This window comes from Phyllostomus discolor, chromosome 9 (assembly GCF_004126475.2).
Source record: "Phyllostomus discolor isolate MPI-MPIP mPhyDis1 chromosome 9, mPhyDis1.pri.v3, whole genome shotgun sequence".
NCBI classification, from domain to species: Eukaryota; Metazoa; Chordata; class Mammalia; order Chiroptera; family Phyllostomidae; genus Phyllostomus; species Phyllostomus discolor.
In genome coordinates, this window is record NC_040911.2 from 31,185,209 (window position 1) to 31,394,867 (window position 209,659).

General features: G+C 36.5%; 4 protein-coding genes and 1 non-coding gene across 5 annotated transcripts; 1 reads left to right on the plus strand and 4 right to left on the minus strand.

The window, feature by feature from the left end:
• Window positions 1-26,864: 26,864 nt before the first annotated feature.
• On the minus strand, window positions 26,865-66,693 carry LOC114505984 (desmoglein-1-like). The gene is made up of 15 exons (XM_028523551.2): window positions 66,565-66,693; window positions 58,159-58,194; window positions 57,762-57,893; window positions 56,389-56,544; window positions 54,601-54,745; window positions 52,353-52,519; window positions 50,353-50,487; window positions 49,870-50,055; window positions 45,440-45,699; window positions 43,860-43,999; window positions 37,340-37,624; window positions 33,560-33,693; window positions 33,155-33,227; window positions 30,637-30,842; window positions 26,865-28,404 (listed from the first exon to the last, which is right to left on the minus strand). Exons 1-15 carry the CDS (start codon window positions 66,607-66,609, stop codon window positions 27,307-27,309), a joined length of 3,198 nt encoding a protein of 1,065 aa, XP_028379352.1. The 5' UTR covers window positions 66,610-66,693; the 3' UTR covers window positions 26,865-27,306.
• A 15,924-nt stretch (window positions 66,694-82,617) lies between these two features.
• Window positions 82,618-122,295, minus strand: LOC114505985 (desmoglein-1-like). The gene is made up of 15 exons (XM_028523553.2): window positions 121,982-122,295; window positions 111,247-111,282; window positions 110,682-110,813; window positions 109,306-109,461; window positions 107,510-107,654; window positions 104,907-105,073; window positions 102,000-102,134; window positions 101,524-101,709; window positions 99,134-99,393; window positions 97,573-97,712; window positions 92,789-93,046; window positions 88,924-89,057; window positions 88,533-88,590; window positions 86,105-86,313; window positions 82,618-83,842 (listed from the first exon to the last, which is right to left on the minus strand). Exons 1-15 carry the CDS (start codon window positions 122,024-122,026, stop codon window positions 82,745-82,747), a joined length of 3,159 nt encoding a protein of 1,052 aa, XP_028379354.1. The 5' UTR covers window positions 122,027-122,295; the 3' UTR covers window positions 82,618-82,744.
• On the plus strand, window positions 102,476-102,582 carry LOC114507108. Its single transcript, XR_003685386.1, has one exon. It is a non-coding gene; the product is annotated as a U6 spliceosomal RNA (small nuclear RNA).
• A 16,050-nt stretch (window positions 122,296-138,345) lies between the features above and the next one.
• LOC114506468 (40S ribosomal protein S15a-like) lies at window positions 138,346-138,835 on the minus strand. Its single transcript, XM_036009183.1, has one exon. It carries the CDS (start codon window positions 138,787-138,789, stop codon window positions 138,436-138,438), a length of 354 nt encoding a protein of 117 aa, XP_035865076.1. The 5' UTR covers window positions 138,790-138,835; the 3' UTR covers window positions 138,346-138,435.
• Window positions 138,836-142,590: 3,755 nt separating this feature from the next.
• Window positions 142,591-180,795, minus strand: LOC114506713 (desmoglein-1-like). The gene is made up of 15 exons (XM_028524534.2): window positions 180,539-180,795; window positions 171,275-171,310; window positions 170,878-171,009; window positions 169,517-169,672; window positions 167,781-167,925; window positions 166,927-167,093; window positions 164,689-164,823; window positions 164,197-164,382; window positions 161,802-162,061; window positions 160,243-160,382; window positions 155,285-155,560; window positions 151,176-151,312; window positions 150,778-150,841; window positions 146,149-146,357; window positions 142,591-143,922 (listed from the first exon to the last, which is right to left on the minus strand). Exons 1-15 carry the CDS (start codon window positions 180,581-180,583, stop codon window positions 142,861-142,863), a joined length of 3,150 nt encoding a protein of 1,049 aa, XP_028380335.1. The 5' UTR covers window positions 180,584-180,795; the 3' UTR covers window positions 142,591-142,860.
• Between the last annotated feature and the right edge of the window lie 28,864 nt (window positions 180,796-209,659).

A 209,659-nucleotide genomic window follows, 5' to 3' on the forward strand; every position in this document is an offset into this window, starting at 1 on the left:
CTGGTTTTGCTGATACTTTACTGTTATATAACTGTGGCCTCTGGTTCTCGGAAAATATTGATGTTTGTGTTGATCACTATTAATATTGTTTTGAAAAGGCCTTCAAAAGATTTTGTTTATGCAGCCTTAACTTTTTAAAAAGATTTTATTTATTTTTAGACATGTAAGGGAGGGAGAAAGAGAGAGAGAAAAACATCAATGTGCAGTTGCTGGGGGCTGTGGCCTGCAACCCAAGCATGTGCCCTGACTGGGAATCAAACCTGCGATGCTTTGGTTTGCAGCCCGCACTCAATCCACTGAGCTGCGCCAGCCAGGTTATGCAGCCTTAACTTAAAAAAAAATATGTTTTTCAAAATTTTATATGTCACTATGAAAATATAAAATTTTCTATAGTGACATATAAAATTTTTATTATAAGTTTAAATAGCTACAAAGGATGGAATTTAAAATTTATAAATGTTGATGTTTTAAATAAACGGTTACATTACATTATTTTTAAAATGTAGTCCACAGGATCTAAATGTTGTAGTTATTTCATGTACTGTTCCATCCATTGAAAAATAGGTGAATAAGTTCTTTCATAATAGTTAGAAGTTTTATTTCATTTCTTTTTCTTTTTGAATTCTTATATCTTATTCCCATGTAGTGAACTATGTCTTCCATAGGTTCATCTGATCGGAATATATTTTAAGCTTTAAATATATTTAAATATCTCTTATTTGATTGAGCAACCTACCATATTTTGCCATGTATAATGTGCACCCCTGTTTTTAGCCCAAACTTTCATGAAAAAAATCTTATGTTTTAATTTTTTAAATTCAATTATTTATTTATATTTAAATACTTGTTATTTGTATTATAAATGGCATTATTTTGCATACAGATATCGTTATTGCTTTCTAGATTATACTTTTAATGCATAAGCATAAATAAAATAATTAAAAACATATATAGATACAGAGTTAGTACTGCCCATATATAATGATGTGCATCCTCATCATTTATTTTTCCTAAAAAATTTGAGCAAAAAAGTGTGTATTATCCACAGCAAAATATGGTACTTCTCTGCAACAAAAATATGTATATGATTAGAAATTTTATTCCATTGTTACTTTTATAACTGTATAGGTGTTAAAAATCAATTTCTTCTAGATTAAATTAGCTTCACAATTATTAGCAGCACAGTTGATTTCCAGCAAATATAGAAATTTTGTTACAATATCATTAATCTAGGAAATAAAATTTTATCAGAAGTTTATTGCAAAGGCATGGATGAAGGTTTTAAAAAATAGTTCATGAGCAACTATTACTGGTAGAATTAAATTTTAGCATCAATTCTATTTTGCTTGGTTTTGCTCTTCAGTTGTAAGTACTGGGAAAAAACTTGTTCACATAAATAGGTGGATGATACTGGAATTTTTTTAGTGGCAGAGTCATTAATTCTTAAAACTTATTTTGAATTTATCACTTATATCTACAGAGTAATCTGTCATTAAATATTTTTTTCTGTTCATTTTTTAATTTAAATTATTTTATTGTTGTTCAATTACAGTTGTCTGTATTTTCTCCCCATCCCTCCCTGGCAAAACGATTTTTAAATGACCTATTGGCTGACAACTGCAGTATGTCCTCTTATAATTTTGTTGAAAATACATGATTGAAAAACCATGACTTGCAAAGTTTCTTTTTAAAGAAAAGTTCTTTTTCTCAATACTGACATAGATATTTTGAATTGTCTCTTAGTATAGTGCACAAGATACTTTTATGATTGATCACAACATAACAGTAATACTTGCAGTGGGTGAGAGGTGTGACTTTTTTAAAAGGGGGATTTGGGAGAGGAGAACCAGCTTGATGTCTCAGGTTCAGCTGCGTGGTCAGCCAAATGGCTTAAGGAAAGAATATAGTTATGGAAGCTGAGGATCTAGTAAATGGTTCCTTTAAAACTATCTGTACACGTGTAGCCTTTGAAGTGCTTTTGTATTGAGGGGATATCTGTGTTCCAATTTGAAGACTATTGTTATAGTAGGAATTAAGCTAGCAAGTTGTTTAAATTGGTGTATATTTCTAAGTCAAATAATTTATATCTTAAAGTGGATTGTATCCCTAAATTATAAATTAGCTTCATTAAAAGCAATATGGTATAGACACAAATACTTTAGACTTGAAGCAGAAGAACTGAGCATGAGTCTTGACTCTGTTTACCAGATAGATGTGACTTTGGATAAAACCCCAGCCTCTCTCTGATTCAGGCAGAGTAAAAATGTGAAAGTAGCAGGCTCAGTACATTAATAAAGAGGGAAGGACAGTGAATGAGGAGTTTTCCTCTGCGCTTCAGAGGGTGTGCTCACAGAACTTCCTAACACACAAAAGTACCAATCAGTCATTTTGAAACACTTGGAATTAGTCACAAGACTTCCAGAGGGAAAAGGGTAGGGTGGAAGGATGGGTGAAAAAAGTATAGGGGAATATAGTAAATAATACTGTGATAGCTGCTCAGTGATGGATAGACTTAGTGTGGTGAGCACATTGTAGATATATTACATACCTGAAACTAATAAAATATCCTATGGCAACAATACAAAAAAATAATAAAATAATGAAAACTAATAAAAATTAAGGTTTTCTGTCTGGAAGAGAAAAAAAGAAAAAGAGAAAAATAAAAAAAAAGAGGTAGACATGCTTCCCCTCCTTATGCAACCACAGAGAGAATTACAACTAAACCTCAAAACAAATAATACCAGAGCTGTCAGAAAATCGAACTGTATGGAAGTCCAACAACCAAGGATTTAAAGAAGCTGCATTCGTCTAGGTGAGTTGAGGGGATGGAGTCACGGAGATGGTCAGGGAGGAAAAGACATATGGTGTGGCTTGGAAAGGCAGTGGGGAAGGAACAGACAGTCCCACATTCACATATGGTGGATAAAAATCAGGAGGGACACCTTGGGAACCAGTGATCCCAGCCCCAGGCCAGACAGCACAGCCCAGGGTTCCAGTGCAAGGAAGATAAATTCTCATAACTTCTGGCTGTAAAAACCAGTGGGGGTTGGGGTGACAGAAGAAACTGCTGGTTACTCAGGAGACTCTGCTTAAAGGGCCTGCACAGCCTTATAATGTATGCAAACCCACCCTTGCTAGGATTCAGCACCAGGGCAATATCTGGAAGACTGACAGTCACATATGGGGAGTGGCTGAAGTGACTTAAAATAGGGTGAATGCCTGGCAAACCTCCAGAAACCAGGCATTGTTCCCTCTCTGAACTCTCCTTCTACAAAGAACCACAAAGCAGTGAAGTGGGTTGCTCTGCCCTGGAGATTACCTAAGGCTCCACCTCAAATAATCTACAGGTGCCTTTTCTACAATAGGCCATGATACTAAGACAGGGAGTCAAAGAAGCTCTATCTAGTACACAAAAGCAAGCACAGGGAGGCTGCCAAATTGAAGAGACAAAGAAATATGGCCCAAATGAAAGAACAGAACAAACCCCCAGAAAAATAACTCAATGAAATGGAGACAGCCAACCTATCAGATGCAGAATTTAAAACACTAGTGATCAGGATACTCAGGGAACTCATTGAGAATGACAACAATATAAAGGAAGAAATGAAGGTTACGCTATATGAAATAAAGAAAAACCTACAGGGAGCCAATAGTGAAGAGGAGGAAACTGGGACTCAAATCAATGATTTGGAACATAAGGAAGAAATGAGCATTCAACCATAACAGCAAGAAGAAACAAGACTTAAAAAAAATGAGGATAGTATAATAAGCCTCTGGGACATCTCCAAATGTACCAACATCTGAATCATAGGGGTGCCAGAAGGAGAAGAAGGAGAAACTGAAAACTTATCTGAAAAAATAATGAAAGAAAGCTTCCCTAATTTGGTGAAGGAAATAGACGTACAAGTTCAGGAAGCATAGAGAGTCCTAAACAAGTGGACTCAAAGAGGACCACACCAAGACACATCATAATTCAAATGCCAAAGGTTAAAGATAAAAAGACAATTTTAGAAGCAGCAAGAGAAAAGCAGAGAGTTACCTACAAAGGAGTTCCCATAAGACCGTCAGCTGATTTCTCAAAAGAAACTTTGCAGACTAGAAGGGACTGAAGAGAAGTATTCAAAGTAATGAAAAGCAAGGACCTACAACCAAGATTACCCTATCCAGCAAAGCTATCATTTAGAATAGAAAAGCAGATAAAGTGCTTCCCAGACAGGGTAAAACTAAAGTTCATCATCACCAAGTCATTATTACATGAAATATTACAGAGACATATTTAAGAAAAAGAAGAAGATCAAAACTATGAACATTGAAATGGCAACAAATTAACAGTTCTCTACAACTGAATCTAAATAAAACAAACTAGGCAATAACCAGAACAGGAACAGAATCATAGGTATGGAGTTCATTTGGAAGGCTATCAGCTGTGAGGGGGAAGGAGGAGAATGGGAGAAAATGTACAGGGGTTAAGAAGCATAATTGGTAGATAAAAAAGAGACAGGGGCATGTTAAGAATAGTATAGGGAATAGAGAAGCCAAAGAACTTACATGCACAACCCAAGGACATGAACTAAGGGAGGGATTGCTGGAAGGAATGGGTGTACTGGATGGAGGGGGGCAGAGGTGGAAAATTGGAACAACTGTAATAGCATAATCAATAAAATATATTTTAAAAATAGGAATGTTCTAAGTTCATTTCACTTTATTCTTGTCTTCTCTACAGAACCCAAATCAAGTGAAGGATAGTACTAATTGTATATAACACAGAGAATCTTTGAGTCTAAGCTCTTTTTCATGCTTTTGCTATCTCTGATATTTGTTTAGGTCAGGGCAATTGCAATGCTAGATCACAGGTTCTTGTCTAGCAGAACTTATGTTGTGCCTGATGGAGGCCTCTGTGGTCCACTTCCGGTAATTCTTTGTTCTGTTTGGTTGGCTCTACTGATGAGGATAACATCAGCCAAGCTCTACATGCCCGCTCCCTTTCTGTGCCTTTCTCACTGAAGAAACTCAGCAGATTTTATTTTCAGGCCCATCAAAATCATGAGTTCTGTCAGGAGGCTCCTCATTTTCCAGGAAACACTTGTGAATGGGCGTTTTGGAAGAAACATTAAGTGACATCATATTCCTAAATTGCACACAGCATCATGACACATCATGTGAAGAATAGGTATGGGTCTTGGGATAATACAGAAATTCCTTGCCTATAAAAGTCACCTTTCAGAGCTTGTGTAGGTCACGTATCATCTGAGAGGGGGTTTGGCCTGAGAGCCTGGCTGAAACATACCACACAACATGGAGATGGCTGAAACCAGTTACCCCAATGGTGGAGTGCCAGAGAGAGTTAGAGGCACCTGCAGTTGAGGGAGCAAAAATAACCCTGAGAAATGTTTTGGTGTCCTGAGTGTGTTACAGTCTCTGCGGCCTAGTTGATGAGAGTTTCCTGCCTTCTTTTTTTCCTTTGAATATCCTTACAATGAATTGCATTAACTAAAATAACCCAAATAGGACTTTTTCTGGCAATATAAAAGTACCTACAAAGCTGAAACATATGTGTCTGTGCTAATGTCCGAGAATATGATAAAAGATGAAAAGCTCGTACCTGCCCTGAAAGGGATCACGTGTTAAAAGAGGGAGGAAAGCAGATAACCAAGAAAAGATATTGGAATGTTATAGACATTGCAAATGAGGCATGTACAGGATGCAGCACTGGCCCTAAGGGGAAAGGAGTCAAATCTGGAACAATAGAGTTTTGGACATGTGGTACCCATGTCCAAATTCTGACTGTACCACTCATGGGTTATGTGCATCATTTAGGCCTTGAAAGATTCTTTATTTGTAAAATCAGAATACTTTTATTTCCCTTTCAGGAGTCTTAACATGAGTGAAAAAACTTTGTTAACTATAAAAATGTTTTGCTAGTGTGGTGTGGTGAGATGGGAAAGCAATTACAGACCGAATACCAGAGCTATTTCCACATCCTGTAGGAAAGGAGAACCAATTCCTTTGTTGTCTCAATTTTAAGCCTAAATTCACTACCCACAATGAAGTTGCCTATTAGCATATAGATGGGAAATATGGTGAAGTGACTTGGGAAGAAAGATGAACCGGAAACAAAATCCATTCATTCATTTGAAAAATTTCATTGATGAAATATTATGTGACAGGCACTGTTCTCTGTGTGTAAGATGAGTTCTGAACTGTTATGATAGATATACATTCTAGGGAGAATAATAGGATAGCCAGTATTTCATAGCCATCCAACTTTGGGCAAATTGCTGACATTTTTCTGGGCTTAGTTTTCTTTTTCTTAATACTTTCTCTTAGGGAGAATATGATGATTTTATATGAGATGTGTGGAGTCTAAGTCATGACATGTGCTTATTGCAATGTTAGAATACACATTACTCTCTTCCAAATTGAGTATATTTAAAAGTAGTCGCTACTGAACAAACCTACTTTTCATCTCCATGACTTCCCTTTTTGAAGTCAGTTTTCACAGTCATTTGCACACCCAGGACCTTACTAATAAGCCTTCCTTTCCTGAATAATACTTATAAAAATAATTGAGTAAAGCAATTGCCATCCTTGTAGAGCTATGGTAGAGATGCCAAGTTCAAGCCTAATTATACCACTTTTGTTTATAATTGAAGGTATATCAAGCAGTGGCCTTTTAGTTTGTAAGCTGTGTAATTTTCTGTGTAGAAAGGAAGGGCGAACATTTCTCATGCAAGTAGTATCGGAAAGTTTCACCGGTCACTCCTTTCACACACCCTGTCGTCAGAGCTGCTCTTGTGAGTAAGGAATTCCAACTGCGAGCCCGGTTGTGGAAGGGAAGGAAACACAGCTGCAGCTCAAACAACAGAGTCATTGCTTTATAAGGAACTCCTCCTTGGATACTTAAGGACTAGAAAAGAGTCATACAACTATGTAATGAGGATCAAGAAATTCTCTAAAGAAGAGATACCTTAAAAAGAAGAAAGGAAAACATTGATCTCAAGAGCCATTTGTTTTAAAGCAGGATTTTTATCCTACAATTCTATAAACAGATCTTACTGGCAAGACTGTATTAAAGTCATAGGTCATGATATAATAGTAATACTATCTCTTGGCATATAAAACTCATTTTGGTCCATTGTGGTCTCTGTAGGAATTTGAAGGCAACATTATACACTTATTCACTGGTTTTAAAATATGTCTTGTAATTCCTTAGTCGCTTATACTGGCAAAGAAATAACAGAGGTGAGATTTACTTCTACATAGTCTTCAGTGTGATGAGGACATAAAAAATGTAACAAGCAGTACTGGAACCAAACATTTAATACTACTTTAGGTATTCTGTTTAGTAAAAATAAAAAAACAAAATCAGGTAAGATTGTTTTTCATGCCTTGGTTGACATACCTCATTTGGTTGGGCATTATCTTGCAAAGCAAAAGGTCACTGGTTCGATTCCTTGTCAGGGTACATGCCTAGGTTGCAGGTTTGGTCCCCAGTCAGGGCGTGTACTAGAGGCAACCAACTGATGTTTCTCGCTCACATCAATGTTTTTCTCCCTTTCTCCCTCCCTTCCCCTCTCTCTAAAACACAAAACAAAACAAAAAAACCCCAACAAACAAAAAAACAGATTTTTTAAATCAGTCTCTACTTCTAGAAATTTGCCTGATAGTAAAAGAAATTTCTGTTTCACATGTCAGAATCACATTGTTTTATGTGAGAACTAAACTGATAAGTGGCTAGGTTAGGCCTAAATGTGGTGATCAGTTTTGATGCCTGTTTTCAACTTACAGTAAGATAATATCTGTATGTTTAGCTACTGACCTTCTTTACAGTCCAAGAGTCAGAATATTTAATTGGAAAGTTAACATTTTATATGTGGCATGAATGGTCACCATATGTGCACAAAAATCTTATCTGATAAATGCTACGTGACTGTTTTATTATCAACTCAATAAAATATATGCCTCTCACAGCTAATAACTGTTTTGCCTTAAGTGATTCCTTCCTAGCAAAACTTATATACTCCATAGCATTACCTAAATCTTCAGATTCTCCAACCAAAGTTATGAAAATAATATTTGGGAGTCAGACATGAGCTTCTACACTAACTAACTATTCAATGGAGACAATTATAGAATCTGAGTTTCTGCACTGGAAGATGCTTAGTGACATTATGTCTGCCCCCACATTCTGCCAGGGGCACAGTGATGCCCTGAGGAGTTGTGTAACTTAGCTGAAGTTATGCAACCCTTCTAAGGGAATCTGTGGCTTAATTCTGGGGCTTCTAAGTCTTGGTTTAGTGTGGACTATACCTCACCACCCCAGTGCTGTGTTTTACAGCAGAAGAACGTGAAGAACGTCTTTAGGAAGAAAATGCTGAAGGACTCACATAATAAAATGAAATGCCTATTGCAACTTAGAGTTTGGATAGCTTTTATAAATTAAGTCATTCAAAACCTTATTTAAAGCACTCTTTGTGGTTAAAATGGATGACACAGAATACCCATAAGTCTCTGAGAAGCTGCCACACCCTTATTGGTGTAAGCTGCAATGATGCCCCAAAGAGCCTTTGATTTAGTTAATGAGAAAGGACCAGAGTTGAAGTTCAGGAAATGAAAGACAAGCGGGAATGCCCATTTTCTACAGCATCCATAATAGTATATATATTTTTAAATGAAATTTTATTTATGTATTTTTAGAGAGAGGCGAAGGGAGGGAGAGAGAGAGGGAGAGAAATATCAATGTGTGGTTGACTCTCACATGACCCCCACTGAGGACCTGGCCTGCAACCAAGGCATGTGCACTTACTGGGAATTGAACCAGTGACCCTTTGGTTCATAGCCCATGCTCAATCCACTGAGCTACACCAGGCAAGGCTCATAATAGTATATTGATTCCCCTTTAATATTCCTGCATTTATCCTGGTCTTGAGACATGCTAGAAGTCTCTACTTCCTAATTCCTAAAATTATTAGTTATCTTAAGAGATCTATTAGAAATACAGAAAGAACTTAGGTCTATCATAATTATCATGAGATGTAAAACAGAAATACTTTAGTATCTTTGGGAAGAAATTAAGTATCACAACACTAAAACTATGAAGGATAATAAATCAATACTACCAAGAAGAGATTCTAAGAATCTGAAATATAATTCTCTTTCAAGATCAAAGAGAAGAAAATTCACTCTTTGAATAAATAACATTGTCATAACTATACCTGTGCAGAGAAGAATAGGAGGCAAAATCTAGTGCCCAGAAGTTGCCTCAAAAATCTTGATGCATAAGTCATCTTTCCTTACAGAAAACTAAAGGTTTACCTGAGTCACAGTGTGGAGACACCCTGTAGAAGTCGAGTAAGTGCTGTATACTAATATTTCTTGATTTCTATAGAAGATTGAATCAAATTCTTCCCTCTTTCATTAGTAATGTAAATAAATAATGATCACTATAACAAGGCATTGCACTTCTATTTGGGTTGTCTCAGTTTACAAATATTTCTCAATAATGGTCTTGTTTAATGATGCTTCCCAAGTTCAGAGAATGGAATGTTCTACCACTGTTCCTTCCAAGCTTGGGCTGTGTGCCCTTTGGCAGGGTTATACTCCTGCACTGTTTTTGAAGTTCACAGACGTGAACTCTAGAAGAATGGTACCTGCTGGACCAACTGGACACAGTGTATTCCCACGCCTGCCCAGCTTCAGCTGTCCTCTGCCTTTTAGACCTATAATGCCACCCTAACAATAGAGTAGAAATCATTTTCCAAACTTATGTCATAGCAACACTGCAGACATCTCTGGAAGGCTGAGTTACAACCGACTATAGGTTACTTGCCTTTATTTGCTTTGAAATAATATGTACAATTTTCTAATAATTCATTCCTCTTATCTTTCCACTTATTTTTCCTGTTTTGATTGAATTATGCTGTCATTTGACTATCAATGGACTTGAATCAAATGAAAATCATTTAATTGATTATTTAAATAGACTTTTCTAATTGAATTGGCAATTGTTTGGTGAATTGATTAAGCTGATCTTTGTTCCTTGAAAGACCTGGCATTAGGAGCTGCCTCTTCTAAGGATAGGGTACCTGATATGCAAAATGCCTAACTAGAAAGCACTTCATGCCTTGGGCACCCAGGGGTTGGAGGAAAATAATATAATACGCAAAACGTAATGTTTACTTTAAAGAAATAAATAATCTAAATGTTTTCTTCTGGACTGTAGAATGCTTTAATAATTCCATCTAAATATTTCCTTCCTGGACTGTAGAGATGGTGTGGTTTCCATCATTTTTCTTTTGCCATTTCTGACCAGAAATTTTTTTCATGTGACTTCAATATTTCATAATTTGCTGAAATGTAATTTTGACCAAGCTAACATTCCTTCACCCAGAAAGAAACTCACAGGGATATAACTATTTTTTAAAAAATAGGCTTGATCAGCTTTACTTCCCTACAAATTTAGAACCCATTTGCACCAGGGATTTTGATAGCTATCAGTCTGATTTAAGTATAAGAAATGTAGTTAATAAAATAGAACAATTATTTCTGATTATAAATTTTAGAATTGTTCTAGCATTTAATCTGAATTAGATTATGTCTCTGAGGCTATTCAAATCTAATTCAGACAGACTCTCACCCTGCTTCTCTATAGCATTTAGTCCCTTGAGCACAGAGAGTCCTTGATCACCCGAAGATGAACTCAGAAAACTGCCTGTGCAGGATGGGGTTTACAAATGGATTAAATCCCACCTAGAAAGTCCATCAAGTGACGGAGATAGAGCTTCAGACTGCCTTTTCTCCCCAGGCCTTTCAGTTCTACTTACCATTAAAATGATCACAAGGTAAATGTTTCTGAAAAGGAGCCAATCCATTCCTTCGGGTTTCTCTTCTACACAAACTCTAGTGAGGTTTGATTTTAGTCCTAGTCTTCTGGGTCCTGAACTCAGCTCTGCAGCAAGATGTGCTTCAAGATGCCCTTTTAGGAAGGCATGGGTGCTAACTCTGTTTCTCTCTGGGTAGAGGACTGAAGATGTTCTATAATGACTCTGTTTCCCCACCCCAAACTCCTGGGCTGGTCTGGAGGCTGGCATTGTTTGGGCTCTGGGTAAGAACATAGACACACCTTGATTCTTATTGCAATGAAACCCTTTGTTGGGCACCAAAGAAAAACCTCACAGAGTGAAGACGAGATTCACAGGGAAGATACCCAATGAATAATAAATTACTCACAACATGAAAAATAATTAAAATGTTAGGGCCTATCATCATGCTGAATAAAATTAGTAGGCTTCTTCTACTGCCAACATTGTAAAAGCTAAATTACATATACTGAAAACACATATCCACATCCACCACCAAACCAACTTCAAGGAATGACTCTTTGAGCAGAGGGCACTGTGAAAAGGCGAAATATGATGTAGGCGAAATATGAAACTCTTATCTCCAAATACAGGTGATTCCTGCTTTCCTCCTTAAGAAGTCTTTTCATAGAGAAACATTCTTTAATTTTAAAAATGTTCTGGAAAAAAAAGAGGTTAAGACAAAGGAACACTGATTTCACTAGCATGTTTTTTTTGGCACATTTTTTTTCTGAATACACAGTGGAACCTTGTGATATAACATTAACTAACTTGTTTCAAGGTCCAACCACACACAGTTTGCTCACTCCTCATGGTGTTTCACTGATAAAGAGCACACACCGTGGGAACACTTCTTAACCCTTTATAAATATTGATTAAGAAGAAACTGAAATTAGAAATCTGAGAATTTAAGGGAAAAAAGACCTGAAAATCATTTCCCTTTTTATTTCTCACTTCGCCTTTGTTAGTATGGGTTTGGAATAGGATATAGTTTCCTCATGAAAAAACAAAATTACAGGCTGGCAGCAACCTCAACTAACATAAAAAGAAAATATAGTTAAATGTTCTCTAATTGCTAATATGGGTTGGTCGGAGTATTTTAAAGGGAGACTGTACTTTGTCTTCACTCTCCCATCAGTACAATTCAGAAAGAAGGTGGGCTCTATTTCTAGTAATAGAATGTATTCCAAGTAGCACTTAGTGTCTTGAGAACCTCAGTTTAGCATTTTTGGGAGCATAAGAGAGAGTCAAGGCAATTAGAGGTTTGCCATAGTATCTTAAAAATAAAGAGAAATGAATTATATGTTGAGATATTTATGAGAGAGCTGAAAATTATATATAAGCAATGGGAAACTATGAATTTTTACAAAAAGGTAGTATTTGGATATATCTGCCCAAGCCAAATCTTATATATGTGGACATATATATCTGCCTAATTTAAAAAGATCTAAGCTGACCAGAAAAAGCATGTGTATGGTATTATGTTTTAAAATATATCTCTAGGTTTTTCTCTAGACTGTCTAGAATGATAATAGATCTACGTTCACTAAATGGTTTATTAACCCACTATTTCATTTGATGGGTCTTTAAACCAAGAATTATGGAGAGCTACACTTGAGTAAATAAAGCATTGTAAATTTTCTGGAACTGTTTCATATCCAACTGAGCTTTTATCATTTTTCATTTTCCTGAATTTTTGCCCAGAGGTTTGACATGTGGCAATTATATCTCCCACAGAAAAATTTTCATTTATACCTAGGTCAGAACAACATAAAATTATTTTCATTCTTGAGATATATCCTCTATTAATAGAGCCAGTGAGTTTTGGGCTTTTGGGGTAGAGCAGCATTTTCCTGTTGTTTTTCTGAGTGTGAGAAGTACAAGTGGAGCTGCTGTTTGAGATGAGTTCCAAGAGATAGGATGGTGTGAAGTGGTTCCCTCCCATCCAACCTGCCAAAGACCCTTTTATTGGCTATAACTGCATTGTGGCCTTTGTTTTTATTTTTCTACAAAGCCTTTGGCTTATTTTGGAATAAAGAAGGTCTGTAAGAATTTGCATTGGACCAGTGAATGGAAATATTCCTTGGCTAACTGTGTGTGTTTCTATCACTAGAAACATACCACCAACAGCTTTATAGATGGTTTATATCTTGTGGAAATTTAATGTGCTAAGATTTGAATCACAGAAACACAGGAGAAGAATACAAAGTATCTCAAATGAAAGGTTTAAAAACATTTACGGCTGATGGCCTCTTGCTATGTGCCATTCAGTTTATCAGGGCCCATGTACATAACATTCTTTTTAGTGTCTGCATCTAAAGGGGCATATGAGAGGATGGTAGAGAGTATATAGAAGCTTCATTGCTCCCAGGACTATGCTCTAGGCCATCAGGAAGAAATGAAGGTGGGAGACCTTTGCAGTGGCAGTCACTGCAGAACAGTAGAGAATGGGAGAATCCAACAGATATTCTTTAGTGGATTTATGGCTTTAAACAATGGGTCATTCAGAACTTAAGAAGGAACTGAGGGATCTGGGAGAAGTCCATGGCTCTCGTGATTTTTTTATTTCCTGAACTACTTCCAAGCAGGCTCCGAGGCAACCAATAATAGTGTACAATACTAAGATACATTGTATAGAAAGTTGACCATTGTTTACTCAGCTAACTTAAGTTATTTTTGTTTTATTTCAGTTAATGTTGAATTAAAATAATTTACTTTGCCTAAGAGAATTCATGAAACAAGTCTAAATTCTTATGTGCCATTGTTTTTCACAAGGGGAAAATTATATTCTTCATTTGCTGCATCTGATGGAGATATTTTACAATGGTTTTCACCCTTTATATTTATACTATGATAGCTGGTTTCTTCTGAAATATATAGCTTTTATTCCACCTGAGTTGCTATTTGTAAGATGAGTTTCAAAGAAAATGTAAGCAAGCAATAGAAATAGACACTAGATTATTTAGGTCATTCCTCCAGATTTCTCCATTTGTAACTCCTGATTTCAATGGTCCCTAGAACTATCATCTGCAGATTATTATCGTGAGCAGATATAAAGGATCTGCAATACCTGAGAAGTAGCCCCTTGATGCCCTGGTACCTCATTTGTACCTATTCCTTGGGAAAGGATCTCAAAGTAGAATCCTCAAAGGATTTCAATTTAAACCCTCTTCAAGGAAGAGCTTGATCATGATTCTGAGCTTAGACACATGAATAGCAGCTACTTCCATTTCTCCTGTGGGTTACCAGCCATCATAGAAACAGAGCATGAAATATAAATGCTTAAAGATACCCTAGAGAAGATATAATCCAATCTCTTCTCTCCTATGCATGTTATAGGTATAGGTACAGTTTACTAGTGCTGAAAATAGAGAAAGAATTTTATGTCTTGACTTGTAGTTAATTTATATAAATACCAGACCACTTTCTAATATTCGCTAAATATGTGAAGGCAAAATAGAAAAGATGGCTGAATGTTATCTTTTTAAAAAATAACTTTACATATTTTACAGTATACCAAATTACTGAGCTTAATAGTTGGCTTTGTGAGCAGAATTTGTCCTTTTATTTATATTTGTCTTATTTATGTTTGATTTCAAACCAGTAGTATTTCATTAGCTCATGTGAAAGTGTGCATTGAACTTTGGGGATGCTCTTGATATTTAATTATTGTTCTTGTGCTTCTGTAATATTTTATCATCCTATTCCCAACGTCGTGGGACATTTTCATTCTCTGCATTGTATGCATCGAATACAGTGATTTTCAACCAGTGTGCAGCAAGAATTTTTAAAACATACAACACCTGCCCATTTAGTCAGGGCACTGACCACTATTCCCTTAGACTGTTAAATAAAAACAGTGATGAGAGCCAATGCAACAATAGTTGTCTGCTGTGAATGTATCAAAATTCTACCCATGTTTTTGTTAGATTGGCAAAAAATATATATTTTTAGTATGCCACAGAATTTTAGTAATAAGTCTATATGTGCAATAAAAGATGAAAATGGTTGAAAATTACTGATCTAAAACATAGTAAGTGCCCTAATGCTTATATTTTTAAAAAAATGTTATAGAAGGCAGTTAATTCAACACATTGCAGTGCACATTCTTTTTGAAAAAAAGACATGTAATCTATACAGACCAAATAGTATAAAAATGAGCTTAGTGAAAAGTTTTCCATCAAATTATGATGGTTTAGGGTTGATGGCAGATATTACTTAAGAACGCAAGGGCAGCTATTTCTTGAAAGCAAGTTTTAGAGAAAAGGAAATTTTTAAAATATTTATGGTCCTAAATTATGTTTGTCAAACGCAGTAGGCAATTAGGTTTAGAGTTGACTCAAGCAAAAGGATTTTCATTGGTACAGGCCTCTGGGGATGGACAAAAAGTAAACAAAGCTTGTTTACCTAGAGCTGTTGCTCTGAATACTGCCTGACATTCCCCTTAAGATAATGGCTCTGAAGATAAACAACCTGTCTCCTCATTAATGTCCATTTATGTGTAGCAACCAGGGTGCCAGCAAACCAGCTTATTTAGTAGGTGTTAGAAATAATAGAGATTAAATGTCAGTTCTGGGTTGCAGGCCATAGCCCCCAGCAACCACACATTGATGTCTCTCTCTCTCTCTTTCTCCCTCTCTCCCTCTCTCTCCCCCACCCCCAACACACCGCCTCCCTTCCCTCTCTAAAAAATAAATAAATAAAATCTTAAAAAAATAAAATCATATACCCTGACAAAGGTGTCTTGTGGACTCTCTCTGTGACTTCATGTCCTAGGTGGGTGATGTTTTCCAAATAAGTGCACAAAAAATCACATGGCTCCTAGCTCTGTTTTAATTAAAGTGTATTACTTCCACACTTATTACATACTAGCTGCATACTTATCCCCCCAAATGTCATCTTATTGTGTCCCTGACTCCTGATCATGACCCCAGTGGCAGCAGTTTCCCAACGCGATAATTACTTAGATGTCATTACTTAGATGGCTGCTTCGATGGCAGCGGCTGTTCCCCTCTTTGGCAAAGCTGTAATGTGCACATAGTTTACCTTTGATGCTGTTATGCATTCAGCAGACTCTGAATGGGCTGGCTGAAGTTGTTTGGGAAAAAAATCCAGGAATAACAGTCAAAAGTAGTGCTTTTTTTAAAAAAAATTAAATCCTTACCTGAGGATACGTTTTTATTGATTTAAGGGAGAGAAGGAGATAGAGAAGGAGAGAGAAACTTCAATCGGTTGCCTCCCCTGCCTGCCCGGACCAGGGATGAACTCGAAATCTAGGTATGTGCCCTGACTGGGGACCGAACCCACAACCTTTGTGGTGTATGAGATGATGCTCCAGCTAACTGAGCAACCTGGCCATGTCTGGACAGTACTCTTTAAAATATATTTCTTGGACTACTTGAACCAAAAACATATGCTCCAGTATGCAGAAAATGCATTTTCTTGACCCCAGATTTGCTGAGTCAGAATCTCTCGTGATGAAACCTAGAATGAATTAATTTTTAACATACTTTCTGGGTAATTCTGAGATTGCAGGCTGAAGTTAAGGAACTATTGAACCAGGGAAATTAATCTGGGCCTATGGAGCTGCTCAGGGAGAAATGGCAACAGGTAAATATGGACTTTTTAAAAAAATGTGATAAGATTATTATCCCTTAATGGAAGAAGGGTTTTGGCCATTTGTGCTTCTTTTTATGAGAAACACTTTTTCTTCTCCACTGTGTCATTGATGTCTTTATTATTGATTTATAAACATAGTTTGTATGTAAGAGAAATTGACTTCTGCCATAGGTGTGTCAGCTATTTTCTACTTAAACTTTATTTTTTGCAATTGAGAACAATTATATTTTCACATATAGTAGGCTATTATGAACTGTCCTGCTATCTATTAGTTCCTTATTGCTATGGTAACAAATTGTTACAAACTTAGTGACTGAAAACAACACAAATTCATTATCTTATAGTTCTGAGGTTTTGAAGTTTAAGGTGAGGCAAGCCTGAATTCTTGCTCACCAACACTGATCCCCCAAATATTGTCAGACTTTAAATTTTAGCCAATTTGCAGGCTAGGCAATTGTATGTCATATTGATTTCCCTGATTATTTTGGGTTGAATATCTTTGCATATAGTTATTGAACATTTGGATTTTTCTTTTGTTAAATGCATATGGAAGTTTTTTTCATTTTTAATTACACTGTTCTCTTTAAAAATAGAAGTTCTTTATATTATACCTATCTGAGTGTTGCTGGATACAGGCATTGCAAATATTTTTACTCATTCTATGGCTTGCCTTCTTTATCTTTCTATTTTATCTTATTATTTATTGTTGTTCAAGTACAGTTGTCTCCATTTTCCCCCCCTCCACTCCCCCCACCCCAGCCATCCCCACATCCCACCCTTGAGCCTACCCACCTTTGGTTTTGTCCATGTGTCCTTTATAGATGTTCTTGTAAACCTTTCCCCCCTCTCCCCCACCATTATCCCCTCTGGTTACTGTCAGCCTGTCCTCTATTTCAGTGTCTTTGGTTATATTTTGCTTGCTTGTTTGTTTTGTTGATTAGGTTCTACTTATAGGTGAGATCATGTGGTATTTGTCTTTCACCGCCTGGCTTACTTCACTTAGCATAATGCTTTCCAGTTCCATCCATGCTGTTGCAAAGGGTAGGAGCTCCTTCTTTCTTTCTGCTGTGTAGTATTCCATTGTGTTTTAAAATGATATAATGAATAGAAATTCTTATGTTTGAAATAGTCAAGTTTACTATTTTTTTCTTTTATGGTTAGTGCTCTTGTGTCTTATATAAGGAAGCTTTACACACACATGAAATACTACCCTTCATAGTTAAGTTTCTAAGTCATCTAGAGATAGTTTTTGTAAATAGCATGGGGTCAATTTCACCTGTATTTTTCATATGTGGACCTTAATGTCCTGGCACATTTATTGAAAAGAGTATGTTTCTGCACTGCTGATTATAATAAATTGGAATATATGCATCAAATAAGTAACATACAAATAAAATATAAATAAATATATCATTAAAAATAAAGATAAAGTGTGCATAAAAGTGAGTATCTGGTTTTAGTCTCTCTTTTCCCTTTTGTCTATTTGTCTATTCTTATATCAGTCCTATGCTGTTTTAACTGCATAATTTTATAGTAAGTCTTGATATCTGATAGAACAAGTTCTCTCACTTTGTTCAATTCTCAAGCACTTTGGCTTTTCTTGGCCAATGGCATTTCCTGTACATTTTAGAATCACTGATCTCACGGCAAACTGGGAATTTGTTTAGGATTGTACCATATTTTAAAATAAACTAGAAAGAATTGTTAATATTTCAATTTTCAGTTATGTATTGGAACATACAAACAAGGAACATCGTTTTAGAATTTAGGTTTTATTTAATAAAGTTTTATTATTTTTTTACTGTTAAAATCTTACACAGACTATCTGTAGGCTTATAACAGTACTATTCTAAATGCTATATTTTCTTTAATTGTAGTTTCTAACATTTATTTTCTTTACATAGAAATACAGTTGATTTTTATTTTTGATTTCTGTATTAAGCAATTTTGTTAAACTCATATTTTTTTCAAATTTTATTAAATTTATTAGGGTGACACTGGTTAATAAAATTGTATAGGTTTCGAGTGTATACTTCTATAACACATCATCTGTGTATTGCACTGTGTGTCCATCACTCCAGGTCAAGCCTCCTTTTGTCGCCATGTATTTTACCTTTCGTACCCATTTCTCCCTCTGCCCTGCCCCTCTTTCCCTCTGGTAACCACCATACTGTTATCTGTGACTTCGAGTTTCTGTTTGTTTGTTTGTCTCATTTATTTGTTTGGCTAAACCCCTATTTTTAATTTGAATGATATTTCTGAAGATTATTTTGGATTTTAACTGCACAATTATTTGATTTGACAATAATAGTAGTAGTTTCATTTTTTTCTTTGAAATCGCTATAGCCTTTCTCATGTACTTTTGTACCATTGGTAAAGTGTTAAACACAACTTTGTTAGTGAGCATCATTATTTTATTTCTGTATCTCATAGAGAAAGCTTATAATATTGTACCACAAAGTATGATATTTCCTTTTTGGCTTTTATAAATAGTTTGTACAAAGTTAAGAAAATCTACTTAAGCCCTGGCTGGTATGGCTCAGTGGATTGAGTACCAGCCTCTGAACCAAAGGGTTGCTGGTTTGATTCCCAGTCAGGGCACATTCCTGGATTTCTGGCCAGGTCCCCAGTAGCAGGTGCATGAGAGGCAACCACACATTGATGTTTCCCTCCCTCTCTTTCTCCTTCCCTTCCCCTCTCTAAAAAGAAATAAATAAAATCTTTTAAAAATCTACTCAAAATTTACTAGGAATATTTTTCATGAACATATTCTACCATTGTTCTAAACCTACTCTACACACTGAAAAGAAGCATCGTTATGCCAGAGAACAATTCAGAAAAGGAAGTTGTATTGGGAATGGTGGGGATTTGACAAGCAATATGATGTGATCTGGGGGGTTCAGTGTTCACAAAGGCTGTCCATGCAAGGATGGGTTTTAGAAAAATTAAGTAGTGAATGGAGGGCATTTGTTAATATATTTAAGGAATGATTATTAAGTTTTTGCTTGTCACTGTGCTGATCCCTGTGCAGCACGCATTAATTCAAAGTTTTTTATTTAATTACTTGCATATGCAACTAATGATAAGAAAATTTTTGGTGTACCTGTATAAATAAACCAGGTGCAAGAACATGTCTCAGAGACTGAGGGAACTGGCATGATGGTTAGAGGTGAGTGATTAAAGTGTTCGGGTTATGTCTACAAAACATAATGTCTTTAATTGACTCACAGTCCTTCTTCTGGAAGTAAATAGACATCAAAACCAATTATCTATTAAGGTCACTCCTAAATGTGTAACAGTAAAGCTAAGTCATGTATTATAGGGGGATGATTATATGTCTAAATGCTCTATGGATATAAGCATCTAATTAACATAAATGTCACAAAATCATAAAGGTACATCATTAATTACAAGGGGGACCTAAAGACTTTCCTATTTCATACCATGGTTTTTTAGATCTAACCCATTAGTATTTTAGCTTATGTCCATTCTTATTTACAGTAGAATATTCAAGAAAAACCTGTCAAATCAGAAAATTCTGAGGTTTCTTGTAGCACATTTTACTGAAGAGTGCTGCAGAGTATACCAATGGTTATAACAGATCCTGTTGGTGCCATCTCCATATTTCACTTTTATCATTTCTGTGCCCACACATTCCAGTTCTAACTGTCAGTACTTGAGCTTCTTTACTTCACTGGTGCTATAGCCCACCTGCACAGCAGGCACAGGGAATTCTGTCCCCGGAGACAGCCCTTAGCTATTAGCTGTTGTCTAAATACACAATTTCCTCATTTCTGGGGTGGTTTAACTCTGCAGTGCATGGGTAAAATTACACTGGTTCCCACGGTTTCCCCTGGCAGGGCTGAGCTTCAGTTGCCCATGGTGGCAACTTTCCCTTCCCTGTTCCTTTTCCCCAGTCCCTACCAGTAGTTCCTTCACCTACCCTCCCCTTCTAGATGGCCCTCAAATTCTGTCTCAGGGTCTACCTCTGGATGAACCCAACTGAAGACATGATCAAAAGAAGCTGAGAAACTCAGGTCCATAACTTATCAAGCAGAAACTGGCATTTATAGTCATACCTCGGTACTTGTTGATTTCAGAATTTGTCAAAACCTGTACTTGTTGCATTTTGACGAGAAAAAAATGTTGCAGCACTCAGTGCCTGCTTGGGATTTGCTGCACTTGCTAGGACTTGTATGAGTCTGCCCCACAAGAGAAAACATTTTTATCATTTGGTGCTCCTCGATTCTGGCACTGGCCATGGGTTCTGGAAGGAACTGAAAAATACTGAGGTACCACTGTATTTTGAAAATGATATCTACTCATTTGAATGCAGTGAAATATTTTCCTTTGAAAAATGTGACACGTTACATTCTGGGTCCAGCAACATATTAACCTTGGTAATAAGAATCGAAGTTTGACATTTTGAGCAGTTCTGGGAACGTTCTTGAGTCAGGACCTGTCCTAGGTTTTGTAAGAGGGACGATGGCTGGGGCACCACGTAGCACAGACTGGGATATACCAAGTTTATCATACTTAAGCTTTGTTTGTAAGATAAAGAAAATATAGTCCTAGGGCCAGCAGAAATTTATCTTATTTGAATTCAAACACCAAACACATGCTCAAAAACTGGTATGCTTTTCAAACCTTTTGACTAATCTAATATTCTATTTGTATTTATTATATTTGAGTTTTTTCAAGACATTTTATAATGAGATTTGAATTTAATCCATTGCTTGGGGCCCTTTTTCCAATTTCTTTTTAAAATATGTTGCTTTCTTAAACTACCTAGGGTTTTTGTTTTATTTTTGTCACTTGTTTTGCTACCAACTTGTCACGGTCAAAAAAGGTAGCAGGAGTCCCTCATTAATAAAGCTAACTATAGGTTATCAACAACCACTCACTCACCTAGATTATTGCAGTCACTTCCTAACTAATCCTGATTCAGCAATTTCCCTCCAAGAGTTTCAGCACTGTGGGCGGAATGGTCTTTTAAAAATATAAAAGGAGCAGAGCACTTCTCTGCCTAAGCTTTCCAGTAGCTCTCTCTTTCACTCAGAGTACATCAGGTTCTCACGATGGCCTGCAAGTTCCAACACAATCTCATCCCTTGTTACCTTTTCGACTTCATCTCACTGCTTGCCTTCTTTCACTTGTCTCCAGTCACTTGGGTCTCCTTCTCCTTTGAATACCCCAAGCATGTGCCAGCCCCAGAATTTTTGCAATTTTGCAGTCTCCTTTGCCTGCAGTGCCCTGGACCCAGATAGCCACATGGCTTGTTCCCTTAATGACCTTCAGGAGTCCACTCAAATATTACTTTATAACAGAACTCTGCCGCATCTGCTTTATATAAAAGAACATCCCTCCCATCTGGCACTTCCTATCCTAGTTGCTCTGCTTCATTTTCTCTTGACAATTTACTACCGTGTAACTCACTATATATTTACTTGTTTATTTTTAGACTTCCTCCAGCTTTTCCTTGTCCTGAACATAAACTCCATGACAAGAAGGACTGTTTTGTTCACTGTCATATCATCACTACTTGGTACAACTATAAGGCATTCATCTGCAGAGTCAATAAATAAATGATAAAGGAGTGAACAAGTTGATTAAGGACAGAATTTCCGAGGAACAATACTTAAATTGCTACCTAAAAGATGAAAGGAGGCAACCATGTGAAAATGTGGAGGAAAATATTCCATGCAGGGTAAATACTAGTTGCAAAGGTCAAAGCAGTTCCTCAGTCTATTTCTTCTCACTTTTGTTACAACCGTCCCAGTCCAACTGCCACTATCTTTCCACCATCATCTTTCACACCAGACCAGGTGGGTGCCTTCAGGCTATTCTAGGACATGCAATGAAAATCCATCGAAATTCTTAAAAAGAGAATGTACTTAATCTAATTTATATTTTAGAAGAGTACTTGGCTCATATGTAGAAAATTTTTTGAAGAAGATCTGTACAGAAGTAGAGAGACTATGTAAGAGGCAATTGTGGTTAAGGTGGTGTGGCAGATGGGGGTGCAGACTACTAGATGGAATAAGATGTATTCTGGTTGTAGAATCAGTAGGACTTAGTGGATCAAATTTAAGAAATGAGGGAAAGGATGAAATCCTGTACAAGTACTTAGTTTCTGGTTTGAGTAATGGGTTACTGAGGTCATATTTACTGCAATGAGGGATATTTGGGTAGCAAAATAAGTTCAATTTTGAACATTTAAGAAAGGACTTGGATGAGACCTCATAGAGACAGTGTAGAGCATTAAGAAAAAAGGTCCTGGGACCAAACTTTAGGGGAAGATCGCCATTTAATAGTTGAGTAGGTGGGGGAACAAACAAAGAAGAATAAGAGAGTGATCAATACAATGTAAGTAATATCCTGAGAAGATGGTGTTCTAAAAGCCAAGAAAGAAGTATTTCAAGAAAGAGAGAATAGTTTCTTTTGTCAGAATCTTCCCAGAAGTTGCGAAAGACAAAGACAGAAAAGTGTGCCTGGTGTTTGGCAATGTATAGGTTTTAGACAAACTTCACAAGGCCTAGTCCTTTTTATAAAAAAAGAACTTTATATTTTATTCTAATTTGAGGACACATTCATTGATTTTCTTTTCTTTTTTTTTTTTTTTTTGAGAGAGGGGAAGTGGAGAGAGAGAGAAACATCAACATGGGAGCAAAACATCAATTGCTTCTTGTGCACACTCTCACTGGGGATACCCAAAACCTAGGTATGTTCTCTGACTAGACATCAAACCTATAACCTTTCCATGTACAGAATGATGCTCCAACCATCTGAGCCACACCTGCCAGGGTGACAAGGGCCATACTGATGGACTGATGGATGAGGGTTGAAGTTTGGTGGGATATGAAAAAGAAAAAAAAGTTTATATACATGAGTCTTAAAAGGTTTGAAGGGTCTAGTCAAGGAACATGTATAAATGACCCATGGACATGGACAACAGGGTGGAGATTGACTGGGTGGGGCAGGGGAGGGCAACAGGGGGAAATTGGGACAACTGTAATAGATCAACAATAAATTAAATTAAAAATAATAATTATATCAGGATGAAAAGGTACTACTAAAATATTTTATGTCATTGTTAAAATTTTTAAATTAAAAGTGAAGTTTTGTGCAACAAATAAATAATAAGTGGCATAGTAGGTACAAGGAGGGGTGCTGATGGAAATGCTCAGAGTGGGGAGAGAGAGAGAGAGAGAGAGAGAGCGAGCAAGCAGCAAAAAACTATTAGGGAAGGAGCAAATCCTTGAGCACAAATGGGGATTGTCTTTTTGTATGAGTAGGACAGTAACTCTATTGTAGTGGGGGGGGGTGGAGGAAATGGTTGCACATGCAGGTGGATGTGTAGGTTTGGCCGAGGAAGATGAGTGGATTTGAGACTGATGACTTGTTTTCTCAGAAAACAATAGGATTAGATCACCAACTAGGAATGGAGAGGAAAGAGGAGGTGTGGGAGGTTGGAGGACCAACAAGGTGTGGGATAGTATTTAGTCTGTTAGATTGAGATGGGAAGTCTATCAAAGAATCTATCAGAGAAGTCTACCAGGAAAAGCAGTAGATGTTACTCTATGATTTGAGTTTGGATATTTAAAATGAAGAAGTCAACTCACTTGAATCAGCTGTTTGCGTGTAGACAGAGATGGAGGGTGAAAAATTTGGGATATGTAAGTAGGATAGCAAGGCAAGGAGGTTGAAAGTATTCACAAAGAGGCGACTACAGTCGGATTCATAAAGCTTGATTAGATAAGGAGGGAAGTGAAACTAACAGATAGTGAGAAAATGCTGGGAGTCCAAAACAAATGGAAGTTTTGATGAAGAGGAGGAATTGCAACAACTGGAACACTTAAAAAAGGATGAGGAGGAAGTGAAACAGAGGCATCCAAGGTACTGCCATGCTGGTTATGACCAGGAAGAGGTGGAGTAGGGAAATGGGGGTCTGGGAACTGAGATTCTGGGATTTCAAGTGCTTCACTCAAGTGGTCATTTAAGTCACTGTGAACGCCCTCAGGAATTGGAGAAATCGCAGAAGACTTTGGGCCAGAATATGAGTCTTCAGTAAGAGCAGGGACATTGGTAAGAAAGAGGTCAGTTAATGGCTCTTGGAGAATAGAGGGAGGGGGATATAATCAGGTATCATGGGAATGGAAAGGGCAAGGTTTTATGTAAATGGAATATGATAATTGTCTGAAAAATGGCATTGGAGAGCAAAGAGGGTATGCACCAAAAAAGATGAAAGAGTATCATTTTAAAAGAAATAAAATGCTAGTGTAAACAAAAATAAAGGCATCAGAGTAGCAAAGAGAGAAAGCTAAAAGCATAAAGACATTCAAGGTATCAAGTGAAAGTTAAAAACATTAGTTATGTATCATTGAGTTATCTGTGTGGGGCTGCTCTCGAACTGTGTGCTGACATTACTAAGCTTCACTCCAGAAAGTAGGCTCCTCAGTGAACATTAACAAAAATGGAAAGAGAAGGTGAAAATAAATTTTAGTAGTGTTAAAATTAAAAAATTCTTCCCCATATAGACGGAAAATAACTAGATTTGTTAACCTGTAGTTATTCCTTACCATCTGTTACCCAGCTTCCATCCAATTCAGAAAAGATAATGAAAGTAATATTAGTCATTTTATTGCTGTAAACAAAACTTTTGGAAATTACAAAGCAGAGAGATGGCCACTCTGGCAATGGATAGACAACCTGAAAACATATTTCAAAGATATCAGAAGTCTCAAGAAAACTTTTGATATGTCATATAAAAGTGACAAGTAAGATACTTATGGTGAGATATCACTCTCTTTAACTAATTAATTGTGATTTTACTTAAACTCTTGGATATAATCATACTAAATAAATACTCTGACTTTATTTCAGCAAAAAGTAACCATCACTAATGAAAGCCCCAAATGGGAGAAAGAAGTAAAAGAAAGACTCCCTGTGAATGACTTTATTGAGACCTCTGCATTTTGGCATGCTACAGAACATTACAATTTTACATAGTATACAGAGTTAAAATGAGATGTATGTTGTGGCTTGGAAATATTGACATCATCTGCTATAACATAGAGCAAAATACCTCATTAAAATAATTCATTACACAGTCCCCTTTGACAACTGTTGGAAGTTGAATAATCTTTGATCTTGTAGGACTCTGGAAAATTTGAGTAATTGGGGGTAATAATACTTAGAATATTTTGTCATATCTAGTTTTACTTTAGTGAGCTCATATTAACATTGAGTTTAAAAAGAGAAAAAATATTCCTCTACTATACAATGGTAAATTTATCTCTGGCTAAGAATGCTTTGATTCTATTTACAGACATTTAATCAGGCAACACTTCATAGCAAAACACAGAAATGACATATTATATAAACACTACATTACTAAATTTTGAAGGTGGAAAAATATAGGATGCAATTTGGAATCTGTAAATTGGAGCATGTATAAGCCAAGAGTGCATTGACAAATCAAATCAAGAATGTAGAATTTATGCTGATGAGAAAATTCAGTTGGAAGACAGAGAATAAGGAAATGGAGTTGCCTAGTATAATTTCATTTGTGTTAACACAGTATCATCAACTCTGTTAAAAGTTTCTAGTTGTTAACTTCAAAACAGCAGCAGAGGGTTGTTTAAAAAAGTTCTAGGCTCAATTCAAACTAATAGTACAGTGTTACTTTACTGAACAATTCTATGCTTCCCCATTAACATTATACATGTTCTAGAAACATTTTTCAGATCCTGTTTAAAATTTTCCCCAAAAGCTTAATCATACAGCTCAGTTTAATTTAATCATTTTAATTTAGGAGATGTAAAATAAACAGGCTGAATGTAAATGAATACACTTGCTAAAATCACAGCCTGAAAGTACAATGCTGTTCCCATCTGCTTCCTTGGAAGGCCATCTACCACTGGTGAAGACGACCATGTCAGTTGTTACTTGCTTCAATGTGAAAAGTACACTTGGCAGGTTTTCCCTTTACCAAGTCAGAGCAACTGTGAAAAGGGAAAATGAGTGTGATATCCTGCAACCTCACCAGTAGGCAATGCAATTGATATAGCCTCTCCACTGAACACAAACTAGAAGCAGACAAGTCTTGACTCCAGAAAAATTTTAGCTGCAGCCCTATCTCAAGTTTCAGGCTTAGACATTGCCAGTGTACCCCAAAGGACCTCATACTTTTGCCACACTCCTATGCAATAATATCCCTCCCAAAACATTCTCTAATTTGAGGTTTATTTTACCTAGTGTGATTACTAAGGTAGCAGTGCTCCGTGGCTTGTAGATTTGGCTATGTAACCAAATTCTTTCTTCTTTAGTGGTTAACTCTGGTCTGGATATGTGGCTGAATTTTTATTTATATTATCTGTGAAATTGACAGGGCATTTGGCCCAAATTTCAAATTCATCACACATACATGAATACATATGGCGTGTTTAGTTCTTTTTAAATGTTGCCTGAACTACATGACAAATCAAAAAAGAGCAAGAGAATTATTTATGTAAATTTCCATTATAAGGCCTGTGCTTTTACATGACTGGGTTTTATTTCTTCCACATGGTAGAGATGCACTGCAGGCCACACAGAAGTGAAGAAAACCCCGAATCAAGTTTTACTTCCCTGTCATGGCCCCATTAGTATCAACACAACAAAAAAGTTTACAAATGCTATGGAGAGCTCTTGCCCAGCAGCACTGTTTTCACCTATTTTTCTCACTGTGGTTTCGAATCTTACTCTATAACTACCGTAGCACCGTAGCACCGAGTTGTGCATCTTAAATGACGTTGTGAGCTCTCTGGTGGTGGGAATTGAACCTAAATCAAAACTGCTGAGAAAAAGTGTGCTGGGATCCTGGCTGATTAGCATATTGTACTGTACTGTACTTTGTGATTCGACTTTGGGCTGCGCTAGTAGAGGCAGATCCAAGGGTCTGGCCAAAGTGATGGTCAGAGGAGCTCCTCATGTGGCCAATGGTGGCTGTCCTCCCCATGCTGCTACTCAGGCCCCCGCCTCCTTCCAGACTACTCAGCATAATGCCACCACCACTTATTCCAGCTTCACTGCCAACAAAGCCACTGCTGACTGTGCCACTGCCTCCAATTATCCCGGCTGGGCCACTAATTCCAGTTACGCCAGAGCCAGAGACAACACTCTCTGTCACAATCACGTTGTGGGCATTTGATAAGTCAGGGTGCATACCCAAAGTGCCCACCATTCCAGAAGTGGGTTGGATTACTCTTTCTGTCACTACCACATTTGAAGACTCTCTAGGGTCAGGGATGGTCAAAGTGGTGGGTAGACTTGAACTTGGTCCTATTACCCTTTCTGTCACTATAATGTTGGAGCCATCTCTCAAGTCAGGCATCTCTAACACTCCATGCAAATCAGCACCAGAGATCGGGCCAACCACCCTCTCTGTCACCACCATGTTTGAGGCATGTCGGTTATCATGAATGTGGACAGAGGGCTTCAGAGTGCCAGAGGTGGCATAAGACTCGGTCACAGTGACATTACCATAGCCCAGGGGATCAGGAATAGGCATAGGATGCTGTACACCAGGTCCCGAGGGGTAGGTGTTTTCAGAAATGACTGTAGTAGTGCCATAATGTGGGGAGATGGGTGGAGGCCCACTAGCAAGGGGCTCTGTTTCTTGTGGAGGGTAAATGGGTCCAGTGCTCTCAGGTGGCCATGAGGGATCAGGGTCTGGATATGGTTCAACATTTTTTCCCAGGGTGATATCTGCCAACTTCTTAAATTTAGGCCCCAGAGTATCCAAGAAGTTGTCATCCAAGTCTTCTCCAATGAAGCTACAGCAACCCACAGAGCCAGCGGGGGAACCTACACCTTCAATATCATATATGAGCAAACAGTCATTGGATGGGCGTCCTTCATCTTCATCTGCGTAAGCATATGCTTTCTAAGTTGGTGGAGGAAAGAGAAAAGGAAATCATGAATACCTATTTAACAGTAATGGAAGTCCTTATCATTAATTTTTTACAGGACATTATTAAAGAAAAAATAAAAAACAAAATTCTAACATCTACTAGAGGTGCTCTACAAAACATATAACAGTGTGAAAGCATTTGCTTAGAAATTATTTTAACTGTCACTCTAAAATATATTATGATTTTAAAGATTTATTTAGGTGGATTTTATAAGAGTGCACACTCAACAAAAAAACACAAAATATCACATGAATTATTTTGTAACCAAGTTAGAAGGAGGTACTTAAAAATGCTGAATTGGAAGTATACCCCATTGTGTACCTTTTTTGGTTTAATTAGAAATGTTGGAGCTAATTTCAGTTCATTCAGAATTGTGCTTTCCTTCCTTCAAATTGAGTGATTATGTTGAATTTGTGAAATTTATTTCAATGTTGCTCTTTCCAAAAAATGACAGAAAAAATTTAACTGTGGGTCTGTGCCACATTAGGAGTCAAAATTGTAGGTGATCAAAGAAAGTTATTAAAAATAGACTCCTTCAATTCAAAGTGCAAGCCCACAGACATGTGTATTTTTAGTCCATCTTTGGTGTTTGTGATAATGGACTGCAAACTTTCAGGTTAAGTATCAGAAATGCATTTATTAGAAAAACAACTCATTGAGCCACTTCATTCACAAATAGTTTTTGAGCCCTCACCATTTGCAATACATTTGATTAGGAACTTAGCAATGAGGTAATGAACAAAACTAGATAAAGTCCCTTCCTGGCAGGGCTCACGTCTGAGTAGGATGAGGAAGACAACACAGAAACACGTTTGTCAGGAGATGGTGAGAGCAGGGTACAGGGACAGAAAGTGATGGGGGCTGCTCTTTCAGGTAAAATGGTCAGGGATGGCATTTCCAGAAGTGATGTTTGATCAGAATTTGAATCACAGGATGGTGAGTAAAGCAGGTAGAGTGATCTGGGCAGAAGGAGCTGTAAGTGCAGAAGCTGGGAGGCAGAATTGTACTTTTCGTGAAAATATATTAATTTGTTGGGACCCGAATAGTTAGCATTCCTATGGATTTCAGCAACAGACCTCTTATTATTATCCACTGGGATTTGAAAGGCTTTTACTAGTCTCTTATTTCAAAATATCAGCCATCATCTAAATGCTTAGGAGAGTTCATGAAGGCATTTTAGGCCAGGATATAGAAGGACATATGTGTATCAGAGAGAGCAAATTCCTTAAAGCTTAAGTATCACATGGCATGCCACCACAGGCAATTCTGTCTCTGCCTGAGGATGGCAAAATTAATTCTTACTGGTTTTTAGAATATTCTGGAATTACACTATGTCTCTTGAACCCACTCTTAGGGAATTTTTATTGTGTGCCTGGAGCTGGGCTAGATACTAGCAATGTAATGTGGAGAACATGTACTTCATGCACCAAAAAGTGTGGTAGTGATATAAACTAACAGATTTAGAAATGGTGTATTTCTAAAATGTATAGACAAAGTACAGATGATCCCTGACATACGATGATTCAACTTAACAATTTTTTATTTTATGATGGTGTAAAAGTGATGTGCATTCAGTAGATTAGGGCTAGGCTAATGCAGGATATTTGGTAGGTTAGGTGTATTAAATGCATTTTCAATTTAAATTTTTTCAACTAATGATGGGCTTAAGGGGACAGACTCTGTCGTAAGGTGAGAAGAATGTGTATTACAGAAATACTGATAAGGAAACACCAACCCTATTTTCAATGAAACAGTTAACAATAAAACTTCAGAGGCAGTGATATTTGAATGAGGTTTGGAAGTGGGTAGGGGTTTATGAGAGTGATGACCAGATGAAAGCATTCCAGTACAGGCACGGCGTGGAGGACAACAGACTGGTGTAAAGAAAGCAAAGGCACTTGGCAAGTGCATTTAGTAGTAATTGGGGATGAGAGGGCAGGGCCAATTTGTGGATAAACTAATTTGCTAAGTAGGACTTCATGCCATAGAGAAACAATGGGCTGTTTTTAAGTGGAAGGTAACAGGCCTCAATCAGAGTTTTAGCTGTACTATTTAGCAGCACTATGCATCTCCAGGCATAATGACTCAAGGCTGGAAGCCCAGCTAGGAAATGCCTGCCAAAGCCCCGTAGGGAAATAGTGGGAGCCTGGGGCACAGCAGTGGGTCTGGGATGGACAGGAAGGCATGGGGGCTGGAGCCCTTACCTGACAGAAGTAACTTTCCATGAAGCTCATATTCAGACCTCCTTCTCTACATTCCCTCATAGAATTTCTTCTTAATATTCCAGAATATTCTTGACATGTCTCGCGTGCTCGTGTTTTAACTGCATCGGTTAGTTCAAATCTTCTCATTCTTTCTTCTTCTCCCATATCTTGCATTTCTCTTCCACAATACTCATTTGTGTAAATACCTGAAAGTGTAAATCAAATTAAAGTTACTTTGTGTAGGGTATTAGAGACTGAACATCAGTACCTTACTTTAATGGATGGTTTCATCATTTAAGTATATATTTGTGAGCAAAGGAAAAAATGAAGGTGAAATTTAAATACAGGAATAATAAATATGATGTTGAGTTCAAAATAAAATTATCAATTAGTTTGTTAATTATTGTTTCTAATTACTTTTTGGTAACTATATGTTGACTAGAAGAGAGAGGCTACATAGAGATTAGAAAAAACCATTTTGCTTTTTAAATTATTTTATTTATTTAGTTATTTATTTTTATTTATTTTTAAAAAGATTTTATTTATTTATTTTTAGAGAGAGAAGGGAGGGGGAAAGAGAGAGAGAGAGAAACATCAATGTGCGGTTGCTGGGGGCCATGGCCTGCAACCCAGGCATGTGCCCTGACTGGGAATTAAACCTGCGATGCTTTGGTTCGCAGCCTGCGCTCAATCCACTGAGCTACACCAGCCAGGACTTTATTTTATTTATTTTTAATGAAAGTCTTTTTAAATTACAGTTTATATTCAATATTATTTTGTATTTGTTTCATGTGTACAACATATTGATAAGACAATCATATACTTTACAGTGTTTCCCTAATATTTACAGTATCCAACTTGCACCACATATAGTTATTATGAGATTTTGACTCTAAGTTAACAAAAACTGGGGGAAAATATCCTAAATTCTAAAAGTTAAATGGTATGAGAATACCCCACGTACTAGAAACACAAAGCCTCCGGCAAAGACCTTGAATGATGACTTTCGGAGAAGCAGCCATGGCCACGGCCAGGGGAAAGGTTTCCATGGGATCTCGAACTGCACTTGCATGTGAGGGTCAAGTAGGAGTCTGTTACAGTATTCAAGGTACATGAGATAAAACAATGGCCTGGACTATTGGACAGCCACGGAGAGGGAAGTCTTGATGTGGGATAGGTGTCCCATGCTTTAATATTTTAAAGATCTTGATTTTAGGGTCAGTGTGCTCTCTATACTGCTATTACTTTGGTGCCTCTCGTTGTGCTTTCTTCAAGATTTGGGTAACGATTTGAGACTTAATGAGAGAATAAAGGTATAAATATATGCTGGTGGATTTGACATCTTGAGAACTGATTGGATCTCAATAAATAGGAAAATATAAGAGGATGAGTTTCTGCTTCTGAATTGGGGGGGTAATGGTACCCCCACCCTCAAAAATGGATATATGAGGAAGAGAAATAGTTTTAAAGAATAGCTTGTCCAGTGCTTTGAATAAAGTCCAGTTCTAGAAGTCACAAACATGTCTGTACCTCTTGAATTTTAAAAAGTTCAAAGTATGAGTCATGAATACAAGTTTGAAGAAGATAGAAAAATAAGAGAATCAATAACATTTACTTACCTTGAAACAAGGAAAGATGGTACAACTCTTTTCAAATGTATGAGTTCTTAAAAATTAATTTTTAAAAAATAAGAGTGGTAGTTATTTACTTACCATGAAAATCTAATTGTCCCCTGGTGTTGGCCTGTCAATTGGTCTAGACCCCTGTTGTAAAGTAGGCTACACTGATAGTTTTACCCATGTACAAGAAGAGACTCTACCACATGCCCACAACGTCAGATGAGAGCTTTGAAAGATTTTGATGGTGTTTTATCCACTTACTTTCATTTTGATAAGAGGGACGAAGCTCTTTAGGTTAACATTTATGGTGATGCTGAGAATGGATGCAGTATTTAATTCTGTCATGACAGTAGCTGAAGTCAGAGTGACTTTGAACCATTCATGAATTGTGGAGGTAGATGCCAGACTCAATAAATGAGCATAGATCTATTTTAATTGGGTTGCACTTTAGTTCTAATTAGTATTTTTGAGAGATTTTATTCTCAATAAATAAGCACAGATTTATTTTAACTGGGTTGTATTTTAACTCTAACTAGTATTTCTGAGGTAAATAAGGGTTGCTCTATTGAACAAAAACAAAACAAACAAACAAAAATCCCGAACCAATATTGACTCATGATTACAATTTAGTTATTCTTTTCTATTTATAGATATCTTAATCAGGTTATCTCCTAAATATTCTCCGATGATTGAGAGTGATTTTAAAAATTTAACATATAAGAATAATACTGTAGTTTTTTCCTCATCATTTAATTAGCAAATCAGTCATTTAAAAAGGAATAATTGAAACACCTTTAAAGACACATGAAATAATTGGGAAAGAGTGAGGTATGCAAAGAGAGAACAAAGTTCATTCTGTGTCACTTGAGTTGTTAAAATAAAAAAAAATAACATTGTACCTGAAGTGTCAATACATTCAATCACATTTGCATTATCCGATGGTATTTGTAGTATAGGGAGTGTGGTCAAATCCTAAAAGGCAAGAAACAGTATTTTGCAATTTGTAATGACTTTTCTATCTCTAGTTATACCTTGGGTTAGTTGTCAATTAACTAAGATTTCCTGAATGAATACTACTTAGAAACCTTTCAAACCCATTTAAAACAGGAACCTCATTCAGAAAGCCTCCCCTGATTACTTCCACCTAATTTTGATGCACTTCTGACCCCTCTCCATTTTCCCCATTGGCTATCCCAGAACAGAGAACAGCATAGGATGGGGGTGACCACCCATATCTGGTTTCATGTGCACAAGGCTGAGTTTAGGTGATGACCATAGTCTGTTTCTTACAGATCTGCACTCACCATCAGCTGGGGCTGTGGTCCTTCTACTGCCCATGAATGAATGGCTCCATCCGAACATTCAGGAACAGGCTCAAATCCGGCTCCCCCACAAGAGGTACCTCCACAATCACAGCATATCAGCAAAAATGGGACCACTGGTGGTGAGAGGATGGGAATATTGAAATTGGCCGTGGGGCCATATTAAAACAGAACAACTTGCTTTTTGTGATTAAATTTGAATTCCTAATATATTAGGTGTATATATATGATAACCCATTTGTTCCTGAAACTATTACCAACGTGTCAGAAAATAAACCGAGTAATGGTGAGATGTCAATATCAAGGTGAGCTTTAGTATACTAGATTACAATCAATTTTCGTTTGTTATGTGGGATGCAGACTATAAATAGTGTGATACTACTGAAACAGATGGGTCTTCCCCTTGTCATCACTCAGGAAAATAGTAAAGAGAGAAAAAGAAAGCTGGGAAGGCCAGTCCAGAGGTTTGATTTTTCACATTTCCTCTTTCTTGTCTTTATTTTTTTTCCTTTTACACATGCCTGACTTTTTATTTCAACAGTAACCCCTTCTTTATGCTTTCAGCCATTATCCTCTCTGAGGCTATTATTTGCCCCTAGCCAGATATCTTTTCTTGAACTTACTTGTGCAGAGACAAAGGACATTACACTGCTTAGCTATGTCTCTTTCTATTAACCAACTGGATTTGTCTTATCTACATAAGTTTCTATCCCAGGGCGTTTTATATAATATGATCTTAAATAATGCTTTGGAATGAATAGGTGTATGAATAGAATGTGTAAAAATTTTTAAAAGATTTTATTTACTTATTTTTAGAGAGGGAAAGGAGGGAGAAAGAGAGAGAGAGAAACATCAATGTGCGGTTGCTGGGGGCCGTGGCTTGCAACCCAGGCATGTGCCCTGACTGGGAATTGAACCTGCGACGCTTTGGTTCACAGCCTGTGCTCAATCCACTGAGCTATGCCAGCCAGGTAGAATGTGTAAATTTTTAAAAAAGTGCATAAGGAGTAAAAGGAAAAGAAGAAAGCAAGGTAGGCAGGGAGGAACACAGTAAGGAGAGTAATAAGACGGAGGGAAATGCTGGGCAAGCCTGGGATCCTGAGAAGAAGAGAAAGTGTCTGCACCCTTCTTGTTCCCTGCCTGTCACTACCCTCCACACCCAGAGGACACTGTGCTGTGCCCCAAATGTATTCATAGGGAAAAGCCTTCAGTGAGATTGTAATGCCCAGACAAGAGGGCAGCTCTGATTAAAACTGATGGTAGAAAGGTGACTACAGTCAACTCTGGGCTGCCTGCACACTGACAGCTGAGCTCCTGGCTGCTGGGCCCCTCCAGGCTCCCTGCTCACAGGGCCACTGATGGGGGGAGCAGAGGTGGCCCTGAGACTCCCAGCAGGGGCTGCACATTCATCTGCTGGGGTACAGACATTTGTGCTTTAAAATGGAAAAGCATCTCACAAATCATCGTTCATTGCAGACAGTAAGATGAAAGTGCCACTCACACCATCACATGATTATCCTTCTGAAACAGAAGTGGCTTCAACAGCTCTTTCTAGGTGGGAACCTGGGCTGGGCCTGGTGAAGAGAGTGAAGAATCCACGCAGCTCCCTGCCACTCTGAGTTTCCTGCCCCTGAATTCTGACTCCCTTAGGGGGTTCTGATTCAGGTTTAATGACTTCACACTGTTGACTCTCTTCAGCCAAAGGGAAAGCTGTTGTTCTCTCCACTCTTCTCTCCCAAAATATTCTTATATACCAAACAGTTTTTAATGTTTTCTTAACCTGGGATTTCTATGGTGTGTCTCTGGATACAAACACAGGGCACTGTGCCAGCACTACTTCCACTTGTCATTCTTTTGTATATTTTTGCTGTTTTAAATGTTCAAGACTACTTCTGAGTCCTAAACACATAATATGTTTAAAATGTACACATAGAATGATTTATCTATGGTGTTTAGGAAATATATTTGTTATATGCAAATTATTGTTAATATATTTAACTCAGTGGAGTTAAGCCTGAAGGAGTGATTATTAATGGTCATTTATTCAGTGTAATAAATAATACACACATTTTATTTCTAAAAGAGAGAGAGAGAGAGAAGGAGAAGAAAGAAGGAAAAAGAGGAGAAAAATAATTCCTGGTGTTTTGCTTTCTTGAAAATATGTCAAGCTTAGAGATAGCTTTGAATCTAGAGGTGTTTGAATATAAAGCCCATAGTACAATTTTAAAATATTTTATAACCATACTAACCAAAGGTAGTCAGTGACCAATATAAAAAGCAAACTCAAGGTTAAAGTTATACAGGTTTTGCAGTAGAAGCAGTCAGTACCTGGGTCAATTGTTTAAAATGTTGTTTAATAATTAATATATCCAAACAGGGGAAATTAGAGGATTGTGTCTTCTCATATATATTTTATATTGCATTCTACAAATTTGCTAGCATTTTTGTTGCCTTGATTTATTTTGACAAGAATGTTGTTTCAACCTTTTTTTCTCCTTTAATAGAACTTTTCATGGTCATTTCAATTTCTTATGAATGGGTAAGAATGAAATCTTATTACTTTACATATAAATTTCTTGTTTTTTGAAATTCATTTTCAATTATGGAAAAAGATTCTCCACTTTAAGTTGGGCTATCAGCATGTCCAAAGCCTTTGTGGTTCAGATGAATTTGCTTCTGATCATAAATTTCAAAAGAGTGAAAGTTATTTAAAATTGGAGAAAATCCTGTCTACTAATAAATCCAGTGTAAAACATCTATTGTACAGCTGTTTATATATTAAAAAGTGAAGGTAGAAAAAACATTTTGTATGCAGAGTGTTGTGATTTGATATTTTATGTGTGTATGTTTTGATTAATGCTTGAGGTATCCTGTCACTGAGATTTTATGATTCTATACTTGAAAAATGGCAATATTTAGTTTAATAGTAATGAGCAGATATCAACTTACTTACTTCAGAGCTCCCCTTCTCATTCCTCAGAGACAGTAAGATCTAGCTCATCTCTACTCTAATATCTATCATCATTTTAGGCAACGTTGAAGACCATTTAGAGAATACAGTGCATATTATACCCTCATGGCTAGAATCTTGACTAGGTCTCTCTCTTCTAGTGATCGTAAATGTTTCTGTGGATCAGCAAGTTACATAATCTGTGAAAGACTCAGACAATTACATTTAGAAGCTGAAGTTTAACACTATGTCTATCTGGATCTCTTTCATTAAGTCTTAACATAGCATGAAATCCCTTCAGGGTATGGCACCTGCCTATCTTTCTAGTCTCAACTGTCACCACGCAGTCCTGCACATCCTCTGGTTCTTCCTATTGGAGTCCTTTATGTTGGTAACCAGCCCTTCATTCTTTAGGGGGTTTGTACATAGATTATTTTCTCTCCTTGTTATGTGTTCCCCATTTCTTCTTCATTAGGCTTGTTCTGTTAATACCCAAATGAGAATTTATTTTCTCTATGTAGGCTTTCCTGACTCCTAATCGATTGTTTCTCATTGAGTACTTCACTCACATAGGAATTTGAACTGCATCTCATGAGACTTCCCACTACACTGAGATTTAATGAAAAAAGTTTTTAACCTTCACTGTCAAGAAGTTGGACTTTTTTATCTTACAAATCCAGCACTAAATATAGAAATATCTTGATAATTGAAAAAAATAAGAATTTATAAAATATATTTTATCAAAACATCAGAAAACTTCTCACAATTCCTTTTGAGGGGGCACATATAAAATGGACTGTTAAAGTACTTACATCCTAGGACCAAGAATCCCATGATGAGTAGTCCAATGCCAGCAGGACCAAAATGCACATTATCTGCAATAAGGGGCACGCCTATTCCAACCCCTGTTTCTCCTTGCTCATTTACTCCTCCACCACCACCTTCACCAGTGCCAACACTGTGATCATTTTCAAGTTCAGAAGTAGTAGGTGTAACTTCATATCCAGGGCCACTTGTTGTAGTAGGTCCAGACTGTTCCCATTCGGAACCTTCAAGGTTAATAGTAATTGTACCAGTACAAGTTCTTTGAAGAGCATCTGAAACAAGGTTCAAAAATGAAATATTTTATACATTGAGTGTAGTAATTGTTGGGCAATACAAAACTATTTTCTTTTTGTATCAATACTTCAATGTCTTTAGTTCCATCCATCAATAACTTCCTAAATCATCCCTTATTCATGATTCAGTTTTTAAATCAAACCATTATGACTATAAGTGCTCCTGAAAAACTGTCTCATGTACTGGAAAGCATAAACAGTAAATGCCACAGAAAGTAAGTGTTTGCTAGTGGTGTGTTATAAGCCACGGTGGAGGTATTTCTAGACTATGGTTTTGCATATTTCTTATATTAAAGTTAGATTGTCTTGTTGTTTTACTCTCTTTCTTCTTCAATTATGTTTGTTCTTTTCCTTTTATGAGCTGACAAAATGAACAGATTTTGAACAGGCTGGTATAACATTTCTACAAATATTTCCTAGTGATAAAGCAGCATATCCCCAAACTCACAACCAATAACTTATAGGAGAGGAAACTGACAATATTGGAGGTGGGGACAAATTTTCATTTCAATTAGAAGGTGAAACACTTTTGATTCAAAAGAAGATATTCAAAACTTGCTCTTTTCTTGTTCTTCAAAGTTATAGTAAGTCACTGTGTTCCTTGATTAAACATAGGAGTAGGTACATTTGTTATTTGTTTCAACTGAATTGCTCTACACTTGCTGTTTATTTAAACCAACCAACCATCTAACCAACCAGTATTTCAAAACAGTAGACTAATTTTGAGCGCTTATGGTATAAAGGGCAGTACATCAAAATATATCTACAATTGGATCAGCAGGCACATGGGCTGAAGCAGAGCTGAAGTAATGACTGCAAAAGGATGCAAGGGAACACTTTGTGGTGATGAATATGCTCTAGATCTTTTTGTGGCAATGTATAATATATGTGCATGCATACATCTACCAGTACTCATTGGGCTCTACATTTAAAAAGAGTATTTGTTGAATATGAATTATACCTCAATACAGTTGAATAAGAAATACATTTGAGTCTATATTTGTGTCTTTATCTTGTAACGAAACTGGTCCATTAAAAGCTATCAAAATAAGAGTTCTGGTCAAGATGGAGGCATGGGTAGACATGCTTTGCCTCCTTGTGCAACCACAAGAAGAATCACAACTAACCTCAAAACAAAAAACATCTATAACTGCCAGAAAACTGAACTGTATGTATGTCTGACAACCAAGGATTTAAAGAAGCCATATTCATGCAGACATCTAGGTAGGGCAGGAGGAGATGGGGAGCCAGGACAGAGAGCAATAGTGTGTTGTGGAGAGGTGGTAGTGGTGGCGGCAGAATGGGCAGTCCATATTCTTGTGTGGTGGATAAAAGTCGGGAGTGCTACTTTGGGAGCAAATGATCCCAGCTCCAGGCCACACTACACAGCCCAGGGTTCCAGTGCCAGGAACATAAAGCCTCATAAATTATGGCTGTAAAAACCAATGCGGGTTGGAGAAATGGAAGAAACTGCTGGTTACTCAGGAGAGGCTATTTAAAGGGCCCTCATAGACCTAGAACATACACAAATGCGCCCATTCTGGGAACCACCACCAGGGCATCAGCTAGAAGGGTGCTAGTCACATATGGGAAATGGGGGAAGTGACTGGAAATGGGGTGAGTGCTAGTCTAGCCTCCAGAAGCCAGGCAGCAACACTGTCACCTCTCCAACCCCTCCCCCACCCCACAGTACCACAAAAGGGTGAAGTCAGTTGGCCTGTCCAGTGAATACCTAAGGCTCCACCCCATACAACTTAACAGGTGTGCTAAGACAGAGAGTCAGAGAAGCTCTACCTAATACACAGAAAGAAACAAAGGAGGCTGCAAATTGAGAAGACAAAGAAATATGGCCCAAATGAAAGAACAGAACAAAACCCCAGAAAAAGAAGTAAATTAAAAGGAGATAGCCAACCTATCAGATGCAGAGTTCAAAACACTGGAGATCAGGATGCTCAGAGAAATCACTGAATACAGCAAAAGCATAAGGGAAGAAATGAAGGCTACCCTAAGTGAAGTAAAGAAAAACCCACAGGTAACACCCAATGAAGGGAAGGAAGCTGATGTTCAGATCAACAATTTGTAATATAATGAAGAATTAAATATTCAACCAGAACAGAGGGAAGAAACAAGAATTCAAAAAAATGAGGAGAGTATAAGAAGACTCGGGGACATTTCCAAAAGTTCCAGGATCTGAATCATAGGGATGCCAAGAGGAGAAGGGGAAGAACCAGAAATGGAAAATTATTTGAAAAATAATTTGAAAAAAACATCCCCAATTTGGTGAAAGAAATAGACATACATGTCCAGGAGGCATAGAGAGTCCCAAACAACTTAGACCCAAAGAGGACCACACCAAGACAAATCATAATTAAAATGCCAAAGGTTAAAGACAAAGAGACAATCTTAGAAGCAGCAAGAGGAAAGGAGAGTTACCTACAAAGGAGTTCCCATAAGACTATCAGCTCATATCTCCAAAGAAAGCTTGCAGGCTAGAAGGGACTGGAAAGAAGTATTCAAAGTGATAAAAAGCAAGGACCTACGACTAAGATTACTCTATCCAGCAAAGCTTCCATTTAGAATGGAAGGGCAGATAAAGTGCTTCCCAGACAAGGTAAAGCTAAAGAAGTTCATCATCACCAAGCTGTTATTACATGAAATATTACAGGGATTTATTTAAGAAAAAGAAGATTAAATCTATGAACATTAAAATGCCAACAAATTCACATCAACAAATGAATCGGAAAAAAAAAGCCCTGGCTGGTGTGGCTCAGTGGATTGAGCATGCACCTGCAAACCAAAGGGTCACTGGGTTGATTCCCAGCCAGGGCATGTGCCTCGGTTGTAGGCCAGGTCTCCAGTGAGGGCCACAGGAAAGGCAACCACACATTGATATTTCTCTCCCTTTCTTTCTCCTTCCCTTCCCCTCTAAAAATAAATAAATACAAATCTTAAATTAAAAAACACATTTAAAAAAGTAGGCAACAACCAGAACAGGAACAGTATCACAGATATGGAGATCATTTGTAGGGATATCAGCTGGGAGAAGGAAGGGTTAGAATGGGGGAAAAGGCACAGAGATTAGGAAGCATAGTTAGTAGATGCAAAATAGAAAGGGAGATGTTAAGAATAATATAGCCAAAGAACTTACATGCATGACCAATGGACATGAACTAAGGGGTGTGGACTGCTGGAGTGAAGGGGAGTACCAGGTGGAGGGGGCAAAAGGGGAAAAATTGGGACAACTGTAATAGCATAATCAATAAAATATACTTCAAGAAGTTTTCAAAATAATCATATATTCATTTTATAACAATTTAACAAAAATAGTATATGTGAGAGGAGATAAAACACATTATTGTGATCATTTACCTTTGACTTACAAAGTCTGTTTTATTTCACATCTATGTAAATGAATGGAAGCTACTTGTATTTGAATTTTGTATGCAGTTACTCTATTTTCTCCAAAATTACATTAAAAAGATTTATTCATCATATCTGCACTATTTATTTTCTGTGGGATTTGAAGTTGAAAATTCCTGAGTAGCAATCAGTCACTACAGAAAAAACACATTACTGAAAGTTCCAGGTGTGACCGCTTTCTCCATCTATCTAAAGGCAGCATTTATTATGTAGGGAAGTTTCTTCTTCAACAGGTGCTAGTAGGCCAGACTTCTGTGGTCCTAGTAATTCTTGCTGCAGTGTAGGGATGATGTTGATGGAACATTAGGCTTTTCTCCAACCCATTTGCAATTATTTACATGTGGTTATTATTAGTGAAGCATTAAAAAAAATTCCTAGGTAACCTTTTTCCTTTTAGTATCTATTCCCCCAGCTTCACTGAGATACTATACTTGACATATAACATCTTGTAATTGAAGGTGTACAATGTGCTGACTTGATACACTTATGTATTACAATATGATTATTACCACAACAGTGCTAGCTAACATTTCCATCATATCACAAGGTTACCATTTCTTTTTTTGTGATGAGAAAATTTAAGATCTACTCTTTCAAGTGTATGTCTATAGTACAGAATTGTTATCTATAATCACAATGCTGTGCATTAGATTCCCAGGCCTAATTATTTAGTAAATGGAGTAATTCTTCAGTAACTGGAAGTTTGTAGTTTTTGACTAACATCTCCCAATTTCTCCCACTCACTAGCCCCTTTTTCTGCTCACTTACATGCTTTTGAACCATATAGATTGCTTTAAATATTTTGAACACAATCTTTTAAATATTATGCAACCCATATTTATGAAACAGTTTGTTGCAGAAGTTATTACAGCATATCTTTTTAAGAAATAAAACATGATTTATTATTCAAATTATATACACACTGCACTACTGTCTAGGAACTCAGGTCATGCAAAGCTAATTTCGTCCAGCTGCAAGGGCAGAGAAGTAGAAATATTTATGTGCCTGCTATGACATTTCCCATGTGCATAGCATATACACTCAACTACTGTTTGAAATATTAAAATCACTCTTATTATGAATTATTACTAGTAACACTATTGGAATATTCTTTACATGATAAGTAGTTGGATATTCTATATTATTTGAAAAGTATAGAATTATGTAAAGAAGCAAAACAAAACAAAGACAAAACAAACTGATAGTTGTACTACTCAAGAACAACCTCTGTTGATATTCTGTTGTATTATCCTTTGGCCTTAATTACAATGCCTAAAATTTACAAATTATTTAACTTACATTGATATATGGCTTGTTACACTTTACATTTTTTACTTTCTCTTGTAAGAATGCTTTCATATTTAAAAAATTGTTTCATTAAAATAATTTCTGATGTCTATATAATTTCATATAAACTGGACAATGGTTTATCTACGTTACCTATTATTGATGTTGTTCTCAAGATGTAATTATTAAAGATAATGCTATAACTAATATTTGTGTGTATTTAGTCTTTTATATTTAGAGATTTTCCTAAGATTATTGAAATTTGGTAAAATAAAGGAATGATTTTGTTTGGCATGGTTGTTTTTATCTCTATCGTATTAATACACGTGTGAGTTCAGTGGTCGGCCTTTGTCCATGGTGTAACCCTAGAGCCTGGCACAATGGCTGACATTTGGTTGGGATTCAATATATAGTTTGGGAGTTAATGAATAAAGATATCCCTGGAAGTACATCACAGAGACAAGCATAAATCCAGTCCATGACAGCAAATCCCATGCCTTTCATCTCAGCTCTGCTGATTCTAATGTTATTGTTTTGTTGTTATTTTTATCCCCAGAAGGTTATAATTTTTGATGAGAAAAGGCATTCTTCTTGACAGGAGCCTAACAATTTTGTAAGCTAAGTTCCAATTTTCCCTTCGTATATCTAATTAATGTTGATGTTGGATATAAGAAAAGGAGTAACTAGCAATTACTGAAGCCAATTTCAGCACTGAATCAAAATAAGGTTTATCAATAGATGGAGTCACATTTCTATTTGTAATATTGGCTTTGAAACTACATTTATTTTGACTGTGGAAAAACATTATATTTGGTAAAAATGTCGAATGACTTTATAAAGTGTTATTTTATTATTATTGTTTCCTCATCTGTAAAGCATGTGGAAATTGTCTACCATTATTAGGATGATTGGAAGAGGAAAAAGAGAGGGAGAAAGAAAGGAGGACCAATTGAAGTAGCAAGTACTGCTTATTAGAATTACCCTGAGGAACTTCCCTCTTCCAGTGACCAGCCTAATTTAATTTGATTGGGCTTTAAGAGTAATACAAGCATGTTGCTTCCGAATTGCTTACACAAAGTTTTACATCAACTTTTTAAAGATTATATAAAGTTCAGTTAGTCTGGCTTCTGGCCTATTTGAAAATAATTTAATACATTCAATTATTTACATGAATAAGAAATAACATTTATTGAATATCTAAGTGATTCACATGTAGTAACTCCTTAATTCCATATTGAAGAGTGAGGAGAAAATAACTTCTTTAAAATCATGTATCTGGTAAGTGATGGCACAAAGATGCCAATCTAGTCTCACCGCAGAGCTCATGGTCTTATCTACTGAATTGTACTGCTTTCATGTCATTAAAGATTTGATTCTATCCTACCCAATATAATAAGTTTTGTTGGAAAAAACATTAAATTACCTCAAAGTACAATGATTAAAATTTGAGTTCAGAGTATGTATATAAGTTCATGAAGAAGGAAAAAAAAACAAATTAATCTCTTACCATCTATAGACAGAACTGTTCCTTCATATTTTCCATTAAGCATATTATATTGATCCCAGGTAACTTTATTTCTCAAAGTAATTATGCCCGTCTTTGAGTCAACAGCAAGCAGGTCAGCTGGATTATTTCCCATTACATATCTGTATTTGAAAGATAACAGTACAAATTAATGTCAGCTCTCTAACAGCAGAGAGAGAGAGGAGAGAGAGAGAAAGAGATGTTGTTTATAAAATGTTTGGTTATAAAATGGGTCAGTGGGTCAGTAGTTACGATCCTGCATGTACTTTTCAGTTATTAGAGACAATGTGTTTTTTTTTTTCAGGCAGTTCCAGGTATTTGAGGACACTCAGAAACAAACCAAGATGTAAACTTAAGAAAAGAGTTTCTGAGCAGCCATTACTAGTGGAATGTCTCTTATGCCCACTTGTATGTCAGAATTTTCCTTTGATACTTGCAATCTCATTTCATTTGACTTTGGTACCATCAGAACTAGCCTGGAAGACCCAGATCCTAGGACTTCCCAAGCTCATTAATAATTCCTAAGTATTCTCTTACCACAGAAGTTACTTCATCATTACCTTGGCCTCCTATTTCCACTCCCCCTCTCCATACACACAATGACTTCACTGGACTTCTTTTGAATTCCAGCCTACAAGGAATGTCCTTTCCTTGTGCTTCTGTCCTATTCTCTATTCTCTTTTCTCTCCTCCTCATCTTCCACTTCCATGTCTTTCCCCCTCATTTACATTTGTTAAGAAATACTGGTTAGTAACTCTCTGTCTCAGGTGTTGTGTCAAACTCAGGGAACAGGGCTGTAAGAGGACCCAGGGGTGGGGGTGGGTGGTGATCTGCCCTCAGTGAACTCACAGGGTGTGAGGACCTTATTAGCAGTGGGGGCACCATGTGATGAGAGCGCTAACAGAAATGCTCGCAGGTGTGGGGAGAGCACAGAGAAAGACCTTGCAGAACTCATTAGTGAGGCCTTTCCCCCACTGTGATTCTTGATCACAAGCACTTGTGTAAAACATATGTGCACGCAGTCACACAGATTTGTATGATCAAGTAGAAATATTTTGATTTACAAAATTAAAAAAATTATATCAAATGACTTTTCCTTAATCTACCTCATTTTTCATACCAAAGTTATCAAAGGCCAATACCAACTAAGTGCTGATTAAAGCAAAGAGAGTAACTAGATCTAATGATTTCAATCTGGATTTCAATCTGGGCAAATAGGCGATGGGAACATCAGTCCATGCAATCTTCAGGGTAAATAACCTTGATATGTGGTAGTCAGCTAATTGGTCAATAAAACATATAAACACAGGAGTGTCAAACTCTAAAGATATAATATCTCCACAATTTATAGCTTCACACTTTACATCTTGCACTTTGCACCAATTTTTATATGTTCTTAAACACTCTAAATTAAGTGATAATTCAGTGCCTAGTACTTTTTATTATTAGATGATGGTTTCTAAATAATGAAAAATATTTTAATTCGTACTTAACATTTCTTAAAAGAACATATGTATTTAATTCACTATGTGATGAAAATTAGTTGAAAATGTTAGTCTTACCTAACAGTTGTTGATGGTCCACCAGTGTCCAGATCAGTAGCTACAAAGTCTCCCACTTTATAATTTTGTCCCATATTACTAGTTACTACATATGTCTTTGAACCTGGATGGAACACTGGGCCTTCAAGTACATTTAACACAGTCACCGAGATTGCAGTCGCTGTGAGCTTGTATTGGGACATAATGGAATGATGAAATTCAGCTTTATTTCTAACACCCATACTAAGTTGAAGATTCTTCACAGCTTCATAATCTAAGGGCTGGAACATACAGAGTGAAATAGTTTTACTATAAGAAGGAAAAAATTCTACAAGGGAAAGAAAGCCTTTGATAATAAGCAAAGAAAACTTTAGGCTTCTTTTTAAGTTAAATATAGACACATAGAAACATACAATGTATTCTTTCTTTATCTTTCATTCAGTACAAACACATAAAATATACATAGTAAGAAAAAATCCAGTTGTCTTAGATCCTTTGTTGCAAAAATTGACAATCTATGACATGAGTCCTAATTGTCCACCAAATTATAAAGTTAATATAGACAGTCAATCCTTGCATTTCCTAGTGCAAAGACAGTTTATGTCAGCTTGTATCACTTCATATCATTCAGAAAGTAGTTCTATATACACAAATTATGGGAGGATACATTGTAGTTTCCATCATTTGACTGCTTTATCCATGAAGAACAATTTAGAAGAATTTTAGTTCTATAAGTGTGACTTCTTGCAATAAGTCTGGTGTTAGACTGTAGCACATATATATATCATATATATATGAAGAAATGCTTATATTTTCAAGATATTCTGGAAAAATTATTTCCTCTTATGAAATAATCAAGTAGTCATTTTTATTATAAAAGGTGATTTCAATATCAGCTCCTCATAAAATGCTCTGACTATACATTATGCCAAATATATTTTTCTAAATTTTCAGAAGAGAGTAACTTAGATGACGGTTTATTCACAAACTGAACTCTTCACTTAGTGAAAATATTTAGTCTTTGCTCTAATATTGGCTGTATTGCTGTTCCAAGAATGGCTATAAAATTATGTATACATGTTTCTGTACATTATACAGAAACACACATATATATATATTATATATAGTATTTAGTCATTAAAAAGAAAATATATGATATCATGTCTGGGAGAAAATTCAAAATCATTCCCATTTTACACGTAGAGGTACTGAGAAGAGATTAACTTTCTAAAGTGTTACAGTAGTTCGGTGTAAAATAGCTGGGGACTCAACTTCCCCAGGGTGGAATCCCAGGTAGTGTAGTGGAAAGAATATGCACTCAATAGCCAGAGAGATGTGGGTTTGAGGGTCAGCCCTACTACCACTCACTAGTGATGAGAACTTGAGCAGGTTACGAACTCTCATGGAACCTCAATGCATTTTTCTGTGACGTGGGCATATCACCTATCGCAGGGATGCTGTGAGGAACAGCCTAAAGCCCCTGTTCATGGCCTCACTAAATGGAAGCTATAGAAATGGTGATGCTTTATGAAGACATGAAACAAGTGATCACACGCTGCTAGGAGGACAGGACAGAATTCCTTAGCAGTCTGTTTCTGAGGACTATTCTGAAGGAAGGAAATAGTGGAAAAGGAATTACATTTTACTATGAAGATCCATAGTGCACACACCACATACAGTCCATGTATAGCTTTCATGAATTTTCACACAGACTGGGTAGGTCTTGCAGCACAAGGTGAAGCTTTCACTACCAGCTCCCTAGGAGTCCGACGTTGCCCCTCACCTCTCAGAGGAAATTCTACTGCAGGGGTATGTGGTGCATCACTAGTGTGAGAGGGACACAGGAGAGCTCTAGGGACTTGGACCAAATCTCTAGTGCATTTATGTCATAGGAAACTTTGGTCAGCAGCCACAATGAGATGGGAATGTGATTCTGCAGTTACAGCTATTGAATATTAATTTCATAAAGAGACACTGGAGGAATTAAGAACTCTCAATTTATGTGATGAACATCCTTAGAGCATGATAATTGTCATATAATGTTGACATGGACAATTATTTTTAAAGGCTATGTTAAATCTGATTTAAAAATATTTTTCTTAGGACTTCCAGCCAAGATGGAGGCATAGGTAGATACACTTTGCTTCATCACACAACTAAAAGAAAGATAAGAAACTATTTAAAAACAAAAAACAAGAACTGCTAGAAAATTGAACTGTATGGAAGTTCAACAACCAAGGAGTTAAAGAAACATGCATCCAGAGTGGTAGGAGGCAGAAATGGGAAGCTAGTATGGTGAGAACACGGGGCAAGGTGGCTGGCAGACCAGGATTCCCACATTCAAGTGCAGATAAGCCAGGAGGAAAACTGGAGAGTGAGACAGACCGAGCAACTCAAGTTTCCAATGTTGGAAACCAAAGCCTCAAAACATCTGGCTGTAAAAATCTGTGGGGGTTGCAGCAGCTGGAGAAACTCTCAGTCTCACAGGAGAGTCCATTATAGGGGCCCACAAGATCCTAAAATGAACAAGCCCACCCACCCAGGAATCAGCACCTGAAAGTGCACAATCTGCCTGTGGGAAGCGAGGGAAGTGACTGAAGGCAGGGAGAGAGCAAAGCAAGTGGCGTTGTTTCCTCTAAGTCCCCTCCCCCATGTACAGCACCACAATGCAGAGAAGTGGTTTGCCCAGCTCTAATAATTACCTAAGGATCCACCCCTTGCAATATATCTGTTGCTCCAAAACAAAGAAATATGGCCCAAATGAAAGAACAGATCAAAACTCCAGAAAATAACTCAGTGACAAGAAGATAGACAACATATCAAATGCAGAGTTCAAAACACTGGTAATCAGGATGCTCACAAAAATGACTGAATATGGTGGCAAAATAGAGGAAAAAGTAAAGGGTATGTGAGGTGAAATAAAGAATAATATACAGGGAACAAACAGTGAAGGGAAGGAAACCAGGACTTACATCAAAGATTTGGAACAGAAGGAAGAAAGAAATATTCAACTGGAACAGAATGAAGAAACAAGAATTCAAAAAAATTAGAAGAGGATTAGGAACCTCTGGGACAACATTAAATGTTCCAATGTCTGAATGATAGGGGTGCCAGAAGGAGAAGAGGAAGCGCAAGAAATTGAAAACATAAGGAAGGAAAACTTCCCCAATCTGGCAAAGAAAATAGATTTCCAGGAGGTCCCAGAAGCTCAGAGTCCCAAAGAAATTGGACCCAAGGAGGAGCACACCAAGGCATATCATAATTATATTACCCAAGGCTAAAGATAAGGAGAGAATCTTAAAAGCAGCAACTGAAAAGGAGACAGTTACCTACAAAGGTATTTCCACAAAACCATCAGCTGATTGCAAAGAAACCTTGCAAGCAAGAAGGGGCTGGAAAGAAATATCCAAAGTGATGAAAAGCAAGGACCTATACAACATAGATCATTCAGCAAAGCTATCATTTAGAATGGGAGGGCAGATAAAGTGCTTCCCAGATAAGGTCAAGTTAAAGGAGTTCATCATCATCAAGCCCTTATTACATGAAATACTGCAGGGACTTATCTACGAAAAAAAAATATCAAAAATTCAAACAGTAAAATGACAACAAACTCACAACTATAAACAACTGAACCAAAACCAAAATCAAAACCAAAACAAAAATGAACTAAGTAAACAACTAGAATAGGAATAGAATCACAGAAATGGAGATCACATGGAGGATTATCAGTGGGTAGGGGGAGGAGGGAGAATGGGGGGAAAGGTATGGGGAATAAGAAGCATAAATAATAGGTACAAAATAGACACAGGGAGGTTCAGAATAGTATGGGAAGTGGAGAAGCCAAAGAACTTATATGTACAACCCATGGACCAGGGCAAAGGGCATCAAGGGGAAGTGAAATAATGGGACAACTGTAATAGCATAATCAATAAAATATACTTAAAATATTTTCCTAAATATTCTAAAACAACACCTTCATGATTGATCATACTTTGTTGTAAGCATTAAATAAGTTTCATGTTTGAAACTTATTTAAAGCATTAAATAAGTTTCAATTGATATGACTTGTGATGGAGTACTGTATTGATAGAAGTGGACATGAATAGAGGACTCAGGGGCACAGACGGTGGGGGGCATCAACTGTGGGAGTGGGAGGGATGGGGCAGGGTAGAGCAATAGGGAAAAAGGCAGGCAAGTGTAACTGAACAACAATTAAAAAAAAGAAATGCCAAAGTAAAAAGAAGTGTTTCGAGTTAAAAATTCAATACCGGTTTTCATGATTATATAAACAGAAAAATTTCTATGTAATAGCTCTATTTCATATACTATTCTAAAACAGGAATTTTTATTCTTTCACACACTCAAGTTTGTAAAATCTTAAAATTTAATTTTAAGATTAACATTTGCAATAAGACAAGGAGAACAAAATATTTAGGATAATGATACCATACCTTAATAACCTTTAAAATTCCCACATTTGTTAGTTCATTCATTTCTATGTCAAACCAATTTCCCTCATTTCCAGAGATAAAGAAAATTACTGCCATCCAGTTAGCTGAGTACTGCTCATCCAAATCGATGACTCTAATGTGGAGCAATTCTGAATACAGAGCATTTTCTTCGATACTTATAGAATACTGAAACAAGAAGAAAAAAACTTAATACAAACTATGTGAATCAGAGAACTATGCTAGACTTGTATTAAATGTTTATGGTTAATCATTATTTAGAAAAAAGATCTGCATTTACAGTCAGACTTTTCATTGTTCACATGTTTTCTCCCTTGGCCTTATATAAACATCCTGGACAAAGTACAGGTCTACATCTGGGTTGTGTGTGACTAAGGATGAATATACATCTGCAAATAAGATTGTTCAAACAAATGTTAAAGTGTGGTGAGTGAAAAATTATTAATTTCAAAGGCAAATACTTACTGAAGGCAGTTCCATGTATGGGATGTTGTCGTTGACATCAAGGATTTTAATGCTGCATTCACACTCTGCCGACATGCCATCTGCCCCACCATCTCGGTCCGAGCCTCTTACAGCGAGAGAATATTGGCCATATTGCTGAAACACACATCACAAACCACAGCGCAGTTGACACAGACAGTCCTTATTCTGTCTTATGCAGAGTTGTTTTAAACTGTTGGCTCAACAGTTACATAAATCTATGGTGGTGATGAGGGTAACACAGATTATTGACAATTCACAAACCTCACATGAATCAACTTGAAAGTTGCCACGTCTAGTTCCCCAAATATTTATCCAGGCTCATTTTATAAAAGCAACATTTCTTAAAGACCTCATTCCTTATTCTATGCTCAGAATTTGAAAATGTTTATAAAGGGTAAAGTGGGTCAAAAGTATCAGGAGAAGAGAGATTGAGTTTTATCAAGATTTTGGGCTTAAGAATTCCATACCTTTGATAACCAGCCCCCGAGTGTGGAGGAATAAAGAGATAACAAATGGTTTGCTTTTCTTGGATGGTGGAGGAGGCAGGTTCTGGCAGTGAAATTACTGATGATCTGTCTTGATTCTGCTCAATGGTACTTAAATTATTAGAAGCTGTAAAAGCTTTGACTCCTTTTCTAGACACATTTGTAACTGCATTCTCATTCAAAATTGTCATATAACCGTAGAAGATTCATAGTTAGAGACATTTTGAAGTGTCTCCCTGGACCCCAGGTTAAGAATATCGGCTATGGTGGTGGTGCGCAGTGACCTCAAAGTTCCTTCACTGTTTAGAGCACTTCGCCACTAAAATTCTTTCGACATTGAAGGACTTTCACTGGGTTAAGAAAGTTTGAGAAACAACTAAAGAGTCAATTTCTTCTGACTGTAATTTCAAACAATTATAAACAGAGATATAGGTAACCGAGAAACTGATGGCATTTGGATAATTAAAGAGTGTAAAAATTTATGCTAGACTTCTAGGTCATTAACAAGAGATTGTCATTTTTAAATAACTATAATGATTTAAACAACATATATTGAGTATTAATTAGAAAATAAAACTCCTCACTTATATCCCTATAGTATATATAGGTCAGCTGTATTATAATATTGAAAAATAATGAAAGTTGATATTTTTACTTTAAATGATAGGACAACATGGCATAATAGAAACCATGTAATGCTGATTCTAATTTGAAAACAATCACTATTTTTTTCTTATTTGTAAGAAAATGAAACATTGATCTGGATGTTGCTTAATTTCTATTCATTATTCTGTTCCTGTGATTCATTTCCCAGAGTAATCAATAGGCTGTCAGTACATGTGACATAAGAAGAGAAAAAAAATTCTGTTGTCAAATGAGCTTACAATACCCTGTGGTGTTAAAGGAACATAAACCAGTTTCTTAGCCCATAAAAAATTCTTCAGCCTTGATCACATTCACATGCATGAATAAGCCAAGCTTTTGATTCTAGTTAACATACTTTATACACTCTCAAAATAGAGTTTTCTCAATTTGAGGCCAATCCTAAGTAAGGTTATATGAAAAAAACGACAGTATAAAATGTATGTGAGAGATCCCTATATTTTCATCTTAAAGAGTTTTTAATGTCCTTACCATTATGTAAAAGGATTAGGTAATTAAAAATTTTAAATATAATTTTTTTCTTTCTTAGGTACTTTTTCTTTTAGAATTGGTTTCAATCAATGAACAATTCATATTAAAAAAAAGAAGAAATTATGCCCTGGCTGGTGTGCCTCAATGGGCTGAGTGCCAGCCTGTGAACCAAAGGGTTGCCAGTTCGATTCCCAGTCAGGGCACATGCCTGGGTTGTGGGCCAAGTCCCCAGCAGGGGACGTGTGAGAGGCAACCACACATTGATGTTTTTCTCCCTTTCTTTCTCCCTCCTTTCCCCTCTCTCTAAAAATAAATAAATAAAATCTTCAAAAAATAAAAAAATAGAAAAGGAGAAATTACCTCTCTGTCTAGAAAATTATTCATTGTTCGAATTTCTCCAGTGTATCTGTTGATAATAAACATGGGTGAATCAGAAGGTTCCTGGCTTATGATCTTGAAAGCTATTTTTGAGTTCAAATTATTGGGTTCATCTGCATCAGTAGCATTGAGTTTCATCACCAGCGTATCTAAAAATAAAAAAAAAATTAATTGTAAATTAACAGTTTGCATTTTTGTTATAGCTACCTCTTTTCCTTTTTACTTCAACGTATTCATATATTAGCTCCTTTATATACCTTTGCATTAACAAAAAAGCCCATTTTACCAAGAACCTAGGTATTGCTGATAGAAAACAAAGAAATGTTTTATTCTGCCTTTCCATTTCTTATTCTAGTATGATGCCTTTTTTTTATTGTTATAGTGAAACAAAATGATATTATGGCTAGACCAAAGTTTGTCAACTATATAGCTCTTTCTAGCTATAGGGTCTTGGCCTCAGTCTCCTTATCTGTAAATGTGGATATGATAACAGGACAGTCCTCACTGAATTCATGAAAGGATTAGGCAGTTTAATGAGAGAAAATCATATAATGTTCCTACTGAATAATGCATATTCAGTAAATGTATATTATTGTTTTCTTTTGGATGGTCCTTAGTTTAGTGCTAGGTAACTAGCAGTTTTAAAGAGAAGCTTGTTTAACTACACACTTTGTCCTATCCCTTATCTTGACCTTTAATCCTACAGGCAGTTTTGATGAAGGACACCAGAGAGTGTGAAAAGCTGCCAGTGTTCATAAACCAGAATTCTTTTCTACACTCCAGCTGTTTGATACACAATCAGTGTCTTACAGACAAAAATGACTAACGTATCTCCCATCTCCCTCTCTCAATCTCTGTGTGTATTTGTTTTGGCATCATTTAAAAAATATATCAAAAGGCAATTAATTGTGGTACATTTATACAATGAATCTGAGGCAACTTGTCAAAAAGATTGAAGTAATCTATATTTCTTAACATGGAAATATGTTCAAAATATGTCTTTAAAAGTTTGTACTGTGTATTAATATGTAAAAAAGTTTCCAAAAACATGTCTCTATATATTTACATAATTATAGAACATACATACCTGAGCAACTAATGGTAGCACTTACTAGAAAAAAGAGTCAAATTTCCATTCCATTTTTACTTTCCATGTTGTGTGAATGCGTTCAAAAAACATTTTAAAATAGTATTTTTAATAGTTTACACTATAGAGATATTTTAATGCATAAAGTAAAATATAAGGATTTTTAAAATTTATAAGCAGTTACACCACATAAAGTTTAAAAGTAACTATGGTACGTTAAGTTTTGAATTCAAATGAAAATGATCTCTGCTCTTTTCCATATGTGTAGCCCAATCTTCAGTAGTGTGCTAAGCAGTTGATATACTGTCCCTTCCAAGGGTCTGAATATTTGGCAGTTAAAATGTTGCCATTTACAGTGATCTACCAGGAGTGGCCATTTACAGTGACCACCCCACCTTTGGACGGTCGCAGCTCTTGCAGGTGGACGCTCTGTGTAGGTACAGCTTTTCTGGTGCCCCTCAACTTGCACCACTTGAGACATTTGGCTTTAAATGTGCAAGGTGGGCCAAACAGGATTCAGTTTATAATACATTTTAAATGCATAAAATCAGTAACTTGAGTAAAAAGCCATCAAAACACACAGACACACACACTTATAATCACATAGAAGAAGAAAAAACAATACTTATTTTGCATTTATTGGCTGTCAAAAATGCTCTAGAAGATTACAGCCACACAAGAGATTGCCTGGAAGTGATTTCTATGGGTAATTTTAAAAGCTATTTTTTTAAAACAAAGATTAAAAAATAAACAGTATGAATAAAAGTGGATGATATTGCCCTTCAAACCAGTCAGTTGGGAGGCTGAATTCTCCTCCTGGGGCCCTGCCAACACTGTGCAAAGTCCTTTCAGAATTTTTCCTTAGGAATCTAGGGCACAGCTTATATGTGAATTACGTGAGAAAACGGTTTTCATTACTTTGGAGTCCCTCCTGGTGTATGACAGATTGGAGCTGCTTCTGCCCTTGAAGGGAAAGCCTTTATGGAGATTTCCTCATGCCTCTGTCTTCTGCACAGTTTTCTACAATTACCTGTTACATCTGTGCTGTGCACATTGACATCATTTAGCCTCAAGTTGACTGGCTGTTTAGAATGATCTGGAAGCCAATATACTCTTGTGTATTTAATAAAGTTGATTACTTACTTGCATTAGAATTTTCTTCTATTTGTCCCAGGAAAGTAGACATAGAAAACACGGGAGGGTTGTCATTTATATCCAAAATCCTAACTCTGAGTTCAAGAATTCTCTCCAAATCTTGGCCTTGAGCATTTACAGCCCGGCAGTAAATCTAGTGAAAAAAAAAAGAAGAATTATGTGATTCAACAAATATTAAGTTTTTACTTTGTTTGAACACTATGCTGGGCTATGTAGAACTAAAAGAAAAATAAGACTTTGTTTCCTACTGAAGTATAAGCACAGGCAGTACTTATAACCAATAAGGGGAGGCAAACATGAACTCAAAAGACCATTTGAGGAAAGGTAACACGATCACCCATAAAAAGAACAAAAACACTATGATATCGTGGGAGGATGCAATGACTGAGATAGATCTTAAAAGAGAACTTGCACAGGTGGAGCAGGGAATTGGCAGGTTGTTCCAAGCCAAGGGATTCATGCAAGGAAATAAACAAAGTGATGCAAATGCAGTGTTTGAATTTAGGAATAGGGAGGAATGAGGTTCAGGGTGTGGTAAAAGAGAGTCACATGGGGGCTTCAAACAAACAGCACTCATAGCTAGGTGGTGGCTATATGGGTGCTTATATTATCATTATTATGATATATTAGGTGTGTACAAAATTATAATGTAAATGATTTAACCTATTTGGTATCTTTCATATAGAAACGCTGTACTTTAACAAAAGCTAATAGGCTGGCATGCAGATTTTGAGTGTTTGGGAAAACATTGTGGAAAACAAGGAAGGAATATTAATTTAGAATAGAAGACTTAAAGAATTAAAGTAGTCTTAGGAATACAGACAAGTGGTATGAGTGAAAGCACCAAGCATAGGTTACTATCTGAAGGCATTTTTGGAGATGGATTGACGAGGTTTTAATAGAAGAGGTTACTAGACTGAGGAAGGTTTAATTTTTAATTTTTAATTTTAAGTATTAATAAGTGTTAACCATGATGGAAGCAACCTACAGAGTAGACAGAAGAAGCATGAAAAGTCAAAGTTAATAGAATAAGATTCTTCAATACCAGATGACTACGAGACAATAGAAAATCTCGAGATATATTTTAAAAACATAGAAAATTCATCTTGCTTTTGGACTTAATGTAGAACACTTCTGAACAGGTGGAGAGAGTTAATTGTTGGAGTTTGTTGGTTTGTAGGAATTAATTGTAGGAGGACTCAGATTTTTTAATGATTTTGGCATGAGGTCAGCTGCTTAAAATAGGAATGAAGTTAAGGGTTCAAAGAGTAAGCACTTCAGCTTTGTCACAGCTGCTGTAAGGAACAGAGGAAGATTCTGTTAAAGAGGAACTAAGTCTTTCCAAGGCATGTCCTGTGTTCAAACGAACTTGAGCAATGTGCGTCTGTACTCAAGTGTGTTTACTCAGAGAAGGCTCCTGTAGTAGCTATCGAATCATCACTTGGCATTGGAGTTATCAGAGACCAACATTCTCAACTGGATTAAAGAAAAAGAAGTAAAGGCTGAGTGCTTGCCCTTCCACACAAATGCTCTAGCCTGCCACTGGGGCCAGACCACAGGTAAGCATTTTTGCTAAGGCACTGAAGCAAAACACTCACCTGCCACTCAGTGCTCTCTGTGTGTGTCTGGGTCACAGCTGCTCATGACTTAAGAGACAACCAAAAACACCTATACTGACACTCTTGAAATGAAGTGAAGCATGAGCTAAGCTTGAGATAATCCAAAAGTAATTTAGTCCTGAACATATACTTGTATATTGACACTGCACCCACTTACAATGAAAAACGGAGTGACTTCTCGATCAACTATGGACGTTATGTTAATTTCACCAGTTTTTTGATTAACAACGAAGATTCCATAAGGTGGTTGATCAATTCCTACTCCAGAGATGTGGTATGTAACTTGCTGGTTGGCTGCACAGTCTGAATGGATCTGCAGAAAGAGCACATTTGAAAATATTACAGGATGCAAAATAAGCCTGTTATATTTGATATATAATTGGTGTCTTTTTTGACAAGTGTTGAGTGTTTGTTCCTGTTATTTTGGGGGAAATTCTGAAGGTAGAGAATTATTTTACTAGATAAGTGGAATAGTTATAGTTTGAGATTTTCAATGATAACTGTAAATGTAAGAGAAGAAATTCAATTTATATTTCTACCAAATAATAACAAAGTAAAATATCACCCTAATACATCTAATTCTATGCAGTCATCATGTATGTATTCATTCATCATTCACTGAACATTTACAATTTGATCATATTATTCTCAGGTTCTGCTAGCACTAGGTCTGGAGCAGGGCTGTCCATGCCATCCTAAGGAGTTTACCAGTGTCGTTACTACCCAACTTTGATCTTCCAATTCAAAAACTACTTTTTAAATGTGGTTAGGAAGAAGATTGGGGTGGATTCATGTAGGTAAGAAAAGACTGTGTATATTTCCAGACAGCTCTGAATTCTGGAAATGGGGAGGATGTTTTAGCAGGAAAATAAGATGACTTTAAATAAATGGTTATAGAAACCAGGACAGTTGTATTTGAAATAAATTATTGTATGGGGAGTGTCTCTTATGTATATCGTGTGATATGTTTGAGTGTGTGTCAGTGTGCGTGTATATATGTGTATATATTTTTGTATTATGAGGGAATCAGTGCATGAGGATGTGTTTCTGAGTGTGCGCATGTGTATGTTCTTTACAAAGACATAAAGGAAAGTGAAAGGAAAAAGTTTACAAAAGACAGTACATTGTGAATCTTCATAAATAAATCAAAAGTAGGAATTTAATTCTAATAGATTAGGAGGCAGAAAGAGCATGCACTGAAAGAGTTCCTCTAAATGTGCTGAGTAGTAAATTCATTACTAAATCACTATAATTTTAAAATCTAGAGTTTAGGATAACATATGATCATAAGTATTAATTTCATCAGTAAGGGGAGTCAGTGTTTAACTGTTTATGTGAGTGTAAAAATTTTAATTTATCCTTCTCATGGCTTCAGTGGCTTCAGTTTCCATAACCTGAATGAGCATTGTTCTGTTTTATATCATAACTTCTCAGTGAGATACATTCATAAAATATTTGAAAGACAGGTTCTTTGAAACTTTAACTTCATCCATTTGATGTTTGATTTTGTGTTTTAGGGTTGAGACCTACCTTGGCTATTGGGTTCCTCTTTGAGTTGTCTTCTCCTTCACGACAGGCTGCAGCAAACTTGATCCATTCACGTTTTTGCCTTCTGATTGTATTCCACTTGATGGTGCCATTTTTAGTGTTATAATCCCTTACCTTGAATGGGCAGGGTAAATAATGGTACCTATTAGCTTCTATTCATAATTCACATTCCATTAAAGAATTGGTAGGAGGAGTAATTGAAATGCCAGAAAGGATGCTTACTTGGGAAGGTTGGTAATTTCAAAACTCTATTAATTTCAGCATAACATTAACTTTACTTATAAGGATGAATTTTATTTGGGGCAGGGGGCAGGGATATGTTGTTACACCCAAACCATTTTTTCTGTTTTTAAATTGAAAAATTCAATTTATGTATTACCTGGATTCGAAATTCACTGTTAACTTCCACCACCACCTATAAAAATATGATAAACACAATATTTAATTTTTAAATAAGTGCTTTATAATTTATTTTAACAAATCATTAAAAAATCAAACAATCTGAGTCATTAAAATTATTTTCTCAGCCTAGATAGCAGGCAGACCTGGTTTGTCTCTCAGGTCTGATAATGATGCCAATGATTCCTTTTCTTTTAGTTTATGCTTCTCAATTTTGCTCTTCTTTTTATTACTTTAACTTGTTTTCATTCTTAGCCTATGCAGATATTGGTAATCTTATGAGCTAAGACATTTGAAGGTTGAACCTAGTGGGGATGAGAGTTGGAAAATCAGGTTCTCTTAATAAATCCTGTGTCTGAAGAGCTGGAGATCTTTAGTGATATTCAGCAATAAGTTATAACACTAAAACTTTTGACTGTAGTTTTAGCCCTTGAGTAGACTCAGATGGAAATATAGAAAAATATATTTTGGGATGAAGAAAGAATACAAAGCAGAGACTGTCCAGAAAGCATCAAAATATTTGCTTCTTCACATTCTAATTCTAAATGGATGATTTTATATTACTCTTAAATATCTTAAGATGATAAATTTTTCACTTGCTTTGAAATATGAGAATAGAAAGTTCTAAGATGAATACAAATATTTTTTCATTGCAATGGAAAAATACAATATGATTAAAAAACATTTTTCTCTATGTTAAAATGAGTTTATATTTGATGTTTCATTGTTCATACTAAACAAAGTTGATGATATGAATTCTTCCTTCCAAAGCAAGGAGAAGACATTTCAGAGTGCAGGGACTGAATGCTGGATAAGCAACTTCCGTTAGTTTTTTCTCTTGCATTAAATAAGTGAACTCATCAAGCAAAGTTCCGCCTACTTTCAGCTCAGCTCTGGCTTTGACTTTACATATGATTTGTAGTGTTAAATCTGGTTAATTTGACTTATTTTCCTCTAAAAACCAAAGACAATTCTAAAAACACAAACACTTATGTATGAAGTTTAATAGATCAGCATACTTAAGACATTGTAAAATATCTATCTAAAACAGGTGTGGATTTGAAAGTTAGGTTGTGTATATTGTTTTAAATTGCACTTAGAATTAATAAGGATAATGTAACTTTTTAATTCTTATTTCTCCCTAAATAAGACATTTTTAACATTGACACTTGAGTTTTTTAGAATTACAAAGTATGAAAACTGTTATTATACATAAGCTTTATCTATATTAGTGAGAAAATAAAATTATGGTTTGCATTTAATAAAGTACTAATAACAGTAATATCCAAATATAGTAAATATCTTTTATAGTGAGTTTTAATTTTGCCATTAAATTAAAATAAATTTTAAAGTGTAAGTACATTTTTTAAATCACCATAATTGATAATTCAAGAAAATTTATGATTAGTATGAGTAGTTTAAATAGATAATATTTTTATATGGGAGTCATATACTCATGGTATATATTTGATGTTAATCATTATCTTTATCACCATTACAATTCACTAAATGATAACTAGGTAGTATAAAACATGTTTAGAGAAATCCATGACTTTAATCTTCACAAATACATTTGGTCAACACTATAGTTATATTCATTTTACAGATGAGGAAATTGAATTTTAGATATTAATCACTAAATACAATCCAATATAATTCAGCCTAAATGAGCTTGAGACATGAGTTTAACAATCAAGTACAACTAGCCTATTTTATATAAATTACTAAATAAAATACAGTGCAGGAAACTGACATTACCATTTTGAGAATTCAAAAAATAAATTTGGATTTTAATTTTAACCTCATATTGTCCTTGTGATTCAGAATGCTTACATACAATAACAACAACAATAATAATAGTCATACTAGGGGAAAGGGGGAGGAAGACATACAAATGACCCAAACAGTTGGGACAAGTAACCAAAATGTTATTGTAGAGTCCCGAGTCCCACTTGGGTGTAGAGTTGAAATGATGTTAGTTCACCTGTGTGCTTCTTGCTACCTTGAACTCATGGAGACTTACTCCTCTCATTTGTGGGTGTTGGAGGTGGGTGTGGGGAGACCTCATTTGTGTTTGGAAGAGTATTCTTCATTGCTACAGGGTTGTGTATTCATCTCTTCTCTCTCTTGCACTTCCCTCACCACACTGAAGTGTCAGTGCCACTGTTTGTTTTGCAGAACCATGCCAGAGGCCACTAACCTTCTCACTTTATGAAACTGGGCCATGAGAGGCAACATAGGCAGAAGACCAAGTAGGTTTCACTATATAGTCAGGCTCTCAATTGGAATAGCAATTAAAAAACTGCCAGGTCTTCTTAAAAATATGTTATGCTGACATATCCATATTGCCTTTTGCTCAGAGTGTAAAATAAACTCTGAAACAAAGTTACTCTTTGACTATTAAAGGTAAAATAATGAGGTAAAAAGAACATTAAGTAGAGTCAGAAAACTTATAATGTACTTGCTAAATTCTCTGAGTTTTATTTTTCTCATTCAAAAAATGACAGATGTTGACTAGATTACATACAGTTACTTTTCAAATTCTAACATCAAATCCTTCTGTGCAATAGGGAAATACTGTATTGGAGTTTCTTGATCATGGTTAAGACATGACAAATTGTTGACTTAAAAGAAGACTCTGACAATAATTGATGGAGGTTGTGGGAAGAGGCAGCAATTACAGGCAACCAGCAGTTGAATTTCTCCATCAAGTCAGCCCAGAGATGAGACTGGGAAAGATCCATGGGAAGATACAGCTGGGTTGAAACTGACAGGTTTGAGAACAAGTGGTGTGTGGGTGTAATGAGAGGGAAAATCTGAGGCCATTGCAGTTATAAACTAGGAGATCAGGAGAAAGGCAGAAGCACCGTTTACCAGGTTAGAACATATCCAGTTTGGGATGCCAGAACAATGCTTGGTAAAGATGTCTGGGAATTTGAAATATGTGTCAGCACCATGAAGAAATATTTAATTTAGGCCTGATTTGAGGGACGCCAGCTCAGGTAGAATGGTTGGAATTATGGGAGAATTTGAAATCCCTGAAATAGAGAACACAGGAGAGAAATAGCCCATGGCTGAGGATGACACCAGGGGAATTCCCGCATTTATATAACTGGGAACCATGACAATAAACAAGAAACAACAAAAAGAGGGAAAAGAAGTGGCCAAAGAAATAGGAGGGAAATATAATGCAATGTCATGGGTGTCTAAAGAAGGAGAACTGAAAGACAGGCTGTGAACAAGTATCAGATGATATACAAAAGTTGAACAGGGTGAATCCTGAGGACCTCTGAGCTTTTCTGTAACTTTGAAAAGTATGCTTTCAGTTGGATGGAACGGGCTCTTCCTGACTGACAAGGAGCGGGGGACAAGATGGAGAAGAGGATGTAAGGTGCCACTTTCTTGAGAAATGTGGTGATACAAGGAAACAGAAGTGATAGTACATAAGATGAAGTGTACAAGGAGATATTTGGGGAAAAGGGGATGTGGATTTTGAAGGCAGAAGAAAAGGAGATTTTGATTTGAAACAGGAGGGGTGAGAAAGTACTTGCTGGAGGTATATGATGAGCAGGAGGGAAGCAGCAGAGAGAAAGGGCTTTGAAGACACAGGGTAAGGAAGAGTGAAATGATGGAGATTAAGTTGATTAGGACAGGGAAATTGAAGGACTTCACACTGGATGATCCAGACCTTGTCTCTAGGGTCGGGTTGTTTTCTGGTAATTAGGGGAGTGTTTGGATTCCAAAATAAGTTGGGAATATGTTCTGTGGAGGCAGTAAAAAGATTTACCTAGAGATAAATACAAGTGTAGTCAAGTGCACTGCGTACCTCTCAGGCTCTTGCCCCTGGATATGGGCATTGGGGTAAGTCACTTAGCCATTCTGTGCCACTGTTTCCCCATATGTATATGAGACTAAATAGCCTATTTTATCCAAAATGAATGGTATGAATAATTTGTTTCATGTGAGTCCTCAATATCTCTTCCCTCCATCTCTATTTTAGAAGCTATTCAACATTTTTTTTAAAAAGCAAAACATAACAACCATAGGATACAAAATTGCATGCCAATTTTAATGATTCTCTAATTATACTCATTTTTAGTTCTTTTCCTTTAATACTGAATTTTACATTTCTGTGCATTTCATTGGTTTTGAAAATAGTAATTTATAATTTCTATAAGGAAAACCTCTTGCATTTAATAAGTTTGAGGTGGTTTTCCAGTTCCCTGGCAGTTTTTGTTTAGTATCAAATTCTAAGATATTTACTTGTTATAAATATTACAAGAATTAACTTGAGACAAAGCTAAAATGTAATAATTTGCTTATTTAAAAAACTTTTATGTTTTCTTTCTGTTACTTGCACAAAAGCTATCAATCTGGAGTTGATTTGTCGATAGGTTGATTTCTCTTATTTGTTCATTGTTTTATTTATTTATTTGACAAATATACACTGAATGTGTATTGTGTGGATCCAAGGCTGGATTAAGACATTTAGGAGGCTTAAATGCTAAAAATATTACAGTAAGCCTTAGATAAAATGTAAGGTAAGTGTAATAGTACCTCATAAAAGTAAGTCTTAGGGAAACTCAACATGATGATTTCCATGTTTAATACCTTGACAATTTTTGAAGTGTGTAGAGGAAGGGAAATCTAAACTCTCCAAAAATTCCCTTTTGCTGAGCCTACACTCTGTGATTACACACATATTGAGCAATCTTGCATTGGTGTGATACACTATGAAATGTACAAAAGTGAATCAGACACAACCTGCCATCAAATAACTTATAGTCGAGTAGTTTTATGAGCAACAGACAGCCATTAATTGGTGGGGATGTGGTTTTTCCTTAGACAAGTGTAAAGGACTGAGCTCTATTCTCACACACCTGTTGAGGGCAGGATCAGCAATCAATGGCATTTAAACTACTTTGACCTGCTAAATCCATTCAAGGAACGTGCATGCCGAGCATCATCAGCAAGGGTAGATGATGACCCAGAATTCTGTAAGGGTGTTCCCTCACTGATGGGAGCAGAGTGAGCCTAACTGCATCATCAAGCATGCCTACTGCTTGCACGTTAGGCAATGTCTGTTAGGACATAGGGGTATTCAGCAACGATGTCCTTAAAGAATTCATGGTGAAGAAAGAGCTATCAGAAATTCAGTGCTCTGGGTATAGACAAGAGTGTTGTTTTTCTAGATTCATGAGCCCTGTTAAATAAGTGTGTCTTATCTTTTTGGGACCAAGCATTCAGGTTTATCAAGGCAGCACTTTTTAGTGGTTTAGGTTTTTCTAAAGTATAGATCAGGCATGACAAAGCATTCTTGCTCTGCAGAAACAAAAACCAATTAAATGATGATACCTGTGTACTGTCCCTTTTCATAAAGGTAAAAGAAGTTGCTGGTCATAAATGTGCCATGACATATGCAGTTAAGAGCCCCATGTAAATGGAAATGATTTTGCTTAAATAAAATTTATAAGTTTTATTGCACAGGTGAACAGAAATATTGCTTTCATTTTTTATAAAATATTTTACTGAAATACTAATATCTATAACATATAGCATTATACTATGTGCTCAAGAAATCATAAAGAATCCTCTTTTTTGCTTGTCTTCTGTTCAGTCTCTAGGAGTGAACACAGTTATGGGTATTTAAGATGTCCAGTTAAAATAAGTTTATAAACTTGTAATAGAGTATATGCAGGAGTGGAACAACATAGTTTATTGTCTTAATTTAAATAAATAATAGAATAATAAATAATACTACAGGAATAAATTTTGTGTTTAGCTTATTCACAATTGTAAACATGTTTTTGCACACAACTGTATTATTTTTTGTGTATTTTTGCCTGAGCATTGAGAAATAATCAGGTAAATTCCTGCTTAAAGACTAAATAATTTCAGCTAAGTCAAAATGTGGACTTAGTTTATCAGTTGGTCACAGGGCTTATTTTGAAAGGTAATATTACCCATGGAAAGAGAAGAAGCTAGGCTGGTATGATGTACTGAAGAAATTGGATCATTCTTGGTATTAGATAAAGATAAATTTATTTGAGTTCTTTGCTGCAGAAGTTTGCTTTTTAGAAAAAAAGCACCTTCAAAGTATGTTAATTGTACTCATTGGAACTGACAAAATTACAAATAAGTTTTAAAAATCATTAGAACTGTAAAACTTCTATTGGTTCCATTTGGCTTTCCCACAGCAACCATGACAGAGCTCATACCATTGTCACAAACATTCTCAGAGGCTTCTTGTGCTTGGTGTGTAGGTAATTTTGTTCTCTGGCCTAGAATACCAGTACTTTGCCCATATAATAGTTTCATGGAAACAAAAAATAAATGCAGAATCAATAACATTTACTTGGCTTGTTGTGCTATAACAGGTGTAAGCTATTTTCTGTCCAAAAGATTTGTCTAAGAAATGGAATAATCATGTGGTGATATTGGTCTCTGTAGGGGCATATTTTTCATTTTTATTCTCCCAGCTCTAACCCACTAATTTGAACAAGGCCTATACCTTCAGGATATTGAGCAGACTACACAACATATTTGCAAAGAGATGGCTGACAGCTCTCAAATGGATTTGCATTAAAGGTGCTATCAGTTTAAATGTCTTAAGTATATTCAAAATTGTCCAACTATGCTCCCTACTGTAGGTTTTCACTTAATACTTTGAGCAGACTATAAAGGCTTTGCATAAATATTTTTCTTTTCTCTTTCTTTACTTTTCTTTTTTCATTTTTTGTAAAAGCAAACATTCTCAGGGAGACTAATAGAAAGGTAACTGGAAGAGTCTTCTATAGTGGTAGTTAATTTTGAGAATAAAAAGTATTTTAAAGCAAAAGTGGACAGTATAACTCCTAAGTACATTTATCCAAATCATCTGGTAAAATCAGTAGTGAAAATAAATTATGATTTTCCAAATCTTAGAAACTGAAATGTTTAAAAAATGTTACAATAATGTGTAAAAGTGAAACATTTGAATTCACCATAGAATAAGTTCTTTGAGAAATAATATTCATAAGGCACATGGGAAACTTGTGATTGATTCCAAAGAAAAATATGGCAAAACAAACAAACAGGCAGACAAACAAACAAATTATCCACACAAAAATACCCATCCACTCAGAAAATAAGTACAAATGCCGAGAAACTTCTGTGCAAAGAAAGAAAGTTCGTTAAGGATACATGATTTTGATAAAATGATACATCTTACTGAAGAATGACTAATTGAAAGGTGGCTGTTTAAAGACGTTTTATAGGGTATAACTAATTAAAAACAATCATAAACAATCAAATAAGTATCTTATAGACTTGTGAATATACATAAGCATCTGAACAATCTTTAATCAACTGCAGCTCTAATAGGCCTTAATAGATCAAACTTATGTAAAATTAAAAATGAAAGTATTTTATTATTTCACAATGGACAAATAAATTCCCCCCTGTTCACACACACACTGCATGATGCTCATTAGCCCTGTCACATCCCAAGTTATGACATCCATTGGCCCCAAAGGTCCCTTAGAAAGTCCATGGAATAGAACTCGTGTTTAAAGGGCAACTTGGCTCTAAAGCTGCCAGCTTATTGATGCACATTTATAACTAAATCCACTGGTCATGACATGTCTTAATTAATGAATTGAATTAAAACTAACCAGCATACATTGAGTCAAAGATCTAGCTTGTTATTATAGAAACCCAACAATCCAGCTACAACTTAAGCAAGTAGAAACAAATATGAAGCACAGCACTACATGCATCCTGCAAAGACAGCAAAAGAATGAAAAATGTTTGGGTTGAAAGTCAGGACTTGTCTGTGATATTACCTTAAAAACCCAGCTGCAAAAGAGTATTTGAATGACAAAGTGCTATTAAAGAGTGAGATAACTACCCCAAATTCAATATTTTCCCTAAGTGATATAGCAATGACTTTGATATCAGAGATTTTATCTGATGAGTTCACACTGATGTATTAATATGATCTTGAGTCTTCAATTAAAGAGAGAAAAACTATTTAAAAATCTTGTTCATAAAATCACATTGTCATTAACATAAGTTTTTAATAGGTTTAGGTTAGAAATAACACTAAATAACATTGTCTAAAAAGTTATTTTTTGTCATCCTGGGCAGTGTGGATCAGTGGTTGAGCACCATCCAAGACCACAAAAGGTTGATGGTTGGATTCCCAGTCAGAGCACGTGCCTGGGTGGTGTGTTTGGTCCTGGGTCAGTGCACCTTTGAGAGGCAATGGACAGATGTTTCTCTGCCTCTCTTTCTCCCTCCCTTCCCCTCACTTTAAAAATTTTAAAAAATATATGTTTTTAAAAAAGTTCTCAGTTGTTGACAACAAAAGTGATCATGCAAGGTTTTTAACAGAATCCACACTTACCAGAAAAATGAACAGCACTGCGGCTATTCCAAAGCGCCAGTCCATCGCTGCTGGGTGCTCTTACATCCAGGACCAGGGGAGTGCTGTCTGTTTTCTGTTTTTTCTTTTCTCCTGATCAGCTGATGTCTGATTAAAACTTCTCAGTAGGTGTTCTACATGCAGGCTTTGAGGTGTTTCTGACTTTGTGGGAGGACTGATGGTACATATAACTAGTCTAGATCCCCACCCTAAAAACTCGGGCTGGTCTCTTGAAGATGCTTGACAAGATCATCCTTGCTCCCAGGTAAAAGATAGGGACACACCCATCTTCCAGCTGAAAGGCAGCTCTCTGTCGGAGATGGCATATTCACTCCTTTATAGAGGGTTTTCAGGCAGGCATTTAAAATGATCAGGAGTATAGAGAATAATGCAATTGATAGGGGTTTTTCTCCCTCTGCTCTATTTACAGGTTGTTTAACTTATACCCATATTAAAAGGCAAGTGGAGTCTGGATGTGACCTTATAGTATTCCAAGAGGATTATCTGGCCTATGCTCATAGCCAGACACTCAGGACACAGTAGAAAACTATAAACTTTCCATTTCAGGCTGTGTTAGGAAATATCTAAACATCTTCAAAGTTGCTCTTTATAAGACAGAAAACTTGCTAATGTTAAGAGAGAGGATTTTTAAAAAACATTAGTTCATATAAACAAACCTCTGATACTTATAATCATAAGGTCATCTGCATTTAAGGGACCGGCCTAAGTCCAGGGAAGTCCCTATTTTTGGTTCTAAATGATTATCTTTGTCCCCAACATTTCTCCTCTCTTTCAAGTTATGCCTTTTTCAAAGGCAGTAAAAAAAAGAGAAAGAAAATATCACTAAGTCAGATTAAAAGTAAACAACCAAAACCTTCAATTAAAATCCTGTTGATAATTTTTAAGATTAGGATCTTTGTCTGAAATACTAATGGACACACAGAAGCTGCTCTTCAGGTGAGGCGAGTTAAAAGTCAGTGACGATTCCCAAACACAGAGCCAAGAACCTGTATAGTGAGCCAATTAGAACATAGGGACGGCTGCCCACACATGCAAATGGGAAACCGAGCAACCCTGTTTGTGAAATAAATAGTGACTCCCACAAGGCAGGCAGCATTGACAGTGTTTTTGGGATATGTTCTCTTCACTTGTTAATGTCAAGTATAAATATTGTGTGTGGCAGGAAGTCTATGGGATTTGAACTAGCGGTCTGGAACAAAAGACCTATTGGATTGCATAAGAAGTTCATTTTAACCAAAAGGATGGTAAAAATGTCCTAGAAAGGAAGAATAATCTGAGGATCAGAGTTTCTACAGAATGCTGTCAATTCACTGCAGATATGTGACAAATAAGGTTACTCAGCCGAGGTTTGAATATTCATGCTATTCCTCATGGAGCTCAGAGGGAAGAGACAGGCTGCCTTATTTACTTGCAAGAAGTAAAAGTGCTTATAATTAGAATTGGTTGATATGACCAAATAAAATAAAAAGAGATGGTAAGGCCAAATTTCTGATTAGTGGAATAAGATAAAAAGTGAGTGTCACCCTATGACTTAGACTGAGCAGGAGGATGGCATGACCATGAATGACTGAAGACTCACTGGACGCCAGAGATGAAGGAACCTACTCTTGCAGCTTTTGAGTGCCAAGTGAGTGCTTTACTGACCTTGAATTCTGGGCATGGCACGAGGGTCTGCACAGGCCCCCTTCATCCAGAACCAACCTTGGCTCCACCCCTAACTCAAAGCTCTGCTCCAAAGATCCCAACACCTAGAGTGTTGGTAAAGCAGCAACCTCTCAGCTCCTTTGTGAGAGGGGATGTGGCAGACCCCACTGTTGCAGAGCAGCCTCTGTCTTGACTGGTCACGTGAGAAATCAAGCACAAATGGGAAAGGGAGATTCTGAATCACCATCCCTCCTCCTTCACCTCTTTCTCTGCTTTTTTCTCCTCCCTACTCATTTTAATGTCCTCAGGACTGTGCTATTGCAAAGTGCTGTGTGAGATGTGGAAATGTTCTCTCCCTGTGCTCTGCAATATACGGGTTAGCCACAAACCCTGTGGAGCATTTCAAAGTGGCTGCTATGACTGAGGAACTGAATTTTTAACTTAATTTCATTTTAGTTAATTTACATCTAAATAACCACATGTGGCCTGCAGTTACTATATTGCAGAATGCTTTTATCTGCTGACTTACTCTTTGTGCCAACTCTGTCTGTTCTTCATACATTCAACTGCTTTTCTCAACTAAGGTCATTTAAGCTTTGTTCCAGTTTTCAATCAGCACCTCTTGGTCCTCTTTTCTTTGTGCAGTCCTATTGTCTCGGTTGGTCCAGTCCTCTTTCCTGACTTTTGTTGATCCTATTCTCTAATGTTAATGACTTAAGATGCTTTAAGGCAATATAAACCTCTCTCATTTCTTTTTAAAAAGATTTTATTTAATTTTTTTTAGAGAGAGGAATGGAGCAAGAAAGAGAGGGAGAGAAACATTGATGTGTAGTTGCCTCTCATACACCCTTCCACTGGGAACCTGGCCTGCAACCCAGGCATGTGCCCTAGACTGGGAATTGAACCAGTGACCATTTGGTTCCCAGGCTGGCACTTGGTCCACTGAACTGCACTAGCCAGGGCTAAACATTGTTTATTAGGTGTGCCTTCACATATGTCCCAAAAGTTCTCACTCATTTCATGGAAATTTTATAAAATTTGTAGTGATTTTTCTGTTTGGAATTTCCCTGGTAAACTAACATATTTTCTCACAGGCATCAACCTTTTCCTGGGAAAGGATTTTCCTCTCCTTCACAAGGCACTGCAAACTCTCAAATGTCATCTCAAGTGTCTGCATTTCTACATTTGCTCACAGCCTGGGATACTGTGATGTCTTCCCAAAAGACAAAATAATCAGCATCTTTCACAGAAAGTGATGGATTCCAGTGATCTAGAATTTTTTGAGCCAAATAAAAGTAACTGACTGTCCCATTCCCTTTTATTTACACACACCCATAGCATGGATCATACACATGTATTTCCATGCATATGCTTTTGTATCATATGTGAATCTCTATATTTGTATGCACATTTTTTCTAATATCACATAAAAATAAAGAAGAAATTGAGGTAAATATGTTAAGAACAATATAAAGAGAAATTTTGGTATTTGTTCCTAGGACATGGATTGTTTCCAGTACTTATGCACATTGTTCAACAGCATAAAAAAGATCCAGTCAGAAATGAAGGATGCTAATTGAAATAACTAATTGAACAACTTATAGGGTAACAATATAGTGTGGATGAAGCTGAAAATCAAATCAATGATTTGGAACATAAGGAAGCGAAAACAACCAATCAGAACAACAAGAAGAAAAAAGAGTCCAAAAAATGAGGATAATATAAGCAGAATCTGGGACAACTTCTAGCAGTGTAGCCTTCACATCATAGGGATGCCAGAAGGAGAAGAGAAAAAGGAAGAAATTATAAATTTATTTAAAAAAATAATGAAAGAAAAGTTCCTTAATTTTGTGAAGGAAATAGACATGCAAGTATGGGAAGCAGAGAGAGTCATAAATAAGATGGATGCAAAGAGGCCCACTCCAAGACACATCATAAGTAAAATGCCAAAGGTTAAAGATAAAGAGAAGCTTGAAAGCAGAAAGAGAAAAGCAGTCAGTTAGCTACAGGGAAGTTCCCATAAGACTGTCAGCTGATTTCTCAAAAGAAACTTTGCAGGGTAAGGGATCAGCAAGAAATACTCAAAGTGATGACAAGCAGGGACCTAACAGCCAAGATTGCTCTACCTATTAAAGCTATCATTTAGAATCGAAGGTCAGGTGAAGAGCTTCCCAGACAAGAAAAAACTAAAGGATTTCATCATCACCAAACCATTATTATATGAAATGTTAAAGGGACTTAATTTAAGAAAAAGAAGATCAAAACTATGAACAGTAAAATGGCAATGAATATGTATCTACCAACAATTGAATCTAAAAACAAACTTAGCAAATAAGAAGAACAGAGACAGAATCATGGATATGGAGTGTTTTGATGGTAGCCAGATGGGAGGGGAGGAATGGGTGAAGAGATGAAGGGATTCAGAAGTATAAATAGGTAGCTACAGAGTAGCCATGGAGAAGTAAAATACAGTATAGGAAAGGAAGTATGCAAAGAACTTACACATAGGACCCATGGACATGCACAAGGGTGTGGGATTGCCTGAGGGAGTGGGGGAGGCTGGGTGGAAGGTGGCTGGGGGGAAAATCAGGAAAACTGTAATAGCATAATAATTAAAATGTAATTTAAAAAATAGATTATTCCTCAATGAGTCATATAAAAGTGTCTGTGTGTTGGGGGCTGCTGTTTGAGATTATAAGAGACTTTTAATATTTAATAATCAAATGCAATGTCTGATCTTTAACTAGATTTCTGATCAAAACAAAACAGCTATAGAAATAATTTTGGGGATATTTAAAGACATTTAAATATGGGCTGTTAAGGGGTTACTATCAATTTTATTAGTTTATGTAGTAATATGTCTTATTTTTAAAGATACATGCTTAATTATGTAGAGGCAAAATCTCATGATGACAGAAAGTTTCTTCATGGTAATAATATGGCAAAATATTAACAATTGTTAAATGTAAGAGATAGTATATGGATTTCTCTTTTTTATTTGACAATTTTCATAATAAATGTAGGAATATTGCACTAAAGGAGCAGTTGGCAAATTATACCCATGGGCTAAATGTAGCCCAAAGCCTCTTTCTTTCTTTCTATCTCCCCTTCCTGGTCCCCCTCCTCTCCTCTTCCCTCCATTCCTTTTCTTCGCTTTCCTTTCCCTTCCTTTCTTTCCTTCCTTAACAAAACCACACTCATATGCTACTATATTATCATGGCTGCTTTCCCATGATAAAAGCAGAGCTAAGTAATTATGACAGGGAGCATGTGGTTTGCCAAGCCTAAAACAATTACTCATCTGACCTGTATAGAAAAAGCAGGCTGACTCCTGGACCAGATGAGTTGATTACAATATATCATATGAAATATGACAAATGGGAAAAGTCTACAATATTGATCTAAAGAGTGTTCATAGAAATCTTATAGTTTTATATTTTCAGAGACTTTGTTCAATAGATTAGAATAATCTGCAGTCTAACTCTTCCTTCTTTCACACCAGATTTAAGGAAAATCTTAAATTTATTTTTCTATTTTTTTCTTTTTTTTAAATTTTATTTTAATCATTGTTCAAATACAGTTTTCTCCTTTTTACTCCCAATCCAGCCCCCCTCCCACCCCTCCCCACTTTCCTCCCATTACCACCCTCCCCTTAGTTTATGACTATGTGTCCTTTAAGTTTGTTCCCATGAACCCTTTCCACTGTCCCCTGAAATTCCCTCTACTCTCTTCTGTGGGCACTGTCAGCCTGACCTCTATTTCAGTGTCTTTGGTTATATTTTGCTTGTTTCTTTGTTTTGTTATTTAGGTTCCTGTTAAAAGTGATATCATATGGTATTTGTCTTTCACTGCCTGGCTTGTTTCACTTAGCATAATGTTTTCTAGCTCCATCCACACTGTTGCAAAGGGTGGGAGCTCCTTCTTTCTTTCTGCTGCATAGAATTCCATTGTGTAAATGTACCATAGTTTTTTGATCTATTCATTTACTGATGGGCATTATTTTTCTCTAATCATTTCTAGAATGTGTTAAACCATGTCACATCTTGAAATCTCTACAAAAAGAATATTCTTAAGTGAGGAATGCCTCAAATGATTTTGAGAACATTGGAGTCTCTTTAAATACTTAAATATTTTATAATAAAGTAAGAGAAATGAAAGAGACTAACTTACTATTGTCTGTTTCTTTAAAAAATGAAAAAATAATTTTAATTGAGCATCCTTTGCAAGTTCATTACTGTGATAGATGCAATGGAACATTCAAAAGAAATTTGAACTCTGCCCTTAAAGATGTAACACTGTAGCACAAACATACTGAGATAGAAGTATTGCTACTCCCTCTGTACGACTTCCCTACTCACACATCTATGTGTATCTGCTAACCTGCCAGTGATTGTAAGTGCGAGTTAAGTTCTTCCTTTTACTTAAAATAAATTAGCATCAGTTCAGTTCTACAATATTATTTTCTTTGGCTGACTTTATGCCTTGTACTGTGCTAGGGACGGGAGTTATAAACATTGATGCATCCTGGCCCTTGCCCTCAAGTGGTTCCAGGTTAGCTGAATAAGAAAGACAACAGATTTTTTTCCCCCAACTTGCTAACTGGAAGCATGCATGGAGTGCTTTGGGAACCCTCAGTCCAGTGTTGTTGGAGGTGACATTAAACAAATTTTATACAGCAGATCTTCAGATAAAGTAAAAATAAAGTCATTTCACCATCATTTCATTAATGACGAGGAGATGCTATAGAAACTTTACTCTTGTTTATACAGTTAGCTTATGGTAAAATTCATTTTGTTATACATCATCTCCCTTAAGGTTGCAGAACCTATTAATGGTGTTAAGTGAGGACTTACTCTACTGTGGAAGGCTACACCTTTATGACATGATAAAATTGATTTCTGAAATGCTCAATTTCTTCTTTTCTTTGCTGCTTACCTAAATCAACCCACATTATACTTTCAAATTTATGTCTTATTTTGTCTCAACTTTGGCTTTCTGTCTCTGTTTCTGCTGCTATAGATCTGCTCGTGCTCCCCTCCACCTGGTGTTGCTGTGCCACACTTCTAATTGCACCTCTCACTCTTCCCTCCAAATCTGTTTTGTGTTCATTGTCCAGAGTAGTGTTTCTGAAACATTGCTTTCCATGTATCATGCCTCTTCTCAAGAAACCACAGTAACTCCATATTTCCTCCCAGGTCAAAATATCTTTATATTTCAGCTTCTATATCCTCAAGTTATTTACTATATCTGGTGGTGGGGGGGGAATGAAATCACCTCCACATTCTTAAGATTTTCTGCCATTGGTTCTCACTTTTAAAGAGTTTGCTTTTATGATGATGATACCAACATGATTTAGGGTAAGATATTAGTTGGTATTTGTCTAGAATATTTATTATTTAAGTGTATTTATAGTCTATGAACAAGTAAAATTTTTACTTTACCATGTTGTTGAGTGCATTTTTAAAAAATAAATTCCACCTTCATTTCTTTTTTGAGCCTTAATAGGGATTGCTCTAGTTGACAGCAGCGATAACAATATGTAACAGAAGTTTCTCTCTTTACAAAGGCTATAATCTTGATTGGATCCTAAAGGGGTGATTAATCTCTGCTATAGGCACATTGATGTATGTGCTGTAGGAAAAGCCTATACTGTTTTATGAGCCCATAAAAAGGGAAATAATTTCCACATTATGTACATTAGAGACCACTCCATGGAAAAGGTAGCTTTGAAATTTTAAGGATGACTGCATTCTCAATAAATGAAGATATACATGAAAAAGAAGGCAGAAAGAAATATGTTCTTTTTTTCATGTCAAAAGGGAGTCAGATTGGATCTAAGTGTAAGATTTGTAAGAGGTAGCAGTGCTGATGAGTTAACACAATGTGGAGGACTTTGAATGCCCTCCTGAGGAATTTGGATGGTATTCTATACTAGACAAATAACCACTGTGGGCTTCATAGCAAGGTACAACCTAGTTAAAGTTGTGTTTGAAGAATTTTTCCTGGAAACTTTTTGATAAATTGAGAGAGAAGAGACACTAGGGAGAGAAAGATGAATTTGGAGACCAATTGAAATTGTTTCTAGGAATGTAAAGTGGTCCGATGTTAGAAAGTTTAATTATAATATTTAACCCTTATAACAACTAAAATTTAAAAATAGCTGCTGTAGGTTTTTTTAAAAGCATGATAGCATACTTAGAAGACCCTGTAGGCTCCATCAAAAACTACTTGACTTAACAAGTGAAATTGACAAAATAGTGGGATACAAAGTCAATATTCAGAAATCAATGACATTTTTGTACACCAACAATGAAATATCAGAAAGAGAAACTAAGAAAAAAAATCCCATTTACTATAGCAACAAGAAAAAAAAAAGTACCTAGGAATAAATTTAACCCAGGAAGTAAGAGACTGTACTGAGAAAGTATGGAACACTGAAGAAAGAAATTGAAGCAGATTCAGATAAATGGAAGCATATGCCATTCATGGATTAGAAGAATTAACATAATTAAAATGTGCATACTTCTTGAAGAAATCTATAGATTTGATGCAATTCCTATTAAAATACCAACTGTATATTTCACAGATCTAAAACAAATACTTCAAAAATTTATATGGAACTAAAAAAGACCCCAAATAGCCTCAGCAACTTGAGAAAGAAGAACAAAGTAAGAGATCACAATACCTGATATCAAACTATATTACAAGGCCACTGTAACCAAAACAGTCTGGTACTGGTATAAGAACAAACACATAGATCAGTGGAACAGGATAGAAAGCCCAGAAATAAACCCATGTCTCTGTGGTAAATTACTATTTGACAAAGGGGGCATGAGCGTACAATGGGGTAAGAATGGCCTCTTCAACAAATGGTGTTGGGAGGTCTGGACTAGTACATGTAAAAAAAAATGAAACTAGAACACCAACTTACACCTTATACCTGAATAAACTCAAAATGGATAAAAAAAACTTAACTGTAATACCATACATTTCCTTGAGAAAAACAAATGCAATAAAATGCAGATATGCAGATATTCCAAGCAACAATATTTTCACTGATACATTCTTTAGGGCAAGGGAAATACGGGGAAAAAATGGGACTACATGAAATTAAAAAAACTTCTGCACAGCTAAGAAACCATGATCAAAATGAAAAAGAAACCAACTGTATGGGAGAACCTATTTGCCAATGATACAATGGACAAGGGTTTAATCTCCAAAATATAAAAAGAACTCATATGACTCAACACCAGGATGACAGACAATCAATTAAAAAATAGGCAAAGGACCTGAATAAATACTTTTCCAAGGAGGACATATAAATGGCCCATAGACATATAAAAAGATGCTCAATATCACTAGCCATCAGAGAGATGCAAATTAAAACCACAATGAGATATTACCTTATACCTGTCTGAATGGCTATCATCAATAAATCAACAAACAACAAGTACTAGTAAGGAGTTAGAGAAAAGGGAACTCTAGTGCACTGTTGGTGGGAATGCAGAGTTGTGCAACCACTGTGGAAAACCCTATGGAATTTCTTCAAACTCTTAAGAATGGAACTGCCTTTGACCCAGAAATTCCATTGCTGGGAATATATCCTGAGAATCCCTAACACCAATTCAAAAGAACTTATGCACCCTTATGTTCATAGTAGCACTACATACAAGGGCCAAGTATTAGAAACAGCCTAAGGGCCAAGTATTAGAAACAGCCTAAGTGTCCATCAGTAGATGAATGGAATAAAAAACTGTGGTACATTTACACAATGGAATACTATGCAGCAGAAAGACAAAATGAATTCCTACCCTTTGTGATGACATGGATGGAAATGGAGACTATTATGCTAAGTGAGATAAGCCAGTTGGCGTAAGACAGATACCATATAATCTCACTTATGAGAGGAATCTAATGAACAAAATAAACTAACGGGCATAACAGAACCAGAGACATGAAAACATGGAACAACTGACAGCTGCCAAAAAAAAAAAAAAGGAGGCAAGGGGTAGGCAGGGAGACAATGCCAGAAAGAATGGGAAGGGATTAGTCAAAAAGCATGTATGAGTGACCATGGACATGGACAGCAGTGTGGGGATTGACTGTGGGAGCAGGGGTGGGCTGGGCAGAGGAGGGTAAAGGGAAAGAAATAGGGACAACTGTAATAGAATAAACAAGCTAAAAATAAAAAGCTTGATATGCTTTATCACATGCTTTTAATCAAAAGAATATAATATAAATGAAATATAAAAGATGGTCACTAACTTGATAAAAATGATGTATCATATAAAAATCTACCATTATGTTTAGTGTGAAATGAAAAACACATTTTTATTACAATCAAGAGAAAGATCCCACTATTGTATTATTCATTTTCTGGAAGTATAACCAAATACAAATATTGAAATATATTAAAAATTATGAATATTCACAGGTCACAAATTTTTCTACATGGGAATTCCAAGAGATCAATTTAAAAATATTACAAATGGGACTGCTGGCCAAGATGGAGGTGTAGGTAGACACACTTTGCCTCTTCACACAACCAAATGAAGGACAACAACAAATTAAAAAAACAAAACAAAACAATCAGAACTGACAGAAAATAGAACTGTATGAATTCTGACAACCAAGGAGTTAAAGAAGAAACATTCATCTGGACTGGTAGGAGGGGTGGAGATGGACAGCTGGGCACAGAGCTCAAGGCAAGGTACTATCTGGTGGAGGAGATGGTCCCATATTTGTGTGCAGATAACCCAGGAGAAACAACTGGGGAGTGAGATAGACTGAGCAACCCAGGGTTCCAGCATGGGGAAATAAAGCCTCAAAATACCAATTGAAAACACCTGGGGGGGTTGAGGTCCAGGAGAAACTCCCAGCCTCACAGGAGTTTGTTGGAGAGATCCACGGGGTCCTAGAATGTACACTAACCCACCCACCCAGGGAACGAGCACCAAAAGGGCTCAACTTGCTTGTGGATACTGGAGAAAGTGACTGAAAACCTGCAGAGAGCAGAGCAAGTGGCACTGTTCCCTCTCGACCCCCCCCCCCCATACAGTGTCACAACAGAGTGATGTGGGTTGTCCCACACTGGTGAACACCTAAGGCTCCACCCCTTACTAAGCAATAGGCTCCTGAGACAAAAAAAATAGTCAAAATGAAAGAACAGATAAAAGCTCCAGAAAAAAATATAACTAAACAACAAACAGATAGCCAACCTATCAGATACACAGTTCAAAATACTGGTAATTATGGTGCTCACAGAATTGGTTGAGTATGGTCGCAAAACAAAGGAAAAAGTGAAGGCTATGAAAAGTGAAATAAAGGAAAATGTACAGGGAACCAACAATGAAGGGAAGGAAACTGGGATTCAAATCAATGATTTGGAGCAGAAGGAAGAAATAAACATTCAATCAGAACAGAATGAAGAAATAAGAATTCAAAAAAATGAGGACAGGCTTAGTAGTAACCTCCAGGACAATTTTAAACATTCCAACATCTGAATCATAAGGGTGCCAGAAGGAGAAGAGGAAGAGCAAGAAATTAAAAACTTATTTGAAAAAATAAGAAAGGAGAACTTCCCCAACCTGGTGAAAGAAACAGACTTCCAGGCAGTCCAGGAAGCCCAGAGAGTCCAAAAGAGATTGGACCCAAGGAGGAACATACCAAGGCACATCGTAATTACATTACCATAGACTGAAGATAAAGAGAATTCTTAAAAGCAGCAAGAGGAAAGGAGACAGTTACCTATAGAGGAGTTCCCATAAGACTATCAGCTGATTTCTCAAAAGAAATCTTGCAGGCAAGAAGGGGCTGGAAAAAAGTATTTGAAGTCATGAAAGGCAAGGACTTACATCCAAGATAACTCTATGCAGCAAAGCTATCATTTAGAATGAAAGGGCTGATAAAGTGCTTCCCAGATAAGATAAATTTTAAAAAGTTCATCATTGCCAAGCTCTTATGTATGAAATGTTAAAGGGACTTACCTAAAAAATGGAAGATCAAAAATATGAACAGTAAAATGACAACAAACTCACAACTATCAACAACTGAACCTAAAAAAGAAACGCAAAACAAAAACAAACTAAGCAAACAATGAGAACAGAATCACAGAAATGGAGATCACATGGAGGGTTATGAGTGGGGAGGTGGAGGAGGAAGAATGGGGAAAAAGGTACAGGGAAGAAGAAGCATAATTGGTAGGTACAAAACAGACAGGGGGAAGTTAAGAGTAGTATAGGAAATGGAGAAGCCAAAACACTTATATGTATAGCCCATGGACAATGAACTGGGGGGGCGGGGCGGGCGAGAATCCTGGAGGGAAGAGGAGTACCAGGCAGAAGACAATAAATGGGAGAGAAAATGGGACAACTGTAATAGCATGATGAATAAAATATACTAAAAAAATTGCAAAGTGGAGGATATCACTTAGGAGAGCAGGAAGAAAAGACATGAAATTAACTGAAGAGACAATTTGCATACTTACCTTTGTTTGGGAAAAGAAGAGAAAAGTCAGCAAAACAGCCAGAAAAAAAGTCCTTCAAAGAAGTGGTAGAACCAGTTTGGACCAATGTAATTTACATCAAAGGAAGAATGTTGAGGTGAACAGGTTCCAAAACAGTCCTGAAGACAGGAGGAAAACAAAAAAAAAAAGTGCAACGTTCTCCTGATTTCCCCCACAATCTGGCTCTTACTTTCTGTCTCTTTGCAGACATATTCTTCTCTAGCACTCATTCGATGCACCGTTTCATTGTATGCATGCCCTGCATCTACACCCCTCTTCCCTGTCTGCAGTCTCTCATTGGTCTCATGCAAGAACAACCTGCAAGTGGATCTGTCTAGTCCAGGCTCACTTTATTCTGAACTCTGGACCTCCACATCCAAATCCAAAGCCTGCCTGAAATCTCCTCTTGAAAGTTTCAATTATAGTTCAAATTCAACATGCTGAAAATTTATGTTCTTAGAAAATTTATGTTCTTATTGCCTTTGACCAGGCAATAAGACTGCCCATCTATCTAGTTGTGTAAGTCAGAAACTCAAGGGATATTGTCTATACATTTTCCCTTACCCTTACATTTCCAATCCAGCACCAAGTTTTATTAATTTTACATCTGAAACATCTCTCTCAAATAATTTCCTTTTCTCCATCTGACAATCATTGTCTTTGCCAAGTGCTTTTTGTGCCTCACCTGGATTGCTACTGTTAACTTCCTAAAAGACCTGCATCTGTTCTGGCCAGTCTCTAATCTGTCTACTATAGTAGTGATAGAAAAAGTATTCCCAAGAGCAAACCAAAGCATATCATCTCCTTAAATATACTCTCATTGTCTTTTAAACAAAAACAGGAACAAAAATCAGGGTCCTTGTAAATCTTCTTTTTTTGCGATTATCATAGTTGCAAGTTTACCTGTATATTATGTTGCTATCACTCTCTGTCCTCACCTCTAGAATGTGATGTCCATGAGGATAAGAACCATATCTTTTAAAAATCCAAATTGTATTCCTGACACCTAACACTTGATAGTGTCAATAAATATTTTTGAATTAATAAAAAAAGAAATGAAAGCAACATGGAGTTTCAGGAAGAAAATGTGTCGTCTAAGAGAATAAGGCCACAAATTTTGAAAATGGATGATGATTAATGAATTCTAGAGATACCTAGGCTACTGTTAAGTGGGTATTGACAAGAGTAAGACAAAGAGGAGTTTGCTTTAGAAAAGAGAAAAATGAGGACTAGGTCCCCTGAGTGATTAATTCTGAAGAAATGCAGGATATAAATGTCTAGAGGTCTGAATGATGTCAGAGACATTTATTAGAAGTAAAAGAATAAGATTTCTGGGAGCAGAGCTGGTTGTTGTCCTAAAACATTTGTGTTACAATTTAAATGTTAGAAGTGGAACAGTTTCTCAAGGCTTAGTGTGTGGCCATAGGAACTGTCATTTATAACAGTGTGATTCGTATTGTAGATATTATGAACAGGCTTCCTGAGAAGTTAAAACTTCTTGAAGTTGGGAAATATGTCTTCTTCCCTGTGCTTCCCTGGCGTTGCTTGGGACCCTTTATACACACAATAAATATTTTAAGTCCTATTGAATCAAAGGCCCATTTTCCAGGAATTCTGCCACCTTAGTTTTTATAGCATGTTTCTAATCTCCATGTCCGTAGAAACTCTCTTTCATCCCAACTTTTGAAAAACAATTAGTATTAGTTGCATTTAGTTCTTCATCACTTGATCTCAAACAGTGATTTGTTTATTTTTTATTATTGAGTATTTCAAGAATAAATTTGTGGTTGTTATCAGTGAGTAGGATATATCTTTCAGCAATTATGACACAGTTACAATGAGAAACCTGGCAACAGGTTTTTAAGACATGTTTCTGTTTCTTGGGAGGATTTTCTAGCACAAGCAACTGCAAACATCATCAAAATTCCATGATATAATCAACCTGGTACTATGAAAAGCTGATGACTGACTTCTGGAACTGCACATGCAAGTAGTCAAGGGTGTATATTATATGTCATAGAATCAGATGGACTTAAACTCAGGGAAAAGAACACTCAGTAAAATCTGCATATATTCAGGGATATTAATTGAGAAGTGTAAGAGAAATGCCCAATTCTATTAGGAATCTTGTATCAATATTATATCATCAACTTTTATTTCAGACTAATTGCATCAAAGAGTAACAACAGGAACTTAATAAAAGTTTCACCATCAAAAATACTTACGTTCAGAAATATTAAATTTGATGATAATCAATGCTTTGCATAATAAAACATAATGGAAAACTTTTTCACAGTGTTTTTAAAATGTCAATTTTTAGGCCTTATTTACACTTACCAAAGCCACATTTTTATAGTATGTCTTCCAGAAAGCTATATTATTAGTAAGTGCCAAAAGTGGATTAGATATAATAAAGGTTGAGAATCTCTGAAACATAGGCTTAGTTAATAAGATTTTATTCCTAAATTGTCTTGATGACTATATCACAACTATTACAGAACAAGCAAGGACACAGTGATCCTGGAGGTATCGTATTATTTATTTAAGTGATTTATGCCAGTTTCTGACATTTTCAGCAATGGCGAACAACCTGAGTATTTCCGTTAATCTGGAGACATTGCTTGGCATAGAGGGAAAGGAGCAAACTTTGAAGTCAGAGAAACAGTTTAAATTCTGGATCTTCTACTGCATGGCCTTGACTCAACCAATCACTGTCCCTGTGTTTCAGTTTTTTCATTTGAAAAATGGAGATAATGATATCTGTTTAGTATCAAGGATTTATGGGAATTCAGTTAGAGGCTTGGAAATCATGCTTGAGTTTGTGGATCTTCAGGTAAAGTTCAACAGAGATTAAATTTAGCCTGTGGTGATAAAGTGTTTAGTAATTCTAGTATAACTAAATTGATGGACTGTGGGCAAAAATAGATTATTGTTTTAAAGTTATTCGACGGCTGATGGGTTGATTCATTCATACTTTTGTCCTAACACAAACTGAATAATCTAGAACTGAAAGACAAGTTTCTATCATATGGCTACTAGTAATCTATGTGGACTTGTGTATTCCAGAGCAATGTGAAGTAGGTTTTAATAATACTAATAATCTTATAAAAAGTTAGAATTTATGAATAGGCATGAGATAATATGGCAATACTCTTAAGTTTCTTTTGGGCTTCAAATATCTTTCCCAGGTAGCTGTGGTCATTTTACCCAATGATGACACCACCTTTAAACTCCTACTGAAGTCCAAGTGTGTCATATATGTCATAGCCTGGATGACACTCAAGTGTTGATATAAATTCAGAAATGATTTGTGTACATAATCAAAAATATCCAGTGAGAGCGGATATGTAAGTTTTGAAGTTATATAACTAACATTCTGTGAGAATATTAAATTGAATGAAGATCATGAGGCTATAAACTTTATACATGAAAATAAAACATGTTCTGATAAAGGTTTTAAGTAACTCTAAATGTATACTTCTATGTTTTGTAGTTTTTCAGTGCTGATTCAGTTAGATAAGGAAACATAAAGACAGGTTAATAACATGTAGCAGATATATCTGGAATTAAGTGTAAAAATTAGCTCAAGATGGTACGTACCATCTCGAGAATATATATGACATGTTTAGTTCTTTTTAAATGTTGCTTGAACTACATGGCATATTAAAAAAGAGTGAATCATGCCAATTGCCATCAGAGGACCCATGTTTTTACATGACTGGGTTTTATTTCTTCCACATGCTAGGGATGCACTGCAGGCCACACAGAAGTGAAGAAAACCCTGAATCAAGTTTTACTTCCCTGTCATGGCTCCATTAGTATTAACACAACAAAAAAGTTTACAAATGCTATGGAGCACTAGCAGCACTGTTTTCACCTATTTTTCTCACTGTGATTTCGAATCTTGCTCTATAACTACCGTAGCACCGTAGCACCGAGTTGTGCATCTTAAATGACATTGTGAGCTCTCTGGTGGTGGGAATTGAACCTAAATCACAACTGCTGAGAAAAAGTGTACTGGGATCCTGGCTGATTAGCATATTGTACTGTACTGTACTTTGTGATTCGACTTTGGGCTGCGCTAGTGGAGGCAGATCCAAGGGTCTGGCCAAAGTGATGGTCAGAGGAGCTCCTCATGTGGCCAATGGTGGCTGTCCTCCCCATGCTGCTACTCAGGCCCCCACCTCCTTCCAGACTACTCAGCATGATGCCACCACCACTTATTCCAGCTTCACTGCTAACAAAGCCACTGCTGACTGTGCCACCGCCTCCAATTATCCCGGCTGGGCCACTAATTCCAGTTACGCCAGAGCCAGAGACAACCCTCTCTGTCACAATCACGTTGTGGGCATTTGATAAGTTGGGGTGTATACCTAAAGTGCCCACCATGCCAGAAGTGGGTTGGATTACTCTTTCTGTCACTACCACATTTGAAGACTCTCTAGGGTCAGGGATGGTCAAAGTGGTGGGTAGACTTGAACTTGGTCCTATTACCCTTTCTGTCACTATAATGTTGGAGCCGTCTCTCAAGTCAGGCATCTCTAACATTCCATGCAAATCAGCACCAGAGATCGGGCCAACCACCCTCTCTGTCACCACCACATTTGAGGCATGTCGGTTATCATGAATGTGGACAGAGGGCTTCAGAATGCCAGAGGTGGCATAAGACTCGGTCACAGTGACATTACCATAGCCCAGTGGATCAGGAATAGGCATAGGATGCTGTATACCAGGTCCCGAGGGGTAGGTGCTTTCAGAAATGACTGTGGTAGTGCCGTAATGTGGGGAGGTGGGTGGAGGCATGCTAGTAAGGGGCTCTGTTTCTTGTGGAGGGTAAATGGGTCCAGTGCTCTCAGGTGGCCATGAGGGATCAGGGTCTGGATACGGTTCAACATTTTTTCCCAGGGTGATATCTGCCAACTTCTTAAATTTAGGCCCCAGAGTATCCAAGAAGTTGTCATCCAAGTCTTCTCCAATGAAGCTACAGCAACCCACAGAGCCAGCGGAGGAACCTACACCTTCAATATCATATATGAGCAAACAGTCATTGGATGGGCGTCCTTCTTCTTCATTTGCATAAGCATGTGCTTTCTAAGTTGGTAGAGGAAAGAGAAAATGAAATCATGAATACGTATTTAACAGTAATGGAAGTCCTTATCATTACTTTTTTTACATGACATTACCAAAGGGAAAAACCCCCACAAAATTCTACCATCTACTAGAGGTGCTCTAAAAATCATATAATAGCATGAATAATATGCTTGGAAATTATTTCAACTGTCATTCCAATAACATTTTGACTTTTAAAATTCATTTAAATAGACTTTGTATTAGTGTACTATGGACACAATAGCATATAAGAAATAGCATGAATTATTTTGTAACAGGTTAGAAGGAGCTAATTAAAAATGCTGAATTTGAAGTTCACCAAATTGTGTATTGTTTTGGTTTATTTATAAAAAGTAGGTGATTTGAATTCATTCAGGATTGTGCTTTCCTGTCCTCATTGGGCAATTATGGTGAATCTGGGAAATTTATTTCAGTGTGGCTCTTTCAGCAAAACAGCAGAAAAATTTAACTCTGGATCTATGCAATTTTTGGATTTAAAACTGAAGGTGGCCAATGACAACTTTTACAACTAGAGTCTCCTTCAATTTAATGTGCAAGCCCACAGCCATGTGTATTTTTAGTCCATCTTTGGTGTTCGTGATGATGGACTGCAAGCTTTCAGGTTAAGTATCAGAAATGCATTTATTAGAAAAACAACTCATTGGGCCATTTCACTCACAAATAGTTTTTGAGCCCTTACCATTTGCAATACATTCTATTAGGAACTTAGCAATGAGGTAATGAACAAAACTAGATAAAGTCCCTTCCTGGCAGGGCTCACGTCTGAGTAGGATGAGGCAGACAACACAGAAACACGTTTGTCAGGAGGTGGTGAGAGCAGGGTACAGGGACAGAAAGTGATGGGGGCTGCTCTTTCAGGTAAAATGGTCAGGGATGGCATCTCCAAAAGTGATGTTTGATCAGAATTTGAATCACAGGATGGTGAGTAAAGCAGGTAGAATGATCTGGGCAGAAGGAGCTGTAAGTGCAGAAGCTGGGAGGCAGAATTGTACTTTTTGTGAAAATATATTAATTTGTTGGGACCCGAATAGTTAGCATTCCTATGGATTTCAGCAACAGACCTCTTATTATTATCCACTGGGATTTGAAAGGCTTTTACTAGTATATTATTTCAAAATATCAGCCATCATCTAAATGCTTAGGAGAGTTCATGAAGGCATTTTAGGCCAGGATATAGAAGGACATATGTGTATCAGAGAGAGTAAATTCCTTAAAGCTTAAGTATCACATGGCATGTCACCACGGGCAATTCTGTCTCTACCTGAGGATGGCAAAATTGATTCTTACTGGTTTTTAGAATGTTCTGGAATTGTGCTACAGCTCTTGAAAACACTGTTACGGAATGTTTATTTTGTGCCTTGAACTGAACTACATAATGGCAACATAATATGGAGAACGTTTATTTGAGGCATCAAAAAGTGTGGTAACATATAAACTTACATATTTTAGCAATGTTATTTTCTATAAAAAGTATAAACCAAGTATAGATGGTCCCTGACATACGATGATTCAACTTAACAATTTTTTATTTTATGATGGTGTAAAAATGATATGCATTCAGTAGATATGGGCTAGGCTAATGTAGGATATTTGGTAGGTTAGATGTATTAAATGCATTTTCAATGTAAATCTTTTCAACTAATTATGGGCTTAAGGGGACAGATCCTATTGTAAGGTGAGAAGAATGTGTATTACAGAAATACTGATAAGGAAACACCAACCCTATTTTCAATGAAGCAGTTAACAATAAAACTTCAGAGGCAGTGATATTTGAACGGGGTTTAGAGATGGGTATGAGTTTATGAGAGTGATGAGCAGATAAAAGCATTCTAGTACAGGCATAGCATAAGCAAAGACATGGAGGACAATAGACTGGTATAAAGAAAGCAAAGGCACTTGGCAAGTGCCATTGGTAGTAATGAATAATTGGAGATGAGAGGACAGGGACCAATATGTGAATAAACTTATTTGCCATGTTGGACTTCATGCCATAGAGAAAACACAGCTAGGGGACATTGGCTATATTTAGGTGGGGGAGTGCCAGGTCTCAATCAGAGTTTTAGCTGTACTATTTAGTAGCACTATGCATCTCCAGGCATAACGACTTGAGGCTGGAAGCCCAGGTGGAGATGCCTGCCAAAGCCCCATAAGGAAATGGTGGGAGCCTGGGGCACAGCAGTGGGTCTGGGATGGACAGGAAGGCATGGGGGCTGGAACCCTTACCTGACAGAAGTAACTTTCCATGAAGTCCATATTCAGACCTCCTTCTCTACATTCCCTCATAGAATTTCTTCTTAATGTTCCAGAATATTCTTGACATGTCTCATGTGCTTGTGGTGGTTTAATTCCATTGATTAGTTCAAATCCTCTCATTCTTTCTTCTTCTCCCATATCTTGCATTTCTCTTCCACAATACTCATTTGTGTAAACCCCTGAAAGTATAAATCAAATTAAATTTACTTCATGTAGGGTATTATAGACTGAACATCAGTACCTTACTTTAATGGATAGTTCCTTCATTTAAGTATGCATTTATGAGAAAGGAAAAAATGAAGGTGAAATTTAAATACAAGAATAATAAATGTGATATTGAGTTCAAAATAATATTATTAACTAATCTGTTAATTATCTTGTTGGTTATTTTTTGATAGTTATAAGTTGTAGTAGAAGAGAGGGCTTACAAAAAGCATAGAGGTAACAAAAACCTATGCTTTAGAGATTACTTTATTTATTTATTTATTTTTATTTTATTTATTTTTAAGTAAATTTTTTTCAAGTACTGTTTACCTTCAATGTTATTTTTTATTACCTACAGACTTACTGCATCATATACTTTAGGGTTTCCTCTGATATTTCCAGTATCTAGCAGGCACCACACACAGTTATTAGAATGTTTTAACTTTAAAGTAACAACTTGGGGGAATTATCCTAAATTCTAAAAGTGAAACAATACAAGAACACCCCAATGTACTAGAAACACAGAGTCTCCAGCAAAGGCCCTGAACGATGGCTTTCGGAGAAGCAGCCATGGCCACGGTTAGGGGAAAGGTTTGCATGGGATCTTGACTCTACACTTGAATGTGAGGGGTGAGTATTCTAGGTACATGAGATAAAATGATGGCCTGGACTACAGAAGTGATTTGGGCAGGGACATGTTGACATGGGAAAGGTATCCTATGGTTTAATATATTAAAAATCTTGATTTAAGGGTCAATGTGTTTTACGTACTTCTATTACTTTGGTGCCTGTCACTGTGTTTTCATCAAGTTTAGGTAAAAGTTTGAGACTTAATGAGAGAATAAAGGTATAAATATATGCTGGTAGTTTTGACAAATTTTGAGAACTGATTGGATGTCAATAAATAAGAAGATATAACAGGATGAGTTTCTGCTTCTGAGGAGGGGAGATGTTGGTCTCATTAACAAAAATCAATAAAACAGGAGGAGAAATAGATGTAAGGACAGGCATGTCCAGTTTTTGAGTAAGGTCCAGTTTTGCAAGTTACAAACATGCTGTGCCTCTTGCACTTTAGAGTTCAAAGAAGAAAAGTCATGATCAGAAGCTTGTTGAAAACTGAGAGGAGAATAAGAGAATCAATAATATTTACTTCGAAACAAGGAAATATGGTACAACTCTTTTCAAAAGTATAAGAAGTTTTTAAAATTTAATGTTTTTTTTATGAGATTGGTATTTATTCATTATTGTGAAAATCTAACTGTCCTCTGGGGTCTGCCTGTCAACTGGTCCAGACCCCTGTTGCAAAGTAGGCTACACTGATAGTTTTACCCATGCGTGGGAGAGACTTGACCACATGCCCACAACCTCAGATGAGAGCTTTAAAAGATTTTGAAATTGTTTCATCCACTTATTTTCATTTCATAACAGGGACAAAGCTCTTTAGGTGAAGATTTATGGTGACACTGAGAACGGATGCAGTATTTAATTCTGTCATGATAGCAGCTGAAGTCAGAGTGATTTTGAGCCATTCATGAATTGTGGAGGTAGATGCTCGTCTCAATAAGTGAGCACAGATCTATTTTATGGTGTTACACATTAATTCTAATCAGTGTTTGTGGGTGTAGATTTTAGTCTCAATAAATAAGCATAGATTTATTTCAATTGGGTTGAACTTTAATTCTAATTCATATTTTGGGGGTAAATAAGATTTGCTCTATTGAACAACAACAACAACAGAAACCACAACTGATATGACTTGTGGTTACAATTCCTTCTTATTTATTAACATCCTAATCAGGTCATCTCCTAAATATTCTCTGATGATTGAGAATGATTTTAAAAATTTAACCTATAAGAATAATACTTACTATAGGGTTTTCCTTGTCATTTATTTTGCAATCAGTCATTTAAAAAAGAAGAATAATAGACATGTTCCTGTTTAAAGGACACATGGACAAAGCCAAAGAGGGGTAGGATCCAGGGTGGGAGGAAGGGATGGGTTAGGTGGGAGAGAGAGGTTGGGGAGAAATGAAGACAACTGTACTTGAACACTAATGAAAAATAAAATAAAAAGGAATAATAAGAACAATTTTAAGACAAATAAAATAATTGAACAGTAGTGAAGTATGCTAAAAGAGGACAAAATTCCTTCTGGGTCATTTGAGTTATTAAAATTAAAAAAATAAAATTCTACCTGAAGTGTCAATACATTCAATCACATTTGCATTATCCAGTGGTATTTGTGTCAAATCCTAAAAGACAAGAAACAACATTTTCTCATTTGTAATGACTTGTCTATCTATAGTTATACATTGGGTTAGTTGTCAAATTACTTCAGATTTCCTGAATGAATACTACCTAGAAACCTTTTGAAATAATTTAAAACAGGAACCTCATTCAGAAAGCCTCCCCTGATTACTTCCACCAAATTTTGATGCACCTCTGATCCCTCTCCATTTTCCCCATTGGCTAGCCCAGAGCAGAGAACGTCATAGACTGCAGGTGACCACCCACATCTGGTTTCATGTGCACAAGGCTGAGTTTAGGAGTCGACCCTAGTCTGTTTCTTACAGATCTGCACTCACCATCAGCTGGGGCTGTGGTCCTTCTACTGCCCATGAATGAATGGCTCCATCCGAACATTCAGGAACAGGCTCAAATCCGGCTCCCCCACTGGGGGCACCTCCACAATCACAGCAGATCAGCAAAAATGGGACCACTGGTGGTGAGAGGATGGGAATATTGAAATTGGCTGTGGGGCCATATTAAAACAGAACAACTTGCTTTTTGTGATTAAATTTGAATCCCTAGTATAACCCCATTTGGTCCTAAAATTATTATGAAGGTGTCAGAAAATAAACTGAGTAATGGTGAGATGTCAAAATCAAAGTGAGCTTCAGTATACTAGATTACAATCAATTTTCATTTGTTATATGGGATTCAGACTGTAAACAGTGTGATCTGTTTCAATAGAAACAGATGTGTCTTCCCCCATCATTACTCAGGAAAATAGTAAAGAGAGAAAAAGAAAGCTGGAAGGCCAGTCCAGAGGTTTGATTTTTTGTGTTCCCTCTTCCCTGTCTTTAGTTTTGTCTTTCACATATGCCTGACCTTTTATTTCAACAGTAACCCTTTCTTTATGCTTTCAGCCATTATCCTCTCTGAGGCTATTATTTGCCCCTAGACAGATATCTTTTCTTGAACTTACTCGTGCAAAGACAAAGGACATTACACTGCTTAACTATGTCTCTTTCTATTAACCAACTGGATTTGTCTTATCTACATAAGTTTCTATCCCAGGGCATTTTACATAATATGATCTAAAATAATGATTTGGAATGAATAGGTATATGAAAGAAAGGATGTGTAAATTTTATTAAAGGTGCATAAGGAGTAAAAGAAAAAGAAGAAGGCAAGGTAGGCAGGGAGGAACACAGTAAGGAGAGTAATAGGACAGAGGGAAATGCTGGGCAAGCCTGGGTTCCTGAGAAGAAGAGAAAGTGTCTGCATCCTTCTTGTTCCCTGCCTGTCACTACCCCCCACACCCAGAGGACACTGTGCTGTGCCCCAAATGTACTCACAGGGAAAAGCCTTCAGTGAGATTGTAATGCCCAGACAAGAGGGCAGCTCTGATTAAAACTGATGGTAGAAAGGTGACTACAGTCAACTCTGGGCTGCCTGCACACTGACAGCTGAGCTCCTGGCTGCTGGGTCCCTCCAGGCTCCCTGCTCACAGGGCCACTGATGGGGGGAGCAGAGGTGGCCCTGAGACTCCCAGCAGGGGCTGCACATTCATCTGCTGGGGTACAGACATTTGTGCTTTAAAATGGAAAAGCATCTCACAAATCATCGTTCATTGCAGACAGTAAGATGAAAGCGCCACTCTCATCATCACATGATTATCCTTCTGAAACAGAAGTGGCCTCAGCAGCTCTTTCTAGGTGGGAACCTGGGCTGGGCCTGGTGAAGGGAGTGAAGAACCCACACAGCTCCCTGCCACTCTGAGTTTCCCGCCCTGAGTTCTGACTCCCTTAGGGGGTTCTGATTCAGGTTTAATGACTTCACACTGTTGACTCTCTTGAGCCAAAGAGAAAGCTGTTGTTCTCTCCACTCCCCTCTCCCAAAATATTCTTATATACCAAACAGTTTTTAATGTTTCTTAATCTGAGATTTCTATGGTGTGTCTCTGGATACAAACACGGGGCACTTTGCCAGCATTGTTTTCATTTGTAACTATTTTGTATATTTTTGCTGTTTTAAACGTCAAGGTTACTTCTGAATCCTAAACACATAATATGTTTAAAATGTGCATGTAAAATGATTTATCATCTATGGTGTTTAGGAAAATATGTTTGTTGTATGTAAATTATTGTTAATGTATTTAACTCAGTGGAGTTAAGTCTGAAAGTCATTTAGTGGTCTATTAGTGGTCATTTTTTCAGTGTAATATGATATACATGTTTTATTGAGAGAGAAAGAGAAAGAGAAAAAAAGGGGACAAACAATTCCTGGTGTTTTGCTCCCTTGAAATATGCCAGGCTTAGAGATAGCTTGAATCTAGAGGTATTTGACTCTAAAGCAAGTATATAATTTGTAAATCTTTCGTTATCTACATTACTTAGATGTCACCAATATAAAAAGTAAACTCAAAGTTCATGTTATATATTTTTGCAGTGGAAAGAATCAGCATCTGGTAAAAATTTAATTTGAAAATTATTTAATTTCAAAGTTTTAAAGTTTTGATTGATAATTTGTTCGCAAATGGAACAAATTAGAGAATTATGCCTTCTCATATAAATATATACATATATATTCTATGATTTTATTTATGTATTTTTAGAGAGAGGGGAAGGGAAGGAGAAAGAGGAGAGAAACGTGTGAGAGAAACATGGATTGGCTGCCTCTCACACACCCCCAGCTGGGAACCTGGCCAGCAACCCAGGCACGTGCTGACTGGAAATCGAACCTGCAACCTTACAATTCACACACTGGCACTCAATCCACTGAGCCACACCAGCTAGGGCTTTTCACATATGTTTTATGTTACATTCTGCAAATTTGCTAGCATTTTCTTGCCTTGGTTTATTTTGATAAGAATGTTTTTTTAAACCTTTTTTCTCCTTTAGAAGAGCTTTCCATGGTCATTTTGGTTTCTCATGAAGGAATAAGAATGAAATCTCATTACCTCACATATAAATATCTTGTTTCTTAAAACTAATTTCACTTGTGGAAAAATACTCTCAACTTTAACTTCTGCTATCAGTATGTACATAGTATTTTTCGTTTAGATAAATGCAATTTTGATCAAAAATTTGAAAAGATGAATGCTATTTAAAATAGGACAAAATCCAGTTTACTAATACATAAATTTAGTCTGATCTATTGTATAGCTGTTTGTGTATTAAAAGAAATGAAGATAGAAAAGATATGTCATTTATGGACTTGTTAGATTTCATATTTTATGTGCATGTTTTAATTAAATAATGCCTGAGGTGTCCTCTGACACCAATGTTTTATGGTTCTATACTAGAAAAATGGCAAAGTTTACATTACTTCAGTAGTAATGTGCAGATATCAACCTACTTACTTCAGAGCTGCCCTTCTCATTCCCCAGAGACTGTAGGGCCAGCTCATCTCCACTCTAATGTCTACCATCATCCGAGGCAATCTTGAAGACCATTTAGAGAATCCATTGGATCCTACACCCTCATGGTTAGATATTTGCCTAGGTCTCTCTAGTGCCTGTAAATATGTCTATATGTGGTATTTCTATTTTGTCATCAAAGTAATGTTGTGTGGTAACAAATGACAAAAGAGAGGTTCAGCAAGTTAGGTAATCTGTGAAAGACTCAATTACATTTAGGAGCTGAAGTTTAACCCTACATCTGTCTGACTCTCTTCCATTAAGTCTTAGCATAGCATGAAATCCCTTCAGGGTCTGGGGCCTGCCTATCTTTCTAGTCTCAACTGTCACCACACAGTCCTGCACATCCTCTGGTTCTTCCTATTGGAGTCCTTGATGTCAGTGACCAGCACTTCGTTCTGTGGGGGATTTGCCCATAGATTTTTTTCTCCTTGTATTGTGTTTCCTTTCTCATGTTCATCAGGCTCATTCTGTTAAAACCCAACTGAGAATTTACTTTCTCTATGTAGGCTTTTTCGATTGTTTCAATCAATTGTTTCTCATTGTCTTCCTCACTCAAAAAGCAGTTTGACCTGCCTATTGTGGGTCTTCCCATTAACACTGAGATTGAAGGCTAATAAGATTTTATCTTCCACTGCCAAGCAGTTCAATATTTTAATCTTGTCAATCCAGCACCCAATGTAGAAATATCTTGGTAATTAACAAAATAAGAATTTGTAAAAGACATTTTACCAAAAAAATCAAAAACTTCTCATAATTCTTTTGAGGGGGGAGATACATAAAGATTGGACCATCAGAGTACTTACATCCTAGGACCAAGAATCCCATGATGAGTAGCCCAATGCCAGCAGGACCAAAATGCACATTATCTTGGTAAAGGGGCACAGCCTCGTCTATAGTTACTTTATCACGTGTTGGATCAAGGACATATGGGTAGTTAGTTGGTGTCGAAGTGGTAGTTCCAGGTTTATCTACAGTGGGAAGTGCTGTAGTAGATTCAGGATGCCAGCCACCACCTTCTAGGTTAATAAAAACTGTACCAGTACAAGTTCTTTGAAGACCATCTGAAACAAGGTTTGAAAGTGGAAGATATATTTTATACATTTAGTGTAATAATTATTGGACAATACAAAACTATTTTCTTTTTGCATCAATACCTATTTCAATGTTTTTGTTCCCATCCATCAATAACTTCCCAGATTGTCCCTTGTTCCTGACTCTGTTTTAAATTAAACCATGATGATGACTAGTGCTCCTGAAAAACTGTCTCATGTGTTGAGAAGCTTAAACGGCAAATGCCACAGAAAGTAAGTATTGGCCAGTGGTGTGTTATAAGCCACAGTGGAGGCATTCTAGACTGTGTTCTTGCACATTTCTTATATTAGAGCTAAGTATTTTTTGTTGTTTTACTGTCTTTCTTCTTCAATTATATTTGTTCTTTTCCTTTTATGAGCTGACAAAATGAACAGACTTTCAGCAGGTTGGTAAATCAATTCTACAAAAATTTCTTAGTGATAAAGCAGCATATTCCGAAACTCACAACTAGTAACTCATAGGAGAAGGAACTGACACTATTGGAGGTGGGGGCAAATTTTAATTTCAATTAGAAGGTGAAACACCTTTATTTTACAAACAGATATTCCTCATTTGCTTCTTGTCCTTCGAAGTTTCAGTAAGACATAATAATATTACCAGTGCAAGTTCTTTGAAGAACATCTGAAACAAGGTTTAAAAGTGGAAGAAATATTTTATACATTTAGTTCCTACACTGAACATAGAGGTAGGGACATTTATTATTTATTTCAACTTAATTGCTCCACACTTGCTGTTTAGTTCACCAGACCAACCAACAAACTAACCAACCAGGCAACCAGTATTTGAAAACAGTGGACTGATTTTGAGTGCATGTGGTACAAAGGGCACTACATCAAAATGCATCTACATTGGAATCAGCAGGCACATGGGCTGAAGCACAGAGTAGTAATGACTGCAGAAGGGTGCAAGGAAACTCTTCGTGGTGATGAATATGCTCTAGATCTTGTTTGTGGCAATGTACAATCTATGTGCATGCATACATCTGCCAACACTCATCAAGCTCTACACTTAAACAGAATGTATTAATTAAATGTAAATTATAGCTCAATAAACTTGAAAAAGAAATGCATTTGAATCTATATTTGTGTCCTTTTGTTGTAACAAGATTGGGTCATTAAATGTTATCAAGATAACCATATATTCATTCTATAGTATTTAACCAAAAAATAGTACTTGTGAGAGGTGATAAAAAAGATAATTTTAAATGAGAAAAGTGCTCAGACTGAAATTAAAAACACATTGCTGTAATCATTTACCTTTGATTTACAAAATCAGTCATATTCTACACCTATTTATACCTATTTACACCTATATATTTTACAATTATTAATGAAAGGAAGCTACTTGCATTTGTATTTTTATATAGTTGCTCTAACTATTCTTTCCTCAGTTACCTTAAAAGAGATTTATTCGTCACATTTGCACTATTTGTTTTCTGTAGGACTCAAAGCTGAAAATTTGTGATTAGCAGTTGCTCACTACAGAAAAACCACATTACTGAAAGTTCCAGGTGTGACTGTTTTCTCCTTTAGACATAAGATTTCCAAAGGCAGCATCTACCATGTCAGAAAGTTTCCTTTATTAGCATCAACAGGTGCTAATAGCCCAGACTTCCGTGGTCCTGGTTATTCTTGCTGCAGTGTAAGGATGATGTTGATGGAACATTAGCCATTTCTCCGACCCACTTGCAATTATTTACATGTGGTTGTCATGGAAGCATTTTTATAAATTCCATAATAACCTTTTTTGCTAGCTATTTGCCTTATATTATTGAGATGTTGTAATAGACATGTAACATCATGTATTTTGAGGTATACGATGTGATGATTTGATACACTTATGTATTACAATATGATCGTCACCATGACAGTGTCAGCTAACATTTCCATCATGTCACGAGGTTATCGTTTCTTTTTTTGTGGTGAGAAAATTTGAGATTATCTCTTTCAAATATATGGTACAATTTTGTTAATTATAATCACAATGCTGTGCATTAGCTCGACAGAACATATTTACTTAGTAACTGGAAGTTCATAGGTTTTGACCAACATCTCCACTTTTCCCGTGTACATGGTTTTGAACCATGTGGATTGTTTTTAATTATTTAAACCCTTAAAACTTTTAAATATTGTGCAACCCATGTTTATGAAGCTAAGCTTGCTGCAAAAGTCATTGTAGCATATCTTTTATGAAAGAAAATGTGATATATTATTCAAATTATATACACACTGCACTACTCCTGTCTGTGAACTACACACACACAAATATTACTTATAGCATTATCTTTAATAATTAAATCTTGAGAGCAATGTCAATAATAAGTAACTGGATAGATAAACCATTCATTTTATATGAGATTATATAGACATCAGAAACTATGTTAATGAAATGCTTTTTTATTTTTTTAAAGATTGTATTTATTTTTAGGTGCAAGGGAAAAGAAACAGTAATATTTATGTGCCTACATGACAATTTACATGTGCCTAGCATATACTCTCAACAACTGTTTGACATATTACAATCACCCTCATTACTGGTTATTACTAGTAACACTATTGGAATATTTCTTTACATTATGAGTAGTTGAATATACTACTGAGTGAGATACTGTATATAAATTGAAAAGCATGAAATTATATAAAGAAGCAAACAGAAACAAAGATAAAAACAGACCCATAGTAGCACCACCCAAGAAAAACCTGTGTTGATATTCTGTTGTATTATCTTTTGGCCTTATTTACAATGCTTCAAATTACAAATTATTTAAGTCTTACTTATAGATCATGCGGCTCATTCTATTTTATATTTTTTACTTTGCATTGTAAAAATTCTTCCATGTTTAAAAAAGCATTTTAGCCCTGACTGGTGTGGCTCAGTGGTTTGAGCACTGGTCTGTGAACCAAAGGGTGGTTGGTTTGATTCCCAGTCAGGGCACATGCCTGGGTTGCAGGCCAGGTCCCCAGAGGGGGAACACGAGAGGTGACCACACATTGATGTTTCTCTCCTTCTCTTTTTCCCTCCCTTCCTCTCTCTCTAAAAATAAATAAAATCTTTAAAAAAATAAAAAAGCATTTCATTAACATAGTTTCTGATATCTATATAATCTCATATAAAATGAATGGTTTATCTATCCAGTTACTTATTATTGACATTGCTCTCAAGATTTAATTATTAAAGATAATGCTATAAGTAATATTTGTGTGTGTGTAGTCTTTTATATTTAGAGATTTTCCTAAGATTATTGAAATTTGGTAAAATAAAGGAATGATTTTGTTTGGCATTGTTGTTTTTATCTCTATCATATTAATACACGTGTGAGTTCAGTGGTTGGCCTTTGTCCATTGGTGTAACCCTAGAACCTGGCACAATGGCTGATGTTTGGTTGGGATTCAATATATAGTTTGGGAGTTAATGAATAAAGATACCCCTGGAAGTACATCACAGAGACAAGCATAAATCCAGTCCATGACAGCAAATCCCATGCCTTTCATCTCAGCTCTGCTGATTCTAATGTTATTGTTTTGTTGTTATTTTTATCCCCAGAAGGTTATAATTTTTGATGAGAAAAGGCATTCTTCTTGCCAGGAGCCTAACAATTTTGTAAGCTAAGTTCCAATTTTCCCTTCGTATATCTAATTAATGTTGATGTTGGATATAAGAAAAGGAGTAACTAGCAATTACTGAAGCCAATTTCAGCACTGAATCAAAATAAGGTTTATCAATAGATGGAGTCACATTTCTATTTGTAATATTGGCTTTGAAACTACATTTATTTTGACTGTGGAAAAACATTATATTTGGTAAAAATGTTGAATGACTTTATAAAGTGTTATTTTATTATTATTGTTTCCTCATCTGTAAAGCATGTGGAAATTGTCTACCATTATTAGGATGATTGGAAGAGGAAAAAGAGAGGGAGAAAGAAAGGAGGACCAATTGAAGTAGCAAGTACTGCTTATTAGAATTACCCTGAGGAACTTCCCTCTTTCAGTGACCAGCCTAATGTAATTTGATTGGGCTTTAAGAGTAATACAAGCATGTTGCTTCCGAATTGCTTACACAAAGTTTTACATCAACTTTTTAAAGATTATATAAAGTTCAGTTAGTCTGGCTTCTGGCCTATTTGAAAATAATTTAATATATTCAATTATTTACATGAATAAGAAATAACATTTATTGAATATCTAAGTGATTCACATGTAGTAACTCCTTAATTCCATATTGAAGAGTGAGGAGAAAATAACTTCTTTAAAATCATGTATCTGGTAAGTGATGGCACAAAGATGCCAATCTAGTCTCACCGCAGATCTCATGGTCTTATCTACTGAATTGTACTGCTTTCATATCATTAAAGATTTGATTCTATCCTACCCAATATAATAAGTTTTGTTGGAAAAAACATTAAATTACCTCAAAGTACAATGATTAAAATTTGAGTTCAGAGTATGTATATAAGTTCATGAAGAAGGAAAAAAAAAACAAATTAATCTCTTACCATCTATAGACAGAACTGTTCCTTCGTATTTTCCATTAAGCATATTATATTGATCCCAGGTAACTTTATTTCTCAAAGTAATTATGCCCGTCTTTGAGTCAACAGCAAGCAGGTCAGCTGGATTATTTCCCATTACATATCTGTATTTGAAAGATAACAGTACGAATTAATGTCAGCTCTCTAACAGCAGAGAGAGAGAGGAGAGAGAGAGAAAGAGATGTTGTTTATAAAATGTTTGGTTATAAAATGGGTCAGTGGGTCAGTAGTTACGATCCTGCATGTATTTTTCAGTTATGAGAGACAATGTTTTTTTAGGCAGTTCTAGGTGTTTGAGGACACTCAGAAACAAACCAAGATGTAAACTTAAGAGTTTCTGAGCAGTCATTACTAGTGGAATGTCTCTTATGCCCACTTGTATGTCAGAATTTTCCTTTGATACTTGCAATCTCATTTCATTTCACTTTGGTACCATCAGAACTAGCCTGGAAGACCCAGATCCTAGGACTTCCCGAGCTCATTAATAATTCCTAAGTATTCTCTTACCACAGATGTTACTTCATCATTACCTTGGACTCCTATTTCCACTCCCCCTCTCCATACACACAATGACTTCACAGGACTTCTTTTGAATTCCAACCTACAAGGAATGTCCTTTCCTTGTGCTTCTGTCCTATACTCTATTCTCTATTCTCTTTTCTCTCCTCCTCATCTTCCACTTCCATGTCTTTCCCCCTCATTTACATTTGTTAAAGAAATACTGGTTAGTAACTCTCTGTCTCAGGCATTGTGCCAAACTCAGGGAACAGGGCTGTAAGAGGGCCCAGGGGTGGGGGTGGGTGGTGATCTGCCCTCAGTGAACTCACAAGGTGTGAGGACCTTACCAGCAGTTAAATGTGATGAGAGCGCTAACAGAAGTGCTCTCAGGTGTGGGAAGAGCACAGAGATGACCTTGCAGAACTCATTAGTGAGGCCTTTCCCCCACTGTGATTCTTGATCACAAGCACTTGTGTAAAACATATGTGCACGCAGTCACACAGATTTGTATGATCAAGTAGAAATATTTTGATTTGCAAAATTAAAAAAATTATATCACATGGCTTTTCTTTAATCTGCCTCATTTTTCATACCAAAGTTACCAAAGGCCAATGCCAACTAAGTGCTGATTAAAGCAAAGAGAGTAACTAGATCTAATGGATTTCAATCTGGGCAAATGGGCGATGGGAACATCAGTCCATGCAATCTTCCAGGGTAAATAACCTTGATATGTGGTAGTCAGCTACCACATAGTCAATAAAATGTATAAACCCAGGTGTGTCAAACTCTAAAGATATATTTCCACAATTTGTAGCTTTACGCTTTACATCTTGCACTTTGCACAAATTTTATATGTTCTTAAGTTAAGCATTAAAATAAGTAATAGTTGAGTAGTTAGTACTTTTTAGTAGTAGATGATGGTTTCAAAATAATGAAAAATATTTTAATTCATACTTAACATTTCTTAAAAGAACATATGTACTTAATTCAATACATGATGAATATTAGTTGAAAATATCAGTCTTACCTAACGGTCGTTGATGGTCCAAGAGTGTCCAGATCAGTAGCTACAAAATCTCCCAGTTTATGATTTTGTCCCATCTTACTGTTTACTGCAAATGTCTTTGAACCTGGACGGAACACTGGGCCTTCAATTACATTGTTCACCTTCACCGAGACTACAGTCGCTGTGAGCTTGTATTGGGACATAATGGAATGATGAAATTCAGCTTTATTTCTAACACCGATACTAAGTTGAAGATTCTTCACAGCTTCATAATCTAGGGGCTGGAAAATACAGAGTGAGATAGTTTTACTATAAGAAGAAAAAATTCTAGAAGGCAAAGAAATCATTTGATAATAGGCAAAGACAAATTTAAGCTTCTTTTTAAATTAAATATAGATACATAGAAACATACAATGTATTCTTTCTTTATCTTTAATTCAGTACAAACACATAAAATATACATAGTAAGAAAAAGTCCAATTGTCTTAGACCATTTGTTGCAAAAATTGACAATCTATGACATGAGTCCTAATTGTCCACCAAATTAAAAAGTTAATATAGATGGTCAATCCTCGCATTTCCTAGTGCAAAGACAGTTTATGTCTGCTTGTATCACGTCATGCCATTCAGAAAGTAGTTCTATATACACAAATTATGGGAGGATACATTGTAGTTTCCATCATTTGACTGCTTTATCCATGAAGAACAATTTAGAAGAATTTTAGTTCTATAAGTGTGACTTCTTGCAATAAGTCTGGTGTTAGAATGTAGCACATATATATATCATATATATATGAAGAAATGCTCACATTTTCAAGATATTCTGGAAAAATTATTTCCTCTTATGGAAATAATAAGTAGTCATTTTTATTATAAAAGGTGATTTCAATATCAGCTCCTCATAAAACGCTCTGACTATACATTATGCCAAATACACTTTTCTAAATTTTCAGAAGAGAGTAACTTAGATGATGACTTATTCACAAACTGAACTCTTAGTGAAAATGTTTATTCTTTGCTCTAATGTTGGCTATATTTGCATTTCCAAGGATGGCTATAAAATCATGCATATGTATATATTATACAGAAACACAAATATATATTATACATAGTATATATTCACAAAAAAGGAAATAATATCTGATATCATGTCTGGGAGAAAATTCAAATCATTCCCATTTTACACATAGGGGTATTGAGAGGAGATTAACTTTCTAAAGTGTTATAGTAGTTTGGTGTAAAATAGTTGGGGACTCAGTTTCCCCAGCGTGGAATCCCAGGTAGTGTAGTAGAAAGAATATGCACTCAATAGCCAGAGAGTTGTAGGTTTGAGGGTCAGTCCTCACTCACTAGTGATGAGAACTCGAGCAGGTTACATACTCTCATGGAACCTCAATGCGTTTATCTGTGACGTGGGCATATCACCTATCGCAGGGATGCTGTGAGGAACAGCCTAAAGCCTCTGTTCATGGCCTCACTAAATGGAAGCTATAGACATGGTGATGCTTTATGAAAACATGAAACAAGTGATCACACGCTGCTAGGAGGACAGAATTCCTTAGCAGTCTGTTTCTGAGGACTATTCTGAAGGAAAGAAATTCAAATTCCTTTTAAAATATAAAAGGAATTATATTTTACTGTGAAGATCCATAGTGCATGCTCCACATACAGTCCAAGTACAGCTTTCACGAATTTTCACACAGACTGGGTAGGTCTTGCAGCACAAGGTGAAGCTTTCACTACCAGCTCCCTAGGAGTCCGACATTGCCCCTCATCTCTCAGAGGAAATTCTACTGCAGGGGGATGTGGTGCATCATTAGTGTGAGAGGGAGACAGGAGAGCTCTAGGGACTTGGACCGAATCTCTAGTGTATTTATGTCATAGGAAACTTTGGTCAGCAGCCACAATGAGATAGGAATGTGATTCTACAGTTACAGCTATTTAATTTCATAAAGACACTGGAGGAATTAAGAACTTTAATTTCTGTGATGAATATTCTTAGTGCATGATACTTGTCATATATGTTGTCATGGACACAATATTTAAAGACTAATGTTAAATCTGATTTAAAAAGTATTCTTCTAAATATTCCAAAACAAAACCTTAAGGATTAACCATGCTTTTTTGTAAGTATAAAATAATTTTCTTGTTTGAAAATTCTTTTAATTCATATGATCAGTGGTGGATTACTGTACTGATAAAGTGTTTCAAGTCAAAATTCAAGGTCTGTTTTCATAAAATTATATAAGCAAAAATACTCTCTATGTAAAAGCTCTATTGCATATACCATTTTAAAACAGAATTTTTTTTCTTTCACATACTCAAGTTTATAAAATCTTACCATTTTATTTTAAGATTAACATTTGCAAAAAGAGAAGGAGAACAAAATATTTAGGATAATGATACTATACCTTAATAACCTTTAAAATTCCCACATTTGTTCTTTCATTCATTTCTATGTCAAACCAATTTCCCTCATTTCCAGAGATAAAGAAAATTACTGCCATCCAGTTAGCTGAGAACTCCTCATCCAAATCAATGACTCTAATTTGGAGCAATTCTGAATACAGAGCATTTTCGTCAATTTCTATGGACTCCTGAAACAAGAAGAAAAAACCTTAATACCAACTATGTGAGTCAGAGAATTATGCTAGACTTATATTAAATGTTTATGCATAATCATTATTTAGAAAAGGGATCTGTGTTTATAGTCAGACTTTTCATTTTTCAAATGTTTTCCCCCTGTGCATTTTATAAACAAGCACTGACAAAGTACACATATACATTTGGGTTATATGTGACTAAGGATAACATAAAGTAGGAGTATTCAAACAAATGTTAGAGTGTGGTGAGTGAAAAATTATTAATTTTGGAGACTAATACTTACTGAAGGCAGTTTCATGTATGGGATGTTGTCGTTGACATCGAGGATTTTAATGCTGCATTCACACTCTGCCGACATGCCATCTGCCCCACCATCTCGGTCCGAGCCTCTTACAGCGAGAGAATATTGGCCATATTGCTGAAACACACATCACAAACCACAGTTGACACAGACAGTCCTTATTCTGTCTCATGCAGAGTTCTTTTAAACTGTTGGCTCAACAGTTACATAAATCCATGGTGGTGTTAAGATTATTGAAACTTCACAAACCTCACATGAATCAACTTGAAAGTCACCATTTCTAGTCCCCCAAATATTTACCTGTCTTCATTTTATAAAAGCAACATTTCTTAAAGGCCTCATTTTTTATTTTATGCTCATATTTGAAAATGTTTGTAAAGGATAGAGTGGGTCAAGATGATCAGGAGGAGAGAGATTATGGTTTACCAAGATTTTGGGCTTAAGAATTCCATACTTTTGTGCTCACTTCGGCAGCACATATACTAAAATTGGAACGATACACAGAAGATTAGCATGGCCCCTGTGCAAGGATGACATGCAAATTCATCAAGCATTCCATATTTTTTGCACAGTTCAAAGCACTGGTGATCAGGGTGCTCACAGAATTGGGGAGCTTTGGTAATAAGTTACATGAAAAAATGCAAATAACAATAAGTGAAATGAAGAAAAATGCACATGGAACCAATAGTGATGGAAAGAAAACTGGGTTTCAAATCAATGGAAGAGACCAGAAAGAGGAAAGGAACAACCAACGAGAAAAGAATGAAGAAACAAGAATTCAAAAAAATGAGGAGAGGCTTAGGGACCTCCAGGACACCTTTAAACGTTCCAATATCTGAATTATTGGGGTACCAGAAGGGGAAGAGGAAACACAACAAGTGGAAAAGTTATTTGAACAAATAATAAAGGAGAATTTCCACAACCTGGCAAGGGAAATAGACTTCTAAGAAGTCCAGGAAGCTCAGAGAGTCCCAAAGAGGTTGGATCCAAGGAGGAACATGCCAAGGCACATCATAATTACATTACCCAAGATAAAAATGAAGGAGAGAATTTTAGAAGCAGCAAGAGATAAGGGGACAGTTACCTACAAAGGAGTTCCCATCAGAATGTCAGTCGATTTCTCAAAAGAGATCTTGCAGGCAAGAAGGGGCTGGCAAGAAGTATTCCAAGTCATGAAAGGCAAGGACCTATATCCAAGAATACTCTATCCAGCAAAGCTTTCATTTAGAATGGAAGGGGAAATAAAGTGCTTCTCAGATAAGGCCAAGTTAAAGGAGTTCATTATCACCAAGCCCTTATATAAAATGTTAAAGGGACTTATCTAAGAAAAAGAAGATAAAAATATGAACAGTAAAAAAAGACATCAAACTCACAGTTAGTAACAAGCACATCTAAAACAAAAGCAAACTAAGCAAACAAAGAGAACAGGAGCGGAACCACAGAAATGGAGATCACATGGAGGGTTAGCAACAGGGAAGTGGGAGGAAGAGAGAGGGGGAAAAGATATAGAGAATAAGTAGCATAGACAATAGGTAGAAAATAGGGGCAGGGCAAGAATGGTGTGGGAAATGTAGAAGCGAAAGAACTTATGACACATGGACATGAACTAAAGGGGGGAATGTGGGTGGGAGGGGGTGGGCAGGGGGGAGGGGAGTGAGGGGGGAAAATGGGACAACTGTAATAGCATAATCAGTAAAATATATTAAAAAAAAGAATTCCATACCTTTGATAACTAGGCCCTTATTGTGGAAAAATAGAGATGAAAATGGTTTGCATTTTGGGGGGCGGTGGTGGCAGGTTGTGGTAGTGGAAAAATTGATGATCTGTGTTCTTTTTTTAAGATTTTATTTATTTTTATTTATTTATTTATTTATTTTATTATTATTAATATTTTTTAGAGAGGGAAGGGAGGGAGAAAGAGAGAGAGAGAGAAACATCAATGTGCGGTTGCTGGGGGTCATGGCCTGCAATCCAGGCATGTACCCTGACTGGAAATCAAACCTGTGACACTTTGGTTCGCAGCCTGTGCTCAATCCACTGAGCTACGCCAGCTGGGGATGATCTGTGTTCTTGATTCTACCAAATGATGCTTAAATTTTTAGAAGCTAGTAAGGATTATGACTGCTCTCCAAGAAACATGCACAACTGCATTCTCATTTGAAACTGATGTGATCTTAGAGGATTCGTAGTTAGAGAAATCTTGACATCTCTCCCTGGTCCCCAGGGTAAGAATATCTGATTTGTAGCATCCAGCAAATGCAGAGTTCCTTCCTTCTTTCTAGTCTTCACCGCTAAAACTCTTTTGAGAAAGAGCTAAATAGTCAATTTCTTCTGATTGTAATTTTCTAACAAGTGTAAGTCACTGATTTGTGTCCTTATTTCTAAATGAAATATTGATCTGGATGTTGCTTAATTTTTATCAATCATTCTGTTGATTCATTTCCCAAAAGAATCAATGGGCTGTCAGTAAGTGTGACACAGCAGAGAAAAGACTTTTATCAAAGGAGCTTAGAATGTGCTGGATTACAGAGATAAACAAGTAGCTCAGCCCGTAAAATTGGAGCCTCGACCATGTTCACGCATTGACTCTCAAACGTGGGGGATGTAACAGCAAAATAGTGAAAGCATATTTTATGTACTCTCAGAATACAGTTTTCTTTATTTGAGGCAAATCCTAAGTAAAATTAAATGAAAATAACATGACAGTATAAAATGTATGTGAGGAATCCCCATATCTTCATTTTAAAGATATTTTTAGGTCACTGCCATTATGTGAAAAGATTATGCATATAAAAATTAAAAGCATAGTTTCCTTTTTTCTTTCTTAGGTACTCTTAGTTTTAGAATCAATTCACATAAACTAATAACTCATTTAAAAAAATAAATTACCTCTCTGTCTAGAAAACTATTCATTGTTCGAATTTCTCCAGTGTTTCTGTTGATAATAAACATGGGTGAATCAGAAGGTTCCTGGCTAATGATCTTGAAGGCTATTTTTGAGTTCAGATTATTGGGTTCATCTGCATCAGTAGCGTTGAGTCTCATCACCAGTGTATCTAGAATATGAGGAAAGTTATTGTGGTTGGACAGTTTGCATTTGTGTTATAATACAGTATATGATGTTTTCAACAAGGTGTTAGGGTTAGTTGGTTCATACAATGAGCACTCTACCATTTTGTCTTTCTCCTTCTCTAACGTAGTCATATATCACCTCCTTTCCATACCTTTGCAGTGACAAAACATCACATTTTTACAAGAACCTAGATATTGCTGACAGAAAACAAACAAAAGTTCTATTCTGCCATTCCATTTTCTATTCTAGTATAATGGCATTGTTTTAAGATCACTGTGGTGAAACAAAATGATACTAAGGCCAGACCAATAGTTTGTCAACTTTCTAGCACTTTCTTGATATACAGCCTTGGCCTCACTTTCCACATCTATAAATGTGGATGATAATAGGACAATCCTCTTTCAGTTCATGAGAGAATTAAGCAGCTTAATGAGAGAAAATGATATATACTTCCTACTGAATAATGCATACTCAGTAAATGTATATTATTGTTCTGTTTTGGATGGTCCCTAGCTTAGTCCTAGGTAACTAGCAGTTTTGAAGAGAAGCTTGTTTAACTACTTACTTTGTCCTATCCCTTATCTTTACCTTGAATCCTATAAGCAGTTTTGACAAAGGACACTAGAGAGTGTGAAAAGTTGCCAGTGTTCATAAACTAGAACCCTTTTCTACACTCAAACTGTTTTAAATACAATGTCTTACAGACAAAAATGACTAGATAATCTCCCATCTCTCTCTGTCTTTCTATCTCTGTATTCATTTTAGGATCATTTAAAAAAATGTTTTCAAAATGCGACTGATTACTTGTGGTAATCCATACAAAGAATCTGATGCAATTGTCAAAAGGACTGAAGAAACCTATATTACTTAATATAGAAAAGTATTCAAAATATGTTTGAATCAATGTTCACATTGTATATTAATATGTATAAAAGTTCCCCCAAATATGCATATATATGTCTATATAATTATGGAACATATGTACTTAAGCAACTAATGACAATGTTTGCTAAGTGAAGAGAAAAAAGCCAAATTTCTATTCTGTTTTTACTATCCATGTTGTGTGAATATTTTTAAAACACATTTTTAAAATGATATTTTAACAGTTTATACTATAGAGATTATATTTTAATGCATAAAGTAAAATATAAGAATTTTTGAATTTATAAGAAGTTATACCACTTAAATATTAAAAGTAACTATGATTAGTTACATTCTGATAAAAATTCAAATAAAAATGATCTCCGCTCTTTTTCATATGTGTAGCCCAATCTTCAGCAGTGTGCTAAGCAGTTGATATACTGTCCCTTCCAAGGGTCTGAATATTTGGCAGTTAAAATGTTGCCATTTACAGTGATCTACAAGGAGTGGCCATTTACAGTGACCACCCCACCTTTGGACGGTCGCAGCTCTTGCAGGTGGACTCTGTCTAGGTAGAGCTTTTCTGTGCCCCTCAACTTGCACCACTTGAGACATTTGGCTTTAAATGTGCAAGGTGGGCCAAACAGGATTCAGTTTATAACACATTTTAAATGCATAATAAAATGAGTAGCTTGAATAGAAAGCCAAAACTACAACAAGAACAACAACAACAAATATATACATATTTAGTGTCCCGAAGAAGTAACACCATTGAGTGTGGTTGGTAGGGTACGTGACTGTCTTGCAGGAGATGGACAGCATGTTGAACGTTTCACCTAAAATGTCATATGCAGTGCGTGAGTGTGATATCATTATGTTGCAGAATTACATGCTTGTGATTTGGTAATAAAAATTTTTATGTAAGCAAAAGGGGTGTTATTTGTGCCAGTCTATCATCTATCTATCATCTATATATCATCTATCTATCTATCTATCTATCTACCTATCATCATCTATCTTTTATCTATCTAGAATACTTCTTTTGTATTTATTTGTTGTCAACAAAGCTCTTGAAGACTGTGGCCACAAAATAATTTGCCCGAGAGTGATTTCTATGGGTTATTTAAAGCTGTTCGATTTTTATAAAGCAAGATAAAAAAAAAGGCAGCATGAATAAAAGTGGATGATACTGCCCTTCAAAACGGTCAGGCTAGGAGGCTGAATTCTCCTCCTGGGGCCCTGCCAACACTGTGCAAAATCCTTTCAGAATTTTTCCTTAGGAATCTAGGGCACAGCTTATATGTGAATTACGTGAGAAAACAGTTTTCATTACTTTGGAGTCCCTCCTGGTGTATGACAGATTGGAGCTGCTTCTGCCCTTGAAGGGAAAGCCTTTATGGAGATTTCCTCATGCCTCTGTCTTCTGCACAGTTTTCTACAATTACGTGTTACATCTGTGCTGTGCACATTGACATCATTTAGCTTCAAGTTGACTGGCTGTTTAGAATCATCTGGAAGCCAATATACTCTTGTGTATTTAATAATGTTGATTACTTACTTGCATTAGAGTTTTCTTCTATTTGTCCCAGGAAAGTAGACATAGAAAACACGGGAGGGTTGTCATTTATATCCAAAATCCTAACTCGGAGCTCAAGAACCCTCTCCAAATCTTGGCCTTGAGCATTTACAGCCCGGCAGTAGATCTAGTGAAAAAAAAAAGAAGAAGAAGAATTATGTGACTCAACAAATATTAAGTTTTTACTTTGTTTGAACACTATGCTGAGCTATGTAGAACTAAAAGAAAAATAAGACTTTGTTTCCTACTGAAGTGTAAGCACAGGCAGCACTTATAACCAATAAGGGGAGGCAAACATGAACTCAAAGACCATTTGAGGAAAGGTAACATGATCACCCATAAAAAGAAGAACAAAAACACGATGATATCGTGGGAGGATGCAATGACTGAGATAGATCTTAAAAGAGAACTTGCACAGGTGGAGCTGGAAATTGGCAGGTTGTTCCAAGCCAAGGGATTCATGCAAGGAAATAAACAAAGTGATGCAAATGCAGTGTTTGGATTTAGGAATAGGGAGGAATGGGGTTCAGGGTGTGGTAAAAGAGAGTCACATGGGGGCTTCAAACAAACAGCACTCATAGCTAGGTGGTGGCTATATGGGTGCTTATATTATCATTATTATTGATATATTAGGTGTGTACAAAAGTATAATGTAAATGATTTAACCTATTTGGTATGTTTCATATAGAAACGCTGTACTTTAACAAAAGCTAATAGGCTGGCATGCAGATTTTGAGTGTTTGGGAAAACATTGTGGAAAACAAGGGAGGAATATTAATTTAGAATAGAAGACTTAAAGAATTAAAGTAGTCTTAGGAATACAGACAAGTGGTATGAGTGAAAGCAACAAGCATAGATTACTATCTGAAGGCATTTTTGGAGATGAATTGAGGAGGTTTTAATAGAAGAGGTTACTAGACTGAGAATGTTTAATTTTTAATTTTCAATTTTAAGTATTAATAACTGTGAACCATGATGGAAGCAACCAACAGAGTAGACAGAAGAAGCACGAAAAGTCAAAGTTAATAGAATAAGATTCTTCAATACCAGATGATTATGAGACAATAGAAAATCTCGAGATATATTTTAAAAACATAGAAAATTCATCTTGCTTTTGGACTTAATGTAGAACACTTCTGAACAGGCAGAGAGAATTAATTGTTGGAGTTGGTTGGTTTGTAGGAGTTAATTGTAGGAGGACTCAGATTTTTTAATGATTTTGGCATGAGGTCAGCTGCTTAAAATAGGAATGAAGTTAAGGGTTCAAAGAGTAAGCACTTCAGCTTTGTCACAGCTGCTGTAAGGAACAGAGGAAGATTCTGTTAAAGAGGAACTAAGTCTTTCCAAGGCATGTCCTGTGCTCAAGTGAACTTGAGCAATGTGCGTCTGTACTCAAGTGTGTTTACTCAGAGAAGGCTCCTGTAGTAGCTATCGAATCATCACTTGGCTTTGGAGTTATCAGAGACCAACATTCTCAACTGGATTAAAGAAAAAGAAGTAAAGGCTGAGTGCTTGCCCTTCCACACAAATGCTCTAGCCTGCCACTGGGGCCAGACCACAGGTTAGCATTTTTGCTAAGGCACTGAAGCAAAACACTCACCTGCCACTCAGTGCTCTCTGTGTGTGTCTGGGTCACAGCTGCTCATGACATAAGAGACAACCAAAAACACCTATACTGACACTCTTGAAATGAAGTGAAGCATGAGCTGAGCTTGAGATAATCCCAAAGTAATTTAGTCCTGAACATATACTTGTATATGGACGCTGCACCCACTTACAATGAAAAAAGGAGTGACTTCTCGATCAACTATGGACGTTATGTTAATTTCACCAGTTTTTTGATTAACAACGAAGATTCCATAAGGTGGTTGATCAATTCCTACTCCAGAGATGTGGTATGTAACTTGCTGGTTGGCTGCACAGTCTGAATGGATCTGCAGAAAGAGCACATTTGAAAATATTACAGGATGCAAAATAAGTCTATTATATTTGATATATTGATATATTTGATATATTGGTGTCTTTTTTGACAAGTGTTGAGTGTTCTGTCCCTGTTATTTTGGGGGAAATTCTGAAGGTAGAGAATTATTTTACTAGATAAGTGGAATAGTTATAGTTTGAGATTTTCAATGATAACTGTAAATGTAAGAGAAGAAATTCAATTTATATTTCTACCAAATAATAACAAAGTAAAATATCACCCTAATACATCTAATTCTATGCAGTCATCATGTATGTATTCATTCATCATTCACTGAACATTTACAATTTGATCATATTATTCTCAGGTTCTGCTAGCACTAGGTCTGGAGCAGGGCTGTCCATGCCATCCTAAGGAGCTGACCAGTGTCGTTACTACCCAACTTTGATCTTCCAATTCAAAAACTACTTTTTAAATGTGGTTAGGAATAAGATTGGGGTGGATTCATGTAGGTAAGAAAAGACTGTGTATATTTCCAGACAGCTCTGAATTCTGGAAATGGGGAGGATGTTTTAGCAGGAAAATAAGATGACTTTAAATAAATGGTTATAGAAACCAGGACAGTTGTATTTGAAATAAATTATTGTATGGGGAGTGTCTCTTATGTATATCGTGTGATGTGTTTGAATGTGTGTTAGTGTGCGTGTATATATATATGTATATATTTTTGTATCATGAGGGAATCAGTGCATGGGGATGTGTTTCTGAGTGTGCGCATGTGTATGTTCTTTACAAAGACAAAGGAAAGTGAAAGGAAAAAGATTACAAAAGACAGTACATTGTGAATTTTCATAAACAAACCAAAAGTAGGAATTTAATTCTAGATTAGGAGGCAGAAAGAGTATGCACTGAAAGAGTTCTTCTAAATGTGCCAAGTGGTAAACTCATTACTTAAATCACTATAATTTCAAAATCTAGAGTTTAGGGTAACACATGATCATGTGTATTAATTTCACCAGTAAGGGGAGTCAGTGTTTAATTATCTGACGGTCTAAAAATCTTAATTTATCCTTCTCATGGCTTCAGTTTTCATAACCTGAATGAGCATTGTTCTGTTTTATATCATAACTTCTCAGTGAGATACGCCCACAAAATATTGAAAAAAACAGGTGCTTTTGAAACTTTAATTTCATCTCTTAATTTGTGATTTTGTGTTTTAGGGTTGAGACCTACCTTGGCTATTGGGTTCCTCTTTGAGTTGTCTTCTCCTTCACGACAGGCTGCAGCAAACTTGATCCATTCACGTTTTTGCCTTCTGATTGTATTCCACTTGATGGTGCCATTTTTAGTGTTATAATCCCTTACCTTGAATGGGCAGGGTAAATAATGGTACCTATTAGCTTCTATTCATAATTCACATTCCATTAAAGAATTGGTAGGAGGAGTAATTGAAATGCCAGAAAGGATGTATTTTGGGGAAAATTGGTAATTATGATACTCTTTTAATTTATACTTAAAATGAACTTTTCTTATAAGGATGAATTCTGGGATGAGTGTGGGGCATCATGTATATACAGTTACTCCCAAACCATTTTCTTGGGGTTTGGGGGGGTTGTTTAATAATTTTTTTCCTTAAATATTTTAACTTTTTCCTGTTGTTGTATTATTCCATTACCCTTTAGTGCCCTGATGCTGTCCTCCCCTCAGCAATCACCACATTGTTGTCCACGTCCATGAGTCCCTTTTTCCTTTTTGCTCAGTCTTTTTAAATTGAAAAAATAAATTTGCTGTATGTTACCTGGATTTGAAATTCACTGTTAACTTCCACCACCACCTATAAAAAATATGATAAACACAATTTTAGCTTTTGAATAAATGCTTTACAATTTGAGTTATGAAATCATTAAAAAATCAAATAAATATGAGTCATTAAAATTATTTTCTCAGTCTATATAGCAGGTGGAACTGGTTTAATCTCTCAGGTCTGATAAAGATGCTAATGATTCTTTTTTCTTTTAGTTTTTACTTTTCAATTTTGCTCTTCTTCTTTTTATTACTTTTACCTTCTAACCACGCCCCCCCTTCTTAGTCTATGAAGATACAGATATTCACATGAGTGAGGACATTTGAAGCTAGAACCCAGTGGATGTCATAGCCCCTGCGTTGGAAAACAGGCTCCTGTCAGTAAATCCTGTGCCTGAAGAGCTGGAGATACTTAGTGATGTTCAACAATGAGTTATGATACTCAAACTTTTGACTATAGTTTTAGCCCCTGAGTAGACTCAGACGAATATACAAAAAAAAATGTTTGCGGTGAAGAAAGTATAATGAAGAGTAACATATCTGGAAAGCTTCAAAATGTTTGCTTCTTCATTTTCTAATTCTAACTGAATGAATTTTCATTATTCTTGAAAACCTTAAGTGATAAATCTTAAGTGATAAATCTTAAGATGATACATTTAGTATTTGCTTTGAAATATGAGATATAAAGTTCTAAAATAAAAACAAATAATTTTCTCTATGTATAAATGAGCTCATATTTGATGTTTTAGTGTTCACGCTAATCAAAGTCGATGATATACATGCTTCCTTCCATAGCAAGGAGAAGACATTTCAGAGTGCGGAGACTAACTGCAGGGTAAGCAACCATCATTAGTTTTTTTTTTTCTCTTGCATTAAATAAGTGATCTCATCAAGCACAGCTCTGCCTACTTTCAGCTCAGCTATGGCCTTGACTTTTACATATGATTTGTAGTGTTAAGTCAGAGTTTTTTAAACTTATTTTTCTCTAAAAACCAAAAGCATTTCTAAAAACACAACACTTATGTATTAAGTTTAATAATGTATGAGCACGCCTAAGGCATTGTAAAATGTCTTTCTAAAAAATTAGGTGTGGATTTGAAGGCTATTTTGCATTTATAAGTTTTTAAATATATCTTTATTGTACTTTTTCCATTACCATTGTATCCCTTTATATCCCCTCCCCTCAGCCGTCATCTCACCGTTGGCCATGTCCATGAGTCTTTTTCCCTTTTTTGTTTAATCCCTCTCTCTCACCTTCCTCACCACCACTAGCTGTCATCTGTTCTTATCTATGAGTCTGTCTCTGTTTTGCCTGTTAGCTCAGTTTGTTTGTTAGACTCCACATATGAGTGAAATCATATGGTATTTGTCTTTCTCTGACTAGCTTATTTCACTTAGCAAAATGTTCTCCAGATCCATCCTTACTGTTGCAAAGAGTAAAGTTTTCTTCTTTTTCTATGGCTGAGTAGAATTCCATTGTGTAACTATCTCATAGTTGTTTTATCCACTCATCTGTTGATGGACACTTGGGCTGCTTCCATATCTTGGTGGTTGTAAATAATGCTGCACTGAACATAGGGGTGCTTGTGTTCTTTCAAACTGGTGTTTTGGGTTTCTTTGGATATATTCCCAGAAGTGGGATGGCTGGGTCAAAAGGCAGATCCACCTTTTTTTAAAGGATTTTATTTATTTATTTTTAGGCAGACAAGAAGGGAGGGAGAAAGAGAGGGAGAGAAACATCAATGTGTGGTTGCCTCTTGCACGTCTCTCACTGAGGAACCTGGCCTGCAATCCAGGCATGTGCCCTGACTGGGAATCGGACCCCTGACCCTTTGCTTCACAGGCCTGCACTCAATCCACTGAGCTACACCAGCCAGGGCCACTTTTAATTTTTTGAGGTATCTCCATACTGCTTTCTATAGTGGTTGCATGAGTCTGCATTCGCACCAACAGGGCAAAAGGGTTCCCCTTTCTCCACATCCTTGCCAGCACTTGTTGTTTGTTGATTCATTGATGATGGGCATTCTGACAGGTGTGAGATAGTACCTCATTATGGTTTTTATTTGCACACCTCTGATGATTAGTGACACTGAGCATCTTTTCATATGTCTATTGACCATCTGTATGTCCTCTTTGGAGAAGTGTCTATTCAGATCCTTTGTCCATTTTTAAATTGGGTTATTTGTTTTTTTGGTAATGAGTTTTGTAGGTACTTTATAAATTTTGGATATTAACCTCTTATCAGATGTAATGGTGAGTATGTTCTCCCTTTCTGTGAACCCATCAAAGCTTTTTAGTTTGATGAAGTCATATGTACTTATTTTTTGTTTTGTTTGCCTTGCCTGGGGAGATATATCTGATAAAAATTTCTAAGAGCAATTGCCGAGATTTTACTGCCTATGTTTTCTTCTAGGATTTTTTATGGCTTTCAATTCCACTGCTGGCATTATACCTTAAGAATCCTGAAACACCAGTTCAAAAGAACCTAGGCACCTCAATGTTCATAGCAGTGTTATTTACAATAGCCAAGTGCTGCAAACAGCCTAAGTGCCCATCAGTAAATGGGTGGTCAAAAAACTGTGGTACATTTACATAATGGAATACTATGCAACAAAGAAAGAAGGATCTCCTACCCTTTGCAACAGCATGGATGGAACTGGAGAGCATTATGCTAAGTGAAATAAGCCAGGCAGAGAAAGACAAGTACCATATGATCTCTTCTATAGTTGGAATCTAATTAACAAAACAGACAAGCAAAATATAACCAGAGACATTGAAATAAAGAACAAACTGACAGTAACCAGAGGGGATGGAGGAGGAGGAGAACTGGGGAAAGAGAGGGAAGTGTTGTCAAGGACTATGTATACAGGATACATGGATAAAGCCAATGGGGGAGTGGTAGGACTGAGTGTGGGAGGTGGGGGTGCATAGGGCAGGGGAGAATTGTGAAGGAAAATGGGCACAATGGCAGCTGAATAACAATAAAAAATTGCACTCAGAATTAATAAGTACAGTGTGAATCTTTAGTTCTTATTTCTACCTAAATAAGACATTTTTAACTTCAACTTGAATAAATTTTAGAATTGCGAAGTATGAAAACTGTTCTTATAAATACACACTATCTGTACTACTCAAAAAATAAAATTATTGTTTATATTTAAAAAATGCTAATAATAGTGTATTCAAAATACAACGACTTTAAATAATGAGCTTTAATTTCACCATTAAATTAAAATAAATTTTAATGTCTAAGTATATTTTTAAATCATGTTATTGATAATTTAAGAAAATTTGTATTTATGGTTAATATGTGTAGTTTAAAAAGATAATGTTTTGCCCAGCTGGTGTGGCTCAGTGGACTGAGTGCTGACCTGTGAACTGGTAGGGTTACCAGCTCGATTCCCAGTCAGGGAACATGCCTGGGTTGGTGGCCAAGTTCCGAGTAGGGGGTGCGTGAGAGGCAACCACACATTGATAGTGCTCTCCCTCTCTTTCTCCCTCCCTTCTCCTCTCTCTAAAAATAAATAAATAAAATCTTAAAAAATATAATATTTTTATCATAAGAGTTATATATTCATGGTACATAGTTAATGTTAACCATTATCATTATCATCCTTACAATTCACTAAATGATAACTAGACAACATGTTTAGAGAAATGCATGCATTTAATCTTAACAAGAACATGTGGTCAATACCGTAATTATCTCATTTTAAAGATGAGAAATTGAAGTTTGGAATTCAATGACTTAATACAACCCAATACTATTCAGCCTAAATATGTGCTTGAGGTGTGTGCTTTATCTAATTAAATATAAGATGGCCAATTTTATGTAAAACACTAAATAAAATATACTACAGAGAAGTGACATTACAACTTGAGGAATTCAAAAAAATGTTGAATTTTAATATAATCTCATAATATCCTTGTGATTAGGAATGCTTACATACAATAACCACAACAATAATAGTCATACTAGGAAGAGGAGGAAGAAAAGTGAATAGCCCAATGCTTCAGACAAATAACCAAAATGTTACGGCCCTGCTTGGGTGCAGAGTTGAAATGATAAGTTACCTGTGTGCTTCTTGCTACCTTGAATTCATGAAGACTTACTCCTCTCATTTGTGGGTGTGGGGAGACCTCATTTGTGTGTTTGGAAGTGTATTCTTCATCACTACAGGGTTGTGTGTTCATCTCTTCTCTCTCTTGCACTTCCCTCACCACACTGAAGTGTCAGCACCACTGTTTGTTTTGCAGAACCATGCCAGAGGCCACTAACCTTCTCACTTTATGAAACTGGGTCATTCTTTTTGCCATGAGAGGCAACATAGGCAGAAGACCAAGTAGGTTTCACTATATAGTCAGACTCTCAATTAGAATAGCAATTAAAAAACTACCAGGTCTTCTTAAAAATATGTTATGCTGACATATCCATATTGCCTTTTCCTCAGAGTGTAAAATAAACTCTGAAACAAAATCTTTCTTTGACCTTTAAGGCAAAATGATGAGATTCAAGGAGCATTAGGTAGACTCAGAAAATGTCCAATGTACTACCTGCATTCTCTGAGCTTTAGTTTTCTCATTCATAAAATGATGGGCATTGACAAGATTTCGCACAGTTACTTTTTTGAATTCTAACATCAAATCTCTGTGCAGTAGAAAAATACTGAAGTTTCTTGATGATGAAAAAGACATGATAAAGTTGTGGGTTTTAATGAAGCCTCTGATAACATGATGGAAGTGGTAGGAAAAGGTCATGATGGCAGGCAACCAGCAGTTGAATTTCCACATTAAGTCAGCCCAGAGATGAGACTGGGAAAGATCCACGAGGAGATACAGCTGGGTTGAAACTGACAGGTTTGAGAACAAGTGGTGTGTGGGTGTAATGAGAGGGAGAATCTGAGACCATTGCAGTTATAAACTAGGAGATCAGGGGAAAGGCAGAAGCACAATTTAGCAGGTTAGAATATCCTGTTTAGCATATCCTGTTTGGGATGCCAGAGCAATGCCTGGTGAAGATGTTTAGGAATTTGAAATATGTGTCAGGACCATGACCAAAACTTTAGGCCTGATACACAGACGAGGGACATCAGCTCAGGTAGAATGGTTGGAATCATGGGAGAATTTGAAATCCCTGAAGTAGAGAACACAGGAGAGAAATAGCCCATGGCTGAGGATGACACCAGGGGAATTCCTGCATTTATGTAACTGGGAACCATGACAAGAAACAAGAAACAACAAAACAGGGAAAAGAAGTGACCAAAGACATTGGAGGAAAATATAATGCATGGTGTCAAAAGAAGGAGAATTGAAAGACAGACAGGCTGTGAACAAGTGTCAGATGATATACAAAAGTTGAACAGGGTGACTCCTTAGGACCTCTGAGCTTTTCTGTAACTTTGAAAAGTATGCTTTCAGTTGGATGGAACGGGCTCTTCCTGACTGACAAGGAGCAGGGGACAAGATAAAGAAGAAGAGGACGTAAGGATGCCACTTTCTTGAGAAATTTGGTGATATAAGGAAACAGTGATAGTAGATAAAACGAAGTGTACAAGGAGATTTTGGGGGAGAAGGAGATATGGATTTTGAAGGCAGAGAAGGAGAGAAAAGGAGATTTTGATTTGAAACAGGAGGGGTGAGAAAGTACTTGCTGGAGGTATGTGATGAGCAGGAGGGAAGCAGCAGAGAGAAAGGGCTTTGAAGACACAGGGTAAGGAAGAGTGAAATGATGGAGATTAAAATCAATTGATTAGGACAGGGAAATTGAAGGACATCACACTGTATGATCCAGACCTTGTCCCTAGGGTAAGGGTAAGGTTGTTTTCTGATAATTAGGGGAGTGTTTTGGATTAAAAAATAAGTTGGGAATATGTTCTGTGGAGGCTGTAAAAAGATTTACCTAGAGATAAATACAAGTGTAGTTAAGTGCACTGAGTACCTCTCAGGCTCTTGCCCCCTGGATATGGGCATTGGGGTAAGTCACTCAATCTTCTTCTGTATATGAGACTGAAGCCCATTTTATCAAAAAAAATGAGAACAGTGAATAATTCACTTCAAGTGAATCCCCAATATCTCTTCCCTTTATCTCTATTTTAGAAGCTGACTGATGTATTAACCCCTCCCCCCGAAAACAACAATAAACAAACAAAAGCAAAACCCAACTACTATAGGATATAACATTGCATGCCAATTTCAATGATTTTCTAATTATACTCATTTGTAGTTCTTTTCCTTTAAACTCAGTTTCACATTTCTTTGCATGTAACAAAAATGATCTGAATGTAGTAATTTATAATTTTATAAGGAAAACATCTTGCATTTAATAATTATGAGGAGGTCTTCCAGTTACTTAACAGCTCTTGTTACACATCAAATTCTAAGGTATTTAACTGTTCTAGACATCACAAGAATGAACCTGAGACAAGATGAAAATATAGTTTTGCTTATTTTAAGAAACTTCTGTTTTGTGTTTCCATTGTAGTACTGGGCAGAAGCTATCAGTCACTAGTTGACTTCTTGATGGGTCAATTTTTATTTGTTAGTTGGTTTATGTATTTATTTTACAAATAATTATGGAATATATATTATGTGAATCCAAGGCCAGATTAAGACATTTAAAGACCTTAAGCACTAAAAATATTATTGTAAGCCTTAGATAAAATGTAAAGGAACTGTAATACCACATTATCAAAGTAAGTATTAGGGAAACTCAACATGATGATATCCAGTTTAATAGCTTGACAATTTTTTGGAGTGTGTAGGCAAAGGAAAATATAAACTATCCAAAAATTCCCTTCTGATGACTCCATGCTGTGTGATTAGGTACCTACTGAGCAATCTTGCATTGGTGCAATGTTCTATGAAAGGTACAAAAGTGAATCAGACAGAACCTGCCCTCAAATAACTTAATGTCAAATAATTTTATGAGCAACAGGCAACCATTAATTTGTGGGCATGTGGTTTTTCATTAGACATGTGTGAAGGACTGAGTTTTATTCTTATAGACCAGTTGAGGGTAAGATCAACAGCCAATGGCATTTAAATGACTTGGACCCACCCAAGTCCATTAAAAAAATTTGTATGCCAAGCATCATCAGCAAGGGTGGATGACCCAGCATTCTGTAAGGGTGTTCCCTCACTGATGGGAGCACAATGAGTCTAACTGCATCATCAAGCATGCTTCCTGCTCATATGTTAGGCAATTCCCGTTAGGACATGGGGATATTCAGCAATAATGTCCTTGAAGAAGGCATGGTGAAGAAAGAGTTATCAGAAGTTCAGTGCTCTGGGTATAGGCAAGAGTGTTGTTTTTCTAGATTCATGAGCCCTGTTAAATAGGTGTATCTTGTCCCTTTGGGGCCAAGCCTTCAGATTAATCAAGGGGCAGCATTTTAAGTTTTTCTATTGTCTAAATCAGACATAGAAAAATGTATTTACTCTGCAGAAATAAAAACCAATTAAATGATGATACATTTGAACTCTTGATTTTCATAAAGGTGGAAGAAAATGCTGGTCTTAAATGTGCCATAAAATCTGCAGTTAAGCCCCATGTGAGTGGAAAGGATTTTGCTTAAATATAATTCATAAATTTTACTAAACATGTGAACAGAAATATTGCTTTCATTTTCTATAAAATATTTTATTGAAGTACTTATATCTATAATATATGTTATTATAACATGTACTCAAGAAATCATAAGGAATCCTTTTTTTGTTTATCTTCTGTCAGTCTCTAGGAGTTTGTTAATCTTTCTTTTGCTTTATGCCTCAGTGAACACAGTTATGGGTATTTAAGATGTCCAGTTCAAATAAGTTGATGAACTATGTAATAATGCATATACAGGCATGGATGAAAGTAGGTTTACTATTTTAATTTTAATAAGTAATACAATAATAATTAATAAATAATAATGCAAGAATAAACTCTGTGCTTAGGTTATTCATGACTGTAAACCCACCTTTTCCCGCCTATGTTATTTTTTGTGAACATTTGCCCAAGTGCTGAGAAATAATCAGGTAAATTCCTGCTTAAAGACTAAGTGATTTCAGCTAAGTTCAAAGTGTGGGCTTAGTTTATCAGGTAGTCACATAGTCACAGGGCTTTTTTGGAAATGAAATATTAACCATGGAAGGAGGCAAACCTAGGCTGATATTATATGCTGAAGAAATTGGACCATTCTAGTACTAGATAAAAACAGTTTTTTTGAGTTCTTTGCTGCAGAAGTTTGCTTTCTAGAAAAAGACATCTTGAAAGTATGTTGATTGTACTAATTGGAACTGACAAAGTTACAAATAAGTTTTAGAAATCATTAGAGCTATAAAAATTCTACTGGTTCCATTTCGCTTTCCCATAATGACCACAACACACCTCATACCATTGTCACAAACATTCTCAGAGACTTCTTGTACTTGGTGCTTAGGTAACTTTGTTCTCTGGCCTAGAATACTCCCTCCCCACCCCCATACAAAAATTTCATGGCAATAAAAAAGAACAAAAAATAAATTTAAATCAAAAACATTTACTTAGCTTGCTGTGTTATAATAAGTGCAAGCTATTATTTCCCAAGAGACTTGTCTAAATAGTAGAAGAATCACCTGACAATGCTGAATTCTGTAAGAGCAGATTTTTCATTTTTATTCTCCCATTTCTAACCCACTAATTTGAACGAGGCCTATAGCTTCAGGATATTGAGCAGACTACACAACATATTTGCAAGTAGATGGCTGCCCACTTCTCAAAGGGATTTGCATTAAAGGTATGATCAGTTTAAATGTCTTAAAGATATTCAAAATTGTCCAACTATGCTCCCTCACTTTTCACTTTGAGCAGAGAATATAAATGCTTTACATAAATGTTTTCCTTTTCCTTTCCTTTTCTTTTCTTTTTTTTTTGTAAAAGTAGACATTCACAGGCTAGCAAAAAGATTAGTGGAAATGTCTTCTATAGTGGTGGTTAATTTTCAGAGTAAAAAAGTATTTTAAAGCAAAAATAGCATAACTCCAAAGCATATTTATCTAAATCATCTGGTAAAATCAGTAGTGAAAATAAATTATGATTTTCCAAATCTTAGACACTGAAATGTTTTACAAAAATGTTACAATAATGTGTAAAAGTGAAACATTTGAATTCATCATAGAATAAGTTCTTTGAAAATAATATTCATAAGGCATGTGAGAAACTTGTGATTGATTCTAAAGAAAAATACAGCAAAAAAACAGACAAATTATTCACACAGAAGATATGCATCCAGACTCAGAAAATAGAGTACAAATGCCCAGAAACCTGTGTATGAAGAGAGAAAGTTCACTAAGGATACATGATTTTGATAAAATGATACATTTTACTGAAGAATGACTAATTGAGGCCTGGCTGGCATAGCTCAGTGGATTGAGCACATGCTGTGAACCAAAGTGTCGCAGGTTCGATTCCCAGTCAGGGTACATGCCTGGGTTGCAGGCCATGACCCCCAGCAACAGCACATTGATGTTTCTCTCTCTCTCTATCTCCCTCCCTCCTCTCTCTAAAAATAAATAAATAAAATCTTTAAAAAAAAGAATGCCTAATTGAAAGATGGTTGTTTAAAGACATTTTATAGGGTGTAATTAATTAAAAATGATCATAAATATAATCAAATAAGTATCTTATAGACTTGTGAATATACATAAGCATCTGAACAATCTTTAATCAACTGCAGCTCTAATAGGCCTTAATAGATCAAACTTATGTAAAATTAAAAATGAAAGTATTTTATTATTTCACAATGGACAAATAAATTCCCCCCTGTTCACACACATACTGCATAATGCTCATTAGCCCTGCCACATCCCAAGTTATGACATCCATTGACTCCAAAGGTGCCTTAGAAAGTCCGTGGAATAGAGCTCATGTTTAAAGGGCAACTTGGCTCGAAAGCTGCCAGCTGATTGATGCGCATTTATAACTAAATCCACTGGTCATGACGCGTCTTAATTAATGAATTGAACTAAAACTAACCAGCATACATTGAGTCAAAGATCTAGCTTGTTATTATAGAAACCCAACAATCCAGCTACAACTTAAGCAAGTAGAAACAAATATGAAGCACAGCACTACATGCATCCTGCAAAGACAGCAAAAGAATGAAAAATGTTTGGGTTGAAAGTCAGGACTTGTCTGTGATATTACTTTAAAAGCCCAACTGCAAAAGAGAATTTGAATGACAAAGTGCTATTAAAGAGTGAGATAACTACCCCACATTCAATATTTTCCCTAAGTGACATAGCAATGATTTTTATGTGAGATTTTATCTGATGAGTTGACACTGATGTATTAATATGATCTTAAGTCTTCAATTAAAGAGAGAAAAACTATTTAAAAATCTTGTTCATAAAATCACATTGTCATTAACATAAGTTTTTAATAGGTTTAGGTTGGAAATAACACTAAACAACATTGTCTAAAAGTTCTGACTTGTCGCCCTGACCAGTGTGGCTCTATATTGGGCATCATCAAACAAAGCAAAAGGTCACCAGTTCAATTCCCAGTCAGGGGACATGCCTGGGTGTCCGGTTTGGTCTCCAGTCAGGGCACATATAAGAGGAAATGGATGGATGTTTCTCATATTGATATTGCTCTCACTCTCTTTCTCCCTCCCTTCCCCTTGCTTTAAAAATAAATATACACTATTAAAAAAGTTCTTGCTTGCTGCAAAAAGAGTGATCATGAAGGATTTTTAACAGAATCCACTTACCAGAGAAATGAACAGCACTGCAGCTGTTCTGAAACGCCAGTCCATCGCTGCTGGCTGCTCTTACATCCAAGACCGTGGTAGTGCTGTCTGCTCTTCTCTGTTCTTTTTCTTTCCCCCTTGATCAGCTGATGCCTGATTAAAACAAGTTCTCAGTAGATGTTCTACATGCAGGCTTTGAGGTGTTTCTGCCTTTGCTGGGAGAAGGAATGACGGTAGGTATAACTAGTGTAGATCTCCACCCTAAAAACTTGGGCTGGTCTCATGAAGATGCTTGACGAGATCATCCTTGCTTCCAGCTAAAAGATAGGGACACACCCTTCTTCCAGCTGAAAGGCAGCTCTCTGTTGGAGATGGCATATTCACTCCTTTATACAGGGTTTTCAGGGAAGGCATTTAAAATGATCAGGAGTATAGAGAATGCTGTAGTTGATAGGGACTTTTCATACTAAGCTCTGTTCACAGGTTGTTTAGATTCTTCCCATATTAAAAAACCAAGTGGAGTCTGGATGTGACCTTATAGTATTCAGAGGATTGTCTGGCCCATGCTCATAGCCAGATACTCAGGACACAGTAGAAAACTATAAACTTTCCATTTCAGTCAATGTTAGGAAATACCCAGCCATTTTCAAAGTTGTTCTTTATGAGACAGAAAATTTGCTAATGTTAAGAGGGAGGATATTCTTAAAACATTAGTTCATATAAGCAAAACTCTGATACTTACAGTTATGAGGTTGTCTGCTTTAAGTGATCAGCCTAAGTCCAGGGAAGTCTCCATTTTTGGCTCTAAATGAATACATTCTCTCCCAACATTTTTTCTCTCTTTCAAGTTTTGCCTTTCTCAGCTGCCATAAAATATCACTAAAGAAAATATCACTATGTCAGATTAAAAATAAATAATCAAAACCTCCAATTAAAATTCTGTTGATAATTTCTAAGATTAGGATCTGTGCCTGAGATACTAATGGACACACAGAAACCTCTTCAGGAGAGGTGGGTTAAAAGTCAGTGACGATTCCCAAGCACAGAGCCAAGAACCTGTATAGTGAGCCAATTACAACACAAGGAATACATTGAAGAGAGAGCTGCCCACACATGCAAGTGGGAAACTGAGCAACCCTGAGTTTGTGAAATAAATAGTGACTCCCTCAAGGCAGGCAGCATTTGACAGTGTTCTTGGGATATGGTCTCTTCACCTCCTAATGTCAGGTATAAATATTGTGTGTGGCAGGAAGTCTATGGGATTTGAAATAGCGGTCTGGAACAAAAGACCTATTGGATTGTATAAGAAGTTCATTTTGACCAAAAGGATGGTAAAAATGTCCTAGAAAGGAAGGATGATCTGAGGGCTAGAGCTTTTACAGAATGCTGTCAATTTACTGCAGATGTGAGACAAACAAGGTTACCCAGCAGAGGTTTGAATATTCATGCTATTCCTCATGGAGCTCAGAGGGAAGAGACAGGCTGCCCTATATTTACTTTCCCTAAATAATAATGCTTATAATTGGAGTTGGTTGACATGAATAAGTAAAATAAAAGGTGATGGTCAGAACAAATTTCTTATTAGTGGAGCAATACACAATGTGATGTTGCCCTCTTACTTAGGCTGAGCAATATATGAGCAGGAGGATTGCATGACCACGAATGATTGAAGACTCACTGGACGCCAGAGATGAAGGAACCTACTCTTGCAGCTTTTGAGTGCCAAGTGAGTGCTTTACTGACCTTGAATTCTGGGTATGGTATGAGGGTCTGCACAGGCCCCCTTCATCCAGAACCAAACTTGGCTCCACCCCTAACTCAAAGCTCTGCTCCAAAGATCCCAACACCTAGAGTGTTGGTAAAGCAGCAACCTCTCAGCTCCTTTGTGAGAGGGGGTGTGGCAGACCCCACTGTTGCACAGCAGCTTCTGTCTTGACTGGTCACGTGAGAAATCAAGCACAAATGGGAAAGGGAGATTCTGAATCACCATCCCTCCTCCTTCACCTCTTTCTCTGCTTTTTTCTCCTCCCTACTCATTTTAATGTCCTCAGGACTGTGCTATTGCAAAGTGCTCTGTGACATGTGGAAATGTTCTCTCCCTGTGCTCTGCAATATACGGGTTAGCCACAAACCCTACTGAGCATTTCAAAGTGGCTACTATGACTGAGGAACCGAATTTTTAACTTAATTTCATTTTAGTTAATTTACATCTAAATAACCACATGTGGCCTGCAGTTACTATATTGCAGAACGCTTTTATCTTCTAATATTTTTGCTCCAACTCTGTCTGTTCTTCATACTTTCGACTGCTTTTCTCAACTAAGGTCATTTAAGCTTTGCTCCAGTTTTCAATCAGCACCTCTTGGTCCTCTTTTCTTTGTGCAGTCCTATTGTCTCGGTTGGTCCAGTCCTCTTTCCTGACTCTGTGTTGATCTTATTCTCTAATGCTAATGAGATAAGATACTTTAAAACACAGACAAAACAAATCTCTCACTTTTCCATGTTCACATTTTCCAGCCACCTTCTCTGTGGGCTCACACTACACTGTCACATACCTGTGCTATTCAAGTTTGCTTCTTCCATGTGGTCTCATGGTGCCCTGTTTCTACTCTGAACATAGGTTTTTAACTGTGCCTCCACATACGTATCAGCAGTCCTCATTTTATGGAATTCTATGAAATTTGGAGTGATTTTCTCTTCGGAATCACCCTAGTAAACTAACAGATTTTATTTACAAGCATCAAGCTGTTCCCAGGAAAGGGTTTTCCTCTCCTTTATAAGTCACTGCAAACTCTCAAGTGTCATCTCAAGTGTCTGCATTTCTACATTTGCTCACAGCCTGGGATACTGTGATGTCTTCCTAAAAGACAAAATAACAATCATCTTTCACTAAAGGTGATGGATTCTACTGATCTTGAATTTTTTGAGCCAAATAAAAGTAACTGACTATCCCATTCCCTTTTATTTACACAGCACCCATAGCATGGATCATATATTTCCATGGATATGCTTTTATGTTGCACATGAACCTCTAGATTCATGTATTTGTCTAATATAACATAGTTCTACAAATTATTTAAAAATAAGTGAAACATTAACATAAATCCCAAATAGACAAGAAATTGAGGGAACTATGTTAAGGATACAAGTTAAGCTCTTCTTATTACTTATAATAAATTATCATCAGTTAAGTTCTATAGTATTTTTTTCTTTGTTCTACTATATGGCTTGCACTATGCTGAATACTAGAGTTATAAACATAGATACTTCCTGGTCCTCACCCTCAAGTGTCTCCAGGTTAGCTGAATGAGAAAGACAACAGACTTTTTCCCAACTTGCTAACTGGAAGCATGCAGGTCCTTCAATAAGGAGGTCATTTCAACATAATTTTGTTAATGGTGATGATGCTATAGAAACTTAACTCTTGTTTTACAAGTAGCCCATGGTGAAATTGATTTTGTCATATCTCATCTTCCTTAAGGTTACAGAATCTATCAATGATGGTAAGTGAGGACTTACTCTACTATTGAAGGTTATACCTTCGGCATGATAAAATTGATTTTTGAAATACTTGATTTCTTCTTTTCTTTGTTGCTTACCTAAATCAACTCACATTATACTTTCAAATTTATATCTTGTTTTATCTCAACTTTGGCTTTCGGCCTTTTTTCCTTCTGTTAGAGATCTGCTCATGCTCCCCCTCCACCTGGTGTTGCTGTGCCACACTTCTAATTGCACCTCTCACTCTTCCCTCCAAATCTGTTTTGTGTTTATTGCCCAGAGTAGTGTTTCTGAAACATCACTTTCCATGTATCAAACCTCTTCTCAAGAAACCACAGTAACTCCATATTTCCTCCCAGGTCAAAGTATCTCGATATTTCAACTTCTATATCCTCAGGTTACTTACTATATCTGGTGGAAACAAAATGCAATCACCTGTACAGTCTTAAGATTTTTAGTGTTTGACTTTCATTTTTGAAGAACCTGCTTTCAATAATGATAATACCAACATGCTTTAGAGTAAAATATTAATTGATATTTGTCTAGAGTATTTATTATTTGAGTGTGTGTTTATAGTCTATGAACAAGTAAAAATTTCACTTCCCTATGTTGTTGGCTGAAGGTTTAAAAATTGAATTCCACTTTCATTTTTCAGAGTCCCTGTAGAGATGGTGATAGTTGACAGGAGAGATAAAATTATGTAAGAGAAGTTTCTTTCTTTACAAATGCTATATTCTTGATTGCATCTCAAAGGGGTGATGAAGTCTGTACTATGAGGCTCATTAATATATATAACACCTTATACAAAAATAAATTCAACGTGGATAAAAGACTTAAATATAAACTGTGACATCATTAAAGTCCTAGAGGAGAACATAGGTAGGAAAATCTAGATATTTCATGCAGAAACTTTTTTACTGACATGTTCCCCAGAGCAAGGGACATAAAGGAAAGAATAAACAAATGGGACCTCATCAAAATAAAAAGCTTTTGCACAGCTAAAGAAAACAGTATCAAAATAAAAAGAGAACCAACTGTATGGGAAAACATATTTGCCAATGATACCTCAGACAAGGGTTTAATCTCCAAAATATATAAAGAACTTACACGACTACATTCTAAGAAGACAAGCAACTCAATTAAAAAATGGGCAAAGGACTTGAACAGACACTTTTCCAAGGAGGACACTCAGAAAATCCAAAGTCACATGAAACAATGTTCAATATTGCTAGCTATCGGAGAGATGCAAATTAAAACCACAATGAGATACCACTTCACACCAGTCAGAATGACCATCATAAACAAAGCAACAAACAACAAGTGTTGGAGAGGTTGTGGAGAAAAGGGGACCCTAGTGCACTGTTGGTGGGATTGCAGACTGGTACAACCACTATGGAAATCAGTATGGAACTTCCTCAGAAAACTAAAAATGGATCTGCTTTTTGACCCAGCAATTCCACTGCTGGGACTATATCCTAAGAACCCTAAAACACCAACATAAAAGAACCTTTGCACCCCGATGTTCATAGCAGCACAATTTACAATAGCTAGGTGCTGGAAGCAACCTAGATGCCCATCAGTAAATGAATGGATCAGAAAACTATGGAATTCTATGGAATTCCATTTACACAATGGAATTCTATGCAGCAGAAAGAAAGAAGGAGCTCCTACCTTTTGCAACAGCTTGGATGGAGCTGGAAAGCATTATGCTAAGTGAAATAAGCCAGGTGGTGAAAGACAAATACCATATGATCTCACCTTTAACTGGAACCTAATCAAAAAAACAAAGAAACAAGCAAAATATAACCAAAGACAATGAAATAGAGGACAGGATGACAGTGACCAGAGGGGAGAGAAGAGGGAATTTCAGGGGAGAATGGGTAGGGTTTACAGGAACAAATTTAAAGGACACATGGAGAAAAACTAGGGGGAGGGTGGTAATGGGAGGGAAGTGGGGAGGGTTGGGTGGGTGGGCTGGATTGGGAGTAAAAGGGAGAAAACTGTACTTGAACAATGATTAAAATAAAAAAATAAATTAAAAAAATATATATGTTATAGAAAAGTCCTATAGTGTTTCATGAGCCCAGCAAAAAGTAAATAGTTTCTAGATCAAAGACATTGGAGATGGCTTCATGGAAAAGATAGCTTTGAAATTTTCAGGATGACTATATTCTCAATAAATGAAGATATAGATGAAAAAGAAGACAGAAGGGAATATGTAGTTTTTCTCAGGACAAAAGGAAGTCCTATCTGACCTAAGTATAAGATCTGTGAGAGGTAGCAGTGCTGATGAGTTAACACAATGTGGAGGACTTTGAATACCTTCCTGAGGAATTTGGATGGTATTCTATGGCAGACAGATAACCACAGTGGACTTCAGAACAAGGTATTGACCTAGTCATAGCTGTGTTTAAAGAATTTGTGATGGATATTTTGTGATGAATGGAGAGAGAAGAGATAGTAGAGAGAAAGATGAATTTGGAGACCAGTTGACCATTCCTAGAGACTGGTCTAGTAATATAACCAAAATATAACCAAAGACACTGAAATAGAGGACAGGATGACAGTGACCAGAGGGGAGAGAAGAGGGTGGTTCAATTTTAGAAAACTTAATTACAACATTTAACCATTATAACAACTAAAATTTAAAAAATAGTTTTCATAGGTTTTTTAAAAATATAAAGAAATGGTTACTAATGGTAAAATGGTGTATCTTACAAAAGTCTACATTATGCATAGTGTAAAATGGTAAACACGTTTTTATTACAATTTTTAAAAATCCCACTATTACATTACTTAATATTTCTGTGGCATAACCAAATATAAATATTAGAAGATATTATCATGATGATTATTCACAGATCATAAATTTTTCTGTATAAGAATTTTAAGAGAATCAATTAAAAATATTACAAATGACATAAAAATGTATTAAGGTGGCTGAGTGCCAAATTAATAAACAATGTTTAATAACCTACAGAGTTATTAGTTAGGAGATATCATGAAAGAAATATAATAAAATAGTTTATAGTCACAACTATAAATGTAAACTACTTCATAATGAAGCAGAGAAGAAATATGTAGAATTTGCATCCTGAAAACCTTTAAGGTTTGCTGAGGGACAAAAAGTAGACATAAATAAATAGCAAGTTATACTTTGTTTATTTTATAGGAAGATCAAATATAATTAAGAAATTCCCCACACTCTATTTTTTGGAACTTGACAATATAATTTCATATAAAGTAACAAATAATTAAGAATACAAATTAAAATTCTAATATGTGAAAAATACAGTAATGGGTAAAGTCAAACCCAACAAGGTTTAAAGTTAATGCACAGTAAAAAACGCACTTTGGAATTGGAAAATAGATGAAAAGATCAATGAAATAGGTTAAGGGATCCAGGAATAGATTTAATGTATGGATAAGAAAAGATCTCTAGTCTTAAATACAGATGGGTTTTCAAATCAATGAGGAAACTGTACACAATTCAAAATATGGTATTGAGCATGTGACTAGATATTTAGAGCAAAATTAATATCCTCCTTGTAATGGAAAAAATTGAGATGGAGAAAAGATTTTTTTTTTGTAAAGGAAGCTCATCATAGAAGAAAACAACTGAGTAAAACTTTAAATACTTTGAAGTTAGGAATGTCTACCTACTTCCAGAACCCAGCAAGTAAAGAATTGATGAATTTTAGAAGTATAAGAATCAAGACACGTACATAGCAAACAAGCATAACCAAAAGGGGTGGAGAAGGTGATAAGGTAGAATAAAGACTTTTTACATGTGTAACAATGAAAGTTCAGTTCCCATAATACATAATGAGCTATTGCAAATCTATAATAAGGTTAACAACCAAAAACATTTAAATAGGCAAAGGACATAAACAGACCTTTTACTTGAAAAGACATAGAACGGTTAATAAACAGAAGAAAAGATGCCCAATCTTAGTCAGAATTAGATATACAAATAAGTACAACAAATACAGTTAAAAATATTTCGCACATCAGATTAGCATTTGAGAACAAAAGCTGTAGATAACACCCACTGCTGTGGAGGAAGTAGGAAAATAAGAAATCATCGTCTTGCCTGAATGTGGATGTGAAAGTTGGTATTGTTACAGGGTGCAGCCAAGAGGGGGGACCCCAAATGGGCATTTGAAATGGGGTCCAGAACTCAAGGTGTCCAGGAGATTTTAAGATGTCTTCACCCCTTCCCCCACAGGTATGAGTTGGGGGAAGGGGCACACAGAGCAAGAACATGCAGGGCAGCTTTGCAGCTAATCCATGGCATGGTCATTTAACATACCTATAGCCTTTGGCTGGTCACTTAGATATGCTAATAGCTATGGCCATGCTCTAGGCCAGGGGGATGGAAAGGGTCTCCCCTGCAAGATGTGACTGGGGGGCAGGTCCCCCGAATTCCTCCGTGGTAGTTTGGAGAAGATTGGCTCCATGACATGGGGTCACACCTGCCCAGACCAACGATGGCGACCAGAAAAGCTGGAAAGGACAGCAAAGTTCTGGCATGTGAGGCCGATTGTAGGAGGAGTCAGAAATGGGGCTACAGAGGAAGGTTGGCGTGGGGATTTAAACCCAGACACGGCAGCCATTGAGGAGAGAAGCACGCGGTTTTGGCTGAGTGGGGACCCCCATGGCCCTGGGAGAGAGGACCACATGCTTTTGCCAGAGGGGATCCCCGCAGCTTTAGAAGGGGGAACCACCACTCGGTTTTAGCAGAGATCCAGGCAACACAGCTGAGGGTGCCAGGAACCCAGGGAGGTCTCCCAGTCAACATGGAGTACTGACTGGGAATAACCAGAGGACTGCCCGAGCCATGGACTTCTATTTCCTTTCCTGAGATACGGTACTCTGAACTGGGCAAAGGCGGAAGGAAGGACTGTGTCTGTTTGTGGGTGTTTTTGAGAGACTTTAGGATTTTTGATGAAGACATTAGGTCAGTACTTTAAGTTTGTATAGCATTAAATAAACATTTCCTTTCCTTTTCACAAATCTCTGGCATTGAGAGACGTCTTTCCTCTGGCGGTGGACATAACAAACCTGGGGGCTTCTTTCAGTAATAGTATATCGTCCCAAGGCCCCCCCTTGTTTGTTCTGTAACAGTTTAATGTTTTGGGAAGGCAATTTCATAATAGCTAACACAAATTTAAGTATGCACACACTTTGATGTAACAATTTCTATTGTCTCATTTAACCCCATATACATTGGGTACAACAGACTAAAAACTCACATAAAAGGAAGATTTTGCATTATCGTTGTACTAGTGAAAAAAGACAATAAGTGAAATGTCTATCAGAGTAGAATTTGTTAAATGAATTAGGGCACATTTGTATAGTGGAATAAAAAAATGAGACAGATCCTTTAATACCTATATGGAAAGTAGTATGGGTTACAGTAAGTTTAAAACCAAGATGTAGAAGAGTATGAACACACTTGTGTGTAAACATATATTTTGTGTATGTATGTATAAATGTTTTGTGTATAATTGTGTGTATAACACATTTTTATATATGCATACATATTTTCTGGAATTATTTACAAAAATCTGTGTATTGGAAAACCAATTGTATATTTGATTTTGCATTCTGCTTCTCCATTTCTATATTTTATTATTAGTAGGACTTCATTATGTAACAAAATGTAAAAATATTTGACGCTTTATAATTGACCATTGAGAAATGAATTAATGTTAAGTGTCCACATGAAGACAGGTAGAGAGAGAGGATTAGAGATATGTATGTGAAAGTTGTCAGTTTGCGGGTGACATTGAAATTGCAAAGTGGAGGAAATCACTTAAGGGAACATGAAGATAAAGACATGAAATTATCTGAACAGACAATTTGCATACTTACATTTGTTTGGTAAAGGGGAAGAAAAGTCAGTAAAACAGCCAGAAAAAAAGTCCTTCAAAGAAGTGGTAGAACCAGTTTGGACCAATGTAATTTACATCAAAGGAAGAATGTTGAGATGAACAGGCTCTAAAACAGTTCTGAAGACAGGAGGAAAACGAAAAAAAAGTGCAACATTCTCCTGATTTCTTCCCCCACAATCTGGCTCTTACTCTCTGTCTCTTTGCAGCCATATTCTTCTCTAGCACTCATTCGATGCACCATTTCATTGTATGCATGCCCTGCATCTACTCCCCTCTTCCCTGTCTGCAGTCTCTTATTGGTCTCATGCAAGAACAACCTGCAAGTGGATCTGTCTAGTCCAGGCTCATTTTATTCTGAACTCTGGACCTCCACATCCAAATCCAAAGCCTGCCTGAAATCTCCTCTTGAAAGTTTCAATTATAGTTCAAATTCAACATGCTGAAAATTTATGTTCTTCCTCTCAGAAAAGGTTCTTTCCCTTTGACCAGGCAATAAGACTGCCCATCTATCCAGTTGTGCAAGACAAACGCCCAAGTGATATTATCAATACATTTTTCCTTACCCTTCTGTTTCCTATCCACCACCACATTCTATTAATATTAAATCTAATACATCTCTTTCAGCTTCATTTCTATTCCTCCATCTAACAACCACTGTCTTTACCAAGTAATTGTTGTGTCTCACTTTGACTGTTGTTATTAACTTCCAAACAGACCAGCGTCTGTTCTGGCCTGTTTCTTACCTGTTTACTATACTAGTGCTAGAAAAAGTATTTCGAAGAGCAAACTTAAGTGTAGCATTTCCTTAAAGAAACTTTCAATGGCTTTTAGAAAAATGGGAACAAAACTGTGGGTCCTTGTACATCTTCTTTTTTGCAATTATCATAGTTGCAAGTTCATGTGTATTTGTGTTACAGTTACTCTGTCCTCACCACTAGGATGTTATATCCATGAAATATGAATCATATTTTTTGAAAACTAAAACTGTATTCCTGACACTTGGCACACAATAGTATGCTCAATAAATATTTTTGAATTAATAAATAAGCCCAAGCAATGTGGAGTTTCAAGAAGGAAAGATGTGTGTTTCAAACTTTGTTGTGACATCTAAGATGATGAAACCCCAAATTCTGAAAGTAGATAATGGTTAGTGAATTCCAGAGACACCTAGAATAATGTGACAGTGGGTATTGATGAGAATATCCAAAGAGAAAACTATGGAGTTTGCTCTAGAAAGGATAAAAAAAAAAAGGACTATCTCCCCTAAGTGATTGATTCTGAAGAAATGCAGAGCATAAATGATTAGAAGTCTGAATGAGGTCAAAGATATGTGTGTTAAAAGCAAAAGAATGGGATTTCTGGAAGCAGAGCTGGTTGTTGTCCTAAAACTTTTGTGTTGAAATTTAAATGGTAGAAGCGGAACAATTTCTCAAGGCTTAGGGTGTGGCCATAGGAACTGTCATTTATGATAGTATGATTTGTACTGTAGATATTATGAACAGGCTTCCTGAGTAATTAAAAGCTCCTTAAAGTTGGGAAATGTCTTCTTTCCTGTGCTTCCCTGGCATTGCTTGGGACCCCATAAATGCCCAACAAATAAATTAAATTAAAGGCCCAGTTTCCAGAAATTCTGCCACCTTAGCTCTCATAACATGTCCATGGAAACTCTTTCATTTCAACTTTTGAGAAATAATTAGTATTAGTTGCATTCAGTTCCTCATCACTTGATCTCAAACAGTGATTTATTTCTTACTTTTTTATTATTGAGGACTTCAAGAACAAATTTGTGGTTGTCATCAGTGAGCAGTACATATCTTTTGGCAATTATGACACAGTTACAACGAGAAACCCGGCAACAGGTTTTTAAAACATGTTTCTGTTTCTTGGGAGGGTTTTCTATGACAAGTAACTGCAAACATCATCAAAGTTCTGTGATATTATCAACCTGGTACTATGAAAAGCTGATGACTAACTTCTGGAACTGCACATGCAAGCAGTCACGTTTATATGTTATGTGTCATAGAATTTTGGACTTGGAATCAGTGAGACGAGCACCCAGTAAAAAACCTGATATATTCAAGGACATTGATTAGAAGTAAACATAAGAGATGTGCCCAGTTCTATGAGGAATCCTGTTAATATAATATCATCACATTTTATTTCAGTCTAATCATGTAAAGTACTAACAACAAGAACTGAATAAAAGATTTTACTATCAGAAATACTTACATTCAGAAATGTTAACTTTGGTGGTAATCAGTGCTTTGCACAATAAAAAAATAATGAAAACCTATTTTTCACAATTCTTTAAATGTCAATTTCTAGGCCTTATTTACACTTAGTAAAGCCACACTTTTAGAGTGTGTGTCCCAGAAAACTACACTGTTAGTAAATGCCTCAAATGCATTGGATGTAATAAAGTTTGTTATCTTTGACATAGAAACTTAGTTAACCAGATTTTATTCCTAAATCGTCTTGGTGACTATATAACAACTATTACAAAATGAGTAGAGACACAGTAATCCTGGGAGTATTGTATTACTTATAAGCTGTTTCTGCCAGTTTCTGACATTTCCAGCAATGGCGAACAACCTGAATATTTCTATTAATTTGGAGAAATCTCTTGGCAAAGAGGGAAAAAGGAGCAAGGCCCTACATGTACACCCCTCTTCCTGTCTGTAGTCTCTCCTTGGTCTCATGCAAGAACAGCCTGCAAGTAGGTCTATCCAGTCCAGTCCTTTTTATTCTGAACTCCAGACCTCCACATCCAAATGGCTACTTGACATCTCTCCTTCCAAATTTCAAAGAAACAGAGAAACAGATCAAATTCTGGGTCTTCTACTGCATGGCCTTGGCTCAACCAATCACTGTCCAGGAGTTTCAATTTTCTCATTTGAGAGATGGGGATATCTGTTTAGTAGCAAGGTTTATGGGAACTCAGTGTGGGGCATGAGAAATCATGGTGAATTTGTGGATCTTTGGGCAGTTCAGCAGAGATTAAATGAAGCCTGTGAAGAGAAATGTGAGAAAACCAGAGGGATCAGCAGGAGCCAGGTTGTAAATGACCTCATAGCCATAAGGAGTCATTTGAGCCTGATGATAATGGTTTTCCAAATCCAAAACACTGTTGTCTCATGGTTTTTGTTATTAGCGTTACCAAAGCAGTTTCTATCTTCTCCCCTTCAACAAACAAACAGCTCCATTGAACTCAAGCATCACTCTGTAAGAATCCTGAAGAAGATGATAGGGACATTGCTCTGAGAAGTCTTGAGAACGTGGAAGGGACATGAATTGTGCTAATCTGCTGGCCAGTGGAGTAATAGTAACAACTTGTGTCCTCTCAGTGGAGGCTGCCAGGGAGTCAGGGAGAGCGGCACACTCACTGGCACTGGGAAGCATCCATAAGTATTACAGAGGATCTGTGACATGAATATAAGTGAGACATTTATGTTACAGAATAGGCCTGACCTGGGGTGGGGCCAAAATAGTGTTACGGAAACATGCCCCCTCCCACCTGGGGTCCCTCTGTACTAGGTTCGCCTTGCCTACAGCCTTTAGGAATTATGGCTCTCAGTGCCAGAGTTTGGTGAAAAGGAAAGGAACTATTTTTTAAAAAGTTATAGGGACTTAGAGTAATGACTTAATGTCTTTGTTAAAATCCCAAAGTCCCTTAAAATACCCACAGACACACACATTCCTTCCTCTCCCCTTGCCAGTCAGGGGTACCATATCTCAGGGGAAAAAAGAAGTCCATGGCTCAGGTAGTCCTCAGTTCTTCAGTAATCTGTGCTTGGCTGGCAGGCCTCCCTCAGTCCCAGCACCATCAGCTGTGTCACTGGGATTTCCAGTTCTTAATCCAAACCTACAGGGTACCTTTCATGGCCCACCAGCAAGAGTCCTTTCACCACTCTCCTTCTTGCAATGTCTGTCCTGCATTTTCCCAAACTGCTAAGAGAAAGCTCTGCATGGTTGCTACATCTTGCTTTCCTGCTTCCTATGTCAAATGGTTAAGGGAGCCCCCCAAACAAGTGGTTAGCCCCCAAAACTGCATGGTTCTGCCCCCTCTGTGTTGTTACCAAACTTGGGTCTTAAATTCTGTCACAAATCTTCCCCTACATCCCCATTTCCGACTCCTCCTATAATCGGCTATACCTGTCAGCATTTCCATATTTTCCTAGCTTTTCTGGGCTGCCATATGGTAAGTCCAGGCAGGCATGGCCCCACGGCATGGAGCTAACCTTCTCCAAGCTTTCATGCAGACATTGTAACCATGAAGAGCTGCCTCCCAGTTATGACATGGATTGAAGCCATTCCCATCTCCCTGGCTGAAAGCATGGCCACAGCTACTTAACATATCTGTGAAGCCAGCCAACAGTTATAGATATGTAAAATAACTGTTTTTGCATATCTGCTATGAAGCTGGCTAACTGCTGATATGCAAAATATCTCTCAATGATCCTGTTCCGTGTGTCTCATCCCCCAGTTCAGACTTGTAGGGGTGAGGATATCGTATATTTTATAATTCCTGGACACCCTGAGTTCTGAACCCATTACAAATCTTTCTTTTGAGGGGTGGGCCCTGGCTGTACCCTGTTACATTCATGTTAATAACTTACACTGTTTTTTAATATGCAAATAAAAATGAATTAAGATGTTACATGAATAAAATGTTACAGAAATTAAAAACTTCTGTAAGAGAAATTTGTACAGAATTCTGTACAAGAAACCGCTAATCTGCTCAAAAGAGTGAGAATTAACTTAACCTAATTTATATTTTAGAAGATCGCCCAACTCATATGTAGAAAATTATTTGAAGATGATCTGTATGGAAGTCGAGAGACTATTTTTGAGGCAGTTGTGGCAGGGTGTTGGCAAATGGGGTTGGAAACTCTTAGATGGACTTAGATATATTTGGTTTGTAGGATCAACAGGACTTCACAGATCAAGTTAAGAAATGAGGGAAAGGATGAAGTCCAGGAGAAGTACTTGGTTTCTGGCTTGAACAATGGGTCAATGGGGTCACATTTACTGGGATGAAGGATATTTGTGTGGTAAAATTTTAAGTTAAATTTTGAACATTTGAGAAAGGGCTTGGATGAGGTCTCATAGAGACAGTGTAGAGCATTAAGAAGAAAGGTGTTGGGACCACATTTTAGGGGAACATTCCTATTTAAAAGTCAAGTAGGTAGAGAACAAATAAAAAAGAATAAGAGAATGACCAATGTGATGTAAGTAATATCTTGAGAGGATGGTGTTATAAAAGCCAAGAAAGAAGGTTTTCAAAGAAGAGAGGATAGTTACTTTTTTCCAGATTCTTCCCAGAAGTTACAAAAGACAAAGACAGAAAAGTGGGCTTTGTATTTGGCAATGTATAGGTCTTAGATGAACTAGACAAGGGCCATGCTGATGGACTAATGGGTGAGGGTTGAAGTCTGATGCGACATGAGAAAGGAAAGAAGCATGTGTACATGAATGTTAAGAACTTTGGTGAAACAAATAAATTAAAAGTGAGATATAGTAAGTACAAGAAGGTGTGTTAATGGAAATGCTTCAGAGTGGGGGGAGAGAGAGAAAGAGAAAAGGTAAGGGAAAGAGAAAGAACAGATATAGCAAAGAAACTACTAGGGGAAGAACAAAGTCCTTGAGCACAAATAGGGATTGTCTTTTTGTATGAGTAGGACAGTAACTCTATTGTAATAGGACAGGGGAGGAAATGGTTGCACATGCAGGTGGATGTGTAGGTTTGGCCGAGGAAGATGAGTGGATTTGAGACTGATGACTTGTTTTCTCAGAAAACAATAGGATTAGATCACCAACTAGGAATGGAGAGGAAAGAGGAGCTGTGGGAGGTTGGAGGACCAACAAGGTGTGGGATAGTATTTAGTCTGTTACATTGAGATGGGAAGTCTATCAAAGAATCTATCAGAGAAGTCTATCAGGAAAAGCAGTAGATGTTACTCTATGATTTGAGTTTGGATATTTAAAATGAAGAAATCAACTCACTTGAATCAGCTGTTTGCATGTAGACAGAGATGGAGGGTGAAAAATTTGGGATATGTAAGTAGGATAGCAAGGCAAGGAAGTTGATAGTATTCACGAAGAGGTGACTAGAGTCAGATTCATAAAGCTTGATTAGATAAGGAGGGAAGTGAAACTAACAGATAGTGAGAAAGTGGTGGGAGTCCAAAACAAATGGAAGTTTTGATGAAGAGGAGGAATTGCAACAACTGGAACACTTAAAAAAGGATGAGGAGGAAGTGAAACAGAGGCATCCAAGGTACTGCCATGCTAGTTTATGACCAGGAAGAGGTGCAGTAGGGAAAATGGGCATCTGGGATCCAAGAATCTGGGGTTTCAAGCGCCTCACCCATGTGGTCATTTAAGTCACTGTGAACGCCCTCAGGAATTGGAGAAGTCACAGAAGACTTTGGGCCAGAATACGAGTCTTCAGTAAGATCGGGGACATTAGTAAGAAAGAGGTCAGTTAATGGCTCTCAGAGAATAAAGAGAGGGGATTATAAGCAGATCACATCTGTCTGGAAAGGGTAAGGTCTTGTGCAAGTTGAAGATGATAATAGTCCAAAAAGTGGCATTGGAGAGCAAAGAAGAGATGCACCTAATAAAGATGAAAGGGTATCATTTTAAAAGCAAATAAAAAGAAAACCTATTTTAAAAGAAATAATTTGCTCATGTAAGCAGAAATAAAAAATAGATTAGCAAAGAGGGAAAGTTAAAAACATAAAGATGTTAAAGCTATCAAATAAAAATTAAAAATGCCAATTATTGACACCTATCATTAAATTATCTGTGTGGGGCTGCTCACAACTCTGCGCTGACATTACGAAGCTTCACTCCAGAAAGAAGACTCCTCAGTGAACATGAACAAACAGCAGAAATAGAAAGTGAAAATAAATTTTAACAGTGTGGATATTAAAAAAACTTCTTCCCTTATATGGTCTGCAGATAATAACTAGATTTGATAATCTCTTTTTTTTTTTGTCCATTGAGGCATTTTATTTGCACATATATATTACATCCCTAGAAAAAGAATCCCAGGATTTTCCCTCCTGTGTGTTTTCATCTTGCTTCTTCATGGTCCATCATGCCCGCTGAGGTTGTCTGTACAATGAAACCAAACTGACGGGATGGAAGCAGGTTGTTCTGCCATTTTTCTAGATCTTTGAGTTGCACATCAAATCTGGGGCTGATTACTCCACACTGGTTCAACCTGCCGGTAAGGTTTACAACAATTTTCCCAGCTCTGTGGTCATCAATAATTTCAAATTCGCCAATGTAGCCATGCTTCATCATCACAGTTAGAAACCGGACGATGACTTTGGAGCACGGCCTGATAAGAACCTGGCATTTGCCTCTCTTTTCAGCATTGTTGATACTCCTCAGAGCATCAGCCAGGACATTCATGCTCACCATTATGGCGGCACGGAAAGATGGCGGAAAGAGCTCTAATTTTTCATTATACTCTATTATCCAGCACACCTTATAATTCAAAAAAGATAATAAAAGCAATATTAGTCATTTTATTGCTGTGAATATAACTCTGTGGAAATTACAAACCAACTTAAAACATCGAACAGATGACCAATCAAGAAATAGCACCCAAATAATCCATGAACGTTTATTTTGAAACTTGAAGTAAAGCCCATTGTTTGAAGCATTACCAAACATGACTGTTAGAATTTAAAAGTGCTTGTAAAATAGCAAAAGAAAGGTAAGTTAGGCTAAGTACAGCTTGGTGACAAGGAATTTAGTAATTCTAACATAAGTAAATGGTGAGACTGTAGGCAAAAAACCCAGATTACTGTTTTAAAATTATTTGATGGATAATAGGTTGATTTATTTATATTTTTGTCCTAACAGATTGAATAATCTGGAGCTGGAAGACAGATTCTATTGCATGGCTACCAATATTCTGTGTGGACTAGTGGATTCCAGAGCAATGTTAAGTAGGTCTTAACAATTCTTTTTTTTTTTTTTTTAAGATTTTATTTATTTATTTCTAGAGAGGGAAGGGAGGGAGGGAGGGAGAGAGAGAGAGAGAGAGAGAGAGAAACATCAATGTGCGGTTGCTGGGGGTTATGGCCTGCAACCCAGGAATGTACCCTGGCTGGGAATCGAACCTGGGACACTTTGGTTCCCAGCCCATGCTCAATCCACTGAGCTACGCCAGCCAGGGCTACAATTCTTAAAATCTCAAAAAAGGTTGGAATTTATTAAATAAGCATGGGAAAATATGGCAATACTTTTAAACTTTGTTTTGGGCTTCTAATGCCTTTCCCAGGTAGCCGTGGCCATTTTAGCCAATGAGAATAACATTTCCTACTTTAAACTCCTCCTGAAGTCCGAGTGTGTCATATATGTCACAGCCCAGCTGACACTCATGTGTTGATATAAATCTGGAAATAAATTTTGTACACAATTTAAAATGTCCAGTGAAAGAGAATATGTAACTTTTGAAAATATATAATTAAAATTTTCTCAGAACATTACATTGAATGAAGATTATGAGGCTAAAATCTTTATACATGAAGAGAAGACAGATGTTCTGATGAAGGCCTACATGTAACCCTAAATATATACATTTATTTTGTTAGTTTTTCAGTGCAAATTTAGTTTGATCAGGCAACATAGAAATTAAAAACATGTAGCATATATATATCTAAAATTCAGTATAAAATTAGCTTAAGTTGCTGGTTTGGTTGATATTACATAATAAAATAATTATTAATAATGCATTAATTTTTGCCCCCAACTTCCGCTTTAGAAGTTAGGTGCTTTGTAAACTCTAAACACTGTTTCAAACTTTGTATATATAACATTTAAGCTATTATTCTTTTCTTTTATTGAGAAAAGTGATCAGGGATTCAGTTTGCAATGTGGGTTTGAATGGTAACTATTCAAATATTAAATAGCTTGTATTTCTTTTATTAGGTGTATGAAAAAATCTTAGGTCTATGAATTAGAGTAAAACATCAAAAGGGAAGAATTAAATTTTCTCAAAAAGTTGTTCATTGAAAAATAATATGCCTTCAAATGACTGTTAAAATGGCTGATGTCTTAAAGGTAATACAAACAAATAGGAATAAAAACTTAGAATATCAATGTGTAATCCTAAAGAAAAAAAACTCAAAACAAAAAACAATTTGAATTGAAAATATTTACTCAGAAAAATTGATAATGATTCTGCTATTTCTTCTTGTATGTTCCATAGTTTTATGTAACTTATGGATCTTAATATCAACAGTTATTAAAGGAGGTCACTCTGGCAATGGATTGACAACCTAAAAAGCATATCTAGAAGATACCAGGAGTCTCAAGAAGACTTTTGATGCAATGTCATATAAAAGTGATAAGATCCTTGTGGTCAGATATCACTCCCTTTACCTAATTCAATAATATTTAATTAATAATGATGTTATTTTGTTGAACTCTGGGACATGATAATACTAAAATATATCTCAATAAATACTCTGACTTTATTTCTGGAAAAAGTACTCATCACTAATGGAAGCCCCAAATGGAAGAAAGAAGTAAAAGAAAGACTTCCTGTGAATGACTTTATTTACATCTCTGTATTTTGGTATATTACAGAATATTATAATTTTTATGTAGGCTACAGAGTTAAAAATAAGATGTATATATTGTGGCTTTGAAAATATTGACATCTTCTGCTATAACATAGAGCAAAGCAGTTGAGGGTAAAATAATTCATCCCCCATACCCTTTGACAAGGGTTGGAAGTTGAATATTCTTTGATCTTGTAGGACTCTGGGAAATTTGAGTAATTGGGAGTAATAACCCTTAGAAGATTTTACCATATACAGTTTTATTTTAGTGAAACTCATAATAACACTGAGTTTAGAAAAGAGAAAGATAATTCCTCTGCCATGCAACAGTAAATGTACCTCTCACTAAGAATGCTTTGCTTCTATTTACAGGCATTTAATCAAGCAATACTATAGAGAAAACTCATAGAAATGATATCTTATAAACAGTACATTACTAAATTTTGAAGCTAGAAAAACATATCATAGGATACAAATTTGGAATCTGTAAATGGAGCAGGTATAAGCCAAGAGAGCATTGACAAATCAAATAAGGAATGTAGAATTTATGCGAGTGAGAAAATTCAGTTGGGAAGGGAGAAAATAAAGAAATGGCATTGTCTAGTATAATTTCATAACACAATTTCATCAACTCTGTTAAAAGTTCCTAGTTAATCTCTTTAAAATAGCAGGAGAGGGTTGTTTTTAAAAAGTGCTAAACTCAATTGAAACTAACAGTACTATATTATTTACTGAACAATTTTAGGTTTCCCCATTAAACATTATACATATAGTAAAAAGTTGTATTTCATTCCATTTGAAATTTCCCCAAAGCTTAACCATATAGCTCAGCTTAAGCAAGTCATTTTAACTTAGAAGATATGAAATAATGAAGCTGAATATATGTGAGTAACACTAAAAACACAGCCTGAAAGTACAATGCCATTCCCATCTGCTTCCTTGGAAGGTCATCTACCACTGGTGAGGACGACCATGTCAGTTGTTACTTGCTTCAGTGTGAAAAGTACACTTGGCAGGTTTTCCCTTTACCAAGTCAGAGCCACAGTGAAAAGGGAAAATGAGTGTGATATCCTGCAACCTCACCAGTAGGCAATGCAATTGATATAGCCTCTCCACTGAACACAAACTAGAAGCAGACAAGTCTTGACTCCAGAAAAATTTTAGCTGCAGCCCTATCTCAAGTTTCAGGCTTAGACATTGTCAGTGTACCCCAAAGGACCTCATACTTTTGCCACACTCCTATGCAACATCCCTCCCCAAAACTTTTTCTAATTTGCAGTTTATTTTACCTAGTGTGATTGCTAAGGTAGCAGTGCTCCGTGGCTTGTAGATTTGGCTATGTAACCAAATTCTTTCTTCTTTAGTGGTTAACTCTGGTCTGGATATGTGGTTGGATTTTTATTTATATTATCTGTGAAATTGACAGGGCATTTGGCCCAAATTTCAAATTCGTCGCACATACATGAATACATATAGCATGTTTAGTTCTTTTTAAATGTTGCCTGAACTACATGACAAATCAAAAAAGAGGAAGAGAATTATTTATGTAAATTTCCATTATAAGGCCTGTGCTTTTACATGACTGAGTTTTATTTCTTCCACGTGCTAGAGATGCACTGCAGGCCACACAGAATAAAGAAAACCCGAATCAAGTTTTACTTCCCTGTAATGGCTTCATTAGTATTAACATAACAAAAAAGTTTACAAATGCTATGGAGAGCTCTTGCCCAGCAGCATCTATTTTTCTCACTGTTTTCACCTATTTTTCACCTATTTTTCTCACTGTGGTTTCACACCTTGCTCCACAACTCCGTAGCACCATAGCACTGAGTTGTGCATCTTAAATGACATTGTTAGCTCTCTGGTGGGAATTGAACCTAAATCACAACTGCTGAGAAAAAGTGTACTGGGATCCTGGCTATTTAGCATATTGTACTGTACTGTACTTTGTGATTCGACTTCGGGCTGTGCTAGGGGAGGCAGATCCAAGGGTCTGGCCGAAGTGATGGTCAGAGGAGCTCCTCATGTGGCCAATGGTGGCTGTCCTCCCCATACTGCTACTCAGGCCCCCCCCTCCTTCCAGACTACTCAGCATGATGCCACCACCACTTATTCCAGCTTCACTGCCAACAAAGCCACTGCTGACTGTGCCACTGCCTCCAATTATCCCGGCTGGGCCACTAATTCCAGTTACGCCAGAGCCAGAGACAACCCTCTCTGTCACAATCACGTTGTGGGCATTTGATAAGTCAGGGTGCATACCCAAAGTGCCCACCATTCCAGAAGTGGGTCGGATTACTCTTTCTGTCACTACCACATTTGAAGACTCTCTGGGGTCAGGCATGGTCAAAGTGGTGGGTAAACTTGAACTTGGTCCTATTACCCTTTCTGTCACTATAATGTTGGAGCCGTCTCTCAAGTCAGGCATCTCTAACATTCCATGGAAATCAGCACCAGAGATCGGGCCAACCACCCTCTCTGTCACCACCACATTTGAGGCATGTCGGTTATCATGAATGTGGACAGAGGGCTTCAGAGTGCCAGAGGTGGCATAAGACTCGGTCACAGTGACATTACCATAGCCCAGAGGATCAGGAATAGGCATAGGATGCTGTATACCAGGTCCCGAGGGGTAGGTGCTTTCAGAAATGACTGTGGTAGTGCCGTAGCATGGGGAGGTGGGAGGAGGCCCATTAGCAAGGGGCTCTGTTTCTTGTGGAGGGTAAATGGGTCCAGTGCTCTCAGGTGGCCATGAGGGATCAAGGTCTGGATATGGTTCAACACTTTTTCCCAGGGTGATATCTGCCAGCTTCTTAAATTTAGGCCCCAGCGTATCCAAGAAATTATCATCCAGCTCTTCTCCAATGAAGCTACAGCAACCCACAGAGCCAGCAGGGGAACCTACACCTTCATTATCATATATGAGCAAACAGTCATTGGATGGGCGTCCTTCTTCTTCATCTGCGTAAGCATATGCTTTCTAAGTTGGTAGAAGAAAGAGAAAAGGAAATCATGAATACATAATTAACAGTAATGGAAGTTCTTACCATTAATTTTTTATAGGGCAATTTCAAAGGAAAAAAGAAAAAATTCTAACATCTCCTAGAGATATTCTAAAAATCATGTAAGTGTGCAAAAGCATTGCTTAGAAATTATTTGACTGTCATTTTAACAATGTATTTTAAATTAGAAAAATTTTTAGATAGACTTTATAATAGTGTACTTTGGCCACAAAAGTACACACAAAAAATCACATGAATTATTTTGTAACCAAGTTAGAAGGAGGTAATTGAAAATGCTGAATTTGAAGTTCACCAAATTGTGTATTGTTTTGGTTTATTTATAAAAAGTAGGTGATTTGAATTCATTCAGGATTGTTCTTTCCTTTCCTCACTGGGCAGTTATGATGAATCTGGGAAATTTATTTCAGTGTGGCTCTTTCAGCAAAACAACAGGAAAATTTAAATCTGGATCTATGCAATTTTTGGATTCAAAACTGAAGGTGGCCAATGACAACTTTTACAACTAGAGTCTCCTTCAATTCAACATGCAATCCCAGAGACATGTGTACTTTTAGTCCATCTTTGGTGTTCATGATAATGGACGGCAAACTTTCAGGTTAAGTATCAGAAATGCATTTATTAGAAAAACAACTCATTGGGCCATTTCACTCACAAATAGTTTTTGAGCCCTTACCATTTGCAATACATTCTATTAGGAACTTAGCAATGAGGTAATGAACAAAACTAGATAAAGTCCCTTCCTGGCAGGGCTCACGTTTGAGTAGGATGAGGCAGACAACACAGAAACACATTTGTCAGGAGGTGGTGAGAGCAGGGTACAGGGACAGAAAGTGATGGGGGCTGCTCTTTCAGGTAGAATGGTCAGGGATGGCATCTCCAAAAGTGATGTTTGATTGGAGATTAGAATCACATGATGGTGAATAAAGCAGGTAAAATGATCTGGGCTGTAAGTGCAGAAGCTGGGAGGCAGAATTGTACTTTTCATGAAAATGTATTAATTTGTCGGGACCCGAATAGGAAGCATTCCTATGGATTTCAGCAACAGACCTCTTATTATTATCCACTGGGATTTGAAAGGCTTTTACTAGTATATTATTTCAAAATATCAGCCACCATCTAGGAATTTTAGGTCAGGTTGTAGAAGGACATATGTGTATCAGAGAGAGTTAATTCCTTAAAGCTTAAGTATCACATGGCACATAACCACGGGCTATTCTGTCCCTGAGGATGGCAAAATTGATTCTTACAGGTCCTTAGAATGTTCTGGAATTGTACTACAGCTCTTGAACACACTCTTATGGAATGTTTATTTTGTGCCTTGAATTGAACTAGGTTATGGCAACATAATATGGAGAAGAACATGTATTTGAGGCACCAAAAAGTATGGTACCAACAGGTTTTAGCAATGGTGTGTTTTACAAAATGTATAAACAAAGAATAGAGGGTCCCTGATGTACAATGTATCGATTTAACAATTATTTGATTTATGATGGTGTAAAAGTGATGTGCATTCAGTAGATATGGGCTAGGCTAAGCTTGGATGTTTGGTAGGTTAGGCATATTAAATGCATTTTCAATTCACATCTTTTCATCTAATGATGGGATTAATGGGACATGACCCATTGTAAGTTGAGGAGAATGTGTAGTACAGAAGTACAGATAAGGAAACACCAATCCTATTTTGGATGATATGGTTATTAATAAAACTTCACAGGCAATGATATTTGAAACAGTGTCTTGAAAGATGGGTAGGAATTTATGATGACCAGATGAAAGCATTCTAGTATATGCACAGCACAAGCAAAGACATGGAGGGCAATAGACTGGTGTAACTAAGGCAAGGCACTTGGCAAGTGCAATTAATAGTAAGGGTTATTTGGGGATAAGAGGACAGGGGTCAGTTTGTGAATAAGCTTATTTGCCATGTTGGACTTCATGCCATAGAGAAAACACAGCTGGGGGTCATTGACTGCTTTTAAGTTGGGGCGGGGGGAGGGGAGGTTAACAGGCCTCAGAGTTTTAGCTGTACTATTTAGCAGCACTATGCATCTCCAGGCATAATGACTCAAGGCTGGAAGCCCAGGTGGAGATGCCTGCCAAAGCCCCATAGGGAAAAAGTGGGAGCCTGGGGCACAGCAGTGGGTCTGGGATGGACAGGAAGGCATGGGGGCCAGAGCCCTTACCTGACAGAAGTAACTTTCCATGAAGTTCATATTCAGACCTCCTTCTCTACATTCCCTCATAGAATTTCTTTTTAATGTTCCAGAATATTCTTGACATGTCTCACGTGCTCCTGGTGTTTTAACTGCATCAGTTAGTTCAAATCCTGTTGTTCTTTCTTCTCCTCCCATATCTTGCATTTCTTTGCCACAATATTCATTTGTGTAAACCCCTGAAAATATAAATCAAATTAAATTTACTTCATGTAGGGTATTATAGACTGAACATCAGTAACTTACTTTAATGGATGGTTCCTTCATTTAAGTATGCTTTTGTGAGGAAGGAAAAATTGAAGGTGAAATTTAAATATAGGAATAATAAATATGATATTGAGTTCAAAATAATGTTATCAATTAACTTGTTAATTATCATTGTTCATTATTTGTTGGTAACTATATGTTGACTAGAAGAGAGGGGCTACATAGAGGTAACAAAAACCTATGCTTTAGAGATTATTTTATTTATTTATTTTTAACTCTCCTTTAATTATATTTTACTAATTATGCTATTACAGTTGTTCCAATTTTTCCTTCTTTACCCTGCTCCACCCAGTAACCTCACTCCTTCAGGCAATCCCCACACCATTGTTCATGTCCATGGGTCTTGCATATAAGTTCTTTGGCTACTCCATTTCCTATACTGAACATCCCCATGGCTATTCTGTAATTACCTATTTGTACCCTCATTACCTTCTTAATCCCCTCACCTCTTCACCCATTCTCCCCATACCCTATCCCATCTGGAAACCTTCTGGTAACTAACTTCTTTTCTCTTGTTTTTAAGAGTCTCTTCATCTTCAATCTTAGACCTTTTAATAATGATGTGTCTTGGAGTGGGCCTCTTTGCATCCATCATAATTGCAACTCTCTGTACTTCCTGGACCTGCATGTCTATTTCCTTCACCAAATTAAGGAAGTTTTCCTTCACTGCTTTTCAGATAGATTTCCAATTTATTGCTCTTTCTTTTCACCTTCTGTTACCCCTATGAGATGAATGTTGGAACTCTTCAAGTTGTTCCAGAGGCTGTTTATACTACTCTCATTTTGGGGGGCTCTTTATCCTTGCTGTTCCGTATGGTTGTTTTCTGCTTCCTTATGTTCTAAGTCATTGATTTGATTCTCAGCTTCATCCATTCTACTGTTGTTTTTCTGTAACTTATTCTGTATTTCAATTAGTGCATCCTTCATTTCTGACTAGATCTTTTTTATGGTTCTGAGGTCCTCATTAAGTTCCTTGAGTATCCTTATAAACAGTGTTTTGAACTGTGCATCTGATTGCTTATTTCCATTCCATTTAGCTGTTTTTCTGGAGTTTTGATCTGTCCTTCCATTTGGGCCATGTTTCTTTGTCTCCTTGTTTTGGCAGCCTCCTTCTATCTGTTTCTATGTTTTAAGTGGAGTTGCTATGACTTCCTCCATTTGTAGCATGACCTAATGCAGTAGGTGTCCTGTAGGGTACAGTAGCACAACCTCCCATATCACCCAAGCAGGGTACTCGAGGTGTGCCCTTTCTGTGGACTGAGTACACCCTCCTCTTGTAGTTGAGCTTTGGTTGCCATTGACAGATCAATGGCAGGGATTTAACTAGGCCAGTCAGCTGCAAGGACTGGCTGTGACCACTGACCACCAACCTCCACCCTCCATGGAGGATTAGCTGTGCAGGGTTAGGGTGGTGATGTTCTGATATGGTAGCCACCCACTGGGTGTGCAGGCCCTAGGTTTTCCTGGGTGGTATAGACCAATGTCAGCCCCCACCCGTGTTTTGCCTGGGGCTGTCCTCTTGATCTATAAAGCAACCTGAGATGGCTGCTACTTTTGCTGGGCTTGGAGATTCCCATGCAAAGCCAAGCTATAAATCTAAGTTGACTGCTGCTAGGGCCATACCTGGGGCCACTTAGCAAGAGGTATGGGAGCTCAGGGCAGGGTAGGGAACCCACTGATGCTGGCTGTTGCTTGTTTGAAAGGATTTAGGAAGTTGTGAAGCATGAACCAACATGAGCCATTCATACAGAAAAGCCACTATTAATAACTATAAGTTGAATGGGGGGACAAAGGCTCAGAGGACTTCCAGGGTGGGGCAAACAGTATTGGCCAGGTAATAGAGTATCAGATATGGCACCTCCCTGCTGGCTTTATTGGGGTAGTGTTCAGAAAAGGGACAATAACCTCTGCTTGCCTTTTTCTCTGGGAGAAAGCTGTACCCCAGCTCTCACCTTGATGCCAGACACTTTAGTTCCTTCCTGTATGCCACTGGTACCTTTCAAGCTGCTACTCCAGCACTGGAGCTCAGAGGGGGTGAGTCTGAGTAAGTACATGTGTAGGTTCTTTAGGGGGAACTATTAGAACTCCAGAAGTTTCTACCACTGACTCAATCCCCTCTGGTTTTTGCAGCCAGAAGTTATAGGGACTTATCTTCCTGGCACTGGAACCCTGGTCTGGGGGCCCTGATGTGGGTCTGGGGGTCCTTGCTCCTGAGATATCTCTCCAAAACTTTTATCTACCACAAGGATGTAGGACCAGCCTGTTCCACATCTCCACCCCTCCTCCCAGTTTGGATAGATGTGGTTTCTTTAATTCCATAGTTGTCAGACACCCATTGAACTCTATTTCTGATGGTTTTGAGTGACAGTTATTCTATACTTTACTTGTAACTTTGATGTTATTATGTAAGAAGGGAAACTGTGTTTATAGGTGCTGCTATCTTGACTTGAAATCTGCCTATTTATTTTTAATTTGTAAGGTCTATGGATATGAAAAACAGTGTGGTGATTGCAAATGGGAGAGGGGTGTAAGGGGACTAAATGGTAATTAAAATGCAATTAAACTTATTAAATAAAAAAAGAAATTAAAAAATTTTCTTTCAGTTACAGTTTACCCTCAATGTTATTATGTATTAGTTTCAGGTTTACAACATATTGACAAAAATGTCATATACTTTAGTGTTCCCCTTGATATTCCCAGTATGAGCTGGCATGATACATAGTTATTATATTTTAATTTTAAAGGAACAAAATTTTGGGGAAAATATCCTAAATTCTAAAAATTAAGTAGTAGGAGAACACCCCAATGTACCAGAAACACAGAGCCTCCAGCAAAGGCCCTGAATGATGGCTTTCAGAGAAGCAGCCATGGCCATGGCCAGGGGAAAGGTTTGCATGGGATCTTGACTCTGCACTTGAATGTGAGGGCAAGTAGGAGTCTGTTACAGTATTCAAGGTACATGAGATAAAACAACGGCCTGGACTATCAGACAGCCACGGAGAGGGAAGTGTTGACATGGGAAAGATGGCCCATGCTTTAATATTTTAAAGATCTTGATTTTAGGGTCAGTGTGTTTTCCATACTTCTATTACTTTGGTGCCTCTCACTGTGCTTTCAAGATCTGGGTAACGATTTGAGACTTAATGAGAGAATAAAGGTATAAATATATGCTGGTAGTTTGTACAATTTTTGAGAACTGATTGGATGTCAATAAATAAGAATATATAACAGGATAAGTTTCTGCTTCTGAGGAGGGGAGATGTTGGTCTCATTAACAAAAATCAATATATCAGGAGGAGAAATAGATGTAAGGACAGGCATGTCCAGTTTTTGAGTAAGGTCCAATTCTACAAGTTACAAACATGCTGTGCCTCTTGCACTTTAGAGTTCAAAGAAGAAAAGTCATGATCACAAGCTTGTTGAAAACTGAGAGGAGAATAAGAGAATCAATAATATTTACCTTGAAAAAGGAAAGATGATGCAACTCTTTTCAAAGGTATAGGAAGTTTTTAAAAGTTAATTGTTCTTTTTATGAGAGTGGTAGTTATCCATTTACTGTGAATATCTAATTGTCCCCTGGTATTGGCCTGTCAATTGGTCCAGACAACTGTTGTAAAGTAGGCTACACTGATAGTTTTACCCATGCCCAGGGAGAGACTCTACCACCTGCCCACAACCTCAGAGGAGAGCTTTAAAAGATTTTGATAGTGTTTCATCCACTTACTTTCATTTTGATAAGAGGGACAAAGCTCTTTAGGTCAACATTTTGGTGATGCTGAGAATGGATGCAGTATTTAATTCTGACATGATAGTAGCTGAGGTCAGAGTGATTTTGAACCATTCATGAATTGTGGAGGTAGATGCCAGTCTCAATAAATGAGTACAGATCTATTAAATGGTGTTGCACATTAATTCTAATCAATAATTTTGGGGAGTAGATTTAATGTCAATAAATAAGCACAGATTTATGTTAATTGGAATGTACTTTAATTCTAATTCATATTTTTGCAGTAAATAAAATTTACTTTTTTGAACAAAAAGAAACAATATTGACCTTGTGGTTACAATTTAGTTATTCTTTCCTATTTATAGACATCTTAATCAGGTCACTAAGTACTCTTTAATGATTGAGAATGATTCACAAAATTCAGCAAGTATGAATAATACTGTAGAATTTCCATCATCATCTAATTTGCAAATCATTCATTTAAAAATAAATATAAATAAAATAATTGAAAAATTATTTTTTCAAATAATTTGAAGTATGCTAAGAGAAAACATAATTACTTCTGAATCATTTAGTTATTGAAATTAAAAAAAATAAATCATTACCTGAAGTGTCCACACATTCGATCATATTTGCATTATCCAGTGGTACAGGGATAGTGGTCAAATTCTAAAAGACAAGAAACAACATTTTCTCATTTGTAATGATTTTTCTATCTCTAGTTATACCTTGGGTTAGTTGTCAAATTAACTCAGATTTCCTGAATGAATACTACTTAAAAACCTTTTGAAACCCATTTAAAACAGAAACCTCTTTCAGAAAGCCACGCCTGATTACTTCCACTGAATTTTGATGCACCTCTGACCCCTCTCCATTTTCCCCATTGGCTAGCCCAGAGCAGAGAACGTCATAGAATGGGGGTGACCACCCACATCTGGTTTCATGTGCACAAGGCTAAGTTTAGGTATCGACCATAGTCTGTTTCTTAGAGATCTGCACTCACCATCAGCTGGGGCTGTGGTCCTTCTACTGCCCATGAATGAATGGCTCCATCCGGACATTCAGGAGGAATGGGCTCAAATCCAGCTCCCGCACTGGGGGCACCTCCACAATCACAGCAGATCAGCAAAAATGGGACCACTGGTGGTGAGAGGATGGGAATATTGAAATTGGCTGTGGGGCCATATTAAAATAAAACAACTTGCTTTTTGTGATTAAATTTGAATCCCTAGTATAACCCCATTTGGTCCTAAAATTATTATGAAGGTGTCAGAAAATAAACTGAGTAATGGTGAGATGTCAAAATCAATGTGAACTTCAGTATACTAGATTACAATCAATTTTCATTTGTTATTTGGGATTCAGATTGAAAATAATATGATACTACTGAAACAGATGTGTCTTCCCCCATCATTACTCAGGAGAATAGTAAAGAGAGAAAAAGAAAACTGGAAGGCCAGTCCAGAGGTTTGATTTTTTGTGTTCCCTCTTCCCTGTCTTTAGTTTTGTCCTTTCACATATGCCTGACCTTTTATTTCAACAGTAACCCCTTCTTTAGGCTGTCAGTCATTATCCTCTCTGAGGCTATTATTTGCCCCTAGACAGATATCTTTTCTTGAACTTACTGGTGCAGAGACAAAGGACATTACACTGCTTAACTATGTCTCTTTCTATTAACCAACTGGATTTGTCTTATCTATATAAGTTTCTATCCAGGGCATTTTACATAATATGATATATTTTTTAAAGATTTTATTTATTTATTTTTAGAGAGGGAAAGGAGGGAGGGAGGGAGAGGGAGGGAGAGAGGGGGAGAGAGAGAGATCAATGTGCGGTTGCTGGGGGTTATGGCCTGCAACCCAGGAATGTACCTTGGCTGGGAATCGAACCTGGGACACTTTGGTTCCCAGCCCGCGCTCAATCCACTGAGCTACGCCAGCCAGGGCCATAATATGATCTTAAATAATGATTTGGAATGAATAGGTATATGAAGGAAAGGATGTGTAAATTTTATTAGAGGTGCATAAAGAGTAACAGAAAAAGAAGAAAGCAAGGTAGGCAGGGAGGAACACAGTAGGGAGGGTAGTAAGACGGAGAGAAATGCTGGGCAAGCCTGGGTTCCTGAGAAGAAGAGAAAGTGTCTGCACCCTTCTTGTTCCCTGCCTGTCACTACCCTCCACACCCAGAGGACACTGTGCTGTGCCTCAAATGTACTCACAGGGAAAAGTCTTCAGTGAGATTGTAATGCCCAGACAAGAGGGCAGCTCTGATTAAAACTGATGGTAGAAAGGTGACTACAGTCAACTCTGGGCTGCCTGCACACTGACAGCTGAGCTCCTGGCTGCTGGGCCCCTCCAGGCTCCCTGCTCACAGGGCCACTGATGGGGGGAGCAGAGGTGGCCCTGAGATTCCCAGCAGGGGCTGCACATTCATCTGCTGGGGTACAGACATTTGTGCTTTAAAATGGAAAAGCATCTCACAAATCATCGTTCATTGCAGACAGTAAGATGAAAGCGCCACTTTCATCATCACGTGATTATCCTTCTGAAACAGAAGTGGCTTCAACAGCTCTTTCTAGGTGGGAACCTGGGCAGGGCCTGGTGAAGGGAGTGAAGAACCCACACAGCTCCCTGCCACTCTGAGTTTCCTGCCCCTGAATTCTGACTCCCTTAGGGGGTTCTGATTCAGGTTTAATGACTTCACACTGTTGACTCTCTTAAGCCAAAGAGAAAGCTGTTGTTCTCTCCACTCCCCTCTCCCAAAATATTCTTATATACCAAACAGTTTTTAATGTTTCTTAATCTGAGATTTCTATGGTGTGTCTCTGGATACAAACACGGGGCACTTTGCCAGCATTGTTTTCATTTGTAACTATTTTGTATATTTTTGCTGTTTTAAACATCAAGGTTACTTCTGAATCCTAAACACATAATATGTTTAAAATGTGCATGTAAAATGATTTATCATCTATGGTGTTTATGAAAATATGTTTGTTGTATGTAAATTATTGTTAATGTATTTAATTCAGTGGAGTTAAGTCTGAAGGTCATTTAGTGGTCTATTTGTGGTCATTTTTTCAGTGTAATATGATATACACATTTTATTGAGAGAAAGAGAAAGAGAAAGAGAGAGAAAGAGAAAGAGAAAAAAAGGGGACAAATAATTCCTGGTGTTTTGCTCCCTTGAAAATATGCCAGGCTTAGAGGTAGCTTGAATCTAGAGGTATTTGACTCTAAAGCAAGTATATAATTTGTAAATCTTTCGTTATCTATATTACTTAGATGTTGTCGCCAATATAAAAAGTAAACTCAAAGTTCATGTTATATATTTTTGCAGTGGAAAGAATCAGCATCTGGTAAAAATTTAATTTGAAAATTATTTAATTTCAAAGTTTTAAAGTTTTGATTGATAATTTGTTCACAAATGGAACAAATTAGAGAATTATGTCTTCTCATATAAATATATACATATATATTTTATGATTTTATTTATGTATTTTTAGAGAGAGGGGAAGGGAAGGAGAAAGAGGAGAGAAATGTGTGAGAGAAACATGGATTGGTTGCCTCTCGCATACCCCCAGCTGGGAACCTGGCCAGCAAACCAGGCATGTGCTGACTGGAAATCAAACCTGCAACCTTACAATTCACACACTGGCACTCAATCCACTGAGCCACACCAGCTAGGGCTTTTCACATATGTTTTATGTTACATTCTGCAAATTTGCTAGCATTTTCTTGCCTTGGTTTATTTTGATAAGAATGTTTTTTTAAACCTTTTTTCTCCTTTAGAAGAGCTTTCCATGGTCATTTTGGTTTCTCATGAAGGAATAAGAATGAAATCTCATCACCTCACATATAAATATCTTGTTTCTTAAAACTAATTTCACTTGTGGAAAAATACTCTCAAATTTAACTTCTGCTGTCAGCATGTCCATAGTATTTTTCATTTAGATAAATGCAATTTTGATCAAAAATTTGAAAAGATGAATGCTATTTAAAATAGGACAAAATCCAGTTTACTAATACATAAATTTAGTCTGATCTATTGTATAGCTGTTTGTGTATTAAAAGAAATGAAGATAGAAAAGATATGTCATTTATGGACTTGTTAGATTTCATATTTTATGTGTATGTTATAATTAAATAATGCCTGAAGTGTCCTCTGACACCAACGTTTTATGGTTCTATACTAGAAAAATGGCAAAGTTTACATTACTTCAGTAGTAATGTGCAGATATCAACCTACTTACTTCAGAGCTGCCCTTCTCATTCCCCAGAGACTGTAGGGCCAGCTCATCTCCACTCTAATGTCTACCATCATCCGAGGCAATCTTGAAGACCATTTAGAGAATCCATTGGATCCTACACCCTCATGGTTAGATATTTGCCTAGGCCTCTCTAGTGCCCATAAATATGTCTATATGTGGTATTTCTATTTCGTCATCAAAGTAATGTTGTGTGGTAACAAATGACAAAAGAGAGGTTCAGCAAGTTAGGTAATCTGTGAAAGACTCAGACAATTACATTTAGGAGCTGAAGTGTAACCCTACATCTGTCTGACTCTCTTCCATTAAGTCTTAGCGTAGCATGAAATCCCTTCAGGGTCTGGAGTCTGCCTATCTTTCTAGTCTCAACTGTCACCACGCAGTCCTGCACATCCTCTGGTTCTTCCTATTGGAGTCCTTGATGTCAGTGACCAGCACTTCGTTCTGTGGGGGATTTGCCCATAGATTTTTTTCTCCTTGTATTGTGTTTCCTTTCTCATGTTCATCAGGCTCATTCTGTTAAAACCCAACTGAGAATTTACTTTCTCTATGTAGGCTTTTTCGATTGTTTCAATCAATTGTTTCTCATTGTCTTCCTCACTCAAATAGCAGTTTGACCTGCCTATTGTGGGTCTTCCCATTAACACTGAGATTGAAGGCTTATAAGATTTTATCTTCCACTGCCAAGCAGTTCGATATTTTAATCTTATCAATCCAGCACCCAATGTAGAAATATCTTGATAATTAACAAAATAAGAATTTGTAAAATATATTTTACCAAAAAATCAAAAACTTCTCATAGTTCTTTGGGGGGGGATACACAAAAATTGGACTATTAGAGTACTTACATCCTAGGACCAAGAATCCCATGATGAGTAGCCCAATGCCAGCAGGACCAAAATGCACATTATCTTGGTAAAGGGGCACAGCTTCGATAGGTTCTCTTTGACCTGTTCCACCATCAACACCCCACTCATCAGTCTGTCCCCAAATGGTATTTCCACCTCCATTTGGGGTAGTTTCACCTCCAGCAGGGGTAACTGCTATAGTAGTTTCAGGAACTTCCCAGCCATCACCATCTAGGTTCATAATAACTGTACCAGTACAAGTTCTTTGAAGACCATCTGAAACAAGGTTTGAAAATGGAAGATATATTTTATACAGTTAGTGTAATAATTATTGGACAGTACAAAACTTTTCTCTTTGCATCAATACTTATTTCAATGCTTTTGTTCCCATCCATTAGTAACTTCCCAGATTGTCCCTTGTTACTGACTCTGTTTTAAATCAAACCATGATGACGACTAGTGCTCCTAAAAACTGTCTCATGTGTTGAGAAGCGAAAACAGCAAACACCACAGAAAGTAAGTATTGGCCAGTGGTGTGTTATAAGCCACAGTGGAGGCATTCTCAACTGTGTTCTTGCACATTTCTTATATGAGAGCTAGGATTTTTTGTTGGTTGTTTTACTCTCTTCTTCAATTATGTTTGTGTTTCTCTCTTTATGGGCTGACAAAATGAACATGTTTTAAGCAGGCTGGTATAACATTTCTACAAAATTTTCTTAGTGATAAAGCAGCATATTCCCAAACTCACAACCAGTAACTCATAGGAGAAGGAACTGACACTATTGGAGGTGGGGGCAAATTTTCATGCCAATTAGGAGGTGAAACACCTTTGTTTTACAAACAGATATTCCTCATTTGCTTCTTGTCCTTTGAAGTTTCAGTAAGACAAAATAATTGTACCAGTGCAAGTTCTTTGAAGAACATCTGAAACAAGGTTTAAAAGTGGAGGAAATATTTTATACATTTAGTTCCTACACTGAACATAGAGGTAGGGACATTTATTATTTATTTCAACTTAATTGCTCCACACTTGCTGTTTAGTTCACCAGACCAACCAACAAACTAACCAACCAGGCAACCAGTATTTGAAAACAGTGGACTGATTTTGAGTGCATGTGGTACAAAGGGCACTACATCAAAATGCATCTACATTGGAATCAGCAGGCACATGGGCTGAAGCACAGAGTAGTAATGACTGCAGAAGGGTGCAAGGAAACTCTTCGTGGTGATGAATATGCTCTAGATCTTGTTTGTGGCAATGTACAATCTATGTGCATGCATACATCTGCCAACACTCATCAAGCTCTACACTTAAACAGAATGTATTAATTAAATGTAAATTATAGCTCAATAAACTTGAAAAAGAAATGCATTTGAATCTATATTTGTGTCCTTTTGTTGTAACAAGATTGGGTCATTAAATGTTATCAAAATAACCATATATTCACTCTATAGTATTTAAGCAAAAAAAATAGTACATATGAGAGGTGATAAAAAAGATAATTTTAAATGAGAAAAGTGCTCAGACTGAAATTAAAAACACATTGCTGTAATCATTTACCTTTGATTTATAAAATCAGTCATATTCTACACCTATTTATACCTATTTACACCTATATATTTTACAATTATTAATGAAAGGAAGCTACTTGCATTTGTATTTTTTTTAATCTTTTTTTTTAAGATTTTATTCATTTATTTTTAGAGAGGGAAGTGAGGGAGGGGGAGAGAGAGAGAGAGAGAGAGAGAGAGAGAGAGAGAGAGAGAGAGAGACATCAATGTGCGGTTGCTGGGGGTTATGGCCTGCAACCCAGGCATGTACCCTGGCTGGGAATTGAACCTGGGACACTTTGGTTCCCAGCCCGCGCTCAATCCACTGAGCTACGCCAGCCAGGGCATTTGTATTTTTTATATAGTTGCTCTAACTATTCTTTCCTCAGTTACCTTAAAAGAGATTTATTCGTCACATTTGCACTATTTGTTTTCTGTAGGACTTGAAGCTGAAAATTTGTGATTAGTAGTTGCTCACTACAGAAAAACCACATTACTGAAAGTTCCAGGTGTGACTGTTTTCTCCTTTAGACATAAGATTTCCAAAGGCAGCATCTACCATGTCAGAAAGTTTCCTCATCAACAAGTGCTAATAGCCCAGACTTCCATGGTCCTGGTTATTCTTGCTGCAGTGTAGGGATGATGTTGATGGAATATTAGCCTTTTCTCCGACCCACTTGCAATTATTTACATGTGATTGTCATGGAAGCATTTTTATAAATTCCATAATAACCTTTTTTTGCTAACTATTCACCTTATATTATTCGGATGTTGTAATAGACATGTAACATCATGTAAATTTAAGGTATACAATGTGATGATTTGATACACTTACGTATTACAATATGATTATCACCATGACAGTGTAAGCTGACATTTCCATCATGTCATGAGGTTATCGTTTCTTTTTTTGTGGTGAGAAAATTTGAGATTATCTCTTTCGAGTATATGGTATAATTTTGTTATTTATAATCACAATGCTGTGCATTAGCTCTGCAGAACATATTTACTTAGTAACTGGAAGTTCATAGGTTTTGACCAACATCTCCACTTTTCCCGTATTTATGGTTTTGAACCATGTGGATTGTTTGTAATCATTTAAACCCTTAAAACTTTTAAATATTGTGCAACCCATGTTTATGAAGCTAAGCTTGCTGCAAAAGTCATTGTAACATATCTTTTATGAAAGAAAATGTGATACATTATTCAAATTATATACACACTGCACTACTCCTGTCTATGAACTCAGGTCATGGAAAGCTAAGTATTGTTCATCCAAGTGCAAGGGAAAAGAAGCGGTAATATTTATGTGCCTACATGACAATTTACATGTGCCTAGCATATACTCTCAACAACTGTTTGAAATATTACAATCACCCCCATAACTGGTTATTACTAGTAACACTATTGGAATATTTCTTTACATTATGAGTAGTTGAATATAGTGAGATACTGTATATAAATTGAAAAGCATGAAATTATATAAAGAAGCAAACAGAAACAAATACAAAAACAGACCCATAGTAGCACCACCCAAGAAAAACCTGTGTTGATATTCTGTTGTATTATCTTCTGGCCTTATTTATAATGCTTAAAATTATAAATTATTTAAGTCTTACTTATAGATCATGTGGCTCATTCTATTTTATATTTTTACTTTGCATTGTAAGAATTCTTCCATGTTTAAAAAGACATTTTAGCCCTGACTGGTGTGGCTCAGCGGTTTGAGCACTGGTCTGTGAACCAAAGGGTCGCTCGTTTGATTCCCAGTCAGGGCACATGCCTGGGTTGCAGGCCAGGTCCCCAGAGGGGGAACATGAGAGGTGACCAGACATTGATGTTTCTCTCCTTCTCTTTCTCCCTCCCTTCCCCTCTCTCTAAAAATAAATAAAATCTTTAAAAAAATAAAAAAGCATTTTATTAATATAGTTTCTGATGTCTATATAATTTCATATAAAATGAATGGTTTATCTATCCAGTTACTTATTATTGACATTGCTCTCAAGATTTAATTATTAAAGATAATGCTATAACTAATATTTGTGTGTATGTAGTCTTTTATATTTAGAGATTTTCCTAAGATTATTGAAATTTGGTAAAATAAAGGAATGATTTTGTTTGACATTGTTGTTTTTATCTCTATTGTATTAATACACGTGTGAGTTCTGTGGTCGGCCTTTGTCCATGGTGTAACCCTAGAGCCTGGCACAATGGCTGACATTTGGTTGGGATTCAATATATAGTTTGGGAGTTAATGAATAAAGATACCCCTGGAAGTACATCACAGAGACAAGCATAAATCCAGTCCATGATAGCAAATCCCATGCCTTTCATCTCAGCTCTGCTGATTCTAATGTTATTGTTTTGTTGTTATTTTTATCCCCAGAAGGTTATAATTTTTGATGAGAAAAGGCATTCTTCTTGCCAGGAGCCTAACAATTTTGTAAGCTAAGTTCCAATTTTCCCTTCGTATATCTAATTAATGTTGATGTTGGATGTAGGAAAAGGAGTAACTAGTGATTACTGAAGCCTACTTCAGCACTGAATCAAAATAAGGTTTATCGATAGATGGAGTCACGTTTCTATTTGTAATATATAGTTTTAAAATTACATTATTTCGACTGATTGTGGAAAAATCATTACAATTTGGTACAAATTCTGAATTTTTGAATGACTTAAAAGGAATGTTACTTTATTTTTGTTAATCCATACAGCAAGTGGAAATTGTCAACCCTTTTTAGGATGCTTGGAAGAGGAAAAAGAGAGGGAGAAAGAAAGGAGGAACAACTGAAGTAGCAACACTGCTTACTAGAATTACCCCGAGGAACTTCTCTCCTTCAGTGAGCAGCCCGATTTAATTTTATTGATTTTGAAGCGTAATATAAGATGCTTCTTCCAAAATTTTTATAAAAAGTTTTACATTAACTTTCTAAAGATTATATAAAGTTAAGTTAGGTTGGCTTCTGGTCTATTTGAAAATAATTTTACAATACATTTACAATTTAAAAACTTCAATTATTTACATTAATGAGAACTAACATTTGTGAAAGTCTAAGTGCTTTATATATAGTAACTCTTTACATCCATATTAAAGACTGAGAGATAAAAGGGTTAAATAAGTTCTCTAAAATCCCATATCTAGTAAGTGATGGTACAAGATACCAAACCAGTCTCACTCCAGAGCTCATGGTTTTATCCATTAAATTATACTGCCTTTCATATCAATAAAAATTTGATTTTACAATACCCAATATAATGAGTTTTGTTGGAAAAAGCATTACTTCAAAATACAGTGATCAAAATTTTAATTTCTGAGTATATACATATATACATATACATACATATATACATATACATATATATACATATAAACTTCTTAGAAAGAAAATTATAAATTGATCTCTTACCATCTATAGACAGAATTGTTCCTTCATATTTTCCATTGAGCATATTATATTGATCCAAGGTAATTTTATTCCTCAAAGTAATTATTCCTGTCTTCGAGTCAACAGCAAGCAGATTGGCTGGATTATTTCCCATTACATATCTGTATTTAAAATTTAACAGTACAAATTAATGTCAGCTCTCTAACAGCAGAGAGACAGAGAGAGGGAAAGAGAGATTTTATTTATAAAACATATGGTTTTTAGTCAGTGGGTCAATAGTTACGATCCCTGCATGTAGTTTTCAGTTATTAGAGACAATGTTTTTTCAGGCAGTTCCAGGTGTTTGAGAACACTCAGAAACAGACCAAGATGTAAACTTAAGAAAAGAGTTTCTGAGCAGCCATTTCTGGTGGAATGTTTCTTATGCCCACTTGGATGTCAGAATTTTCCTTTGATACTTGCAATCTCATTTCATTTGATTTTGGTACCATCAGAACTAGCCTGGAAGACCCGGATCCTAGGACTTCCCCAGCTCATTGATAATTCCTAAGTATTCTCTTACCACAGAAATTAGTTCATCATTACCTTGGCCTCCCTATTTCCACTCCCCCTCTCCATACACACAATGACTTCACGGGACTTCTTTTGAATTCCAAACTACAAGGAATGTCCTTTCCTTGTGCTTCTGTCCTATTCTCTATTCTCTTTCCTCTCCTCCTCATCTTCCACTTCCATGTCTTTCCCCCTCATTTACATTCGTTAAAGAAATACTGGTTAGTAACTCTGTGTCTCAGGCATTGTGCCAAACTCAGGGAAGAAGACTGTAAGAGGACCCAGGAGTGGGACTTGGGGGTGATCTGCCCTCAGTGAACTCACAGGGTGTGAGGACCGTATCAGCAGTGGGGGCACCATGTGATGAGAGCGCTAACGGAAGTGCTTGCAGGTGTGGGAAGAGCACAGAGAAAGACCTTGCAGAACTCATTAGTGAGGCCTTTCCCCCACTGTGATTCTTGATCACAAGCACTTGTGTAAAACATATGTGCACGCAGTCACACAGATTTGTATGATCAAGTAGAAATATTTTGACATGCAAAGTTAAAAAATTATATCACATGACTTTTCCTTAATCTGCCTCATTTTTCATACCAAAGTTACCAAAGGCCAATACCAACTAAGTGCTGATTAAAGCAAAGAGAGTAACTAGATCTAATGGATTTCAATCTGGGCAAATAGGCGATGGGAACATCAGTCCATGCAATCGTCCAGGGTAAATAACCTTGATATGTGGTAGTCAGCTAATTGGTCAATAAAACATATAAACACAGGAGTGTCAAACTCTAAAGATATAATATTTCCACAATTTGTAGCTTCACACTTTACATCTTGCACTTTGCACAAATTTCATATGTTCTTAAGTTAAGCATTAAACTAAGTAATAGTTGAGTAGTTAGTACTTTTTATTAGTAGATGATGGTTTCAAAATAATGAAAAATATTTTAATTCATACTTAACATTTCTTAAAAGAACATATGTACTTAATTCAATACATGATGAATATAAGTTGAAAATATCAGTCTTACCTAACAGTCGTTGATGGTCCAAGAGTGTCCAGATCAGTAGCTACAAAATCTCCCAGTTTATAATTTTGTCCCATCCTACTGTTTACTGCAAATGTCTTTGAACCTGGACGGAACACTGGGCCTTCAATTACATTTTTCACCTCCACCGAGACTGCAGTCGCTGTGAGTTTGTATTGGGACATAATGGAATGATGAAATTCAGCTTTATTTCTAACACCCATACTAAGTTGCAGATTCTTCACAGCTTCAAAATCTAGGGGCTAGAAAATACAGAGTGAAATAGTTTTACTATAAGAAGAAAAACATTCAAGAAGTGAAGGAAATTCTTTGATAATAGGCAAAGAAATCCTTGTGCTTCTTTCTTTATTTAAGTATAGTATAAATGTACAATGTATTCTTTCTTTATCTTTAATTCAGTAGAAACACATAAAATATACATAGTAAGAAAAAATCCAATTTTGTTAATTTCTTGTTGCAAAAATTGGCAATGTATGATATGAATCTCTAGTGTTGACCAAATTAAAAACTTAATGTAGATGGTCAATCCTTGCATTTTGTAGTGCAAAGACAGTTTATGTCAGCGTGTATCACTTTGTATCATTCAGAAAGTAGTTCTCTATACACAGATTATGGGAGGACACATTGTAGTTTCCACCATTTGCCTGGTTTTATTTATAAAGAACAAGTTAGAAGAAATTTACTTTTAATATATATGTGACTTATTTCAATAAGTCAGGTATTATTAGAATGCAGTATACAAATAATAAAAATAAATTATTTTTCAACATATTCTGGAAAAATTATTTTATTTTATAAAATAATCAAGTAGTCATTTTCATTATAAAAAAGGGTATCAATATCCCTTTGCATTATGCAAAAAGGGGATCAAAATCCTCTATGCATTATGCCAAATATGTTTTTCTAAATTTTCAGAATAAAGTAACTTAGATGACCATTTATTCACAAAGTGAACTCTTCACTTAGTAAAAATGTTTAGTCTTTGCTCTAATGTTGGCTATATTTGCAATTTCAAGAATGGCTATAGAGTCATGTATAATGTATATATTATACAAAAACATAAATATATATTATGCATAGTATATATTCACAGAAAAGGAAATAATATATGATATCATGTCTGGGAGAAAATTCAAAATCATTCCCATTTTACACGTAGAGGTATTGAGAGGAGAGTAACTTTCTAAAGTGTTATAGTAGTTTGGTGTAAAATAGTTGGGGACTCAGCTTCCCCAGGGTGGAATCCCAGGTAGTGTAGTGGAAAGAATATGCACTCAATAGCCAGAGAGATGTGGGTTTGAGGGTCAGCCCTACTACCACTCACTAGTGATGAGAACTCGAGCAGGTTACGAACTCTCATGGAACCTCAATGCACTTGTCTGTGACGTGAGCATATCACCTATCGCAGGGATGCTGTGAGGAACAGCCTAAAGCCTCTGCTCATGGCCTCACTAAATGGAAGCTATAGACATGGTGACGCTTTATGAAAACATGAAACAAGTGATCACAGGCTGCTAGGAGGACAGAATTCCTTAGCAGTCTGTTTCTGAGGACTATTCTGAAGGAAGGAAATAGTGGAAAAGGAATTACATTTTACTATGAAGATCCATAGTGCACACACCACATACAGTCCATGTATAGCTTTCACGAATTTTCACACAGACTGGGTAGGTCTTGCAGCACAAGGTGAAGCTTTCACTACCAGCTCCCTAGGAGTCCGACATTGCCCCTCATCTCTCAGAGGAAATTCTACTGCAGGGGTATGTGGTGCATCACTAGTGTGAGAGGGACACAGGAGAGCTCTAGGGACTTGGACCGAATCTCTATTGTATTTATGTCATAGGAAACTTTGGTCAGCAGCCACAATGAGACAGGAATGTGATTCTACAGTTACAGCTATTGAATATGAATTTCATAAAAAGACACTGGAGGAACAAAGAACTTTAATTTCTGTGATGAATATTCTTAGTGCATAATGATTGTCATATAATGTTGACGTGGACACATTTTTTAAAAACTAATATTAAATCTGATTCAAAATACTTTTCTAAATATTCTAAAACAAAAACTTAAGGATTGATCATACTTTGTTGTAATCATTAAATACCTCTCATGTTTAAAAATTCTTAAAATTCATATGATCAGTGGTGGATTACTGTATAAATAGAAGTGTGACGAGTTAGAATCCAGTGCCTGTGTTCATAAAATTATGTAAGCAAAAATACTTTCTATGTAAAAGCTCTATTGCATATACTATTTTAAAACAGAATTTTTTTCTTTCACACATTCAAGTTTGTAAAATTTTACCATTTTATTTTAAGATTAACATTTGCAAAAAGACAAGGAGAATAAAATATTTAGGATAATGATACCATACCTTAATAACCTTTAAAATTCCCACATTTGTTCTTTCATTCATTTCTATGTCAAACCAATTTCCCTCATTTCCAGAAATAAAGAAAATTACTGCCATCCAGTTAGCTGAGAATTCCTCATCCAAATCAATGACTCTAATTTGGAGCAAGTTTGAATACAGAGCATTTTCATCGATACTTATAGAATACTGAAACAAGAAGGAAAAAGAAAAAAACCTTAATACAAACTATGTGAATCACAGAACTATGGTAGACTTATATTAAATGTTTATGGATAATCATTATTTAGAAAAAAGATCTGCATTTACAGTCAGATTTTTCATTGTTCACATGTTTTCTCCCTTGGCCTTATATAAACATCCTGGACAAAGTACAGGTCTACATCTGGGTTGTGTGTGACTAAGGATAACATAGACATCTGCAAATAAGATCATCCAAACAAATGTTAGAGTGTGGTGAATGAAAAATTATTAATTTCAAAGAGAAATACTTACTGAAGGCAGTTCCATGTATGGGATGTTGTCGTTGACATCGAGGATTTTAATGCTGCAGTCACACTCTGCCGACATACCACCAGCCCCACCATCTCGGTCCGAGCCTCTTACAGAGAGAGAATATTGGCCATATTGCTGAAACGGACATCACAAACCACAGTTGACACAGACAGTCCTTATTCTTTCTCATGGAGAGTTGTTTTAAAATGTTGGCTCAACAGTTACATAAATCTATGATGGTGATAAGGGTAACCCAGATTATTGAAACTTCCCAAACCTCACATGAAGCAACTGGATGGTTGCCACTGCTAGTCTCCAAAATATTTACCCAGCCTCATTTTTAAATAGCAAAATTTCTTAAATTTCTCATTCTTTATTCTATGCTCATATTTGAAAATGTTTATAAAGAGTAAAGTGGGTCAAAATGATTAAGAGGAAACAGATTAAGTTTATCAAGATTTTGGGCTTGACAATTCCATATCTTTGACAATCGGTCCCTGAGTGTGGAAAAAATAAAGAGATAAAAATGGTTTGCATTTTGGGGGGCGGTGGCAGCAGGTTGTGGTAGTAGAATAATTGATGATCTGTCCTGTTGATTCTACTAATTTTTAGAAGCTAGTAAGGGTTATGACTGCTCTTTAAGAAGCATGCACAACTGCATTCTTATTTGAAACTGTGATGTAATTTTAGAGGATTCATAGCCAGAGACATTTTGAGGTCTCTCCCTGGACTCCAGGGTAAGAATATCTGCTCTGGTGACATCCCACGAATGCAGAGTTCCTTCCCTCTTTCTAGTCTTCACCGCTAAAACTCTTTCGACATTAAAGAACTTTCATTGGGTCTTTAAGAAAGTTTGAGAAAGAGCTAATTAGTCAATTTCTTCTGATTGTAATGTTCAAACAAGTACAAAAAGAGATATAGATAACCTAGAAACTGATGGCATTTGGATAATTAAGAACTGTAAATATAATCTGATTTATCCTAAATTTCTAGATCATTAACAGGGGAGTGTCATTTTTAAATAACTATATTGAGCCCTCGTGGCTGGCTGTGGTTCAGTGGACTTAGTGAAAGCTTGCAAGCTGAAGAGTCACCAGTTTGATTCCCAGTCAGGGCATGTGCCTGGGCTGCAGGCCAGGTCATGGGTAGGGGGCACGTGAGAGGCAAATGATCAATGTATCTCTGGCACATTGCTTTTTCTCTCTCTCTCTTTCTCCCTCCCTTCCCTCTCTCTAAAAGTAAATAAATAAAGTCTTTTAAAAAATAAATAACTATATTGATTAAATTTAACTTAATAGAATATTAATTAGAAAATAAAACTTCCTCATTCATACCCCTACAATACATACAGGTCAGCTATGTTCTATTAATATTAAAAAATAATGGAAAGTTGATATTTTTACATCAAGTTATAAGACCACAGGGTATGATAGAAAACATGTAATGGTGATTCTAATCTGACAGCAATCACTAATTGTTTTCTTATCTGTAATTGAAAACATTGATCTGGATGTTGCTTAATTTTTTTAAAGTTATTTTATTATTTATTTAGTTAGTTATTTAGTTAGTTTTTTAGAGAGGAAAGGGAGGGAGAAAGAGAGAGAGAGAAACATCAATGTGCAGTTGCTGGGGGCTGTGGCCTGCAAACCAGGCATGTACCCTGACTGGGAATCAAACCTGTGATGCTTTGGTTTGCAGCTCGCACTCAATCCACTGAGCTAAGCCAGCCAGGGCTTGTTGCTTAATTTTTAACCATCATTCTGTTTTTGTAATTCATTTTCCAAAGGAGTCAATGGGCAGTCAGTAGGTATAACGCAGGAGGTAAAAGAAGATTTTTTTTGTTGTCAAAGGAACTTAAAATACACTGTGTTAGAGAAAGACAAAGTTGCTTAGCCTGTAAAAATTCTTGGAGCATCAGTCATGTTCATGCATTGCGACTCTCCAAGGTGGGAGATACAATAGCAAAATACTGAAAGCATATTTCGTACACTCTCAGAATACAATTTTCTTAATTTGAGGCAAATCCTAAGTAAGATTAAGTTAAAAAAATGACAGTGTAAGTGTATGTGAGGAATCCCCATATTTTCATTATAAAGACATTTTTGTGTCATTGCCATTATGTGAAAAGATTAGGTAATTAAAAATTTGAAACATAGTTCCTTTTTTGTTTCTTAGGTATTCTTACTTTTAGAATTAGTTCCTATGAACTAACATCTCATTCAAAGAAAGAGAAATTACCTCTCTGTCTAGAAAACTATTCATTGTTCGAATTTCTCCAGTGTATCTGTTGATAATAAACATGGGTGAATCAGAAGGTTCCTGGCTTATGATCTTGAAGGCTATTTTTGAGTTCAGATTATTGGGTTCATCCGCATCAGTAGCATTGAGTTTCATCACCAGTGTATCTAGAATATGAGGAAAGTTGATCATGGTTGGACAGTTTGCATTTGTGTTATAATACAGTATATGACATTTTCAACAAGGTGTTAGGGTTAGTTGGTTCATACAATGAGCACTCTACCATTTTTTCATTTTCCTTCTCTAATGTAGTCATATATTGGCTCCTCTCCATACCTTTGCATTGATAAAACATCACGTTTTACCAAGAACCTAGATATTGCTGTCAGAAAACAGAGAAATGTTTTATTTTGCCTTTCCATTTCTTATTCCAATATAATGCTTTTCTTTTTAGGTAGCTATGGTGAAACAAAATAATAGTAAGGCCAGATCAACTGTGTCTCAACTTTATAGCACTTTCTTGGTATATGACCTTGGCCTCAGTTTCCACATCTGTAAGGGGGATGACAATAGTGCTATTCTCTTCGAGTTTATGAGAGAATTAAACAGCTTAATGAGGGAAAATCACATATACTTCCTACTGAATAATGCATACTCAGTAAATACATATTATTGTTCTATTTTGTATGGTCTCTAGTTTAGTGCTAGGTAACTAGAAGGTTTAAAGAGAAGCTTGTTTAACTACATACTCTGTCCTATCCCTTATCTTTACCATTAATTCTATAGGCTGTTTTGATGAACAATGATCTGGAAGCCAATATGTGCTTATTTACTTAATAAAGTCGATTACTTACTTGCATTAGAGTTTTCTTCTATTTGTCCTAGAAAAGTAGACATAGAAAACACGGGAGGGTTGTCATTTATATCCAAGACCCTAACTCTGAGCTCAAGAACCCTCTCCAAATCCTGGCCCTGAGCATTTACAGCCCGGCAGTAGATCTGAAAAATAAGAGAATAATAATTATATACTTCAAAAATATTACATTTTTTACTTTGTTTAGGAACTGTGTAACTAAAAGAAAAATAAGACCTTACTTCCTACTGGAGTGTAAGCACAAACAGTACTTAAAATCAATAAGTGCAGGTAAAAGTGAAAAAAATACCATTGAGAAAAGTTACAAAAGGAAAACAAAAACACTATGACATCGTAGGAGGATGTAATGATTGAGGTAGATCTTGAATGAGAATTTCAACAGGTGGAGCGGGGAACTGGCTGGGTGTTCCAGGCAAAGGGATTCATGTGAGGAACAAAAAAGTAATGAGAACTCAGTGTTTCAAATCAGGGATAGGGACTATTGGGGTCAAGGCTGTGGTGAAGAAGAGTCACATGGGGGATTCAAAGAAACAGCATTCATCAGCAGGTCAGGGCTACATGGGTGTCTGTATTATTATTATTAGTTGTGTACATGAGTACAATATAATGTATATTATTTTACCTATTTGGTATATTTCATACAAAATGCATGGTGCTTTAGCAAGATCTAATAGGCTGGATGCTGATGAAGAGAGTTTGCAGCACAACATCATGGAAAATGAGGCAGGAATATTAATTTGGAACAGAAGACTAAAGAATGAATATAGAATTCTGTCTTAAGAATATAGACAAGCAGTATGAGTGAAAGCAGCAAGGCTATTTTTGGAGGTGTTTTTGAGATGGATTGACAAGGTTTTACTAGAAGAGATTATAAAGTGAAAAAGGGTTTTTTTATTTCTTTATTTTTAATTTTAGGTATTAACAAGTGTGGACCATATTGGAAACAACCTACAGAACAGGCAGAAAAAAACATGAAAAGGTGAAGTTGATAGAATAAGGTTCTTGAATACCAAGTAATTATGGGAGAATAGAAACTCTCAAGATACCTTAAAAAAAAACCACAGACAATCCATCTTGCTTTTGGATTTAACACAGAACATTTCTGAGCAGGCAGAGAGAATTAATTGTAGGAGTTTGTGGCAGAGAGACTCATATTTTTTAATGAATTTGGCATAAGGTTAGCAGCTTAAAATAGGAATGAAGTTAAGGGTTCAAAGAGTAAGCACTTCAGCTTTGTCACAGCTGCTGTAAGGAACAGAGGAAGATTCTGTTAAAGAGGAACTAAGTCCTTCCAAGGCATGTCCTGTGCTCAAGTGAGCTTGAGCAATGTGCATCTGTACTAAAGTGTGTTTATTCAGAGAATGCTCCTGTAGTAGCTATAGAATCATCACTTGGCATTGGAGTTATCAGAGACCAACATTCTCAACTGGATTAAAGAAAAAGAAGTAAAGGCTGAGTGCTTGCCCTTCCACACAAATGCCACTGGGGCCAGACCACAGGTTAGCATTTTTGCTAAGGCACTGAAGCAAAACACTCACCTGCCACTCAGTGCTCTCTGTGTGTGTCTGGGTCACAGCTGTTCATGAATTAAGAGACAACCAAAAACACCTATACTGACACTCTTGAAATGAAGTGAAGCATGAGCTGAGCTTGAGATAATCCCAAAGTAATTTAGTCCTGAACATACACTTGTATATTGACACTGCACACACTTACAATGAAAAACGGAGTGACTTCTCGATCAACTATGGACGTTATGTTAATTTCACCAGTTTTTTGATTAATGACGAAGACTCCATAAGGTGGTTGATCAATTCCTACTCCAGAGATGTGGTATGTAACTTGCTGGTTGGCTGCACAGTCTGAATGGATCTGCAGAAAGAGCACATTTGAAAATATTACAGGATGCAAAATAAGTCTGTTATATTTGATATATAACTGGTGTCTTTTTTGACAAGTGTTGAGTGTTCTGTTCCTGTTATTTTGGGGGAAATTCTGAAGGTAAAGAATTATTTTACTAGATAAGTGGAATATTTACAGTTCAAGATTTTCAATGATAATTGTAAGGGATGAAATTCAATTTATATTTCTACCAAATAATAACAAAGTAAAATATCACCCTAATACATCTAATTCTATGCAGTCATCATGTATGTATTCATTCATCATTCATTGAACATTTACAATTTGATCATATTATTCTCAGGTTCTGCTAGCACTAGGTCTAGAGCAGGGCTGTCCATGCCATCCTAAGGAGTTGACCAGTGTTGTTACTACCCAACTTTGATCTTCCAACTCAAAAAATTTTTAAAATGAAGATTGCAGTGCATTTATGTAGGTAAGAAAAGACTGTGTATATTTCCAGACAGCTCTGAATTCTGGAAATGGGGAGGATGTTTTAGCAGGAAAATAAGGAGAAAACTTGAAATAAATGATTATCGGAACCAGGGCAGTTGTATTTGAAATAAATTATTGTATGGGGAGTGTCTCTTATGTATATCATGTGATAGTGCTATGATTGAATGTGTGTCACTGTGTGTATATATATGTATATATATATTTTTGTATTATGAGTGAATCAGTGCATGGGGATGTGTTTCTGAGTGTGCGCATGTGTATGTTCTTTACAAAGACATAAAGGAAAGTGAAAGGAAAAAGATTACAAATGATAGTACATTGCGAATCTTCATAAAGAAACCAAAAGTAGGAATTTAATTCTAATAGATTATGAGGCAGAAAGAGCATGCACTGAAATAGTTCCTCTAAATATGCTAAGTAGTAAGCTCATTACTTAAATCACTATAATATCAAAATCTAAAATTTAGGGTAACACATGATCACGTGTATTAATTTTGCCAGTAAGGTGAGTCAGTGTTTAACTGTCTACGTGCGTGCCTAAAAATCTTAATTTATCCTTCTCATGGCTTCCATTTTCATAACCTGAATGAGTATTGTTCTGTTTTATATCATAACTTCTCAGTGAGATACGTTCATAAAATATTTAAAAGACAGGGTCTTTGAAACTTTAACTTCATCCATTTGATGTTTGATTTTGTGTTTTGGGGGTTGAGACTTACCTTGGCTATTGGGTTCCTCTTTGAGTTGTCTTCTCCTTCACGACAGGCTGCAGCAAACTTGATCCATTCACGTTTTTGCCTTCTGATTGTATTCCACTTGATGGTGCCATTTTTAGTGTTATAATCCCTTACCTTGAATGGGCAGGTTAAACAATGGTATCTGTTAGCTTCTATTCATAATTCACATTCCATTAAAGAATTGGTAGAAGGAGTAATTGAAATGCCAGAAAGGATGCTTACTTGGGAAGGTTGGTAATTTCAAAACTCTATTAATTTCAACACAACATTAACTTTACTTATAAGGATGAATTTTATTTGGGGCAGGGGCCCAGGATATGTTGTTACCCCCAAACCATTTTTTCTGTTTTTAAATTGAAAAATTCAATTTATGTATTACCTGGATTCGAAATTCACTGTTAACTTCCACCACCACCTATAAAAATATGATAAACACAATATTTAATTTTTAAATAAGTGCTTTATAATTTATTTTAACAAATCATTAAAAAATCAAACAATCTGAGTCATTAAAATTATTTTCTCAGTCTAGATAGCAGGCAGACCTGGTTTGTCTCTCAGGTCTGATAATGATGCCAATGATTCCTTTTCTTTTAGTTTATACTTCTCAATTTTGCTCTTCTTTTTTTCTCACTATATTTTTTAAACTTTTTTCATCCTTAGTATGTGCAGATACTTGTAATCATGTGAGCGAGGGTAATAATATAAGATAGAACTCAGTGGGAATGAAGGTTGGAAAATCAGTTTCTGAGTAAATCCTGTGCCTGAAGAGCTGGAGTTTTTTAGCGATGTTCAACAATAAGTTATGATATTCAAACTTTTGACTATAGTTTTAGCCTCTGCATAGACTCAGATGGAAATAGAAAAATATATTTTGGGATGAAGAAAGAATACAAAGCAGAGAATATCCAGAAAGCTTCAAAATATTTGCTTCTTCACATTCTAATTTTAAATGAATTATTTTCTAACGTTCTTGAAAAATCGTAAGATAATTTTTTACTTGCCTTGAAATATGAGAATATAAAGTTCTAAAATAAAAACAAAGAATTTTCTCTGTGTATAAATAATCTCACATTTGATATTTTAGTGTTCACACTAAAGAAAGTTGATTATGTGAATGCTTCCTTCCAAAGCAAGAAGACATTTCAGAGTGCAGGGACTAATTGCTGGGTAAGCAACTTCCGTTAGTTTTTTCTCTTGCATTAAGTAAGTGAGCTGGTCAAGCACAGCTCTGCCTACTTTCAGCTCAGCTCTGGTCTTGACTTTTGTGTATTATTTATACTGTTATATCAGAGTAATTTAACTTATTTTTCTCTAAAAACCAAAGTCATTTTTCAAAAACACAAACACTTGTGTATTAAGGTTAATATGTCAGCACACTGAAGACATTGTAAAACATCTATATGAAACATTAGGTGTGGATTTGAAGGCTAGTTTGCATTTATTAAGTTTAAAATACACTTAGAATTAATGCAGTGTGAATCATTAGTTTTCATTTCTCCCTGAATAAGACATTTTTAACATCTGCCTGAATTATTTTTAGAATTGCAAAGTATAAAAGCTATTATTATAAACAGGCTTTACCTGTTTTACTAAAAAAATAAAATTATGGACTGCACTCTGGCCAGTGTGGCTCAGACGGTTTGGCATCATCTGCCAAACTAAAGGTCACGGGTTCAATTATCAGGGCGCATGCCTGGGTTTCAGGTTGGGTCCCTGCTCAGGGTGCATACAAAAGGCAACCAATTGATTATTCTCTCTTGTACTGATGTTTCTCTTCCTCTTTCTCCCTCCTTTCCCCTTTCTCTAAAATCTATAATAGTATTCGTGAGTAAGGATTCAAAAAAATTAAGATTTGCACTTTAAAAAGTGCCCTGACTTGTGTGGCTCAGTAGATTGAGTGCTGACCTGTGAACTGAAGTGTCAGTGGTTTGATTCCCAGTTGGGGCTGATACCTAGGTTGTGCACTAGGTCCCCAGTCGGGGGTGTTCAAGAGGCAACCACACACTGATGTTTCTCTCCCACTCTTTCTCCCTCCCTTCCCCTCTCTCTAAAAATAAATAAATAAAATCTTTTAAAAAATACTAATAGTAATGTCAAAATATACTAAATAACTTTTATAGTGAGTTTTAATTATAACATTAAATTAAAATAAACTTTAATGTCTAAGTAAATAGTTTTTAAAAAATTGCCTTAGTTGATAAATCAATAAAATTTGTATTATGGTCAATGTGAGTAATTTAAAAAGATAATATTTTATTATAGGAGTTATATATTCATGGTATATATTTAATGTTAATCATTATCACCATTACAATTCAGTAAATGATAACTAAGTACTAGACAAAATGTTTAGAGAAATCCATTCATTTAATTTTCACAAGTACACATGGTCAATACTATAATCATCTTCATTTTACAGATGAGGAAATTGAGGTTTCAATATTAATGATTATATACAACCCAATACAATTCAGCCTAAATTTGTGCTTGAGGTGTAGGTTTTTAAATTAAATACAAGATAGCCTATTTGTGTATATTGCTAAATGAAATATACTACAGAGGAGTGACATTACAATTTTGAGAATTCAAAACTAAATTCCAACTTTAATCTAATCTCTTATTATCCTTGTGATTAAGAATACTCACACATAATAAAAACAGCAACAGTCATACTGGGGGAGGGAGAGGAAGAAAAGCAAATGGATCAAATGGTTTGGACAAGTAAATGAAATGTTATTGTAGAGTACCGCTTGGGTGCAGAGTTGAAATGATGTTAAGTCACCTGTGTGCTTCTTGCTACCTTGAACTCATGAAGACTTACTCCTCTCATTTGTGGGTGTTGGAGGTGGGTGTGGGGAGACCTCATTTGTGTGTTTGGAAGCCTATTCTTCATTGCTACAGGATTGCATATTCATCTCTTCTCTCTCTTGCACTTCCCTCACCACACTGAAGTGTCAGCGCTACTGTTTGTTTTGCAGAACCATGCCAGAGGCCACTAACCTTCTCACTTTATGAAACTGGGTCATTCTTTTTGCCATGAGAGGCAACTTAGGCAGAAGACCAAGTAGGTTTCACTGTATAGCAGGGTACTCAATTGGAATAGCAATTAAAAAACTGCCAGGTCTTCTTAGAAATATGTTATGCTGCCCTGGCTGGCATAGCTCAGTGGATTGAGAGCGGGCTGCGAACCAAAGTGTCATAGGTTTGATTCCCAGCCAGGGTACATGCCTGGGTTGTAGGCCATAACCCCCAGCAACTGCACATTGATGTTTCTCTCTCTCTCTATCTCCCTCCCTTCCCTCTCTTAAAAAAATAAATAAATACATGAAATCTTTTTAAAAATATATGTTATGCTGACATATCCATATTGCCTTTTCCTCAGAGTGTAAAATAAACTCTGAAACAAAGACATTCTTTGACCTTTAGGGAAACATGATGAGGTTCAAGGAGCATTAGGTAGACTCAGAAAATGTCCAATGTACTACCTGCATTCTCTGAGCTTTAGTTTTCTCATTCATAAAATGATGGGCATTGACTAGATTTCATATAGTTACTTTTTGAATTCTAATACCAAATCTCTGTGCAGTAGGAAAATACTGAAGTTTCTTGATGATGAGAAAGACATGATAAAGTTGTGGATTTTAATGAAGCCTCTGATAACATGATGGAAGTGGTGGAAGACGCTGTGATTACAGGCAACCAGCAGTTGAATTTCTACATTAAGTCAGTCCAGAGATGAGACTGGGAAAGATCCTCAGGGAGATACAGCTGGGTTGAAACTGACAGGTTTGAGAACAAGTGGTGTGTGGGTGTGACAAGAGGGAGGATCTGAGACCATTGCAGTTATAAACTGGATCAGGAGCAAGGCAGAAACACAATTTAGCAGGTTAGAACACATCCTGTTTGGGATGCCAGAGCAATGCCTGGTGAAGATGTTTAAGAATTTGAAATATGTGTCAGGACCATGACCAAAACTTTAAGCCTGATACACAGATGAGGGACACCAGCTCAGGTAGAATGGTTGGAATCATGGGAGAATTTGAAATCCCTGAAGTAGAGAACACAGGAGAGAAACAGCCCATGGCTGAGGATGACAGCAGGGGAATTCCACATTTATGTAACTGGGAACCATGACAATAAACAAGAAACAACAAAAGAGGGAAAAGAAGTGACCAAAGAAATAGGAGGGAAATATAATGCAATGTCATGGGTGTCAAAAGAAGGAGAACTGAAAGACAGACAGGCTGTGAACAAGTGTCAGATGATATACAAAAGTTGAACAGGGTGAATCCTGAGGACCTCTGAGCTCTTCTGTAACTTTGAAAAGTATGCTTTCAGTTGGATGGAACGGGCTCTTCCTGACTGACAAGGAGCAGGGGACGAGATGAAGAAGAAGAGGACGTAAGGATGCCACTTTTTTGAGAAATGTGGTGATATAAGGAAACAGAAGTGATAGTAGATAAAATGAAGTGTACAAGGAAATTTTGGGGGAGAAGGAGATATGGATTTTGAAGGCAGAGAAGGAGAGAAAAGGAGATTTTGATTTGAAACAGGAGGGGTTGAGAAAGTACTTGCTGGAGGTATGTGATGAGCAGGAGGGAAGCAGCAGAGAGAAAGGGCTTTGAAGACACAGGGTAAGGAAGAGTGAAATGATGGAGATTAAAATCAATCAATTAGGACACAGAAATTGAAGGACATCACACTGCATCATTCAGAAGTACGGTAAGGATAAAATTGTTTTCTAGCAATTAGGAGAGCAATATTGCTTCCAAAATAATTTGGGAATACACTCTGTGGAGGCTGTCAAGGAGATTTACTTAGAGATAAATACAAGGGTAGTCAAGTGCATTGAGTACTTCTCAGCCTCTTGCCCCCTGGATATGGGCATTGGGTTAAGTACTCTGTCCTCTTCTGTATATGAGACTAAAACCCCTTTTAGTGCTAAAATTCCAAAAGCACAGAATAATCACTTGAAGTGAATCAACAATGACAATTACCATCATCTATATTTTACAAGCCAATCCATATGTATTTTTAAAAGCAAAACCCAACAACCACAGGATATAAGATTGCATGCTAATTTCAATGAATCAATAATTATATCATTTTTAGTTCTCTTAATATAGTGTTTTACATTTCTTTACTGTAACTATAATGGTCTTGAAAGTAGTAATTTATAATTTTTATAAGGAAAACTTCTTGTGTTTAATAATTGTGAGGTGGTCTTCCAGTTACTTGTCATTTTTTTGTTAAGTATCCCTTTCTAACATATTTAAGTATTATAGACATCACAAGAATGAACTTAAGACAAAGCTAAATATAAAAGATTGCTTCTTTTATAGAACCCGTTTTGTATTTCCTCTTTATTACTTGCACAAAAGCTAGCAGTCTGCAGTTGATTTCTTGATAGGCTGATTTCTCTTATTTGTTCATTGGTTTATTTATTTGACAAATATATATTGATGTATATATGTGGGTCCAAGGCTGTAATAAAAACTTTAATGGTTTAAGTGCTAAAAATATTGTGGTAAGCCTTAGATGAAATGTAAAGTTAGTGTAGTACTATATCATAAAAATAAGTGTTAGGGAAACTCAACATAATTATTTCCCTGTTTAGGACCTTGACAATTTTTGGAGTGTGTAGGGGAAGGAAAATATAAACTCTACAGAAGCTCCCTTCTGATGCCTCTATGTTGTGTGATTATGTACCTACTGAGCAATCTTGCATTGGCGCAATGTGCTATGAAAGGTACAAAAGTGAATCAGACAGAACCTGCCCTCGAATAACTTATAGTCAAGCAGTTTTATGAGCAACAGGCAGCCATTAATTTGTGGGGCTGTGGTTTTTCATTAGACAAGTGTAAAGGACTTAGCTCTATTCTCATAGACCAGTGAAGGGCACGATCAGCAGCCAACAGCAATTAAATGACTTTGACCCACCCAAGTGTATTAAAGGAAATTGCATGCCAAGCATTGTCAGCAAGAGTGGATGACCCAGCATTCCGTATGGGTGCTCCCTCACTGGAGGGAACAAAGTGAGTCTAATTGCACTGCCAAGCACGTCTCCTGCTTGCATGTTAGGTGATAACTGTTAGAACATGGGAGCATTCAGCAACAATTTCCTTGAAGAATGCATGGTGAAGAGTTATCAGAAGTTCCGTGCTCTGGGTATAAACAAGAGTGTTGTTTTTCTGGATCCATGAGCCCTGTTAAATAGGTGTGTCTTGTCCCTTTGGGGCCAAGTCTTCAGATTTATCAAGGCAGCAATTTTTAGTGCTTTGGGTTTTTCTAAAGCCTAGTTCAGGCATGACAAAGTGTTTTACTCTGTGGCAATGGAAACCAATTACATGATGATTAATGTGTACTGTCCGTTTTCAGGAAGTTTCTAGAAGATGCTGGTCTCAACTATGCCATGAAATCTGCAGTTAAGAGCCCCATGTAAATGGAAATGATTTTGCTTAACCACAAATTATAAAGTTTACTAAACAGGTGAACCAAAATACTGTTTCCATTTTTTATAAAATATTTACTAAAATACTAATATTTATGTATATATCATTATAGTATGTGTTCCAGAAATCATTAGTAGTTTGTTAATTCTTCCTTCTCATCATCAGAGAACATAAATACAAAAATTTAAGATGTCCCTTTCAAACAAGTTGATGAAGTATGTAATAAAGTGTATACAGGGTGGGAACAAGTATTTTTACCATTTTAATACAAATAAATAATACAAGAATTAATAAATAATAATACAAGAATAAACTCTGTGCTTAGCTTATTCACTACTGTAAATCTACTTTTGCCTACACTTGTATTATTTTTGTGTATTTTTGTCCAAGTGCTGGGAAATACTCAGATAAACTCCTGCTTAAATAATAAATAATTTCAGCTAAGTTCAAAGTGTGGACTTAGTTTATCAGGTGGTCACAGGGCTTTTTGAGAGAGGAAATATTAACCATGAAAATAGAAGAAGCTAGGCTGATATGATGTACTGAAGAAATTGGATTACCTTTGGTGCTAAAGATAAATTTAGTTGAGTTCTTTGCTGCAGAAGTGTGCTTTCTAGAAAAAAGCACCTTGAAAGGTATATTCATTGTACTCATTGGACCTAAGAAATTTGTGAGTTTTAAAAATCATTAGAACTACAAAAACTCTACTGGTTCCACTTTCACTTTCCCACAGTGACCATGACACACCTCGTACCATTGTCACAAACATTCGCAGAGAGTTCTTGTACTTGGTGCGTAAATAACATTATTCCCTAGCATAGAATAGCACCCGGAAACAAAAAAGTGCAAAAAAATAATGCAGATCAAATAGCATTTATTTGACTTGCTGTGTTATAACAGATATAAGCTATTTTCTTTCCAAAGACTTGTCTAAATGGAATAATCTTGTGGCAATATGGACCACTATAAAAGCCGTTTCTTCACTTTTATTCTCCCAGCTCTAACAGACTATTTTGAACAAGGTCTATACCTTTAGGATATTGAGCAGACTACACAACATATTTGCCATAGATGGTTGCCAGCTCTCAAATGGATTGGCATTAAAGGTACTACCAATTTAAACATCATAAAGGTATTCAAAATTGTCCAACTATGCTCCCTACTGTAGGTTTTCACTTATCCACTTTGAGAAGAGAAGAATATAAAGGCTTTACATAAAATTCTCTCTCTCTCTCTTTTTTTGTAAAAGCAAACATTCACAGTGAGAGTAGCAGAAAGGTAAGTGAAAGAGTCTTCTATAGTGGTGGTTAGCTTTCAGGAAAAAGAAAGTATTTTAAAGCAAAAATAGACTACATAACTCCAAAAGACATTTATCCAAATCAAATGGTTAAGTCATTAGTGAAAATAAATTATGATTTTCCAAACCTTAGAAAGTAAAATCCTTTACAAGAGTGTTATAATAATTTTAAAATGAAATATTTGAATTCATCATAGAATAAGTTCTTTGAGAAATAATATTCATAAGGCATATGAGGAACTTGTGATTGATTCTAAAGTAAAATGTGGCAAAAAGAAACAAATAAACAAATAATTCACACAAAAGAAACCAATCCAGACTCCGAAAATATAGTAAAAATGCCCAGAAACCTCTGTACAAAGAGAGAAAGTTCACTAAGGATACATGATTTTGATAAAATGATACATTTTACTGAAGAATGACTAATTGGAAAATGGTTGTTTAAAGAAATTTTATAGGATGTAATTAAAAATGATCATAAGTATAATCAAGTAAGTATCTTATAGACTTATGAATGTACATAAACATCTGAATAAATAATCAACTGCAATTCTAATAGGCCTTAATAGATTGAAACGATATGAAATTAAAAATGAAAGTGTTCTTTTGTTTCACAATGTACAAATGCTTCTGTATTCAAATGACAAACTGCATAATGCTCATTAATCCCTGCCACATCCCAAGTTATGATATCAACTGATCCTAAAGATCCCTTAGAAAGTCCATGGAATAGAGCTTGTGTTTAAAGGGCAACATAGAACTAAAGCTGCCAGCTGATTGATGTTTATTTGTAACTAAATTCAGTGGTTATGGTGTGTCTTAATTAATAAACTGAATTAAAACTAATCTTGAATCAAAGACCTAACTTGTTATTATAGAAACCCAACAATCCAGTTAAAACTTAAACAAGTAGAAACAAATATGAACCACAGCACTACATGCATCCTGTCAGATTGGGTCATGATTTAACTGGCACTTGCCTCTTTGGATTATGTTAATTTCACTGTTAGGGAGACTGTGGTTCAGAAATTTGTGGTATGAGTGAAACTGATGCAACACACAGGTGCTGTACTTAGTAGTACTTAGTATTGACTTTAAAAACAGAAAACTAATAATGTGAAAGGGGGACAATGATATGACTTTTTATTACATATGTCTGATAATTACTGTGCAACTTGTATATCATAGTCATAACTGATTTTCTATTAGTAAGAACAAGTATTATAATAATTATGCTTCTTAATTATAGCCATTCTTCACTTACTATGTCATTTATAAATCTACCATACCACCACTTTTTTGAAATAAAAATATTGTTTTGAATAAATTCAGAGTTTAGCAATGTGGGACTTTCCATATTAGTCATGGGGATCCCAGGCACACATAGGACCAATGAGGTTATCTTGATAGTGAGGCCAGTCACAGTTGCTGATTTTAGTTTACATGAGTCCTGTTCTTATGTTTTTAAAAACTGTAGTAGATCTACCAGCAAAGATAATAAAAGAATATAAAAATGTCTAAGTTAAAAATTAGGACACACCTGTTTTATTACATTAAAAGCTCAGCTGCAAGAGAATTTGAACAACAAAGTGCTATTAACGAGTGAGATGACTCCCACAAATTTCATATTTTCTCAGAATGACATAGCAAAGACTTTGATATTGTCTGTCACAGACATCATCTGATGAGCTGACACTGATGCATTAATATGATCTCAAGTCTTCAATTAAAGAGAGAAACACTATTTAAAAATCTGGTTCATAAAATCACATTGTCATTAACATAAATTTTAATGGGTTTATATTAGAAGTAACACTAAATAACATTTTCTAAAAAGTTCTCACTTGTTGACGACAGTGATCATGAAGGATTTTTAACAAAATCTACTTACCAGAAAAACGAACAGCACTGCAGCTGTTCTGAAACGCCAGTCCATCACTGCTGGCTGCTCTTACATCCAAGACCAGGGGAGTGCTGTCTGTTCTCTGTTCTTTTTCTTTCCCCCTGACCAGCTGATGTCTGATTAAAATAACTTGTCAGTAGATGTTCAACATGCAGGCTTTGAGGTGTTTCTGCCTTTGCTGGGAGAAGGACTGAAGGTAGGTATAACCAGTCTAGATCCCCACCCTAAAAACTTGGGTTGGTCTCACGAAGATGCTTAACAAGATCATCCTAGCTCCCAGGTAAAAGCTTAGGACACACCCTTCTTCAGGCTGAAGGCAGCTCTCTGGAGGAGATGGCATATTCACTCCTTTACTGAAGCTTTTCAGTGGCAGGCATTTAAAATGATCAAGAGTATAGAGAATGCAGCAGTTGATAGGGGCTTTTCATACTAAGCTCTGTTCACAGGTTGTTTAGATTCTTCCCATATTAAAAAGCCAAGTGGAGTCTGGATGTGAGCTTATAATATTTCAAGAGGATTATCTGGCTCATGTTCATAGCCAGACACTCAGGATATAGTAGAAAACTATAAACTTTTCATTTCAGTTGATGTTAGGAAATACCCAGTCATTTTCAAAGTTGTTCTTTATGAGACAGAAAATCTGCTACTGTTAACAGTGAGAATTTTTTTTAAACATCTGTTCATGCAAGCAAAACTCTGATATTTACAATCATAAGGTCCTCTGCTTTTAAGAGACCAGCCTAAGTCCAGGGAAGTCTCTGTTTTTGGTTCTAAATGATTATCTTCTGTCCCCAACAATTTTTCTCTCTTTCAAGTTTTGCCTTTTTCAAGTAAGGTAAAATATACTAAAATATCGCTGAATCACATTAAAAGTAAACAATCAAACCTCCAATTAAAATCCTGTTGATAATTTTTAAGATGCGGATCTGTGCCTGAAATACTAATAGACACACAGAAGCTGCTCTTCAGGAGAGGTGGGTTAATACTCAGTGATGATTCCCAAGCACAAGAGCCAAGGATCAGTATAGTGAGCCAATTAGAACACGGGGAAGCACTGGAGAGATGGCTGCCCACACATGCAAATGGGAAACAGAGCAGCCCTGAGTTTGTGAAATAAAGTGACTCCCACAAGGCAGGCAGCATTTGACAGTGTTCTTGGGATATGGTCTCTTCACCTCCTAGTGTCAGGTATAAATATTGTGTGCGCAGAAAGTCTATGGGATTTGAAATAGCGGTCTGGAACAAAAGACCTATTGGATTGTATAAGAAGTTCATTTTGACCAAAAGGATACTAAAAAAAAACCTAGAAAGGAAGGATAATCTGAGGGCTAGAGCTTTTACAGAATGCTGTCAATTCACTGCAGATGTGTGACAAAGGTTACTCAGCAGAGGTTTGAATATTCATGCTATTCCTCATGGAGCTCAGAGGGAAGAGACAGGCTGCCTATATTTACTTTCCCTAAATAATAATGCTTATAGTGAGAGTTGGTTGACATGAATAAGTAAAATAAAAGGTGATGGTCAGAACAAATTTCTTATTAGTGGAGCAATACACAATGTGATGTTGCCCTCTGACTTAGGCTGAGCAATATATGAGCAGGAGGATAGCATCACCATGAGTGACTGAAGACTCACTGGACACCAGAGATGAAGGAACCTGCTCTTGCAGCTTTTGAGTGCCAAGTGAGTGCTTTACTGACCTTGAATTCTGGGCATGGCACGAGGGTCTGCACAGGCCCCCTTCATCCAGAACCAACCTTGGCTCCACCCCTAACTCAAAGCTCTGCTCCAAAGATCCCAACACCTAGAGTGTTGGTAAAGCAGCAACCTCTCAGCTCCTTTGTGAGAGGGGGTGTGGCAGACCCCACTGTTGCACAGCAGCCTCTGTCTTGACTGGTCACGTGAGAAATCAAGCACAAATGGGAAAGGGAGATTCTGAATCACCATCCCTCCTCCTTCACCTCTTTCTCTGCTTTTTTCTCCTCCCTACTCATTTTAATGTCCTCAGGACTGTGCTATTGCAAAGTGCTGTGTGAGATGTGGAAATGTTCTCTCCCTGTGCTCTGCAATATACGGGTTAGCCACAAACCCTGTGGAGCATTTCAAAGTGGCTGCTATGACTGAGGAACTGAATTTTTAACTTTATTTCATTTTAGTTAATTTACATCTAAATAACCACATGTGGCCTGCAGTTACTATATTGCAGAACGCTTTTATCTTCTAACATTTTTGCTCCAACTCTGTCTGTTCTTCATACATTCGACTGCTTTTCTCAACTAAGGTCATTTAAGCTTTGTTCCAGTTTTCAATCAGCACCTCTTGGTCCTCTTTTCTTTGTGCAGTCCTATTGTCTCGGTTGGTCCAGTCCTCTTTCCTGACTCTGTGTTGATCCTATTCTCTAATGCTAATGAGATAAGATACTTTAAAACAGAGATAACACAAATCCCCCTCTTTTCCACATTCACATTTCCCAGCTACATTATCTATGAGCTCACACTACACTGTCACATGCCTGATCTACTCAAGTTTGCTTCTTCCATATGGTCTCATGGCGCCCTGTTTCTATTTGAATTTTGTTTTTTAAGTGTGCCTCCCATGTACATACCAATATTGCTCATTTCATGGACATTTTGTGAAATTTGGAGTGATTTTCTCTTTGGAATTTCCTTGGTAAACTAACAGATTTTCTCATGGGCATCAAAACGTGCTGCAAACTCTTGAATGCCATCACAAATGTCTGCATTCCTACATTTGCTCACAGGCTGGGGTACTGTCATGTCTTCTTGAAAGACGAAATAATCAGCGTCTTTCACTGAAGGTGATGGGTTCTACTGATCTTGAACTTTTTGAGCCAAATAAAAGTAACTGGCAATTCCATCCCCCTTTATTTACACAGCACCCATAGCATGGATCGTATATTTCTATGGATATGCTTTTATGTTGTACATGAATCTCTAGATTCATGTACTTGTCTAATCTAACATAGTTCTACAAATTGTTTAAACATAAGTGAAACATAAACATAAATCCTGAAAATAGAAAAGATTTGAGAGACATATGTTAAGGAAAATATAAATAGAAATTTTGGTATTCACCTCTATATTAATGTTTTAGGGCATGTATTGATTCTAGATCTTGTTCACATTGTTTAAAATTAGACTATTCCTCACCCTGGCCCTGTGGCTAAGTTTGTTTGAAGTTTCCCACACAATACATAGTTGTGGGCTCCATCACCAACCAGGGGATATAAGGGAGGCAACTGATTGATGTTTCTCACATCAATCTCTCTCTCTCTGTCCCCTCTCCCTTTCTCTCTCTCTAAAATCAATTAACATATTAAAATTTTTTTAAATTAGACTATTCCTCAATGAATCCCATCAAAATGTCTGTGGGATGGAGACTGCTGTTTGATATTACAAGAGACATTTCTTTTTAGTATATAATAATCAAATGCAACATCTGATCCTTAGTTGGATTTCTGTTCTGAACAAAACACTCCCAGAAATACTTTTGGGAATATTTGAAGAAATTTAAATATGGTCTATTAAGGAGTTACTCACAGTTTTATTAAGTAAGTTACATAGTTATATGTCTTCAGTTTTAAAAATACTTGCTTAATTATGCACAGGCAAAATCTTATGAGCACAGAAATTTTGTTTATGGTAATTCAACAATAATACAGCATATATTAACTATTTTAAACTAGGTGATAACATATGGTTTTCTCTGTTTTTCTTTTTGAAAATTTTCATCTAAATAAGGATATTATACTAAGGTACTGGTTGGCAAATTATAACCATGGGCCAAGTCTGGCCCACAGTCCCTTCTTCCTTTCTTTCCCTCCCCTCCCCTCCTTTCCCCTCCTCTCCCTTCCCTTCCCTTTCTCTTCCTCCCCCATTTTCCTTCCTTCCTTCCTTCCTTCCTTCCTTCCTTCCTTCCTTCCTTCCTTCCTTCCTTCCTTCCTTCCTTCCTTCTCTTTCTCTCTTTCTCTCTCTCTTTCTCTCTTTCTTCCTTTCTTCATTTCTTCATTTCTTCCTTTTCTTCTTTTTTTTATCTCCTTCAACACAACCACACTCACTTGCTACTGAATTATAATGGCTGATTTCCCACGATAGCAGCAAAACTAAGTAGTTATGACAGAAAGCATGTGGTCTGCAAAGCCTAAAATAATTATCAGACCTGTACAGAAAAAGTGGGCTGACTCTGGACTACATGCATAGATTATAATTTGTCACACAAAATATGACTTGTTAGTAAATTAATCTGTTTTAGGAGAACCTACATGATTGATTTAAAGAATGTGAATAGAGCCCTGGCTGGCGTAGCTCAGTGGATTGAGCGCGGGCTGGGAACCAAAGTGTCCCAGGTTCGATTCCCAGCCAAGGTACATTCCTGGGTTGCAGGCCATAACCCCCAGCAACCACACATTGATGTTTCTCTCCCTCTCTCTCTCCCCCTCCCTTCCCTCTCTAAAAATAAAATAAATAAAATCTTTTAAAAAATTAAAAAAAGAATATGAGAATAAAAAAAAAGAATGTGAATAGAAATCATGATGACTGAAAGTAACCACTAAAATTAAAGCAATTAATCACTGAGGAAAAGATAGATTTTCATAATCAAATTTACCATAGTTTTAGTTTTATATTTTCAGAGAGACTTTGTATAATTGAGTAGAATAACCTTCAGTTTAACTCTTCCTTTTAAACTAGATTTAAGGAAAATCTTAATTTTATTTTTCTCTAATCATTTCTAAAATAAGAGTTTAACTGCAGCACATGTTGAGGCCATTTTCTCTACATATACAAAGAATATTCATGAGTGAGGAAAACCTCACTCATGAATAAAGAACATTGGAGTTTCTTAATACTTAAATATTTTATGATAAAATAAGAGTAATAAAAAAGACTAACTTATTCTGCATTCTCTTAAAAATAAAAAATATTTCTAATTCAGTATCCCCTGCATTACTGTGATGAATGCAGTGGAACATTCAAAAGAAATTTGAACTCTGCCCTTAAAGAGGTAACACTGTAGCACAAACATGCTGAGATAGAAGTATTGCTACTCCCTCTGGAAGACTTCCCTACTCACACATCTATATGTATCTGCTAACTGTCAGTGAACTCTTTAGATTGTAAGTGTGAGTTAAGTTCTTCCTTTTACTTGAAATAAATTAACATCAGTTCAGTTCTACAATATTATTTTCCTTGGCTTACTTTATGCCTTGTACTATGCTAGGGACAGAGTTATAAACATGGATATGTCCTGGTTCTCACCCTCAAGTGGCTGCAGGTTAGCTGAATAAGAAAGACAACAGATTTTTTCCCAACTTGCTAACTGGAAGCATGCATGGTACGCTTTGGGAACCCTCAGTCCAGTGTTGTTAGAGGTGACATTAAATAAATCTTATACAGCAAGTCCTTGAAAAAGGTCAAGACAATAAGGTCATTTCAACATCATTTCATTAGTGGTGGTGAGATGCTATAGAAACTTAACTCTTGTTTTACAAGTAGCCCATGGTGAAATTGATTTTGTTATACATCATCTCCCTTAAGGTTGCAGAACCTATCAATGACAGTAAGTGAGGACTTACTCTACTGTTGAAGGTTACACCTTTATGGCATGATAAAATTGATTTCTGAAATACTCGATTTCTTCTTTTCTTTGTTGCTTACCTAAATCAACCCACATTATACTTTCAAATGTATATCTTGTTTTATCTCAACTTTGGCTTTCTGTCTCTGTTTCTGAGGCTATAGATCTGCTCGTGCTCCCCTCCACCTGGTGTTGCTGTGCCACACTTCTAATTGCACTTCTCACTGTTCCCTCCAAATCCGTTTTGTGTTCATTGTCCAGAGTAGTGTTTCTGAAACATTGCTTTCCTTATATTGTGCCTCTTCTCAAGAAACCTTAATAACTCCATATTTTTTCCCAGGCCAAAATATCTTTATATTTCAGCTTCTATATCCTCAGGTTATTTACTACATCTGGGGGCAACAAAATGCAATCACCTCAACAGTCTAAAGCTTTTTGCTTTTGACTTTTATTTTTTAAGGGTCTGCTTTTGATGGTGTTAATCCCAATAAGTTTTAGATATTAATAAATATCTGTTTAGAATATTTTTCCTTTAAGGGTGTATATATAGTCTATAAAGAAATAAAAAGTTTAGCCCTGGTTGGTGTAGCTCAGTGGATTGAGTGTGGGCCTGTGAACCAAAGGGTCACTGGTTTGATTCCCACTCAGGGCACATGGGTTGTGGGCCAGGTCCCCAGTAGGGGGCATGAGAGATGAAACCACATATGGTGTTTCTCTCCCTCTCTTTCTCTTTCCCTTCCCCTTTCTCTAAAAATAAATAAACAAAATCTTTAAAAGAGAAATAAAAAGCTTACTTCACCATTTTCAGAAACTGCTGTTGACTGTGTTTTGAAAAATTAAATTCCACCAATATTTTTTGAGCCCTACTAGAGATTCTGGTAGTTGACAAGAGAGTTTAAAATATGTAATAGAAGTTTCTCTCTTTACAAATGCTATATTCTTGATTGCATCTCAAAGGAGGAATAACTTCTCTAATACAAGGCACATTGATGTGTGTGCTATAGGAAAGGCCTATTGTGTTTTAGGAGCCCTGCAAAAGGGAAATGATTTCTACATTAAGACATTGTACAACGCATCATGGAATAAGTAGATTTTGAAATTTTCAGGATGACTACATTCACAACAAATGAAGATATAGATGAAAAAGAAGGCAGGAAGGAATATGTTTTTTTTTTTTTTTCAGAACGAAAGGGAGTCTGATTGGACCTAAATGTATGGTTTGTGAGAAGTATCAGTGCTGATGAGTTAACACAATGTGGAGGACTTTGAATGCCTTCCTGAGGAATTTCGATGGTATTCTATGGCAGACAGATAACCACAGTGGGCTTCAGAGCAAGCTATTGACCTAGTCAAAGTTGTGTTTAAATAATTCGTGATGGATACTTTGTGATGAAGAGACACTAAGGAGAGAAAGATGAATTTGGGGACCAATTGAAATTGTCTTTAGGAATGTAAAGTGGTTCAATGTTAGAAAGTTTAATTAAAATAGTTAACCCTTATAACAACTAAAATTTAAAAATAGCTGCTATAGGTTTTTTTTTTAAAGATTTTATTTATTTATTTTTAGACAGGGAATGGAGGGAGAAAGAGAGAGAGAGAGAAAAATCAATGTGCAGTTGCTGGGGGTCATGGCTTGTAACCCAGGCATGTGCCCTGACTTGGAATCAAACCTGCGATACTTTGGTTTGCAGTCCGAGCTCAATCCACTGAGCTACGCCAGCCAGGGCTTAGGTTTTTTTTATAATGCTTTTATATAGTTTGTCATCTATTTTTAATTTAAAGAATAAAATAAAAGAAGCAGAATGGTTACTAACTTGATAAAAAATTATGGATCATCTAAAAATCTACCATTATGCTTACTGTGAAATGGTAAACACATTTTTACTAAAATAAAAAATATAATTTCACCATTATATTGCTTAATGTTTTCTGTAAATATAACCAAATATAAATGTTGGAAATATTTAAAATGATTACTATCCAGAGATCATAAATTTTTCTACATAAGAATTCTAAGAGAATTAACTAACTATTGAAAATGACATAAAATTTCATTAAGGTGGCTGAATACCTAATTTACAAACACAATTCAATAATCTATAGCCTTATTACTTAGGGAATCTAATACAAGATTTATAATAAAACAGTTTACAGTAGCAACTATAAATGTAAGCTACTGCATGATGAAGCAGAGAAGAAATATGGAGAACCTACATCCTAAAACATTTAAACTTTGCTGAGGGACATAAAGAAGACATAAATAAATAGGGAGTTATACTTTGTTTTTATACAGAAAGATCCAATATGATACAGAAACTCTTCATATTCCTTTTTATAGAATTTGATAAAATAATTTTATATTCACATGAAATAATAAGTAATCAAAAATAGAAACTAAAATCCTAATACATGAAAAACACAGTAATCAAGCCTGACAAGGTTTAAAGTTAATGCTACAGTAATGAGGACACTTTGGAAATGGAAAATGAATCAAAAGATCAATAAAATAGGTTAAAGTACCCAGGAACAGATTTAATTCATGGTTAAGAAAAGAATGCTAGTCTGAAATACAGATGGATTTTCAGATCAGTGAGAAAACTGTAAATAATTCAAAAGATGGTGTTGAGCATGTGGCTAGATATTTAGAACAAAATTAACATACTCCTAATGTTAGAAAACAAATTTAGGTGGAGAAAAGATTTAAATGAAAAAGGAAGCTTATCACAGAAGAAAAGAACTGAGTAAAAATTTAAGTACTTTAAGGTTGACAATGTCTACCTAAATTCAGAACCAATAAAGAATTAATGAATTTTAGAAGTATAAGAATCAAAATATGTACATAGCAAACAAGCATAACCAAAGTGGGGGGAAAAGGTGGTAAGCTAGAAAAAAGATTTTTTTACATGTGTAACAATGAAAGTTCCATTCCCATAATATGTAATGAACTCCTGCATCTGTAAAAAAAAAGTCAGCAACCCAAAGATATAAATAGCCAAAGGACATAATAAACAGATCTTTTTCTTGAAAAGACATAGAATGGTTAATAAACAGGAGAAAAGATGCCCAACCTTAGTCAAAATTAGATATATAAATAAATACAACAAATACAGGTAAAAATATTTCACACATTAGATTAGCATTTGATAATAAAAACACCCATAGATAACACCCATTGCTGTGGAGGAAGTAGGAAAATAGAAAATCATCATTTTGCTTAAACGTGGATGTGAAAGTTGGTACAATGTTTTGGGAAGGCAATTTCACAATAGCTAACAAAAATGTAAGTATGCACACACTCTGATGTAACAATTTCTGTTCTCTCAAGTTAGCCTTAGATGCATTGGATACAACTAATTAAATATGATCATAAAAGGCAGCTTTTGCATTATTGTTATACTAGTGAAAAATGGTAATAACCTGTCTGTCAGAGCAGAATTTGTTAAATGAATTAGGGAACATTTGTGTAGTGGAATCAAAAAGTGAGACAGATCCCTATATACCTGTATGGAAAGCAGTACAAGTTACAGTAAATTTAATACCACAATGTAAAACAGTGTGTGTATACTTTGTGTAAAAATATATTTTGTCTACATAGGTTTTTATATATGCATAGGTTTTTAAGTATGCATATATATGCATACATTTTTTTGGTAAAGGGGAAGGAACATCAGCAAAACAGACAGAAAAAACTCCTTCAAAGAAGTGGTAGAACCAGTTTGGACCAATGTAATTTAAATCAAAGGAAGAATGTTGAGATGAAAAGCTTCCAAAAGTATACTGAAGACATGAGGAAAATAAGAAGAGTGAAACATTCTCCCGATTTTTATCCTAACAATCTGGTTCTTACTATTTTATTTTTTTGTGGACATATTCTTCTGTAGCACTCATTTGATGTGCTGTTTCCTTGTAGGCATGGCCCTGCATGTACACCTTTCTTCCTGTCTGCTGTCTCTCACTGGTCTCACGCAAGAACAGCCTGTAAGTGGATCTATCCAGTCCAGGCCCTTTTTATTCTGAACTCCAAACCTCCACATCCAAGTGTCTACTTGACATCTCTTCTTAAAAATTTCAAATACACCTCCAATTCAACATGCTGAAAATTCATGCTTTCCCTTTCAGAAAGAGTTCTTTCACTTTGACCAAATAATAAGATTGCCCATCTACCTAGGTGTGCAAGACACAACCCCAAGAGATATAATTTTTACATTCTTACTCTTCTGTTTCCAACCTACCACAAGTTCTATAAATTTCACATCTGAAAAATCTCTCTCAGTTTCATTTCCTTTTCTCCATCGCATGGTCACTATCTTAGCCAAGTGATAATTGTGCCTCACCTGGATTGCTACTGTAATTTCCTAAAGGACCTGTATCTGTCTGGCCAGTCTCTAATCTGCTTACTATATTACTGCTAGAAAAAGTGTTCCCAAGAGCAAACCTAAACATATTATTTCCCTTGAGAAATTTTAAGTGGCTTTTAGGAAAATGGGGTAAAAAGGTCAGAGCCCTTGTACATCTTCTTTTTTGCAATTATCATAGTTGCAAGTACATGTGTATATTGTGTTGCTATCACTATCTGTCCTCACCATTAGACTGTTTTGTTCTTGAAAATAGGAACCATATTTTTAAAATCAAAAGATTATGTTCCCAAATCCTAGAACAGGGTAGTGTTGTATAAATATTTTTTAATTAATCAAAAAGTGAAAGTAATATGGAGTTTCAAGAAGGAAAGATGTTTGTTTCAAATTTTACTGCAAGTTCTAAGAGGATAAAGCTCAAATTTTGAAAATAGATGACCATTAGTGAATTCCAGAGACACCTAGAATAACATGAAAATGGGTATTAACAGGAGTATCCAAAGGCATAGACTGTAGAATATGTTCTAGACAGGAGAAAAGTGAGCAGCAGATACCATAAGTAATTAATTCTGAAGAAATGTAGGGGATAAGGGTCTAGAGGGCTGAATGAGGTCAAAGATATGTGTATTAGAAGCAAAAGAATGAGATTTCTGCAAGGAGCCAAAGTTGTGGTCTTTAACCTGTATATTAGAATTGAAATGTTAGAAGTGGAACAGTTTCTCGAGGCTTAGGGTGTGGCCACAGGAACTGTCGTTTATGACAGTATGATTTGCACTGCGGATATTATGAACAGGCTTCCCCAAAAGTTAAAAGCTCCTTAAAGTTGGGAAATATGTCTTCTTCCCTGTGCTTCCCTGGCATTGCTTGGGACCCCATAAATGCCCAAAAAAGATTTTAAGTTAAATTAAAGGCCCAGTTTCCAGAAATTCTGCCACCTTAGCTCTCATAACATGTCCATGGAAACCTCTCTTTCATTCCAACTTTTGAGAAATAATTAGTATTAGTTGCATTCAGTTCCTCATCACTTGATCTCAGTGATTTATTTCTTATTTTTTTATTATTGAGGATTTCAAGAACAAATTTGTGGTTGTCATCAGTGAGCAGTACATATCTTTTGACAATTATGACACAGTTACAACGAGAAACCTGGCAACAGGTTTTTAAGACATGTTTCTGTTTCTTGGGAGGGTTTTCTAGCACAAGTAACTGCAAACATCATCAAAATTCTGTGATATAATCAACCTGGTACTATGAAAAGCTGATGACTAACTTCTGGAACTGCACATGCAAGCAGTCACGTTTATATGTTATGTGTCATAGAATTTTGGACTTGGAATCAGTGAGAAGAGCACCCAGTAAAAAACCTGATATATTCAAGGACATTGATTAGAAGTAAACATAAGAGATATGCCCAGTTCTATGAGGAATCCTGTCAATATAATATTATCACCTTTTATTTCAGTCTAATCATGTAAAGCACTAACAACAAGAACTTAGTAAAAGATTTTACTATCAGCCCTGGCTGGCGTAGCTCAGTGGATTGAGCATGGGCTGCGAACCAAAGTGTCCCAGGTTTGATTCCCAGTCAGGGTACATGCCTGGGTTGCAGACCATGACCCCCAGCAACCGCACATTGATGTTTCTCTCTCTCTCTCTATCTCCCTCCCTTCCCTCTCTAAAAATAAATAAATAAAATCTTTTTAAAAAAGATTTTACTATCAGAAATACATTCAGAAATGTTAACTTTGGTGGTAATCAGTGCTTTGCACAATAAAAAAATAATGAAAACCTATTTTTCACAGTTCTTCAAATGTTAATTTCTAGGCCTTATTTACACTTAGTAAAGTCACACTTTTAGAGTATGTGTCCCAGAAAACTACACTGTTAGTAAATGCCTCAAATGCATTGGATGTAATAAAGTTTGTGATCTTTGACATAGAAACTTAGTTAACCAGATTTTATTCCTAAATTGTCTTGGTGACTATATAACAACTATTACAAAATGAATAGAGACACAGTAATCCTGGGAGTATTGTATTACCTATAAACTGTTTCTGCCAGTTTCTGACATTTCCAGCAATGGTGAACAACCTGAATATTTCTATTAATTTGGAGAAATCTCTTGGCAAAGAGGGAAAGGAGCAAGGCCCTACATGTACACCCCTCTTCCTGTCTGTAGTCTCTCCTTGGTCTCATGCAAGAACAGCCTGCAAGTAGGTCTATCCAGTCCAGGCTCTTTTTATTCTGAACTCCAAACCTCCACATCCAAATGGCTACTTGACATCTCTTCTTCCAAATTTCAAAGAAACAGAGAAACAGATCAAATTCTGGGTCTTCTACTGCATGGCCTTGGCTCAACCAATCACTGTCCAGGAGTTTCAATTTTCTCATTTGAGAGACAGGGATATCTGTTTAGTAGCAAGGTTTATGGGAACTCAGTGTGGGGCATGAGAAATCATGGTGAATTTGTGGATCTTTGGGCAGTTCAGCAGAGATTAAATGAAGCCTGTGAAGAGAAATGTGAGAAAACCAGAGGGATCAGCAGGAGCCAGGTTGTAAATGACCCCATAGCCATAAGGAGTCATTTGAGCCTGATGATAATGGTTTTCCAAATCCAAAACACTGTTGTCTCATGGTTTTTATGTTATTAGCATTACCAAAGCAGTTCCTCTCTTCTCCCCTTCAACAAACAAACAGCTCCATTGAACTCAAGCCTCACTCTGTAAGAATCCTGAAGAAGATGATAGGGACATTGCTCTGAGAAGTCTTGAGAACGTGGAAGGGACATGAATTGTGCTAATCTGCTGGCCAGTGGAGTCAATAGTAACAACTTGTGTCCTCTCAGTGGAGGCTGCCAGGGAGTCAGGAAGAGCGGCACACTCACTGGCACTGGGAAGCATCCATAGGTATCACACAGCACACACTGCTCTAGGATCTGAGATATGAATATAAGTGAGGTATGTGTGCTAATAACTAACACTGTTTTTTTAATATGCAGGTAAAATGAATTAAAATATTACATGTATTAAATGTCACAGAAGTTACAAACTTTTGTAAGGGAAATTTATACAAAATTATATAGGAAAAAATACTAATCTGCTCTAAAATGTAAGAAGAGTCTTCACCAGAAAGTTACCATTTGTGATGGGTCATAATCGGATATGGAGGATCTGCAGATGGAGAAGGATGTGGGGGAGCGAAGTATATTGTCCTAGAGGGGACAGGTTGTGACACAATCATTGCGGCAAAGCCTGCAGAGTTGAAAGAGACAGGGCTTGGCAAGTTATCTTCCTTAGGGTTAGTGCTGATGTAACTGGCCCTACCTTATTTTACTCCAAGAAGAGATGCAGGTGAACTTTCTTTTCTTGCTCGAGAGTGGGGTTGCACAGGGCCTCACAGGGATGGCATGCCATGTGGTTATCATTGTCCCTTCCTGCCCCCATTTCTTCATTAGCACATAGCTGCAGGTGTCCTTGCAGTCATCACTTGTTTGCTCACATCAGCCCTTATCAGAATTACTTTTTTGCAAGGCCTAGTGCTGCTTTCCTGGTGTTTGTTCAACAGCTGGTTTATGTTACTCACCTGCAAAACATCTGAGGATGCTTGTGATAAAGCTGCTTCTCCTCAGTGCAAGTTGAGACTGAAACTCCTGATGGGAAAGTTTTATGTCTTTTTCATGTACACAACCAGAATCCAAATCAACTCTCTTAAATACTGGGTACTCCTCTCCAAATATTTTTTTTGACCATTTGTTATTGTTAGTTATCTATTATCTTCTTTCCAGAGGATGAGCTCAGCCGGAATGTGCGTGTGCATGTGTTGCTGCTTGTGTGTGTGTTTGGTGTGTATATCTTTGCTGTAAATTCCTCACAATATATTAACTATAGTACTTCTAGCGTTATCTTTTGTCTGTCCTCATAAATTTTGGATTTGGGAAAAGCCCCGTGGGGCTAGATATTTCATGGTGAAATCTCCACCATGTCTCTCCCCTTATTCTAAAAATATGGGCTTTGGGGCAATGAATAAAATTTTACCCGTAAACTTTCTTGGGCCAATGTTCCTCTATGCCAGGGTCCTTTATAAAAAGCAGTTGACCTTCAGCAGTGACTTGCTCTTTAAAGAGAGCATTTCCCAGAGACCTTCGTTGCTGTGAGTCAGGTGGTACAAATAGGGCCTCATCTGACCCAGGTACCAGCAGGAAATTCTCCTGGTTATCCACCCACACTCATTCCCAACAAACACCCACTTGGTATAAAAATACCCAATTATTAAGACAACAAAAAAGTTTCCATTAGTGGAATAATTTAAGGAAGTGATGGATGGTAATGGTATATAAACATGACAATTACTGAAATTCAATAGTTTATTCATTCATGCAATAACATGGATTGTTTTTCTTATGTGTCAGGTGTTATGTTAGGTGTCAGAGATCTAATACATCCATAAGGAGGTCGGACTTCAGAAAGCATGATGCTTTTGCAGAGAAAATGACAGTATTATCTTATATTTATATTTATATTAATTTTTTCTTAAGGTCAGTGCAGCTGTATCTGTAAGCCAGGGACTTGGAAGGTAACATGTATTGAAAGGAGCCTGTCATACCTTACATTTACTCATCCTGTCTGCAGACTAAATAATTGAGAGACCAAATTTACCTATTCTTCATTTATTATTTAAACAATTAGTAGTACTTACACAAATTTATTCAAATTTTCAAATGTTTATAAAATATTTCAAGTATTTATAAATTATAATATTTATAAAATATAATAAAATTAATAAAATATCAGATTAATTAATTATAGCTTTAGTTATTGAGAATTCTTTTTTCATTTTATTTACATTGTTGTTGCAGTACAATTTTCTATCTTTTACTCCCATCCCAATGAGAATTTTCTTGACAGAAGCATTACAATTCAGTAAAGAGCTTCTATATAAATGCAAAATATATAAATATTTAAATGGGAAATCTCATATTTTAAGAATAAATAACACCTAAGAATCATTTGAATTATTAAAATGAATGAGCTTAAAATATTTATTTTAAAACAAACAATGAGCAACTCATTAATATTGTTTCTTTTCATGCACAGGGAATTTTTAAAGAGTTTTTGAGAATTTAATACTATTCTTTCATTTATTCCACTAGTATTTATTTAGGGATTAAAACTAAATGCTGTGCCTAGCATAGAATATTGCATAAAACCTGGCAAATATTGGTAAAATTAACTATTTAACAAAATAAGTAGATAAATTAATTTCTCTGTAATAGCCATACATTTCTCATTATTTTTTACATAAAGTTGTGAATATATTGAATACAGATCCTGATAACAGATCCTGATAAATAATAGGATCTTCAAGTATGAACACAAGAAAAAATGGGATTAAGCAAAACACTATAATTACAAAACTTGGAAAGAAACTTAGATTTCCTATAATTTGCTCTTTGGCCTAATGCATGAATTACCCTCTTATACCACATGTGTGATATAAAACTTAAAAAGTTTTAAACTTTGCAGACTTCAGAAATTAATGTATAAAGTAATCTCTGTGTATTATTTTATATTTACAATTAACAACAGAATATAAGTACTAAAAATAAAAACAAAAAATAAGATCAGAAATTCTGGTAGTGTGATTGTTTGCCATAAGCATTTTACTATGACACAGGTAGCAGAACAAGAGATTTTTAAATTTAATCAAAGTTCTTCTTTTCCTATTTTTAAAGATTTTATTTATTTATTTTCAGAGAGGGGAAGGGAGGGAGAAAGAGGGAAGAGAAACCTCATTGTGTGGTGCCTACTCAGGACGTGGCCTGCAACCCAGGCATGTGCTCTGACTGGGAGTCTATCCAGTGATCCTTTCATTCTCAGGACATCACTATATCTAGTGAGCCACACCGGCCGGGGCCAAAGTCCTTTTTAAAAATATTTTATTGTTTATGGTATTACAGTTGCCTCAAATTTCCCCCTTTGCCCTCCACCCACCCACCTCCCCACTCCTGCAGGCAATCTCCACGCCATTGTCTGTGTTCATGGGTTATGCATATATGTTCTTAATTTTTTTAAAGATTTTACATATTTATTTTTAGAGAGAGGGGAAGGGAGGAAGAAAGAGAGAGTGGGAGAGAAACATTGATGTATGAGTGGAACATCAACTGATTGCCTCTCTCACGACCCCAACTAGGAGCAGGGCTACAACCCAGGCATATGCCCTGACTGGGGTTTAACCAGCAACCCTTCACTTTGCAGGATGATGCTCAACCAGTTGTGCTATGCTGGTCGGAGCCATATATGAGGTCTGTACAGGAAAAGTCCAACCACTGTTGATAAACTGAGAATGGTTTGCGTGACATTGATGTACCCTGGCAGCCAAGGAGGGTGGACTGGAATGTACACGTGTGAACAATGACAACTTTACTAGTCAGTGGGGTAGTAGATGCTGTTGAGTGAACATGTGTACTGTGTGGCTGTTGCATTCAAAATGACTGACTGAGTAGAGCAATGAATCTGCATTAAATTTTGCATTGAGCTTGAATATTCCTTTACAAAAACTATCTGGATGATTCAGAAGACTGCACCTATGGGAAACTGGTGTTTGGCAGCTTCCTCTCAACAATGTGCCCTATCTACATGGGGTCTTGTGCAGAGTTTTTTTGTGAAACATCAAATCACCCAGGTGACTCAGCCCTCCTATAGCCCAGATTTGGTGCCCTTTGACTTCTGACTTGTTCCAAAACTAAAATCACTTTTTCTTGAAAGGCATAAAATTTCAGACTGTTGATGAGATTTAGGAAAATACAATGGGGCAGTTGACAGCAATGGAGAGAACTGTGTGAAGTCCCAAGGTGTCTACTTTGAAGGGGGCTGAGGCATCACTGTCCTATGTATAATGTTTCTTGTATCTTGTATCTTCTAAAATAATTGTCTCTATTTTTCATATTATATGGCTGGATACCTTCTGGACAGACCTTGTGTTCTTTGACTATTCCCTTCACCTTCTTTCAGCCAGTTCCCCCTTCCCTCCTCCCCTCTTACAGCTATCAGTCTGTTCCCTGTTTCTGTGTTTTCGACTCTATTTTGTTTATTAGTTTATTTTGTCCATTAGACTCCACTTATAAGTGACATCATGTGGTACTTGTCTTTCACAGACTGGCTTATTTCACTTAGCATAATAGTTTCCAGTTCCGTGTATGATGTTGCAAAAGGTAATAATTCCTTCTTTTTGACTGCTACATAGCATTCCATTGTTTAAATGTACCATAGCTTTTAAAATCACAGTTCTTGAAGGCTGTCTTAATTTCTAAATTTAAAGTATATTTTAAATAAAACATGCCAGTTTTCTTGCACACATTGTGAAATTATTTCTTTTCTAAACACCCTTATTTTAAGAATATATATATCCTTAAAATGTATAACAAATAATAAATATAACTTAATTATATAATAATACATTACATAATTATACCAACATATATTGCTATGTTAATTTATATTATATATTATATTAATATATAAAATTGGTATATTAATATAGTACATTGATAATATACTATGATATAATCATATTATGTTATATAAGTATTAATATGTCATATAATTATTATAATGTAATAATTATTAGTATATTATTAATAGTATTGATTCGCATACTACATATGATTTAATTTTATGCCTATAATAAAATATACATAATTTAATTGTCTCTGAATTTCAGGAAGTTGTGGCACTTAAAACTAAAGATTAGTAAAACTGGCTGGACGATAAATGTGTGCTGCAGTGGTGTGGGCTGTGCCTAGGACCCACTGTACTTGACAGCCATGAACAAATGAGTGGTTGTGACAGTATCAGCCGCCTTCTCAACTTAACTGTGCGGACACTTAGCCGAGGACCTGTTATGTACTAGGGGCTAGTAACACATCATGAAGGCATTTGCAGAAATTAGCCATGTGATACCCTTCCTGGGCTTTAAAAGTTGATAAATTGTGAAGTTGATGCTATGCTTTCCCAGACACCCACCTGAAAGCAGTATGGGGGCAAAGTGGTGATAAATGGTCTCCAAATTCGCTCATTTGGGATGCATATTTGATTTAAATGGTAAGCCCTTGATTTTCAAAATGATTTTGAAATTAGAGGCAGTGCTGGAAGCTGAATGGACTTTCTTCTACAGCCTAACTACACATTTGTTTCTTTCAAAATCCCTCCTAGATTTAACCATAATCATAAACGTCACCTCACACTCAGCCAGCTGCGCATGCGCATGTGGAACTGGAATCAAATTTAGGAAACTTAGAAAGGGCTTCTCCACTGTTCCGAGTCCTCTGCTATCTTATTATTATCTTACTACCTGCCTCAGTTGCTTTATATCAATATTATTATTATTTTGGTAAATTAATAGGTCTAGTAAATGTATGTTCTTAGCAAGAACTTATTAAACTTGTTTTTTTTCCTGAGTATGTGTGACTCATTAATGTAACTTCACAAGATACTTGTTATTTCTCTGTACCAACTTAAACTACTCAATAGAACTCAGCTTTGAAGACAAAGCATTTCATATGCTTCAAAGACAGGGAAACAGTAAGAAGATAACCTTTCCTGAAAGTGTTGTTTAGGAATTTGTGACACTAAAAATGAGTTCTTGGCAATATTCAAGGAAAGTTATAGTTAATTTTTTTATCATTCTTTTTTCTTTTAAAAAATAAAAAAAATATTGTTTATGCTATTATAATTGTACCAATATTTCCCTTTTTGTCCCCCTTCACCTAACCTACCCACCCACTCCCACAGTCAATCCTCACACCATTGTCCATGTCCAGGGGTCATTCATATATGTTTGACTAATCCTTTCACCTGCTTTCAGTCAGTTCCCACCTTTTCCCTCCCTTCTCACAGCTGTCTATTCCATGTTTCTATGCCTATGGTTTTATTTTGCTCATTAGTTTATTTTGTTCATTAGATTTCACTTACAAGTGAGATTCTATGGTATTCATCTTTCACCTACTAGCTTAACTGACTTAGCATAATAGTCTCCAGTTTCATCCATGCTGTTACAAAATGTAAGAATTCCTTCTTTTTATTGCTGCATAGTATTCCATTGTGTAAATGTACCACACTTTTTTAAAAAAAAAATCTCATTTTCTTATTTTTAGAGAGAGTGGAAAGGAGAGTGAAAGAGAGGGAGAGAAACAGTGGTTGGTTGCCTTTCTCATGCCCCTGACTGGGGATCTGGCCCACAACCCAGGCTTGTGTCCTGAGTGGGAATCGAGCCAGCAAACTTTTAGTCTGCAGGCTGGCACGCAACTCACTGAGCCACATCAGCCAGGGATGTACCACACTTTCTATCCACTCATCCACTGATGAGCACTTAGGCTGTTTCCAAATCTTGGTTATTATAAATAGCGCTACTACATCAAACTTAAAAGCTTCTGTACAACTAAAGAAACCGTCATCAAAATAAAAAAAATAACTGACTATATGGCAAAATATATTTTCTAACATTATAAGGGTTTAATCTCTAAAATATATAAAGAACTTATATGACTCAGCACCAAGAAGACAAACAATCCAATTTAAAAATGGACAATGAACCTGAACAGACACTTCTCTAAGAAGCACATGAGGAGGGCACACAGACACATGAAAAAATGTTCAATATCAACAGTCATCAGAGAGATACAAATTAAAACCACATTGAGATACCACCTCACATTTGCCAAAATGACTATTATTAATAAATCAACTAAAAAAAGTACTGGCAAAGATGTACCATTGGTGGGAATGCAGCCTGGTGCAGCCACTGTAGAAAACAGTATAGAGTTTTCTCAAAAATTAAAAATGGAACTGCCTTATGACCCAGTGATTCCACTGCTGGGAATGATTAAGAATCAAACGAATTTATGTGCCCCTATGTTCATAGTTGTGGTCAATTTTTTGAAAGCCTTCCTACCATTCATTGGAACGGAAACCCTATCTTGAGCAAGGTTGCCATGTATCTGGGTCTTGGAGTTGCTTTCCACAAAGAGGGACTGTTCTGGTTGATGATATGAGGCCCCGCTCACTTCCAACAGCTGTTGATTCTAAGAATAAATATTTTTGTGATAAGTACATTTTATTACACATTTGAGAGAAAGGGAACTTTGGAATTAAGTAAAGCTGCATGATTACTTCTTATAATGTCTAATTCCCTGATGATTTTTTGTGTGTGATGGCTTTTCTATCCTATATCATTGCAAATTACAATAATATGCATATATTTTCTGTTCCTCTTTACAAGGTACCTTAACAATCGAATTCTTTTTGGACGGATCCTCTTCTCCCCCAGAGCCACAGTGGCACTTTTTTGCCACACTAAGTATGTGTTTAGGAAGCAGCTTATTTCCATTTCTTGTGCTTAAGGCCTACAACTATAAAATATTACCTAAAAATGTATTAAGTTCCCTAAGACATTAGTATAGTATCCTGTAACTTACTGAAACTCCTGAATGATGGCTGTGCAAATTTCGAGGTATTTTTTTCATATTTCTTAACAGGCCTTTTTTTCAAAGAGGAAATGTATGCGCTCTAGCAAATTCTATCGTGCTTACCCCAGTGCTCACCATACAGTATGTAGTCAATAGATCTTCAGAATAATCCAATGTCAGGTTGGGGAACAATCATGGTGATTGCCTAGTGCTACCACTATGCAAAAAACATGGGGTCTGAGGTGGCCAGACGGGCTTACCCAAGGTCAGCTGAGACCTTCAGACTCTTCTAGTGATTTCTTCCACATTGGCTTAGTATGCCAATCAGAGAGTTAATAAATTTAGCCATTTTTATTAAGGCAGAAAAAAGATATCATTCAGATATAAGACTGAAATTTTTGCAACCTAATACAGTGATTTTCAACTTTTCCATTTCATGACACATATAAACTAATTACTAAAACTCTGCAGCACACCAAAAATATATATTTTTTGCTGATTTGACAAAAAATAGGTATAATTTTGACTCATTCACAACTAATAGCTATTGTGTTGGCTGTGGTGATTTTTTTCTAATTTGACAACCTAAGGAAAAGAGGTCAGTGCCCTGACTAAATAGTCAGGTACTGCATGTTTTACAAATTCTTGCAGTGAGTGCACCGGTTGGAAGTCATTGACCTAACAAGATAACCAGGATAGTAGATAAACATACTGCCCATGAGGTCCTCGAAAGGAACCAGAGAGAGGTATGTTATCTTCACTATTACAAAAAGAGTGTAAACTTCATCTAGTAATTGAAATATGGGACCCAAATATGGTTATTTTTTTCCTAAATGAAAGAAGTTGGTCTTTGTTCAGATTTCTAACGCTTAGGATTTTAAGATCGCCTGCGTACTAGCACATAGCTATTGGTTTTGTACAGGTGGGGTGGTTGTTATTCAATTAATAGTGATGGCATTAACATATACATTTTCCTCTTTTCTCTAAAGACTGATAGAATGATACACTAGCGATTTACTAATAATAGAATGATGCACTATTAAATTACTTTGTATTCTATTCTTATTAATCTGTCCTGAGATCTAGATACTTGCATGCATTTTATTTAAAATGTTTTCACTTAACTAGAAATATTATACAAATTGTGTTTATATGGCCATTTCAAAATTGGGAAAAATGTGTCTGTCAAATTTACTTATTATAAATTATATATTGAAGGAATAAGATTATAAAATAGGTGGATGAAACAAGAATCACATTGGTGATAATAACCTATGAAAACCCTTAAATTCGACATAAATAAAAATATACTTTGTTTTGTGAACACAATCCTATGTAGCAATCTCAAATTATACGTATCTAGTGGGGAGAGGGGGCAGGGGGTGCAGGGCAGTAGTTCCAGAGTGTGTCTGCCTGGGTTCACATCCTGCTTCAGTCATTTCCTGTCCATGTGGGCCTGGGAAAATTTGTCTACTTCTCTGTGCCTTAGTTTCCTAATTGGTAAAATAGGACTAATACTAGCACCTACCTCACAGTGTTAAGAAAATTACCTGATTTAATATTTGTGCCAGCACAGAGCAAGTGCTGAATATGTGCTAGCTATTACCATTATTATAACACAGAAATGTAGATAGAATAAGAAAGAGTACACATATACAATATATGTTTTCAGTTTTTCTTAAATTTATGGTTGAATGCACATGAGTTCATTCTGTGCAGAGTGTAATTGGTATAGTTTGTTTTTCCTTCTGGTGTATTAGATCAATTTGTATCCTCCGCAGTATAGACATATATGCACTGGGTCAGAGAGTAAAATGTATTTATTGTGATAGGTTACAGGGGTGGGAGGGGGAAGATCCAAAGCGACTGTCTTAGAGCCCCTGAATTCCTCTTCTGATGCCTGCTGAAAGTGACTTGAGTGCTGCCTCTGGATTTTTTTCCCCTCTAGTAAGCAGTAAAACTGGCTCTGCGGATGGGGAGTGAAGATAATGGTTTAAGTAGCTTGGGAGTACAGGTAACGCCTCCGGGTCTAGACTGAGAGAAGAGCAGAGGTGGTGGGTGGGGAGGTACGACTGGGTGGAGGAGGAGAAGCCCTAGAGCTTGCAGCAACTTGCACTCAGCCTCTGGGCTGGGCTGTGTGGGGGGTGGAGAGGCGCAGCTGAGATTAGGTGTGTCGGTCCTTGAAGGGGTGCAGGCTGAGAGAAGGCCCAGAATGTGTTTAAGTACACTTAACACTTGCTCAGCGTGAGAGACAGTTCTGAGGAAGCCAGCACTGTGGAAAACTTGGTATGGAAAAGAGGGATAGAGGGGACAGGGGTGAGGTGATGAAGAAAGTTGAGGGGAAGAGATAAGAAAAGCTAGCAGTCAGGTGAATACAAATTGTGACATGCCAGACTCCTTATGACTCATGATGATGAGTTAGCCAGTACTCAAGGCAATTAAGAGCTAAATCAAACAGTGGCAAATCAAAGTGATACTGCTTTTCACCGTTTACACTGGGCACAGTGTATGAGGATAAAACACTGTTGCTATGGTACTAAAGTCCAAAATTGGGTTTCTGCAGCTGATGAAGAGCTGTTGTCTAACTGTAGAGTTCAGAATGAGTTGAAGAAGCGCAAGGGTAATGGTGTGGTTTTCTGCTTAGGGACTTTTGTAAAGAGACAGTGAATCACCCAATAAACAAGCCAAAGGTTATAATTACACAATAACACCGATAAACTGTAGAGAGGCAATGAAGGGCAGTCATGGGAAAAAGGGGTGGATAAGTAGCTCTGGTGTTTTGTTTTGTTTTTAATTGTAATTGATCCTTTACCAGACAGAGCTCCCCACTGATAATCACACCTCTAGATGCAAAAAAAGGCCACCTTCTTTATCCCCAAGCATTTCTGAGATTTCTGGGAAAATTTCACCAAAGTGCTCATGAGCAGACCTGGTGATGTCTGCTCGGGTGTACTGCTGCCCAGCCCAGATGATGCCCCGTCTCCCACTGGGGATAGGTGGACCCCGTGGTGCAGTGGCCTGGAGGGAAAGGAAGAGAATGCTGTCCTCTTTTATTTCAGAGGACTGTCAAATGAAGGATGCATTATAATATCTTTCAAAGGTGAAGATTTTTGCATCACTATCCCCCTAAATCTCAGGCATGGGTGGGCCAGGAAACACTCTTGAGTGATACACACCATCCTGTTCTCAAGTGGGCTTCGCTCTCCTAGAACCAAGGCTTTGCCCCTGGACCAAACTGTGCTTGTCTCTCCCCGGTACATGAAGTCTCTGCCTCCCCGCCACATCATCCTAGATTCATAATAGTGTAACATTTAGTAAATAAAAATGATTTCAGAAAAGTTTCACAGGATGCAAAGGGAATAAAATACATGTTTTTTTTTTTTTTAATTTTAGAGCTTCTAAGCTTTTTTTTTTTTTTCTAAAAGAGATCTTTTAGCTTTTGGTAACTGCAGTGAGTCTTCTCCTAAAAGGCAAGGGCTGCCAGCCACAGAAAGCAGGAATTGAATTATAAGGAAGGCACGCTTTCTTCTGCTCGACTGGGTTCATCGTGTATGTACATATGTAGGTATGGGCTCATCAAACATTGAGGTATGCTTGAGGTATTAGTGAGCTACCTATGAGAGAATGTCACCTGAGAAAAGAGTCAGGAAAATGCGTTTGGTCCAGGAAATAAAACACTGGGTGTCAGGGGGGAAAAACAATTGTGAATACGGCATGTTGTTAATCATAATAGTTTGTCTCTTAACCTCAATGCCTGCCTGATTCCACTGAAAAAGGAGGGGCTCAAGTAAAACTAAAATGACATTTTCACTAAAACCTAGAAATACTGATTAGTGGCAATACTCCAGCTGGGGGAGGGGAAAAATCTAACAACTTTTCTTTCCAGAGTCCATTGTAGTGTCCACATTTTGAGGATTCTAGGAGGAGAGAGCGGTATAATGCAGAAGATGATGATAACCATGTAAAAGTAACTCGTCTCTGAACACTAGCCCTCTGGAGAAACAGCACCAGATGGGGTTAGAGAGGAGAAGAATAACAGAGCAGAGGTAATGGAATGTTCAAGTTGGCATGTTCTTGAGTATGCACGAGACATCCTGGGGATGCTGGTTATTCTAGACAAGCTCAGGTGCAGGATAGCATGTGTAGGGATGAGTGGTCTTCTCATAACAGCTGGGAAACAAGAACCAACAAAATTAAGTGTGCCAAAGGTTCACATGCAGGGATGCTCAGGCCATTTATGCTATTAGATCGCTCATTTAAAGGAGTGAATTAGTTGAATGGGATTCAAATGTGTTCTGTAGGCCAATAAATATTGCACATACATCTGCTATAATAAAGAGTATGTGGGATGGCTGAGAAAGACAGTTCTCTTTATGCAAACAAGCACAGGGTCCCTATGTAACAGAGTGAGAGATGGAAGCTGTGTGAAAGCCCTTTCCAAGTTGTCCTGCTGTCCTATCCTCAGCAAAATGAATTAAAAGTGACAACTATGGATTTTAATCATTAGTATAGTAACCAGTGAGCTGCCCGTACAGGCCCCATATGCATGCTTTTATGAGGTTCCATTTCTGCAAACTAGTGAAAAAGGGAAGATTATTTACAATCTAGAAGAGTATAGTTCTCTTGGTCATGTAGTCATGTGGTCAAAATTTGGTCATCATAGGCATCTACATGATTTTTAAGGACATGAGATAAGATGAAGCATAACAAGAAAGGAGAAGAGCATCAAGGACTTAGTCTGATGGAATTCCAACAATGAGAACTTAAGGAAAAGGGACAGAACCAGCAAGAAAAACAATCTATTAAGTGGTAAGTGGTAAGAGAAGATAAAAAGGAGAATGTGATATATGGGAACTCAGAAGAGGAAAGTCTATCAAAGAAAAGACGATCAACTGTATTGAATGATGTTGATAGGTCACATTATATGAATGATGAGAAACTGACTATTGGTAGACCCAAATTTTGAAAAATAATGATGGTAAAAGCCTGATTGAAATGAATTTAAGAGAGAATAGGAAGAGATGAAATGGCAAAATTGTGCATGGACCTCTTACCAAGAGTTTTGCTACAAAGAATAAAAGAGAGACAGGAAGGCCTTGGCAAGGTGGTTCAGTTGGTTGGGGCATCATCTTGTATACCAGAAGGTTGCAGGCTCAATCAGGACACATACCTAGGTTGTGGGTTCAAGCCCCAGTTGGGTCACATATGGCTCCTGACTGATGTTTCCCTCTCACATTAGTGTTTCTCTATCTCTCTAAATCATTTATATATATATTATTTATATTATATATATATACATATATATAACATATATATAATCTCATTGGGTGAGGATTAAAAAATGAGAACTGGGGAAGTACCTAAGAAAAGAATAGGTCTAAGTGGTTTTTTGTGTATGTGTTTAAGTTTTTTTAGATGGGAGTAATAAAAATACATGTCTATTATGTTTGAATAATTTAGTAGACAGGGAAAAATTGAAGGCTAGAGGGCTTTTTTTGTGTTGACTGAGGACTAAGTCAAAGGTGAATAATAGGCCCTGACCAGGTGGCTCAGTTGGTTGGAGCATTGTTCTGTACACCAAGAAGTTGAGGGTTGGATCTGGGTCAGGGCACATACTTAGGTTGTAGGTTCGACCCCTAGTTGGGATGCATACTGGAGGCACCTGATCCATACTTCTCTCTCATATGGATGTGTCTTTCTCTCTCTAAAATCAATAAACATACCTTTGGGTAAGGATTTAAAACAATAACAACAACAACAACAACAAAGACAAATGGAGGTGAATAATAGAACTTCCTGACTATACAGGCAGTTAGACCAGAAGAGATTATTATAAGAAGTTATTAAATGTTATCCTTTGATATTTAATGATATTAATATCATGTAACAAACGGTCATGGAATGCTCCCAGCACTGGGAAACTGGGGATACAAGGATGAGTGAAACTTGGTCATTGTTTTTCAGGAATTCATTGTATACAGAGACTAAGAATATGGCTGGCTGGGTCGAATCCTGGTTCTCAACCCAGGCTGGCTGGGTTGAATCCTGGTTCTACCATTTATTGGCTGTGTGGTCTCAGACAGGTTACTTAAACTCCCATTGCCTAAATTTGCACATTAATGAAATGGACATATAATTGTATGTACCTTATATACCAATTATGAGAATTAAATAAGTTAATATGATTATAAATGCCTAATGCATTGCAAGTGATATGTATAGCTATTTATTAGCTATTATTAGTCAAATGTTTTGTGCTCACTTAATGGAGGTAAGACGAGAGTACCATAGCAGCACAGAAGAGACAGTTACTCATTTTGACTTAGGGGTCAGAAGTGGTCCTGGAATGCTTTACAGAGCAGGCATGTTTAAATGCATTTGGCAGAATGAGTCATGCTTTACCAGGTAGAGCTGAGAGGAAACTTGTTAAGCAATGGCTCAAAATCTGACAGTTTATTTGTGTGCTTGGGGAAAAGGACATCAGGAATGTTGTGAGATTTGGCTGGAAAGTTATCACTTGGAGGCAGGGGCGCAGGGCCTTGGACACCTTCTGCAATGCGGACTTGGCCCTATCTAAAGGAGGCTCGCACAGAGTTTTCAGAGAGGGTTAGTTACTCCAGGGGGAAGAACAAAGCCAAACAGGGAAGGCCCCAGACATTATGACTTAAGCATGTTTAACTCTAAACTGGTCTTTCTTCCCCTATTTCAGTGGCAGGACAGTCACTCCAATTCCATTCTTTGCTGTCCTTGTTTACACTCTTCCATCCTCCTCAGTTTCTCACAATTTTTAACATTGTCTCTCTCCTTTGTGTGCTTTTCCCTTCCGCTGCCTCTGACTACCTGTCTTCAGAGTCAGCTTGCGCTGAGCTCTGGCATTCTTCCTGACTCTAAAGAGTCAACAAATAGTTTTCCTACAGGCTAATGGAGTGGCTGGACTTCCCCTGACAGAGCCTTTATTCCGCTTCATTTAGTTTTTAGTTTTACGTAAGGAAACAACAATAAGTATTTTAAACTCCTTGAGTTCTCACACAGCTCCTGGAATGCAATATGAATCATAAATGCTGAGTAAATAAGTAAGTCAGTGAAATAATAAATGATTTCTAATTATTTAAGAAAAAAAAGTAATGTGAATTTACAAAGTGGCACAAGAAAATCTCTTTCAGCATCCATCCCCCCACCACCAATAAAAACATAATCCTGGGAAATAACTTATATTTTCTGGATATTTTTATATCTAGAAATATTGTTGAATATTTTTAGCCTTGAGTAAGTTTATTTTTTAAAAAATGAGAACTTAGAAGCATATAAAATTAAAGTCTCAAACAAGGTTCAAAACATTATCTTTTCAAGGTCTAAATGCAATTTCGAATATTATACAAAAGAAAACAGTGCTCGAATCAGTGGCTACTTTCTGGTAGAGATGAAATCCAGATCATTCAGGATGGATGTGTGGATGGATTACCTTGACATTATGTGTGGTCATCAAAGGCATCTCTTGGAAACAGATGTTCAATGCCCTAGAAATGAAGATAGATGGAGATGCACTGCAGAGGCAGCTCAGCTCCCTCCTGCAGGGTACTTACCACCCACCCCACTCTGCTACCCCTTCACGCTGTTGCTTCAGCAGAGAATGCCTCTGCCTCATTCTCTGCCCATCACTTTACCACCTGATTCTACCTCCAAGCAGAGAGGCTCCCTCCCTCCCTTGACCTTTTGAATATGTCTTACAATCATAAGAAACACATGTAAAGTACCTCTACTGCTGTTTCCATTCTGACTTGAATTGCAGTTGATCGTGTACATGCCCCCATGTGCTCACCCCTCTTTTTACACACACACACACACACACACTCAAACGTAAGCTCCTAGAAGAGGAAGGTTTGGGTCTTTTATATTGTGACTTAATACAAGTTAAGAGATGGAAGATACTCATACTGGCGAGTTAACACAGATGTCCCCACTTTTCAAAAGTTCACATGGCGCCACCTTGCTTTTATGTAAGACCTATACTAGTACCTGTTTTTGCTACCCCAAAGAAATTTGAAGAAGATTTTTGCTTTTACAGAAAAAAGAGGTGAAAATAAACTTCCAGTGTGTGTTTGGCAGCACGCTGTCATAGAGGCGGTGTGCACCTGGAGCAGCAAGAGTGGCCCCGCCAAACTCCTTCCTGGGCACTACAGTCAGCACCTCAGCATCAAGCACCCTGGTGTTAAACTCTGTGCTTTATCTCCATTTACTTTGTGCATTTCTTAGCAAGATACATCCTAAGGTATCAGAAAAATCTAAAAGAGCTCAGAAGGGTATTATGCTTAATGTAAAGCTGGATGTAATTAAGTGTTTGGATCATGGTGAATAAAATAAAGGCATGGCACATATGTTGAATTTGGAGTCAGGTAACACTCAGAAATTTTCCATATAAATTAGTGGTAGTTGCTTTTTTTGCTTTATGCCATTTTAGGTTGTGGAAGATTGGGATGGCTGGAGAAACCCACATGTGGAAAATGCTTGCAGATTGGTTTCTGAATTGAGGACAGCAGGAAAGAAAGGAAGAAAGGAAGGAAGGAAGGAAGGAAGGGAGAAAGAAAGAGAAAGAGAGAGAGAGAGAAAGGAGGGAAGGAAGGAAGGAAGAGAAAAGAGAGGAAGGAAGAAAGAGAGGAAGGAAGGAAGGAAGGAAGGAAGGAAGAGAAAAAGAAGGGG

What these genes read in the sequence shown, in the direction of transcription:
- LOC114506468 (XM_036009183.1), bottom strand. Translation starts at nt 138,789, where the DNA reads ATGGTGAGCATGAATGTCCTGGCTGATGCTCTGAGGAGTATCAACAAT.
- LOC114505984 (XM_028523551.2), bottom strand. Translation starts at nt 66,609, where the DNA reads ATGGACTGGCGCTTTGGAATAGCCGCAGTGCTGTTCATTTTTCTG. An exon ending in AGAGGAACCCAATAGCCAAG is followed by an intron (nt 56,545 to 57,761) that starts GTAGGTCTCAAC and finishes CTCTTTCTGCAG; the next exon opens with ATCCATTCAGACTGTGCAGC. An exon ending in AACAGTTCTGTCTATAGATG is followed by an intron (nt 37,625 to 43,859) that starts GTAAGAGATTAA and finishes ACCTTGTTTCAG; the next exon opens with ATGCTCTTCAAAGAACTTGT.
- LOC114505985 (XM_028523553.2), bottom strand. Translation starts at nt 122,026, where the DNA reads ATGGACTGGCGTTTCAGAACAGCTGCAGTGCTGTTCATTTCTCTG. An exon ending in AAGTCACTCCTTTTTTCATT is followed by an intron (nt 107,655 to 109,305) that starts GTAAGTGGGTGC and finishes TTTTTTCACTAG; the next exon opens with ATCTACTGCCGGGCTGTAAA. An exon ending in AACAGTTCTGTCTATAGATG is followed by an intron (nt 93,047 to 97,572) that starts GTAAGAGATTAA and finishes ACCTTGTTTCAG; the next exon opens with ATGGTCTTCAAAGAACTTGT.
- LOC114506713 (XM_028524534.2), bottom strand. Translation starts at nt 180,583, where the DNA reads ATGGACTGGCGTTTCAGAACAGCTGCAGTGCTGTTCGTTTTTCTG. An exon ending in AAGTCACTCCGTTTTTCATT is followed by an intron (nt 167,926 to 169,516) that starts GTAAGTGTGTGC and finishes CTTATTTTTCAG; the next exon opens with ATCTACTGCCGGGCTGTAAA. An exon ending in CATACATGGAACTGCCTTCA is followed by an intron (nt 164,383 to 164,688) that starts GTAAGTATTTCT and finishes TTCTTGTTTCAG; the next exon opens with TATTCTATAAGTATCGATGA.